General features: G+C 42.4%; 7 protein-coding genes and 1 non-coding gene across 16 annotated transcripts in view; 4 read left to right on the plus strand and 4 right to left on the minus strand.

The window, feature by feature from the left end:
- Window positions 1–14,545: 14,545 nt before the first annotated feature.
- On the minus strand, window positions 14,546–63,713 carry ect2 (epithelial cell transforming 2). Of its 2 annotated transcripts, XM_071528550.1 has the most exons (25): window positions 63,577–63,713; window positions 62,636–62,802; window positions 61,539–61,618; window positions 56,129–56,221; window positions 53,945–54,127; window positions 52,214–52,303; window positions 50,868–50,975; window positions 47,816–47,889; window positions 47,484–47,614; window positions 46,309–46,424; window positions 44,566–44,628; window positions 42,585–42,810; window positions 37,601–37,725; window positions 35,854–35,973; window positions 34,769–34,837; window positions 33,966–34,076; window positions 33,418–33,514; window positions 33,052–33,133; window positions 32,390–32,468; window positions 30,509–30,628; window positions 28,399–28,537; window positions 27,569–27,723; window positions 26,519–26,626; window positions 24,980–25,114; window positions 14,546–16,105 (listed from the first exon to the last, which is right to left on the minus strand). In XM_071528550.1, exons 2-25 carry the CDS (start codon window positions 62,766–62,768, stop codon window positions 16,016–16,018), a joined length of 2,727 nt encoding a protein of 908 aa, XP_071384651.1. In that variant the 5' UTR covers window positions 62,769–62,802; window positions 63,577–63,713; the 3' UTR covers window positions 14,546–16,015. The 2 variants fall into 2 exon arrangements, with proteins under 2 accessions (XP_071384651.1, XP_071384652.1); XM_071528551.1 differs by lacking the exon at window positions 56,129–56,221.
- Window positions 63,714–78,673: 14,960 nt separating this feature from the next.
- mcf2l2 (MCF.2 cell line derived transforming sequence-like 2) lies at window positions 78,674–203,611 on the minus strand. The gene is made up of 35 exons (XM_071528542.1): window positions 203,533–203,611; window positions 166,796–166,879; window positions 162,101–162,215; window positions 160,598–160,688; window positions 158,990–159,109; window positions 157,059–157,175; window positions 155,496–155,645; window positions 154,427–154,551; window positions 154,136–154,250; window positions 153,904–154,023; window positions 153,238–153,429; window positions 147,901–148,092; window positions 147,612–147,798; window positions 146,887–146,990; window positions 144,646–144,734; window positions 124,647–124,713; window positions 123,244–123,359; window positions 119,517–119,586; window positions 118,979–119,071; window positions 118,100–118,192; window positions 116,016–116,138; window positions 113,791–113,871; window positions 112,825–112,965; window positions 108,676–108,768; window positions 108,303–108,381; window positions 101,835–101,889; window positions 101,490–101,587; window positions 95,781–95,867; window positions 91,967–92,065; window positions 90,352–90,423; window positions 89,693–89,803; window positions 88,530–88,639; window positions 87,314–87,429; window positions 80,647–80,735; window positions 78,674–79,066 (listed from the first exon to the last, which is right to left on the minus strand). The coding sequence occupies exons 1-35, from the start codon at window positions 203,609–203,611 to the stop codon at window positions 78,969–78,971; spliced, it is 3,771 nt and encodes a 1,256-aa protein (XP_071384643.1). The 3' UTR covers window positions 78,674–78,968.
- Window positions 129,799–139,445, plus strand: LOC139651578 (lactosylceramide 1,3-N-acetyl-beta-D-glucosaminyltransferase A-like). 2 transcript variants are annotated; one of them, XM_071528543.1, is made up of 2 exons: window positions 129,799–130,155; window positions 137,342–139,445. In XM_071528543.1, the coding sequence occupies exon 2, from the start codon at window positions 137,963–137,965 to the stop codon at window positions 139,166–139,168; it is 1,206 nt and encodes a 401-aa protein (XP_071384644.1). In that variant the 5' UTR covers window positions 129,799–130,155; window positions 137,342–137,962; the 3' UTR covers window positions 139,169–139,445. The 2 variants fall into 2 exon arrangements, with proteins under 2 accessions (XP_071384644.1, XP_071384647.1); XM_071528546.1 differs by lacking the exon at window positions 129,799–130,155 and adding an exon at window positions 132,494–132,708.
- A 2,608-nt stretch (window positions 203,612–206,219) lies between the features above and the next one.
- On the plus strand, window positions 206,220–214,293 carry rfc4 (replication factor C (activator 1) 4). 4 transcript variants are annotated; one of them, XM_071528557.1, is made up of 11 exons: window positions 206,220–206,369; window positions 207,517–207,646; window positions 207,927–208,005; window positions 209,259–209,338; window positions 209,595–209,714; window positions 210,668–210,811; window positions 210,969–211,089; window positions 211,176–211,301; window positions 212,237–212,317; window positions 213,083–213,196; window positions 213,869–214,293. In XM_071528557.1, the coding sequence occupies exons 2-11, from the start codon at window positions 207,531–207,533 to the stop codon at window positions 213,962–213,964; spliced, it is 1,077 nt and encodes a 358-aa protein (XP_071384658.1). In that variant the 5' UTR covers window positions 206,220–206,369; window positions 207,517–207,530; the 3' UTR covers window positions 213,965–214,293. The 4 variants fall into 4 exon arrangements, with proteins under 4 accessions (XP_071384658.1, XP_071384657.1, XP_071384656.1 ...); XM_071528556.1 differs by having other exon boundaries at window positions 207,523–207,646; XM_071528555.1 differs by having other exon boundaries at window positions 206,220–206,360.
- A 689-nt stretch (window positions 214,294–214,982) lies between these two features.
- LOC139651575 (eukaryotic initiation factor 4A-II-like) lies at window positions 214,983–226,083 on the minus strand. 3 transcript variants are annotated; one of them, XM_071528539.1, is made up of 11 exons: window positions 225,998–226,083; window positions 225,145–225,202; window positions 223,912–224,044; window positions 223,467–223,627; window positions 222,464–222,632; window positions 221,460–221,569; window positions 219,062–219,205; window positions 217,371–217,508; window positions 216,407–216,496; window positions 216,121–216,200; window positions 214,983–215,750 (listed from the first exon to the last, which is right to left on the minus strand). In XM_071528539.1, exons 1-11 carry the CDS (start codon window positions 226,024–226,026, stop codon window positions 215,606–215,608), a joined length of 1,257 nt encoding a protein of 418 aa, XP_071384640.1. In that variant the 5' UTR covers window positions 226,027–226,083; the 3' UTR covers window positions 214,983–215,605. The 3 variants fall into 3 exon arrangements, with proteins under 3 accessions (XP_071384640.1, XP_071384641.1, XP_071384642.1); XM_071528540.1 differs by having other exon boundaries at window positions 225,145–225,196; window positions 225,998–226,026; XM_071528541.1 differs by lacking the exon at window positions 225,998–226,083 and adding an exon at window positions 225,819–225,899.
- LOC139651585 (small nucleolar RNA SNORA81) lies at window positions 217,905–218,091 on the minus strand. The gene has a single exon (XR_011695728.1). It is a non-coding gene; the product is annotated as a small nucleolar RNA SNORA81 (small nucleolar RNA).
- A 30,638-nt stretch (window positions 226,084–256,721) lies between the features above and the next one.
- cherp (calcium homeostasis endoplasmic reticulum protein) lies at window positions 256,722–269,136 on the plus strand. The gene is made up of 20 exons (XM_071528552.1): window positions 256,722–256,864; window positions 258,151–258,324; window positions 260,580–260,618; window positions 261,540–261,709; window positions 262,385–262,522; window positions 262,659–262,810; window positions 263,335–263,446; window positions 263,750–263,839; window positions 263,924–264,125; window positions 264,234–264,403; window positions 264,501–264,761; window positions 265,273–265,480; window positions 265,597–265,880; window positions 266,007–266,140; window positions 266,684–266,770; window positions 266,860–267,006; window positions 267,199–267,315; window positions 267,416–267,510; window positions 267,854–268,039; window positions 268,198–269,136. Exons 1-20 carry the CDS (start codon window positions 256,840–256,842, stop codon window positions 268,233–268,235), a joined length of 2,829 nt encoding a protein of 942 aa, XP_071384653.1. The 5' UTR covers window positions 256,722–256,839; the 3' UTR covers window positions 268,236–269,136.
- A 654-nt stretch (window positions 269,137–269,790) lies between these two features.
- Window positions 269,791–288,272, plus strand: part of LOC139651580 (AP-1 complex subunit mu-1) — a 26,241-nt gene continuing 7,759 nt past the window's right edge. The window contains exons 1-12 of one of the 2 annotated variants that reach the window (XM_071528548.1): window positions 269,791–269,978; window positions 271,287–271,443; window positions 271,557–271,624; window positions 272,318–272,448; window positions 272,541–272,698; window positions 273,139–273,149; window positions 273,484–273,610; window positions 274,091–274,233; window positions 274,706–274,777; window positions 274,995–275,153; window positions 275,633–275,758; window positions 283,645–283,720. In XM_071528548.1, coding sequence (XP_071384649.1) covers window positions 269,937–269,978; window positions 271,287–271,443; window positions 271,557–271,624; window positions 272,318–272,448; window positions 272,541–272,698; window positions 273,139–273,149; window positions 273,484–273,610; window positions 274,091–274,233; window positions 274,706–274,777; window positions 274,995–275,153; window positions 275,633–275,758; window positions 283,645–283,720 — 1,270 coding nt within the window. In that variant the 5' untranslated portion in view covers window positions 269,791–269,936. The remainder of the gene's footprint in view (window positions 269,979–271,286; window positions 271,444–271,556; window positions 271,625–272,317; window positions 272,449–272,540; window positions 272,699–273,138; window positions 273,150–273,483; window positions 273,611–274,090; window positions 274,234–274,705; window positions 274,778–274,994; window positions 275,154–275,632; window positions 275,759–283,644; window positions 283,721–288,272) is intronic. The other variant, XM_071528547.1, reaches the window with a different exon arrangement.

A 288,272-nucleotide genomic window follows, 5' to 3' on the forward strand; every position in this document is an offset into this window, starting at 1 on the left:
TTTGTGGCGCACGTAACCTCGAGCGAGAGCAAGGCCCGGCAAAGTGAGACTGTTAGCCTTTACGCACGGTGCTTTGCAATGTTTGTCCTTGATTGGCTTCCGTAGTGCAGTGAGCAAGTGGCCTATTCAGAGGGACATTTTATTACATTTTGACAAGTTGTTACGTTATCCAACAGTTATTACATTATCAGTTCGTACACAATAAATTGTTCATTACTCTTAAAGATATCTCAAATGCAATTGTAGATATCTAAAATACAGTTACAAATTGTCCAAATTACATTATGGGTATGTTGACTTTAAACTAGTAAGAATACATTTTTTTACTACAGTTATAATGGAATGTTCACTTATTATGATTTTTTTTTATATCTGAAAGGAAAATATTACAAGTAAGAATAATGACCAACTACTTACAATTAATACTGAGATATCAAACTGCTTCTGTAACTAGTCAGAATTCAGTTTAAGATATCTAGTATGGAATTATAACTAGTCAAAATGTCATTGTTCATATCTTGAATCACAGTTTTGACCTTATTCATAAGGTACCTTTTCACTAGTAAGAATTCAGTTGATATTCGAAATGGAATTGTTGATATCTGAAATTGGAATTTCTATTAGTTGAAATGACATTTCAACTAAAAATGTCAAAATAATAGAGATCTGTAACTTTCACTAGTAGCAGCTGGAATACTGATCAGTTATTGAATTAAAAACATCTGTAAATCAGTTTTGACTAGTTGAACTGTAAATTATGCTACATGTCAGAATGTCTTTATAACTAGTAAGAATTGTTTTACAGATCTTAAATTGGCATTCAACATAGTCATAAATAAATTTTTACTTGTTAAAAAATAATTTCAACTACTTAAAAGTAAATTGTGAAGATGTGTTACTAGAACACTTAAGTGATTAAATGTTAAAAGGGCTTGCCATACTTCCTTGCCATGCCCAATTAATATCCATGTTGCACCATCTCCAGCACAGCCTAATGATGCGTTGCTCACTGGCACTTCGCATGCTTTACCAAGTGTAAAGAGCAGCATGTGTGTTTCATTTGACACGTGACCTTTCTCAAATGACATTCCTCACAGTGGTAAAGGATGAAAGGTGCTTGTGCGACTTCTTTCCTGCGTGACTTACCGGAGAATCTCGATGCTGTGAATGTGCGAAGGGGTGAACGCAAACACAACCCGGTTTGAGGGACAGCCAACTTGCAACTCGGAAACTTTGCTCACTTTCCAACTTCTCAGTCAGTAGTAAATGAGCTCACTACTTTTGACACTGACATCGACATCTCTGCTTTCCAGGGAGCCGGATCCGTACACAAACTCAACACATTCAAAGCAGAATTTAGTAGGAGATTTGCTAACTCCGGTGCTCAGAATTTCAGTTTTGAAATTTTTCCAATTCATTTGCAATTGATGTGGAGAGCCTGCCAGAGTGCTGACAGATACAACTGAGTGAATTACAGTTCAGCAGCGCACTGATGGCCATGTTTGAATCCCTGGGAGCGAGGCTTTGCCCGTTTCATCCCAGATGTGAACCGGCTCCACCTTCAGGCCGTCCACCTGCTGAGCGTCTTCAGAGGAATCTATTTGTGTGAACTAATGTTCTCTGTGATGGAGATCAACACACCGTCCCATAGGTCCTGCCTGAAAAAAACAAACAGCTTTTCTCTATTTTGAAAAATAAAAGGCACCAGGTGTCTGATGGGAGCAAATAGACCAGAGAACAGTCTCTACAAGCCCGTCCCGGAATGCAATGCAGCCATCGGTGCGTCATGTTCAATGAAGGAATGAATTATTGAATTATTTTACTTCACAATACATAATTTTGCTTGACTAAATGCCACATGCATTCATTGCCGGGTCACTTAGGCCTAGGAAACGGGCTGTATATCACTTAGATACATGCATACATAACCAGAAGATAACCAATATTCATATAAAAGCCATTGCGTTGTCATGTTCAGGGTCATATGTTAAGCATGGCATGCGTGGATTGGACAAGGGGGACAAAAAAATGCAAATGTGTCCCCTTCACTTTTTTCTAATGCAAGTCCATTAGCCACTTAGCCTACCTCCCTAAAACATCCACATATACTCAGCTTCATGTGATAACGCTATTAAGAGCCAGCAAAAAGGCAGCAAGTCAAAAAAGTAAGATGGCTTGTGCATTTGGTTTGACAGTTAAGTTGTGTTTTAAAATAAATTAGCCTTGTAATCACTAAGCTAGCTAACCTACATAGTCATAGTCGTAGGAGATTGTATTGACAGTATAGAAAAAATAAGTAGGCTACCAACTAAACAATGTTTAGCATTTGAAAAGACTAAGACCAGGCAGCAGTAGGACATGACCATGATAATCCTGCACAGGTGAGTAAATTGCTGGGAATGGGCTGGCCAAAGGAAATAGCTAGCTAAACGTTTTGCATGATTTTAGCTAATGTTAGCTAGCCACCATTAGCTTGGCTTCATACAATTAGCTGGTTGACAATGCCGGTATTTATTACAATTTAGAGCTACTTTTTTTCAGTTTGTAGCTACTCTAAATTTTACCAATGCTTTGCACTTTCTCCTGTGCTGTTAATAGGCGGAGCAGGGAGCAGCAGGCCATTCTGCTCAGGTGAGGAACTTCCTGGGACGGCAAAAGGAAAGAGTCAAATATTCTACTCTCTATTTAGCTAGCTAGAGTTAGGCTTCATACAGTTAGCTGATTGACAGTCGTGGCATTTATTACAATTGTAGGGATACCCTTCTCAGTTTTTACTCTAAATGTGGAACAAAATCTTGCTTAATGGGTGGCGGTGGCCTAATGCATATTTTTTTGGACGTCTTGGAGGTCTGGCATGAAAAAAGTCCAGGTTTAAGGTACGGCATGCACATAAACACCATCATATGTATACAGTGTAGGAGATGCTAATGATTCAGTTAGATGTAGCAACCCAGGAGCAGTTTCAAGAAATCAGGTCCCAGTTTTTCCGTAACTACTTGCTGTTGTCCAAACTCATTTACACATCAAGGTTAAACTCTCATTTTCTCTCTGTCCCCCCTGTGGTGAGGCGTAAATCTTCAATAGGCCCCTCCAGGATTACATCATCAATAAGACATTATCCTTATATTTCATCACACACACTTCTGATGAGGGGTGCTCTCATTCCTTTTGATCAGACACAATCAGAAAAAACATCATTATTGATGGCCTAACTCTTCATGCTATAAATACCTATAGAAACAGAGGAGAAATCCTACAGTAAATGAAGGAGAGAGATGGAAACAGGGAGAATATTGCCCGTTCATACAGAAAAATAAAGGTACAAATGCCTTTTAATATCCCAAAGAACCATATATGTATCTTTGGGATATTAGAAGGTTGATCATTCTTTGTTATTGGATGGTGGGTGATGGTATAAATGTGGAAAATAAGAGACTATGACTATATAAGGCGATGGCATCACTCCAAAGAACCAGTCTCGGCACCTTTATTTTTCTGTGTGTTGAACAGGCTACATGTGACCGTGACTTTGTACGGGAGATATTTGGGATATTTTATAGGTGCTCTTTATGTTTATATTAATTGGTTAATTGTGAAAATGAAAAGTCAAATCAGTCAAAATGCCCACAAGTGTGTGACTTTTTGAATAGCTGCAGAACTGACTTCTGCGGGTTTCAACTAGGGTTCGACTGATATGGGTTTTTGAAGGCTGATGCCCTTATTTTTGGATCGTACAGTAGCTGCCGATATTATATGCAATATTTTGTGCAAGTATCTTGTGTTTTGCCTCAGAATTGTATTCTTGTGGGTGGAAAAACCTCTGAAGCAGCATTTGGATCATCATGGGACACTAAAACTCTCCACTGAAACTCAGGATAATAAAAATAATAATAAAATCTAATCACATTCATGCATACTTGTATGGAATTTGATCAAAATGTGTCGAATCAATTCAGGTTAAGGGCTTAGACAACCAGTGTAGTATTGATCAATTCTACAATAAACATGTAATCAGACAAAGCGCATCATATCAGATTTGTAACAAAAGGCCAGTATCGGCCCGATATATCAGTCTCACCCTAGTTTCAACCGAGAGTTTCAGAGCCACATTCGCATTCAGCGAAGAGGGAAGAGGGAAGAGAACCCAGTCGCTCAGAGAGAGAAAAAAAAAAAAAAACGAGGAAAAAAAATTGCGAAGGAAACACTGCGGGCTTGTGTGCTTTGCGGCGGGCAGACAAACAGCGAAATGAGGAGCGGACGCCCCATCAGTTAGAGCTCATCTGGAGCTGAAGCACTGAGCCAATGACAGGTCAATTCATCTGCTGCCTCTCCACTTTCATCATCGCCAGCGCCGCTTCCTGAGAGCGCTGACCTTTCCTCACTTCTCCGCCAGAGCTGAAAAGCATGACTGTGCGCGAACATGAGTGTGTGTGTGTGTGTGTGTGTGTGTGCACGCATATGTGTGTGTGCACGTGCTGAGCAAGTGAAAGGGAAAGAAAGTGTACGTTTGTAGTGATGGTGGTGTGTGTGTTGCGTGTGGGGAGGGGAGGGGGGGGGGGGGCATGTGCAAGTGCTAAGCAAGTGGAAAAGAGAGAAAAAAAAGAGTGTGTGTGTGGTGGGGGTGGGCATGTGCAAGTGCTAAGCAAGTGGAAAAGAAAGATTTTGTGTGTGTGTGTTTGTGTGTGTGTGTGTGCTGCACAGCAAAAGTGACAGAAAAACAGATTGGGTGTGTGTGTGTATTTACAGATTCAGGTAAAGCTGTGCAATACTTCGCCAGTGGAACATGTAAGCATGTGTGTGTATGTGTGTGTGTGTGTGTGTGTGTGTGTGTGTGTGTGTCAGCCCGTGCAGTGAATGCTAACGAATGACTCATCATGAAAGCAAAACCCAGAGAGCCTGTCACTCCTGGGTTGGCAGCACAAAGCACTTCACATGTATACACACACACACACACACATACGCTGCCTCTCTGTCAGTCACATGCGTCACCCCCCCCTTAACCCCCCCGTAACCTCGACTTGAATCTCGGCGCACTTGATCAGGCTGACGGTCCCGTCTTCAGATGCTGCAGTCTGCCTCTTGCGTCAGCCCGGCCGCTTCTAACAAGAGGAGCACCCGCGGGGGGAATTAAGTGCATTCTGGGATGGACGTCAAGGGTATAACCTTGGGAGTAAACTCACTTGAGTTTCGGAAAAAGCCGCGTTTGATCATTCGAATCGCTTTCGATTTTACACAGGGGCAAGACGTGGGATTTTAAAGTAACAATCTGGGATGTTTTCATAGAAGCTGCTCTCTATTGGCGTAACACAATAGTGATTCAGCCTATATCCGGTTCATGAAAGTTTTTACATTTGCTGTTCTAAACGCCCGCTGTCTGGTAGGACTTGGGGAAGGGATAGAATAGAATAGAATAGAATAGAATGACCTTTGATCCACACAGCTGAATGCATGCATGCAAGCAACACATCAACATGCTCAAAAAGAAGATGAACCACTTATTTTTTTTTTAGTATGAATTAGCTTTTGGATCAATGGTTCTCAATCCTGCTTTCGGTTTTCTATTTTACCTGGCAGTCCCAGGTCTCATTCAGCCCCCGATTACATCTAGGTGAAGGCAGTTATAATCTACTACCACGTGAAATAGAAAACCAGCAGGGTTCAGGCTCCTGAGGACCGGACCAGGGTTGAGAACCACCGCTTTTGGATGGTCTCGAATCGATCAGATCTTCGCCATGAAGGGTTAAAAAAAAAAAAAAATCCAATTTCCTATTCCTGTAAAAACGCCGCCTAAAAAATGAGTGAAAACATGTTTGCCAGCTGAGTTGTCGAGCAGAAGGGGATCACAGCTCGAGTCAGACTGAAGAGAATATATGAAGTGATGACTGGCCCATCTGTTACACTACTAGACACCTGTTATACTGTATATACCAGTAACCAGGGGTTGAAACGAATGCAGTGATAGTGAAGCTCGGCTGCGGTCAATAGACCTTTTTTGTGTTTGTAAACATGACGTATTTTGTGGGCGGAGCCGAACTGGTGGCAGAAAGTGACAGTTAGCGGTATCAGGTGTCAGTTTATAACATAGGAATATGGATCATCCGGACGCCTTCTCCAATTATTTTAATGGTTTGCCAGTAGAAGACAGGTTGTCTTACACTAATAAGCTAACCTTTAGCAATGGGGTGAGGTTTCCTGACCCGTAGCCTACTCACTGTCGGATCAATGGGTCAAGGATCCAACTAAATGGCCAAAGTTACAGTGGCCGGACATCTTCGTATACCTTGTGGAAAAACCCAGCGTCTATACGAAAGAAAACTCAAGACATACAAATCTCTTGACGCATACAAATTTGTACTTTGCGGTCATGTCCAGGACCTTGAATACCGAGATTTATCGAATGATTTCTGTGTGTTACGGACCGACGTTCTGCCTAGCCAGCGGCAAGGACATAAAATGCAGCTATACAAGACGTGGGCTATTATAAACACGTCAAACAACTATATACTGACGGCAGATCAGTCTCATATTTCCGATTCTGTGCCGTTTAAGACGACGTTAAAAACTCCGCTGTAGACTGTTAAAATATACATAATAATAGTCCATACATCCATACTGATCTCCGTTCCAGCGCGTCTCCGCCGTTGTCCTCTCCAGATTTTACTTTTCAAGCTTCAGTTTATCACATGCATGATATTGGTCAGCCTGCTTACTGAGAAACGAGCTAATTTTTTAGTAATTTTTTTCACCACAAGATGACACTATGACTCTTTAAATCTCCATTACATTGGGCTGGGCTTTTGATGTAAATACATGACATTAGGTGTGTTGTTATATAGATCTGTTGCACCAGTTTTTCCCTTATTCCGGGGATCTCGCCCGTTTCCCTCTACTTGTTTCCTCTGTTTTTCCGCCACCACACTGCAGTGACGTAACTGTGACGTCCGCTCCAAATTGGTCTATACTGTAAAGCCAATTTGGCAGGACACCAGCTTGTCTCAGATCAGTTGTTACGACTTTAAAAACGTACCAAGCAATCACACTGACTGGCGAAATTCCACTTACCGCTGTGGTCAGATGGATTAAAAAAAAAAATAGATTTTACCTCGCTAATAACTGCCACTGATGACTCAAATGTCATTATTCTTTAATGCAACACACTTTGTACGTCTATTTTGAAAGAAAAAAAAAAAAAAAATGCAACATCAATAAAACGCTATTATGATTCTAATGAACGTAACCCTGTTAAGCTGTTGCTCTCCTTTTCTTGAAACAGAAATCCTCGGTGAATTGCCGTCATTTTCCCGGAGAAGGACGCCCATTGAAAAAAAGGCACAGTGAGCGGCTTAAGGTCCTATAACCTGCGGTAAATACCCAGCCAGCATCCAGGCTTACACAGCATGCGGCTCATTCAGTCGGCGCGGCGAGCTTATGTAAATAGACATCTGGTTTCGGCGCGGCGTCACCTCGAGGGGAGAGCATCCCTTCATCCCGCATCCCTTCATCCCTCCTTCCAATTTATCCCCTCCGACAAGTATGTTATGTACAAAAAAACGAATGTCACATATACATGAAGCCGAGGCGGGGGAAAAAAAGGGGCGATTACGCGTCGTTTCTCGGAGCGCCGGGGCGCCGTTTCGACGGAGCTACATGAGATACATTAAAAAAAAAAAAAAGAAAAAAAGACAACACAAAAATTTGCATTCCTCTGGTAATTAATTTTGCCTTCTGTCTGCAGCGAAACTTGAAAAAAAGAGTGATGCGTTCATGAACCGAGGGGGGGGGAGCGTGTTGTGTTTTGCCATCTCCCCTGAGCACCCAGAGCTTATCATGAAGAACACGCGAGAAGTTTGTATGCGCACACACACACACACACACACACACACACACACACACACACACACAGTCACGGTATATATGAGAATGTAAAATGCGCCGAGAACTGGAGCGGGAACAGAATGCCCTAGCCCTATCATTACTATGGTAAAACATGTAAATAACCTTAGCCTCTCTCTGCCTTTGATGTCCTCGGTTGTAAGTAAACACTCGGCTTAGCGAGACGTCGATAGCGCTTCTCACCTGTTTAGGGGCCCATAAGTAGCGGGGAGCCCCAGGTGCCGCGCAGCCATTTTTCTTCATTTGAGACATTGATCCAAAGCCATGCGCTAACATCTCTCTCTCTCTCTCTCTCTCTCTCTCTTACTCTCTGTCTCCACTCTGCGTCTCAGTCTCCTGTCCTCCTGTCTCTCTCTCACTAGCCGGCACTTTGTCGTCTTTGTCAGCTCGTCTCTACACAGGCGGAGGGTTGATGAAGCGCTGATGAAACTGTAAAAGAGACGCGCGGTGACAGAGAGAAACAGGCAAACAAGAGCTAGAGCTGGAAAAAAAGAAGAAACGAGGCGCCAAGAGAAAGAATGACAGAGAGAGAGAGAGAGAGAGAAAAATAGGAGTGTGTCCTAATTAAGTTCTCATCCATGTTAATTCATCTGGGCCTCGTTAGAGGGACCCAGACAGACAATACCCCCCTCAGTCCTGGGAGAAACCTGGCAGCTGCTACCACAAGAAATCCATTAATTGATTTAGGAGCCGCAGCTTTGTTGTGAAAATGCTCCGGCGTTTGAGGAGAATTCACTTCGCAAATGCCACCCAACCCAACTGACAGGTGTGCTGAGGCGTTATTGTTGGCATCGGCGTGATGAAACACCAATTAAACCGAAAAAGAGGGATCAACAAAAGCTGGAAATCAAACCGAGTGGGCGGAGGGGCTGGCTGTACTGTAATGTGCCGGATTGAAATCAGCCTGCGGACCCACTCGGTTAACAAAAACACAAGGTTAGAGACTAGGACACCTCATGTATGCACTCATAATAGGCACTTCAAGTGGTAATCCATGAGTGTCTTTCTCTCCATCTTTGTTGCTCGGCGCTCAGTGCTGTGGTGTTTCTGCACTGCACTTCCCTGAGATCACCTGTCAATCAAACAGTGTGTCCAGTACTGTGACTTTGTCTATTTCCTTGGATTTCTCTGTTCTTTGTCTGTTCAGCCATGGTGGCTATCACTGCTCATGCTAACTACCCAGTTCTTCTTCTGTTTATTCCAAACAAACCGGAAACATAAAACGTGCGCCAGAGGATTTTTCCCAGCGAAGATCTACCAGACAACTGGGTGTTTAGAACAGCTTTCGTTTACTGGCTATAGGTTGAATCACTATAATGCTATATCAATCAGTGATGGAGAGTAGCAGGTTGCTTTTGGAAAACCAGTTCACAAACGCAAGGACTCTTATATTCCCTGCTGCTTTAGACCGCCTAAATGTTGGTAAAGGGAGGAGGAAGGCCATGATTAGCTCTCGATCATGATGCTAACAATTGGTGGTGTCATGGCGACGGTGGTTGAAGATGATGATGACGCACTTCAACTTTTTAGGCTGCTTCCACGTTCTCCCTAAATATCACATTGTGGCAACTGAGCTCTCACACAAAATTCAGACTTTCCCAGTCCCGTTTACCACTTTGTTCAGGGTTCATGTGAGCTCCAGTTGTAATTCTGATATTTCCCGGCAGCCCTTGAAGGCAGCGCGTCCTGCCGGTGGGAGGGTCCTACCTCCAGCAGTTATAAATGACCAGTGGTGACTGTTGTTGAAGGATGGGCTCATTGAATCAATTAAGGAAGTAATTGGTTGTGAAAGGGGAGAGGAGAAAAACTGATGGAAGGCAGATCAGTGTTGGTCACCAGAGCTTTGTTCTCAATAGAGTCTATTGATCTGCTGAAGGTCAACCATAGTCCACTGGGAGGCCCACCATCACACACACACACACACACACACACACACACACACACACACACACACACGGAGACATACCCTACTATCTGAGTTACACACATACACACTTACATGTGGGAGTATACGATATTCCTTTATTCAATGATTCATTCAATTCTAATAGTCATTCTGTATATTCTATTAGTGCAATCCTTAGTTATCTTTGTAAAGTTAAAAGGCTGATAAGGGTTCAGCAGAACTGCACTTGGGAGACAGTCAAGGTTGAAGACACCTGAAGCTCCTTAAGCTCTTTTCTTGTTAAAGTATAGAAGCCCTTCAGTATTTTGAAGAGTGTATAGGGATCTGTCTCTACTAACCTATCTTTGAGGCAGAGCTGAACCTATGATGTTTCTCTCCTTTTACCTGTAAAAGTTTGGTCATCCTGCCATTCAAATGAATATTGTGATATTTTCTATAGGATGCTAACATTCACATATTCATACAGGCATGTCTTCATTCGAAACTGCATGTAAGAAATTGATGGATTCTTGGAAATACAAGCCACTTGAAATCTAACCATTCATTTTCTTTACCCACTTATTCGTATTGAAGGTGGCAGGTTCAGGTGAGTAACTTTAGTTAAGGTCAGGGGTTAAGATGAGGCAATTAAAACTTTGGTGTAAGGATATTTCTGCTTATTTTCAACCTGGGCTTTATTAACCTAAATTTTACCATCTTGCCGATTCTGAATAACCAGATTTATTATCCTCCAGGTCTAGGGTTAAGGTTAGGCAGCTAAAACATGACCCAGTTGGTCACGGTTTAACCGAAAATCTTTTGTGAAAAATTACAATTTCAGTCACAGTAGAAACATTGAATCTGGAATTGAACCTGGGCCAGAACTCCGCACTCTTACATTCCACTGAGCTATTTCAATGTCAAACTACCTCCTGCTTCCAGCCGTAATCCTTTTGTGGTGGGAAAATTTACTTCTCGCACTTTTAATGCGCTGACTTTTCATTGCATTTTAGGACGCCGTGCTCATTTTACAAAATTCAGTGAGACCGGGCTGCATATTCATTAGCTGCGGGCAATTTTTTTTACAGTCCTCAATCTGACTGTCTTGCATGTCTTTGGACTGCGGGAATCAAACCTGCATCCTTCTTGCTGCGAAGAGACGGTTTGTTAAACACCTTTGACAAGTTTGACCACTCCGACAAACTCGAACCCCCGACAGCACCTTCGTGAAACGTCCTTGATCGCGAGAGGCCCTTTGGCGTCTTCATCACCGCTGTGCCTTGGAGTCAGCAGCAGACCCCCCCCTCCTCCTCCTCTCTCTCTCTCTCAGCCCGTCTCCCTTTTTTCGTTTCACCCCTAAACGGCCGGTCAGAGCCACTTTGAAGTGAAGGCAAAGGCAAATATGAAAAGAGCGAGTGTCCTCCGTGAAGAGGTGCCTTTTCATTGTGGCTATTCCCCCGTCTCCCCTCGCCTCGGGCCTGCATGGCACTCTACCGCCCGGCCGCTCGCTGGCTTGCCTGGCACGTTCGCGCTTTATCCAGGAGACAGAGACAGAGAGAGAGAGAGATTATCTTCTAGTGCTTTGAAGAGGTTGCATGTGAAGAGGACAAAAAAAAAAAACAGGCGCTCCTCTATTCCCAGCCAGCCGCCATGACACAAATACTAATGCGGCTAAAATTAAAAAGGCACACCATTCGAAACGCACCTTGACTCGGTCCGAGGAAGTGGCCCGTCGCCGGGATAGCTAATGTGATTATAGTTCAGCTGAGGGCAAGAGGACACTGGGCAGCGGGCCCGGCTGTGGCAGGAGGTGTGCGCTCGCTCACTGTACAGGGCATCAGGACCAACCTTAATTACAGTTGGACCTCATTTTTACTCAAGCCACGTTCCAGTCGTTTTATCGCTTAAAAACCCTCAATTCTGCCTCCTCCCTTTGATCTCCTTTCATGACTGAAGAGGCAACATCAGTGATGAACAAGGCAAAGGCGCAGAGGGCCGTGGGTAAGTTCTAGTCATGTGAAAAAGGTCAAGGTTTCAAGTCTGTGATGGAACAATGCGGATACATTTTGTAGGACCGTCTGCATTGTCTGCTTGTCTTTTGTATTTTTGGCATTTGTGCCCCCGTATGGGTTGATTGTACAAATGGAAAAGCATTAAGGGGCAATTCTCAAGAAACTCAACAAATTGGTAGATATATACAGATACATATTTTCAAAATTTTGACTTGTAATTGTAGCATTCCCCCTTTGGCCAATAAGTGAAATTTTGAAAATGCGGGAACCTCATGGTGATGCACGGTGAGATGCATCATTCCCCCAAAAAACTTTTGTCAAAATCTAATCAGTGGCGTCTGTGAAATCTAACAAACAAATGAACAGTGACTGAATCAAGAAAAGAGTAGTTTGACCTGATTCTTTGTACAGCATATGTGTGTATACATGAGTATTTTAGTGTGTTTCTTCTTTAGGCTCTGATGGACAGTTTGTGTCTGAAATAGTCCTGTCAAGTGTTGCCATTTCAGGGCTTTTGCATTCTATAACATAAGCTTCCTCACCAAGAACCAAGGGACTACGTTACATACCATGGAGAGGCAGGCTACGACTGGGAGGAACATTTAAAAAAAAAAAAAAAACACTCTGATTTTATCCCTGTAAATAGATTTCTCAGAAATAAGCCGAAACATTGTAGAGAGAGCGTCACTTCTTTAAAATTGTCTGCCGGTCTTTCATAAATAAACCACGAATACTTAGGGGTCCAAGCATGTAGTGCTGGATTCAGGGGTGGAGCTAGACTCTCACAACTGTAAAATAGCTAATATATCCTATCCTATCCTATCCATAAACACAAATTGTCACTTATTGAGCCAAGTAAGCCAATGTCTAAGAAAACATACAGTGAAGCTAGAGCCACTTTGTCAGACAAGCTTGTTCTGAAGAACACAAATAGAAAACAGGTTGCCAGTCTTCAAATGTTTCAGCACTGAGGACAGCGCGCAGTTCAGCACCACAGACACCAACACACATCGGCGGTGGTGCTGAACGCCGACAGGCCAGGTGCACTGTCTCAGTACCATGTCTTTCTGTGATGTAAATGATAGCATTTACACTTTATAAGTTATGAAATACATGCATGTCAATGAGCCGTATTCACTTCCATTGTTTATTTAGGCATCGTTTACAGCAGACGCTTCATTCAAGTTTCTAAGTTCTAAGTATGAGATAAGAGTTTTTTTTCTTCTTCTAAGTCATCTTCAGTCACATTGTGCTTGGACCCCTACAATCACCACTCGCTGGTATATTTCAAATATGAATTTGAACCCATGTGAATGCCCTCCAATGCTTTTACTGCTATATACTGTAAATAGACCCTTGTTGAAAAGCTTTGTCACAGCAATCATGGCTGAGTGGAAAAAAATTAGTGCACTCTTCTCTCAATCCAGGAAACCTAAAAAAAAAAAACATAAGGAACTCTTGACCATGTCATTTTTCAAAGCTTTTAAATAACTCCTTTGATGTGAATTTATTGTAATGGTAGCTGGTGCCATCGAATTTGGTAAAAGGGAGCAGGGTGGCCCAGTGCTTCTGACCCGGATCAAGCACCATGTTTGCAAATATCTGCCTTAGTGAAGTGTCCTTGAGCGAGACACTGAATCTTTACCAGCTCCAGAGACGCTGCTCTGTAAATTACCCTGACCTCCTTCAAGAAGGCAAACGAAAAGAGAATTTCCCCGCAGTGATCAATAAGGGATCACAATATTAAAAGAAGCCTCTGAAGTGGAGAATTTCCATGGCGCCTTGTGCTGTGTCCCTTGACTCATTGTTAAAGGAGCATACAGGTATTGTAAAGCTTTTTCATCTCATCAAGGTTCATCTCTAAGCGTACACAAAGCACCTAAAATACCTGCTGGTTACCAATTCAGCCCCATCGGTCAGTATTTCAGTGTTGGGTTTGCTTACTTCAAAGATCCAACTGGCTGGCAACAGTCAGTTCAAAAGTGAATTTAAAACTTTAGCCCTGATTTATGAAGAAAAGGGAAAGTAGGGAATGCGCGCTTTGTCTAGGGGGATCCGGAACTTCTAAACCAACTGCTAGATCAATCGGTGTGAGGGAGAAGTACAGACGCAGGCGAGTACTGAGGAGCGTTCGTCATAACTCTTCAAAATACTATGCAAATCCAAAACACGCCTTTCACAGAAGATCCGGAGCTCAAATCGGAGCTCCAAGAAAGTTTTGCGAATCAAACGTGACAAGGCCCACAGCGCCATCTCAATGGACGGGTTGGTGATTATTTCCAAGATCGGTTCAAATAAGGGCACACTGGTTCCAAGCAGGTGGGAATGAAAACTGCCCATGTTTTATGACATTTCCTTAAACAACTTTCAACCACATATAAAAGAATCTCTCTCTCTAAACTCTCTGGAGAGTGTTTTGATCTAGTTTGGAAGCATTGTAAAGTAGGAGACAGCTCAATTTCAATTCAAAATTTCTGCTGAACCACCTGATGGTACTAAAGTAGTAGTAGTGTAAAGCTCTAGTACTAAAAGTAAAACTAGAACTATCATAAATTTATTTCACAGAGAAAAGTGTGAGTGTGCAAAAAATAGTACAACACACAAGAAAATCATACATGAAGGGGACTTTTATTAAAATGAAATAAAAGAATTTATTTTCAACCACAAAAGTGACTTGGCATAATTAGTCACCACTTAGAAGAAGGAAAATGCTTTGTCTTTTTTTTTTTTTTGTTCATGTTGTGGTGATAACGGAAATATACACAGCTAAAAGAAAAAACCTTAAATCGCCATGTTTAAGTGCATTTAATACAGACATGAACCAGCAGGAGACAATTCAACCCAGAGGAAAACAGAATCAGAGGTGTGACAGAGACAAAAAAGTAAAGAAATACACATAAATAGCAAGAGAAAAGAGAGAAAACGGATATAAAATTTATTCAGCGGGAATAAATATGCAGTTCGATGCAGCATCCCTTCTTGAAACAAACAAAAAAACCAAACTACACAGACATAAAAAGATCATTTTAAAACTGAATGAGCAGACAGGGGAGAAGAGCTGAGGTTACACCTGTCTGCTTTGATTCTTCTCATCCTGATCCGTTCAAAAAATTAAAATAGAGGAAATATAGAGAAGCTTTATAAAAGCTGAAAGCTAAGAGAAGTTGATATTAACAAAGAAACAGGTTAATTATAATAATTATTAATAGTATTAGGTGAAATGAAGGCTATCCCACTACAATAAAACAATATAAAATGTCAGTGTATATAAAGGTCTCTCTCACCCAGTATACTGGAGTCAGTTAATTAAAAAAGCCATAACACAATCAAGGGCAAGAGAGGCCAAACTTGTAACTTTATGTAGTAAATACAAACACACACAAACAGCTGAGCGCCCTTCATTTGTTAAAGTGACGTACCTCGACATTTTAAATTATAGTCTGCTATTACACTTCACCAAGGCACTAGTTAAAATGTGGGGACAGTTTCTGTATTGGCATTTCAATTAAAAGAAAACAGCATCTCGGGACAGCAGGAAATCCTCATTCAAACCAAAAGAATAGAAACATGCTGTTTACTTGGCCTGCTGTTATGGGTAAAATTTCACTTGGATGAGCAATGCTAACCGTGGTTAACAAACCAGGCAACTGAATGACAAATGCATGAACACAAAATGTGACAAGTGCCTGGCAAAGAACAATAACAAACACCTCAAAATGCCAAGATGATCATTTAACAAATGCGTACAAAGAGCAGAGCATCCTTCATGTTTTAAGATAGACAAACCCTGCCAGAGCCAGCAGCAATTAAAACACCTACACTGTGCAGTACCGTTGCAGTTAGCTAGTAGTGATACAAACAGACATCTCTGCCTAGAGAAGAAGAACACTGTTTTCCTTGCAAGTTCTCAGCACCATGGATGCCGCATGACGGGGTTCCATTCAGTTGTTTGTTGTCGTTTTGAGATCTGATGCTGCTTGGCTGAAGTTTCAGAAGCTTCATGTTATTACTCTAAATGTGTCCAAATAACAGTTTGCCATTTCATCTGGATGTGGCCAGTCTGTGCAGAGCTCCGGTATGGACAAATGTCAGTTTGCCATACTATGCGGATATAGTTAGCTTCAATGTTATACACTTCACCTTGCGCTGTCAGATCCTGCGGTCTACTGCGAGTTAAGGCAAGCGTGGCACGTGAAAACCTGGTGCGGGCCCCCCCGTCGGCGGGTCAATACAGATGGGTGGTCGATCGACTGAACGTGTGGTACTTCCTCTCAAACATGGAGTGCAGGTTGACCATAGAGGGCGAATGGTGCGCCTGTGAAGAGAGAAGAGAAACGGAGGTAGAGGAGCGATGAAAGAGTAGGTGTGAAGGAGAGAGGAAGGTGAGGGGGAAAAAAACTAGTGATTAAATGTAATAATTGATCGTGTTCCAAAGTAGCGCTGACCCACACCAGAGTAGTTAGTGAAAGGACAAGGTGTTACCATGAGAAGCAAGCGGATAGTGTGTGTGTGTGTGTGTGTGTGTGTACGTGGGAATGCATGTGTATGAAATGTTCACTCAGCCATTCTGCGCAGTCCCGCGCCAACATCCCCAAGACCCTTTTCAAGGTGCACTTTTAAAAGCATGTGCAACAAGATGGATCGTCATGTGGGCTATCTAGCTCTCAGTCTGGAGCGTGTGGCGGCGTGTATGAAGGACAAAAGGTGGGTTTATGTGCCCCAGTCTCATTTTAATTACCTAGCGTACACAGACAAACACCCTTTCTAGTGCCTCGCCGCCTTCCAAGCCAAACCTTGGCACTGCAGTAATCAAGAGAGGCAACCTTTGCCAACACAATCACACTTCAGTAGCTTCCCACCTGGCCTTTACACACATGTACACACACACGCACACGCACAAGAGATGCTTTCTGAGAGTGTTTCAGCAGAGGCACTGTCTTTCTCCTGCTGCTCCCCCCCCCCCTCTCTCTCTCTCTCTCTCTCCATGTCTCTTGTTTTAGCAGATGAATGGGAGCTACTGAATAGAGGCCTTGATTACATGTTAGCAAGCGGTGCTGGAGGGCTACGGCAGGGAGGAGGGGCCGAGTGAGTGAGCAGATTAACAGGCTGCTTTCACTGGAGAGGGGAGGCGGGTTCAAGGGCAGCGCTGGTCAAAACGCAAAACATATCTGACCCTCATTACACACCTGCCATAACGTTGCTAATGAACATCCCTTTGTGTGAACATGCCTTCGTTCCGGATTCACAGAGTCAACGTGCACACACACACACACGGCCAGACTTTTCTCTGCTTCCAGTGATATATTGCCAGCGTCCTGTATGGGGTATTCTTGCTCTCGACAATAAAGCTCACGCTCCCACCCAGATGTGGGTTTTATTGGAGCGAATTAAGAGGGGCTGATCACAACGCTGTCACAGCAGCCTTTTACCGGCTCCGCGGCCTCTACATCAAACCTGAGAGACCCTCACCGGGATCAGCGCCCTGTGACAGACTGAAGCGAGGCAGCGGCGGGATAATGGCGGTTGAGAGGGAAAGTATGGCGCGAAAAAATATTCTCTAAGAGGGGAACAAACGCCTCTGAAAAAAGCATTTGAGTTTCTTTCCAAAAAATGTGCTCGATTCCAAATTGTCACTCAGCGTTTTCTTTTTAGAAAAATAATGTTCACAGCTGTTTTATTAATCCTACTTAGTATAATGTACAGTATATAATTAGGCCTATTTAGATTCTAATATTTCTCCAGGAACTGTTATTGTGTCTATTGATTGTCATCTTTTCACTTAACAGCTGTCAAAGAAATCGTTTGCGCTCCTTGACTTGTTGCAACTACATGACAAAATTAGTTCAAAATACATTCATTTGGGTGATTTGGTATAAAATGTACTTTTTTTTTTTTAAATCACAGTGCATTATCAGTGTACTTTTTCTTCTCTAATTTTACTATGAATATTAATGAATGACTGATGAACCCCAGCAACGATTTAGTACTGTCTCTACTTTCAATGATCAGTTATAAAGGGATAATAGTTTTATCTTTGAACTCGCAGGAACTGGAATCAAATGCCATCTATAAATGACACAGCTTTTCCATACTGTATTTGAGCATTCTGAAGCAAACTACTCCCTAAAGTCTCAGTCTGACAGTTAAAGCATTGCTCTGGTGTCGGTGAAAGCTAGCCTCACTTTGCAAATTGGCTTCTCTCCCTTACGAAATTGCTGTGGATGTTTACATGCCATTATCACATAATTGGCTAAAATGAGACAGCTGTACATTTTATTTGTGGATGAAAAGTAGTTCCTGACTGACTAAAGTTCTGTTTTTTTTAATGTTGCTAATGTCATGTATGGTTACTTCAAGGCATCTGTGAAAGAGTGTTTATCCACCTGCAAATTGTCTGTGAGGTACTAGGTACTACAAGCTAGCTTTTATCATTCCACATCTAATATATTAATTCTATCTATAAACAACAGCAATTTCATAAGGGAGAGATGCCAATCTGGAAAAATGAGGCCAACTTTCACCAATACTGGAGGAATCCTTTAATGAAAACAACAACAACTTGAATGAAAATGGACAAAGTAGGGCCAGAAAAGTTGGGAGTAGCTGTTATTCTGATCATAAATGTCAGTTTGGGAGCATATTGGCTGCTTGCAGGAATTTCTTATAAGTTAGCATTTAACATAAGTACTGTTTCCTGATAATGGCAGCTGGTCATTATGGAAGCAACGTGAATGTCACGTAGCTTGCTTTTTCAAATTATCAGCAAAAAATGCAGTTGAGGGTTTTTCTCCAAAAAAGTGGAATAGTAAGAATATTGGGCCACTCGTGCTGAAGTCTGAAACATTAAGACAGCTGGTCATGCTCGGGCTGACTGATCCCTGGGAGCATCAGATTATGGACGCCGATGAGCGGAAGACAGCCAAGTATGAGGAGTTTGTGGATGAATGCCACAGACAGGAGTGATATGCATGGTGTGTGGCCATCAAGGTGGGCTGCAGAGGGCTTGCAGGTCAGTTTCTCTGCCAAGCCTACAATCTCCTGGGCATGCCAGGTGGGCACAAGACGAGGGCCATCAGAGCCGTCGCAAAAACGGCCACAAGATGACTGCGGAGCAAGAGGAGTAATCTGAGGACTACACATGCTACTGGGACACCAACTGAGGGCTGATCAAACACATCAGAGTTGCCTGGGCGAGGGCGTCTGATGTTGAAAGAACCAAAAGATCCAGTGAACCCAAATTACATCAGATATGATATAGAAATGAGAAAATTGTGGTTGTCTTATTACTAGCCCTGGTTTGATAAAGTTAAAAGAAAATAGTTAACTTTTGTACTAGATACCTAATTAAAGATTCACAATGGATATACAGTGTCCTGGAATCAAACTTTTAATTTAGGCCATGTTAAAAGAAAGATACACACACAGACTAATCAACTGGTGGATGTTCATTGTTTGTTGTAGTTTTTAAGTCTGCCCACATAAAGCGACGATGCTCTCTAATGGCGCTTCTAAAAGCGCTTACAATGAATTTTGATGAATGTCCAATCTATCACTGAAACAGTAGCTTAAGCTTTTTCAGTGGATATAAATAAAGAGCAGTTAAGCTCCAAGATGTAGCCAGGCAGCACCGTGTGAGAATAGTTCCACAGTTTCTACCACTGTTGGGAATTGTTCAGCAGCTTTCTTTTAAAGCATACATTGTGCTCCTCAAGAGAGGTTAATGCAAATCCCGGTAAAGCCAGGGATTGCTCACTTCAATTACTCACTTTATTCTTTGTGGGGTGAATTCATGTCTATATGATGTGAATTGTGCAATCACAGTTTCATCCGACTGACTGGGAAATCCGCATAGTTCAACAACAGACTAACCCTTCCTCCACACATCTGAATGTTCAGACTCACATAGATATGATAGGGGGGTGTAAATTGGACAATTACCAAAAACAATACCTGATCTGTTTGATAGGAGGAAGGTGAACAAGAGATTGTGTTGAGCTCATGATGAAAATAGGATATAAAACTGGCCAAAAAGTAAAAGCTGATAATCTCTTCCTTACTTTTTGAAGCATGAATTCCCATTCAGACAGAGTAGAGCAGATGTCATACCACTGGGGACTGGTCAAATGGCTGAGGTGAAGCATGGAGCATAATGTACACAACAAATGCAGCCCTCAGAAGTGGTGAAGAAAGAAAGATGTAGGACAGACACCAGCAGTGAACCACCACCCCAAGTTTGTTAGTCTGTTATTTTTTGCGTGAACCGGCCAAAACACAAAGAGCACAGCATCCTTCATTTGCAAAAGGCATGCCTTGACATTTTGAATTTTACTCTCGATATTTTCTTCAACAGGCAATTTACATAAGTCCTTCAAGTACGGTCTAATGGCTTGTTAGCATTGCTTGCATTGAAACAAAGAGACACCCGCTTGCAGTAAGTAATACTCCTTGATTTGAATGAAGAATCCTAATATTAACAAGCCATTTTCCTGTTGATCAAACTGCCTGTGCAGAACAATATAATGAAATAAATGCCTGACAAAATTTTTTTTCTAAATGCTAAGGTATGCCTTGAAATATTCCCCTTGACCCAGAGGGAAACCAGGCTGTAATGTGGACAAAGCTCTTTCAAGTCCATATGAGACCGTTTCCAGGTCTATAGCAGCCCAGCTCCATTACACCCTTTTGAATAGGGCCCAGTATTAATAGCAACTACCGAGTTAATACCCAGCCACCACCACTTAATATCCCAGGTGATTGAGAGGAATAGAGCTGTCCCAAATCAACCCTTGAGATCTCTGCCCTTTACACTCATGCCAATCTCAACTGATTGGACTATCGACAATGAGGAAGCAAATCTAAATCTCCAAAACATACGTTGGGAGAACTATTACTCCCATATTGCTTAAATGTGTCCAATACACTCATATATCCACAAGTCATTGGGATCTAAGGCCCTAAGTGTATAGTGCAGGGCAGAGCCAAAAGATACAAATCTATTCATTCCTGGTTTTGTCTCAACTTAAAAGGTTCAGGTTCAGGTTCACAAGCCTGTTATTGGAGACTAGAGCTTTTTTTATATTTTAATAAGCCTTTGTTCCAAGGAAAAATCCTGAATTTGGATTGAGGAAAAAAGTAATAATCTGATCTATCAATGGCTCTGGGTTTGAGCTTCTAAGCAGTTGATTTGGGATTAGGGGTGCACCGATACAAATATCTGGTATCTGGATGATACCAGGCTAAAACAGGCTGTAGGTATCAAAGACTTTCTTCAATACCAAAATCCAATACCTAGATCCACATGTCAGAAATCAAAGCAAAGTATGTCAGAGCCCTCTAGCCCTCTAGTTATGGGAGATAAAAAATGGTATTGGTGCACCCCTAGTTGGGAATAGACCACAATAATGCAATGCTCACGTCAGACTGCTGGACTGGGCTTAGCTTGGCTGGCGGTTTAGAGCAGAGTCTCCCTGCGAGGACTGGTCAGGCCCGTCTTGCAAGGGTCCAAGGGGACTCGGGGGTCCCTGCACGACCCGGGAAGGGGTCTGCCTTTGGGGTTCACGCTCTGGCGAGCTGGGGCCCTGGCCTGGAACCCTATAGTGGCTGGGTGTCTGGACGTTTGGTGACCAGAAGTTGAGTTTAGGTGGAGGTGGGTGGAGCTGCGAGCGGCTGGAAGGGAGGCGGGGGCGGGATGGGTTGAAAAGGTGGATCGTTGGGCGGCGGGTAAGCTGGGAGTAGGCTGTGCCGGGTGGGCCAATAATGAAGCCTGGAGAATGGACTTAGGATCTAGGGTGCTATTGTGATAAATGGGACCGGGGCATTGATTGACACCAGGAGCGGGGTTTAGGCTGAGCTCAGGGGCGGCGTTAGGGCCGGGGCCGGGGCCGGGGCTAGGGACGGGGTTTGGGGCTGGGCTGCAGGGGGTGCGTATACAGACAGGGACCCTGGCTCTGACAGGAGGGTGGTCCAGGGAGTTAGAGCGCTGCACCACGGCACTGCTCTTGGTGGAATCGCTCAAACTGAAGGTGGATGCAGAGCGGGACATCTGGAGTACACAACACAGGGGGGGAGACACACAGAGGGAAGGGACATATACATGTCATGAAGCAAAACAAGAAGAGACGTAACTGGGGAAGCGTAGTCATGCTAGAGGGAAAAAGAGAGGGGAAAGGAAATCCTCAAAAGGTAAAACAAATGAAATACACTGAATCAGCTTAACCTGAAAGGAGAGAAATAAAGGGAGGGAGAGAATCAACATTGTCATATAAAAAGGGAGACAGTGGTAAAAATGCCTACTTGCAGGTCTAAAGGCACAGGAAGGGAGAGACATCTGTAGAAAGGAATCTAAAAATCACACATATCAGGGCCGACAAATACTGGAGTTTGAAATGCTGATGATAATGTTAATGATAATTGGTAAGCAAAATTACTCTCCGATTTGTAGTAGCATAGACAATGACCCAGCTTGGTTGCATTGCTCACACAGACTTAGAGAAAATGTGATAAGAATATGCTCTTACCGTTTCAATCAGCACTTTCAATAATAAATGGATGTGCCAAAGATGACATAAAGCCAATAAACAAATATTTGCACATTAAAGACAAGAAGAGGCAAGAGTAAACACTGACAAGAGCCGGACACAGGCATGATAGGGTTAAACCTAAACCTGGGATCCATTCAGCAGAGAAAAAACAGAAGAGAGACAAACAAAAAGGAGAGTGCAGCCCTCCACCAAACTGAGATGCATTTAAAACCCTGGTGCCTAATAGCAAAGTTCGCATCTGCTCCTCCACTAAAGTTCCTGAATTTCCTTCAAATATTTATTGCCGTGACTCACCTGTTCTATTCGGATAAAAGCAGCCAAAGCCAAACACAGAAAGGGATCCTCTTAAGTAAAACATACACTCTACCTCCACTCTTGACAAGGAAGTGCCTGAAGCCAATAAGCTACACATTAAAAGGGATACTCTGACTATTTTAAATTGTCTTTTTTTTCTCTCTGGGTATCCGTCACATTATCAAAAATAACTTTTAACATTCATCCTTCAGCTGTTTTATACTACGGCTGTTAACATTGCTCTGTCTGCCAAGTAATAAAGAGCATCTCTAAAATGGGATGTACTGGTCCACCACTTATCATCCTGCTGCCAAAAAAACAGTTTTCACTGTTGCATGCCATTCAAAACCAGGCAGATACTGGGCACACTGATTTATGAAAAGTGTCTGAAAGTTGCTAATTGGATGGGGAGCCTTTCATTTGTTTTTGCTCATCTCCAATATTTCCCTTCCGCTTCCACTTGACACCCACTTGCTCAAAGTAAATACAGCCTCATGACTGTAACGCATAACCTAAAACAACCCATTCAATAGCGTAAACAACCACTACTTTCTTTTACTTACTATATTCAGTATATAGTTAAGATAGTTTTTTTCTTCTAATGCATTATGCACACTTGGAGAGAACTTGACCCCTCATGCATCAAACCTTGACTTTTGTGAAACAACATGGCATCCAAAGGGAATAGCTTACATTTAACAGTAAACTAGAGGGACAATTAAAAAACATGCAAAATTTCCAGTCTTACTATTTAAAAAAAATGTCTAGGCTATAGCTCACTTAGTACCCTTGTTCAAGAACCAGTAAAGAAATGACTAAGATAATAACCAGCTCTACTAAAGAACAAAAAGTTTTAGTGTCCATTGACCATTAACACCAGGAGCCCTGTTCCCGCTTTTAACCAAGTTAGATCAAAACCACTGACACCATATGAAAACCATTCCTTCATGGATTGATGGAGGGATCAATGGCTGGGTGTCTAATGAAAGGAATAAAGGGATGGACTGAATAGACAGGAAATAAGGAACAGATGGACGAATGGATGGACAGAGAGAAAGCCAACAGCCACCCAGTGTTAATCTGCTCCTTATGCTGGTGATATTGCTTCCAAAGGGACGGACAGAAAGGTGCACGGTTCAGTAGACCAGTGCGGCACCGCTCTCTTTGTAATCCCCTGGCCGTGTTTAAACAGAGACAGAGGGCCAGACAAATCAGGACACCAGTACTCTCGGCTGATATTTGCCTACATTTCACACTGCAAGCGACTTGGTTGATGGGTAGCGCTAATTACATAAAGTGAATTGAAAATGAACCAAAAAACAGAAGTACTCTCAAGATAGATTGATCAAATTCACATCAGTCAGGAAACAAGGACACACAGAAGTCAGATTGGCTGTTGACCGCCCATAACCATGAAAAGTTCAGTCATAGCCAGACTTTTTGACCGTCAGATATTGGCCTATTTTCCTTGTCGATTATACCGATATATTGGTTTGACGATATATTGGGCAATATTAGCCTTTCAATACAAATCGGATGGATGGAGGTGACGATATTTTACTCAACCAGCTTCATGGGTGTCTGTGAAACCTGCCTCAACCTGCCTTAAGGAGCTGCTAACCAAGAGTTTCATTAGACTGGCTTTCAATGGAGAGTTTTAGTGTAACAGTGTATAAACCTATGGAAAAGTACTGTAAGTGCATGATATTACTGTGTAAGTACACGGTGAAAATCTCCCTAATAATGTACAACGGTGTAACACACCATTCAAATGGACACTGCTGTAAGTACATTGAGTATTAGGAATATTGTGTACTTACAATACTTTTCCATAGGTTAATATACAGGTTAACACACTGGAATAAGGCCATTGTAAAGTGTTATACATTGTTTTTTGGAATGGTCAAATTTAGATATAGAGAATATCGGCACAAGTTATCCAATATTGGCAGCTTCAATGTAAAAATATTAGTGTCAGCCTTCAAATATCCATATCAGTCAAACCCTAATTTCTGTATCAGCTTAGCTTGATGACTGAGTAGAAGTATTAGTTGTGATGTAATTTGACTGAAGAAACAAAGAAATTTGTCATTCAATTAAAACGAAATCCGCCATCAGAGCATCTTGTCACGTTTTTTCCTGTACGAGCAAGTGTGAATGAGTGATGTGAGAAAATTACATGCCATCGCAGAACGTTCCATCAGTCGAGCCCCGAGACAGGATAAATAGATACATAAAAGGAATGAGACAGACTTTAAGCCGGTATTGCTCGGTTGCCATATGCAGCTCATGTTGTCTTCAGAGCGGCCCGGCAGATGATTTATTGGGACAGGAAAATAAACAGGTAGACTTACGGCCAGCGTGGAGCTGCTGCCGATGCGGTTTTCACAACTCAGCCTCGGGCTTTTCTCGTCCGGAGTGCTGCTGGCCATGAACGCCCTCTGGATCACACGCTTAGGGGTCTTGGTGAAAGAAAACGCCCTCGTCACCTAGGAACACACACATACCCACGCAGGTTAAGCAGTAGTTCTTTAGTTCTTTCTTGATTTTGTCTTCAGCTTTGGTGCTACGTGGTCATTTTTGTGATGGGTTTACTCTGCACTACCCAGAGATCACCTGTCAATCAAACAGTGTGTCCAGTACTGTGACATTGTTTTCCTTGGATGTTTTTTAAGTTGATGAAGTTTGAGTTTCTGTAGGTGGCGCTCTTTTCTCTGTCGCATTACAGCAAATGTAAAAGCTTTCATGAACTGGCTATAGGCTGAATCACTATTGGGTTATATCCGTCGAAAATAGAGAAGCAAAAGGGACATTTAATTTTATGAAAATGTCTCAGATTATTACCTTAACAAAAGGGGTGATAATGGTTATTATAATGAAAAACGTGTGAACACATAAACACACCACTACCGAATGTCTGTATTCTATATGACCTAGGGATCACTGTTATGAGTGGGCTTGAAATTAACAATTTGCTAAATGCTAATATATTGGCTGCAACCTGGAAAGGCTGCCATTTTGCTTTGTCAGGTAACCAGTTACATTATTATAATTTTATGAACCATTTTATTGGTGTAACTATTTTGGAAACTCGGAGATTAAAATGGAGGGTGAAATTCTGATCCAAATGGTCACATTGTGGAGTACATTAAGAAGTTAGTTTCATCCACTGGTCTTAGTTACAGGCAGAGCAAACACCCAAACATATTTTTAGATTGATGCAAGCTCTGACAAAAATATGTCAAAATGCATCAGATTTTTAACAATAAACGTTTTAACAATAAGCACTGCACTGAAAAAGCAGACAGGGGCTGCAGTCCATTCATTATGTTGCTGTCTTCCTTTCATATGGGTTTTTTTTTTAAAAACATATTTGATTATTTTTGACAGCCACCCTTGTCCCACTAAAAGCTGTTTTTGTTATGCTGGTACATCACTTATCAAAACAGAATCTCTTACTTTTAGATAGTCAGAAAATGAATTAAGCTGCATGTCAATTTGCAGCTTCTTTTCCCTCGTTTTCAATGTAAAGAAGATGCAAATTTCTAGAAGTTAAAAATATTTCATCTTTTACGAGTTCTGCATTTCAAATGGGTTTTCGATTGTTGCCTTGCAGCACCAGAAGCCGCGACTGGTTCCTCCCAGCAGCATCTGTCTATCGGTAACAGCTAGAACAGCAGCATCTGGTGGATACAGTGGGCTTCATCTGTCATGTTAGCCATGTTGGCTTCTACATGTTTGACATCTTTGCTGTCAGCATTCTGTGTATGGGTGAAAACTGATAACTGTGTAACGCCGGCAAAAAGTGAGACTTGGCAGAAGGGCTAGAGACCCTGTAAACTCCTGGATGGTCCGTGTTTGACCGTGTGAGAAGCCGATTCCCCTGCCGTTACCTTCTTGGAGGTCTTCTTGATGGCCCTGGAGGCTTTGCTCAGGGTGCTGTCCATATCCTTGGTGCTGACCTGTAGCGAGTCGGGGTCTGTGCACTGAATCAGGTCCTCCTGGTCACGACAGACAAAACATCACAGCCTCAAACTCGCTGAACCAATCGTGATCTAAAGTATGGAATTCACATAATCTATGCAGATAGACACATTATGCTTCACTGTCAGAGTAAAAGAGCTGCGAGAGGGGGGCGTATAGCAGGATTCACACACACACACACGGTCTTTATTTCTCCCTCTCCTCCTCACTCTGCGGTCGGCTTTTAACAAGCAGGGCTCTAACTCGTTGGTATTCACAGTGCAGCGCTGACCCAGTGAAAACAGCATTAGGAATGCAGCTGTGAGCCGGCAGGCGGACCCGGAGGCCAACATCGCCCCCTGCTGCCCGCTCCGCTAAGTGCAGCCGCCGGCCTCACCTCTGGATCTTCCTTTGCAGTCAATGATCGCCCTGCTCTTTAATTATGGGGAGAAATACATATGTCTGTCTACGGCGCTCAATTACCGCTAAGCTTAACCAGCCCATTACAAGTACGGCTACCCATAATCCTCCCCCACCCCACCCTCCCCCACTCTATCCCTTCTCCCTCAAGTCTCCGCTCATTTACTGAGACAGGCGCTAGTTGAATTTAGAGGTATTTCCAGGCCTTAATGTGGAGATAGCCTCGCGGTTCCGTTCTCTCCCGGGGATTTTAAAACATTAAGCTATGTGGGAGAGAAATATTTTGGATTGAAGGCCACCTCGGGGCTCAGGAACCAGGATGCAGGCTGATCTAATGTTATTTTAAAATCAATGAGGATTACGAGGAGATCGAGATAGATCAATTTGTTTTTGGAGGTGGAGGGAAAGAGGAAGCAAAGTGCAACCTATTCTGTTCGCTGTACTGCTGTTGAGAAAGACTATGAGTTGTCACAGCTCCTTGTCTGCCAGTCTGTCCAGCTCTCTTCTTCCCTACCTTTGCGTGTGTGTGTGTGTGTGTGTGTGTGTTCGTGGCTTCTCACCGCATCAGCCTTGCAGATGGTGTTGGCGACGTGGCGGCAGAGCGTTCGTAGCCAGGCAGTTTTAACCGTTTCCTCTCCGGCCAGCTGGAAGCTGAACAACAGGTTCTCATGTTCCGTGGGAGGACGAACCACCAGGGCAAACGCATTCACACACTCTGCAGAGGGAGGGAACGAGGGAGGGAACGAGAAAAAGAGAGACAGCGAGAGAGTTAGAGTGAGAGACAAAAATAATAACGAAGAGGGGAAAAAAAGAAGAAGATGAAAAAAAAAAGGGGGGGGGGAGATCAAAAGAGAAAACAGGCCAGCCAAGACGAAGAGATGAAGAGAGAGAGACCGGATGGAGAACGATAAAAAGAGAGAGATGTTGGACAGAGAGAAAGGGAGGGGAAACAGATGGAAAGATAAGAGCAGACAGAAGTAGTGGAGGAAAAAACATGGAAGAAAAATAAACTTCGGTTCTTCATCCAAACTCCATAAACATCAATCATTACTGTTCCCTCTGCTACAGAGAGAGCGAGCATCTGTCTCTAAACACTATGTACTCATATGGAACTACAGGGGGGGGTGGGGACAAAATAAGGGAAACACCTAACAATATGACAATGTGAAGTATCTAATAAGGAATAGATCCACCATTGACATCCTGACTGTTTCAATTAAAAATTCTACTAATACGAAACTGATGGAATGGAGGAAAGTAGGTGTGAGTGTGTTTCCACATCTGAATCCATCAAATTGAGAGTGTTGCATATCTGAAATAGGTCTCTCTGGGTGTATGAGTGGATGTAAGAGAGAAAGTGTGAGTGTGTGTGTGTGTGTTGTTGTTTTACCCTCTGTGTCCTGCAGGTCCAGTACTCTTCGTATCTGGGACAGCGGCATGAGTGCGATGTGTTTGAGCTGGGCCGGCGGTCTCGTCTGCCCCAGCGGACTCTTAAACGTACTGATCACCTTGTGACGCTTCCTTGCGATCTGCGGTCACACACACACACACACACACACACAGACACAAAAACAGAGCTCATACAACACACCTAAGTGAGCGAGTGTGTGTCCGAGCAAACCGGAATTAAGCGTGGGTGCGTTTTGCGGTGGGCGGGGGAGTCGCTAACGGTTACTTGGCAACAAATCAATGGGGCCTTCATAGAGGTAAACGATCTAACTCATTAATGTCACATTAATTAGAAAGCCTAGTGTGTGCGTGTGTGTGTGTGTGTGTGTGTGAGAGAGAGAGGGGGAATAAGTAGGACGCTAACATCATGGTTCATTGTTATTTTGGCAGTGTGGGTGACAAGGGAGGGTGAGAGTGATGATATGAATGCAAGAGTTAATCAATGAATAATTAAGGAGGGGAGCAGTGAGGATCTCTGCTCCACCCACTCTAACATACACACACACACACACACCTCTGTCAATGGTAAACATTCTTTCGATATACACAGAAATACATGTGTTGCTCTCAGAAATGCGTGCGTGTTTTTTTGGCTGTACACCACACACACACACACACACACACAGCTCATTAGGAGTCGTCGCTGACACTCCTGAATCAGCGCAGCCAGCCACCCCATCTCTTTCTTGATTGCCTACCCTGTTCTTATGCTGCCCCATTGCTAATTAACACACACACACGCGCGCGCACACACACACAGCCTGTGTCAGCAACGATAGATTGCACACACATAAATTATTCACCTTTTCGCTCTCTCGCCGCTCTTCAACAGGGCCCCGCTCGCTCCTCGCCACTGAACTTGCACTTTTAAAAAACATCTAGAGTTTGCTGAGATTTCCATAATGAGCGAGGGACAGAGGGGGGAAAGACGCCGGGGTCGGAGAGGTATTTAGGGAGATGATTTCCGTAATTTCACCAGCTACACGGCCTCATACAGTTTTAATCGTTACAGATATAGAGGGCTTTCGGATGATGCAACAGCTGATTGCATTTCTAAACTGACAACTTAGCCGTCTCAGTAGCGTTCAATAAAGATGGTTAATTCATGTGTCGTTTTTGACGTTGCTATTCTAGCTCGCTGACTAGCTAACAACCGTATTTATGAATGAGCGTGAATGTCATTATGTACAGTATGCATTAGAGCAGAGTGCAGCTAAATACTCGCTCTCCTACCTGACATTATTTTAAAAAATGAACAGCGATAACGTTACGCAACAAGTGTTGCACCTTACATCACATAACCAGCTGTCCGGCGCGGTTCTGGTTCACACTACTCTACCGACTCAAACAAATCCGCACTCAAATTCGGGAGCCAATCCCTGAATCTTTGTGGTACTGAATGCAATTGTAGAATGCAGTTGTCACTCTCCCTCAAAGCAAACTTTGTGAACTTTACGGGATTAAGCACTCGAATGAGTAATGACAACCATATTTAGATGTAGTGTGTACACAGAGTGTTTTGGAGCAGAGACTAGGGCTAAAAAATAAGACTATTCACTTTTACGTTACCGAATGGATTCACACCCAGATATCACTTTTTATAGCATAGTTATTATAAATTTAGCCGTTATATGTGCACAGCTAATTATGCAACAGACCTCCATGATGGTGCAGCTGAGGTTTCTAGATTTGTGACGCAACTGCAAAGCCTCTATATAGCCAACTTTCCGGGTTGTGCTGGAGGGCTTTCATGGTTTTACATGGCTGGGTATTACTGAACTTAAGCACGGTAAGACCACTGACTGACATGTAACAGGACTGGGAAGCTGTAGCTCAAAAATACCAATGCCAACTTATCTAAAAATGCAGCTTTTGAATGTGTGGTAGGCCTTGTAATAATGTTAAGACTTAAGACTATTGCTTTTAGGGTAATGGTTGAAGTTAGACATGTAGGTGTGAGAGTTAAGGTTAGGGGTTAAGGACTGAATGAAGTAAATAGAAGATCCTCACAAGTATAATTGAACAAGTGTGTGTGTGTGTGTAGGTGTTACCTCAAGGCAGTCATTGAAGAGGAAGAGTGTGACATGCTCGCCGCGGTCACATGGTTGGTCTCCCAGGGCGATGGTCTCCACCCGGTAAACCAGACTACGATGGGAAGACAGCAAGTTCGCCTGCAGACCGAAGAGCAAGCAGGAGGAAGAGAGAGAAGAGGTGGAAAACGGGAGATGGCGACCGGCGGAAAGGAGTCAGGGGGTGAGAAGAACAGAATGAAAGAGAAATGGAGGTGATAAATACAGCAGCCGGACACAAAGAGAGAGCGGAAAGAAAGGACAGGCAGACACAGGAGAGAGTGGGCAAAGGGCAAAGGAGAAGAGAAAGACGAGGTTGGAGGGTTAGGGAAAGAAACGGGGAGCGAAGGAGGAAGAGAAGAGGGGGCAAGTTAGGTTCACGTTCCTTAAAAGCATCTAAAGCAGCAGCGCTTAGAAAAACAAAGCGTTGAATTGTCGCTTGCTGCACTCCCCACTAAACACACACAGAGTAAAAAAAAGCACAAATGCAGGGGAGGCAGAGATTGAAACAGAATACAGGAAAGAGGTGTTTCTACTTCTGTATTGTTCCGCACACAGTTGGGGTCAATTGACTTTCGATTCAATGAATTGCGGTAGTGGATTTTCTTCTCGCCCCGATTTGTGCCGTTTTCTCTATGTAGGAGAGAGGAGTCGCATCAAACTGCACGCTGACATGTGGCAGTTTAATGTTTCTGTGTTTTTCCACAAGCATACACACACCTCATAGGCCATGACCCACGACTGAATCATTAGGGACAATTTATTTTGGCATCAATCCCATCCACCAAGCAGTACTTTTCTCCAATTAAAACTGGAAGCAGCAGTGAGCATAATGTTTTTCAAGGCCTGGAGGATGAATAACTGGCAAACCAGTTTTTGAAAATTTTAACTTTATTACAAAAAGTGCTGCTTGGAGGTTGGGATTTATGCTGAAATGAGCGGTTCCAACGATTCAGATAATATCTCAAATCAAACTCTATTAAGTATGCATGGTTACATATGGGCAAATTTTGCCAAGCAATTTTGCCTTGACATTCTCTGCTGCTGAAAAGCAACATGAAGCTGGGCTCATTTTCTTATAAAATCAAAAACTGGAAAACTTTTGCCATCAAAAGGTTCTTGCATGCAAGCCATGTAGCAACGATTGAAAACAAAGTCTCCATTATTAGGGCGTGTTCACATCATTTTGCTGATGTTGTACAAAAAAAGCACTGCCTCAACTGCATTTTGTGCTGATAATGAAAAGGGGGTGTGCTTCCAAAAAGACTAGCTGCCATCATCAGTCAACAGTACTTATGTGGACTTGTACACTGAGCAAAAACAGCCAAGATGCTCCTTATTGACTTTTTATGATAAGACTTCTACCAACTTCTTTACCGCTACTTTCTCCTGCAGCGGTAAAAGCGATATGGTTGAAATCAATATCATGATAATCATAAGGATTTTTCTCGATATCAATATATATAACAATAAGGTTCATGTATGCAAAATCACGTTAAATAATCAAATTAATTTTCATCTCATTGAACGGAATGGTAATGTTAGGTGTGATGTCAAACAAAACAGAAATATTCAAATAATATTCCTACCATACCTCATTTTATGAGAGTTTTTAAGTAAAATTTGCTTGTCATCATCAATTCAGACAGCAGAAATATGTGTCACGACATCAAAATATCTTCATATCATCACAATATGATTCCACTGAAAGACGATAAACGATAATATTGAATTATCGCCCAGCCCTAGCGGCATATGGCCATATACTGGAACATCCCATGTTTTTGTAACCTCCAGTGTGACTGGTTGGACTGGTGTGCAGAACAATCAAAACAGAAACAAAATACTAATGCTCTAACTTACAGGACAGCCGTCGACTTCATAAACCACGTCAAAGATCTGCTTCTGGCCTTCGGTCTTCCTCTTGTCTTCATTGATGTGACTGCGATGGCAGTGGCGGGGGTAAGAGGGAGGTAAATGAGGAAAGAGATGCGTGGAGGGAAGAGAGATAGAGGGGGGTAGGGGTGGACAGAGAGAGAGAGACGGAGGGACAAAGAGATGGAGAAGGGAGGGGCAATGAAGTGACTCTTCCTCACATTATTACCCAATCATCTTTTTTTAAATCTTTCAAGCCAGATGATGACAAGAACATTAGACATCAAAACTATTTGATTTGAACACTACTGACTTGACACCCTGATCATTCACACAGAAACACACAGGAGAGGTAATTGAGTCATCCAGATTTTTGACACTAAGAGAGAATATAATTGCCAAAGTTAAGTTGAGTGCGTCATGTGTGTCAAGGCTTAAAAATTCTTTAATTCGTCTCCTTTTCTCCATCTACGTCTTCCCTCGATCAACACTGCTTGGGCTCTTATTGAAAGTCGCATCATAAATAATAGTCGATGCAAAGTGTGAGAGTGTACAAATTCACTCCAGTCAAAAGGTAATGGGTGGTAATTAGTTGAACAGTGCTGGTTGTGTGATCGGCCTAGAGAAAAGATGAGGCCACGCCGACTCACGTCATGACTTCTTTCAGAGACTCGATGGCTTTCTCCAGAGTTATCTTGTCTGGGTTGTCGTCTGACGTGTGCTTCTTAATGTCTGCAGCGAGGGAGGGAGGGAGGGGAGAGATTGATGGGCGGGAGGGATGAAGATCATGCAGAGAAAGGAGGGAAGGGGAGAACAGAGGTATGAAAAGAATAAAGAGATATCAACAGGAGATACGGGAGGAAGGAATTAGCGAGGCAGGTATGGGAGGAGGAAGATAAGGAAGAAAGGGAGATAGGGAGGGATGTAATTAGCACAAGAATGAAAGTTTTCTTAACTGTTCTATCAAAGGTATGCGTGTGTGTGTGTGTGTGTGTGTGTGTGTGTGTGTGTGTTACCATTGAGTAGAAGGGCCACACTTGGCAGTCTCTGTACAGGTCTGATGAGCAGCTCCACTAGTGTCTGTCTGCCGCACTCTGGCTTGGCCTGGTTGATCTATAGAGTGACAGTATGAGAGAAAAGTTTGTGTATGTGTGTGTCTGTATACCTAGTCAACACAATGAATCAGACGACAAAGGTTTGAAATGAGCTCTAACCACCAGCCAAATGCATGTACATTTTGCCTGTGAGTAAAGTCTGTCAGTTCTACCAGCCTCTTTGGCAGGAGGCCAGGCTGTGTTTGTTCACTCTCTTCTTTTCTGAAAACCACTACTGACACAAATGTAAAAACGTGCAATTAGTTTGTGCAATTCTGAATCAATAAGCCACAGTGGCTGGCTGACTTAAATCGATAGGTTTCATGCCCCAGTGACAACACTCGCACAAAAAGGACAAAGACAAAAAGGCTGCGTCCGTTATGCAAAATGTAACCGTGCTTGCAATGCATCAATCACGCCGATACAAACACACACACACACACACACACACACACACACACAGGTCCTACCTTGAGAAAAGCATGGAAGCGTGGCTTTTGTTTCTCACACCGAACAATGGTCTCTTTGCTCATTTCAAAGAAGTTGACGAAGGGTGGGTAGGCCTTCACCAGCTCTCTAGACTGGAGATAGAGGAAGAGAGGACAGGTTAGAAGAGTTTCACTGAGTAACGCAATGGAAAGCCTGGCTAAATCGACATTAAAATAGACCCAAACTGACACCCATCAAGCTGCATGTTACGCACCACCCTCAACTGTGAATACACTTTCTGAAAAATGTATGCGCTGATGGTACTGCAAGGCATCCTTGACTTTATGTTAACTTTAAACCCATTCCTATAGTAGAATAAAATAGTCTGGGTAGAGGTTACACCCAGCGGTACGCACTCAATCTACAAACCTCATTAAAGATACAAAGGTCACTAGTCCTTTGGAAATGACTTAAAGATGAACGAGACAACAAAACCACAGGGGCGCAGATATTTATGAAAGATGCATGAGTTTATAAGATATTTATGTTTCATTCTTAATAATACAGCAGTTGGTTTCATCCAAGCAATGTAATTGGCTGAGAGGCATTCAACCCGTGATGTTATTCGTCACAGCATCACAGGCACTTAATCCCAAAAGGTATTCATGAACCATTTACATACACTTTTAGTTTTGCATGTCCGGAGCTCACCCCACACTATTTTAGTGCTACACCAATGCCAGTACTCAAACTGCACACTCTCTCAATTCAGTATACGAATGCTAATCAAAAGCCAACAAAGCCTTAAAACTTCTCCGCTAGGTAGAGATTTGATTATACTCACATATTTGAGGATGATGTCTCCAACACTCTTGTCCTCTGACCAGTCTGTCAGAAGCTCCTCAAGGTCAGCCTGACACAGTTAACAAACCCACACACACAACAAATGACAGATCAGCACCAAACAGCATTAAGTCATCACAACATCAATTTTAACACCAAGGTTGGAGGTTCATGTAAGCCTTAATCAAGTATTTTCAAAAGTACGGAATAAAGTCAACAAAACTAAACAACATGGCCCAGACCTTGTAACCCAACAAAGATTACGATGTGGGAGTGAAACAGACACACATGCCTCATGCATCTTTCCCTGTTTGCACGTCATCTTATTGAGGTGGGTGTTTGCCTTTTAATTTTGTCATTTGCAAGCAAACTATATGATAGTCGAAACTATGAATTAGAGAACCACGTTAGGACAAAATGTAGGTATAAAAGATGTTCAGCGTAGAAACTGGCGTTCAAATAACATTATAAAGGCAGGCCCAGCCACAGAAACCAGAAAAAACGGTATTCTTATGATGAAGGGTAAGTCTACAATAAATAACTGTGCATGTGTGCGTTACTGTGCTTGAAAATCTCCCTTATTTTCAGAACTCATTCTATTTTACAAAGTCATTATATAATGTTGATTTTGATGGGACCAAAAATCTATAATAATGAGCAACAATTTAAATTTTTACCCCATCAAACTAAATTTTAATCATACTTCTGTATGAGCTACTAAATATTTCTTTGTGCTATGTTTTTTGTTTTGTTTTGTTTTGTTTTGTTTTAACAATGCTTCTAACCAAAACAGTACATTTTGCACCTGTGAATTGTAGTTTGCGTCCATTAGTAGCTAAACTTAAAATATGTTGGTGAATCTTTTGAGGCTCGGGGAGTGGGGAACAATTCTCTTTTTTTCTCATTCAGGGGTATTACACATTCTAATTAATATTCAACATCAACAGCAAAACTAACAATAAAATGATGTACATCCACGTCGGATAAGCAGTCAAGCATCCCAGGGGCCTGCACTGGTCACCGGCCCAGAACGCATTTCACTACTGTCCAGAATACATTGGTGAAAAGCAGCTGAGGACACGCTACCTTTATCCTGGTGTGAACCTCATAGATGTCTGGGATGCTGCCGAAAATGGTCTTCATTTCCTCTTGGGCCAGGATAGGCCCGCCCACCTGCCCCTCTTTTTCCAGCGGGTGCTTGAAAAGCTACAAATGAAAGACAATATAGAGATGAGAGAGGACACACACAAGCACATCATGCAGGTATGGCATCACACGGTTTCCAGAGAGGCACACAACACAGATGGTTGTGATGTTTTATGAACTGACCGAGTAAAGCCAAAGAGCTGTATACTAGATAGAAAACTCTGCTTTCAAGGCCTGGGCTTCGACAATAAAATGTTTTCACACATAATGGAAACGCTTGAAATACCACACTGGGATTTTCAGTGGAACTGAAAATATAACACATTTTAATGTCGCCAAATTACATTATTATTAATCGTGGAAACAAATTAAAAGACGATTGCAAGAGATATAGTATATTTCAACTTTTATCACAGTTCTTTTAGTCAGCCTAGATATCTGTTAGACTACTGTTGTTTCTTGTTGAAGATGAATGATATCCAATTAGTTTCCTACTGTCTACCGTCTATCTGAACACGGATTTAGGAGATTTACTGCCTCTGTAGATGGCGGCAATATAAAACAGGGAATTGGCTGCACTAACAAATGCATCTTGAGTGTGTATTGCTTGGTGGATGACTGAACGATGAAACGGGAACATGGATTTACTATGAATACCTTGAATGTATTTAATAAAGAGCTGTACTATGACACTGGCCTTGGCTGCATGTTGCCCGATTAGATGGCTGCAATATGAGATGGTAAAATGATGGACACTATGGGCCAAAGTGGCACCAATACAGGCCGAGTATGTCTTTTCTCCTCCTAAATGGCTGTATTGGCTGTGTTTCCTTTGGTAAATGCCAGGCTATTTGAGCTAGAGGGCAGTGTTAAGGTGAATGTTAATGGCAACATGTGGTGAGCTAACCTTTGGGTTCAAGGCGCTCATAATGAGGAGAGCGGCCCGCTGCACCAAGGTTGAGCAGCTGGCCTTTTATCGTCAGAAGATTTAGTTAAAGAACTGGCTTTGCACGAGTACAAGGGGCAATCGATGCCATGTGTGAAGTCAGAAGAAAACAAGACAGGGGAAAAAAAGACGGAGCAGAAGGGAAGGAGATAGCAAACACTGAGGAAAAGGGGATTTGAAGAGAGAGAGAGAGAGAGAGAGAGAGAGAGAGAGAGAGAGAGAGAGAGAGAGAGAGAGAGAGAGAGAGAGAGAGAGAGAGAGAGAGAGAGAGAGAGAGAGAGAGAGAGAGAGAGAGAGAGAGAGAGAGAGAGAGAGAGAGAGAGCAGCAACAACAACATGGAGAAAGCCTAGAAAGATGCAGAGTGAATGACGAGGATTTCAGAGAGGAGAAGAGAGAGAAGCGAAACGGGCAAAAAAAAAAGCAGAAAGAGTGAAGATTTTGGAGGGGAGGGGGAGAGAAAGAGACACGGTCAGGCAGGTCATTTTCTCCCTCACTGGTCAGCTGTCTGACTCACCGCTGGGACCGGCTGATAAGACAGGCAAGGAGAGAGTGTGAAAACACACACGCACACACACACACACACACACACACACACACGCACACCTTTAATGACTGTAGCTTAGCCTGGCACTCTGTTGTCAGGGGCGAACAACTGGCCAACCTGTGAGGGAGTGGTAGGATGGTTCATATCGCACACAAACGCGCGCACACACACACCACACACACACACACACGCCTACCTGTAGTATTGTGGTTAAAATGTCCACATAGTTGCTCTCAGTCTGATAGAACTCCTTGGAGACCTGCCACCTAGCTGACTGCTTGGACAGTGCCGGAGTCGAACTCTTGGACGGCTTCGAGCTCTCTGGAAGGATGAGACAGAGACAGGGAGACAGACGGTTAATACTACGTTGAAGCATTAATAGACATTAGCTGGGTTGCCATCCAAGTATTTTTATGAATTATGAAGTATCGACCTAGAAGGGCCGGAGGGAATTTCCTAAGAGATTTTACACTCTGTAATTCCAGTTTTGTTGTCTTAGGCGATACTGTATCTATGCTTACAATAGGCGTACAACACTTAACTTTCAATATTTATTTTTTTCATCAAGTATCTTATTGTGCCCACTGCAATTATGTGGCTCATAGTGCTTCAAATTATTCTTGGGGAAAAGTCTAAACTAAACCAAAACATTTCTTCCTTTGGAAAGAGTAGAGGCAGCATTAGCCTTTATCTAAATCCTTATAGACTTTTAGATGAAGACGAGCACATACACACATTATGCAGAAAGCTTCCAACACAAGGCACTGCTCAGAACCGGTTGGAGGCAGTTTGAGCTCCACTTTCAGCCGCTACACTTTCAAGCACTTCAGGGAATATATGTATGTGCTAGTTGCCTAGCTCTAAACAGTTCGTAATACTGTTGAATATCAAACAAGTGTTCAGCAAACTGAATATGTAGGCTATAGTTGAGTGTGTCCCTGCATCCTCCTCACACTGCCCTGAATAAATACATTTCTGTTCATCTTTTCATGAGACACAGTATTCACCATACTGTTAATATGCCTTGTAATCTCAGTCTCACTCTCTCGATAAAAATAATATAACATAAAAGAATATAACAGTAGTGGAGGGCCAAATGTAGGCCCTACTTTGGGGAACCCAGCTTTAGCCCTGGTTTACTTGGGGAAACCTAAGTGTCATACTGTGGAAGAAATTGAATATCTGACATGTGTCTTGCCTCATCTGTCAGCATCAAAGAAGCCGCATTAAAAGAGGCTTCATATATGGATATTGTTGGGGTGAAATTGCACCATACACAGTATGCAAAAGTGCAATTTTCTTATTGCCAACCTGAATGTCACTGCATTTACACCATCTAAAATCAGTTCCGTCTTGTTCATTGTAACAGAGTCACTGTATTTGCACCCAGCAATGACAAGTCAGGGATTCAATCCCTGACTGGCTGAATCTGACAATTCAGACAGCTTCTAAAAACTTTTCACAGGCAGCATTATTTGCATCATTTTTGGATGACAAGCTTGTTGACCGTAAACACATTGGTGAAGTCGCTCAGCTCTAGAGGAAATGAAAGGACTTCTAGTGACTTCATTGTGTTGCTCATCTGAACACACGGTAAGATCAAACAAGAACCTTTAAGGGTAAAGTTTAAACTAATGGGACTCATTCTGAAGCTCTAATATAAGGAATAGACTCCACTAAAAAAAAATTCAGAAACATATTTTGGAAAGGGAACTTTTGTCTTGACATCTTGTGTTCATATGGTCCCATAGGTTGGCTAACTGGAAGTTTAATAGGGAGAGAAAAAACAAATTTCAGGGTTTTGCCTCCATTATCAAATTTTGCGCGGGCCGCCTACGTGTAATTTTGGGCCACCTGAGGAAAAACATTTTTTTGGGAGATAATACACTGACCAAAGTGAAACACAACGGCTATACCATCAGCTTACTTAGCTCTTTGGACACGCAAGGATATGATCTTACATGCAGAGGGTTTCCTGAAAATAACTGGCTCCATTACTTTTATTGATTTTGTTCATTTGATTCATTTTTCATACGGAAGAAAAAGAATTGTAGTAGCAAACTTAAGACAGTCAAGCCACTCAGCCAATCACATAAGCACATGAAAGGGAGGCGGAAGCAAAGCGATCAAGGAGAAGGAATGTATTTTTGTTCATAGACAAGTTAGAACATGAGTGAGTTAACCCTTTGTGGAGTGGATGAACCTATCTGCTCATTACAAGGATATTGAGGAAAGTCACATGACATGTACATGTACCCCATCCCCAAGTAAATATTTTTCTTTTGGTATGTTCTAGTTATACAGCTTAGGAATTTGTTCATTTATTTTATGGTCTAATTTGACAGCTGAAGAATTTGTATTATTCCTTCATAATTTCCTACATAAGTCAAAAGAATAATGGGAAGAAATATTTTGCACGTTTGATTTATCATAGCATAATGACACCTGATTCAATCTAAACAATGGATTAATCATATTAAACTGAGCAAATCCTGATATAACATGAGGAATACTTAAAATTGTGACGGCAATGGCAATCATCTTTTATGGAATCAAAGTCCAAAAAAGTCCCAGCCACAAGGCACACAAACGCATGGCCCATGTGTCGGTTCTGGTCCTCTTAGCGATGGAAACATGAATATAATTGGGATTTAAAAAGCTACAGAATGCCTCAAGTAAGACAGTATTATGTTAGGTCTATGCCAAAAACTGGTGTCTATAAAAGCATCAAATTGGAATAGAAGGGGTTTGGCTGTTAAATTGGCTGCGATGACAAAGCCAGGCCGGCTGTGCTGAGGTGCCACCTAAGCCTATTTTTGAGCCAGGAAAAACCCTGCGGTGGATAACTGTAAAGAAAAGGGGGGGGTCCCTCTCCCTTTCTGTGGTTGACCTCAATTGGAAGAATGTAGTGTTAAAACATCTTCATGACCGAAACCTGTCCACACAAAAAATCTGCCAATCGAAAAATGACATGGTGTTTTTACAGAGCAATACAAACTCAATCCATGCGTTGGGGTCACTGGGCAAAACACAAGAGATTTAATTCATTTTTCACCAGTGGAGAGTTATTTCATCCTTCCAAAACCCATTTTAGCCTTGTATTGATGTGATATCTGAAAACACTATTAGTACATTCTTACTCCCTAGGCATACCTAGACCTGTAGGGGTTCCTGGCTCCTCCTCCTCATCTGGTTGCTCTGGGGTGCTTGTACACTGGTAAATCCACTCCCTTTCCTCCCTGTCTGTCCTACTGCTCTTCTCCCTGGCTTTCGCTGTTCTCCTCCTCCTCCTCCTGATGAGAGCATCTCCTCTTTCTCTCACTGAACCGTGTTCTACGCTGTCCTCTGGAATGTAGAGGAGTTTATCTTGTCACCGCACTCTCATCAAGGTGAGAGAATTAAATATGATTACAAGAAAGAATGCCCTCTGGGGTACTCTGGGGGTATGCCATGAAGTAACCACTAAACATATACTGTTTTCCAGGAAGTAAAAGAAACTGGATTTTAATATAAGAAACGTAGCATGGGAAACTTTTTGCCATTTATTTACTTAGCAAACAAGGTGAAATGCATTTATCATTTCAGTGTGACTTTAAGCAGTTTCTGAAAGTGGCAATGCAATTTCTTGTCAGTCCCCAAGACCACTGGCACTGAGGAACCATGACACTGTGCCCAATAGTGGCTCTGACAGAGCGGGCTGATTACAGCACACATCTCCTGCTAATGCAGCCATCAGGTTGTCAGTGGTAGCCTGGCCAAGGTCTCTAATAAGGTCCTCCGTCGAGCCATGCCAGCGCTGCCCACCCGCCATGCCCGCTGATGCACTGAAGGCACCGAATGCACCGCAACTCCCCGTGTTTGGCTCCCTATCCATTTTCACATTCTGCCATGTTTTCTCGTCTCATCGCTCTTTCCCGACTCATTCTCTCCTCGTATCCCCGACTGCTGTCGGCTCCCCGTTGACCGAAGCTGTCTTTCAATACATCTCTTGCTTCTCCGTCACCTGCCAGAGCCTTGGACGTCTCTGGTGTGTTGAAGACATCAAGCAGTCAGCCAGCAGACAGAGTGTTGGACCGAGGCTGTCTTTCTCCATCTCTTTACGCACCTCCCTTCTGCGTTTCTTTATCACCCTCTCCCCTGTCTATTCCATCCGATTTGCCAGAACCTTGCATGGAGACGTCAAGCAGTGAGCTCATTGACAGTGTGCCACTGAGGACCTCGTCTTCCTCCATCTCGCGCCTCTCCTCCCTCCCCCTGTCTCTTCCTTCTTACCTACCAGAGAAGAGAATTCTTCCGCAATCTCCCCCCCTTCACGTTTCTTTACATTTTTCTCCTTTACTTCGATGCCTTTATACCTCCACCTGATTCGTTCAACTAATACCGCCTTGAATCTTTCAGAAGAGATTTCAAGCAGCGAGCCCGTACACAGAGTCAACCAGGACAAAGATTGCCTCTATCCATTTCTCCCCATCCTTCTCTCCCTCTCTCGCTGTCCTTTCTTACCAGACAGGACCTGCATGTTTTCCACTGTGCTGGAGATGTCATGCAGAGCACAAAGTGATACCTTGGACCTAGACTCTCCCCATTTGTACACTCTCTCCCTGTCATTCTTGGTCTGTCAATCCCTTCCTTGTTACCCACCAAGGCCCTGAACATTTCTGATGCGTCACGCAGAGAGTTGACAGATTAGTTTGTCCATCTCTCCTCACCTCTTTCTGTTTCCCTATGAGTCTTTCAATATCAATTCAAAAGGTGCTATATTGGCCTGAAACACAAAAGTACTTCTTGCCAAAGCAAAACCAACAAATATAAACTGATTCAATTAGCAACCATGACATGTGACGTTAACATGTGACATTAACTTGCTCTCTTTCACGTTCTTTTGCCACCATTTGAATGGCTTTTGGTTGGGGGGGGGTATGTATCTAGTTTAAGTTAAGTTCTATCTTGTTTGGCACAGTAGTCTTCCTCAAAGAGAGTGTTAATGAATCACTGTGGCACTTTCAAGGTGGGACTCTTCATCATTCATGCCAGCAACCAGGATCTCATTAGATGCTATTCCGTAATTATTTATTAAAAAGGGAACCAATGTATTATATTGAGTATTCGACTACTTGTGTCCATTCCCAACAGACAGAGTTGCCCGAGTCTTTCTCCATCCCCCATCCCTTCCTTCTTACCTGCCAGGGCCTTGCATGTCTCAGGTGTGTTGGAGATGTCCAGCAGAGAGCCCATAGACAGGGAGTGCTCCGCCGACGGCCTTTTGCGTGGCGGAGGGAAGGGAGAGATCTCCGTCTCCTTAGTGAGCTGAGCCAGCGTGTCCCTCAGACGCCGGCGCTTACGGTTGCTGTTGGGCGTGGTGAGGGAGAGGAGGGACACCGCCTTCTTCATCGCCGGGCTGTCGTTCTGAGACACGGTGTGGCGGGCGGACAAAAAGATAATAGCAAGATGAATAGAGACATAAACAGAGAGAAGGAGACAAAAAGACACATTGTTGTGAATAACGATGTATCGAATTGAATGGAAACAGCAAAACCCAACTTCCTCAATATCACAAATAAACCATTAATGCTCGCTGGAAGGAGAAATTATTTTGACAATAAAGAGATTATGTGATATGTATTGATGGAAACGCATTTGTCGAATAAATAATGACGCAGGTTTGGCATGATCGATCCGTCGAATGTTTTAGTTTATTTGCAAAATGGTTCAGAAATGGCTTTGGACATTCTGAACTGAATTGTAACTGTTTATTTATGACAACGTTTCATGACTGATGAAGACCCAGTGTGGATCGAAACATTGTCATAAATAAAGTCATGTTATAAATGCCCTACTTCACATAATATGGATCTAAAATAGCCTTGCACCCACAGTCGATGTGCCACTACACAAGTCTACAAATTAGCTGGTGCATTACAATATTGCCAAGCACATTTCTTTGTTTGACAGCTTGACCAAAACTAAATTGATTCTCTAAAGACTTTCTATTCTTGTAGATTACATTCAGGAAGTCAAGTTATTGACATCAACTCATTTGATTGAAACACACCCAATTCATATTTTATTTAATGCAACATTTCAAAGGTTTGCATATTTGCTTGACAGTTGGATGGAAACACAGACAGAGAGAGTCTGGGTTTAAGAGTTAAAGTAAATACTTTGGTTGTCCTGGGTTCGAATCTGACCCAGGACCTTTGTTGCATGTCATCCCCTTCTCTCTCAGTCTTTCCTGTCTATCTCGACATTGAACTGTCAAATAAAGGCAAAAATGCCCCCCCAAAAAAAGTAAATACTCGGAACACGAAAGAAAATCATAGACCTTAACAAGGATTCTCACCTCCAGTTAAATCACAAAAATAAAACAGCTGAAAAATCAATGTTTTTGGCCATGCTACAGTGGGAGGCATCAAAATCCTGATATTAAAAAGCATATATGCCCAATTCTGTGTAATGATGTAGTCACAGATTGCGGTTTCTTCAAGGGGTCTAAGTCTCTTTAGAGTTTCGGTGTGTTTTATGCCCAGATGGTGTAATAGAAGTGTGAGCTGCCACCCAAACTCTTAAATTGCGCTATTTCACCTTTGAAATTGGAGAAGGGCACAAAGAACAGACAAAACTGAGGGAGAAATCGCCCTTCAGATGCAAAATTGTACAAAAGTACAGATTGCAAAAAGCTTCAGACACCATACTCCGTGACGTTAAGACCACACTCCAACTCTGGTGAGAGGGCACCCACTAGCTTACACACACACTCGCCCAGAAACACTTTTGATATTGCCTCAAATTAACTGGCCATTGAAAAACTCAATAGAAGAAAGAAATAAAAGTGTTTGCCGTCAAAAAATAAATGTGTGAAGAGAGTGAGGACAAGGTTCAATCAATTTCTTTTTAAACCACTGTTTCTATGTGATGCGAAACCTTCAGGTGAGAAAATAGTTTCACTTTCTAACTTTGGATATGCCATTGCACACAGACAGGTATTCTGCAAGACTTGAGTGTACAAAAGACATTGTGTGTGTGTTTTTGTGAAAGAACAAGAGAGGATAAGTTCTTCTTGGTGTTTCTGCACAAATGCCATTGCGTTTTATCACTGTATTGCATCCTGAGAGAGTGCGCGCATGTAAATGAGGCTTAAATGAATGCATCGCTCTTACTCACCTTCTCATAGAAGTACATGGACTCTCCAGCCCGCGCGTCCATCTGAATGCTTCCCCAGAACCACTGCAGCAGGAAGAGAGAAAAACGGTTTTGACTGATCGCTGGGTTAGGACAGAGCTGGCACCTTAAATTATAAAAACATGAATAATACTTGAGCACACTGGTTTTCTTGCTGCTTCATTTGTAACGTTAAAAGCCCTGATTGAGTAATTTTTTCATGATTTAATGATGCACTTATACTCTGAGAATCTGGAATTCAAATGCTACAGACAATATTTTTCAGTAAATTATATTGGTACCTTATTCACATACGGTTTCCATTTTAAGCTGTTCAAAAGTGTCAAAAGATATTGCAGAGTTGGAAAATATTGAATGCTTACAACGAGAATGAAGTTTGCTACGACTTTATGGCCATTTTCTTGAGAAATATACATTTTGTGGGGTCTGGTTCAATTTAAAAGAGCCCATGGCAAATAGAAATGAGACGGAAAACGGCTTTCTCTGTCACCTCATGAAATGTGCCTTCGTTAAACAAAAGTATGTAAAGATTATCGATTTAAAACCAGGATGGAAACATTAGAAACATTTGCATCGATAGTGAACCTGTGCAACCATGTGAATGCTGTCAGAGAACCAATGAAACTGGCAAAGTAAAGAAAAGACCGTATTGATTGTGGGGTTATGACTACAGCTAAACCACCGCTCTACCTTAGTTCAAATTACTCATCCACTGGCAGGGAAAATCTATTATTGATCCCTCTCTCTGACAGGGGAGACGGGGAGAGGGAGGGTAGAGGCTGTATGGATTGAGGTTTAACCTAAAAGGAATCCTGATCAGATGATCATTTGACATTCTGTTTAGGAGGAGGAAAAACCGAGAGGATTCATCATGTCTTCCCGGTCCCCCGTCTGTCTGCGTCTGCCTGTAACAAGACCAGCGAGTATACTAATCATTCTGAAATGTCAAGATGGTACTCGACCGGTAACATGGGAGTGTCAGAGTTGTTTGCCATCGGGAGCGAAGTCTGCTTCATCTGTACTGTGCAGGCCTGTTGATGCACTCCGAGATGTCAAGAGGTTTACAGAGCTCAAAGTAAAGATGCAAACATGTTTTTCCTCCTCAGCCGCGTCTCTTCTTCCCTTCATGTAATTTAACATGTTCTTGTCAATATCAATCCATCCAGGCTTTCAGATTCATCTCGTCTACCCAGAGAAAGATAACTTATACTTGCACTTGTTTAATATACCGAGGATATGATTAGGAGCACAAAGAAGCAGGAAAATTGCAAGTAATTCCCAATACATGGGAGCTATGTCATGTAAAATCAGGGTGTCTGCACGTTCAGAAAGCCAAATGTAAGACTTTCTATTTTTGTATTTTTTTTCTTAAATGGTAAGTGAAATTAAATTTAAGATCATTTTAAAAAGCAAAATAAAGAAACAAAGCCTATTTCCAATTGAATATAGCTAATGGAAGTATTGAAAATATAAATGGGCAGTATAAGAAAAAGTAAATTCTTGTAAAGCAGATAGTATGCATTCTCTACTACTAACCCTGTTCTGTATTCGTCTAAGAGAGGACATGTAGCACAAAGAAACTCATCATGGCATGGTGAAAAAAAACAGAAAAAAAAACATAAGAACACACTTAGGTGGGCCTCCTAAGACTAGGCAGGGACATGCTTTAGACGTTTTCTAAAAGGCAGCTCAAATGCTGCAGGATTAGTCGAGAGCTTTGCCTACCTCCTGTTTGACCACAAAGAGTTTCTTAGAGGGACAAAATGGCAGCTCCTTCACAGAGTTTTCCTCTACCACCATGTGGGTACACTTCTCATCGCCGACCTCAAGGTAACCGCCACCTGACACACACACCAACAGACAAACACAAAGATGTAGAAAAACATACGCAGAGGTTTTCGGTAAAGACGTTTCCCATAAATACATAAAGTGTTCCCCATGCTTCATTCTTGGAGAAAGGCTTCATATAGACACATAAACTGAAATGAAAAGTCCTTGTGCAATGCCTATAGAGTTTGTAAGTGGAAAAGATTATTAAAAATCAACACAAACATTACACTTTCTAAGAAAACCTTGGAAGCTGGCCTTTCTTCACTTCCCTTCTTCAATTTCTACACTGCACCACGGTTATGTGCCCTTTGTGGTGACAGTTTCTGTATTGGCACCTCCGTTAAACTGATAAGTCATTCTTATTAGCATTCCCCATTCAAACAATGAGTATCTAGCTCAGTAGGTCTGATGTTTTCATTACCCATTGGTTTCCATGAGAAATGTGAACACTGCTGGCTTTTTAGAGTAGCTGCAGGTCCGTAATACCCGCCTAACCCCCCATAATGTGCCTGGGGATGAAAAATGGCAGACTGAATCTCAAAATGTCAAGGTATCCTGTAACAACTTTGCAGGGCAAGTATGACCTATTCAACTGTTTTTTTTCCTAAAATGAGAGATACACATATAGTGCTTGTGATAAAAACAAATAGTGTCACATTTGTCTATGGAAGACTATTACATTGCTTTTGTATTTTATATTTACAGAGGATCAACAGCTGATCCCAGGAGGGAAGTAAGAGTTTCAGCGTTTCTCTTGTATTCATTCAGCAGTGGCGGCTTTTCACAGCAAGAACACTGACACCGCTGCCAGAGAAGATATGAAATTTCCATTTTAGTCATATCGCCCACATGCACAAACCAAAAAGCTCAAATATGTGGCTATCTTTCAGAGTTGGTACTTTCATCGCAATAAAGAATCCAAATATGAACAGCTTCAGTGCTACGACCCGCACTAGAAAGCAAACTGGGACCAAAATGAGACCGGGCTGGAGCCACGAACAAAATTGACAGCATCAACAACCGCTACTGAAATGTCCTGGGACAACCGCTGAGTCAGGAGCAGCGCTCACCGTGTTTGAGCGTCCTCTCCTCCATGTTGGCCTTCTCTTCATCTGAGAAACCCAGGAAACTGAGGATGCAGTCCTGGAACGGAGGCACTTTGAACTCTGTACGAAAATCTTCCTCTCCTGCATGGAACGATCTGGACAGTGGAGTTGGACAAAAACGAAGATTGTCAAAAATATGTTGTCAACATACCTACAACTGGGTTTCCATCCAAGTATTTTATGTGAATTTTGATACGTTGAAATAGAAAGGTTGAATGCAAATGGTGAATTTCAATAAAGTATCCTCAATGTCTCCCATAGGGTCTGACATGTAGGGAGATGGACTTTGTACTTACACATCATTCCTCCTCTCCCAGGCCTTATGGATCCATGATGGGGTGAGGATGGGTGTCCCCATGCACACTGCCAGCTGTGAGATGAAGGCAAAGACAGCCAGAGAGAGATATGAAGAGAGGGGAAGAAAAATAAAGAACAGAGGGGGACAAATAAAAAAACACAGATGGGTGAGAGTGCCAGCAAAGAGACAAGGCAAAGACAGAAAGAGACATACCAACAGAGATAAAGGTGTGTCACACAAGTTTAACTATGTACAATTTTATAACTTTCAAATCGTTCCACTGTCAATGCTCACAGTATAACAATCTCCCCAGTCTGTTTCATTACTCCTGGCCGCTATGTGACTCAGAATCACAACAAGACAGGTACAAACAGTTTCCACTTTAGGTGCAATACAAAAAAAAAAAAGTGCATAAAAAAAAAGAGGCACGTCAGTTGAAACAGCTCCGATTCATGTTATTTTTTAGCAAGCATCACACTCTCAAATGGAAAACAGCAACGACTGCCTGTCACGAAGACAACAACTTTTTGTTTTTCGTTTTTTTTTTCTTCTGCTGGAGCAAAATACTCCCTCCACAAGATTTGCAGGAGGAAAAGGGGAGGTGGTGAGGTGAGGAAAAGTGAAGGGAACAACTGAGAGCAGGGAGGGAAGAAAAAAACAAACAAATAGAAAACCATCGCCAGAGATGATAGAAGGAACTATTCAGTCATCTGTTCAGCCATGCAGAGAGTGAGAATCAACAGAATGACGAGGATCAATCTATTCATCCATCCATCCATCCATCCATCTCTATCTACCCCAACGGAAAAGACATGTATTGAACACGGTTTAAAAAGGATCCAACTGGGGAATTAAATGACCACTTTCTGACATCAGACCCAAGACACACTGGGATTCAAGCCAGGTTGGGAGGAACTTCGGATATTTTTACGCTCACTCTATTCATCAGACCGGAGAAGTTTACACTCATAGGAAGAGCGGTGTGCAAAACTAATCTAGAGCAGCGCTAAAAATCGATTCTTTTCTACATCACAGAGAACAGTTTCGAGGCGTGACGTGTTCCTGTGTTTCCCCTATAGTTGTTTCGCAGAAGTGATTGTTGTTGGGAAGGGGGGAGGGGGTTGTAATTTCCATTTTGGCACCACATCCATCTCTGTTTTCAGTTCTAGTGCACCGCTCTGCGCTAACACTATTCTGATTTTGATAGATTGCTGAGATCTTAGGCAACGGTGGCAATGTTCTTGCTGTGGCGCCCACCGCCACTGAGTGAACACAGCGGAAGAACTACGCAAGTAGTAAAACATAAACATATACTCAAATTCTTATTTTCTGTTCTTTCTACCATTGTCTTTAGTAAACCACAGTTACCAGTTTTAGGTGTCAGCTGCATTTAACAAAAGGGGGAGAGAGAGTGGTCAGGTTTGGCAAAGGAAGAATAAGACGAAAGTATAATGATCCCTGTGGTGAAACTGGGCCGGTGCAGGATACAGCAAAGATAAACTGGAAGAACAAGAACATGGCAAAAGATGTAACCAACAATTTCAGTGCGAGAACATGTTAAAATAATGTTAGCATTATTAGGGTGTGAAAATAACAGCAGCAGAACTTAACTGAGGCAGGGAAAGAATGAGTATTAGGGTTGGGTGATTACATAGTTATTTGGTTATTTCAATGTTGCTCAAACACAGCTGACATTTCCCACTGCGTTCCTGCGCTGGTTTCGTCCCATTTGAGGAGGGAATCCACAAAGAATGGATTGCACCCATTAACAGCACCATGGATTGTGCATCAATCACGAAAGTTAGGCTAACTTCGCTGAGTTACCGTCCGATTCTCTAAAGAAATAGTACTAATCAAGCAATCACGCAGACACACACACACAATCAACAAGACAGCAGTCAGAACCTGCCACTGTGCTTCTCAACCGGTAACGTCAAACAACCTCAGCCTCAGTCACATCAAATGAAGCTATTCTGCTTCAGAATATACTGTACGTTGTCTAGCATGTCTTTGATGTTGCTGATGCTTTTGCCTTGCCACTGCCGCCATTGTCATGGGGAAGTGTGAACATTACATCCCTCTGAAATACACCTATAGGTTCCATCACTGCCAGCTTTCAGGAGGTCTTAACTGCATTGGTGTTAACTGTGTGGAGCAACTGGCGTCTGTCTTTGTGAATCAGACGCATCACATGATCAGCCTTATTTGCCACTGAAAGGGCTGGTTTATGCTCTGAAATATATGTAGAGAACTTGAACAACCAAGGCGCAGTGGGTTGCTCTTTCCTGGGCAGCGCAATTAAGTGTGCATTCCCTGCGGATGGTTTGTGAATTGTTCATTTGTTTCTCTCTCATAAGCGAAAGTTTAATGGGGGCAACTGCGTCACAATCCTTTAGTGGATTCTCCCAAATGTCTATCATTTAAAATGTAAAAATGTCCCTTCCTTTGCCCATTTATAAGCTACAGTACAACTGAAGTTATCACACCTACTCCACACACACCGTGTGTGTCCCCCGACATGCACGAATAAATCTGAGATGGGCGATATACATGATGATGATTGACTTAATAGGACTATGCACACAGTAGTACCCAATCATAATGAGTAAAGAAATTAAACAATATTATAAAAAAACAAAAATATGATATAATATATATGCTATGTATAAATAGATACTATACACAACAGTAATGTAATGTACCTGTAAGTGTGAAATATATATGACATACCAAGTCAAAAGAAGGTATTTTTATATGCATTAATAATACTCACTGTATTGTTAAATATTTTTCCTGTTTCCAGGTGAACCTATTATTTACAATCTATTGCATGCTGAATTATTTTTTTAAGTTAAAAATGTACTGTATAAACATACTATATAAACATATGCAGTATGAAATAGGAATAAATGTATCAGAGTTCCATCATTCTTATATCGTCAGCCTGTGGTGGATGGTTTTGGTATGGTTGATTCCTAGAGGAGGGTGTGTGGGTGTAGTGAGGTGTGTATGTCGTTTGTGTGAGTAAACTCTGAGGTGCAAGTACCGACCTTGTATTTCTCTCCATGAGTAGAGTAGGCGATGAGATGCGTAACCTTGGTACTGAAATCTTTCCGGATGGTCCCGCCCATGTGATGCACCAGATTCACCAAGTTCTTCTGCAGGCACAAACAAACAGACCAAGGATAGGTTCAGCACTACAGGAAACTTTTGTTGAGGTCAAAGCCAAAATAATATGAAATCAAATGAGTACACTGTGTCAGTGGATCTCAATCCTGGTCCTCAGTTTCCAGTCTATTACAATTCTTCTATTCTTCCAGGTTATCAATTACATTCACTCTAAACTCCTAAGACTGAATCAGTCTCTGTTTAGATGGCTAGAATGACAGCCAGCTGGCCTCAGGATCCCAAGGACCATGTGCGCTGTGATGTGCTGGGTGGTAACAGTTCACAGTAAGGGCCGGTTCAAATCCATTATTTTCGATGTGGGCGCACTGCAGACGCACTGAAAAGCGAGAGCGAAAAAGAGGCGCCTTTTTTTTCCAGGTACCACCATGGCGTCTCGAGATAAAAATCTCTCAACTTTTAGTAATGCCGCAAGCACCCCGCTTGTCACATAGCCTGAAAGCCTGAAGTAAGCCTCGACTCGTTCACCATCCAAACGAAGGTTCAGGATCTACCAATGATATCCGTAATCTTGTATTTTTGCGGGCTTGGAGAGAGGGATGCATTCAGACATGGTGAGATGTTTTTCTGCTCCATATGATTACTTATTTCAATTTAAGTATGAATACTACTTCCAATTCCATACTAAAAGTTCACTTTATGGTCGAAGAACTCCCACTACTTTCATTTTATCGTGCAAAAGGATTACACAAACATTGGACATCAACACTATTTGGTTTCCCCGATCATTCACACAGAAACACAGAGTTTTGTGCAGAGTAGTGTTACATTAATGGCAAATGAAAATGCCATTTCAGTAGATATATAGATATAGTAGATATCAACTACTCTGCCTTAGTTATTTTGTATTTGTCTTTTTTAATTTATGTTTAGTTGTTTTGTTTGCGATAAATGTATGAGATGTGATGGTTCGTGTCTATATTGAAACTAAAATAAAATCTTACAAAAACAAATGAAATGCCATTTCATTGCCACTGGATTGATAGCCTTCCACATAAGAACATTATTAACATCATTAACGTTATTAATGGACACTCAAACAAACATCAACATAATGGATCTTTCTATGAAACAGAAAGCCAAGTATATCCCCAACATGTGTGTATGGTACCCAAAAAGTGCGGCGACGCTTTCCATGAAACCTTTGTGTGTGTTCAGGTGGAGCACAGCCTGCGTTAATTCAACCCATCTCCCGTTACAGTGAACTCACCACTTCCTCTTTGTTCCTGAAGCCGGTGAAACACAGCGACAGGTTGAGCATGGTGGTGGAGTAGAGGGGGCGGCACGAGAACGGCAGGGGCTGGAGAGAGACGGAAAACACATTGAGAATGCCACAAAAACAATGAATCCATTTTTCAAAACTAAAAAAAGAAAATCCCTAACAGTGTGTCCCCACTGCAAGCAACACGATTCATAATCACCTGAAGTCCATTCAAAACAAGTTTAGAAGATTACAATTCCAACATCACATTAAACCTGTTTTTGTTAGTATGCTGTCTACAGGTTTTCTATTTTTATGCATAGACTTTTGTAAGCGTAACAAACCACAGCCTGCACCGCGAGAAAAAAAACAAGGTTAACAAAAAACAATAAAAACAGCTATAGTGTATGGGCCAAAGGGTGTAAAACAAATAAAGCGGAGGTCAGATAAATGGCTGATATGGATGAAAAAGTGCAAAATGGCTTAACATCGTTTCCCCCGTTATCAAGAGCTATACATCTTTATAGCACTCTATGGTGCAGTCTAAAAGTGTGTGTGTGTGTGTGTGTGTGTGTGTGTGTGTGAGAGTTGTATTCGGCTGATAAATGTGCAGAGTGCTCTATGTCTTGTTGATAGCAGCCACAGACAGGGCATATTGCTCACGTAAGACATTAGCGTCCTATCCGAAGCCTCCGTCAGACAGACAGCACAGCAGGCGGAGAGGCAGGTCTTGTTCATCATCGTGTGTTTAGACAGTCATCATGTATTTTTTTTTTTTTTTTGCATCCTGCTTTCTGAAACCGCGGTTCATCTCGGGCCCGTCTCTGGAGAATCCTCCCCACATGACAGATATTTTCCTGAGCGTCAGACTGAGACTATAAATTCTTCATTTGGATCCCAGACTTAAAGGGTTTAAGGGAGCTTGCTTTGCATAGGGGGACACTTAGAAAACATTCCCACGTTACCCCTTCATTTAGAAGTGGTGCACTTCCCACTGGAACACTGACAGTATTGCTGACAAAGAAAGGAAACCATTTATGTAGTATTATTGGTGTCCACGATTCTAACAAAACAGTACTATCAGTTCATCTCTCATGAAATAAATATAAACCCAAATAGCTGCTATATATCTGCTATATACAGAGTTCAGCCTAGGACTTGTCGATTTAGCATTTTTCACTTTTTTTTGGAAATACTACCTGGGATTGAATTTAAGACCAATTCAGCAACCAAAAAAAGGATAGAAAATCTGTCAAAAACAACTTATTCCCAATTGCACATAGCTAATGAAATTTCTGAAACTATGAATGGGCAGTATGAAGAGAAAAGCAGATGACATGAAAACAAAAAATGTGTAATGGCATATTGTATTGACCTACACAATTCACAGCATTTGGCTTATTTCTTTTGCCTAACATTTTAACTCTGCCTTAACAGAGTTGTAAAGTTATCAATAATAGTTATCAATATCATTGAACATAAAAAAAAAATCTGTCATCACATTCGAGTCAAAATGAAACTTGATTCAAAACAAATCCTATCATTACATGGTGAAAACATGCAGATCTGTAATAACTGTACAGTCAGACATTTTAATACTTTTTAAGGCTTTAAAATTAGATCATTTAAGACTTGTTCAGACCCTCATCCGTGGATCCAGCCTGTGGCCCACTTTGGTCCCGGATCAATCGTTTAAGAACCACTGTTTTCGAAGGAATGTGTTGTGAATCCGTAACTAACCTCCTCCTTGGCGGCGCAGTGCAGCACCACAGGAGGCCCCACGATGCGGTTGTCCCTTTTGTAGAGGTAGCTGTAGTCGGGAGAATCGAAGTCTGTGAGGACGAACACCGTCTCGAAATCGGTGTTCTCTCCGTCTCCGAACTCCTGGACGTGGTCCGTCAATATGCAGGGGGTGTTGATGTCCTGAAGAACAACGATCACAATACGGAATAACGGAGGAGTAGGGATAAAGGACAAAAAGTAAAAAACGCACCCACACACAGACAGTAAATTAATCAACATACCAGGGAGTGTGGCTTGTTAGCATTGTTAGTCGGACTGTTGTTGGAATTTTTTCAATTAACAATACTTTCAATACAGGCTCTAAAACAATTGGATAATTATTTCGTTAAACATAAGCACATTTTGCTAGGTGATAAAGAAAATTATTTTCAATGCCTTGAAAATCAGTTTTGATACCAAAGACTCACATACCAATACGTACCAATATCATTTCTGATCCCAGGCCTAATTCCTTATTGAAATGTGCAGTGCTTCACAATTAGCAGTATTAGCACCATGACTGATTTTAATGAGAAATTATGCTCCTAACAAGCTGTTTTTGTGTATTTTAGAAACCTTTTTCCCCATATTTGACAGATGCCTGGTGAAGGACAGCAGACTAAACTTTACTGACAGAAAGTGCTCCTGCTGAAGGCCTCAGACAGACGGCAAATCTTTCAGTCCGTTCCATTCACATAAAAGGAATGTCCTGATTGAGGCTGGGCATGCAACACACATTTTTAACAGGTTTCTCATTTGCTTTCACTCACACAAGAATTTTACTTATGCTGGTCTTATACTGGGTTCAAAGGAGATTTTTATTGTTATACAATGTCATGGAATTTTCTATAAATTGTCTTTGAGTAATGGGCTATATAATAAAATGCACAACTATTACTGTATTACTAAATATTACAATTAATATTATCATCATAATCTCATTGATGAACTTGTCATTGTGCAAAAGTAAGATTTGTAGTCGTTTCCCTCTAAGTCCAGTAGTTATTTAGTGGATGTACAGTTTGAACAAGCATTGCAGCTTCAAACAAATCTCTGACGTGCGCTTAAAATTCAGCAGAGGTAAAACTGATGCAAATCTCTTTGCACAACAGCAAGATTACCAAAGTGTGCAGTATATGCCAGAGTCAGGGTACTATTTTAATACCGCTGCAGAGGCCTTTGCGCTTCATAGTGAAAAATAAGTCTGGAAAAACAGTGCAGTACACAATCACTCACTCTCATACATATACACAACATTCTCTCTCCCTTCACACACATCGACACACTCAAACCCACAGAGCAATAAAATTGCTCAATGCTGCATGAAACGATCAGTGCCGCCCTCTCAGATGAGAGAAAGCGTTACTCTGAATCAGAGCAGAGTTGTTTGAATCAATGACTTCAATAACGGAGAGCAGAAATTAAATCACAAACTAACTGCCGGGCTGCATACGGGCAGCGCTGGCTGTGCTGGTCGGGTGAAATTACGTGTGCTACCTGTAAACCTGCTCATAAAACAAATTACCTTGGGAAAATTAGTTCCAGTAGGTGACAGAGGACAAAGGCAAAAAGGAGTGGAGAGGCATCGGCGGTGCGACACACACACACACAGAGTTAGAAACACATACATTATTACAATGTTAGGATCCATATCGCTTTAGACACCTGCGTGTTAATGGGAGGTGGCACTCAAAAATCAAAGCTTCTTAGGCGCCTTCAGACCTCGCTATTGATCAAATTTCAAGGCCTGTCCGATGCAATCTACAGTGTGTAAATCAAGTTTCACGGGACTGCTTTCAACTGTAACTTCTATAATAAGGACTGGTAATTGGCACAATCAAAAGGCCCGCGGCTGAATGACTTCAATACCACAGCTCGGCCGATCTAAGAGGTTTGACCGCATGCCACCGGCATTGACGTTTGAGTGCGACTCTCCCTTAGAGAGCAATCTGCATATCAAGTGTTACATTATTTATAATCAAGTAATTCACCGACCAATCAATTCACCATCAGTGGATTGTCCATGCACAGCGATTAGATGTGTACAGAGCGCCCAGTGTGAAATAAGACTCATGCAACACTTCCCCAGGGTCCCGTCAAAGAATCAGTCAGTCATACACAAAAACAGACACTGTACTGTACCATATTGACTATAGATTTTATCATCAATTTCTCCTCGGCGCCTGGCTCGCCTCCTCTTATCTTTACCACCGGTACCTCCATTACTCTGATGGCCTGTAAAAACCAAGCAGCAGGGAAGTGGATGTCAAACGCTGGGACTGGGAGAGGAAGGAGGAGGACAAAGGGTTGAGAGACTAAAAGAGAGAAAAAGAAACACGGAGAAAGAGGGAGCCGGACACAAATTCGGACAAATCGACCCAAACTGGAGGACGGAGGAGAGGATGGACAGGTGGAAGGACGCAGGGAGAAGGGGGCGAGGAAGGCAGGGGGGGGCGGGGTCTGCGTCCTTGCAACGCCTGGAGGCAGAGACTTCAAACAAATACAAAGCGCCGGAGGGGGTGGGGAGGAGAAAGTTCTGGTAAAAATTAATATAAAAGTTCAAAGCCCTCGGGGAGGGGGGGGGAGAAGGAGACGAGGGACAGAAGAGAGAACAGAAAGAGAAGGGGGGGTGAAGAGATGGTGTGTATGTGTGTGTGTGTGTGTGTGTGTGGGGGGGGGGGGGGGTATTTTTTTGACTGAGCGACGGCGGCGGGCGGTCAGGCAGGCAATCGGGAGCGCTCTGATGGAGCTGTCGGCGGATGTCTTTGGATGTGGCTGCGCTGCAGATTGGCAGGGAGAAATAGATGATTTAAGCAGGAAGCCTTCAGAAGTGACGGGGCTCAGGAGACCCGGGGAGGAAGTCATCCTAGCAGCACTTAGTCTGTCGCCGCGCCTCCAAATCACCTTCACATGGCACTACTCAAAGACACAAAAATATGCCTTGTACACACGCGGGCGCACAATGGTATACGCGCAAATATACCCAACACATGAGCATGCATTCCTAGGATATTTCCAATATATTGATTATGTTTGGATAGCCTGCCCAGGTAAACTTTTGTTGTGTTGGCACAGTCCACAGACTGTTGAAAATAATGAACTTGAAAGTAACCAACTGGCCAGTTTGAAGAGCAGGAGGTGTGGTTTGTGGGCACTGCCCTGTTGTATTTTGGGAGCCAGAGTCTGGAAATAGAGTAAAGGGGTAGAGCAGGTGGAGCTGCAAGCAAAGCCAGCCTATATTGCCTTATATGGACGCTCAACATGTAGCCTGGAGCCATTGACATTGCCCCCGTACATGCACTGAAATTCCCGCAAATTCACTTGCCAAGTCTCTTACAACGATACTTAGCTTGCCAAGTGAAATGCAGACCTGCCAACCTGAGAGAAACTTTTGAGCGTGCGTGTGTAACGCCCAGCTTATGCATGTGTGCTGCAAAACTACCTAACACATATTTTCCATTTTGGATAAATGACCCATTTTCACTCTGACTTAGCTGAGACCAAAAAGGTTCAGATGACATTCGCATTCTGCAGCTTGGCAGATTTGGCTCTTCTAAGCAAGCTGGCTCCATCCTTTTTTCTGCAGGAGAGGTCTCTACTCTGTATTATTGGAGTCCGATATGATCGGCTACTTTTATTTCAACTGCAGAAATAACTCAACCTTGCTGCGCATTAGTTAAGAGTTCTAGCCTATCATTCCAACACTCCAAACAAACTAAACACATTGACTACAGCTAATGTTAGATATCTGTGACACAAAACAAGGACTTTAGCTGCTAGTTGAGCACCTAAGTTTAGCTAACAAGTGCATTCAACTATCAATATATCAGCATATACAAAGGATAATTTCTGTTATTTTCAACGAGGGCCTTATTTTCCTAGTTTTTGCCATCATAGCAATTGAATGTTCTGAAAATGTTGTCACTTCACTGTAGAACTTAAAATACCTCCAGTTCTCAGGGAGCACGGCTCTCCAATACACACCCAGCGGGACAAAACAATCTCAAATAACCAAATCCAAAAAGCGATTAAAACACGTCTTTTCAACACAATAACACTGACACAGCAATGTGGCCTGCCTACATTCAATTTTCTGTTTATCCATTGGCTGAAACTTGAGTATAGTGCGGTATAAGACATGTTACTTTAACTAACGTGTGCTAGTTGGCAAGCAGACAGCTGACATACTCTGATGCCGCATTCATGTCATATTGGATATTCTAGTAACAACTTTTACCAGCATATTTTCATGTCAGAATGCAAAGCTGATACACAAAATATATAGATTGGCAGGTCTGCAAAATGCAGCCAAAATATAGTCTACAGTATACACACCTGAATAACCATCAGTGTTTGAATAGACTGAGGACAGGAATTAACTTTTAACAGTCAGCACTAAGTAACCTGCCAAACTGTGGCGAACACTGAGGTCTGACAGACAGGCCATAGCCCCAATTCTGTTTCATCTCCTCAAGGAGAAGTTGAGCCCTCTAGCCCACTAAATTGAGCTAAAATAGAGTTGTGACACTTTGCTCTCTCGCAAATCTTTCCTTTCAAAGTCACAGAAGAGGAGTGGAACAAGACTGCGGGGGGGCAGACATCTGAAGACAAATACGCTCGGACTGGATGGCTGTCCACCTCCTGTGTGCCTCTTTGCGTCGGTCAGAATATGAGTTCGGAGGGTGGGTAAGACGGGCCGTGCCAATCTCATACCCAGCGGACGTCCGAATGAATTGTCACGGAGAGTCAGACCAAAGTCACAACTCTTCTAATGCTGGGGACAAACTAAAACACTTTTAAAATTCTAACCGATTTCAAAAATGCATCGCATCACATACACATATTTTCTTTGCTGCCAGCATTTTTACCACTGGCAGAGGGTTAGACAAGGACGGGATACCACATACTGTACTTACAGCACATGCAGACCAAGCAACCTAACCATACCGTATGTGTTCCTGGGTCAACTATCAGAGCAAATTCTCGATTTGTCAATAAATCAATGTTCAGGACCCTGCAGACGTTGGGTCGTAAATATCAAACATTGTTTGATATGGTGCCTCAGCTTAGTCAGATTGTCAGCATGGGAAAATCTGGTGTAAATCGGTCTAATAATCCTCTAGTGCAGTGGTTCTCAACGTGGGGTCCGGGGACCACCAAGGGTCCTTGAGGGGGTTCCAGGGGGTCCCCAGCAAATTGATGAATTGTTAAACTTTAGCATTATTTAATTTACAAAAAGTTAACACAATTAGAAATGTAGAAGAATGACTATTTTGATTATAGTTTCACTGTTATCTATACCTACTATACAGATAGTCATGGAATTCTGGACAAAATCATGTCTAACAATAAAAATATTCTCAGATTTGGGTCCGAGAGACAAAATCTCATCAAATGGGGGTCTGTGGCTCTAATGTGGACTAAATTAGGGGTCCTTGATATGAAAAAGGTTGAGAATCACTGCTCTAGTGTGTAGCTAGCTGATGGCCTTCCCAAAACTACACACATCTCCTCATTCATCACATCTCCTACAGACTCCTTGTCGGTGATGACAAGAAATCCGGATATGGGAGATTTTTCTTTCAAGGCTGAAATGACTCCTTTAACACACACAGAAAAACCCCACTCCATGAAAACCCCTCTAACCAATGCGCAGCTGTCGGGTGAGGCTGATAATCTCTGCTGGGGTGATAATATGAAAGTCATGGAGGAGAGAATGGCTGGGATGTAAACACACCAGCCACAGCCAGCAGCGGCAAACAAAATCACAAGCCACTCATTTCTATGCAGAAGCTACGATTTAATGCTCTAGTCTGGGAAGGCTCTGCAGGCTGCCAAATATTACACCCAGACCCCTGTATTAGCGTGCCTTATCTCCACAGACAGGCAGGTGTGTGTGTGTGTCATGCGGTAGGGGAACGTGTAAGTCTCCCTTAACTACACTCACTCATATACACACACACACCTCTAATATGTGACTCCAATATATAAAAAAAAACATTTTCCTTCTGTAGTATCTCATAGGCTATATTAGTACCTCCAAGTGGAGAAATTCTAGTGAAGTGGCTATTTACAGAGGTACACTCCTCTGCATGCAGCAGTGATAAAAACCAAAATATACCCTTATTATAAAAAACTGAAAAGGTTGAACCAACTATTACATGATCACTTTCCAGATCCATCACTAGAAAAAAATACCGCCTTTCCCCAATGAAAACCTATACAGCCTGAAGTGGGCCTTTGCCTACCCATGTTTCAATAAGAGTTAAATCATGATACTGGCTTTCAATTCCAGGCACAGAGGATGTTATGCCCATTTTCCAGCATGCCCTGTCTCCCTTCTAAAAATTCAAAAATTCCAGTTACCAGAGAAGCATTAATCATGTGTCATATTTCCCTTCCTCTAGACACCATTCACATTCCTTCAACTCCAAACCATATCAAAACCAAATTTCGGAGATGGCAATCCATGGATGAGACGTGTGCTTCCAAAGGCTTTGCTAGGCTTCACCCGATAAAGACAGTGTTTCAACTACATTCATCCAGCAACAGCGGCCTGCAGCTGCAAAGATTTTTTACTGCCGCTCCTGCGGGATTTCACAATTTGATGAAATGTAAATCACAAAAGCGGAGCGTGTAACCGAGGCTGCACGCCGTCTCTGGTGGAGAAAGTAGACACATCCATTAAGGGCGCGGTGCCGACGTGTCTGAACACCGCCTTTCCTTCGGGAAACACTGAAAGCACTTAAAATAATATTGTTTTGTGAATGAGAAGTAGTTCCTATCCAAATACATTTGAACATTTTTGAATCAACCCGCGCATTCCGAAAGCCCTCATTGGACGAACGGGGCGAGGGTGGGCGTGTCTATGACATTAGGCAAAAGTGTAAACATTGGAAGGAAGTAAGCAAAACACCATAGAAGCATTGTTGTCGGAAAAATTTTGGATACTGAAAACAAACAACTAACAAATATACCTGTCCAAACGCTAATGTCAGTTTCACCCAAACACTGTTTTTTTTGGGGGGTGTTTTTTTAAATATCGGAAGTCCTGCCTTAGACAGCACTTCTCACTGATTGCTAACATCCTGTGTTTACATCCTGCCTCATGTCAAGCCTCTCAGCTGGGGAAGAGTTTTTCTGCCTGAAAGTAGTTCCTATATAATGGACTAGACAACAGTGCAAAATAAGCAAGTAAGCAACTAAATTCTGTTTCAGAGGCTTTTCCACGTTGACAAGAATACAATTCTGGCGAAACAGTGAATACATGTCATTTTTGGGAGAGAAAAAAATGAAAAACCAACAAATTTACAAACACACCGGCATAAAGTATCCTCTATCGGCGGTTTCAACCCAAAAATATCGGTATCAGCCTTCGAAACCCTATATTTGTCAAACCCTAGTTTCAATGTCCTACTTTTCAAACCTAAAGGGATTGGGGTTTTTTTTCCAGAGCGGCGATGTTGACAACCCCAGATCACGGAGGACTGCCACGTTAATAGAAGGCAACGGACCACAGCGGACCTTCCAAGCTAATAGAGGAATGATGTACCTGCAGCGCTTTGACCAGCGCTCCATTTCTGCCTGCTTCTCCCACCACAACCACCCTCGTCTCCACTCTGGGCAGCATATCTGTGAGAGAGAGAGAGAGACGAGAATGAATTAAACACACAGAGAGAGAGAGAGCGAGAGAGAGAGAGAGAGAGACGGTAAAAGAAAGAGGACGAAGAGGGGAACGGAGGAGGCAGACAGACACAAAGAGAAATGGGAAAGCGACAGATCAAGAAGCAGGTCGTCTCGGGAGGTAATGTGAAAACGGGTCATACAAAAGAACAGATCGGGTTTTTCTCATTTTGACTGACAGCCTGGGGTTAGAGCCACCCAATAGACCTGTATCACTGATTGAGAGGGAGGAGAGAGAAAAGGTTGCGGAGAGATTGAGGAGAATGAAGGGATAGAAATGTACGGGCGAGGCATGAAACTCACTTTTCCGCAGCTGGCTACAGGGGCTTCTAAACACTTTCATTTCGCAGCTCCAAAGGGGATTTTTTTTTTTGGAGGAGGAGGAGGAAATACTGAAAACAAGCTCTCCAAAAGGTGGCCGAGGTGAATTTCAAAGCCAAGATACAAGAATACCATATGGGTACTTGAAGGGAACAGCTTATTCACTGGCGCTCCTACCTGCTTATTATTACGGCTGCTGGCATTATGAAGTTATCAGTTCTTATCATTTTTACAGTCTATTGAGAGCAAAGACGGACACATATTTCAGACTCAATATAGATTGCATCATGACAGGTCGGGTGGGAATATACAAGCCGAGGACAAGTCTGTACAGCACTGACATGTTTTTCCTGCTTAAGTGCATCTACAGGTGAAGGTGGCAAACAGAGGGAAAAGGGATATAAAAGGTGGGGAAGAAAGAGTGAGGGAGAGGAGGGGTGTGAGAGAGAAGGAGGAGGAGGTGAGGAGGTGGTGGCAGCGGTACAAAAACGAAAGAAAAGCAGGAGGAATAGAGGCAAAGTTTACAGTAATGTTTGCTGCACCTGCTGTATCTTGTACAAGAGGAGTAGATGATGTTTTGGATAGTTTGGGAAAGAGGGAGGAGGAAGACAAGAAAAAAAAAGATGGTGACTCTTGCAGGCTAACCTTCCCCGTCCTCGGATGCCAGGCCCAGGAACACATGGTCCTTGGTGGTTTCGGCCATCCGCGAGTCGTAGACGGACGAATCCACCAGCAGACTCCGAGCTGTCCCCAAAGTCAGTATGCTGCTGTCAGCCATGGCAGGAACCAAAGGAGGCACCAAACTGTCCAAACTATCAAAAGTTCGAGGGAACGAACAGAGAAAGACACGGGGAGAGAACACAGCCGCGCAGAGAGGAGAAAGAAAGTATAGCAACAGGGAAGAAGGGGAGAGGGGTGACAACTGTCAAACTACAGGCAAGAGAAAGAGCTTGGCACGGCTTAAAACAGAAATGCTGCCTAAGTCTGACAAATCAACTGGAAAGAGTGATGCATTGTGAACTATGCCAACTTTTGGCAAAACTAGGCAATGTGGATAAAGTTTATGCAGCAACTTTGAATCTGCGAGGTTGTTGTCTTAAATGTAAGCATATAAAAGACTTTACAAAATGATTCATCACTGCACAAATTGTGTTCCTGCAAGACAATCTCCATGTTGACAGAAAATGTGATTACATTTTGTCTAACGCTTTAGCCAAAACACAGTTGTAAATGCACCCAAGAATGATTGAAAACAGATTTCCGCACATAACTCACACTATTTACGTTAAGCAATTTGTGAAAATCATAAATTCAGGTTCTTTCTTGGGTGTTTCTGAAGTAAACTTGAGTTAGCTGTGAGCTAGAAACCTATCAATATTGCGCATGGACTATTTAGCAAGTAGTTAGGCAAACTTTGTTAATGATATATACAACTTTACCAGAGTTTGGTTGTCTTTACCGAACCACGGCACTTACCTTAACATTAAGTTAACTAACGTAATTTACGTAGCTATCTCGTTTAACTGCGTCGTGTGGTGCGTTTCCAGTTGCACAATACACCCAATTTTAGAGTAAAGCAAACTTACCGACTGTTTTGGTGGCTGCTAGATAATAGCAAAGTGACAAAGAAATTCTGCTGAGCTAAACTGGCTGGTCAACCAGTTCACTTAGCTGCCCAGCTAACTTAGCTAGCTAACGAGCTAATTAGCCAGCAACAACGACAGTAACGTTACGGGAGTTCAGTTTCGGTCCAAAACTCTGCAAAAAATCCCACAAGGCTCGTTCTAAGAGAGTAACATCTGTGCGTTAAAACTGACGCCTGATATCAATACATGCTGCGCTTCATACGGTATAATATTCCAAGTTGTCGAAATGTGTCTGCTTTAGTTTGTTGACAGCTGATTCATTGTAATCCAGAGAAGATGCCTGCTGTTGGAGCTCAATTCAAAAAGCAAGGCAAACAAGGAGCCCGCGCTCTGATTGGACGAGAGTCACAGAAAGCCCGTGGCTTCCGTATGGCGACCCCGCTGATTGGTCGGTTCATTCAAATCACAATGCGCACTGCGCGAGCTGCCAAAACATGCAGCCTTCACGTGCTGTCGGAAATATTTTAATCACCTCGTGAGAAAACATAAACGAACCCAGCAAAGTGGGTAATATTGGCAAAGTCGGAATATTCTTTTTTTATTCATTATTTCTACAAACATCATTCAAACAATGATTGTATCAACCTGTAAGAAAACAATAACTTTATACACAGTGGCGTGTATATTTAACTAAACATATAAGGTGTAACAAACATCAAGTTTTTTTTTTTACATTACATTTTCTTAGCCTTCTACGTAATATTGTATTAATATTCCAGAAAAGAAAAAACACCGATTTTCATTTGCCCATCTACATTTACGATCAGCAATTTCGGAAGTAAGACCTTACGAGGAGTACATGAAGGCAACAGTATTAGAGGCAAACTGAAACTAACACAGATTAGTTTACAGTGGCTGGGCAGTTCAGAAACTGACCCCAGATAGCCCAGCTACAGAATTAGGCCAGGTGAGCAAACATGGGAGCGTGCAATATCCAGTATTCATCACCCACGCTGAGATTTTCTCGAGATTTTGAACTTTTTATGAACACATGTAATGCAATTACTGCTTTGCAAATAACTGAACGTGGCTGGTGCATTTCCTCTGCAGGATTGGCTCGTCTCTTTCTTAGAATCGGCTATAGATGCTTACATATCCCATAACAAAACATGTGTGGCACTGATGACCTTAATGAAAAGTCATTGTAATATTCAAATGTATTCCTATATGTTCTTATAGTGTGCCTGTGCTGCTCAGTAGTGGGTTTATAGTGATCTTAGTAGGACTATCTCCTAATGGTCTCACTATAATATTCCTATAGGGACTCATAGTGTGTCTGTGATACTCAATACTGAGTTTATAGTGCCTATGTTGTATTATATGGTATTTTTTTTATATCTTGTGGTGTCTCTATAATATTTCTAAAACATTCCTAAAATTTAATAGGATTAATAATAATATAATCACTTTTTTTTTTAGTAACTTTTTCCGTGCCTCACATTGCTTTGCACCTAGCGAGCCAACGCGCCCCCTGTTGCGTTCATGCAGGGCGACTCGAACCCTCCTTTACGAACGGCTGTACCTGCAGAACCCCGACCCCATCGATAATAAAAAAAATGTGTGTGTGTGATGCCTCGGATTTCACCTCTCAAAAAGCAAAGCAGAGGTGAGGAACACATTTCCACGGGGCTTTTTGTGTAGCGAGAGCAAAGCGGCGTCTCTGAAAGGCCCCCGCAGCTCTCTGAAGCGCCTTTTGTTTTTCCCCCGCCATCGCTAAACAAAAGTCTGTTCCAGGGCAAGACATTGATGATGAATATCCTCTCAGGCAGACAGCAGCCTTTCTGCCTGAGGTGAGCGCGTCTGATCACACACACACACACACACACACACACACACAAAACACACCGCATGTTTGTATTGCTATACTCGTGAGGACCTTGCATTGACTAAACCTAATCCTAATCCTAAACCCCAAATCCTAATTTTACCGTCACCATTAAAATGAAAAATGAGCATTTCACCTTTCTAGCTAATTCATAAAGTCCTCCATATTTAACAGTTAATGCCCCAAAACTTGAATAAAATTCTTATTTTCTCATATTTTGATATCAAAAATTATATTGCTTTTACTTTCAGGAAAACGGCAGATTTTTAGTGGCTACTTCATTCATTGTGCACCAGTAGGCATACATAAAAATGATGTCAGAGAATTTGGAACCCCCACCCCCCACCAACACACACACACACACACACACACACACCATCATACAAAACCCAAAGTGTCAACATGGTATGGCAGTGAAAACAGTTTCCTTCTCTTAAGACACCATGGCTGTCTCGCTGAGGGATTTATTCATTTTGAAGAATCAGAATTGGTGACAGCCCAAGATTATGTGCAAAACATTTTTGAACTTTTGAACACTTTTGAACATTTTTTTAAACACTTCTGAACAGCCCCACCCATCCCAACATCCCGTTTCAACTGGAAATGCGTCACATTTCGGAAGCAAGGCACCAACGAAATGCTGTTTCTTTGTGACTTTAACCTAAACCTGGTCCTAACCCTAATCTTAATCCTAAACCCAAATCTGAACCCCAAACTAACCCCCGGAGGAAGCGAGGACCAGCAAAATGTCCTCACTTTGGAGGATTTTCCTCACCTGTCTGTCCTCTATACTTATGAGGACATTTGGTCCTCATAAGTATAGAAGGAGAGCACATACACACACATACACAATCAAGTTCACACACAGTGATGCAATCAGACAGACACAAAGTGAAAAACACACACACACACACACACACACACACACACACACACACACCTTGGCCCTCTGGGTAGCAACATCCAGTCTGGAGGACAGAGTGAAGACAGACAGACTGACTTCCAGCACTTCCTTTTTTTCTTCTGCTTCTTCTTCTACTTTGACTTTTCTGGAGCCCGTTAGTATGCTCATCGCATTCATGGGGCTGTCGGCCCGCTCCTCCTGTCGGCTCACTGACACACACACACACACACACACACACACAGACACACACACACACACACACACACACACGCTCTCTGTCTGTCTTTCTGCATTCAGCCCTCAGGAGGTTCGCTGTGTGGAACAAAGCTTTGTCAAGACCTCATCTTCTTTCTATCCAGCTTCGTCCTCTTCCTCACTTCCTCAAACTCACATCTCCAGCTCAGTTCTCTGCCCTCTGACTCCCAGTCACCCCTGTGCACACACACACATTGGTTATTCATTTCAGTTGTAGTAACTTTTGCGTGAATGTAAAAAGCTAATGATACACAGGCAAAAAAAATTTAGGGCAAATTTGGGGCAAAACTGGGCAATGAGTAGGAGTGACTGGGCAATGGGCAAACTGGGCAACGGGCAAGTATAACTGATAAATTTGACAGTTGGAGGAGATGTTATATGAAAAGAATCACAGCTGTTATTTCCTAGGTGTGTTTACTGTTTAGCAGCAGCTGGACCATTTCGAAAATATTTTGTGGCGAACACAGGTCACCTGACCAATTTTCTTGTCTGTGATTGGTTGATGTTTAATCTTGCCAGCAAAGCTTGCTCACCGATCTCTCGAACTCGGCTAGATTTCAAACTGCTACATCGTTTTCAGAGAGAAAATATTTGCCCCAAATTTTCCATAAAACATTGCATTGTGTATCATCACCTTAAAGCATTTCACTTCATCACAACACAATTAGTAGCCAACATTTAGTACTAACAAGCACATCACACAGATAGAAAAGTCTTTACCTACCTTTTTATTTGTGGAATAGAGTTTACCACCTTTTTAAGTTGATGTAAATGTTCACAATGTAAATTCATAGTACACAGCATAGTAAATAGTATCAAACAGTATACCATTTTTTTTTTTTAAATGCAGTGAATTTTAAAGATTGACTGTTCAAATGAACCTACAGAAAGTCGCTAACAGACATTATATTGCTATTATCTATAGAGACAATAAAAAAGGTTTAAATCAGAAATAAATGAAGTGAATAATTCTATCAATAAAGTTATTTTTGAGTGTGTAGCAGGCGGGGACAGACTCTCCAGCAACACACAGTCCTTAGTTTCATGTCACTGGAGAGAAAAGTAAAATCTGGAACACGCTTAAAATTCTGGGCGGTATTTGTCTTACTTCTACATATTTTGGACATTCAAATAAAAAAATAAATGTAATTCTGTCTCTGTGTCATGCACTTTCCAATGTTGACACAATCTGCAGATATGGTGCAATACCCTCCACAACGCTGCAATTGTGGATTCCGGCTCAGCGGAGTACACACTTATACAAATCCTCGGCTGTTAGATCATCGGTGAACCATATCTTAACATGTGGTTTTATTTTTGTAAGCCTGCCATGATGTCAGTTGTGTGTCCGTGTTTCTGTATCTGGCTGTCTGTGCTGTCACCAGACTGTAAAATGGGAAGAAGAGAGAACTTTATAACGCCAGCAGGCATAAAGAGGGACTGGAAACAGAACCAGACAGCTCTCTTTACCCCACAAACACCCGGAAGGCCGGGGTCACATTTTTTTGTGAGATCCAATTTTTCACACCGTATTTTACAGGTTTTTTTTTTTTTCTTTGACTTGATTTTCACAACACACATACGCACACATACGCACACACACACACACACGCAAACATCAGTTCAATCAGTGGGCTCTAACCTCAACCCTAGTCTAACCCAAATTCTAATAATATAATAACAATCCAAATTCTGATCCTAACCTAAAACTCATTCTCACAAGGGTAGAAGTACAAGAAAACACACACACACACACACACACACACACACACACACACACACACACACACAGACAATTCTCACAGCAAAATCTCATTCTGCTCCAACTCTCAAGCGTTCCGAATCTTTTTTTTTTTTCAGGCGGGCATTGGCATAAGACGCAAATTAAACTTAAAACAAAAATAATTTGGCTACCGTTTATGACCAATGAAGGAATGAACGAACAGAGGGAAACCGATCCATAGTCCCTTATGTTTTTTGTTAAATGACAAACAGTAACGCTGTCATCAAGAAAGGCCGTGAAGTGGCAGTACCTCATAATTCCTCGTATCATGTTGGACTTCCAAATAAAAATGTAATTACTCCAAAATCTTCCGGAAGAATGTGAATCGTGACGCCAAATCACGTTAATCCTCTCACCTCCGCATTTAAATGTAAAATCCAGTGAGAAAAAACCTCGACTAAACGCAGTGTCAGCGTTTCTGCACCTGGACCCTGCATGGAGCGAGGCACTGCTGAGATATTCTCCCTTATTCCATGTTCACATTCTCCTATCCAAAACAGCAATTTCCTCAGAAGCCTCTAAACTGTTTATTCACCCATGAAAGTCGGACCTTCAAAAGTTATTTCGTCTCCCAAGGGCGTCCTGTTTAGATACCGCTGGCTCTTAAGGCCCTTGGGGTTTTCTCGGGACTCGCAAATGATCCAGTCTCTTCTATTTATGCAAAACCTTTGCAGAAATGCGCCGTTTTACCATATGTCTGCATCAATGCGTGTTTGTCCTCACATATTGTGCAGTTTAGGTGAGATAGAGAGGGAAATAGACCATCAGCAGCACACATTTCTTGTATTTTAATTCCTCATTGCATCACCTCCTGCCTCAATCCTGCAATGTTCATTTCTCACCTTGATTACTTTGTCTTTTATATACTGTAAATGTAAGGTACGGTTTGCTTCCAGATGCGCGGAATTGCTTTGGCAAGACTCGTTTCCTTCCATTCATACCAATAAAGCTCATTTGGAATAGAAATGGACTGGATATTGAGACTGACTGCGATGCAATGCGGAATTTATTTCCGGAGCGAGAGTTCCAGTCGACGTCGGCGTGCCTGGACACACGGGAGCAGCATCAGCCTCAGCAGAGGGGGCGGCGGGCAGCCTCCTGACCTCGGAATATAAAAAGAGGACAATCAGTGGATGGGCCCCTGTTGTAGCCGTTAACGGCGCTGTGGAGGCGCTTGATGACTCACGCGCAAGGCAAGAAAAGTGAAAACGTCCTACCTGACGTGCTGATAGAGGATTCCTGGCTCCCACTTCTGTAGCTTGATAGCGTGACCTTTTGGTTTTACGCACCAAGCTAAAGTTCGATCGACTACAGCAGGTGATTTCACTGATTATGCTGCATTAATTGAACTCAGAACTTGGAGAAAAACGCCTTCCGACACGGTGTAGTGCAACAGAACGGTCGTTCAAGTCGGAGTTCCCGGTCAGAAACACTTTCTCAGCAGCATGCTGGCAGGCTTGCATCCTAAAGCCCCTTTAGAATTGGAGCGTTCTCTGATCTGGGGCCAGTTGCATAAAGATAGACCTGGTCTTAGACTTAAATGTGACTTTAAGTCAAACTTGCTATAGACACTATATTTACCTGTTCCTACTACTTCTTGGTTGTTGTAGATCTCTAATGGGCTGTTTCTGTCTCTAAAGACTCGCTCTCTTCTTCAGACTCTTCCCAAAAACCAAAGATTTGGCATCTTGTATGAAACAGCTTCAGTATTTAAACGTCCCACTCTGACAGTTAGGCCGACTGGTTGCCAAAACAACAAAATAATTAACTCAAGATTAGCCGGGGGGAAGGTGGCTAACATTCCTACCTCAAAATAAGTCAGTTGTAATATTTAAGTAAGAGACGGTCTTAATTAGACTATTCCAACCTGAGAATCTAAGACCAGTCTAAGGCTTAGACTAGTCTTAAACTAGCTTCATGCAACTGGCCCCTGATCTGAGATTCTAGGAGGGAAACCCCTCTCCCTCACCTGTCTGACTTACTGATAACGATGTCTGCTTCTTGCAGCAATGATAGCAGCCATTCTGACTGGACAAGCTCTTTGAGAAAAGTCTTTACAGCACCTTTTAAAGGATAAGTTAGGTGATTTTGGACCTATATATAATTTGTCTCTTACATACCTGTAGTATTTGGACCCACAGACAATATTGGCTCCAGAATCAGCTATTGGAAACAGTGATCTCTGTTGCCTCTTGCTGCTAACAATGAGTCCAAATGGGGTGCTACAAGTACTACAGGTATGTAAGAGACAAATTATATATACAGTAGGTCCAAAATCACCAAACTTATACTTTAAAGGGTAAGAAAGATTTGCATAAAATTTACATATGCATGACAATCACAGGCATAACGAGACTTGATGTTTTTTTACCAGCACTGTTAGGCAGCTTTCCATGGTATTCTGATTTGGTCATTTTGGTGATAGAGTGTGCACTCTTCCCTTCGGTGAATCTGGGCCCCAGGGTGACTTGAGGCCCCCGGAGGACTGTGAGGACAGCCTGCACCCTCACTTCCCTGGACGCCGGAGTCCTCATCCATCTTGGCCATCAGGCTCCCTATTGCCTTGTCAGCCAGTGTAATGATTTGAGGGCCTCTGTAGATTATGGCAATAAAAAATGAGTTTAAATGAAGTTCAGTTTATCACTAACTGTGCTGTATTATTCCCTGGCTGCTGGCCGACACCTCAGTGGCACTTTGCTCACAGTCTGTACCGACAGTCCAACCCCGACCGATGCATAATCAAATGAGATACTAAAATATCAATCAATGGGATTTTTGGTAAGTTCATTCTGTTGAGCTTTTATTTTCTTCATTTGTTTTTAACTGGTTCATTTTATGAGATTAGTTACTGTTGAAGTTCGACGCAAGCTCATATCACCCAGTGTTTGTTAGTTGAAATACTTTCGTAGTTTTTAACAGCTGATAGCATAACTAATAGCATAGTATTTATTGTATTTATTTGTCAGGGAAAATACAATACATTACAATACATTGTTACATATTAAAGCATGAAACAGATGTATTGCATGTAGGGTTTCTAGCCGAAGCTAATTTGCAGCCCTGGTCCCAGGTTAGGCTTTTAATTTGAAAAGATAACACTACATTATTAAAAGCATAGTAATTACATGTACAAATACAAATACAGTGTGGTAAAAAATACACTATTTTACAATTTCCAATAAACATCAGTGACGTGTGTTTGTTTGTTTGTATTTATGTGTGTGTGTGTGTGTGTGTGTGTGTGTCCATCCAATTAGAGAGGATCTTGGTCAGTGTTTGCACGTCTGTTTCTGTTGAAGCCATCGCTTTACACTTTAATTAAAAGCCTTGACATCTGTTTGTGTTTTGACTTCAGATGGTAAAGCATTCCGCGACTGTGTACCTTTTCCGCGACTGTGTACCGTTCACACATTTTGAAAATTCATTTTCTACAAGACAAATTTATAAAACTGTCAAAACTGAGTCTGATTATACTTTTTCAGAATTAGGCTGCGATGCCTTTCAGTACATTTCTGATCCATTATTTTCAGCGCCTGTTTGTATAACGATGTGATGAGGTCTGATTGTTGACTGGGAGGCCTGGCTCCCGCTTTGTTAACCGTATCTATTAAAACAATGAAGACAAAGCACAATGTGGCAGAATCTCCATACTAAACGGCTCCGACGGGAGAAACGCAACCACAAGCGGTGACTTACAGCTTCTCGGCTGTTGTGAAATCGTTTGAATATTTGTATCTGGCAGCCGCTGAGAGAGAGTTAGGCCAAGAGGCAGCCGGAGTGTCCGAGTGTTGACTGCAGTGACAGAAGCGGTGGCAGCAGTTACAGGTGAGGTGAGCGGCACGCAGGCCTCCAACTCAGTTTTGCATGCTGACATTCACCTCGGGTCCGGTCCGGTCTGACGCAGGTGATTCGGTCTGGAGCCGGTCTGGAGGAGGCATTGTGTATGCCTCTATGATCCTCCACTAAAAATAAAAACACAAGTCATCATTCCCGTTGCTCTCACCTCCATTTATCAGAAAAGGGTTGGCTGCGATGTGACCGGAGTTGTAAATAGTTTTTTTCCTCAGGAGTTACCAGTGTCGGGGGTGTTACTGGGGAAAAACAATAAATTACATATTACTTTACTTATTACTCCCAAGAAAAGAAATTAGTTACACTACTTGTTACATTACTTGGTAACACTTTACAATAAGGGTACACTAAGTTAAGGGTTAGTTAATGCTTAATAAGCATTAACTAACCCTTAATTAACAGTTAACTAATGTGTAATTTACTAATGGTGTTCATGTTAATTAAGGTATTAATTTATACATTATTTAATAGTTTATAAAGATGACTATTAAGTAATGTATAAATTAATACCTTAGTTAACATGAACACCATTAGTAAATGATTACCAGACACATTAGTTAACTGTTAATTAAGGGTTAGTTAATGCTTATTAAGCATTAACTAACCCTTAACTTAGTGACCCTTATTGTAAAGTGTTAACCATTACTTTTTTTTACAGTGCTAGGCTAATATATAGTAAAGCCCACATTACCAGCTTTTTACATGTGCGCTCTACTGGTAAGTCTGGTATTTCAAAGGCAGGATAACACAGGTATAACCTTTGGATGGATATTACACCAATAAAGAGGCTAAAGTATTGACCGATTTGTTAGATCACTGACTGTAATGCGATTACTGACATTAGAATTTAATGTGATTACTGTAACGCATTACCTCCAACACTGTACTTATTGTAGCTGAGACTTTGTTCCTTTTTCCATTTTTTTTGAATGGGTGTGAAATAAAAGCCCTTCTCATTCTGAGGATCTAGTGCTTTGGCTCCCTGCACCGCTGCAGAGTCTGTCTGCAGGAGTGAGATAACATCCCTAATTAACTTCTCACTCCACATCATAAATATAACGTTAAATGCTTGCTATGTAACTGTGATAAAAAGAAAAAAATCAATTGCCTCAATGGGTCAATTGATGACCTTGTCTCCCTCCATCCAATCCATGGATATTCAGGTATTCTATCAGAAATCACTGGGTGTCTTAAGTTAGTTGTATATATAGATAGATCTCTAAATTTTTAATACATATTTTAATGCAAACCGGAGTTCAGATATCCTCTGGATATGAAGTTTGAAAATGACGTGATTGGAGAGTATATCTACTGATTTTAGGCCTTTTTTCACAGTTTGGTTTTTAAATAAAAATCATAATTCTCTTCAAAACCTCATATGGAGTGATCAGTCTGACTGTTCCCAAGTGTTAACAAAAAATGCTGCCACTGCAGATACATAAAGTGTTAGTTTTTTCCTGTTCAAATGTTGATTCAAAAATTCCTGCTGCATTCTGGTCTTACTGTTTAGACTTGATATAATCAAAAGAAATGCATTTTAACTGCATTATGCACAATTTGCTTATTACTTTAATATGTTATTGTGGAACGGACATTTAATGTAGAGAGGGAGTGAAAGGCCGGTGGAAAAAATCACTTCCAACATGTTGATCCTCTTCAGGGAGGGGAAGGGGACAGAAAGCAACAGGGTTTATGGGAAATGTAGTCTTAATCTGGAGAAACACTAGCACTGACAATACCACTGGTGTGAGACAGAGGCGAACAATCATCTCAATTGTTTACAGTAATCATACCAAGATATCACAATTACTTTGACAGTGACATATTGATGTTTAAAACGCTACATGTAGACAGACAATCAGCACAAGAATATTTTTGCTTATATACTGAAATAGACTCGTCCTACACAGCGGTGGCAAGGGAGCCTGCTGCTTATGTAACTGGAAGGTCACAGGTTCAGGTCAAGTCATCCTTGAGCAAGGCACTGACCTCTGACCTCTGACCCCTGTGCTGGAACATATCCCAGCACATCTGCCTCAGAGCTTTCCTAGCTAGGAATATGTGTGATATGGATGGAAAATCTCCCTTTAGAAGTCCATGCTGACTGGTATGGCGCACACACACACACACACACACACACACACACTCTTCTTGGTTTACCCAGTCTTGGGAGTTGCAGCAGCTTCTTTCTTCTCTTCCTCTGCAGCCCACGGACTAAATATTCATCGCGTTACCCTCTCGACCTCTTTCTCTGCTCCAGGGCCAGATTGACTCAACAACAATCTGGCTGCTCAGTAAATACTGCTCTAATGTGCAGCTGTGTATGTGTGTGTGTGTGTGTGTGTGTGTGTGTGTGTATTAGGGCACACCGCTATATCAGTGTGTTGATATCAGCTTTTCACAGACATACTGGTATCTACATTTGTTGCACCAATACGAGCACAAAAACGACTGCTGGTGATTTTTCACGGCGTTCGATTTGCTATTCTGAACAAAAAAATACGGCATATATATGCGGCTTAGATTTCTGGTAGAGGATTCGGTACCGAAGAGGAATTATTTAGGGTCACAACAAAATATCAGCAGCAGCAGATGCAAAAAAAAAGAAAAAAAAAAAAAAAAAGCGTCCATAATTCACCTCTGTGTCAGTCTGAGGCCGGAGCGACAATCTGGAAGCGTTTAAAACTTTATAACACACATCTCCCTCTCTCTTTAAATTATGATTTCATCTAGGCGGGGGGGGGGGGGGGATATAAAAAAAGAAAAAAAAAGCGAGCGGCAGTCAGACAGAGAGAATACATTATGCTTTAAGTCGAACATTAATAGCTTGTTCCCTTCTCCCCCCCCCCCCCCCCCAACGGAGGCCTGGCTGGAATGGTAATGATGCCGAAGGCGATGGCCGCTCCGCCAGCACCTGAGCGCCCATCCATCACTGACAGAAAAAAGCGTCCGGGAGAAAAAAAAAAAAAAAAGACGGCGGGCCCGCTTTTCTCCCAGATGCGCGTTATTTCATCACATACTCGAATGTACAGAAAGAAAAGTCATTTACGCTTATCGCTTTGATGGCCGGGCCCGAGTTTTTTTTTTTTTCTTTCTTAGTCCTCCCTCTCCCCTCTACTTTCCAATAATTACATTTCATTTTAATACAGTCTTAAATCATTGTAAAAAAAACAAAACATGGATGGGATGTGTGTGTGTGTGTTCGCCGCCCCCCCCCCGCCGGCACCCGACTTTAATAACATCTCGTTTGAACAGCCTTCGTTTTCTTGACACGAGTCTTGTCTGAGGAGATAGAGAACACAGCCAGGTGCTGGGGAAAAGATCACATCTCTTCTATTCTCGGCGTGGTTGTTTTTCTCTCTCTCTCTCTCTCTCTCTCTCTCTCTCTCTCTCAGTCCCGGGGCCTCCGCTCGCCGAGTGCAGGCAATCCTCGGGGTTCGATCTCTTGTTCAGCGGATAGTGAGCTGACAGCGTTTGCTCGCTAAAGTCGTCATTAGAACCCGAGTGAAAACCACTAAATAGATAAATAAGGAGGATGCAGATGCTTCTAATTTCGTTTAGCAGTGTTTCCCGAACTTTTTGGCTTTTGGGAACCATAAGGGGCTTTAACTAAAAAAAAATAATAGTAGAGAATACTGGAGAATAGTCGATTTCTACCAGATAAGCAACATTCCAAGAACTGGCGTCGGTGCCCAGCCCTGATTTTTAGAAACCATGTTGCATAGTTCCTCTGCTAAATGTGGATCTTCCCCTCAAACTGTATTGTTTTAACATCAATAAATCATTACCACATTCATTTTTGAAACATCAGTAATATTACAGAGTAAAGGAGACCATCATAGAAAAGATTAGCAGCCTCTACTCTGTATTTTCCATTGTGAGTCACCAGGTCAGATTTGGCGGGAAATCTGCTGGATTGCTTTACGGCACAAAACAGGAAGAGGTTCTGTTCTTCTGGTAGCAGATGGTGGAAGGAGAGAAAGACCGATGGAAAAATCACTTCCAACATGTTTATTCTCTTCAGGAACCGTTTTTTTTTACTTTTCGGAAAGTAATACACAACTTTATTCCAAAACCACTAACAGCATAGTTTCAACCTCTTACCTGGTCAGAATACATCCTGACTGTTCCTCTCTGTGACAGGCAGCAGCAGGGATTATGGGAAATGTGGTCTTTCATTTTGAGACGCACACAATGCTACACCGAGCATCTTTAAGTATGCCGTATATCAAATCAGAAATATTGCATGCCTTTCTAAAACCTTGGAAACACTGTCGATAATACAAAAAAACCAGGATGACAAATTTCATAAATGCATATTATCAATTAAGCAAGGCAAAGTCTTAAATATGTACATTACAATGGCAGATTGTACTTTATACACACTTGATACATTCTATAATATGGGGGGGAAGTGACAATTAAAATTGCAGCAGGATGCAGTACGATAGAAATATTTTCTTTACAAAGATACAATATGATTTTCATTTCAGATAGGATACACAAAATATACAGTATGTTCAAGGCTTGTGTTTCATTGCAGTAATATCAAAGTATATGATCTTTAGTAGACTGCTGCCTTCTGATACAGATAATAGCATGGTAACCCTTAAAACTACAGCTCCCCCAATCACATAAATATGGTCTAAGTTGCTTGCAGACACTCATAACAATCATTTAGTTTTCTCAGAGTGTAACAAAGTCTAAAATTCTGACGTATAATATATATTCAGTCAAGTTCAGGTGAATATTAGCCGTTTTGGTAGCAAATTGGTCGATTTTTTTCACATTTTGTAACGCAAATTACAGTGTAATTGCAGCATAACGGGAGCTGTGATCTGAAACGGTTACAAATAGAAAACAGTTGGGCTACTTCTTTGTGAATAAGGCGCTGCTGCTTGGATTCCTCAGTCCAGAGAATTCAATCTGCCAGTAGAAGAGAGGCACATGCCAAAAAGTTGCGAGAAGGGGAATAGTATACAGCAATACAGCAATCATACAGAAGATGGATCTTTACATTGTAGTTACGCAAAGGAAATGACATAATATCAGATTAACGCTGATGTATATTTACATTTTGACAAAATCTCTTTGTCTGTGTGTATGAAGGAGCCTGATCTGACTGTTGAGAGTTTATTTAAGAACAAGCTTTTCTTCTGAGGAGTGAAACCCATTACAGCTGATGTTAGAAAACGGCCCGGGTGCTGCCTGCTAAAAAAAAAAAAAGCACTTTCCCTGAAAAAAAATCACATGCAGCACGTGATCCAAACTGCTCCCTGACTTGTTCCACGCCACTTTAGAACGAGGACTTAAGTGTGATCTGGTTTTCCAATTGCTAACGAATGCTTACGAGTTCTGCTTGGAACATCTCGGCGACTTGAAACTCTGGTGCGACGGCTTTCGGGGGTGGGGGGGTGGACTTCAACTTCCGAGAACTTTCAAGGTGAGAGAATACAATCAATCGGGTCTCTGATGGAGCGTGTGTGTGTGTGTGTGTGTGTGTGAACGCTGCTACAGAGATCAATCACCAGGACGCTGAAGCGCTATCACAAATAGCCCCGTGTGCATGAATGAATATTAACCGTGGAAACTGCAAAAAAAAGGAAACCGGGGAAGGTTTAGACGAGCATAATTCATGTTCGGGTCGCTGATAGCTGGGATAGGATGGTCCCGTGAAACCGGTGGATATGCAGTTAAAAAAAGGCACCGCAGAGTGTCTCCTCACTGATGTACACGGGAAAGGTTTCCAACATAAAACAGCCACCATTTGGGGGAAAAAAAAAACACACACACTCCCAAAACAATTACTAGCATGAAAGAAAATCTCCTCGCTCAATATTATCAAGCCTGTCAGCTATTTTAACACCTGTGAGGATATAATCAAGTGTCTAGACAGAGTAAATAATCACTCTTGAGCAATACTTTTTTTCTCTCCTACTGCACTAACAGCACAAAGTTCAAATCTGAGAAAGGGGGAACGTTACGCAAACCTTTCCAAGCGTTTGCTACAGATCCTTTGCAAGTGTGTGGGGGGGTTTTTGAGAACGGGTGTTATCTAAAGTAAATGCAATGCCATTACAAAGGCCAGCGGGTCGACTTTCTAGGTTCGTTTTGGAGACTGCAGCTACTTTGAAGCGTCTGCGGTTTGAACCTGAAAAGCCTCGGCAGCCGAAGCGGGGGGGGGAGGCAGGATCTGGCCCTGAAATGTCCCGGGTTTTTGCTTCAGTGCGGCTTAGCAGCAAAAGAGGGCACCTTGCCGAGGCCTGTTTCACAACCAGGACACGGAATTTGTCGCTTTTTTTGTCCTCGGGTTATCCGAGTCAGAAATGGGATTCGAGTTTTTTTTCGGGCCGTCCGACCCAGCCAGGATCCGCAGCTCTGTTTGCAGTTCGAAGACGAGAGCTGGTACTTAGTAGTTCCTTGCATCGAGAATCATATATGGCTTTCCCCGCTGTGGCGTGTCCAGGCATGTTACGGTTCCAGCTTTTTTTTCCCAGAAGGGTCCGTCGAAAAAGCTAAAAATGAGAGTCAGACGTGGAAAAACGTGGAGAACTACAGTAGAAAAACCCCGACGGTCGGCGACGTTCATCGTTCCGGCTTGGAAAAAAAACCGACAAGGTACAGTAGTCAGCCGTGTTCGCGGTCCCGCCCCGGAACAAGAATCGGCCGCGTTCGTAGTCCGGGGGGGAAAAAAAATGGCGATAGTTCACTGTTCATCTGCTGTCCTGGGACACGTCGCCCCAGGTGCTGGCCTCGTTGTCGTCCGAGTCCGACAGCGCCGCCGTGCACAGATCGCTGAAGATATCTGGGGGAAAAAAAAACAGAAAACACACGAGTCAAGCTACAAATTTTGATACGAGATAGCATCGTTATTATGGAATACAGCAAACAAGCGTGTGGGCAAGACCGTGTGGCATTCAAACACAGTGTTTAAGAAGGGGGATGCACAGCCCCGGCCGCAGTGCCAATAAAACATAACAGACCAAACAATGCAGCTTTAATAGGAGTGTAAAACAAGGGGGACGTAATGGTGAGACGTTCAATATCTGCAACAATATCAGCCGGTAAGAGTGCATAAAGAATTATAGGGGAAGGCAGACCGGGGGGGCAATCAAAACAGACAGGTAAAGAGGGCTGTGTGTAAATGGCTTCCACTTAGCCAAAATACTGCAGGTCAACTGCCAGTGCGTGGAGCTCTGCCCTCCTCAAGCGCCAAAAAACCCCTCAGAGACAGAGGACCACAGAGGAAAAAAAAAAAAAGGGAAAGTGGGGGGAGGAGGAGAGTATAAAGAGAGAGAGAGAGGTGGAGGGGATGGAGGGAGGGAGGGAGGGAGGGAGGGGGGGTTACTTGTCTTGAAGAGGGGGGTACAGAGCTCCAGAACAAAACAGGCGAGGCCACGACTTAAACACTTCAAGGGCCAGCCTGCAAGCCGCCGTGCGAGGGAGGAGATGGAGGAGAGATGGATCGAGGGCGGAGGGGAAACGTCGGAGCGAGGGTGACAGAGGGAGAGAGAGAGAGAGGGAGGGAGAGGGAGAGAGTACAAAGCCCGGGAATGGCTGTCTTCTGGGGAAAAAAAATATATTTCACGGTGACTGATACAAATCCTTTATAAAGTCTGAAACACGCCTCAGCAGTCAATATCCTTGTCAATAGTTTCTTTGGCCTCCCATGTCAGTTTTTAAGAAAAACTTGATTAACAAATCCATAAAGATTATAGTAAGCCTGATGCGACTTATTCAACAATAATTAAACCAAATAAATCAATGCAATTAAATTCAACTTATTCCAAGTTGGCTTGAAACTTGATAATTAAATATATACTAATTTTATTAAATTGCGTTTTACTAATTTGTGTGAATTATGAAATTGTGCGCACAAAATGATTAAAGTGAGGGTACAAATTATCCAGAATGAAGGAACAAGTTCCATGTTGTGCATGCAATATCATCTATCTCATGCTAAATCGTGGCCTCAAAATATTTCCTGCAGCCACTCCCAGCCTCCATGGGAAAGAGAGAGAGAGAGAGAGAGAGAGAGAGAGAGAGAGAGAGAGAGAGAGAGAGAGAGAGAGAGAGAGAGAGAGAGAAGTCAAGCAGAGGGTGTAGTACGGGGAGCGTGCTGCAATCAATGACATCATGCTCTGCGTATTCAAGCTGTTCCATCCCCTTCCATCCAACCCCCCGAAAACCCTGTCCAACGGTCCCGTCCAACGGTCCCGTCCAGCGGCCCGCCCCGGTTCCCCGCCCGCTCCCTCGGCTCCCGCCCCGGCCCACCCGACCGCCGCGTGACAGAGCGAGGGAGTAGAAAGGAGGGGAGGGGAGGGGAGGGGAGGAGTGAGTGGGTGAGTGTGTTTTGCAGCGAGGTGGTTAGTCAGGGATACCGGTGGTGTTACTTAAATGAGTGACCTCCTTCAGATGCTGTCTGCAGTATGCTGGGTGGGACCAGCCCTGTCTCCTCTGTTAAAAGGTTCTTGACTAGCCTAGAAACATGAAACACAATGGATTGGAGGCTCTTCCGATCGCTCAGAGGATAAAACACAAACTAAGTCAATCTGGCCCCTTGCATATGTCGAAAACACATTACGCTGTTGAACCTTAAAGCTGCACGATGCAATTTTCGAACGTTGGCGTCCCCAAAAGGTAGCGAGAGGTAACTGGACTTCACTACCCAGAAATCCTGTAACGGGACGCCATTGCCAACCGGATTGTGGTCGATTTATATCTTTTTAAAGATCATAAAACCTGCTTTTTCCAGTTTCGGTTCACTTCCCATACAGGACGATAGAATTTCATTTGGACACATTTGGAGAATCTACAGTATCTCAATTAGTGGGGATGAGACCCTTTGCTCTGTCGCAGCCCTGTTTCCTGATTTCGCCTGATCAGACGGATGCATTCCGATATAAGAATCTTGCATGATGCAGCTTTAAATCATTCCAATCTTATCATTTTAGCACATTCCTTTGTGAAAGACAGAGGTAAGAGATGAGGCGTCATTTCCACTGCAAATGAACACGTCACTTTGCAGCAAACGATGGTTACAAAGTAGACAACAGCGTGCTGAATACCTGGGATGAGTCCCTCCACATTCTGTCTACATCTCGCAGTGATGGATTCACTTCACTTTGCATACTGAAAGATCATAACTAGCGTGGAATGTGAAACATAACGGGCTGAAGGTCCTTAACTAGCCTTAAAGATAAAACAGAATATATAGACGCTTCTTCCTTAGCTTAGAACATGAAACGGAATGCATTGGAGGCTTTTAACAGGCCTTGACAGAATATAGGGAATGTTCTTATGAGGCATAAAACATTGAAGGAACACAATAGCGACAGGGGGGGGGGGGGCAACGCGACGTATGGTTTGGTGCGACTGTTCTCTGGAAACAGCCGCTGAAAATAGAACAGCCTGACAGCGAGGAAAGTAGAAAGAGGCGCCCATGTGACTGACTGGCGTCGGGGATCTGACGGCGGCGAATATAAAGCGAACCTCGTATTGCGCGAGTCTTCTCCCGGTTCAAACGGGGGGGGGGAAAAAAAACATCGCCAGCCCCGACGTATGGAGAGGGGAATGTATTTGTATTAAAGCGTCTTGGGGGGAGTCTTGAACGGTTCGCTCAAGTGGGATGCGGGGAGACGTTTTATTGAGTGGCATAATTGATTTTCGCAGGAGCTGTGTTTCAGGTCAGACGGAGAGAGAGAGAGGGAGAGAGAGAGAGAGAGGGAGAGAGAGAGAGAGAGAGGACATGTTTAACAACCCTGGAACGAAGCCAACTAATTGAAAGTCCCTTGTAAAGTATTAAAGTATTAAATATGCGGGCTTGTCGATGGAGAGTTTGACCACATTTCCTCACCTTCTAAAAAGTTTTTGGGGGTGTTTTTGCCTGTAGTAGACAGTCATAAGGGAGGGAAATGGGGGTTTCCTGAACCGGATTTGAACCCGGGGCAATGGGGTCACATGGTATAGGCTTCACCCAACTGAGCCACCTTCTGAAAACTTTGCGGAGATAAGAGGTTGTTGCCAGACTCTGGCATTAGGCATCATAGTGAAGTAAATCCCTCTATATTCTGCTCATATTCTGACTTAGTCTGCAGGCAGGACATGGTTGAACGTGCTCATATGTTCTCAGCCCTTGTACAAATATACTGTACATTGCCAACAGCAAAGCTCACTGGGGCGGGGACCGGGACAGTGTGTGTGTGTGTGTGTGTGTGCTGTGAAGCGAACACCTCCTAAATTTGGAGAGGTGGAGCACACTCTCGGGAGGAGTGTGTTAGCGAGCATATCGGCGCCGCTTGTGTTAGAAAATGTGTCTGTCAGCAGTATCGCACATACGTACACACACAGACACACACTTGTCCCGTAATTTAAATTTAAACACATTCACACACACACACACAGACGTGCACCCGTCATATCCACATGTGCACACCCATACACGCATACATACCCACGTGTACACACACACACACACACACACACAAGCACACACACCCGCACGCAGCTCATCAGAGTCTCATCCTCCTGTAAAGTTCTATACGGTTTCGCATTTAACTTTCATCCGACAAAAAAGGGAGGAATCTTATGAATTCTTCATTTTCCTCAAGTGAGGAGGAGAGACGGGCTGAGACGAGCTGAGATGAGTGTGAGTGAGACCTTTTAGTGCCAAAAACCCATAGATGCAGACGACAGAAGACGGGTTTTACGGGCTGAAATATGCATGAGCTGATGAAAAATGAGCACATTCAAAGCATTTTTAAGTTGAGCTTTTATCTAACAGGGTATTAGTCACCGCCGAACGCAGCGAGAGAGCTCGCACGAAAACCAAAACACTCTTTCAGCCGCGGATTCCAGAGGCTGTTTCTTTATAAGCGCAGTAACCCCTCTTTTAGCGGCGAAGGGGGGGGGGGGGGGGGGGGGGGCGGATGAATGGAGAGATGGAGGGACGGAGTGGCGAGTGGAACGCGGAGATTTATTATTCATCTGAAGGCATTGTGTTTTCGACCGCCTCCCATGATTAGGCCATAGAGCGTTTTGGTCACACGTTTTGTTTTTATATCTCCCAGTGTTTCATCAGGATAATGTCACAGTGAATGAAATTTTAATTCCGAACGAGGCGGACTGAGCCTTTAATCCTCGTAGAGAGAGAGAACAGGGCAGCAGAGGCGCAGTTATTCCTCTATTCTCATTTCCCCCCTCAGGCTCAATTGATTAATGTGGGCCAAACTCTAGATAGACTAGACATGGGAAGCCACTGTATGGGTAAGGATTGTAGATAGCAGTGGAGGAAGTGGGGGAAAAAAGCCTTTCCTCAGGCTACATACTTATTTTTTAAAAGGAGTACACCAAGTTTTGGTATGGGATGTCCCATTGGTCAACTTACTGATGATGTAATGAGAACACAGACACCAAAATCATCAATGTGTCCCCAGTAAATCATTAGCTCTGGTGCTCCATGCTAACGCTTTAGCATACACTATGTTGAGCGATAACAGGCTCCATGCTAACATTTTAGCATACACTATGTTGAGTGATAGTAGGCTCCATGCTAACCACTTTAGCATACACTATGTTGAGCGATAGTAGGCTCCATGCTAACACTTTAGCATACACTATGTTGAGCGATAGGCTCCATGCTAACATTTTAGCATACACTATGTTGAGTGATAGTAGGCTCCATGCTAACCACTTTAGCATACACTATGTTGAGCGATAGTAGGCTCCATGCTAACACTTTTGCATACACTATGTTGAGCGATAGTAGGCTCCATGCTAACACTTAAGCATATGTTGAGTGATAGTAAGCCACCAGTATTATCTCAAAAATGAGATCTTAGCGTAGCAGCTAAATCTAAATAGTAAGTAATGTTAAATATGTGGCATCTGGCAGTTTTGTGACTGGTAAAATATATTGAGCTATATTGAGTTTATGATATTTCATTTTTAAAATGTATGAATCTACAGGCCGTGTACATGTAAGTTGTGTGTTAGCTGACCAAGAGGACAATCTAGTCCACCAAAAACGTGGTGTATTCCATTTCCTCTCAAGTAAAAGTAGTAGTAAATGTTCTTATTTCCTGTATGTTAGTTAGGGTTCAACTGATAATGTTTTTTAAAGGCTATTATTATCATTATTATTATTATTATTATTATTATTATTATTGTTGTTGTTGTTGTTGTTGTTGTTGTTGTTATTATATTGTTATCATAACACATATTCATACATGTAGTACTTGTGGAATCTGATCAGTATGTCTCATTAGAATCGATTCAGGTTGAGGTCTTCCCATACACAACCAGTGTAGTATTGATCAATTCTACAATAAATATGTAATCAAACAAGCTGCATTCATTTCCATCATATGGAGAACACTGGTTGGACCATATTGTTCTAGCCCTAATTTCAGCCATTGATGCTTTCATCTCCTCAGGATATCTTAAAGGGTTGGTGGTCCATTTACACTGCCTCTAACGGCTTTCTATTCCTTTTGGCTGGCTCAAACTTTGATGCAAAGTAAATGCAGGGTGCCCTCCTGCTACTGAGCAATGTCTCAATTGTTAAAATTCCCTTCTTTATCTGTCTTCACCTCATCGACATACAGTACATGTCCCATTCATGACTGACGTGGACTTAACAGGTGAAGGGATCTTGGCTTTCACCCAGATTCTGATTGGTCTGTTTCACGGAAAAAACAGGTGCTCCTAATATTTTACCCACTCAGTCTGCTGTATAAACCCTTTGGAGAAAATCCATTGTCTGTTAACAAACTGCAAAAGAGTTGAAACAGCATGGGGTGCCATTGAAAAAGACCAACACACTTTGTCATCAGTGAGAAACCATAAAAAGCCATAATTAAGTCAGCATGGCAAGAATTAAGTGAGAAAAAATAGATCCACGCAGCACTTCTTCTCTTTGTTCCGTGTTGGGGCTCAATCACGCTCCAAATAGAAGTGCTTTGTCTGGGGGAACAGAATGACTGCAACTTCGTTTTGAGGAGTTCGATATGTCATTTTCAACGTTCGCGGCAGACAAACATTTGCGAAACTTGTTCACCTACCTCCCAGCGAAAAACACAGACACCCCTGCTGTTTTCAGTAATCGTCCTCCTCACACCTACCACTCATGTCTGTGTGAGCCTGTCCATTCAGCTGTGTGGAAGAAGGGTCATTCTGTACTTGAACGATGATTGTTTTCCAGGGATTGCACATAAATGTGACTCAGCTCACACATCTTCTACAACTTGCAAAGGTGAACCAACTTTGCTTGGAAGCATTAATCTATTGAAGTGCACTCAGTGCCAGTGGGTAGCTGTAACTATATCCCTTGGTTTACAAGGACTAGAAAGAAAGTGGAAACAGCCCAGAATACAAAAGTACTGTATGTAACTCATTCTCATTAGCTGCTTTTTCCGGCTTTAAAGTACATGATGATCTTGTTAATGCTGCAGTTGGTAAGATTTTAGGCAATGAAATAGCTCTAACACATGCTCAGGCAGTGAGTGGCGTTGATAAATGAAGTTCCACTGCGAAAAGCCTGTCATCCTATAACACTGCTTTGTCCAGTTGCAGCTAGTTTGACACCCAAAATGGGGCTTGAATGAAGCCTTGTAACTCTCTCCCGGAGGGACGGAGCTAATCACAATTGTGTAATTTGTCTGCAGAAAAGGAATCACCAGCTGGACAGCCAGCTGTATGTCCTGTTCTGTCAAAAGACTACTGTGGACTACTGCGGCGGCTGAGACAATATCTCTTTGTCAGGGTTCGCACTCATATTAGAGCTAGAGTTTGTACGTTTCAATGAAATCTTGCCCTCGTAGGAATATGTTGGCACTGACACTGTTGCTATCTGCTGTATCATTTTCTGGCCAAATGATGCATGAATATGAGTACAGAAAATTGTAATTTTTCAATGAGTTGATGGTGTGATGATTAATGTGTTCTAAACAGCCTAACAGCAGGTGGGAAGCAGCTTTCTAGTTAAACAGCGTGGCTAGTTAACTTCTTTTGGATCATCTGACCTTATTAGCATTATTCGGGGCCTCTTTAGTATCTTAAAATTATTTATACTGGATGTTTTTATGGATAGGTTATCATGGCGTGTAAATTAATGATAGTGCCAGTGATGAAATAGTAAGTTAAACAGAATATATACATGCATATTAGTAACTAAAAAACACAAACAATCACTCGCAAAGGATCTCACAAGATGTCACCATCACTGAATGAAATTAAAGGTGAAATTAAAGGGGTTGTTGATCAATACCAATGACTCAATGAATACTTGGACAGCTGCTGACATCATAAATGACTTAATGCTGCTTTAAATACTGCATGTACCTGCTGCCCACACCTGTTCTCTGCCTCCCTTCCCTCTACCCTCACCACTGACTCATTATTACTGACGCCACGATGTTGACGAGTGAGTTTTCCCGGTTATCTGCAGCCGACCACGGTACACAGACATCAACAAGCTGAGCTTTCAATTCCTAAACGCTGAGCATATAGACACACTAAAATCAGGTTAGGCTGACTCCTGGGACGAAGAACAAATCGAAAAAGTAAGCATAAATAAATAAAAATAACAATCAGTAAGAGGCGGACTGTGGTCCTTGTGTCGGGCAGGAGGAGAATGTCTTCAGTGGAGAACGCTTCGCCAAAAATATCAATTCCATAGGAGAACTCAAAAAGAAAACGGTAGCACATTCCACAAATGAGACTAAAAACAGAGGACGCAGCAATTATAGCTTATTGAGGGCGCACAGAGTGAATGAGACACTCAACACGCGTGCCCTAAATAAAGTATAAATGCGATGTCAGGCAGTTTATTTTTGTCTTATTTGTGGGATGTGTTTGCTCCTGTTGTACTGGCAGCAGACTGGTAAAGCTGTGGTATCCTCACCTTCCCTTGGGAACAAAAATGTGTTTGAACAGGCAGATGGGGACGCACTCCGTCGGCTCGGATCTCAAATGCAGCACTAAGGCGGTGGGAGTGGGCGGGGCCGGGCATACCGACTGACACGGCAAAAGTCCCAGCGGCGAGCCGATAGGAACTCACCAGTGTCCGTTCTCCGCCTCTTCCAGGAACTGGACCAGGTCGCCCGACTCCAGGGAGAGGTCCCTGGCTGCGCGGGACTCGTAGGTCAGCTGCACCCGGAAACGGCCGCTGTCACCCTGCGGAAAGAGGTGACAAGAGGTTAATGCTGCATTTACAGTACAGCCGAAAAAAATTCAGTTGGCATCGCGGGATGTCAGTCAACCGCAACCCCAAACCGCCTTCTGGTTGCCAAAGAGATTACGATGAACGAGAGGTTTGCCCAGTCCATGTACACTGATGCAATAAAAAACGGTCTGTCAAATAATATTGTGTGCAATGTTCCCTCTAAGCTAGTGGTGTCCAAAAAAAAATTTAACTTTTGTCACCTTTTGGCATCTGTGGGCAGAGTTTCCTATTGAAAACAATGAACCTCCAGTTTGCCATATACCGCATAGCGCAACAGTGTGAATGCAGCATAAGAATGTGCATGTACGTGAGCCGCTACATGCTGAAGAGTGTGTGTGTGTGTGTACGTGTGAGAGTGTGAGTGCCTGCCATTATGGTATGGTCCTCAGCTCTCTACTGTACATCACACAGATTATAATGGAGCTGGAAAGCCTGACATACCCAATAGACCTGCGCCGCTGTAATCCTCCCCCTCTTCCCTCGCTCTTCCCCTCGTTTCTTAAATGTCAAGTCGTCAGCGCGCGCCGCTAACGAGACGCGCGGCGATGGGAAATAATTAAGCGGCGGAGGGTTCCTCTTTCAGGGGGATTGGAGGGGTGGTGGTGGGGGGTGGATTTAGCAGAAAAGAGAGGAAAGTGAAGGATGAGTGGAGAGGAAACAGGGGATGTGCGGAGAGCTGTCAAGGGAGGGGAGAGTGATAGTGGAGTATGATGATTTATGGCCAGGCCTGACGGGACAGCAGCAGGACTGGACTGGGTCGGGCCGGGCAAAATTTTTCACTCGGGCTCAGGTTTGAAAATGCTGTTGCGAAGTACTGTACTACTTATGTTAATTTCAGGCTCAGAAAAGCTATAAGTTGGTGACGTGTCCAGTTTTTAATGCTCTGAGAAGAAGTGATGGGATGCTTTACTGGCAATCTGATCAGAAAATACTCTATTGAGGTCAAGTGAGCAACAGACTAACAGCGTCTGTGGCCATAAAATCACTTGTGTGAAAATGTGATGCATTTATACTACGACAAAAGGGAGCCGTAATCTTAAGCGTTACCTACATTTTTATTGCTGCCTTCCTCTTCTGAGGAGTTGGACAGTTCCTCTGCGCTGGAGGGGATCGTCTCAAAGTCCTCGGTGTCCATGGAAGGTAGACGCCGCTGGCTCCAGCCTTAACAAAACCACAGCACATAAGGTATTAAACACCAACATGCACTCATAAACTGGGATGGGATATAACTAGGCCACTAGGCAGTTGTTGGTACTTCATTTGACTTGAAACATCTTGAAAGCTTGATGAGTGTGTACACAAGATGAAATCACTTGCTGAGCTTGTCATTTTTTTGCAGCACAGGATAACTCAGACTGCATGAAGAGCAACCACTAAACAATATAGCTAACCGATCCTTCTGTATGTCAATGCATCATGGAGACATGATGATCCAGATTCCTCAGCACATAAACAGTCAATACTATATGGTAATTCCTAAACCAAAAGTAATAGTTCCCCCCCAAATGAAAATTCAGTCATGATCTACTCACTCCCATGTCAGCGGAAACTCCATTGAACATCCCCCCTATTCCCATCTCAGCCTTGTCCCAAACTTTTGAAGTTTTTACAGTTCCGAAAAAAGGATAAGATGTCCATCAAATTTCTCCAAACAGCTTGTGCAGCATTATCCAAGCCATGCAATTGCGCATGCTGTTTGGAGAAATTGATGGACATTTTATGCTTTTATTGGAGCTGTAAGAAGACGGCGCCGTTAACTTCAGTAGTTTGTGAGAAGGCTGAGGTGGTGGTCCGACGAACTTCAATGGAGTTTCGTAGATAATGTCTGAACTGTCATTTTGGGGTGAACTGGTTCTTAAAGATCACTCTGAGGATGGAATTCCATGTGCCACAAAAAGATGATTAAGTTACAGATGAATGTAGGAAATCAATAAATTTCTTCCAGACATACAACACACCATATGATTGGTCCATTTGAAGACAGGAACAGAGTAAACCATGAAACACTGAAACAATGAAACCGTGAGCCAAACAACAAAGCACCCAACACCAAATAATCAACCAAAATCAACTCAACCATCTTACCAACGTATATCACGACAAATAAAACTGAAACCAACCATATTTGACTATCTCAAAAAAACAGAAGACGACACAAAGTAGGAGACAAACGTGGCTATATAATACCGTGTCCTCTTCCTCTGTGGTGGTTACCTGGTTGGGAGGTGGATCTAGGGACGGCGGAGGTGCCGCCGGCAGCGGCAGCTGTCGCGCTAGTGATGCTTTGACGTTTCCTGACCGCAGCCATAGCGCCACGCAACGTATCTGGGTGGAAAGCCAAATGCTTTATACCATCTGCTCAAAGGTGAACTCGTCAAAGGACCGCCGTACAACATCATCAACCACAATCGAACACAAGCAATGGGGAACTGAATGAATAAAACGAAACGACCCACATAGAAAACGTTTCTAGGGACATTCGGACTTCCACAACAGAACGGTGCGACTGGTCTACTCATGCAGAAATCAACCAAGTAGTCAAAGGCCTATAAAAACCCAACGCATTTCACCACTGAACACGCCGAACCCAGAAGAAAGAACTTTATCTGATGCTCTTTTCATTTGATTCTCATGCAACATTTGTACGAAACATCACGTCACGTCACAGATAAGACCACAACACGACACGACAGAGCAGGCAAGACACAGACGGAAATTGTAAATGTACAAGCAGACAAACACACACATACAACACACAGCACATGCAACATCATCAAGATACATCATTTCACCAAAATAGGGACATCAAGCTGAAGGCCCAGCATGCACGGAGCCCGCACATTACATGACATGTCATCGGCAGCTGAATGTACCTTCATAACCGAAGGGAGTGGGATCGCTCTTTATCTCGTGTCTCTTGGTCTTTATGCTAGCAGAGAGGGGACCTGGCCAGGGGGAACGCATGGGAGGAGTTAGTGACTTGACCAGGAGCTAAAATATTAAAAGGAAGGCCTGCACACAGCATTACTAATCCCCCAACTTGACTTCAGACGGATCAAATGGTCTGAATAGTTTAGCTGGTTCATGGAACTGAGAGGGCTGAGATTGGAAAGCGCTCATGCACTTTAAGGTGCTTTTGGAGGAAAACATGGCGTATTCAGTGGCATATGTACTGTATGTCATAGGTGGAGTAGCGATGCTGTGTGCATTACTACATTGCAAATGTGCTGTATTATCTTTGGCCGGCATTGGTGAGCAAGGTAGATGAGCCTAAAAGCTTTTTGGAAAAATCAGAGGCCAAAAAGCCACAGGCACATTGCCGACTTCACTCAGCACTTTACAGCCGGTGTGACCCGCGCCGCTCTCGCCGGTCATAAGTTATTGAAATAGGCTTGATTGCGGGGAGGAAAGAGAAATAGGCGAAATAAAAAGGGAGAACAGAGTGAATGGAAAGAGTTCAAGGGATACTTCAATAGTTCTCTTCTCGTTTTTTTTTTTTTTAATTCTTCCCCTCTCTCTCTCCACCTGGTGAAAATGAACTTCTTCATCTGTATTCCTACGGTAAATTGCACTTGTATTGCCACTTTGAATGTCACCCCACGTTCCAAATGTCATCTTATCAAAATTCCTATTTCCTTACCGTCGCTTTTTTAAAAAGAATAGGTGTGTCTATTCATTTTCAGCTTTTTTTCCCCCCCCGTTACATTGTTTCGTTTCGCGGCGAAGCCTCGACTTTCTCTATGCATCTCATAAATTTCAAGAGAGTAATAAATTGGGAGGGCGTAATGAGAAAATGGCCTTTCTTGCCTTGCCTAGGTTGACTTTCTATCCCCCCCCCCATCCACCCCTCTGTCTGTTGATTCAATTCAATTTGAACATGGTTTATTGTCATGACTGTCCAAAATCAACGATATTGCCAAAAAGGTTTCCAATACTTTACAACCACTGGAGGGTAAACCCACTCAGTTTCCTCACCTTTGAATTGGCACAATAGAGTTCAGCCATCTCTCTAGCCAGGCCATAACTCTTTATGATATAAATTCATAGTATATATCACACTAGAGTAGTATCAAACTGATGTACTGTATGTTATATGAAGATAGGGTCATTATGGGGGAAAAAAAACACAAAATAATGAAAGAAAAATACAGGATGATTTTTGTTCATACTGATGTTTGCATCATGATGATCACCGATTGGAGGTCATAGTTTACCCTCCATTTTATTCACCATTACACCATTGAGTACATCCTAGAATAATCATATATCAAGCAATGCAGTGAAATAATTAGTGTGTGTGTGTGTGTGTGTTCGTCAGTTTGAATATGTCCGTGATTGTATATGGGAGTAGACGTGAACTGGATAGAACAAGACAGACCGAGAGAGACAGGCAGACAGAAAGAGACAGAGTAAAAGAACGATAAAAACAAACGAAAGAACAGACGAATGAAAGGAGGAGAAGGAGAGCTTGGGCAGCCAGTCAGGTACCTTTTGTGCGTCGCGTGGCGAAGGAGGAGGAGGTAGAGGAGGCGAGAGAGGAGGTGAGAGAGAAGCGACGAGGGACCTCTGCTTCCTTAGCAGCAGGCTCTACAGCCAGCGAGGGGTCGGGAAGGAGCGGGAGACAGAGAGAGAGGGAATAGGAGAGAGAGAGAGAGTAAAAGAAGGAGAGAGACGGAGAAAGAAGGAATGATAGAGAAAGAGTGAGGGAATAAGAGAGAGAGAGAGAGAGAAGGAATGAGAGAGAAGGCAAGTTAAAGAGACAGACAGGGTTAGAAAATCCAAGCCATAAAAGCCTAAGGCTAAAAATGTAAGCCATGGAAAAAAACACAACAAATGAAGAAGAAAAAAAGCATAAAATTGTAAATGGAAAATAGTGAAAGCGATTGTGAGTGGGCAAGTTGTTATGAGGCCTAGAAAGCTCTGTTGGCCTGGACACTTAGATCATATCACAGGAGGTTAAAAGCACAGACATATAGCGAGGAAAACGACTGATATCGACTTTTTCTCTCATTATTTCAATGCACAATATGAGGATGAATGCGCGCGCCAGGCCATGTGCTTGAACTATGCACTTACATTGCAAAAAATGTCAATCTTAACAAGTCATTTAGCCTCATGTTCACATTTAATCTTTCTTAAAAAAAAGTGAAAGATTATGCCAAAGGGGTGAGATAACCCCACTGCAGTTTCCAATGCAGTTTGGCTTTTCTCAAAACAAGTGTCAGCATCTTGAAACTACACAGAACATTCTTGAAACAAGTTGATTTGCATTGCAGGATTCTTTCACTTGTTATAACAAAAATGAGATTTTAAGACTCAATACTAGAATAAATGACTTGTTAAAGGGGATTTTTTTTCCCCGGTGTCGTTCAGTAACCTCAGATAAATTCCAGGCAAATTAGATCGAGACATTAGATTGAGACCACACTGGTAGCTGATGAAGTTCAGGTAAAATTAGGGGGAGGTTAAGCTAAACTGAGGATAAAACGTCTTAACTCTAAACCATCCTCACCGCTGAGTCAGCGAAAGCGAGAGTGCATGCAAGGTATCGGACCAAGCGGACGGAGTGCCACTTGATTCCGGTCCTTTTCTCAAGCGATGTGACGCGTTGTGTTTATTAACCGGAGGCACGCGGCGGTGAAGAGGAGGAAGGTGCGGAGAGGATGCTTGTTAGCGGCGAGTGTATTCAGCGGGTGCGCGGGACGCCCACGGCCAACTCGCCATTGATTTCCATCTCATACAGGAGACAGTGAGGAATGCCGCAGCTTTGTGAGACACATAGAGACTCGAGTGCGTTTATCTCTCATGGCAGTATATATCTGTGTATATACCGTACGAGTGTGTGAGCGTGTGTGTCGTACTTCTATCCTTATAAGGACCAAATGTCAACAGATGGGAAGGGAAAACCCTCCAAAGTGAGGACACTTGGCAGGTCCTCACTTCTACAAGGGGTGAGTTTAGATTCAGGTTTTGGGTTTAGGGTTAACGTGAGGTTTAGGATTAGGTTTAGGTTAATGGTGCTTTATGTGTAGCATTTTTAAACATCAAATATCACTGTCAAATTAATTGTGATGCCTCGGTATAATTACTGTAAACAAATGAGTCCATGGTGGAGATGACTGGTAGCCTCCATCTCACGCATGCGCTAGTTTTTCCTGTTTGTTTTAAAGAGCCAGAAGAAGGATAAGAGACACTTTGCATTCTGACCAAACGAGCTAACATGAAGTTGAAACTATGCAGTTAGAAAAGTGGAACTGGAATAAAATTATGTATTACTTGCAAAGTACAATCAGTAGTCCTCTTACTGTTTCGTGCCGTAAAGCACAGCAGATTTCTGTCAAAGACGGATAGAGGCTAGAGTAAGCAAAGCCAGTCATCTCCGCTCTCTCCTGTCTTTCTTTTTTCTGTCCCTCCCTCTCTATTTGTCTTCTCTCTGTCTCTCTCTCTCTCTCTCTCTCCTCATGTCCACCCAGATGACTAATCAATGTGAGGCCTCGGCCGTACGCTAACAAGACTGAACGCATCGACGTGGCAGGTTCAGCACCTGACTGTGTCTCTCTCAGCGGGAACCAGAGGGGGGGGAGAGAGAGAGAGATGAACGACCCTGTGCTTGAACTACGCATATGCTACACCGCAAAAAAAAAAAAAAAAAAAAGTCCACTTGTTTCCAATGCTGTTTCGCTTGCAGGAATCTTCTTGAAACAAGCGCGAACAAAAATAATTAATGAATAATTATTACCAAATGAGCTCAACGTTGAGTGTGTTTGGGTGGTTGTTAAATATTAATACAGCCACTGAATCATACCAAAACCAAAGCACACTGGTTTTACTGGTATTAATAGAGACCAGGCAGACACCTTCAATACATTTCTCTTTTGTTTTTTCATCATTTCTGTTTGAATAATATATGAATTTTATCTTTTTATCTGTCTTTTATCTGCCGTCTTTTATCTGCCTTCTATTGATGTAAAGCACCTTGAGCTGCATGTTGTGTATGAAAGGTTCTATGCAAATAAAGGTTATTATCATTATTATTATTACTCAATAACTACATTACATATAAACCAGATTAGTAGGGGAGGTGTCACTTCATAGCGTCACACCATGCAGAAGTAAGGCCTGTATTTTTTCCCGTGGTCATATTTTACCCCTTAAAAACACTGACTCTGAGTTGATTGTGCTGTTTTATTCCAAAGATAAACTTTTACTGCATGAGGTTTCCCTTTACTTTGCACATTAGTTTAATAGATTGCTGTGGTTTTCTCTTGGCGCCTGCTCTTGGCCGGCGAGCGCGGCTCAAAAAGTCTTCGTAGTGTCCATCGGAGTATTGGCGCATTGTTGTGTGCGTGTAAACATTTGCCGTTGTTGTCCGAGCTGGAGGAAAGCTCAGGCCTATCTGTCCCCCCCCCCCCCGTCATCTGTCTCATTAGGGCTCTCTGTGGCTGGAAGACGGGCCGGACTGCCGCAACATGGACAGTGGAACCTGGAATCAAGGCCCGTCCTCCTCCAAAAAAATGTTAATACGCTTCCAAATGTCAAGACGGCTTGAATATTAGAGGCTGACATTTAGCGCAGCGCTGTGCCGGAGAATTTAGCCTTGCCGCGGTGTCACCACTGCCGGGACTCTCTCTCTCTCATCCTCCCTGCCCCCCCCCCTTCCCTCTCATTCCTAAATCACCGTTTCCGCTTGTTGTAAGCGCGGGGGGGGAGGGAGGGAGAAAAGCAGACGACGCTGACACGAACAGATAAAGGGAGAGAAAGGGAGAGAAAGGGAGATGTGGCCTTTATTATGCCGAGGCACCGGCGGCGGCGGCGGCGGCGGCTGGGACGCGGCGAGATGGGCCCGACGACAACGAGAGGCTCTGACAGAGAAATTTATATAAGATTTGAGGAGGGGGCGGGGGGGGGGGGGGGGGAATAAAAGGACAAAGCAATGGCGGCGATCGCATCCCGGAGACTGGAGAGCTGAAGGTTGAACGAGCGGTGGACAGAGGCAAGGTAGACTCACGATGATGATGATGATGATGATGATGATGATTGTCACTCAAATAATATGATGATAAAAGGATGATGCCGATGTCTTCAGTAACAAGATGATGACTCCAACAAAGATATTGATGATGACGGAGATTGCTATTATGATAATGATAGTAATAATACTGATTATGATGATAAAAATGATGCTTCAATCCTAATGCCCATGACGATGGCTATGTGCAAAGACGCTGAAGACGATGATGATGGCGACACAACGAGGATGATGATGATACCGGTGATGATGGCGATGATGTCATGCCATTACCTGCGGGGAGAGACCTCCTATTGGACAGACCCTGCAAGGTGAAGCGTTTCCTAGCGTTAGCGGCCGATTGGCCGGCTGAGGCGTCAGCTGAGAGGGAGAGCGAGAGCGAGAGAGAGAGAGTTAGTGCAGCAGAGCAAGAAGAGAAAAGGGAAGCAGTAGGGTGTTAAAAAGCAGCTTAATAGGGCAGCAGGAGCCTAAAACAGGGGTTCTCCAAATGGGGACTGGGGACCCTCCAGGGGTCCGTGAGGAGGTTTCCAGTGGTCCCAAAATGAGGAATAGTTTAATTTGACTATAATAGGAAATTATCCCAATTATGTGTAAGAATGATTATTCTAACTGTATCATCATATTCAATCGTTTCATTCTCAACACTATTATGTTCTAATGTAGCACAGACAGTTCTACAATTCAATACTAAATCAACAACTGAAATCTGGTAATTTACAGGGTTTTTTTTTTTATCTTTTGTTATTTATATTTTATGCAGTCTTACATGCAAAAATAAAAATTTATTTTTTTACCATATGCACAATATTTTGCAAATAATTAATAAAAATAACACTTTTACAAGTTCCTCAATAAATTATCAGATATTTAGTTATTCATCAGCATGAAACAAGAAAATGAAATTTGACTTTATCCACTGAGAAAAAAGTGTTCTGATTCAATATAGTCATAATACGAAAAGTGTTTGTATTTGTGCCCATATTCTGCATATGCAATTTCATTCTGATAGGATGAAAGGACATTTTCATGGCAAAAAGGATTGTTATTACACCTGTGATGCCCCATGACATGAAAATCTGTGGACCCCTGTGCTAAAAGGTTAGAGAAGCAGGCTTGTGACCATAAGGCAGTTTGAAAATCCAGATGGGAGAAATGCCCTCGCTCAGCAACTGTTGCTGCGGTGCCCTTGAGCAAGGCAACCAACCCCCAATTGCGCAAGTGGAGCTGCTCAGTGGCTGCTAGCAGAGGAGCGTGGCTGTATCGACAGTAGAGGTGTACGAGTGGGAAGCGGGGCGATGGTGAAAAAGCGCATGCAATATAAATAAAGGTTAATAGAAGAGGCTGGAGCCTGTCAGTGTCGATGAGAAAAAGTCAGCAGCACAGAAAGAAAGAGAGATGCAAAATCAAATTATTCACCCATTTAAACTTTCCATCCATCCAGCCATCCGGCCATCCAGCCATGAAAATTTTATTTCAAAAATGAATCGCTGTACGATACTCCATCCTCCCGGCGTTCTGATGTGTGCATCAGAGAGAGATGTGCCTCTTCATGCTCCATCTATCCATCTATTCATCTATTCATCTATCTGTCTATTCATCTGGTCTATGTGTCTATCCTGGCCTGTGGTTGAAGAGCACAGTAACCTTGCTGTGGGAGAACATTCAGAGTCTGGCCACTCTGCTGGCCTGCTTAACTGATTGGGGGCAGAGCAAACAGATGGAGTTTTATCTGTCTCTGTCACACACACACACACACACACACAGACTCACAGATGCTGACATACTGTATATAGTACTATGTACATACACACGCAATGATACAGGCATATGCAGACATTCATTTGCACATACAGTATGCACACAGATATGCTAGCATACTGCCTCTGTTCACACACACCCACACATATAAATACACGTGCATGGGGTGCCTGGATGTACACATATTCACATACAGTTTGCACACACAGACTTTTGATTTTGATTTTTGAGGTATACGATATTCGTATATCGATATTGTTGTTGTATTACAAATCAGATATGGTTCAGTCGGTGCGGTCCACCTGATATGATGGAGGTTCCTCCCTGATCACAGCTAGTCAGTATGCTTTTATTATTTGTATATCTGATGTCTGACTACTCAACAGTGTGTAAAACCTGTGATGAAACCTGCCTCACCCTAAATAACTAACTAAACCTTAAGACCACTTTTGTGGGTTTGCTGCCATCTAATGGTTAAAAGAGTGCTATTGCATTGCCATCTGCTATTGGCTGATCTTTGGTCCCAGGTGATATCACCACCTGTTGTACTCTGTAGACGGTGACATCACCTGGCACCAAAGATCAGCCAATAGCAGCACTAGATGTTCAATGTTGCTTTAGATAACAAGCATTTTTGCTATCAAACTACTGTTGTTTGGAAATATCTGAACATCACATCGTCTATATTTGGCCCGTTATCCACAGGAATGAGACAAATCCACCTCCAAACAGGGTGTATTTTTAGGGGTACTTGAGGGTGTTTTTTTCCCCCTTTTATAATGTTGATCACGCGGCGTTATAAACCAAGTCGCAGCATCCGCGGCGATGCCGTAATGCGTCAGATTCGTGTGATTTTCCATTTGAGTGGGATGACGTACGTGTCTTTATGAGGAGTTTGTGTTTCAAGGACAGCTCTCAGTCTCTCTGCCCCGTGGCGGGATTAGCTCTCTAAACTGCTCATATTACTGCCATCATCATTATCACTCTGACACAGGGAGAAATAAGAGAAGGAGGGAGGGCAGGGGAGCAGAGGGAGATGGCAGATGATGAGGGAGGGGAAAATATTTGGATACCCTCATAACACAATGACTCATTCTTAATATTGGCCTCATCCTTGTTCTTGTGTTTATATAGATGGTGGCTATTTCTTTTCTTGTTATCATGGCCTCATTAGATCATTAGAATACATTTACACCTGGTGTTAAAATGCAATCTGTACCTGGATAATATCTGGATAAGGAAAAAAACGCATGCTAATCCGCGGTGGAAACGCACACAGCATGCATTGCAGTGGGAAGGAAATATCATTACTATTGCGAAATGCCATTACTACTGGTAGAGATGTCATCACCGCAGGTAGAGATGTCATTACTGTGGGTGAAAACACGGACGACCCAGGTAGAAACGTTATCACCGGGGGTAGAAACCCCATCACCGCGGGGTAGGAACGACATCACCGAGGGGTAGAGGCAACATCGCCGCGGCTTGAAGCGTTATCGCGACGGGTAGAAGCATCATCGCCGCGGGTAGAAATGTCATTACCGCGGGTAGAAACATCCCCGCCGCAGGTAAAAAAAAACAACATCATTACTGTCGGCCACACAGGTAGAAACGTTATCGCCGCGGGTCGGAGCTTCAGCCTAGGGTCTTGATACAGAACGGTCGAAGACGAAGGAAAAATAAGTCCGATGTCCTATGCAGTAACAGCTGCCATGTTGGTTTTTGGTTCCACCTCCCCACTTACTCACCCGCTTGGCCAAAAGTGAAATCCAATCACAAAATACAGACGCATATACGTAAATACCGGGTGTACATGCAAGCGCGTGATGGGATTGTTCATTATCCAAATAGCGACTTCCAGCGTTTTCGCGTTTTAATACCAGGTGTAAATGAGGTCTAACAATACTGCTTCTGCAACCTAACACCCTTGGTACAAACTGGCAACGTCTCACAGTCGGTAAACTGGCAACCTGACACCTCCCGAATCAGCTGACAAATATTGAGACATCAGGGAAACACGTGTGTGTGTGTGTGTGTGTGATCGGTGAGAAGCAGCTGACAAACGCTGAGATGTCAGAGAAACATGCGCGTTTCTGTCTGCTCAGCGTGTGTATGTGTGTGTGTGCGTGTGTGTCTGTGTGTGAAAGGTCAAGGTCATAGCACTATAATTTCGGAGCAATAACGAATCATCATAGGAACCAAACCAAAGCCAGAGAAGAAGAGATGGAGGGAGGCAGTACAGAGGCAGAGAGGTGTGGAGAAAGGAGAGAAGAGGACATAAGAGGAGAGGAGACATTAAGAAAAAGATGGAGAAAAGAAGAGCAGGACTTGAAGAGCAGTAGATGAGACAGAGAGGAGAGAAGGAAAATGGATGGTGGGAGGAATGGGAAAGAAAAGAGAGAGAGAGAGACAAAGGGTGTTAAAGAGACAGAGGGCGAGAGAGAGATAAAGAGAGAAAGAGAGAAAGAGGGATGGGAGGAGGAGGTGTGAATGGATGAGAGGAGACAGATATGGACTTGGACAGTTGGTTTTATAACCGCGGCCAGACACCTATTTGAGGGGTGAGACCAAAAACAACAGCCGCTGTCAACTGTCCCTAACCTTTACCTTCATACTAGCAGTGGGGAAGGGGGGAGGGAGGCTGTGTGTGTGTGTGTGTGTGTGTGTGTGTTATCGAAGCCAGTACTGAGTAAGATCAGGGGTGAGGTGGAGGGGAAAATGCAGAAAGAAAGCAGAGACTGTAAGTACGTATGAAAACCTATAGTAACTACTAATAAGGAGCTGGGAAGGCGGGGCGGAAGGAATGGAGGGAGGGAGGGACGAGGGAAGGAAGGAAGGAAGGAAGGAAAGGAGGGACGGAGGAAGGGAGGGAGGAAGGAGACAAGGTGGTGTTTTGCTCCCTAGAGAGGCTGAAGGAGTGACTGAGGTGGACGGCTCCTGTCGCTTTCACTCAGCCTTGGCTTGAGTAACACAAAGACACACACACACACACACACACACACACACACACACGGTCAACATAGCCCTAGCTGATAGACTGCTGATATTCTCACTCACTGGGAAGCAACACCGAGGGGTTTCTCACAAGCGTGAAATCGTACCTGTTATCCTATCCCCCACTGTGGCTGACAAGTGTGTGTGTGTGTGTGTGTGTGTGTGTGTGTGTGTGTGTGTGTGTGGAGACTGTCCTGTATCTCTTCATGCCTCTGGCTTGCCTATGAGTGCATGGGTTGATAAGTGGCTTTGTGATTGTGTGAGTTTGTGTTTGTGTGTGTGCATGTATGTGCAGACATACACACATCCTGATTTGAACATGTTCCTAGTTGTCCCCGCGCATGTGTGTGTGTGTGTGTGTGTGTGTGTGTGTAAGTGTGATGCCAGTCAGAGATCAGCTAGGACTTCTTCACCATGTGAGGTTCTCTCATAATATTATTATTATATTATAAAAATGTGCCTTTAGAAAGCTTCCTAATCAAACTAAAATGACTGAAATAATATCTGAATTTCATATAATGCAGAGGTTGTCTAGCATAATGCAAAGTCATCAGTGGCTGAAGTGGATGTTTATGTCCATAGAACTAGACTGAAATATTCAACAGCACCAATTTGAATCATTCTCCTCATTTCTAAGTCTGTCTTTGCTACCATTCACCTTGTGTGAGGATCAAGATTAGTGTTAGAAATCAAAGTTCTCAAAGTGGAATCCGGGGACACGCAGGGGTCTTTGTAGGGTTCAAAACTATTCAATACTAAATGAACAACAACAACAACAACTTCTCATATGGGTCCCTGAGACAAAATCGTATTACATGGGTGTCTGTGGCCCTAGTGAGCGTCTATTTAGGGGTCTGTGACATGAAAACATTTTAGAACTCTCGTCTAAAAAAAAGTGCTTCAGTGGGGTGACAGGGTCATGGAGTCAGGGGATTGCAACCCAAATTACATTTTGGGTTGTTATTTTGCCAAAGTCAAAACTTTAAGTACTTAATTTCCCATCTACAGTTTAACATTTGTAAGGGAGAGTGACTGTTCATAACCATTCGAGGCACTGAAACCCTTTGATAGGATTGCATTTTCCTTGATCTTGAGAGCTCGGAACTCAAAACTCATGAGCCAAAAAACAAACCAAAAAAAAAAAATTTCAGGAGCATGTCTACTTTTGCAGAATAAATAACTACATGAGATGAACAAGGGATTCCCCTTCAAAAGGTAGCGACCTCTCACCTCGCTTCTGCCTCATGTTGGGGCTGGGGTTGGTCCTCCTGAAGCCCGACTCCGGACTCGACGAATCGGACTGCCTCAGCGCCATCTTACGGATGTTCCTATTGGAGCAGACGGAGAGGGAAGTCGGCGGCGGCCAATGAAACGGCTCAAGTAAAATGTCATTTCCGACTAGCCTGATCCTCCATGTCTGATGTTCTTATATGGGATGTGTTTTGACTACACAGAACAGGGTTTCAGATGCTCTGCGGCGCCTGCTGAATGTTAAGTATTTGCTTTTTTTAGCTCAATGCTGGGAGGATTCATCAAGTCGGTTTGAAGCTTGTGAAATTTAGTTTAGTTCCTCACCTCATGGGGGCACCGTAGATGTTCTCAGAGATCTTTTGATGGAGCTGGCTGGCCTCTGTGGACACATGAGAGACATAACATGGATTGGAATTTTCTTTGTTTTTGCTTTCATTAAAATCAGGGATGGCTGATTGAGCACAGTTGCTGTTTTTTCCACTGATGCCCTGCTTTATAGCCGAGCTACGCTGGAGGTATCGGGCCTCACCCATCGAGTGAACGCTCCCTTTAAAGTCAGTGGACCTCGCTACACTGCTGTGCTGTTTTACGTCCGATGGCAGCACCACCCAGGGAGGAGATAGGGAGGAGAGAGCGATAGGGAGGATAGGGAGGAGATAGCGATTTATTTTGCAATCCAGCAGGTGGTCCTGTGTCCTTTGAGTCCTGACCTGTCCATTTTGGTGTCTGGTCCTGTTGTAATGTGTGCACTGTACCATTAGATGGGATATTGACAGGACACAAAGGACACAGGACAGGAGTCAGTAGCGACCTAATGGTACAAGACCCTCATTACACAGGACAGGACACTAAATTACTCAGAACAAGACACAAAAACATCTAACCCCTACTGTTGTCATGATCAGCGCTGAGAGGGAAAGTTGAGGTTTCAAGCTGCTGTATTTTCAGTGTCTGATCTCAACACCAAAGCGGCGTTATAGCATGGCAGGCCTTTCACCGAGGAGCTCCATTTACCCATGCCTCTCCATTCATTCTAACATTTGAGAGCTATTTCAATGCTTGAAATCTCACAAACCGCAGCCTCGACTCTGTAAGCCGCTTTTATTGGCTGGCTAGAAATCACTTTGCGGCTCTGTAAAGGGAGAAAAGAAGCATCAGTATACTGTAGTCGCTTGGGATACAGCCTTGGATATCAACCCATATCTAAACAACAGGGTTCATAAATGCAACGTAAACAAAATCTGGTCTGCCAGAGGATTCTGCTGTGTGAGAAGAAATCTCTGGAGAAGAATCTAGTAAAATAACTGTAGACAGTAAGGCACAGCAAACAAAACCCTGGGCCAAATGAATAGTTCACATAAGTGAAATACCAAGCTCTGTGAATGATCTGACTTGTCACTTCCTGTTCCAAGGAACCAATGAACCTGTCTCAGAAGTGCAGGCTCAGCATGGAGCCATTTCACATGCTCCAAATATTGTATTCAGCACAAGGATTATTTTTTTTTCATCATGGATCTACTTATGTTTTATTTATACAGACTAGTCACATTGAGATAGACATCTCTAGACTGAAAGGACCTTGACGGAGAGCGGCAGGGGGGATGTGAATCGACTGTTGGGGCACAACACTGTGTACAGTCACAAGCAAAGGACGGGATCACACAAAGGCCATTCATTTCAAATGAGAGAATTCCCACTGGCTTTCTGTAGACTATGAGACAAATTTGAACATCATGTACGTATATTGCCGTCAATTCACAAATCTGCTCTCTTCAGTTTTCCATATTCATACTTACTGCATATATTCAGATACTTTTCATAACGGTTCCACCATTTCATACAGCATATATTTCATACTGAATACATTTTGATATTTTGTAGATTGTTATATTTTAGAATGTCATGTTTATACATATATTTATATGTATAAACAATTTTTATATTTACTAATCCTTATTTAAGCAAACAATCAAAACTATAGTAACTGTAAGTAACAATTTTAAGTAAGTAAATCCATATGTGCAACCCATACTAATTCCCATACTTCCCATACCATATTTCTCATTCTACATAGATACATGTGGAAATTGTCGGCTACATTATTATATAACCACAATTGTTTATTTTCTAATATTTAAATTTTTATGTTTACATTCTATGTTTTCCTTAAAACTAGCAGCAGCCTTCCTCAGATGCTGGCAGTCATCTCCTCCTTCCATGAGAACATAAGGAGCCATACAGCACCACCTCAGAAGCATTCCCCATACATAGTGGGGTTAAGCAGGGGTGTGTGCTTGCCCCTCCACTCTTTGGCATCTTCAGCAGAAAGTGCGTTTCTTCACACTAGATTGGACCGCAAGCTCTTCAACCTCAGCCGCCTCAGAGCAAAGACCAAAGGTCCTCATCAGAGAAGTCCTGTTTGCAGACACAGCGCATACAGAGTACGGCCTGAAAACACTCATTAACCAGCTTGGTGATGCCTGTACCAACCTCGGACTAAAAATCAGCCTGAAGAAAACAAATGCCATGGGTCAGGGTGTCACTGATACCCCCTCCATTGGCAGCTACACCCTTGAAGCTGTAGGACTTCACCTATCTGGGTTCCAACATCTCTAGCAACCTGTCACTTGCCAGAGACCGACAAGCACATCGGTAAAGCTTCCGTGCATCAGGCCTGTGTCCTGAGCACCCTTCTCGATGATTATGAATCATGGACAACGTACACCAGCCAAGAACATCACCTTAACACGTTCCACCTCCACTGAGTAAGCGCATCCTTGGGATCCAATGGCAACATCGTATCCCTAATACAGCCATCCTGAATAAGGCCAACATTCCCAGCATCTACTCTCTGCTCAGAGGCATTTTAGATGTGCGGCGAACTCGTGTCAGGCGCCCGACCAACCGGACATCCAACTCTGCGTTATAAGGATGTCTGCAAGCGGGACATCAAACGCTGCGACATTGACCCTGTGGACTGGGAGCACCCCGCCGCCGACTGACTCGGCTGGCAGCGGGCTGTAAATGTCAGGAGGGGCAGAGGGAGAAAAGACGCGATGTGTGGCAGGAAAGCAAGAAAAAAAAAACGGCAAGAAATTAAGCATCCCCACGGAGGGGCCACCATGTACATATGCAACACCTGTGGAAAGCACTGCCATTCAAAAATGAACTTGCTGAGTCATTCCAGGCGCTGCAAACCCCACAGCTGAACTCTTAATGGCACAGATGAATTGTCTCACGAGACACACAGGCCTATATAAATGCATCCTTTTTACTTTTGCTGCTGCAATGGCCCAATTTCCTCAAAGGGATCAATAGTTTCATCTTAACAAATCTTATTATTGCGTCGCGATGAAGGTACTGCATGCGGTGGATTTTTTTCTACTTATGCGTTTGTAATGCATGCGTCAACTAAAACCGTCTAATGTTGTTTTAACTTGTTTTTTACTCACTCTGTGTGATGTATTCATAAAGACAACATTGTAATACTAATCAATAACCGCGTCTAATCATTTTCATCTCATTATGTTTGAGCCACAAGATCCTGGGGAAGAACTCGGCACATGGCAGAAACACAAATGCAAGTGTGATTCTGCCGTTGTAGTATCATTCCCATGGCTATCGCAGACAGAAATGCCTTGACATTTTGGATATTATTCTGTTGTTTGTCTTAACCAAGCGTGTGTCACAAGGTGGAGTAAAAAACTCCGCAAGCATTTGATGGACCGTGACATGCAGCAGGAGGTCAAGTCCAACCCCTTAGGTTTACATGATGTGCAGTTTCAACATCAATCCAAATGAGCACAAAATTTTGAAAATATGATTTATGGTCAGGTACTCTAAGTTGCAGCTTGGTGTCTATTGTTTTTAATGAGGAATGCTAATAAGCGGTTTTCAGCACCATTCTATTGATCTATCTGTGCATCTATGTATCTTTCAATCTACCTGTCTATCTGTCTATCACATCTCTTCCATTATTCTCTCTCTCTCTCATACAGTATATGGAGCTGAAATGACTTTCTGACGTTCTTCTTCATACTCGCTCCCTCCACCCTCCTTCCTCTCACCCTCCCTCCTTTCACCTTCATCCCTTTTAGCTTCCCTTCATTCCCTCTGTCCTGCCTCTTACACTCCATCTCCACCCTGAAAATCTCATTCTCCCTTTCTCCCTCTCCCTCTCTCTCCCTCTCTCTCTCTAGCCATCATTCGGCCGCCCTCTTCTTTCCCCATCACTTTCAATCTCCTCCTTCTCCTTTTCCCAGACCAATTTCATTCTCTCTGTTCTCTCTCTCTCTTCTCTCTACCCTCTCCCACCCGCATGGAGTCGGGGGTGTAAATCACACACACACACACACACACACACACACACACAAACACACTCACTGTGCTGGACCGTCAGAGCTACAGCCTCTGCTCTCCAGGCTTCATAGCAGGGCTGCTGTGTCATTAGTCAGTCTGCTCACACACAGGTACACACACACACACACACACATACACACACACACACACACAGGTTGTCAATCGGGCAGAATGTGTGGCTCACAGAGGGTGGTTTTCCTGTCAGTCAGTATCCACCGAGTGGAACAGTGGACGACGGATGCTTACTGGTAGGGAGAGGGGAGAGAGAGGTAGAAATACAGAGGGAGAGAAGGGGGGGGGGGGGGGAGTGGCAAAGGAGAAAGAGAGGGAGAGAAGGGAGGCGAGAAAGGGAAAGAGAAGTGAGAGATATTGGGAGAGACACTGAGAGAGAAAGAGACACAGAGAGTGTTCCTGTGTGTACAGTATGTGTGAGCGGATGTGTGTGCATGTGTACACGTGTGTGCATATGTGTGCATGCATGCATGTGTGTGTGTGTGTGTGTGTGTGTGTGTGTGTGTTTCCCCATCATCCATACACAGTATTCATATCAGCAGGTTGACTAGGGTTTAGCAGCCCAGGGTCAAGGAGGCGTCACACAAAGCTGCACACGCCCGAGCTAAACTCTATTTTTAGACAAAAACAAAAGCGTCTATGCTTCCCACAAGGTCCAGGATCTCCATGTGCTGCTGTGTCTGAGAGCCTGTAGGGTTTTCATCAGGTCCTTGTTGAACTGTCATGTCTGAAATACCTGTGGTAGTAACCTGATGCTCCTGCTGATGCTAGCTTTCACTGCAGCTGCACTGGAAGATTGCTTTTCCCATTTCCCATTTCTTGTGGAAGCGTTTAGCTAGCTTGTACACGATTCATTTCAACTTTCCCAGGTTGCTGATAAGGTAAGTTGTGTCGTTTTACATAATTAGATTGTTTGATTTAGGTTTTCCATTGTTTGTTGGACTTCTTTGTTGTAAGTGGACTTAATCCTTTGTTGAGGATGTAATGTTAGCACAGTGGGCCTTGCTAAGTGTATGGTTGAATCACTATTGTGTTACAGCAATTGGCGATATTGGAGTATTGGTGATTTTAAGTGATTTTTCATTGTTTTACTTTCAGGTCGCCTTACAAAACCTGTTTGCGAAGACACTCACAGCTATCAAGCGTGTAACTTTCTGGCTATAACTAAAAAAAAAAGGTTAAAACAGAATGCCATTACAACAGCAATTATTATTTTTTTCTCTGCCTTTCACAAACAATATTGAAAAAGCAATTTTCATGACTTGGCAGTTAATACAATAGATTGCCAAGCCTGTTTCCAGACTGATGGAGGCTGTCTCCAAGCGTTGATAAATACTGGCGGTGACGTGACAGTTTTCATAAGATAACATAGAAAGAAACTGGGTTGCTGCAGCAGCATATAGTGATAGGCTACAGTAGGGAAAAATAGAATATAAACATAATATAGAATAGAAATAGGAATGTAGCAAATTGAGGTTTTATAAACATATGCAACTGATAATTCCAAGGGGAAAAGTTGGGACTCTAGCGTTATTAAGATGTGCAAAATAACAGCAGCAGGACTGTGAACTCCTTATTGCAGAGCTTCACTGCACAAACTCAAAAGCTAGTCACCGATATGCTTCCGACCTGCACATAAGGCATAATAAATTAAACGTTTCCACCAGAGGCTGCATGAACAGACTTCAGAAACAGCATTTAGATGAATGTGATATTTCAAATCTCAAAGGAAGTATGAATGTAGGTTTCTATGCATATATGTATGTAAGTATGTCTGTACACTGCAAGAAATGTCCACCTTAACAAGTCTTTCGGTCTCATACTCTGCATTAAAAGTGTATTTTCCGGGACAATTCTGCCAGAGGGGTGAGATCATTCCACTTGTTTCCAGTGCAGCTTCGCTTGTTCCAGGATTTTTTTTTTCTAACTGTCAGTCTCTTGGAACGAGGCAGAATAAGACAGATCACTCCTTGAGTATCAAGAAGATGACACTTGATTCAGGAAAATGAAGTGAAACAGATCAATTTGCATGGGAAAATATGAAACTATCTCACCCCACTGGCAGATAGAAATAAGATTTTAAGACTCAATACTAGATTAAGATAAAAATTTTTGCTGTGAATGTATGTGAGTGTGTATACATGTGTGTAGGTATCTGACTAGTTACATATGCAAGTATGGATGCATGTAAATATCTATGTGTATATGTATATGAGGATGGATGGTCTGATGGATGAATGGAAGGATGGATTCATAGATATGTGCCAAGCATTCAGCTGTAAACTTAAGTTGGAAATAAAGTAAGTTCTTATGCAAGAGGTAAGAATACACAAGGGAAGAAGTACTCTCTGGTGCATAGGTGTGTGTGTGTGTGTGTGTGTGTGTGTGTGTGCTTGCATGTGCACGCATTTTTTTTTGTACCTCTGCATGCCTCTAGCTGGCCTGTTAGAACTTTGCGAATCTCTGACACCCACATATTTTTCACATCCATGGAGGAAGCCTGGGGATGAAGACACACACACACACACACACACACACACACAATAAGTCAACCAACCATATATAACAAAGGCTTCTTTACACTAATGCTATCTTTCTTAGTGTGAGAGAGTTTAATGGGTGAGCTCTGTGGTGCAACACTGCCCCCTAGAGGATTATAATAGAAATGATCACTGTGTTCATAAATATTGGATGCCTATAATCTCTCTATAAATATCTGTGGTAATTTACATCACCATCAATTCAATTCAATAATTAATTTTCCACTTTTATTTGCTAATATATATATATATACCTGGATGATGTAGACCTCCTCTCTGCCGTTGTACCACACCTCAAACTTCTTGATGTCGCCTTTGACGTTCTCTGTGATCCCCACAGCACTCATCTGGACACAAACAGACAAAGACAGTGAGGCAGAGATATTGTGACACGCAGTGAAACAGCTAAGCCAGAGGAGTCACTTTCGGTTAGGGCCTGAAAACATCCAATCAAATCCGTTTTTATGAGGAAAAGTGATAAATGACCCAAAATTACCCTAAAAAAAAGCGGGCATCTGGACCATTTTTCGCACTTTTTTGTCACGTCACAGAAGTAATCTTGAAGAGATGTAATATCCGCCGGTCCTTAATGTGAGCTTGAATGCGTTTAAACATGCAAAATGAGCATTCACCAAATTCTTCTAAATGTATGACCGCCACAGATCTCCATTGAGACGCTGTGACAAACCTTTTCATGTCTCCGAGGGACTTTCTATCGCATCCCGGCGACACTCGACAAGCCACAACTTCCTCCCTTTTCTCTGATTTCAACACACGATGCTTCATTTTATTAATCTGTTCTTGCTCTTCTCGGGGGTCATGAAGGTTGGAGCATGAATACATCATCAAATTTTATGAGGATAAATGACCCGGATGACCCTAAAACATGCCGCATCTGGATCATTTTTCACTTTCGGATGGAAACTGGATCATCTGTCACAGAAAGTAATCTTGGAGACAAATAGCATCGGCTAGCTCGTACTGCGAGTTTGAATGCTTTTTAAACATGTGAAATGAGCATTCGCCAAATATTCAGCAATAAGTTCTGCAGGCTTTCACAGTCTGGCAACAGTCGACAAGCCACAGCTTCCTCCTTTTTCTCTGATTTAAATGCAAGATGCATCGTTTTATTAATCTGTTCATGCTCTTCTGGGGATCATTGAGGATAATTCTCCACACATACGAGATGCTCAGCCTGCATCAAGGAAACTCTGCTACTGTTCATTACACAGAAGCAGACAGAGGTACTTCAGCAAGCATGAAATGTATGTATCTGCAGATAAAACACTGCTTTGATTGAATTTGTTTGATCTATTTGACTTCCTTTGTTCCTTTTTTCTTTACACTTCTTTAACATCTTCAGACAGGTTTGTGTTTAAGTATTTTACAATGACAGCTCTATGCCAGAGACTTCCTCTACAGTTTACATGGAGAAATGTCAGCAAGCCAACAGAAGAGGCTTTGTCTATGTGCCATGAGAAACAGCTAACACTGTTAGTGACTGAAGAGTTAGCATGGAGCCTACTATCACTCAACATAGTGTACGTTAAACTAAGTGTTAGCATGGAGCCTACTATCACTCAACATAGTGTACGTTAAACTAAAGTGTTAGCATGGAGCCTACTATCGCTTAACATAGTGTACGTTAAACTAAAGTGTTAGCATGGAGCCTACTATCACTTAACATAGTGTAGGCTAAACTAAAGTGTTAGCATGGAGCCTACTATCGCTTAACATAGTGTACGCTAAACTAAAGTGTTAGCATGGAGCCTACTATCGCTCAACATAGTGTACGCTAATGTGAGCATTTAAATGCTCACATTAGCTGCACTTAAAGCAAAATTTGGACTGGGTAACAACTCTTTCTTAACCTATGCACAGCTTAAAGCCACATTAGACAGAATATCAGTTCCGGCCAGTACCATCGGTGGCCACAGGGGAATAGATGCGAAGCTGGAGGTCATTGTCCGTGGGAGAGGAACAGTCTCAAACCTCTACAGGCTCATGTGCCTTTCCTCTCCCAACTGCAATACCCCGACCCAACTGCAATGGCAGCGAGATGTGGAGGGACTCAATTTCCATGAGCAAATGTGTCAGATATAGAGTAATACAGATGAAGATAATGTATAGGGCATATTTCACCCCTGCCAAACTCAAAAAGATGGACCAGAACCTATCAGACCAATGCTGGCACGGTTGTGGAGAAGAGGGATCTCTTATATATGTTATGGCACTGCACTGCCGTGGATTCCCTGTGGAGGGAGGTGGCACATATGCTGTCAGGGAACCTCAATGTAGATCTCCGGTTTTTGCCCAGTACATGCCTGCTGGGGGCCCGCATTGAGAACATTCAAAGCGATAAGCAACAGAGCGTGATTGCCCTTGCGTGCCTTGCGACAAAACGTTTGATCTTAATGAACTGGAAGGTGAGGAAACCCTCCTGCTTCTCTAGAGACAGGTGGCTGGAGGATTTCCTCCATCTTTTAAGCATGGAAAAGGCCACCTCCATCCTCAGGGACCTAGACCAGGATGTAAGCGAGCTCTGGGATACTATAAGATCCTTCCTGGACCTAGACTAGGATGCAAGCAAGCTCTGGGATACTATAAGATCCTTCCTAGACCTACAAGTACACAGATACTTCTTCCCTGTATAATCAGTGCTCAGTGCTCACAGTATGCCAGCCCATTCTATATGTTTCTACCAACCAAGCCATCTGTCCGTCTGTTTACCTATCTATCTATCTATCTATCTATCTAGAATTATCCGCACGGGTGCTGACATGGGACATGTGTGCAGCCCAATTGAATAAGAGCACTGTGCCCCCCTTCCCCCCTCCTCTAGGGCATTGTTGTTGTCATTGTTGTTGTTGTTGTCGGTGTTGTGGATCCTGTAGTTGTTGTCGCTGTTGTGGTTTGTTTCATGTGCTGTGTCTTTATTGTTTATGAAAATGCAAAGAAAAATAACATAGTGTACGCTAAAGTGTCAGCATTGAACCTACTATCACTCAACATAGTGCCTACCAGTCTACCAAAAACGTGGTGTCCTCCTTTAAGTTGGACCCCCTTTTGCACAATCCATGTCTCAGTTGTCTTAAGGCTAATCCACCTTTTACCCGTCTCCTCCCCTTCATCTACATCTCCTCTTCATATTGAAGTGGATTTAATAGGTGAAATCAGTGAGGGATCCCACTAGATTTCACCAGTCTATTTCATGGAGGGAGCTGCTGTTCTCACTGTTGTGCACAATCAATGATCAGTGATTTATTTTCTGTCCTCTTTGACATATACTATTTCCAGTGACTGTCTAGTCAGTGTCTCATACACCACAATTCCAGTCATGACACTGTCTGAGAGGGTTACTGCTTCTGTGAAGCAACTGTAAATTTGCGATGTCAAATCAAGTCCCATCAAAACACAATCTATTTTCCCCAGCATCCTCTCTGATGTCCAACGATGACAGTTACCCTTGGCATCTGTAGCCCCGACTCACTTCCTGTTTCCTGTCTGACTGAAGTGTGTGGGTGTGTGTGTGTGTGTGTGAGTTAAAGATAAGATGTAAAGGAACAGCAGGGCTCTCTAGGGCGATGACTGGGTCATGTTGATCCCTTTAGATTCAGGGGGTGATGTAGGGTGATGTAAAAGACACTTTTACAGAAGTGTCTTTTGTAATGTTTCTTTAAATGATTATCTTTGGTTTATTGGTTTATTACTGAATTTACATTTTATTCATCTTGCTGGCTCTTACCTAGAGCAATTTACAATTAATGCAGGGGGACTACAGGTTAAATATGAAACTTTTTAAGACCTTTTTAATTCCATTTTAAATCAAAGACCAACTGCATCTATAAAATAATCTTGAACACTAAAAAAAACGACCAGGGAGATTTCTCATTGGAAAAGTAGGGCACTGAAAAAGGCAACATTTTTAAGACTTCTGAAACCAAATGCAAGGCTGAAAGGCAACATTTAATCATATTTAAAACATGTGAAGCCCTTGAACTTAGATAACTCAATTTAAAACATCTTAAAGAAAAAATCCAGCATTTTTTAATCACATTATGAGATATTTGCCATTTTTCCCTCAGATATATCCTTTTTTCCCCCCTTCCTTCCTTAGTTGTTTTTCCATGTAAATATTTTGAAACAAATGCTGTCTCAATATGATCGATTTTACTTTTCTGTAAAGTTTTACTTTTTTATTTTTATTTGTCCTGTACTCATATGACAGCCTTTGCCAGATGGATACGTTTTCCACAACGTTCTTGATCAGACTGTGAATGTGTATGTGAATGTGATCTGACTGTGTAGCTTAAAAGAAAAAAAGACACCATTGGATAAGTAACTTCAAAAGGCTAATGCAGAAACACACACACACACACACACACACGCCATCTTTCTCTGACCTTGAGGGAGTGTTTGAAGCTGTAGGACGGCGTCTTCTCGTGTCCGTCCGTGGTCTCCTCTCGTTTCTTACAGAAGAGCAGCATCTTGTTGTACAGGAACAAGTGTCTCTGCATGGGCTTAAACCTCGCAAGGTCCTTCACCTGAAATCAGGTAATGAGCCAATCAGTCAGTCTGTCGGTTTGTCTGTCTGTCTATCTAGCGATCTATCAGTCAGGATGTCTGTCTGTCTATCCATCCATCCCACATTTCCTATAGTGTCATATTAAAGTTAACGTGTAGCATCTTTAAACATCAATATATCATTGTCAAATTAATTGTTATACCATGGTATAATTACTGAAAACAAATGAGATCCTGATCGAGATGAACTCCCATTACCCCCTCCCCCCATCAAATCAAATTGCTGACTCATATTCCATTAGTTTAGACTTTTGAATGATCCCTCATTGATGATCCCAACATCCTGTTTCAACAGCATATGCGTCAAATCAAGGAAGTAAAGATCCTATTTCATGGAGTCTTTAAGACCACATTTCCCATAAACCCCGTTGCTTCCGCTGCCCCTCCTCCTCCCTGGCATCTCTGGCTTTACTGAAGAGGATAAACATGCTGGAAGAGATTTTTCCATCGGCCTTTCACTCCTTCCACCCTCTGCCATTGCCAGAAACTCTGAAAGCTTTAGCTCTGTTTGCTCTGGAAGAACAGCGACCTCTTCCTGTTTTGTGCCAGAAAGCAATCCAGCTGATTTCCCGCCAAATCTGATGCGGTGGCACACAGTGTAAAATGCAGTGTAGAGGCTAGTAGAGGCCTCTCAGCAATGGTTTTGTTTACTTATAGCAATGACTCAAAATGAATGCGGTAATGATCTATTGACCTTAAAATGACATGCACAGCACCTTTAAGTTTATATTCCAGGCCTGTCATGGTGCAGCTAATATAATGTCTGGTGCAGTGTGGTGCAGTACCTTGCTGTGGCCTCTCTTGTGGTCGGTCCACACGTTGAAAGATCCCTGCATTAGCAGCTTGCCCAGCTCACTCAGGTTCCCCTGTGAATGCAGAGCCGTGTCGACACAGAGCCGGTCAGACTTATACACACTGCTTTCAGTAATTGCACTTTTCCGTGGCAGCCATGTTGGCTCCACAACCCTGCTTCATGGTCGCTGCTATTGTGAGTCGCTCAATAGATATACGCATGACGAAGGAGGGTTAAGTGGGGGGAAAAGGAAAATATGATCCAGTATATGTATATGGTATATTGTTTTTGTATGTATGAATCTGTAAACACTCATTTCTGCATCTTATCTTCATCTGTAAATTTTACAAGGTAATAAAGTAGCTAACAATACACATCTGCACACTCTGGACATATTTCTGTACATACTGCATGCTACCTTCAACTGTAAATCTGATCAAATTAATAGCTTACAGTGCATATTTACATGTCTGTCACATGCTTTTCTCTATATTTGTTCTTCCATCGGCACAATAGATAACTTGCACATCTGCTTCAACCTGCAAAGCAGTCAATGAAGACACTGTATATTTATTGGTTTCTGTGCTGTATTTTTGTCAGTATGTTTGGTTTTGTTATCTGTCTCATTATCTTCTCTGTTTGTCTTTCTCTTTTCTACTGTACGGTGTATCCTATTCTCGGCTGCTGCAACAACCCAATTTTTCCATAGAGATCATTGCATTTTCATTTAATCTAATCTTTAGAAAGACATGCCAGCGACGGTCACACCTCGTCAGTTTGGTCGGATTTGGTTACAGCTTTACTCCCCACTCATTTACATTTTCTGTTCCATTTTGTTGCTGCCTGGTGACACGCTGCAAAAATTTCCATCGTCACAGCGAGTGCCGTGAATGTGGTCAAATTATTTCCCTTGTTTCCAATACAAATCAAGTGATTCAAGAATTTTCTGAACTGGAATCGGCTTCCATCAAACACCAGAAGCGACCGAGACCTTCAGAAACCCCCAACTGGCTTCCTTCATCAGCAGGACATCCTGTCTGGTCTTCCTGAGCCTGTGATACCATCACTCACTGATCCCACTTCCACTCACAATAATGACACGCTTACGCTTTATACACTTGTAAAACTTATTTTGAGCTGTTTTAAATGAAATATTTTGAGATTTTTTACATACAATAATGTAGCTTGTTTCAAGTCATTTACCTGAAACAAGCATCCCGTTTGTTTCATGATTATTTCTTTCTCATATTGTTATGAAGCCAGTGAATTTATTCAAAGTTCATAATTCCACTAAGACTATCTTGAAATGAGCTGTTAACTGCAAGATAAACCCACTTGCTCGGCGTGTGATTTTTTTTTTGCAGTGTACCAGCAGATCTACATTACCATCACACCCAGTCTCTCTTCTAACAGATTGAATTTAGGATAATCGCACGCCCGAAGCTCTAATTTGGCTGTTGTTGCAGATTAAATGTATGATACACACACTTTGATCCCGAGACACACAGTTGAAAATCAGTTGGTATAAAGGCTCACCATTCTGCATATTTACATGTTGCAAGTAGCCATGGTTTTGTCTTTGAGGTTGTGAGCCAGAAAGGTATTTAGACTCAAAAACCCTCCAACCAAACAACACACACACACACTCAGTTATTCATTGTTAGGGAAAATTCAGATGTACAAATTGAAAGCACCATTATCACAGATCCTATCGACACTTCTATGAAGTCAGGGATGGGAGCACTGGACCTGTGTGTGTGTGTGTGTGTGTGTGTGTGTGTGTGTCAGTGTGTTACTAGTCAATGCGTGCAATAGAACAAGTGAACGTATCTCCTGCAGGTATGTTGTGTGAGTGAGTTTGTTTTGTGCTCTACGCAGCACTATCTGAAGTCGGTGTTCTGATAAAGATCCAGTAAATTCCTTGTGTCCGCTGACTCTTGAGCGACCCCGACATAAACCCACAGAGAGCTGGGTGAGGGGCTGAGAGGACAGAGCTGAGACAGCTGCTACCCAATAATAACAGATTATATGAAGATGAATTGGAGTAATGTCATTTTTAAAAATGGCATATAAATTGTAAGGGTCTACAACAGATATATGGCCTAGTGTGTGTCGATTTGGGGTCTGTGAGAAGAAAATGTTTGATTCTGGTTGTAGATGATGATGATGATGATGATGATGATGATGATGATGATGCTGCAGGACCGTCCCACTGACCTCAAAGCCAGTGATGGCTATCTGGTGCATGGAGTCGTTGACGGACTTGATGATGTCCAGCATGGTGGCCAGAGCCTCCTCCAGCTCAGCCGTCCCCTCACCCTTACTGCACTTCAGCATCTCCTGGAGAGAGAGAGAGAGAGAGAGAGAGAGAGAGAGAGAGAGAGAGAAGGGTCAAGCAGAGGGTATGCAGAGCGTCATCAGCTGCGTGAGAAGATACAGTTGAGGTCAAAAGTTTACATACACTTGTAAGGGACATGTATGTCATGGCAGTTGGGGAAATGAAGAGGTACATTTTCCAATCATTCTGTCACAGAAGAAGAACAGTTGCAGAATTCATTGAAATCCCCCAACTGCCATGACATACACATACCTTACAAGTGTATGTAAACTTTTTTTTTTTTAATCTTTTTTTTTAGGCATTTTTATGCTTTATTAGATAGAGACAGTGTGAGAGATAGTCAGGAAGGTATGGGAGAGAGAGAGGGGAGGACATGCAGCACGTATGTAAACTTTTGACCTCAACTGTATGTATAAGTATTGTCTGTTACAGATTTACCCTCCTTTCCTTTTCTATTTCTGTCAATATTATTCTATCTATTTATTTGCTATCAACTGAGTTGAATTGTAGAATTGAACTGAACTAGTAATGCTACTTGAATGGCTTTTGGTTATATTGTTGGTGCTGATATGATTGTTTGGTGACACTTTAGATTAGGGAACACATATTAACTATTAATAAGTTGCTTATTAACATGCATATTGGTTAATTATTAGTCAGTACTAACCACTTATTAGCACCTTGTTCTGCACTATTGTATTCTACAAGTACAGACCATTAACTATGGCTTTTCCCTCAACAGCCTCCTGATTAGGGTTCATGGCAAGTTGTTGCACATGAATTAGGCTCTCAGTATGCTTTGCTCAGTTTGGGGCTTATAAGGTGCTGGTATAACATGTTATTGAGGGAAATTATTAAACTATTGAGGGAAAACCCATAGTTAATAGTTAATATGTGTTCCCTAATCTAAAGTGTTACCGATTGTTTATATTTGTTAGATCATAGTTTATTCATTGTTAATTATTAGCCAATGTTGGAATCATACCTCATTTGAAATGCTGTATTTGCTTAGGTTTCCTCCCTGTCATGCCAATAAAGCATATTTGAATTTGACAGACAGCTGAAGATTACATTTGAATAAATTAATAATTAATTATGTTGATATGTCATTGCCATGGATTTGCCATGGGACTGTACAGAATCTACTTGTTAACCATATAAATATAAAAAAAACCTTCAAATTACACTAAGAACTTGTGTTGGTTCATGTTTTCCAATCCAGTGTTTTAAGGTTTGGTGGTAGGGCTTCAAATTAGATTATATATGCTTTATGGATTGGGTTTTTAATCTATGCATCCCAACATAAGGAGTGCAGCAGTACATTTTCATAAGCCTGGGTCCTGAGGTGAAAGTCTAAATCCTCCTTTTGGCTCCAGGCTCAGAAAGAGTTTTTAGGAACTCCTGGGGGGGATTACATGAAGCAGGCTGAACAAATTAGCCAGATAATTGCAAATAAAAAAAAATGCCTTGTTATTCTTATTTTTTTGAGATATTAGTAAATTAAACTTGGATAATAGTTTTTACAGACGTCTTGTTGCCGAACCAAACAATAACCACTCATTCTGAGCAAGACTTGAGAAGTTATGTGATAATATTGACACAGGGTTCCCACACTCATACTCGAGCACTTTTCAATGACTTTCAAGGCCTTGTTTGGTGAAGTTTGGGGACTCAACATTGGCATGTTTTGGGGTAAGACATGACATAGTCAATTTTAGGTATTATAGAGGCCTCATTTTTTACTTCTGATCTTGTCAAATCAGCTCTAGAGATGAATGACGATGAATTTGGGTGCTAGATTTTAATAAACAAAAAAGAAAATCAAGTACTTTCAAGGCCACTGTCAGTGATTTCCAAGGCTCGTGGGAAGCCTGCTTACAGTTATCTGTCTATGGTAATTGAGTAATGCTGGTGCAGAGTATAAGGTGTAGGGGTTTGAGTGTAGGTGGCTGCAGGTAGTTGCCTTGAGCATGAGTTGGTATTTGGTGATCCTCTGGACAGGCTTCAGCAGGTAGGCGTCCAGAGACAGCTTGTGGTCCAGCTTCTTCTGGCACTCCTGTTGTCACAAACACCAAACATGCTCCATCATGAAGACTGATGACACTTTGCTCAGTCTTAAAGCTGCACTAGCCAAGTTTTTATGTAAAACTACGCCCGTCTTATCAGTCTTATCGGCCGCAGCAGGGAAGAGCATCCCACACCCTTTAATTACAGCACTGTAGATTCACCCTGTTTGCCAAAATGTAAACCAACAGGGTATCAGTTAGGGAGAGAAAGGCAGTTTTATTCGATGGGAAGGGTGAAGGGATTGTTCAGAAATTTGTAATGGCTTCACTGGTTGGAATTTTTACCACTAAGTCACCACTAAAGATTGTCTGTTTTCCAGGAAGCAAAAGTGAGAGATTTTGATACAAAACGTACAAGAACATACATTTTTTGTCATTTTTGTGGCATAAATTGTCAAACAGGTGTATGGTATGATAGATAGATAGCTAAACATGGCTAAAAAGTGATTTTTCATTTTAGTGTGACTGTAAATTCTCTTGTCAGATATGGACACTGGTGGGAAATCTCTGAGAGGAAGACATTTAGTTTCTGGGTAGTGAAGTCCTCAAAATTCAAAAAGTTACCACCCACTGCCATATGGGGCCGCCAAAATGCAAAGTTGCCATGTGCAGCTTAAAGCTTTCTCGTTGATCTATGAATCACCAAGGAATACTATATTGAAATTATGTATGAAGGAAGATGCTTTCTTGCTCTCTCACAGACTGCATAGAGAATCAGATGACGGTTTACAGTGTGTGTGTGTGTGTGTGTGTGTGTGTGTGTGTGTGTGTGTTACCTGAAAGAAGAGGCTGTCTCCACACTGTCTCCAGAGGACTTCAGAGCGTGGTTTATTCTGACAGTACTTCTCATACACCTGCAGCTCCTCTTTCTGACAACACAAACAGAGGGATGATTACAGCCAGGGCTTGAAATGAGCTCCAGGCTCCAGCCAGTTTCTAGTCAATTTCAGCTGTGGCTGGGAACATTAAGTCTGTCAATTCTACTACACTTTGGCAGGTAGACAGTTTGTCTTCAGCCTTTCCTATAAGAACTACCAGCAATGTAACCTATTTGGACTTTTTGGTAATTCCATGATTTACAAGCTTACTATCAGGTAGAACCGCAGCCGTGTTAGTAATGTAACTGTCTTGGCTGACAAAGTTGCCATATTGCTGAGTCTAAAGCAGCAGTTTGTCTTTGCTGGCATTCTCTGCTACTGGTAAAAGGATTCCTATTCTTACCCATGTTGCAGTGCTACTGTAAATGTGACTACTATTACAATATGTATAGTATAATAGTATATACATACAGTATATACTCCCTCACTCACTCACCCTTTTTAGAAAGCAGGTCCCCACCATCTCTGGTTTTTCTGCACAGTTTTCCAGCTCCTTCAGAAATGTCCTGCAGGTAATTTACAAACAAACAAAACAAAATTAAAATAATTATGACAATATCTCAGAGAGATGAGAATTTGCTTTATTCACATGGCGGCCATATGTGATTCACATGGTATGTAAGGTGGGAAACTGTGAAGCTAATCTAAACAATGGCAGGCTCAACTGGTTTTGGACAAAAAAAAAATTAAATATACACCAAAATTTTCCTTGAGATGAGCAGAGCTGGAAGCCAAATTCATCCAATAAGGTCCAAGTGAAAGGTGAGAGCGACTACATTGACAGGAACAGCCATGATATTAAAGCTACGACCTGCTCACACCAGTGAACACTTGTCAATAACGTTAGCTAATCTTTGCCGAGAGTTACTTCATGTTGTTAACATTTAATACTTCCAAACCAACCGGGTGTAATTTTTATACTATCACTACACTCAATTCTGACTGGCTAATGAACACATTCTGAAGTCGTTACTTCTGAATTACAGACTGCTGTTTCACATCTCCTCATATCACTCCACAGTCTGCAGTCAAGAAGTCCGGTCCATTTAGGTGATTTCTAATCAAATTAACGAGCAACACCTTGTGCAAAAACTACTTTCTCCTTGGTTACTGCAGACAGCCTTGCTGGACTTTGGCAGAAACTTGTAAACTATTTAAGCAATAACAATATTTCATGTCAAATGATTAATGTATTTGGTAAGTAGCCGTGTAATACGCGGGATAATGTCCTATATTCACACAGAAGCCTTGAATTAGCCTGTCGGGGCTAATTTTGCAATAATGACTGGCTTGCTGTACATTATTCCTTACTAAACTGACAGCAGTCACAGTCTTGATTTTTAGTATTAGTAATATCCTAACATTATGCTTCATATCCTTAGTGGCACGTCTTTGGTAATCAAAGAAGTGCCACTAACTACTAAGTTGATGTTAGCTGTACGACGCTAGCCAGTGCTAGCATTAGGTGACTTTAGCCGGTTGAAACTATACTGTTAAAACTCAGGGTAGGCTACAACTTAAACAATTGGACCTAGTTTGGAGATAAATATACTGTTAACAACATTAAGTACCGCTAATGTTAGCTAACATCATGGATAAGTGAACATGTGTGAGCAGATCTTCAACTTCAGTCCAGTTGCTGTAGTCTTTCATTTGGACCTTCTTGGATAATTTGGCCTCCAACGCTGTTCATCTCTTAACAATATGAAAGGAGCATCTTGGTGTATATTTTCAATTTTCCGTCCAAAGACTGGGCGAGTATGCTGTTGTTTCTGTCTGCTTCACAATCTTCTGCAGAGTGTCACCCCAAGTATGATGTAACTCAAATATGGCCGCCGTGTGAATACAGAGAATACACCCCCTTGTTAAAATCACCAGTTTTCCCCACAACCCAACTTGGGTCTTGGCCCCTTAGTGCATACATTTTAATTTTCAGTGGAAACAAGAAAACAATACCAGCTAGGCGGTCTATTGACGGCTTCATTTCATTGTTTTCCTCCTGCTTTTACCAATTAGGCTACTCAGAGGTGAAAAGGAGTGGGAACGAGAAGGCGAGGGGAGAGAAACGAGAGGAGAAAAAGAGAAAGTGGAAAGAAAGATAGACATGAGGGAAGAGAAGAGGTAAGAGAGAGGAGGGAGGGGATGGAGATAATGGATGGGCGGGACAAGAGGAACAAATTCTTGTTGGTAATCTGCCTGTGTGAAATGCCTGTGATGTCTTAGTAATGTACTGCATGTGTCTATGTGTGAGTGTGTGTGTGTGTGTGTGTGTGTGTGTGTGTACACCCTTTGTCTAGAAGAGTAACCCAATGCTACTTAGGAGCCAATAGGATCACAAAGGGACGCTATAGCAAAACTAGGCTTTGCCCACATACTTTTGTTTGAACATGACACACACACACACACACACACACAGAGTAACCCTACACTAGCCATAGGAGCCCTGAGCTCTGCGTACAGGACAATGGCTGTCCATCACAGCCATTGTCTCCACCAATCACCACCGAGGGCAACATGGAAGGGAGATTAACGTCTATAAATTAAAGTAAAAGTAAACATGAAACATAGGGTTGTTTAGTGGGTGAGAGTGCAGTTTGTTTTTTTCACTCAGAACAATCTCCACCTATTCTCCTTATTAAACAAACAAAAGGAAAAGGTGGGTCTGACTGGTATATATGTATCTATATGCATATGTATCAAAGGGTTTCATACCAATAAATTCCCAAAGTAAACATGATAACATCCCCTAAAAAGCAGCTATTTTTTACCGGCAAAGCTTTTAAGATAGCCAGTAACATAATATTGCAGCGATAATTATGTGAAGATGTTGTTGATGTCTCATTTTGGAATAAAGTCTTCATTTATAAGAACAATTTAGAGGCGCAATCTGCTATAAAAATCAAAAGCGGGACCCATGTTTATGCATGCGGTCCCGCTCGTTATGCTACTTAGACATTTTACGATACATTTACCGATGCTTTTAGGCTTGGTCACAGGGTCATGAAACACTTAATCGGTATGAGAAAACATTGTGGGCTGTGTGCAGTGAAATGACATGAGCTCAATTAGAGGAAAGACAGATACACTGTCTCAACATGAGGTTAGTTTATTTGCTCTCCTGCCCACTCTTTCAATAACCTAATGTTTGATTGCAAAGAGGAGACTAGAGAACTACCCAAACCAGTCGGTGTGTGTGTGTGTGTGTGTGTGTAATTGCCTCCAGCAAATAGAAGATCTGGAATGCAGGCTATGTATGGACATGTGGGAGTGAATGGAAATAAAGAAGTGGAAGAGAGAGACAATACACATAAATATATAACCTAGAAAACAGATATGAACAGATATTGACAGGATTTTACTGCTGCTTTACCGCATTTTGCTATTTCATTACGGCGGTGTGGTACTTCTGGGGTTGTGAGCTCGCTTTCGAATTCTTGATCTATTAGAGTAGTCTTTGGGAAGACATTTTCTCTTAAACGATTGTATTTGTTGCATGAGGTGAGGAAGCGTAATTGTGTTTCCTCCTCATTTGGCGTGCAGAATGAAAATAGCCTGTCCTCCCTCGGAAGCGAGCGCGGTTTCATTCTCTGGAATCGAACTCATCCAGAGCAGAGGCATAGCAGCATTAGCCGGCCTTGGCCCCACATACAACTTTATCAATAACTTGCTTTCTTCACACGTAGCCACTTGCTTCTATATGTGGCAGTTTGTTTAACATGTGAAAAATGTACACACATGCTTTGATTTCACATGTATATTTTCACGTGAGTTTTTCGTAAGGATGAGGAGTCAAAAAACAAAAATTAAATATATACATAAATTGGAAGATAACTTTGGTTGGAATTTTTTTTATCAAGGTGGCTGGCTAAAATCACTCACATGGTCATTCTGGACAAATCAAACTGTCATCGTCGGATAGAAATGACAGTGAGATATAATCCATTTTTATCCATTAGAGAGATCTACCATCCTTTTATGCATCAAAAAATCCGAAAATCAAGTGGCTTTGCTCCCTGACACGTGACAAACAGGTCTGTCTCCTAATTTAGCACTGAGGAAATTCTCACTCTAGCCTATTTTCTCCTGGTGCTGGTACGACTGCCGTTTGTGCTCCCCTAACACAGCGCATGGCAGGCCACTGCAAGAAAATGCATTCCCCCTACCTGTTGTGAAATTCATATATCTCTGGCAGATTGCCAAACAGCACGTCTCTCTTGTTCTCCAGCGACGGGGGGATGAGGTGGCTCAGCTCTGAATTATCCAGCTCTGCAAAATAACCCTGGATAGAGGGGGGGGTAGAGGGTGGGGGGTGGAAAGAGAAAGAGATAGTTAAGAGAAAAAGAAGGCACATACCAGAATTAGTCATAAGTAAACTGGCTAGGCAGCAAAACAGCGTCACTAATCATTTCAATGCCTGGGGTGTGATTGGCATAGATTCTTCACCTCTCCACGCCTGCAGTTTCACTTTCTGTTATATAAACTCAATACAGAGATAGATACCTATAGGCGATGAGTTATACACTAATTATACACTCCCGGCACACTGCTCTGTTTCCTGTAATCAATATATGTTCAGAATCAATGTATTTGGCGATTGTGTGTTGAGTTGAACCTCTTTGCTGGCGCACAATCCAATAGGAAATCAATTGGACGTATTCAACCCAGGAGGCATATTTTGAGTTCACATGAAGTTCATGCGCTGATGAAGGTCCATTTATGGGGGGTATGAGATAAGGGTCGAATTCATAAGGAGACGAGATGTAGAGTCCCGTCAACTGAATGGAAATCAATGGGGTTAACGAAATTAGGGAGGCACCAGTAGTGATGCTGCTATTTCTATCAAGACTTTCCCGTACTAAGATACTCAACTCAAGTCAGAAATCAAAGCAGCGCCAGCCATTCACATAGAAAAACACACAGGATCTCTCTCATTAAGAAAATGTCAATTACATCTCTATTATTTTTGGTCTAATGACCCCAAACTAATGGCCTACATCTGATCGTTAATAAAAGTAATGGATTGGATCAGTACTCGGTATTGGACGGTACTTAAAGATCAGTACTGTACATCTCAGTTTGGTTCAAGTACTAAAACGGTTTGGACTTCATTCATTTAGTTTGTGAAGAACCTGATAGCAGTGAGAAAGTGGCATTGGTGCATCCCTAATTGGAATATAGATTTCTGGCTTTCCCTTTTGAAACCTTTCTACACCCTTTTCTAAACCCTTTTTTGCACAGGGAGAGAGACAGAAAGACATAGTGTGTCTGCTATGAGCGTATGTGTGTGTGTGTGTGTGTGTTCACATGTATGTGTAATCAATTCCAGCCCAATTCTTGCTTTCAGAAATGTTTTAAATCAAATATATTGCTGGTTAGCATTTACACCAATGTGAATTAAATGGATATGTTGCCCATTCAGAGATCAATTTGTTGGAGGGAGTGTTAACTGATCCAGCTAAAATGAAGCAAGGTGGTGGCTATTTTGAAGGGAAGAGAACCGCTATACGATCACGTAAAAATGGGCGATGATCTCATTTGCTGGGAAAAGCCGGCGGACATACTGTACCTCCATGATGCTTTGCAGCTCCTCGACGTACAGCCGCTCTGTTTCAATCAGCTCAGTCATGATGTGTCTAGAGAGAGACAGACAGAGAGAATCAGGTGCAGTCTAATGCATAGCAAATTATTATGAAGTCCTCTCAGCAGAATGTCCCCTATGGTCTGTTCAATTATTCATTTATTCGGTGTGCTTCTACTCTGTTTGAGGGGGCAACCATCCACTGGAAACTCTGTGCAGGCAGACAAACAGACTAATAAATCAGCAAACCGTTTTCAGACAACAAATACGTCGTGCGGTAAGATGCTCTTTGGATGCGCGAGAGAAGCTTTTAGTCTACGTTGTGGCTCTGCTATTGTTTGTCAAAGTTGTTCCGCTTGGAACCACAATTTGGCGAACAACAACAACATAAAACCCTAAATGAAGGATTTTCAATTTGGGTGGAGCATTAATGACACGGAGAGAGGATAGCGTTTTTTTCATGGAGAGGATAGCGGTTTGTGGATGTTTTAGGCGAGCTGCGAGATCAGACATCACTGTTGTGAGAGGGCGATGACTAATTATGAGGAAAACGATAATACACTACAATAATATTACCATTACTCTTCTCTTTAGTGGGAAAAGTGCCATCCAACATTGGTAACCAGCCTGTATTCTCTTTAGAACAGGGATCTTCCTTTGAAGAATGAAAACCATTTAGCCTTCCGCTTTATTCATTACTTCCCTACAGCCTACATCCTCTGCTTTCCCATTTGGCAGTTTAGATCTGATGGCTGCGAACAAGTTAGGGCCAAGCCAAGGCCTTGGGACAAACAGGGACACACACATCTCCCTGTGTAGCTAGGACACCCATACACACTCTTGCTGCTCGTCAGGTGCTTTGGATAGCATGGCATACATTACATACGCAGCCGAGCCGAAGACGAGGCCGGTGTAGTCGTAAAACATACGCAACCTGGTCAAAGCAAACATTTCCCGACATTAATGGTCCCTTTAATGTGGCCGTTTGTATGAGTCCGGAGTTTGTGTGCGCTGTATATGCCATCACAAGCCCACGGGGACGCGCTGAGGGCTTATTTGATGTACGCTACCGTTTTATAGGTCAATAAAGCTCAAACCAAACGCATCGGACCCTCCCATAGGGCGAGCCATCTGTCATGCCACACACAGGAGACGGGACAAAGATGACAGGAAGGGGTGTGGGAGAGGCGTGTATGTATGTGCTTGTGGGTGAAGCAGGATGTCACTGGAAAGGAGCGGGCATGCTCAGTCAACTTTCCCTGCATAGATAAAGATGTTGGAAAAAGGATCTACCTATATATGTGTGTGTGTATACCTGCATGTGATTGCCCCTGTACCTGTGTAACACGATTGATTTGTTCAATGTAGATTCACTCCTGTGTGGAACCGTCGCTTCCTTACTTGGGAAGAATATCTATCAACTAGCAGATCAGAAAACACAGTGCATAGTCACACTTGGTGGTGATGTGGCACTAGGGTGTGTTTGTGCGTGTGTGTGTGTAAGTTCTCGCATGTGTGTGAATTAGAAGTGTGTAGTCATGTTCCTGGCTGACCCGCATGTTCTGCTCCCAGGGGATAATGGCCGAGGAAGATTATTTTTCTTCACACCCTCGCCGATTCAGATCACTACTACCTGGCCTAGTTCCCAAAGGCTGGTGTACTGTGACCGCATTTAACCATGAATAGCCCTGGATGATGAACAAAACCCCACTAGCGTGCCAAAACAAGAGTCAGGAGGAGAAAGGGAGAGAGAAAGCCGGGGAGAGCGGGAGAAAGTGGGAGAGAGGAGAAGGCAAGCAAGGGTTGACGGCCATATTGGAGGTCCACAACTCTTTGGCAACGGTGGGTGTTAGCAGCTGATTGTGTTTCACTACAGAGTTAAATAGACATGGTTAATATCTGTGCTGGTTTTCGCTGTGAACTGATCATTTCACCACTAATGTTAGCTTGTTAGCTAGCTAGTATCTGGTCAGCTAACCATCACACATCTGATTTGTGCACTAGTTAACGTATCTAGTAAAAGCTGACATTGGTTGCTTTGCTAAATGGTAACACTTTACAATAAGGGTCACTAAGTTAAGGGTTAGTTAATGCTTAATAAGGGTTAGTTGATGCTTAATAAGGATTAGTTGATGCTTAATAAGGGTTGGTTAATGCTTAATAAGCATCAACTAACCCTTAATTAACAGTTAACTAATGTGTACTTTACTAATGGTGTTCATGTTAACTAAGATATTAATTTATACATTATTTAATAGTTTATAAAGATGACTATTAAATAATGTATAAATTAATACCTTAGTTAACATGAACACCATTAGTAAATGATTACCAGACACATTAGTTAACTGTTAATTAAGGGTTAGTTAATGCTCATTAAGCATTAACTAACCCTTAACTTAGTGACCCTTATTGTAAAAAAGGTTTGTTCAGGTTACCTGAGCTGACTCTAACTCAGAGTGTTTTGGAGTAGAGACTAGCACTGAAGGCAAGACAGTTTACTGTGTCACAGTAACCTACATTTGGAAACAAATCCTCCTAATCAGGCTATTCACTTTTACTCATATCTTTACTGAATGGACCTAAACCCACACCACAACAATCTTTTCAGTATTTCTCTCTTTCTAGTTTGGTTGTTATATAATGTATTTATACATTATATTTCCACGTCCAAAATGAAGGCAGGCGCGGTTGACTCGTGACACATCTGCAAAGCCTCTGAAGCAGCCAGACTGTAACTAAACCACATCACTCTAACTTTGTTTTAACCAAGAATGTGTTTATACAAGGACATAGTGGGATAGTTTTGTCTCTGACTGTGTACGTATATAACACACAGCCATAATGAGGTTTACTGCACATGGTGTGTACATCAGCTGATGCAACTCAGATGACATGCATTCCAGGCTCTCCTAAACATTACTAAATGTTAACTAAATGTTACTTGACAACCAAAATAGTTCCAGTAAATAAATGGGCAAATTGACCCCTTAAAATTTCAGACTCTAAGGGCTCCTGAATGATAAGTACATACTTTATATACACTTCTTATTTGAAGAAGCCTGTGCTGGCCTGTATTAGAGGGGGGGCAGGGGGGACACCCTGAGGTCCTTGAGGGCGTTCCAGGGGCTTCCCAGCAAAATGAGGAATAATTTAATTTCACTATAATTGAATTTACTAGAAATGATCACAACTACAGAATGTATAAGAATGACTATACTAATCCTTGGTTTCACTCCCACAGCTATTACCATACATCACAGACAGTTCTACAACTTCAAACTAAATCATATGGTCCGGCCCCTAGCTATACTGCTGACCTTTTAACCCCCTATGAACCTGACTGACAGATCCTCAGATCCTCAGATCTCTATTGACTGTTTTGGTGCAGACTTATGACCAAAGCTGACCGGACGTTCGCCTAGGCCATTCGCCTTAGGCTCTTTTAAATCTCTTCTTAAGACTCAACTGGATACTCAACAAACTGGATATTTGCTGGAATTCTTCTTTCTTTCTTTCTTCTTTTTCTCCGCTAAAAGTGTCTGCAGCTCAAAAACCATAAGTCCTACAGCAGGCATCTTTGGCAGGTGGGCTCCTATGGCCCCCCACTACTCAGGCAACACGAACTACATCAGTTGGCCGCATGGTGGCGCTATAACAAGTAACTTATAACATCCAATAACTTCCGAACTGTTTCATAGAGAGAAAATTCTTGTGTCCACAGATTCTTTGGAAGATACTGAGTCCAACCCAAATATCACTTTCAGTGTCTGCCTTATTGGATTTTTTTTTTATCACTTCTTTGGCTAGGCTGTATATCTCATTAACACAGAACTTGGTGTGGACCATCTTGGGACCATCCTCTATTATAAAAGTTGCATGAAAGTAATTGATAATTGATCTAATCAAACACAAGTTTTAAACGCATGTTGAGCAGTGTTGCTTGAGCACACCCACAAAAGCACTTTGAGTTCTACCACTAGTGGGAGCTACAAATGCAAAAAGTTTCTATCGCATAATTGACCGCATTGTTTTTTCTGAAATTTTGTTAACATGCTCTAGGATGATGTCCAAGTCGACCAATGAAATTTGGTCATGATTAATGAAAGTGGGCATGGCTTATTACATAATAACCAAATGTCCATAGATATTATAATCAAAACTTCAAAAATGTGTTAAAACTCAGCCTTATGCGCTACAGAGTTGAAATTTTCAGGATGCCTCGGCAGAAGTGAGATAAATCTTTTGGTTCCTGATTTGACATCACTGATTGGGGCTGGCCAGAAGCGCAACATGCTTTAAAGTTTCAACTCAACAGTGCAGCAGCAACTTCCTACCCCATGTGATTTAGTATTGATTTATTTGTTAATGGAGAGCACTATGAAGCTGTAGGTGATTAAGTGGTTAGCGCACATTTATCCCTGTATTTATTTTCTCCTCAGCAAAACCATGACATCAGTTTGTCTCAGGGGATAAAGCATCAGCCTCTTATGTGGAAGACTGTGGGTTCAAATCCAGGCTTGTCACAAACATTAGTCATATTTTCCAATAGAAAGTTTATCGATGATGAATAACCTGAAGAATCTGTCATTCTGTTCTTTAGTTTCTTGTATGTAAAGCACTTGTGTACGTAAAGCACTGTAAACTCTGCTTTTAGATAAGTGCTATACATATAAAGTTTATTATGGTCATCATTATTATTATTCTAACATCAACTAAAATCTTCCCATGTGGACAAAATATGAACAAATGAGGGTCTGCAGTGTAATGTCTGTCTATGTGGGGGTCTGTGGTGAGAAAATATTTGAGAGGAAAAAGTCTCCCCCCACCCCACCCCCCGCCTCCTCATGTATTAATTAACTGGCTGGCATAGTAACACAGTACTACTGTAAAAGATGAAGCACAGAAAGAGGGAGGAATGGAGGGAGGGGAAGGTAAAGAGGAAGAGCCTCCCCCTCGGGCCTGAGTGGTTCCTCCTCTCTTCCCACTCCCACTTACCCACAGAGACACACACACACACACACACACACACACTATCCCTCACACACGCTCTCTCTCTCTCTCTCTCTCTCTCTCCCTCCCTCCCTCTCTCTCTCTCTCTCTCTCTCTCTCTCTCTCTCTCTCACACACACACAGACAGTCGGGGCAATGAGAGCAGCCGTTTGAAGCCACGCTCTCTCCAGCTAGGGGCTGCTGAGGAAAACTACTGGGTTTGACAAGGGTGGGGAAAAAGTGAGTGAAAAAGAAGAAAAGAAGAGGGGGAAAAAAAAAAACAGACAGAAAGTAGCAGAAAGAAGGGAGAGAGACGATGAAAGGGGGGGAAAGAGAGGGGCAGTCGGAAAGAGTGAGGCAGAAGTAGCGGCCGGGGCAGATAGAGAGAGGTAGGCAGATGCGGACGGAGAGAGAGACTCTTTACAGTTCAGCGGAGAAGAGGAGAAGGGCTTAACTGCACTTTTTCCTCCGCACACGTGGATTGGACTCACAAACAGCCTGGCAAGTAAGTCACACAGTGTGCATGTGTTTGTGTGTGCGTGTGAGGTGAGGGGTGTTGAGCTAACTGAAGTCTATATAATACCTTACAGTGTTCAAGGCTAAAGGTGTCAGCTTGCAGTAGCAGACTGGCAGGGAGAGAGGGGGAGGTGGGGGGAGAGAGAGAGAGAGAGGGGGAGAGAGAGAGCGGGGAAAAACACGGGGAAAGTGTCAAGATGATGAACTCGGACAGGTAAACACTCCCCCGAACACAAACCGCTTCTTCAGCGCGCCCCTGTTGAGATACTGTCGAGCCAGACCCGGAGTTCACAGGTCCTGTACAGCCGGCATGTGGGGCTGAATCACCCTAACCATAGAGCCAGCAGGCTGGGATAGATAGAGAGGGGGGGGGGGAGAGAGAGAGACAACACCCTGCCATGGAAGCCAAATGGGGCAGCAAACAACCTTGTAGATGCCTGGATTGTAGGCACCTCTGCTAATTTACCAGCCAAATAGTCTTGGAAAAGTACTTCAGAACTTCAAAAATGGCTAGTCTCCTGCCACAGTGGTTAGTGGTACAGTAGAATAGATAAACGTACCGCCCACAGGCAAAATTTCCAAGCATGGGGCTTGGCCGGTGTTCATTTCACACCTCAAACTAGGCTTAGACCGATATACGGTGCCGATATCAGCCTTTTATTAAGCATCAGATCTGGTCCGGTCAGTCTGGTCCACCTCTGACATGATGGATATGATGCAGTTTGATTGATTTTTATTGCGCAGTTGGTTATTACTACATTGGTTGTCTATGAGGAGCCCTTGTGTTTTTGTGTCACATGATGGTCTAAGTGCTGTTTCAGACAAGAATAGAAATTCTGGGGAGACCAGTCTTTTTTTGAATTTTTTTATTTTATGGTATGGCGATATTGAATATTTGCACAAAATCTCGGCTGCCTCAATCCAAAAAAATATCGGTATTGGCCTTCCAAAACACGTGGGTCTAACTCCACCCCAAACACTGTTGCACTGCATGAGAGGCTACAGCATGAACAATAGCGTGAGGTGTCAGACAGTTTCCCGGTTGTTATCTAACCCTTGTTTTACATCCAGTGCCTAAGAATCTAATTTCAGATCCGATCCGGAGATAGCTAAACAGATACAGGGAAGCTAACTAGACCAGCCCCTCTCCAACGGTGACTCTGTCCTGATGTCACACTTCCATTTTTGCTGAATTTGACCATGAAGTCAGCTAGTTCCTACTTCCACAAATGGTTTTTGTACAAGATGTGACTCCATGCTGTAGGTTGGAGTCAACTATTGGCACAGACTGAACACAAGCACAGATGGATGAGATGTTTGTGTGAGTTCTGATTGTCAACAACAACACTTAACACTCCCCTTGACTGACTGACTGACTGACCAGCAAGCCGGACGCCCTACTATTTGGCCAATAGAGCTTATGGATTTCACACAGCATGGTAGTTATGAAAGAATAGTTTCATTTCACTAGTATTTAAGGTTGCAATCACACCTACAGTTTGTTTTCTTTGGTGTGAACCGTAGCGGAGAAGTTTACATTGTTGCATTTTTGTATTTGGTTCATTTAAGTTCTCACTGCCCAATTACAAGTGAACCAGGGCGTGTAAACAAAAGTCACATGGACCCACAAGTAGCTCTTTTATTGGACAGACTTTTGGTGACCCATTTGGTCCAAACAAACCTGATTCCAGTTCTTGTAACTTTAGCTAAGCATGATGGACCTGTCTGCACTCTTCTTCTCTGGTGTTCATACCAGTTAAAAAAAACATGAAGAAATAGAATCAATCTAGACTGTGGTTTAGATCTTTCTTCATTCTGTCCCACAAACCTGAGGAACTGCTTGCTATCAGATGTTCACATCCTTCTCCTTATACCCATAAACCCTTGCGCTTTGGGGTCATTTGCTGCAGTTGGTTAGGATTATGTTCTCGCTCCTAACAACCCGCACTGCATTTCTCTTGTTAGAGGACTGAGACCAGCATTTTCAGGCGTCTCAGTGCCTTTATTTGGTGCCGCCAGAGTTTGAATGGCATTGTTCTCACCTGGCCACTAGAATATATAAGATCATAGGTTTCATTGCAATACAGTTATGCTTTTCTCTTTTTTTCTACAAAGAAGAGCATCTCAGATAGGGCTCCTGGGGTAAAATCCGATCAAACTGGGAATCAACCACCTCTCTGTAGTTAAACCTGAATGGACTATTATAGGATGACGTCACCATCCCCTACCCTGTACACTGTGGTCACCTGACTCGAAACACTTCTTCTTTACTCCGCTGTACAGTAGACAACTGTTTATTCACTGCACAGCGCGGCCTGTTTGCAGAAAGCATGCTCGCATTAAATGTTAACGTGGGATTAAATTTAAATTAAATTGAGTTAAATCAAATGGCAAAATGCTGAGACTTGATATTAAATATCACGGGACACTGTGATATGGTAAAAGTTTTGCCTCTGTGTTCCTAATAAAAGTTCTTAGATAAAAGCCATTGGACTAATTCATCATAAATCAACAAATGGAATCACATGGATCAGAGGCAGAGGTAAGGTAGAAAATACGAGTATGTCCAGTAGCCACATTGTCAAATGGATTTCAAACTGATTGAATGTTCTTCTATATGTACAGACGTATATGTATGGTTTTATTTTTCCACAGACAGATCACATCATTGTGACATATTGTAAGCAACTGCCTGTGGCTTTGTATGACAGTACTGTAGCTAATGTTCAACAGCTTTGGAGCTCATTGGTACATATACGTACATTAGCATTTGGCTTGTGTCTGATAACTTCCCACAATTTTCACTATGAATTAATACTGCAGCATCCCTTTAAAGTGGTAATCGATGAGTTCCTTTTATTTCTATTTTTAGTCTCCATCTTTGGTGCTCAGCGCTCATTGCTGTGGTGTTTCTGCACTGCTCTTCCCAGAGATCAGCTGTCAATCAAACAGTGTGTCCAGTACTGTGACTTTGTCTTTTTCTTTGGATTTTCTGTTGATGCAGTTTGAGTTTCTGTAGGTGGCGCTCTTTTCTTTGTCTGTTCAGCCATGGTGGCTATCACTGCTCATGCTAACTACCCAGTTCTTCTTCTGTTTATTCCAAACAAACACACCAGACATCTGCTGTTTAGAACAGCAAATGTAAAAGCTTTCATGAGCTGCCTATAGGTTTATTCAGTTACAGAAACTGGCCACAGAGAGAGTAGCAAAGCAGACATTTATTTCTATGAAAATGTTCCGGTTTAATATTTTAAGGAGCCTCGTGCTAACACAAGTCTATCCGGTGGTTATGACAAACAGTAAGCGAGCTCTTCTGCCAGCTACAGGGACAGCCGGCCAGACAGAGCTTCTCCTCATGGCGTGTGTAGTCACAGGACCGCTGGATGTCGAGGCTTGGCCACATGTTGTCAGAGCGGCCTATTGTTGGTTGACCCCAGTGTTCAGTCAAAATATGCTGCTGTGGAAATATGTGTTCAGCCCATTGTGTGACAAAGTTGCACAGACATCAGCAGCTTCCATGGTCAGGGGCTCTGCCAGGCTAAAGCCCCTCTATTATGGTGCTTTTCGCTGGGTCGGCGCTTACATTCACTCTGCATTAAATAGAGTTGAGCGCAGGGGGTTAGCCAGCATGGTGGACTGGGTGCTTTAGAGATGCAGCACACCGGTGTTTACAGTATACAATCTAATGATTTTTTGGCAGTTGTTTTGGATCCATGCCTGTCCCTGTTTTGGTCCAGTGATATAGTGGTAATTTAAAGTCAAATATGACCCCCAGACCATGATCATGATAAGGAAAATCACCACTAATATGAACAAAACTCAATTATATCTTCAGAAACATTCATTTATACTTCACATACCTCACATAACTCGCATCGGTTTGATACTACTGCCTGTGATGTATGCTATGAACTTGCCCTCATACAGAGTTATGTCGGCCTAAAAAGGTGAGTGTAATGCTAAAAATGGTCTTATGCAAATATTATTATAAGTTATTAGGATTCTTCCTGGAGTGGCCCATTTCTACTGGAAATATCTGAAATTCTGAAGATTCCTAGATTTATGGTTAATTTAATTATTTAAAGTTCAAAGCATTCCAGTGTACAGTACTGTATGTACTGTATATGCATTGGCCTTTTTGCTTTATTGGAAAGTCTACAGTGGAGAAAGACAGTTGGTTCTGACAATAGCAAGTGTTTCATTATTAATCAAGTTTCCTAGTTTCCATAACTTTTTGGCTTGGTATTGTTACACTGCTTGGTATCATGATACTGGCAGAGTATTGTCGTATTGATACTAATAGGTACTGTATCATGATGCTTGGTCTGGTATAATGCTGAAGAGTAAAACTGTGACATTTTGACAACCCAAGTCTGAAGCAGTGAGAAAAAAACACATCCACATTTGTGGTCAAACCTTCCTCTGTGTGTAGCGTTCCACTTCCAGGCAGCAGAGACCTAGAAGTGGAAGTTTCATTGACTAGTTCCTATAGGTTGTTCTTTGGTTCTTGTATTTTAAGCAGTATTCCGCAACATCCATGTTTTTTTGTGTATTTTTGGTGCTCAGCGGTCGTTGCTGTGGTGTTTCTGCACTGCACTTCCCACAGATCACCTGTCAATCAAACAGCATGTCCAGTACTGTGACCATTTACATCCTGATTTCTATTTTGTAGTTTGGCCGCATAACCTGGTTTGCACTTTACTGGAGTACAATAGACATTGAGACCAAGACATATAATGAAAATGTACAGTTCATGCACTGTAGGGAAGTGGCTAGAAACTAGCCAGAGATAATCATAATAAATTATAAAACAAGGGGAAATAATTCAGCTGACAAAGACTGCTCTATTCCTCTCTTGAGAACATGAAAAACATAATGCCGCATGTATGTGCGTGTGTGTGTGTGTGTGTGTGTGTGTGTGTGTGTGTGTGTGTGTGTGTGTGTGTGTGTGTGTGTGCTCTGTGAATGTGCTGAGACTTTAGATAGTGCTATCAGCTGTGGGCAGGTTGATGCATGCAGGTTCTAGTACTATAGATAGAGCGAACAGCCCCCTCCCCCTGAGGTGCCTCTTCTAGCCTGACTGCTCTGAAAATCATCATCAGAAAGGTTGACTTCACATACACACCTAAAGGAGCCGAGAAACATTTGGAGACTTTCTGGACTCTTGCAAAAAAGAGCTATTGTGATCTTATAATATATTTTAGAAGGATGCTATACAAATACCCCTTAGTCCCTATAGGAATAACATTGGAATGTTATTGTGATACCACATATATTAAATATTAAAAAGACATAAAAATATAAAGTAAAATAAAGTCACTGTAAATTCACTATTGATGATATAGGAATTAAAAATGATCATGATACAATTACTGTAAACCCATACTTGAGCAGGCTACCATACACACACACTAAAAGTCCATATTAAATACATCAGATAACATAAACCTGTATATTAATATCATAGTGATACTAGGGACATTTCCTGTAGACATAGTGAGGAGATTAAAAAAACCAAAAACAAACCCACAAAGCACAGTCAAGTCACTAAAAAAACACACAAATAATAAAAGGCCCTGTATTAATATTATAGGGGCATTATAGTGATTATTATAGTGATATATATCTCAATAGGAATGTTGCTGGGACATTTTAGTGCAACATTAGGAGATAATGATACCATAAAGCATGATAAGGTCTTAACTTTGAACTCATTACTGTGTCATAGGCTACACAGATACACTGGCACACCTTTCAAGTGACGACCTACCACCACAGACCCACTATGAGACCCTAGAAATATGATATAGACCTGCGCGCAACCGACACGTGGTGACGACGCACCATCCTCAGCAAATCCGACGGACGCGCAAATTAAGAAAACGGCAACGCGCAGCCGGTTGCCTGCCAGCCATCGCGTCAAGGCATAGACCTTAACGCTTCAGAGTTAGTTTAGTCTCCCAGCAGCCTTGCCCTGCCCGCCCTCGGTGAGTAACTTGCCATGGAAGCTAGACTAATTGAATCCCGGTTGTTTCCCCTTTCCTGCTAGTATTTTCTGACTATTTTGCGCAGTTGATCCCACAGGCTGTGGTAGAAGATATGTGTCGGCTACCCCGCGTGTATTTGTTGACTGATTACTGATTAACGCTTCTCTGGTGCCCTGTTTTTCAACTGTGTGAGTGCTTTGCATGTGGAATTACCTGTCGTGTGTGTGTGTGTGTGTGTGTGTGTGTGTGTGTGTTTCCCTTACAACTCAACACTGAAAGCGCACAGTGTCATAACATCAGCGGAGGGAGCGGATGAACTCACGTAAACTCATTTTACCCATAGTTTTATTGAGGGAATTAGTTTACCCACCTTTTTATCCTGACACAACATTTTTTTTAACATGAATTTATAGTAATTTGTATCAAACTGATGTATACAAAATTGGGTTTTTAAAAGCATAAATTATTGCTTTTCTGAAAGTTGAGTTCATAGGTGTGGTAGTTTGTTTGCCTCATGATGATCACCAACTTGAGGTCATAGTTTACCCACCTTTCACTTCCCACTATATCACTGATCCTTACCCTGGGGCTAAAGGCCCCTCCTCTGAGAAGATTTTTATTGTTTGTTGTGTTAGATATGAAGTGCAGAATTACATAATGGTTAATACTGTAGGTGGGGAGATAACAGCAGGGAGAGGGAGACCTGTGCTGAAAACAGACACTCCTAGACCTCCTCTCATTGTTGCTACCCTATTGTGAGTGATATAATACTGGACTTAAACCATCGGGACAGCTGGAGCCTCCTCAAGGACCCCGCTTTGGGAGCCGCTGTCCTAGACTCCGGTAGCATAGCTGTGCCATCAACAAAAGTGATGTTCTTCTAAATGTGACATTAAAACGAGACGCCACTCCATTTAAAAAACAATATATTCCTCAAGGTCTTGGACAGTCCAATTAACATTAAGTCAATATGGGCAGCTGTCTCTCCCAAAGCCAGAAACCAGACAACTTGGACTTGAACCTGTGAAAATCTTCTTGCTTGATAGAGAATGAAATGGGAAAGATAATAAAGATGACTGTGGGAGCGCCCAGGGGGGGATTTTTGGATGGAGTGTATTCCGCTTTAAAAGTGTGAAACGACTGTCTACTGTATATCCCTCTCATCGTTGTCGTTTCTCTCTTTTACAGATGCGATCCTGTGACATGCCAGCAGCACAGTAACCAGAGAGGAGGAGGAGAGGGGAGACGCACTTCGGGAGTTCTCGGGAGAGGAGGAAGAGGAGCACGAGGATGGTGTTTCTGAGCTGAGGGAAGGACGGCGTGCTTTCCCCCCTGAGCCGTTTCCAGCCCGCTCACTATGAGGGAGCGCAGTCGATGCTTGGAAAAGTGGAGGAAGATCGGTAACGGAGCCCCCAGTCTGCTGAAGAGCCTGACAAAGGCCTACTGGACTTGACGGCACCAGAGAGAGAACACAGTTGGTGCGACAGGAGGAGGAGGAGGAGGAGGAGGAAGGAGGGAGGGAGGTGAGAAAGAGGACAGAAGACAGAGTGAAGGAGGTGATAAGCAAGGAGATTAGATAGATGAAAGGAGTGCTAGAGGCAGAAGGTAAGAAGTCAAACCAGACGAGGAGAAGGCAAGATTGAGATTGAAAGGGAGGGATGAAATAACATCAGAGAAGACACAGGGAAGAGAGAGAGAGATAAAAAAAAACAGGGAAGGAAAGGAAGAATACAGCTCCAGGAGAGAGGCAGATCCAGCTGAGAGGTGCTGGTAGAATTCGCAGATCTTCAGAACTCGGCAGCAGTAGCGATGTTCGTGAATTTCCGTCGTATCCGGAAGTGTCAGTGCGTGCAGCTGCTGACCACGGGCCTGGTGCTTTGTGTGGTGATGGTGTGCTGGGAGCAACTGGACCACCACGTCGTCAGCCACATGAGGTCCTACACCTACCGGTACTTGGTCAACAGCTACAACTTCCTCAACACCTCCTTCGCCATCAACCGACGCCATCCCCACGGAAACGATGGTTCTGACAGCGCGGTCGGCGGGACGGTGAGCTACCCTTACCTCCTCAACCACCCGGATAAATGTATTGGTGGCGGCGGAGGCGGAGATGGGAAAAGAAGGGACGACGTCCTCCTGCTTCTGTTCGTGAAGTCGTCGCCGGAGAACTTCGAGCGGCGGCAGGCGATCAGGGACACGTGGGGCAACGAGAGCTACGTGTGGTCGGAGCTGGGCGAGAGCGTGAGGGTGGTGTTCGCCCTGGGCGTGCACCCGGACGCCTGGCAGAGAGCCAGGGTGCAGAGGGCGCTGCTCCAGGAGGACCAGACCTACGGAGACCTGATCCAGCAAGACTTCGTGGACACCTTCCACAACCTGACCACCAAACTGATCCTGCAGTTCCAGTGGGCCCACCTGCACTGCCCTCACGCCCGCTTCCTCATGTCTGCGGACGACGACATCTTCGTCCACATGCCCAACTTGGTGAGGTACCTGCGGGGTCTCCAGCGCGCCCAGGCAGGGGCGAAAGACCTGTGGGTGGGGCACGTGCACAAGGGAGCCCCTCCGATTCGCCGCAAAGACAGCAAATACCACGTTCCGTACGAGCTGTACCCCTGGCCTTCCTACCCGGACTACACCGCCGGCGCTGGGTACGTGGTTTCGGGGGACGTGGCGGCGAAGATCTACCGGGCTACGCTGGTGCTGAACGCCTCCATGTACATAGACGATGTGTTCATGGGGATTTGCGCCAGCGCCGTGGGGGTCTCCCCTCAGGAGCACGTGTACTTTTCAGGGGAGGGCAAGGCGCCCTACCACCCCTGCATCTACGATCACATGATCACGTCGCACGGACACGCCACGGACGTACGCTCGCTGTGGCGGGCGGCGACCGACCCGGCAGTCGATGGCCTCTCCTCTGGATTTATGGGTAGTCTGTACTGCACGGCGGTGAGAGTGATGCTGCTGTGTCGGCCGTATTACCAGAACACCTATTCCTGTATGGCAGCTTTCGCATAAACGGACTGCTGAGGATGTGGGGAGCTGCTGCTGAATGCAAAATGTATCGGCCGCGCTACGCTGCACACACACGCAAACAAATGGAACGCACTTCACACACATACACACACACTGATGAAAAACACCCACAAGCACTGCAGCAATCTTTTTTTCTTTCATGCTATATTTCAGTGTTTGCTGATGTTGTGTGTTTGCCCTGTTGGAATAAAGACCAAAGCCATTCTGTCAAGCAGACAAATGCACCTGCCTGTTCTTCCCTATCTGTGGGATCTGTTTTCACTCTGTATTGTAGTCACAGAGGGAAGAGATCCGTCAAACCTGTCCCAGTTATATTTACATAAGTGCCTCTGTCTACAATATATGGCAACTGCGTGTACATACAAGCACAACCACAGCGCTTGAAGTTACTGCCAGCCGCCAGACAACTGCTGATGAGTTTTCACTCTGGCCAGATTGTCTAAAATAAATACTCAATTGGCTGGTGAAAAAAAAAAAAATTAATTACCTGCATCTGTTTAGCTGATTACTGAGTCTATTTCCACATATTAGTTTACTTCTGGTGTAGTGTGACTGCTGTGTAAAGGCTGTTATGCAGGTTTGCTATATTATACCACTGGCATGTGCCACAAACTACAAAGTTGTCAGGTCAGATTCCTCAGTGAAAATTACTTGACTGTTGCACAGTTGCAGATAAAGCAGCCACAGTGTAACAGTAGAAGTCTGGCAGATTTGCACTCTTCTTTATATCTAGGGTGTTCCCAGGCATTTTCAGGGACTTGGATGGTTACTGATTAGGTTATGCCTTGAGATGGGGGAGTGAAGACTTGAAAAATGTATGTTAAACATGTTGGGGCAGATGTGGCTAGAGAACACATTCCAAGTCATGTAGAGACAATGTGTGAGGAATAGATGCCAAATATTTATCTTGAAATAATCTGTATTCATGACGGTTTACATTTCCAGCTTCCTGAGAGTTTAGACACCAAAACCTCAGTCACTGATCTTTGTATAGCTTTAGCTCTGCGGCGACTGACTCAGTCACCAGGCTGAGGAATGGCAGCAGACACTTCCTGTTGAGACATTAGCCAGTCTGAGGAAAGCCACATCCGGCCTGACTGCACGGGTTAAATGATGCCAGATGAAGGTTTCCCTCCAAAGATAGGCGTACAGAAAGCAAGGCCACTTACTCTGAGGGCTTACATTCACCTCAGACCTGGAACTGAAAAATGGAAGTGGTCCTCATGTACTAACGTGCTTGTACCTTTCTGTTGGATATTTTCATTTTAGGGGGGTTTGATACTTTTGCTCCACTACATTTTAGGCTTTTTTACTCCACTAAATGAAGGTGCAGTGACTTGTCATTTTGAAGAAGTCTGCAAAACATAAACATAAATCATCAAGGGTATTGCTTCTTTTACATTTGAACTTCTTGAGTTTGGGCTTGATTTTACCTTCAACACACTAAAGTAATTATGAAGAAACTCGAGTTCCAAAATTTAGCCAAATTGAGTGTTTGTCTTCTCCAGACAGATCTAGGTCAGGGTGGCCGCTCTTGCATTAGCAACAGATTTTCCTGGGCATTTAGAATTATAGTCTTATTTCTCCTCAGCAGGCATTTCCTGTATTGTAATTGAAAAACTGTATGTTAGCACTGTTAGCGTATAGCAAATCCAAATGACAGACTGCATCATCAAAATTGCTCCATTCATTGGTCTTTTATGAACACAAACACTGTGTTGTCTAATACAGTGGTTCTCAACATGGGGTCCGTGGACCACCAGGGGTCCTTGACAGTGTTCCAGGGGGTCCCCAGCAAATTGATGTATTGTTAAACTTCACCTTTATTTCATATACAAGAAGTTAACGCAGTTAGAGAATGTAGAAGAATGACTGTTTTGATTATAGTTTCATGTTATCTCTCTACCTACAATACAAATAGTCATGGAATTCTGGACAAAATCATATCTGACAATAAAAATATTCTCCGATTTGGATTTTAGAGACAAAATATCATCAAATGGGGGTCTGCGGCTCTAATGTGGACTAAATTAGGGGTCCTTGATATGAAAAAGATTGAGAATCACTGGTCTAATATATTGGGTTGCAACTTCATGTATGAGAAGAATTTCCTGATGCAAAACCAGTTGAGGGAGTCTCTGCCATCCTCCCTTCCAGACTTCAGTGTCCAACATCACAGCCCCCCCCCCCCTTCCTCTTCAAAATGGTTGGTTAACCAGACTGGAATGTATAATAACACGACTGCGCATTATCATCTTCGGGGAGAATTTGGCCTGGGAACGCTGTCAGAGATTTATTGCTACCAGTTTTCTCACCTCTGTCTCCCCTCTACTCTCCTTCCCCCCCCTCCTCTATTCCCCACACTCTCTGTCTTTGTCCTCTCCCTGCCTCTTTCTCTCTTTTTCTTCCACTCTCTCTCTCTACCCCCTCTCGTCGTCTCTCTGCCCCTTAACTCTTGTCTCCGCTCCCCGTCAAAATCCCCTTGATGTGTCTACCTCGCTGCCTCTCTGCTGCATCCACTTATGCTGTGGTTGGATAAAGAATGCTGAGCCAGACTGAATCACCAATAGCAGGCAGGGCTGGCTGGCATCATGACCTTATAAGGAGCTTATATACCGCCGGTGGGTCCTATTTGTTGGTCCTCAGATGGAAAGTATTTACTATTGGCCGTGCGCGATGAACTGAAATCTAACTAGGAGTAAAGTGATGTATTCAGCAGGTTATGTACTTGTATACTTCATAGACCCCATAGATAGGCATTTGAATGAATATATACTAAGTTTAGATATAACTGTTGTGGTTTCTAAGCTGGCCTTTCTATTCTTCATTCTCACGCTGTTGTCGCTATGCAGCTTCGCGGTGTCAGCTTAATGTGTCAGTCAGAGGAAATAGCATAGTGTGAAATTCTGCTCATGTTTATCTATAGCTTCCTCAGAAAACTGGCTGTTCACGTTCGTTCATGCAGACAGGCTAATGTTGCGGTTTATGCTGTTGCAACTGCATGGCCTCCACTGACAGGGTGTGCTGTGACAAATACTGTCAAAACTGTGAACGTTTTTCTCACATTTCACAAGTTGATACATTTCTCCTACAGATATAACTCGTCGGTGTAGGGTCAGTTCCTTTCATATTCAGATCTCATCTATTTATTATGTCTTTTGCCTTGAAATAAAGCACGTTTCAAAGACTTTTCCTCCGAGGTAACCCTGAAATTTTCTGAAAGTGTGATTGTCATGTGACGGGTCCTTTTGACTGCTTCTATTTCCAGACTACTGTAAATGGATGTACAGTTGTTCCATCGTCCCTCACATCACATATACTCATTACACTGTAATTATATGAAAGATCTCTGAGTTTGCCAACAAAGAGATGGAATTGCTTAACGTTCCACATGGCGTTTGCCTTGGAAAAAAAAAGTTCTTTCATGTTAATGTACCGCGGCTCTGAAGTTCACTCAGTGACATCGCAGCGCCATGTCACATTGCTCATTCTAACCACCCGTCCTGTACGTAACTGTTTATATTTTCAAACGAATCCAAGCAACCGCTCATAAGCTGACTCTCACGGAGTCGGCAAACACGGCTGAATGCAAACGCCATTAACTCCCTCCAGCCCGTTTTATTTTGCTTTCTCTGCTTCAGCTTTCTGTCTCTGGGCTTCAAGCCAATACCTTAAGATGCTCTGAATTTTATCAGTGGTTTTCAAGTTGCTCTGCATTTTTTTTCAGTTATCCTAAGACATTTCTGCCAGCAGGAGTGATAGGAAAGATGGAAGAGAGGGCTAACTGTGCTCTAGCCCACTGATTTACCAGGATACCCTTTATTTAGACTTGGGATTCCCTCTAAAAGCATAGAAATTCCTTAAAATCAAGGTACTTCATTCTGTTTCTGTAACTAAAGCCCAGTTCTGAAGTCAAGATCATTCATTCATTCATTTTCTCTACCTGTTTAATCCTGTTCAGGGTCACTGGGGGCTGGAGCCAGTTCTGAAATCAAGTTGAGTTGTGAACGGAAGTTTTCCAACTCGACTTCTGTCTCTAAAGCCATCCAGTCTCCATTCTCTGAGACTCTAGGTGCTTTATGGTGTTTCTGTAGTTAAAGCCCAGTGCTGAAGTCAAGCTGAGATGTTAAAGGAAGCTTCTTACAAGCCTTAAGCCTCGGGGCCTTCGATTCTCTGAGTCAGAACTACTGTTTTATGGCTGTCTGACCAGCGAAGTGTGTTCAAGAAGTGTGGCCCTAAAACCACGATCCACCATTTGTAACCTTACACACACTTAAGAGCTTGGAAATAGAGGGGCAGGATGCTTCCAGCCTGTAGGGGCAGCTCATGTTAGTGTCAGTGTGTGATAGTGGAGAATGGATATTATACATGACTGTCCTGTAATCATTCAGTAATGGCTGGGTAACACAGCAAGAAAACAGTCACCACTGTTCGAGAAAAATGTGAATTAGTTCAGCCTAATGTCCCCCGAAACACAAACAGTGTTTAGAATCAGCACGTTCAAGATGATAAAGTATCTAAATTAGGGACGGTTTTAGTGCTGCCACCTGCACTGGAATCTAAACCAGGACCAAAAGAGAGATGCAGCCTAAACCTCTAGTAAATTATCCCCAACCACCCCCAATGCAAATAGGCAACTTCATCCTTTATATCAAAAGAAACCAAAGGGGCGAGAGAGGAAAAAGATCTAATGCTGGGATCCAGCTTTCTCTGGACTCTCTGCTGATTAGGAGACAGTTTGGGATTTTGTCCTTAAGTTTTGATTCGTCACTTTGTCTGTGGAGAAGATTTCCCGCCAGTGACCATGACAACGCCATTTGGGCAAACAGGGTGAATCTGCAGAGTCTCAAGTAGTGAGGATGAGACACTCTTTTCTGTTGCAGCCCCACTTTCTGTTTTAGGTTGATAAGACAGATGTAATTTTTACATAAAAAAAAAAAAATCTCGCCTCGTGCAGCTTTAAGGACATTTATAGATGCTGCTGTCAGCCTGGGACAGTCATATGCTTGCACTCAACAGATGAAGGGAAAGCATTTAGAAACATTCTAATAGTAAAGTCGTGATTTGCTCTGACCTGGCTGGCTCCGCACAGTGTGTAGAGTGAAATTAGAAGTGGATACATTCCACACTGGAGTCCTACACCACTGTTTGCACCTAGCCGCCGGGGCGCTAACAGTTACAGCACCTGTATCTGAAATGTGTTCATCGCATACCCAATCCAAGCAGTAAGTGTCATCCAACCTAACCACATTGTATACTGCTGCATGCAGTGAGGGGAAAAATACCAACTATGCCTTTCAACCCGTACTCAAATGCTGACGGATATCTAATATGATGCTGCTGATGCTTTCTGTGACTCTGGGCTTAACTTTACTATCACCCATGTTGACTTAATTCACTTAAATGCTCCACTGTTTTGTCAAGTGACATAATAAAATAGCTTTCTGTTCTGTCCTTACCTGCGTCTGTTGGACAGACTCTCTTCTGTCTCATTGGACACGACGACGTGGGTGGAGCCTCCTTGGCTTGCCTCATGCATCACCTCAATCTGGACAAACACACACACACACACACGTTTGGTTAGTGACAGTTATAGGGACAGCGGTACATTATGCCTTAAGTAGAGAATACCACACATTGACTGGATTTCTGCTATCCTCAGGAGACAGTTTGGGATTTTGATCTTAAATTTCGATTTCTCACTGTAGTCAGAGGAGATTTCCCGCCAGTGACCATACCAACACCAAAATCTAATAATAATGATAATAATTTGAGCAAATAGGGTGGATTTACAGCTTCTCACTTACAAGAGATTTGGGATTTAGGCTGATAAGACGGGTGGATTTTTACATAAAAATCTTCCCTAGTGCAGCTTTAAAGTTTGATTAAGTATAATCTCATCACAGGGGTTGGTTTTTATAACCTCTATTTACCGAGGGGTGACTGAAAAAAATGCATACCTGCTCTTTTTTGTACTGTTACTAGGGCTGAACGATTTTGAAAAAATATCTAATTGCGATTATTTTTACTGATATTGCAATTGCGATATGATTTGCGATATTAGAGGGAATGATAATTTTTACATCATTATTCTCATTTTCATTGAAAAACGTATTAAACTGATTATGGTGTGATTTTTGCGGGGATCTGTACCAAACAAAGATGTTTTCTTAAGTCTGTAGAATATGATGTGTAGGCCAGGACATGTCTGCAGCACGACAATATTTCATTTAAAATGGTATTTTGACACACATTTCGCCTTTAACAAATATTGCGCCTCCTGCGATTTGAAAATTGCAGTAGGCCATATTGCAATTTCGATAAAATTTCAATTAATTGTCCAGCCCTAACTGTTACTTACAAGAAACTGCCCAGTACAACCACAGTCTTCTACAGTTGGCTACTGAGCAGCTCCACTGGTACAGTTGGAGGCTCTTACAATTCAGTGTGCGTTCATTTAAGTATGTTTGAAGGAGCTTGCTGCTTCTGAACACAAGCAAAAAGAAACTACTTGTGATTTTTGGCAGCGCGATCCTCAAGTTCACATGGGGGGAGACAGAGAGGGAGAGGACAATGAAACGTGACACCCAACAAGTAGGACTTCCTGTAACCACCAAGACCTGCTCTGTCTGTCCTCATCAATTATGGAAGACGGTTTTATGGTCTAACACACCAACACTATCACAACGGAGACAGACCCTGTTTGTCAGCAACACAAAACATCCCCAGGGCATGCATCCGAATTACGTACGCTATAAACCAATTAATGAGATCAGAGCCAAATCAGAGCATGGCACCAAACAGCGGCAGGGTGGCATACTGATTAGCGAGACCCTCCTTCAACCGGAGGGCTTCAGTGCAAAGCCACCGTCCGCCCTGCTGAAGTGTCCTGGAGCAAGACACCAAATCCCTACCAGCTGCAGGGCTGCTGGTCTGCAACTGAACCCTGACCTCTGACCAGAAAGAACAGGATTTTCTTCTTCAGGGGATCAATAGAGTATCACAGTATAATAACAATTCTTAGTGTGCTCGTGCTTAGCCAAATTGACTAAAACCCTGAAACATCACCCATACTGATGAGGAATTTTTTGGAAGTTTCTGTCACCTTCACTTAACAGAAAAGCTGCTTGTTAGCATTGTGAGGATTCCTTGTTGAAACCAATGGGTAGCACCCTGTAGTAAGAGGCAGCCGGTGATTTGAATGAGGATACTGATAGCAATAGCCAGCCATTTTTTTTTATTTAACTGAAGTGCAAATACAGAAGCTTTTTTCTCCACACTGTAACAAATGTCAGGTAATACAAGAAATAACAGAATTAAAGCTTGGTAGCTTTGCAATTTTTGGACACTGGCGTTCCCAAATGGCAATGAGAGGCAACTGTTTGAATTTTAAGGATTTAAAATTAAGGAAGGTCAGTAAACTGCAGGCAATGTGCTCATGTTTACCAACCCGGACGGTCTGTGATAATTTATACCAAAGGATACCAAAGAGACGAGAGAGGAAAAAGATGTAACATTTGAAAAAAATTGAAAAAAAATTGTCTTAATTTCTCTCGACCTTGTGCTCACTCGCTGGTCTTTAGTATTCTTTTTCTGGTTTTCAGAAAAATACGATTTAAAGTTAGACTACACTAGACTAAATAACTTAAGCTGGATATTGTTTAGCAGTATAGCTGTGAGGTGGGAGGAAAACAGGATACCTTGATGCCTCCCTTGGCCTTGCGTATGTTCTTCTTCTTGTTGGGATCAGCTTCGGCCGGCTGCTTGCCGCTGTTGGAGTTGTCTGAAGCTCTGCGAGCGAGAGCTGAAATGGAGGGAGAGGAAGAGAGCAAGTGTAAAGGTAAAATTAAACACACAAATGCAAACACACACTTATGCTGCATTCAAATTGCGGCCTAAAAAAAGTTGGCATCACCTGAGGTCAACCACAACCGCAACCTGCCTTCTTGTTGCCATATTCTAATAAACAAGATGCTCGATCATTGATATGTTAAAAAATTATCTGTTAAATAGCACTGTGTGATTTCATATGATTTGATTTCATTAAATATGATTTCCTCTGTAAATGAAAAAGAAGCCAAGCAGAATAGGATTAGCCCAGCCAAGCCTAAATTTGGCATTACATCTATTCCACTTGGCTCCAAAATGGACTAGCAATTTCTTGCTTATTCAATATACTATTCAATATATTATTTTATCTTCGTTGGAAGAGCAGACAAGAAGATCTGATGGACAAACGTATGTAGCGACATCAATTTTAGTTTAATATTCAATGTCCGGTTTGTCTTCACTTCCATGGCAGAAGGTAGAACTTGGGAAAATTCAACTTTTGTCCACACTTTTGTTGTGTCTGCTGGCCTGGTAGACGGCACCTTCTGCCTGTTTACCGTCATTCTCCTGTTGAAAATAACAGACTCTGACTCACGTTGCTGGGCTCCGGCGGTCCTGGAGGGGTTCTTCAGTGAGGGCCGCTTGGGCGAGGACTCGGGGCGCGGCGCGACCGGCTGGACGGGCCTGGTCTGTTTAGCCGACAGCTTCTTCAGACTGACGTGGCGCTTCTCGAACATCTCCTGGACGTCCTCCAGCCGCTTCAGCGCCTTCAGGACGTTGGCCTGCAGGCAGAGGACAGCTCAGTGGCAATCTTTCTTTCTCTTTCTGTTCTCCATCTTCTAGTCTTTGAGATGTTCTGGACCTTGTGTACGTGTGCGCCATACCTTGACATCCTCTGACAGGACAACCTCATACTGGTTGTGGATGTTCCTGAGTTCGGTCAGCTGATTCTCCTCGGCCGTCTCCAGGAAGCGCTCGATGTCGGACAGCGCCGACTCCGCCCCTTCCTGCGATTGGCACTTGTCCACGGCCTGGGAGGCTAGCAGGTAGACGCCAGACTCACACCACTGGTTCACCTGCACAGAGCAGAGACACAAACATATCTTAAAAGCTACTCTGGGCAAGAGTTTTAGGTAAAAATGTGTCTTATCACCACCAGTCACTAAATCTCGGTGTAGAGTTTCAGCAGAGAAGAGCATCCCATCCTTCCTAATTGAGATGAATGAGTGATGAATCAAAACTTAAGAGTGAAATACAAAAGTGTCCAGAGAAAGCTGGACTCACCAACTATGGCTGAACCTCTTGACCTCCCCACATACTCAGAAGAAGACATTTAGTTTACTGACTGTGTAGTAACTGCACCCACACCGTCATTGTCATCACACATCTGAAAGGGCCTTGCATCCTGTGTGTGAGCCTTTTCCCTGATAACGGATCAGGAAAGTAGATGGAAAGTGGTTGGATCGTAAAGGAGGCCACTGACCTCTTGGTAAATCACTCCATTTTCACCCTAAGAGCTGGTATCAAGGACCAGACCTGGTAAATATACATAAAACACCAACGCTCAGCCCTGTCTTTGGTAATCCCCAAAGAGACAGAGAGTCTGAGATGACACCCATTGGAATGTTGCCAAAATCAAGAGAAATCTTTGATACAGACTCATGAAACCTTGGGTATCACATTGTGGTGGACTCTAATGTATATGACTAATTTTATGTGTAACTGTGATGTTTTATATAATAGTTATTTACGTTATTCAATTTCTTTATCTTCACATGGGGCTTCGATAGCCATGTTTGGTATTAAAGTGTTCAGGAATTTGTGCTGAGTTTAATAATGTTAATGTTACAACGGTCAATTATACTGGATAGATCTGGGAACCAAAATTAGGGTTTCATGCATATGTAATGAGCCGTAAAACTAGACATGCCAGCCCACGCACACACCCCTCAACTGATCACAACAAAACCAAACACACACATTTCCAATGCGGATTTCATGCACTTTACGTGGTCGCGACACGTGTGCTAACGGAGTCTGACAACAACTTTGTTCCAAAGTTTGTCTCCAAAGACGGACTCAACTGCATCATCATCATCAAGCCAAGTAGAAAGCCTGTTTCAGTGAAGAGAGCCTTGCTGCCTGCCTATCTGCCTGACAAATACACACACACACCAGCACATGTGTCCTGCCTGCTACAACCTCACTATCAGCTATCCTGCTGAGTTTAACTCTGAAGAATCATCTGAACCTCCAGAGTGGGTCGGCGTTAGCCTTGAGAGACCCACAACCCTGTCCACCCTGTGTGCTCCAGCGTGCGTGCTTCACCCTGTTGCGGCCTGCTGAGATCAACTGAACAGACGTCGGATCTTCATCCTCCGGCTCCTCGTCGAGCCGAGACTCCTCACAGCCTCCCGGCCTCAGCGTGCTTCATCTCCCTCCGGACCTCCGCTGGTGTCGTATGTACTGATCATTGTCCGCTGGGCATCATATCATACATCACACATAGCTATTCCATTACATTCACACTTCACACACATATCACACACTTTATTACGGCTCCCTATAGTTATAGTAGCCTAACCATTCAGTTATTCAAAGATTCATTTGAGTCAGTTTTCCAGGTAGTTATACTGTCGCCCCTTTATTCCTATCTTGCTGACTCATGTCTTCCACTGCTCATCTTCCATGATTGTGTCTGCTGAAATGTTGGTTTAATTATCAGTATTGCATATTTACATGATCATCTATTCCTATTGCTATTGATTCATCACAATTCATAGGTATACCTCTTGTATATACTGTACTATATTCACTTGTATTTACCTGATTATTGAGTGTGCTTTAGTTTAGTAATAAACATATTATCTTGCATAAAGTCACCTCCTGTGTTCATTGTGTGGGTTTAAATTCAAACATGCCCAGAGTTCACTCCTTCAGATGAGACCTGTTGATGCTGTCTGTTATCTGGTGCCCCGTTCTTAATTCTCATTGAAGCTAACGCTATATTATATTGATATCAGACACCATTAATACCTACCACCACTACAGCTGTCACCTTACAGGATTTTTGGATAATGCAGTCCTCCAAATTCAAACAGTTACTTCTCGCTGCTATTTGGAGCTGCCAATTTGCCCAGTGTAACTTTCAATTTCAGGCCAATTATGAGCTGTTATAAAGAAATGAACACTGAAAGAATGAGGGAAATTTTTTTTATTTGGCATGGATTATTTATATTATTTTGTTGAAGTGTAACCAAATCCATAAATCTGACAAGGAAATAGTCTGAAAGACTGAAAATGAATGATTTCTCCTCTCTACTCACTCTACTAGCGTTAAAAAACTTCTATCTATCCTTAGCTTATTCTATTTCCTTTTAAATCCTATGAAAATAACAAAATCAACAATGCGTTTGCTCTACTCCCGTTACTTTCTGACTTCCCACGTACCGTTTTTAGCCTTCAACCCGGAAGTCATTGGCTCCAATTGTAAGCTAAAAACCTTGAAACACAGCTCACAAAGACATAGTTTACATTTAAAAAATCGCTAACTGTTACCACGAAAAGTCAGGCTGTTGTAGTTATTACCAAATCAAATTCAAATGGGAACAAATTCTTCATTACTATTTTCGGTGCTATAGAACTACAGAACTGATGAAATATGCTGCCCAGAGCAGCAGCATGGCTCTTTGACATGTTTTTAATTGTTTTTTTAATACAATAGAGTACTATGGCTGCTGGGACATGGCTGCATTGGGCACCGGCTACATGGACGAGACTTGTTGGCAAAACAAAATCATTGCTGATTTTGTTATTTTCATAGGATTTGTTGACAGTACGCAATGCATTAAAAAACACCAGCCTTATCCTTTAAGAGTAAGGAGGCTGTAATGTATTGCATTATAAGAACAATATAAGCATTATAAGAAAATTGTTTTCCTATGTGTGTGTCCACTCCTCCCCATGAGGTTCAGGTTTGCAGCAGAGGAGCCATTGTAGTGATGCAAAGTTGTGTGTATTTTAATAGATAAGAATCTCTTATAAACTTATATCTAATAAACTTGTTTTGCATTGTAAACCAGAAAAAAATTGTTTGCCACATGGTTGAAAACATTCAGATTTTTTCGGTGCGGTTGCAGGAGGGAGTCTTTAACCAAATAGTTGCGTTACCAGCCACATACCCTACAAATAGATTGTCTGTGTCTTTGGTGACAGACTAGTGAGTCATTGAAATCGTTTGAACCTGCGCTCAAACGGAGTGGATTATTTACATTATTTTGTTGAAGTGTAACAAAATCCATAAATCTGACAAGGAAATAGTCTGAAAGACTGAAAATGAATTATTTCTCCTCTCTACTCACTCTACTAGCGTTAAAAAAAACTTCTATCTATCCTTAGCTTATTCTATTTCCTTTCCTTGCACTTTGCTCTTACATGTTTGTTCTATTATTACAGGAATATTGTAAGGGCATTAAGGCTCCAACCTTCGACCTCCTGAATATTGGCTGTAATGTTGGTAGTCTAGGAATTGAAGATTATTCTACTGTTGAATTCAAGAGCATCAGCTAAATGCTTGAAATGTAAAAGTAAATATTCAGTGGAAGTCAGGTGAATATCAGACCTCTTGGTTGCTGTGTCATATTTTGATTCATTTTATTTGTGTTTAATTCCATTGTTATTTAAAGGATAAGGCTGGTGTTTTTTAATGCATTGCTTACTGTCAACAAATCCTATGAAAATAACAAAATCAACAATGCGTTTGCTCTACTCCCGTTACTTTCTGACTTCCCACATACCATTTTTAGCCGTCAATGTGGAAGTCACTGGCTCCAATTGTAAGCTAAAAACTTTGAAATGCAGCTCACAAAGACATAGTTTACATTTAAAAAATCGTTAACTGTTACCACGAAAAGTCAGGCTGTTGCAGTTATTACCAAATCAAATTCAAACGGGAACAAATTCTTCATTACGCTGGGGACTATTTTCGGTGCTATAGAACTACAGAACTGATGAAATATGCTGCCAGAGCAACGGCATGGCTCTTTGACGTGTTTTTAATCGTTTTTTTAATACAATGGAGTTCTATGGCTGATGGCTTCACTGGGATACATGGACGAGACTCGTTGGCAAAACAAAATCATTGCTGATTTTGTTATTTTCATAAGATTTGTTGACGGTACGCAATGCATTAAAAAACACCAGCCTTATCCTTTAAGAGCAAGGAGGCTGTAATGTATTGCATTATAAGAACAATATAAGCATTATAAGAAAATTGTTATCCTATGTGTGTGTCCACTCCTCCCCATGAGGTTCAGGTTTGCAGCAGAGGAGCCATTGTAGTGATGAGATAAGATAAGAAGATAAGAATCTCTTCATAAACTTTGCATTGTAAACCAGAAAAAATTTGTTTGCCACATGGTTGAAAACATTCTAATTTTTTCGGTGCGGTTGCAGGAGGGAGTCTTTAACCAAATAGTTGCGTTACCAGCCACATACCCTACAAATAGATTGTCTGTGTCTTTGGTGACAGACTAGTGAGTCATTGAAATTGTTTGAACTTGCGATCACAAGCAACAGAAGAGGCAGATTCACAAGGAAGATGTTTGTCACACCACTGCAAACATGACAAAGGGCGACTGTTGGACCAATGCAAACCAGAAATTTGACTAAACCAGAAGAGAGTTACTAGCCCCACATTCATGAAGTGCATGAATTCTGACCTGAGATCAGTTTGCTTCTTATATGGATTCCTCACCACACACTTATTGGCATGTTTTTTTTAGGTAACTAAAAAATTGAATCATTACCATTTTTATGGTTCCTTTTGAAACCAATGGATACCTCCATACTTTACAAACTTTGCAAAGCAGTAAAAAACAACAACAGAGAAAATCAACAGCAAATGTAATGAAAGCGAGGTAAGAAATATGAAAGCGAGGCAAGAACATAAAAGGGAGGTCAAAAACAAATAATAAAAGGTCAGTACATAAAAGCAAGTCTGTAAAAATAAGAGGTGATTTAAAAGATGATACAGATTTTGCAGCCTAAGCTCCTCAGGCAGGTCATTCCAAAGTCTAGAAGCGAGAGGCAAATACCCCAAATCACCTCTTGTTTTTTCATCAAAATCAGCTCTTGTGTTTCTTCGTAAAAGTGCAGCAAAAACCTGACTGTGACTTCCATTCAATAGACCTGAAATGAAACTGTCGCGTCGTTCTCCTCACCTTATCTATGCCCCGGTGTATCTGCAGAGATTTGGACAGCACGTCCGTCTTCTTCTTGGCCTCGTTGCTGAAGTCGTCGCAGACCCGTCGGAGCTCCACGCATTTGGGGCGGATGGAGTCCACAGCGTAGTGGTTACTCTGGATCAGCTGGTCGCCGTGCAGCGCGTGGAGCTGGGCCTTCTCGAGGGTCGCCTGGGGGAACAGCAGGTCGCGATGACTTCAGCAATAAAGCGACAACAGCAGCGATGTAGAAGTGTGACCTAATGTAATATTTAATATGTTCAAAGTGGTGCTTCTATTTTCAAATGGTAGAGAGCCAATTTGAAACAAACACTTCAAATACGTACAAACCCTGTACCATGTATGCACCATGCGAGAACTTTCAATCAGAGAAGAGCATGTTTTATTTATTTAAAATTAAATGTGAAATAATTGCTGAATACAAAATTCTTAAAATCTTTCTTACTTTTTTTTCCTAATATTATCGGATTAAGATTCACTGATTCGTTTGAATACAATAGAGTGTTCAAATATTGTATTTGAGGTTCAAAAATGGCTAATGTAATACTGGTCTATCATGTGTTCTGTCTGTGGAACAACAAAAACTGCTTAATATGCGTGTGTGTGTGTGTGTGTGTGTGTGTGTGTGTGTGTGTGTATATTGACCTGAGCCTTCTCCTCCAAGGCCTTGAGTTCCTTAAGCAGATGTTCCACTCTGGCCACACAATCCCCGATATCTGATAGGCCGGTTAGACTGTCCGTCAAACTGTCTAGAGACACCTTGACCTGGACGATCGAGGAAGGAAAAGACACAGAGAGAGAGAGTGTTTTTTAAAGTAGGTTTTAACTACGTTTTTGAAGTTGACAGACAGACAGACAGACAGACAGACAGACAGACCTCTCTGAAGTCCTGTTCAAAGTGGCGTAACTGCAGGCACTGCTCCAGCTTCAGATGGTGTTTAGACCAGAACTGCTCGAAGGCATTCTCTGTCTCATCCAGCTGGGCCAGCAGCCTGCAACACACACACACACACACACACACACACATACACAAACAAAAGCTGAGAATTAGTGAACCACCAAATTTTGAGACATAAAGAGTAACTGGTAACATCACTAGCCAGTAGGCCTACCTGGAAAGGCTGGGTGTAAAATACATAATATAGATAAGGCTTGCAGTGACCATCACCTTTCCACGGTGGTCTGGTTCTCCATCTCGTCTGGGTTCAGTTTGTGGCTCTCTGACTTGGCTGCCTGCTCCTTGATACAACCGAGCAGGGTGGTCCCCTGCTTCAAAGCTAGCTTCAGTTCATCCTAGGTTCAGATAAAGGGAAACACACATAACAGGACATAATGTTAATAACACTGGTAAATGTGTGGTCCATTTGTGTGTACCGGTATGTGTTTGTGTGAGCCTTTTAAAGGAATAGTTTTTTGGAGACTGGCCTATAGTGTATAAAAACCTCCTTGGTTAGCATGGCGCCTACTATCACTCAACATGGTGTATGCTAAAGTGTTAGCATGGAGCCTACTATCACTCAACATAGTGTGCGCTAAAGTGTTAGCATGGACCCTACTATCACTCAAACAGTGGTGGAAGAAGTATTCAGAACTTTGACTTAAGTAAAAGTAGCAATACCACAGTGTAAAAATACTTTGTTACAAGTAAAAGTCCTGCATTCAAAATCTTACTTAAGTCAAAGTACAAAAGTATTAGCATCAAAATATACTTAAAGTAGCAAAAGTAAAAGTACTCATTATTCAGAATGGCCCATTTCAGAATCATATATATCATGTTATTGGACTATAATTATTGATGCATTAATGTGTTCATCACTTTAATGTTGCAGCTGGTAAAGGTGGAGCTCATTTTAATTACTTTATATACTGCTGGGTAGCTTAACCTACAAAAATATATCATAATTTATTTGTTGATTTATAATATGTATTAATAATCTAAATCTGCAAAGTAACTAGTAACTAAAGCTGTCAAATAAATGAAGTGGAGTAAAAAGTACAATATTTCCCTCTGAAATGTAGTGGAGTAGAAGTATAAAGTAGCATGAAATGGAAATACTCAAGTAAAGTACAAGTACCTCTAAATTGTACTTAAGTACAGTACTTGAGTAAATGCACTTAGTTACACTCCACCACTGCACTCAACATAGTGTATGCTGAAGTGTTAGCATGTGTGCATACATTGAAGCACCGTCCGTGTTAGTGTGTGTTGTTGTGGGCTATAGAACCCAGTAAGCTACCTTGAGTTTGTTGTGTTTGTCGGTGTGTGCGATGAGCAGGTCTTTGGTGCATTGGACGTCGTTGGGCAGCTCCGTCTCTGCCAGGTCTGTCCCAAACTTCTGTAACATCTGGGCTGTGGTTTTCACTGTCACGGCAAAGTTCTCTATGGCCTATGGAAGAACACACACACAGCCTGTAACATAACTGTTCCTAAAGGAAATTGAAATCTGTGATTTCTCTACAGTTGTGTTGTCTTTTTACCTATCTTATCCTCAACATCTTCATATAAATAAATGTCTTGGTTGCTACTCTATCACTTGATATCACACAGCTGCCAGCATCTGTAAGGACTCCACACGCCCATGCCATCGTCTGTTTGAACTCCTTCCATCTGGCAGACGTTATAAGGCCTTTTTTGCCCGCACCTCCAGACTGAGAAATCGTTTCTTCCCCAGAGCCATATCTGCTCTGAATCAGTCCACCACGTATTCCCCATAAACTGTCTGACTGCCCCCATATTGTCTGCCACAGCCGACTTCACATGCACACACATACTGCACTGTGCCACCAAATAAGCTATACAGTTACACAGGGGTCCACTCTGCTTCATTCTGTGTTACTGTCTGGTAATAACCTCAGTTTTCAGGGATTAACACATTCATCCACTTTGTGTTTTATGAAGACTCTATATCTACATTCCCATACTGTACTGGTTTTGTTGCTGCACATCTGAGCTGTAGTTCTATTTACTACTGCTGGACACTGTTTATACTGTTCGTTACTTTATTGCTACTTTATTGCTACTTTTTTTTCCTCATTTATTGTTCTATTTTTACCTATTTATTGTTCTTTTATTGCATCGAGTACGGAAGCCGCAAACTTATTCTCGTTGTACTTGTACAATGACAATAAAGATATTCTATTCTATTCTATTCTATTCTATTCTATTCTATTCTATTCTATTCTATTCTATTCTATTCTATTCTAGTGATTCAAGGTATATCCAGTTCATGCAAGCTTTTCCATTTGCTGTTGTAAACACTCGGTCACTGGTAGCTCTTTCCTGGTAATCCTCTGCTGCACAGAAAGTGATGCATTTTACGTTTCCAGTTTCTTTGGCATCAAACAGAAGAAGAAGAACTGGGTAGTTAGTATGAGCAGTGATAGCCACCATGGCTGAACAGACAAAGAAAAGAGAAACTCAAACTGCATCAGAAAATCCATGACGTCACAGGACTGGACACACTGTTTGATTGACAGGTGACAGCTACCTCTCCAAAAACGAAGAAAAAGAGATCTGTTTAGATCCAGTAAATTCTGGTTTTTCAGATCTTGGTGAACAGATAAAAAGACAGCCTTGACATCAGGGGAAAATAAAGGCTATGCAAATCCACTTTACAAGTTTTTCTTTCGAACTCCGAGAAACTGCACAGACCGAGACTCATCCACTTGTTTGACTATTCAAATGTAATTCAAATACCCATTGCTAATTTTTGTCTTCCTCCTGTGAGTGACCGCTCACACACTCAACAACAACACACATTTCAATACACATGCACGCACAGGTCTGTATGTGTACTCACAGTCCGGTGGTGTATCCACTGACTGTGACAGTACTCCAGGTTTCCTCCTAACTCGCAGGTCAGCTGGCCTTTATCCACGTAGCCGTGCAGGTCCGATAGAGAGTTCAGCATCACGATCTGCAAACACATCATTGTACTGATATCGGTTCTGTGCCTTAAAATATACCCTAAGCCCCAGCAAATTATCCCAGGTACTGTCAACGCTGTTTTCACCATCTTTTTTTACATTATTCTCTATGGAGTTGTCAAAATGTGTCATTTCACAGTCAGAGGAATGGAATACACTTGTTTCCCATGTTTCTGGGTATGGGAGATAGTAGTGAACGTTCACTGATACTGACTGAACAGTCCCAGGGTATATGAACCTCAGATTTAAAAGCTAAAATTGTGTGGTATTCCCGGGTGAGCGTGGAAGAAAACTAGCCTAGCCTCCAGAGAAACATCTTATTAACATCTCTCTTTCAGGTTTGCGGTCAATTCACTTTGAATTCGATCAATTCGCTATCTCGATTGAAAATGTAATTCACAAAAATATTCCCAGAGCTTTATTTCATAACCATTCAGTTTTGCAATGCTGAAGCAATACTTCCGGAAATGATGGGATGGAAATTCGACTGAACCCCATTCTATTTAAAACAAGGTCTGGCCTGGACAAAGACTCTATGGGTGCAACAGGATGGAAACTAATGTTGAAAAGTGTGTGTGTGTGCATTTCTTCAATGCACAGCCTTGTGTGATTCAATAGGGTTGCAGAAAATGGAGAAGTGATAGCGCTCGGGGGTCAGTTAAGACCACTTCCTTGCTAATTTCACAAGCTCAAACTGAGGTGTGAAGAGCCCAGGAGGAGGTGCAAAGACAAAAACACCACACAGTGACCATGCATGCAGTATAAATGCTGAAACCCAGGAGGGTGTAGGGATAATTCACACATCCACACTGAAACATGCAGTGGTTAGCAGCTCCGTTAATCAACATTTGACGGATGATGACGTGCAGGAGGTGGTGCAAGATAAACATCAATACACTTTGCACACTACGATATTGTGGCACAGTGAAAATTCAGATAAAAATTGTAGTCTTTGCCCAGGCGATACCTCGTTTAAAGAGGACTGGGTTCAATTCAATTTCAGTTCAGTCAATTCAGGAGGTAGAATTGCTTCCAAATTACAAAACTGATGGCAGCCAAGTCTAATCCTGTAGGTTTATACTGCACCTGCAGGTTCAGCTTTAACCCAAACAAGCCCAAAAGTTTCAGAATATGATAAAACGGCATAGTAGAAATTCATATAAAAACAGCATTGGAAGCTGTTTTGAACTGATGCCAGAAAGATATTTAGGTTCTGATTTCACACAACGATGCAGGTTGCAGGTTACAGGCTTACACAAGTTTTCAAGGTTGATGTAGGCCGTATCATCTAGTCAATGTCTAAATGTTTGCTGGGAAGGGTTGCCAGTTTGATCCCTATAGTCCCAACAGTGCCAGATACTGCCATAGTCCTATGAGCAAGGGCGCCTAACCTTATTGTACATGTATGCCAACCTGCTCCGAGGATGCATATTGAAAAAGTGGTTAAAATGAGCTAAATATTGTGATACAGCGCCATGGGCAGTTGTCATTATGGGATTTGTCCATTCACCGACATTCACAAACCTAATCTCTCTCTGTCACACACAGCACGGTGATGTTTAACCATGCTTAGAGGACTCATATGGTGTAGTGCTGATACTGAAACAGGCTTAAGGAGGACATGTTGCACGGTACAGTGGGAGTGCATGCACACAGAAGACGAGAGTGCACTCTTTTGCATGCGTAATCGCTGCTTCCAGATGAAAACCTTATATCTTCGAGTGAGTTAGGAGGTTTTTATCTCATAGCAGCTGTGTAGAAGGAGAAGACGTGGTTAATGTGGTTGGTACTGAAGCATGCTTACCGGTACCTTCATTTTAAAGTCGTCTCGGTGCAGCTTGATGCCGATGTCCGCTATCGCCCTCTGGAAGAACCTGGACGGTCTCAGCACCAGCACCAGCTGGAGGTTCCCCGGAAATGCCCCCTAAATAACACACCAACATGTGGATGTCTGATTACATCTCTCTCTCCTTGTTCTGTGTACATAGTGTAAATGATCAGAATCAGAATCAGAATCAGAATCAGAAATACTTTATTGATCCCCGAGGGGAAATTGGGAAATGATGTGTGAATGTGTGTGTGCTTATGTATATGTATTGGGTATATAAAAAACATAAAAGCAAAACAATATGACAGCAGCTTATACTGAACATGTACTGCTTCTGGTTATACTATCCATTTACCATTCACATGTCTGTAGGCTAGTTAACGCTCTGAGAGTCAGCTGAAGCTCATGCAAAATATATGAAAAACCGACAAATACATGAACCATAAGGCTTGTCATTCGCCGTGAAAAAATGCATGAATTGAGCCTGTGACATTATTTCTCTCATTACTTCTCTTTTAAAACTGTCAGTGTGGTAACTACATCTCATGATGATGACGTGTCTACTAATAATAAAAGAACCTGGCCTGAGATGTTCCGAAACAGCAGAAGCTACAGTGGTAACTGTATTAGCACTGCCCCCCCATCCTGCATCCATCCTGAATTACTACTACAGTGCAGCAGAGAGCATCGGCAGTGCAGCAAGAAAGCAAAGAGTGGGACTTCTACCATGGCTACAACTATACATATCACAATCTGTCAGAACACAATTCAAGAGTACATTGGAGCACATGAGGCGTGTACATATTGCCATTTGTTTTAGCTTATTTGGAGTATCCAGCTGTTTGGGTTTATCACATCAGGACCATTCACATGTCCAATAAGATGTCAGCCACAGGGAAAAGTATACCAAAATATCTAAACCTTTAAGCACTCACTGTATTGCCCTCTATGCCAAACACCAGTAGTGTTGCACCTGGACAGCACCAAGCCACAAAGTCTTTGAATACACGATTTGACCCAGGTCTGCAATCAATGGGCCATTTAGTTCCCATGGACTGCCCTCTAGGGGACACAAGTGTGCATTACAACACAGTGCATTGGCACTCCAAGGACAGCAGTCAAGGCAAAGTTAAAATAGACCCAGAGATTATTCTAAAGGAACTGTTCAAATGTTGAAAAATATGATCTATGTTATGTCCTCAACTGACAGTAATGTAAGGCAGCCTGAAAAGCATTCAAGATCAGCAGGCTCGTGGTCTGAAACCAGGGTAAATTTACCCTGGATAAGCCTGCGCTATTGGCTGCCAAATGAGCAGCCATCTCTGAGGCCTCATTCAACACTGCTATTTAAATCCTAGTGCAGATAGAAGATGCATCATGTGGTCTCTAATCACATTTTTCCAAATGATCTCCATAGGTTGTTTATCTGGTTACCAAGTTAACAGCTAATCAGGTTCCAAATCTGTCTCTGGTGTTTTTGCTCTCATGTTGAAATGAGGCTTGGTTTCCAGTTTCCAGATGTAAACAAGGATGCGTCTTTTATTTCCATGGTGATTTTAATGCAAGGTGCCTCACAGTACTTACAGCTATCCTGGTGAGGGAAGCCTTGACGGAGCTCCATTTGTCCTTCCGTCGGTCGATGATGATGATGAAGCCGATGCTGGCAGCATCCAGGCTGGAGACAGAATGGACATACAGAATTACATTGACATTACAGTGACATGTGATCCCCTAATATTGGAGGTTCACTGTTCCTGAACTTCTATATGAGGTGTGCATGTTGAAAAGTAAAAACACTTTAGCAAATGCAAAGGCACCATTACACTTACCATGATGAGGTAGTTTCCAGCAAACCCATCACAGTTTAATAGGGGTAGGTGAGGTGGTGTGATGTTAACTGAGTTTAGCCCCAGAGCCAAGACACAGAGAGGCTAATTAAGTTTAGAGCAAAATTTAAAGGAATAGCTTTTGGTAGATTGTCCAGTTGGTCAACTTGAGAACATGACACCAAAATCATCCTTGTGTCCCTTGTAGATTGGCTCCAGTGCTCATATAATAAAAACTACAACAACAACTTTTTATTACTAAAAGGTCAATCTTCTTACTTTGGATAATGCTAGTGGCCCGCTATCACTCAACATAGTGTCTCCTAAAGTGTTAGCATGGAGCCTATCACTCAGTAGTGTCTGCTAAAGTGTTAGCATGGAGTCTACTATCACTCAACTCTGCTAAAGTATTAGCATGAAGCCTACTATCACTCAACATAGTGTACACTAAAGAGTTAGCATGGAGTCTGCTATCACTCAACATAGTGTACGCTAAAGAGTTAGCATGGAGTCTACTATCACTCAACTCTGCTAAAGTGTTAGCATGGAGCCTACTATCACTCAACCTAGTGTACGCTAAAGAGTTAGCATGGAGTCTACTATCACTCAACTCTGTTAGCATGGAGTTTACTATCACTCAACATGGTGTGTTAAAGTGTTAGCATGGAGCCCACTATCACTCAACTCTGCTAGCATGGAGCTTACTATCACTCAGCATAGTGTACGCTAAAGTGTTAGCATGGAGCGTAGTGTCACTCAACTCCGCTAAAGTGTTAGCATGGAGCACCAGAGCCAATGAGCTACTGGGAACATATGGATGATTTTGGTGTCTCTGTTCTCATCACTTAACAGGTAAGTTGACCAACAGGACAATCTACCACAAACTTAGTGTACAACATTCCATAAAACGTTGCCTTATAGAGCTCTGTGTCCTGTTTCTGGGGCTGAACTCCATTAACATCACACCACCTCAGCTCCTCCTATTAAGCTGTAATGGGTTTGCTAGAAACTACCTCATCATGGTAAATGTAATGGAAGCCACCACATGATGAAACACCTAGCTGTGGGCTAGCTGTTATACATTACATTACGACCTGTTTAATGTGATCCTGTAATGTTTCGATCAGCAAGAAGGGAGAGGTTAAATAGAGGTCTCTCAAGGTTTTAACGCACAGTGAGTAGAGATGTCTTCTTTTGGCTAATGGGTGATAGGGTTATTGTCTAATTATGAGTGTGTGTGTGAGTGTGTGTGTGTGTGTACCTGGGGATGCTGGTCAGGTAGGTGACCACATTGAGGAAGTCTTCGTCAGGCAGGTCGCTGAAGGCAGAGTACTCTGGGAAGGTGATGATGGGGGCGCCATCTTTCCCTCGCCCTCCTGCAACACAAAAAGGACATCCTTAACTTCTAGATTCAGCCTAAATTCTCAGCATTCCTTCAGCTGACATCAATATATTTTCAATCCCAACCATTGATGAATTGAATTGATGATTGAAGGAGGCCCACTTCACCGCCAGAGAGGCTCAAAACTCAGTTCTGCTCTCTGCTGTCAGACACAAACCAGTTTCATAATTGATGGAATTTCTGGAATATCATGGAATTTTGGGGGAGTGTATTCCAGGTAGGAAAAGTCAGGAAATATCAATACAAACAGGTCACTTTACAGGAATATACCAGAATGTGTTTTCCAATTTGTTTCACACATTCATGGCATTAGATATATACTATATATAGTTTTCAGCCCAACTATAGTGGAAACCAGACTTTTCACTCCTTTAGAAAAACATTAAACCACCAGGAGGGAAGAACATTTTTAGGTCATGGAGGCACTCTGACTTAGTTATGGAAAGTCATGTAAAAGCCATTGATAAAGTGGGACATGTGCCCATAGACAGCTGCATTTACACACAGCAGACACTAGATGGCAGCCTTGCACTGATGTTTCTCTCTTTCCCTGCCTTTCTTCAGTTATTCACATATTGACCCAGCTAGACTTCACCATTGATTGTACAGTGAATAAAGGCAAAGATTTCACTTTCTGCAGCGTTGTTTTCTCTCTGCCTCTACAGTATTTCTGCCTGCTCTCTGTCTCTCTATCTCTCTCTGTCTTTCTGTCACCTTCCCTCTGTCCGCATTCGTCTCTCTTTCTTTTTCTCTCCCTTTAGCCTCAGTCCTTTCTCTGTTTAACTAATCAAGAAGCTCCCATGGCTGCGCATTCATTTACACTGTTATAAAACAGACACATAGTTCCCACTTAGAGTGTCATGGCTTACTGGAATTTCATATTCCATCTGCTCTGGTATACTTTACCATCTTTTTTTCCGGTACAAAATAAAAGCCTTTTTTTCCAACTGATGTACAAGGTTACACGCCCACTGACACTCGCATGCACGCACGCGCCATGATGCCGAAAACAGCATGTCATTTCATTTCCTGCGCTACCCCACCTCCTGTCTCCCGGTGCAGCACTGATCATTCTTTCAACCAGACACATCCAATCAAATGGCTGAAGACTGGAAAATCTATGCCTGACCCTGCGGGGCGACTGGAGCGTGTCGTATGGTCCCACATATGTCATACTGGCCTTGGTAAGCCCCAGTAGGGGATTGGTGCATGCAGTATGTCATATCGACCTATACATGTCCCAACAAGGTGACTGGAACATATGTCATAAGCTCTATAAGACCATAGAGGGTTGGGCTATGAGACTGATGCTGTTGTTGTTGATGCTGATGTCAATCCGAGGTGTTAATAGTAAAAACAAATCTAGCCAAAAGAGAAAAAATGCTTTCACTTGGTAAGCATGAAGAGAATAAAGGTGTTTGGCTCAATTCTCCACAAAAATCGAAGATAGAATCTCAAACTGCATCAACAGAAAATCCAAGGAAAAAGACAAAGTCACAGTACTGGACACTGTTCGATGGACAGCTTAATCCGAGAATTTCCCAGATTTCCACTTTAGGGCATCACAGTTCGGACGTCACAAAGATCTTATATGAAGGAAGAGACCGAAATATCGAGCCAAGAGAGCATCCCACACCAACCCACATCCCACCGAGAAGGAAAAATTGGCACACAGGCGCACACATACTAACAGTTGCGGCAAGGGCCATAAACCAGGCCTGTGTTTGCCCCACAGTTAAACTTATGTAACTCCAGAGGCCAGTCATGCTGAGACAGGGCTTTTTTAGAAGTGGTTGTTATTTTGGCTGTTGTGAGAGGTCTGAGAGAAGGAATGACAGGCATCCCCGGAGAACCACGCGAGCTCTGCCCTGCCACCCGGCCCACAGCACATCTGGAGGCACTGAGTGGGGCCCAGTACCAGTTATGCTACCATGATGGAGACTTCCAGATGGGAGAGGCAGCAGCTTTGACATTTCTGGGAGGTCATGGTGGACAGAGATTTTACAGACATTTCAGAAGTTCCAAAGCCACGTTTGAACTCTTGTAGACTGAACCATCAGCATTGTCGGGCCGATCATATCAAACCAACCATCATTATTTATCCGATATATTTCCATCACTATTCATTGCATTGTTTCTTCATCCACAGAACAAGATTCCATTTTAACCGAGCATAAAAAAGCTGTTTTGTGATATTTTGGAGATCAAATTTTGTCATTTCCATTCAGTTTTTCTTATTCGATACACTATAATTCGCAAAATGGATGGAAACTCAGCTAGTGATATTCTGACGATTCAATCAAGTAAATTCAAGCTTCATGCATTTGTGACACTCTATTGATCGCTGAAAGAGAACTAGTCTTCTCCCATGCCCCCCTCCACAGAGAGGTCAGAGGTCAGGCTCAGCTACAGAGCAGCACCTGGAGCTGGAAGGGATTCAGGTGTCTTGTTCAAGGACAGTCTTCCTAGTCACTATGCCACCCTGCTGCCCAGTTAACATATTTAAAAAGAATACACTGTATACAGATACTTCTTTGGTTAATTTTTGTCTTTCCTGCACTTCCACTGTTTATTGGATGAATTCAGAGCATGATGTTATATTAATGGAAAGGCATTCCTCCACATCTGTACAACTGCAAAAGAAATAATAATAATAATACATAAATTTTTACAAAGTGCTTTACATAAAAATAAGAAGAAGAACTAGGCAACACACTTTATTTTCCCACAGTATTTAAGTGGCAACATCTGATCAATTTTGGCAACCACAAAACTGTTGATTGCCGTTTTTCCTGCTTTGATTTCAGTCTGATGTCAAGGGAATACACTGACTTTTTGGCAAATAACTCCTCTTAGATCAGCTTACCATTCTGCAACGACTGTCGAAACCTAAATTAATACCGGACAAACAGGAGTGAATCTGCTGCCAATCTTTTCTTTGCACAAGCAGAAGCGGAGCTGCCAACAGCCTAGTTGCCAAAAGGTTGTGTATTCTCTTAAAAGAACTTCTCTCAAAAACACTTTTCTTTTGTGCTCATTAAAAGGTTAGCCATGTGTGCAAAATTCTACCAAAATCCAGTTGCACGATGATGAAAAGAGGCTCCATAAAGACATGGAGTGCTGACAGATAGAGTGCGGTCTGCCAGACAACACAAGGATGTGATAAAACTGCCGTTTCCATGACAGTAACAGGAAGGAGTTACTAGACCAGTGTTACTGTGTGTGTGTGTGTGTGTGTGTGTGTGTGTGTGTGTGTGTGTGTGTGTGTGTGTGTGTCAACTCCAGGAAGGCCCGAGGCTGAATACCTCCAGTGAACCACAGTGTTATCTGGGATTGAACTGCTCATAAACTCTGATACATTTCCTTTTTCCATTCTGTCCTAACAATCACAACACCAATCTAACAGACAGCTGAATAGCTTTCGGTGCAGTTCTATGCAATAGCACATTACCCATCAATGTGCGATTTCCCCCTATGGGAAATAAGGATTTGTGAGTGAACCAAACAGCTGCGTTATTCACACAGTCCTTCCCTCTATGACTCATATGAATGACCAGAACAGCAGCTTAGGAAGTGCCTGTGAATGTGCTGAAGTTGGGCTGAAGTTGCTACTATTTCAGCATGCATCAGCAGAATTAAAACAGAAAGTTTCCATACCAGTATACCAGCAAGGTATACTGAGGACTGGAACAGGGAGAACTGACAGTGTTAGAGGTGGGTGGTATCCCTATATACAGATAGAGGGGGAGGATGGGGCGTGTTGCCACTTCTGGACTAGAGTGAAGTGGAGTTCATATGGACGAGGGAAGAGTGAGGTGTGCTGGGATATAAAACATAGACCAGGAGAGAGTGGAGTGTATTGTAACATACAGTATAGACTAGGGGAGATACACTCTGTTGCAATATACAGTATAGAGCAGGGGAGAGTGGGTGTGTTGTACCATACAGTAGAGACTAGGGCAAATGCAATCTCATACCAGAGACTAGGGGAGAGTAGGGTTTGTTGTAACATACAGTATAAACTAAGGGAGAGAGGGGAGTGTTACAACATACAGTAGAGTTTTACTTTTCTTTTTACCCCCATCATTGTGAAACTAACCCTTTGAAGTAGACCATTTTTCTAAGTGCCCCATTTCAATACGGGATCCTGACCCTAGACTGGGAAATTCTGGTGTTGACCAGGGCAGCGGTTCTCAACGTGGGGTCCGGGGACCACCAGGGGTCCTTGAGGGGGTTCCAGGGGGTCCCCAGCAAACTGATAAATTGTTAAACTTCAGCATTATTTCATTTACAAGAAGTTAACACAATTAGAGAATGTAGAAGAATGACTATTTTGGTCATAGTTTCACTGTTATCTCTCTACCTACAATACAGATAGTCAAGGAATTCTGGACAAAATCATATCTAATAATAACAATATTCTCAGATTTGGATCCGAGAGACAAAATCTCATCAAATGGGGGTCTGTGGCTCTAATGTGGACTAAATTAGGGGTCCATGATATGAGGTTCAGAATCACTGGACTAGGGGACAGTGGGGTGTCTTGTTACGTACCTGAGAGCATGGCAAACTGGCGATGAAGCTGCTCTATGATGTCTACAGCCAGCAGGGGCCTGATCTCCTGCTGCATGATCTCATCTGTAAAGGGAGACAGAATGGTTAGATGTACACAATCACACAGGAAAACATCCAGTACTTCCAGGCAGTCAGTGCGGGCAAACACAGATGCACACAACAGGGGATATCATCTCCTGCTGCAATCTAATCTGAGGAGAAACGTAAGAGAAAGTGTGCTTTGACAGACCAATCCATTCAGACAGACAGACAAACAGATACAGCAGGGGCATAGATAGATGCAAAGGAAGATAAAATAGACAAATAGAGAGGTAATAAGGTTAGACGGAGAGAGAGAGAGAAATTGAGAGATTGGTAGGCAGGGAGACAGAAAAGCCAGTTGTCAAAGCTGCAGCTAGACCGGTTAGTCAGAGGATCATATCAATGAATATCATAGTCAACGGATCATATCCGTATCAGATATCAGATCATATCAGAGTTTCAAGGAAAACTGTTGTGTAGGCCTGACAAAGACTAGTTATGGTTGAAATAAATTAATAAATTGAATAAACCACCAAAGAAGCAACAATCCAGTATGCATCACAGGTATATTTTTGTATTTCACTGACTTTTTGTAGTTTTCAAATTGCTGAGTTTTAGTGTCACATGGTTTAAGTGCTGATTTACACGCCTTTCTACCTCATCTAGAAAATATTCTTTGGGGAAACATTGGGTCATATAGCCTACTGGCGTCATCGGCTGCAGCTTATTCTATAAATGTCGATTCCTGACAGGGTTTCATATGTAATGTATATGTTGGAAACTAAGACGAGGCTTGAGCCTGAACCGTACTTGCATTCTCAGACACTGCTTGTGACGTGTGTGTGTGTGTGTGTGTTCATTAATAACTACCCTGCACTGGTGTAATGATTATATAGTCCCCCTGCACCCTGAAGCTGTAACTGTAGTCCACAGTGAACAAACGTCTCTCTGTCATTGAGAAGAAAGACGTGCATTAACACTGACTACGCTTTATTACCCAGGAACATGCTGCTTAGGGTGGTGGTGGGGTGGAGGTGGGGTTGAAATAAGGAAGGGATGAGAGAGAGAGGGAGAGAGAGAGAGAGAGAGAGAGAGGGAGAGAGAGCACATGGCTGATAGACACCCAGAACAGAGGAACATTGATATTGCCTCCATTAAAGGACAGGCAAGCTAAGTCTGCTGACTTGCCATGGATATTACTGACACAGCATTTATTATAGTGTATATCACCTCAGAAATGTTATTTGATGGGGCGGAACAGCTCCTGAACCAATACCAAGACTCTGCATTGAAACCAATACTAATGAAATTCTGAAGTGACCGTTAGACCATGTGACACTAAAACTCTGCATCAAAACTAATACTAATGAAATTGGGACGGCATCTCTGATGTGACACTAACATTTCCCACTGAAACAATACTAATGAATTTCTCTGAAACAGTATTTGAACCATTGGACACTAAAACTCTCCACTGAAACAATACTAATGAAATCCTCAAAAACAGCATTTCCACCATGCAATGCTAAAATTCCCCAATGAAACCGATACAAATGAAATTCTCTGAAACAGCATTTATACTGTGTGACACTAAAACGTTCCACTGAAACCAGTACTAAAATTCTTTTAGGTGGGATAGCAGCTCCTTTGTCTTGTATGAAGGCCAAAATAATGTCACATCGAGCATCCTTGGAAAATGACATCATTAAGACACAATGTACAAAGCTGTAATACTAACAGGACACTCCACTGAACAACACACGCCCATACATGCATACACGCACACAATCATGCAGACATGCCTGCACGTACATTAACAGAGGTTCTCACACACACACACACACACGCATACACACCTCTCCATGTACAACGGAAGGAGGATCTGCGTCAAGAGCATGTTAACACGCTGACTTCTGATCCTATCTCTATCCTGCTAGAAGCTGTGATATGCAGGGGGTAAGAAGAGGGGGAACACACCTCAGGAGAGGTAGAAAAGCAAACCTCCCCCTCCCTCCGTATCTCCCCTCCACCACCTGTCTAAAGCTGAGGTCTGTCCCCCTAATGTAACAAATATGTCACCTTCTTCATCAAGTGGAGCAAGCAGCACAACGCTTGGGTCCAATCAGAGTCATTTTGAAAATGTTGGAACACAGTGGTGAGATGCATCATTCCGCTAGGTTTCATAAAATCCAATCAGCCTGAGATAGTTTGAATGACAGATAGAGGAACAAACAAATGAACGACCGATGTAGCGCTCCCCTTGGGCCAGCTGGTGTCATTTTGATCATGTTGGAACACAGTGGTGAGATGCATCATTCTCCCAAGTCTCATCAAAATCCAATCAGTCTGAGATAGATGTGACACATGGACGAAGACACAAATGAATGGACGAAAACCAATCCGTCATCTCCCTCCACAACGAAATCAACAGAAATATGATGTCTTACCTGAGGACCAACTATGAGCCCCCATTGGTGCATTACAAGTTTGAAAAATCACTTTGCATGGACAAAACAATGAGGAAAAAAGTACAAAGTATACAAGACAGTGTGCCAAAAGGGGGAGGAGCAGAGGATCTAGGAGTTGTTCTCTGGCTGTCCAGGAACATATCAAACAGCGGAGTTATGCAACCGGAGCTTGGCCCTTAAGTAGGGAGGATGTTCTGCATTGTTGGGACTTCAAAGTAGAAAGGAGTGGTGCAGGCAGAGGTGATATATGGTCAGTTCAAGGGTCAGAAGCACTCTGTTTTTAGAAACTGACAGGGGTCTGGGAGAGTCTGGGGGCCAGGAAGCACTATTATAAGCAGATGTCAAGCTACACTGCATAGGTAGATACTTGCCAATATAAACACATTGATGGGGCCGGCATGATTTGGGAGATTAAGTTTCAAAATTTATGTTAGCGTTTAGGAAATAAAGTGTCAAGGCGGCTGTAAATGTTTCGGACCACTGAATTAGCTACAAGCTACATGTTGGGCTGCTCCCATTCATTCTAACCACAATTCTGGTCCAGCATTCTGGTCCACATGAATGCAAAGAATAGCGGGATACATGGCAAATTGGTTTCTGCTCCTTGCTGGAGTCCCTGTAGGGCCTCTTGAAAGGTCAGGACATTCCTCAGTGGAACAAAGGGAGTTCTTTCTTAGCAGATAGTTTTCAAAGATGAGTGATGTCTTCACAACAATAACATATATAAGTGGTTACATCAGCTCTTAGAAGGGAATTAGATGTAAGTTAGGTAATGTCTTAGACAGGAAAAAGGATTGATATCAAGCAACATAATCCCAAAATGAAATCCTTCTACAGTAGCATATTTCTTTGGATTCATAATTCAACCCTCCCAGGTCCTACTACATGCAGAGATTAACATCCAAACTTTTTAGTTCGGTGGAGGAACACCATACATTGCCAAATATAAAAGGCAAAAGAATCACTGACACATCTCTGATACTGCAGATGGATGTAAGACAGTTCTGGGAAACAGACTAAAAGCTGTTCGTTCGGCCGCTCTGAGCTCAAGGAATCTGTGGATTACTTCTAGATTCACCGACTGAGCTGCAACACTCACATGGTTGATTCTTTGCCAAGTTGTGTCGGGTGACACAACTCCACGTTGCCATGGCAACATGCAGATGGTGCCCCCCCTCCCCAACCCTAACACACACATGCACACGCACACACACACACACACACAGTATATGCACCTTGGTTGTCACCTTCGTCCATCTGCTCTAAATTTAAGGATTAAGCAGCAGGCACTCACACACTGTCACTGCTGCTGCTCAGTACTCCACAAACAGATTGAAACTGTTTGTGAATCCATTTGGGTGTTCACATTTGGGGACTAACCTAATGAAAAACATAGCATGATTTACCACAAAGACTATACACAAGTAACATCTGAGCTTAAAAGCCACGATACACTGGCAACATTTCAAATAATTTTTGTTCCTTATATCCCACCATGTTTTTATGTCTCTTTTGTCCCCTTTATCACTTTTCCACCCTTGGCAATGTTGCAAATCTCATTTGCTTCAAGAAGTGACACATGTGCAGTATTAGTTGATCTTAAAATCTTATAACAGTATAAAATGAATATGAACTGAATTACCAGCTAACATTATTACATATGACAGTCAGAAAAGCAGTAAAACATATCCATTTTCATACAGGGAAACACATCAAAGGTGTGAGAATACAATACTCCCAACTGCACTTCGAGACATTATGGTTATTGGAAAACTAAATAAATCATGGAAATATAATAATCTTAGTGTGGCCCTAACTGATACAGTACCAACTATAAATTTAGCCTGGTAAGGAACATAAATCAATGACCTGTCTTGGTCATGGTGCACCACTAAAATTAATAAAAATCATACCACTTTAACTTGGAGAAAATAGGATTGGGATAAATTAAACAGTCAAATCAAATCCCTCCTTGCTGCAGTAGACATCACTGTGTAGTCTAGCTTTCTGTGCAAATATTTCTGTCTGCTGTGAGGAGAAGTATTTTAACAGTGTGCCATATGGCTCCAGTAACTCACACATGAATTAATACAACATGATTGAGAGAGTGTCCTCTTGGCCACTAGCCGTTAACACCAGCTCCAGTGCTCCATGCTAACACTGCATCCACTGTATTGAGTGATAGTAGGACACTAGTATTATCTAAAGTAAGGAGTCTGATGGATTCATAAATTTAAAAAATGTAATATCATTAACTCAATATAGGTGATGTAGCCATGTCCATTGTTTGAACTATTTCAGGTGAGCAACCAAATATTCATCCACCGCGCAGTGATTTTTAGCTTTACACAGTCTCCCATCGCCCACCACCTTCACTTCTTATGGAAACAGGGAAAGTAGTCCCTGCTAGTTCAATACAGTATGTTCCTTTGTTGTCATATTTCATGTAAATTTTACACAAAACCGCCTGACTTAGCAGCACATCATTTAAAATGACCAACCATTTACCTTTAGAGATGCTACAAGTCTCATTTTCTCATTTTGATATAAAGCTAGTGTCCTACTATCACTCAACATAGTGTACGCTAAAGTGTTAGCATGGAGCCCACTATCACTCAACATAGTGTACGCTAAAGTGTTAGCATGGAGCCCACTATCACTCAACATAGTGTACGCTAAAGTGTTAGCATGGAGCACCAGAGCCAATGATCTACTGGGGACACATGGATGATTTTGGTGTCTATGTTTTCATCACTTAACAGGGAAGTTGACCAATGGCATAATCTACCAAAAACTACCAAAAACTGTATTCCTTTAGATGATAACATAATGATAAAAGCAGAGTATACCAGAGGATAGCCATTTCTATACCAGATAACCAACACAGGAACCCCTCAGCCATATTCCAAGCATTGGTCTCTAGCTTTGAGTTTGAGAAACACTACTTTAGATAATATAACCATTGTCTGAAACACTCTAGGAAGTATGACCTCTATGTTTCACCTCCTTTAATATTTAGGCTTATTAGGCATTCACAGAGAGAAAAATACACATCACAGAAAGCTACACTGTAAAGCATGTACACAGCCCTAGCGAGGCAGCTCCCCTCTATCAAGCTCATAAATATTTCAGGCTAATGGTGTCAAGACTAAACTGGAAATACTTGGTAGAGTAAATCACGGCACCCATAGACTGTAATGGAAAAGACTGGTGAAATGGAAACAAGACGACAGCAGGCAGACAGAAGTGTGGCTGACAAACGAATGTGTATATGTGTGTGTGTGTGTGTGTGTTTGTGTGTACTTGTGTGTGTGTGTGGGTGTGTGGATGTGTGTGTGTGTGTGTCCGACCGTCTGTCTGCTGTGTAAACACGCCACTGGAGAACAAGGCAGAGTGTGTTGTATACATACGTATATATGTATCTATATGTCTATAGAGAGAGAGGTAGAGAGAGCTTTGGCAACATGTAAACTTTTTTTGAATTGATTCTGAGAGAGAGAGAGAGAGAGAGAGAGAGAGAGAGAGAGAGAGAGAGAGAGAGATTGCTTCGGCAATATTGTTTCTGATAGTCAGTCATGGCAATATGTGTGTGTCAAAGTGTGTGTGTGTGTGAACATATTACCTATGACATTTGTGACTTTCTTCATCCTAACTCCTCTCCGGCACGAACACATACACAAGCAAAAGTGTAAATCACTCCCCCCCCTCCCAAAAAAAAAAAGCGTTAATCCAAATAAATGACAGTAGTCTCATAGTAATCCAAACCAATGAAGAAAACCCGACGTCCAGCAGCAGCCGGTCAACAACTGCTCCTTCGTCATCATCCTCATCCTCATCATCATCAACTCTCGCTCTGTTCCAGACCAGACGTCCAAACACACAAAACTCACCGCCTGTCTTTCTCTCTCTCTCTCTCTCTCTCTCTCTCACTTTTCTCCGCTTTTTCTCCCTCACTGTCGCATACACACATAGACTCACACACACACACACACACACACACACACACACAGCTGAGGCAGAGCTTTGGTGTTTTGGTGTGCGTGTGTGAGTGTGTTTTAGTCGTCGTGTGTGTGTGTGTCTGTGGTCAGTTTTTCCAGCTCCAGCTGTAGTGAAACAGCACTCTGAGCAGCGAGCAGCCTATCAGGAGACAGAGAGGGAGGAGAGAGAGGCTCAGTGTGTGTGTGTGTGTGTGAGAGAGAGAGAGATAGAGAGAGAGAGAGAGAGGGAGGTACAGTGTATGTTTGTTTGTTTGTATGCATGCAATCGTGTGTGTCATTTTTGCTAGCTTGTAGGATTTTCATTAGGTCCTTGTTGAGCTGTCATGTCTGAAATACCTGTGGTGTTGGTGCTCCTGTTGATACTAGCTTTCACTGCAGCTGATTTTTCCATTTCCCATTTCTCCACAATTCAAATAGCTTATGGAAGTGTTTAGCTGGCTAGCAGAAGATTCATTTCAAGTTCCCCTGGTTTCCCGATTCGATTTTGAATCAAGTATCGCAGAGTTTGTTGGACTGCTTTGTTTGTACGTCAATAAGAAGAAGGATAAGAGCTACCAACAGAGCCACAAACAGCCAGTATGGATTCAGACCAGGTAAGCCACCGTGAAGCTGAAACTACGCAGTCAGAAAAGTGGAACTGGAATAAAGTTGTGTATTACATGCAAAGTAAAACCGGTTCCAGTTTTTGTGCCGTAAAGCAATCCAGTAGATTTCCTGTTGAATCCAATGGTGTCATTTGTTTACCGTACTTCTACTAATGCCTCAAAATTAATGGGTAACACTTTACAATAAGGGTACATTAATTAAGGGTTAGTTAATGCTTATTAAACATTAACTAACCCTTAATTAATGTACCCTTATTGTAAACTTAATTAACAGTTAACTAATGTGTCTAGTAATCATTTACTAATGGTTAACTAAGGTATTAATTTATACATTATTTAATAGTCATCTTTATAAACTATTAAATAATGTATAAATTAATACCTTAGTTAACATGAACACCATTAGTAAATTATTACCAGACACATTAGTTAACTGTTAATTAAGGGTTAGTTCATGCTTATTAAGCATTAACTAACCCTTAATTAATGTACCCTTATTGCTACCAATTAATGTAGCAATGATTTATTCATGTTAAAATGTTACACAGTCTAACCTGATTTGATTTGACATTCTGTTCTCCTGTCCTTCTCTCCTCCCTCCTCTTTTTTCTCCCTCCTTCTCTCGTCCCTCTCCCACCCGGCCAACCCCCTCTGACTCTTCATTTCACTGACTTTATTGGCATGACTGTTTATCAGAAACAATATTGCCAAAGTACTATATTAAAAGTCTATTTCCATAAATACAGCAGTTTATACAAGCTATATTGACAGTTGTAGTCATGAAAACCAATCAAAACCCAGCAAAGACATATGGGAAATTATAACCGACTGTAACCGACTGTGTGTGTGTGTGTGTGTGTGTGTGTGTGTGTGTGTGTGTGCTTGCCTACAAAAACATACTAATAAATTGGAGGTACATGTGCCTTCCACCTCACTACTCTGTTCTCTCCACACTGTTCTCATAGCGGATGAATGAACAGTACACAGACAGGATTATCTGTAAACACACACACACACACAGGAACACACAAACACACACACACACACACACAAACACAGACCTACATAGACATACACATACGGAAATACATCTAGACACTTTACCGAAACTCCCTGTTTTTGGAAATCCATGTACAATGGGAAAGAATAATGTACATTCTCACACAGACACACACAGACACACACACACACACACACACACACACCTGGGAATACAGTAGTGTTTATGCTCTTGTAGGAAGTAGTTCCCAAAACACTGCAGACAGCTCTGCGGGCATTGTATGGAAAACAATCATTGTGTGTGCGTGAGAGAGAGAGAGAGAGAGAGAGAGAGAGAGAGAATGTGCATATTTCTTTCCCATTGTGCATGAACTTCCAAAAACAGGGAGTTTCGGTAAAGGAAGTATAAAAACGTGAGTTGTGTTCATACAAAAAGACAAAGCTCTCTGATCCAGCACTGTGCTCACTGTGTGTGTCTTTTGTGTGTGTGTGTGTGTGTGTGTGTGTGTGTGTGTGTGTATGTGTGTGTGTCTGATGTTGACATTGGTGTGGTGATGGGGAGCTGGTTGCAGATAGATTTATAATAGCTCAATGGGATAATGAGGGGTTGTGTTTAATCACTTGGCAGGTCAACAGCAGTCTGTGCACACACACACACACACACACACCACACACACATGCATACACAATGATGCATCTCACCACTGCATTCAAAATGACACTGATTGGCCCAAGAGGGAACTACAATTACAGCTCAAAACAAGGTGACATATTTGCTACTGATTGGCCAAGACAGGGACATAATCATTCGTCATTCATGGTCCAATTCATGATTAAAGACACTGAATGTAATATCAGCTATCAGCAGCTTCAATATATATGTAAAAAAAAAAATGGTTTCAGCCTTCAAATCAGTGCATCCCTAGTGTCTATATACATCAATAAACACATTATTTCCTATTTTACCATAAGAAATGAGCTCGGGCAAACAATAGAAATCAGTAAATGTAATAAGGTGCAAGCAAGCCTCACTATCCCAGGTTATATCCAGTTATTGTAAACGGGATATGATATTTACCTGTACCAACTCAATGACAGAATACTTGAGTTTGCAGGATATGAACAGGATATTGGTGTGTGTGTGTGTATGTGTGTGTGTGTGTGTGTGTGTGTGGTATTGACCCTGGTGTCTCGGCTCTGTCTACCTTGCTGTATCCCCTTGGCAGCAGACCTCTAGACCTCCCACACAGTTACAATCAGCTCTGTGTTAAAACGCTTACATAACAGGGGCGAATACACTGAGGAGCGAGACACTGGGACTCTATCCTACAGCTGGCCCAGCGGTACACCTGATAAGCCCGTGTTATATTCATATTGTTAAAAAATGAGCTGACTGTCACACACACGACACGGTGGTGCGTCTGCATTACAGCACTCTTCATTCAAACCAATGGATCCCACTACTTAGTTTGTGCCCATTTCAATAAGGACACAAATACAAACGCTTCTTGTAATAACTTTTAGATATTTATTTATTAACATATTAAACTTAGCGAATATTTAATAAAAGTAAAAATTTGCATATCAGTTACAACACTTTTTTCTCAGTTGATAAAGTTTATTTTCCGGTTTCATTTTGATGAATAACTAAATTGTTGGTAATTTTGTTGAATGAAATCTTCATGAAATACTATGTACATGGCAAAAATCACTGATTCTTCTCTACTTTTTCATGTAAAATACCCCATAAAATAGAAATGACAATTAATCACCGGCTACATTTGTTATGAAACATCAGGTCAAGTTTGGTGGCCACAAATGTAGAAACTTTTTCACGTCATATGCAAAATGTCTTGCAAACAGTCAACAAAAATAACTACAATCATTATTAATAAACTAAACAAATGACTTTGACATTATTTTGTTTTGATCTAATGGGCCAAAAGAGGTGAGGTCTCAAATTTGTGTCAGGGTGGTGAACCCCTCATCTCAGGTTCAGGGTCCTATCAAGTGTTCAGGTCAAATGGCTGAGCAAAACAGAAAGGAAAGGATGAGGCAGAAAAAGTAGAGTCAAGAAACTGCAGTTCTCTCTCTGTCTTTTCCCTTTTCTCGCCTCTCCTTCTCGCCTCTTGTCACTCGACCTGAGGAGCCGGCGGCGCGTTGACGCCGGAGGTGAGGAGTTCACGTCTCTAACGCAATCTGTCGTCCACGAATAGAAACTCACAGAGGCTGAATTGCTCGTGAATTGACCGCAGCAGTAGCGGGACACCAGTGAGGACAAAGCGGAGCCTAAACACAAGGCATCCGAGGTCAGAGCCTGGACAAGAGCGATCGGCACATGTGACCGATTGCGGTTCGTGATAAAAATAAAACGTTTTCAGCGCCGAGAAGGAAATCCGCCTTCACCCCCTCTTCATCTCGCTTCCCCGACAACATGAGAATATACTGGGTGTCAAAACTAACATTCTCACCAGCCAATCAAAGGGAACACCAGAATAGAATAGACTTGTCAAACAGCTTGGCTGCCAGACGGAAGGGCAGAGAAATCAAAATGTTCCCGCATTTGGATTGCAGTGAGCTCTTAATTGAAGCCTTGGCAGTCAAATAAAATATTATATAGTCTTCTAAAATAGTAATTATTACAGTAATAATACCCGAGAGGGCCTTTTTTACTGTGGTTATGGGTGTGATGGTGATGTGTCTTGGCATTGGGCGAACCACAGTATTGTCAGCATTACTGAAGTACCCATAATCACAATAAAGGCTTATATAATAAGAATAATTAGCGAGTGGGGAAAGACACAGGGGAAACCCTAGTTGCTACAACAGTCGCGCCCAATAGCAACCAATTCCAAACTTTTTCATAAATAGATGACTTTCTCATTTGTTGATAAGATAGTTTAGCTCAAAATACTTGGAGAAAATTAAAAAAGTGTCAGGAACAGAGTGAAAGACAAAGGCCTCCCTTCCTATCAGTAGGCCTACAGTATAGTTCTGTTAGTGTGGTGGAAGTGTATCTTCTGTCACTCAACATGTGACTGTTACACAGCAAGCCTGCAAGGCCTGAACATCTCATGACCTGCCCCAGCAGGGATATCAGCACCCCAGACCTCACTGACTGCACACACACACACACACACATGCAGGCAAACACACACAACCACACACACTCGCACACACACACACACTCACGAATGCATGTGTGTACTCAACACAAACCAATCAAAAATCCAATAATAGTATGTGGTGAAAGATGATATGATGATGATATAAAAAGAGAACAATGTTCCAGAAAATGACAAATAATACCTGGTTCATATCATGTGCACAATACACTTCCATGCAGTGTGTTTTAAAAGTGCTATACAGTGTTTTATCATTTTTAAATAATCCACTCTGCAGCCAGAGGCACAATCAAATCACAGAGATACTAAGTATGTAAAAATATCATCAGAGCTGCCCTTTAACCTCAGCCAGCCTTGTGATTTGAATTTCATCTCCAGTAGTTCATCATCACTCCCACGCAGAACAAAGGATGAGTTTAACGGTGCCTCAGCGAGAGAGAGGGGATGAGAGAGGGAGCTGTGTAGTGAGTTAAAGCCGCATGCTTTGACTCCATGAAAGAGAGAGGGAGGGTTGTGTATTTTTTTGTGAGAAGTAGGCCAAGCATTTTCTGCACTCCACTCCTCCCTTGGGGAGTGATAACCAAGAACATGTGGGCGGCAGCCGGCAGAAACAGCCATTGCACTCAGGTGACATCTGCAAACACTAGGTTTGGGAAAAATTCCCCTGGTGCACAGAAAGTGATCTGCGTTTTTGGTTTGTTTGGAATAAACAGAAGAAGAAGAACTGGGTAGTTAGCATGAGCAGTGATAGCCACCATGGCTGAACAGACAAAGAAAAGAGAAACTCAAACTGCATCAATAGAAAACCGAAAGAAAAAGACAAAGTCACAGGACTGGACACACTGTTTGATTGATAGGGGAAAATTCCCAACTGCCGTCAGCTTGGCCTTTCTAGTGTTAACTTATTATAACTCACTACAGGTCTCCCATATGTAAAAGTTGCAAATGTAAACAAACCTTTTACAAAATACACAGAAAGATGTTAAGTTCAAAAACTGATCAATTTCAACTTAAATCCTATAAATCACTATATAAACAAAGCCAGTGGTGTGGTGTCTTTAAAGCTGCAAATGCACAGAGAAAGATGCATGTCTACTCAATTTTGTCACCAGACTGGGACCTACAGACCAAAATCTGGTGTAACACACTGTACTATCCCACTATGGACCCACACACACACGCACACACACACACACATTGTAAACAGCTTGTGTTATTTTTGGGTGGTCGTTCCTCACCGTCCAGAGGAAGGGGGTTTCCTATTGGTTCTCAGGAAGAAGGCGTCAGTGCGGGAAGACAATCAGAGGATGTGTAACGACAGGAACATTTATCTACTGATAACAGGGCTCACACACACACACACACACACACACACACGCTAAATACTATTCCAGTGAATATCATTATCTCTTCATGACACATACTGTGGTTACAGGCATGGGCTTGACAACTATGTCGTGACACAAAACACAAGGGATGACACACTACATATCATCATTATCCTTCCATGGCATGGGCATGTGTTTTTGTATGTGTGCTGGTGTGTGTGTGTGTCCCCTCTTTGTTGTTGCAACCATAAATCTAAGCATGCATGGGCTTGACAACTATGGCCATAGGGGCTGACAAAGCTATGTACAGTGTTAGCATGGAGCCTATCACTCAACATAGTGTAGGCTAAAGTGTTAGCATAAAGCCTACTATCACTTAACATAGTGTAGGCTAAAGTGTTAGCATAAAGTCTACTATCACTCAACATAGTGTATGCTAAAGTGTTAGCATAAAGCCTACTATCACTCAACATAGTGTACGCTAAAGTGTTAGCATAAAGCCTACTATCACTCAACATAGTAGATGCTAAAGTGTTAGCATGGAACACAAATGAGCTACTGGGGACACATTAGTGTCTATATTTTCACTTAAGTTGACCAATCTACTAGCAATTTGATGTATTTCTTACACCTAGAAAGGCTCCTATAGAATGTGCTTACAGCCAATGTGACTTAGTTACAGACTTACTTCCTCCATGTACAGTAACACAACACTATTTACTTGATGTCCTTTTGTTACCGTTTCTTACCTTTATGATTCAAGCCTCGCTTTGATATTTTCCATGCTTTTATTTGCTTTGGCTTTTGATTTAACATTTTTAATACCATGTTAAGTGCTTTGTAACTGTCTGGAAAAGTGCTACATAAATAATAATTATATTATGCCTGTTATTAGCTATGTTTCAAACATCTTTACAGCTGTTTTGATGCTTTGACATGAGTATGTGTCATGTCTACTTATTCTCTTCGGGTTCTTGAGAAATGACTTTGTGTAATGGGGCTTTTGATCTGACTGTCATCCATTACCTGGCAGTGATTACCTGACAAAAGCAATTTCCAACCTCTTTCCTGAGCGGAAAATATCCGAGAAGTGTTTGATTGTTAATGGGAGAGCAGGGAGTGCTTCTCTATTGCCTCCCACATGAGTCCAATTGGTTCCAACCACAACAGGCTTTTCTCTTATATGGCCTGTCATGATTCAGTTGGCGTCCGCTTTCCTCGAAACCCTTTCCTTAACTTCTTTCAACAACAAAGCGCTTCTATTTACGTTGGAATCTGGGGCAGGTTTTCCACTCAGGTGGGAAATAAAAACACATGGTGAGAGATGCTATTTTGAGCCTGTTTTTTCTTTTTTTCCATTTCATCATTCTGCCTCTCTTGTTCTGGTAATGCCTGATGCATTGGGGATTTCACCTCCACCTGAATAACAGCTGGAACCATTCATCTCCCTAAGAGTTGCTCTATAAAACCGCTTCACCTGAACGTCACAAAGTCGCATTCCCTTTGGTTCATATTTGGTTCACAGAACATGTTTATGTCTGATTTTTTCAATTATCTGTATTTGTATTTAAAGTGGTAGTCCTAGAAACAGCAACAACAGCAGAAAAACGGATATTTATTTCTATGAAAGTGTTACGGATTATTACTTACAAGAGAATGCAACCACCAAAGAGCCAACATTCTCTAACTCTTAGCACTGTTTCTGGACAACACTCATCTATACTTGTTCGGCCTTTCTAAAGCGCCTTTGTTGAACATCAGAATGGCCCACAGCTGGTGCTGAATCAGGCCTCAAAACCACCCAGACTCCTCTGGGGCTTTGACCTCTGACCCATGTAGTCCCCAGCAGACCTGACGGGCTACTGTTTTCGTCTGGTCGGGTCTCCGTTGGGTCTCGTTCTACATCTGTGTCTGTAAACTACGGGTCACAAACAGAGCGGACACATTCCTGTTCCTAGTGGGTCCTCACATAATGAAAGTTGCGGTATGTTTTTAGTAGATTGGGCCCTGGGTAGGAATAAATATCCTAAATTTGGATCCAGGGTTGAAAAGGTTCAAGGTTGAAAAAAGCACTAAAACCCTAAACACAATACTAAAACACAGCTAATACTGTATCATGGTATAGTTCTTATTCAGTATAAGGTGTTAACATGCATGTCCTTTCATATTCTGATTTTGAAAGTCCCTGGATACATTAATGAACAATAACCCATACATTACCAGCAGAACTTGTACAGGTGACAGAAAACAAGAGTAAATTGTTATAAGGATGGTTATATGCTTTCTTATCATATCTTAGTGTCTCATAGTCAGGATATGAGACTGTCCAAGTTATTGTAAATGGGTGTTTACAGGTGCTAACTAGGCACATAGTTCCTGTATCTTGTTTTTCTTTTTCATCCTAATGTTCAATAGGTTAAGGAGACTGGGCATTGGTGGAAAAGTTTTTGCATTCCTTTCTAAGGGATAATCATACATTATTTAAGTATGTCGGTCAACTGCACACACAGGCACATAACGGCACTCAAACGTGCACACACACACACACACACACAAACACAATACAGTAAACAATACGAGTATTGTAGGTTCGTGGGGCCTTGTAGTTTAAAGAATTTCATGAATACGGTCAGTGTACCACAGTTCTTAGGAGGTAGAATATTTCCTGGCATCACTGCACATGTGTGGCAGAGAGAGAGAGCGAGAGAGAGAGAGAGAGAGAGAGAGAGACAGAGAGAGAGACTTTGCTCTAAATCATAGACACTACAAAACATGCTGGTTTTGTTTGTTTCTTACCCACAAAGCCTGCCCCCCAAAAGTGCTTGCAGTCACATCCCATGTATGCTGAGAAGTATTGTGTTTACTGTGTCTGTTTGCTTGTGTGTGTCTTTGTTTATGTTTTTTCCATGTGACTGTCCAATAAGAAATCTTCACAATTACTCATGAAACACTAAGGATACCAAACCAAAATGCTCAGCGAGGCTGCGGGACAAAAACAGATCTGACCTTGACCTTCGTGTAAAAGTCTTGGATGTTGGTCAGCATGCAGGATGTTGCAATCCTCTGTCTGCCCTGCTGTTATTGTTGTCAGTGGTCATGGGGGTTTATGGCCCAGAGAGAAAAAACACAAACACTGTGTGGACTATGTTTACCCGTCATGATTAAAGCACTACCAACCCATTAAACTGTGTTACATACGCACTGCAAAAAATATCCCTCTTAACAAGTCATTGAATCTAGTGAATCTTAAAATCGTATTTTTCATATAACGTGAAAAACAAATCTGCCAATGGAGTAAATTGTTTACAGATGATATCGCACTTGGCAGTGAAGGGGATCAAAGATAACATCAGTGTGAATAAACTGGGTTATGAGGAACTAAAGTGGATGAAATAATACTGTTGGTCATAATTGTTAAACTCTACATTGCTTCTCATTTAAGAAAATTCACAGACAGCGATCTATATGACGATTTCAAACAAAACAGTGCAAACCATGGTAGAAGTCCTTCATCCTGCATCTACTGTATTCTTCATTACCCTTACAACAAGAACTACAGTAACCATATAATACATTTTAGAAGGATAGAATTCAAATATCACAGCAAAACTTTCAAGTAGCCTATCATACAGCAACTGTAGCACAAACACTTCCACCACAGAAAATCCTAATAAACTAATAGTAGGCTATGGGAGATAAAAACACCATAATCACAATAAAGTCACTACTGAGTACCACAGACACACTGGCGCACTGTGGTACTCAAGACCATCTAGGAATATTATGGTTGATGACTGTATACAGTTGGAGACTTTATAACTCTAGTAGAGCCTTATCAAGAAGAACTACACACAGCAAAAGACATAACTTGCCCAGTGGCGGCCATATTGGAGGTCCTCAGCTCTTGGCAGCACGGCTCAGAACTGCATTTATAAACGTTACGGTGGTCCTCAGCAATCGTAACAATATAGAATAGACATTAATTTCTCTGTTTTTAGCTGGAGATTCAATAGCTTCAATTTTGTAAGCTAATGTCTGCTTGTTGCTTAGCTAGCTAACCATAGTATGTGGTCAGTTTACTATCACTGCCTGCCAACACATTGGCTTTGGACACTGCTAATTTTACTTGGCTAGTAGCGTCGTGCTAGTAGCTGCATGTTAACATAAAAAAAAGTTGCTTTGCTAAATTAGCCTGCTGGCTATATTTAGCTAGCTAACAAAGCCAAAACCCAGCTGTTTGTTCAGGTTAACTGAGCTGACTCTTGTCAAGCTACAACTTGTAGTGCTTTGGAGGAGAGATAGGGCTAAAGAAAAGATAGTTTACTATGCCATTTGAGCCAGGTTGTTTTATAGTCGAGCTCCATGATGGCACCAGCTGCGATTGCTAGTAGATTTGTGACACAACTACCAAGCCTCTGTGGAGGCATGTACACTAAAAACCAAAAAAAACTACCAAACAATGGAAGAAATAAAGGCAGGTAAGAGCAGAGGGATGGAGGGATGGAGGGATGGACGTACTTCTCTGTGTGGCTGACCCGGTCTCCTGACACACCCCCAGGAAGTGGTGGTAGGACTCCATTTCGGCGACAGAGATCCGTACGGTGGAGTCGGCTCGCCCGTATTTACGGCCGCGGGACTGGAGGGTCTGGTATCGAATCCTGCCTGGAGCGTCCATCCCCACTCACACCTTACTCTAGCCTTACCTAGGATGAGTCTGCTTCTGTCTATCTCACTATCTATCTGTTCACCAGCTCTCCTGCTGTCCTCCGCAACAGCTGCCGTTACAGAGCGAGCAGCAGTGGCTGGCCGAGGCAAGGTCACAGCAACAGAGAGAGTAAGAGAGGTCGACAGGATAAGGGAAACAGAGAGGGAGAGGTACCATGGGAAAGATGGGAAAAGAGATAGATAGATGTGTCTCCCTCTCTCCGTCCAGCCATCTCTCTCCTGGACTATCTTCTTTTACTGCTCCTCTCTATGGAATAATCCATGTTTTTCCTCAACGCTTCTGCCGTCTCTTGCGCAAGCATATTTTTGGACACGCATACAAACGCAATGCACACACACACACACACTCAAACACTGTTTCTGTCCCCTCCGGCCATGCTACTGCAGTTGTTCCCGCATGTGTCCCTATAGAGCCGGCAAGGTGCCTCTAACCTCTCTGCTTCTGTGTCTCTCTCTCCCTCCCTCCCTCCGTCATAATCTCGTAGAAACCAAAGCCTATTAGAGTAGCATCTGCTTAACCCCCCACACACACACACACACCCACACACACACACACCAACCTGCTGTGAACAAGTGACTTTGACACTCAGGTGGTTACTTTTACCTCTGTCAACTGTATCAGATTGCCACAGTGTTATCTTAAACGCCAGTCCAACTAGACTATGGCCAAATCTGGACACACATTCAGTTTCAGTCTTTAAAGAGTAACTGAACTCAAAGCCAAATCTGTGTAAAGCTTGATAGCTAATGGTAAAAAGCATGCTACTAAAATTGCCATCTGCTATTGGCTAGTCTTTGGTGCCAGGTGGTCACCTTCTATAGAATACAACAGGTGGTGACATCACCTGGCGCCAAAGATCAGCCAATAGCAGATGGTCATTTGAGTCACATGTTTTTTTTTTTCCATTATATGTCAGGCTTTACACAGATTTGGGTTTGGGGCAAATTTTCCTGACTGAATTTCCTTGGAATTTCCTATCAAAAGCCCTATTCGAACAGGACGAGTACTATGTGGGAACTTTATGTAATTAATGATTTACCTCCTTTCGCACAGGATAATGAAATTTGCTGAAATCACCGGTGCCCTGGATACAAATGCGTAAGGCCATGGTCTTAACCCTTCTATGAATCAGTCCCCATGCTGAGGTTCAACAACTTGACTTGAAGTTTTCAGCAAAAATGCATTTAAAACCTTCCTCTATAAAGTCCACCACCAGCTCCATTTTTCATGGCAGGAGGAAGGTTGAAATTGTGCAAAAAGAAAAAAAAAATGCCCGGCAAAAGCAAATTACAAGAGTTTGATTGGCACAGGATAATCAGCGGACCTCTGTCTTCACCAAAATTCGGTGGGTAATTTGTGCTGAAATATTACAAATTACAAACATGGCAGAGTCACACGGGATTAAAATCACCGACAATCTCAATTATTGCAAATCACTGGCCGTCCCCAGGTAATATCCTTCACACGTGAACAGGCATTTTTGACATTATTAGAGAGTACAAAGTGTAGAGAGAAAGGAAAAACTGGCAGAGAGAGGTCCTGGGCCAGATTCAAACCCAGGACATTGTGTTTACATGGTACACACCTTAGACCACTGAACCACTAGAATACATTATAAGCACAATCTCTGTAATTCCAGAGGACCAATTGTATGTGATAAAGGATCTCTGTTATTACCCCCAAATGTCTGCTGGTAGCTCAGATGGAAAACGGCCATGATCGACACTTCCACTTATTTTTGCCTCCATAACGCATGATTACATTATGGAGAAGTCAATTGGAACTGGATTGCTATGATCAAATGACCTCTGAGCTTGCCAAAAAAACTAGAAGGCAATTTGCTCTGGATTTTTACAGATGGTGTTGGTAATGATTAGATTTACAGTACCTCATGAAGTAAAACTAATCCAGCTCAAATTTAAAAGCCACAGTACTTTTGTAGAGACAAATTGCTCTATTACCCTCCACTCTATATACTCATACTATATAAACTATCATTACAGTGAATGGATGGTCCAAGCTGATCAACCTTGATATTTCTGAACTGTAGTGAGTCCGTTTTCTTTGCCTGCCACTTGTCACGTCACAGGAGTAAAGTCTTTGGTATTTGCTCTTCAGCATGAAACTTGAAGGTTTACAAGGCATTAGTTGGGTCACATTGTACAGCCTCTTAACTGAGCCGTAAGAGCACACATAGCTTCATATACAGAGGCAAAACTGCCTCGCTTTTTGAAAACAAATCTATGTATCATGTACCATACAGAGAACCTATTTTTTAAAAGGAGAGCAGGTAATGTACAGAATAGGGAAACACAGGAGACAAGGTTCACTCTGCTGCATTCATGTCATATGGGAGGAACTGTGGGAACAAGTTGACGGCTTAAAGCACAGACCTGGAAGTGTTCCTGCGTTAGAGCTTGTTTAAAGCTGTCAAATGCCATGACTGAAGTTTCCTAGACTTTGGTTGCAGCTGATCAGTTGCTTCACACTTGACACACACACACATACACACCGAAAACCAAACAATGTCAACCGCAAATGGAAAAATCCAGCATGTAGTCCTGCCATGGCATTTTAAGAGATCACCAAATGAATCATTCATTTTGTTTGTTTTATTTGAAATGAACATATCATACCCAACACTTGACTACAGATATTTCCTTGTTGATGTCAGAATTCAGTAAGTTGGAGAAGTAGAAAGGTCCTACCTGACAGCTGAACAGCTATTTTCAACTACTGACGTTTCTCTAAAAGTTAAAGAGATGATGCTGGCATTTTAAACGGCATATGACGTTCAGGCCAAATTAAAAACAGAATTTGGGTATTCTGAATATTACCGAGTTATTCCTTAGAAGGCATTACCTTTTAAGATTCAAGATTCAAGATTAACTTTATTGTCCCACAAAGTGGAAAATTTGGCTTGGGCTTTCACCCATGCTGCAGCCGTAAAAGACAAAACATTCCACGTACAAAAAACATACAGCAAGGTTCCTAAAAGCACCTATAGACGAATAGAAGAAACAAACTAATCAATAAAAGCAAAGATCTGCACAAATCTCCAGTGTCCATCTTGGCCTCGTCCTTTTCTTATCTGCCGCTATTTAAAAGTTTTATTGACACAGGCATAAATTAATTTTTAAATCTATTTAGTCTGCAGCAAGGGACTCTGAACCTCCTCCCAGAGGGCAGTAGCTGATACTCAGCGTGTAGAACATGGGATGGGTCAGTAACTCTCCTATTGGCTTGCCTTAGAGTAGCCTGTTCGTAAGTAAACTGCAAGGATGGATGCTGTCTTACCCCTATAATCTTCCATGCAGTCTGCATCATCAACATAAATTTTTGATCTAATCTTTTTACCTTACCTTACCTTTTACCTCCAAAAAGCACAAAATCAGCTCAAAAGCCTCTGTGTTCGGCTTAATCAACTTAAACATCGAATTGAGGTGGAACTGAATTTAGCTGCCAAGATCAATTCTTGTGGCACCTAGAAGCGTACTAAGATAAACTGAGTTACAGTTTTGATTTCTTTAAGTATTTTTGTGCACAGCGGCAATAAGTAAATTCAAGAATTGCAGAATTGAATTAAGCAATCTAAATATATAGTACACAGCGCTGAACTTTTTTTATTGGGGTTTTTGGTACAAAACATACATCATCTCTAAAGATTTCCTCCAAAACATAAGAAAGTATATAAGAAAGACTCAACTTTTTACTGTTGGAATTCTCCTTGATATTCCCCTTGTTATTGGTGTATGAAACACATTTGTGCAAAGGAACATTTTATAAATAACATGAAAAGTAGAGTGTACCAGATCCACTTCTACCATGTGTTACTGTATCTATTGACCTGTCAACACTACATACATCTATCAGTGACAAAAAAACAACATACTACATATACAACATACTGAAACCTACACATCATTCCATTCCACTGGATTCATTCTGCTGGTTTGACACCCGGTTCTGCTATCAAGCATCAGGACTGGAACCTATAGACTAGTATTGAACTGTCTACACTGTACATGGGGAGATAATAGCAGTGAGTAAAACCTAGGATAAGAACACTCATCCTTATACATTCTCTAACAAGGATAATATCCAGTCAACTAAATTATGAAATGAATTATGAATCCTTTCTTTGCCGGGACTGGAACTCCCTCAAGGACTTCTGGGACTAGACAAAGCCTTAAGACTTGAAACTAGTTAAGGAATTACTCCAGGTTGACTTCATTCCAATGTAGGATTGTAGGTCAACTTTACTTACAACTAGCGCGGTTCCTCACACCCCAGAACCCCCTAGTTGCCAAATGGTTAGGGGTTCGAATACTAATTACCAAGACTGCCTAAGTGCTGCTGAGCAAGAGCGCCCACACACACATCATACACACCATTATCAAGCCTTACATGTACAAAAAAAACAAAAAACCAGTCACTTACACATTACTGATCCCATGCTGCTGGTTTTTCCTCGGTCCCGAACAATCCACACAACACAGGAGGCCGATCCACCGGCTAAAAAGAGGTCCACTTCGATATAGACAGCGACATAACACACACACACACACTCACACACACACACACTCCGCTGAAACTACTGTCCACTCCTCAGGATTGCCTGGACTCTCTCAGCGCTGCCGGACAACCCCTTCTCTTTGTGTCAGAGTGTGTGTGAGAGAGAGAGAGGGAGAGAGAGAGAGAGAGAGAGAGAGAGAGAGAGAGAGAGAGGGGGAATGTGTGTGTGTGTGTGTGTGTGTGTGTGTGTGTGTGTGTGTGTGTGTGTATGCATGTGTTTTTTCGAGTCTGAGCCTCTCCAGCAGCCTTGTGACCGGTTGAGCTGCTCAGTTCTTAACCGCAGTTTACACAAATATCCTCCCAACAATACCCCCATCAGGCAGCGGGGGGACTTCCCTTTCCCTCCGCGTCCTTCCCACCTTTCCTCTCCCCCCTCCTTCTCCCCCCTCCCTCCAGAGAGAGAGAGAGAGAGAGAGAGAGAGAGAGAAGGAGGCAGGAGAAGAGGTCACAAGGTCAGATTTGAACCCACAATTTGGCAAGTGCTCCACTTTCTTTTTCTCCCCCATTCTTCCTCCTATCCTCCCCCCTCCCTTCTCTTTTCCTTCTCCCTTCACCCTCTTCCTCCCTCACCAGCCCCTCTCCACCTCTTGGATCACTCTTTCCTTATCCTTTCTCCAGTTTCGCGCACTCTCTCTCCCTTTTCTTTTCTCCTCTCCGTTCCTTCCCCCTTTGATCGTCTCTGTCCTCTCTCGCCCTCCTTTTCCACTCGTTCCTTTTCGATGTGCGACATTGTAGGACTCGGTGTTTACGCTCGTAGTGCTACAGCACACGATCTCGATATGATTCCTTTCCAATAGGGATGGGACGATGTATCGAAATTCAATACAAAAGTGTGACGATACGTATCTTGAGGCAGGCAAAATCAAAATGGTGATATCAGCTCCATGTTATTCTGTTGACCATCACAATTTCACAAGCTCTCCATCCAAATTATATTATTGTCACTTTGTCATGGCATTTTTTAATTGTTGTTTACATTCTAGCAAGCCAATGCCATCGCTAGAAAGATCTGTGGAGAGATCACTGGAAATATTCAGTGTGTTTTCCATCTTATCTGTAAGTACTCAGCTCAGCTCCAGCTGTGCCTTTTTTCTTGCACTCCTCCTTGCTCCTAAGTGTGGACCAATAGCCTCAGCTTCATTCCTAGAGGTTGTGAGGTTGTTGTGAGTTTCCGCCCCTCCCCGTCTCCACGTGAAACCCACCACCAAAGCCGCCACCGATGTCACCATCTAAGCTCCACTGCAAGCCAGGGAAAACCCTGCTTTCCTTTCCTTCTAACCCCCCCCCCCCCCCCCCCCCCCCTCCCTTCTCCCTCCACCTCTTCCTCCTCTCCCGGAGCCTGATGGTCTTGAAGCAAACATGCGTCAGAGGCCCCGTCGCTGAAAATAGAGCTTTTTCCTCCAATAAATCACCGTTCAACAGGTCTTTGTTGTTGATGTGCTGTTTGTCTGTGTGTGTGTGTGTGTGTGTGTGTGTGTGTGTGTGTGTGGGTGTGGATGAATGCAGCCTTGCATGATGCTGATTCAAGACGGGATCCCTCATTTGTTAGCCAAAACACTGAATGCATTCTGTTGTTAACGAGGGAAAGAAGCTGGGGAATAATTCATGTGCTCAACAGTCATTGTGGTTCTCTCTATCCTTGTAAAAAATAAAGCCTCCACATTGTCGTTATACAGTATAACTGGGAGGACAGGTACAGCCAGAATTACATTGGCTTCCACTGGCTTTGGAAAAATACAACTATACATATAAACGTGCATTTATGACGTTTTTTCATGACTCTGCAATAAAGGTAGCAGCAGCTTGTCGATATGATCCTCATCGTTTCCCTCCAGGAAATGAGACACACACACACACACACACACACACACACACACACACACACACACAGGTATTTAGACGCTCTCCCTCTTATCTCCCCACAGGTTACTATCTCTGGCTAATCTTCTTACAGCAGTCTATTTAGAGGCAGTTGTAAGGCTGTACTGCTGCCATCCCATCCACTGCTGCCTGACTGTCTATACGGAGACCATCCAGTTTTCAGCAAGCAGCTCACATATGGAATATCAATAACCGACAATACAATATTTAGGGAGTCAAATTCTAAAAGAGTGCAGTGTAGTTGTAGTCGCTCAATCAATACAAGTCTAGACACGGCTTTTTGTTTGGTCAATCAATGTGTATTTTTTCTCTTTTCGTGACCCCGGACCATTGATTTTCTCATATTACATCTCGTAACAGGAGCCCGCCCCGACAGCAAGATGACAGGACAGATATAGTTGACGGACTGTCCCGATATAGCAACAGCGTGGTCTGTGTGCCAAAAACAGACAAAGAGAGGAAGTGAAAGACACAAGAGAGGATCTGAGATTCGGTCTGGGACGGTTGCAGCGAGACAAGACAGAACCGGAGACACTGCAGTCCTCGGGCTTACTGTAAAAATGAACCTCTCGTCTCGCTTCTTCCCCATCCATTAGCATCCTGACCATCTATTTCTGACAAGGATGTTTTCTATCTGAGCTGCCTGACACGTGCTTCCTGGTGAGATCAGCGTCCAAAAGTTGATTTTCATTGCCGGAGTTGTGGACTGGAGACGCATTGCATCTATTTGTTATTGTTAAAGTAATAGTCCGAGATATTTTTCATATAAATAAATGCCGTTTTTGCTACACTCTATCACCGATTGAGTTCATGGAAGCTTTTACACCTGGTGTCTGGTAGGTCTTTCCTGGGAAAAATCCTCTGGCATAATTAGAATAAATAGAAAAAGAAGAAGTAGAAGAAAAGAGTGCCACCTACAGAAACTCAAACTTCATCAACAGAAAATCCAAGGAAAAAGACAAAGTCACAGTACTCGACACACTGTTTGATTGACAGGTGGAGGATGTACTGTATGTTAATGCCAGGTGTAAACGGCATCAGAGAGGCATAATGCCACCAGGCCACCTTAGCCCCTGCAGGTGTGAAAGGACGGAATGGATATAAGAGACGCAGGGAGAACTCCACATTCCCTTTCATCTGAATCATGCTTTGAGGCGATGCTTTTGAAATCCATGAGGGAGGGAGGCAAAACACACCAAAGGGTGGAGGGAGAGGAGAACGAGGTGGAGATCCTTCTACATTTCATACGCATAGCTGTTACATAATACAAGAAAAACCTCATACTTGACGACAGTGTGATGTCAAGCCAAGTGAATATGACATCAAAAAAAACCCAAGTCTCTTTAACCACTAGGCCACCCTGCCACCCGGTAAACACAAACAAAGCTGACAGCAAAGCTCACAAATTCAATGAAAGTCCAAGTTTCTGTCACAGTCGTCTTGTCTGTTTGTATACTGAGACATCAGCTGCAGGGAGGAGGCTTCCATGACATCATGGATCACATCACTGTGGGCCTTTTGGCTACCTCACTGGGAATGACCTTCGCTGGTTGGAACCACACTAACACACCGCAGATATGAAATCAGGAACCGGGCCAAACGCTCATTTAAAGTCACAGTCCTGTTAGGATCCAGGACTTTTTTTTTTACTTTATACCCTCCGTTGCATTGTTTTCTTCCAACGTGGCAGATTCCACTTGTTTCCAGTGCAGTTTCACTTGTTTCAGGAAGTGTTGATATCTTGGAACAAGGCAGAATAAGGCAGATCAGTCCACTGGTATCCAGAAAATGACACTTGACACGAGAAAATTAAATGAAACAAGTCGGTTTGCAGAGGAAACAAGTGAAATCAGCTCACCCTGATTAGCAGATTTTAAGATCCAAATGGAGATTGCATGACTTGTTTTCATGGCTATTTATTTTGCAGTGTGGCACCAGCGCATTAGAGAATATTGACTAGCGAAATACTTAAGCTGAGGATGTTTGTCATCAGTAGAAGACGTTCCATATACGATGCCTTCAGCACAGCTTGAATAATGGATGAGCAGCATGTTCCCACAGCGAATAGGACCAGCTGTTGTTTTCTGCTTTATGTTCAGTCCCAGTTTAGCCCTGCTGTCACTTGGACAAGCTGCACCTTTCCTTAAAGATATGCATAACCAGAAAACATTTAGACTTTGAATAGATACTGATAGATAGATACTGGACATTGAAAACTTGTGTAAATATAGCAGCAAAATGAAAGTAGAGTCGTCCATAGCTGCTGCCTGCATCATTTGGTGAAATCAGGAACTAAATATCTTTCTGATATCAGTTCAAGTCAGTTCCCAAAGCTGTTTTAATGTACATTTTTACTCTGCAATGATATCATATTGTGAAAATATTGTGCTGGTTGTTTGGGTCGATGTTGAACTGTCAGCTAAATACTTGCTGGGTACTGACTGTGTTTACATGCGCACTAATATCCCATTAATAATAGTTTTTAGAGTTGGCATAACCCAGCTCTAGCTCTTATCCTCATTATGAGAAACCTGAATATGACAGGTGGGATATATAGAAATTATTAACTGAGACACTGAGGTGTTACATACCTTTTTGTACCTGTTTTTTGTGGCTTGTGAAAGCTCAGTTTCCATGGGGAGTGTTGATTAATGTATGCAGAGATATTAATGAGCAGCATAGGATGATACCTACAATAACTTATGCTGAATGAGACATTAACTGGGACATAAGCCATAAGACAGAGTGCAGTGTATCATGTAAAAAGGCAAAACTATTCCTGGATCGTCACTCTAATACAGACGCTCATGTTTGTGAATCAGTGGAAAGTAACTAAGAGATTTTTAAGCAAGATTTGTTTTATTACTTCCACATTTTTGAGTTCAATATTCCCTTCCCTTCCCTTGAGTACTCTTTTACTGAGCTCCTCTGTTCCTATGACTTCAGTAATCAGCTCAGCCACAGTACGATTTCCCTGAAATAACTGTGCTTCTTCAATACATTTAATCAAATACTTCCCCTTTCCACCTCTGCAGCCTTTTGACACTGCAGTGTGGAGTAGAAGGAGAGCGGTGTGAGTTTCTGAACACGGTCCAGAAATCTTCTAAAGCGTTTCGCAGTCCTCAAACTGCAGCACTGAGAAAGTAATGAGATTCAGGGTTTTGGAGTCGAATCTGCAGTGCTATTGATCTTGTGGTCGACCCAGTCCTGTGTACAAGGGAACTGACAGAATCCTCTATTCTTCTCTAACACAATGCCAGATGTGGACCCCGTGCACCCACTGCAATACTGACAGAGGTACACACCCACATGCATGTAAAATACAGACACATGTTGCCCACAGGTTCACACGCAAAGACAAACACACACACATGCAGTAAACCACAGGGTCAGTGGGTTCAAGCAAACAGCAGAGGAAAACAATGATAGTTCATGTTTCCTCATGGTGTCTTTTGTCCTGAGAATACCCAGTTTCCCTCCAAAATGAAGCATCCACTTGAACAAATTATTTAATAGAAAGTGAAACCTACAAAATGAGCACTGGCATGAAAGTGAAAATTGCTATTGTGGAAGTAATTAGCTATTTTAAATCCATACATCTGAATTCTATTTTGCCCGAAACTCCTCACTGCACTAATTATATCAAATAACCCACCAACAGAAAAGCAGTATCCCTCTGGGAGGCTTTAGGCTAAGCTATGTTTCAAATTTGCATTATTTCAATAAGCTGTACTTCACGCTGCGATGAATTCAAAGTCGGAAGTTGGAAATTCCCGGCTAGCAAGTCATAATTACAAACCTCTGTGCGTTCCAGTGGTCTAACCCAGAAAAACTAGGGGAGAAACATGGACGCCGGCAAAATTAGCTTTCCCCAATGTAAAATACTGTTCACCATGCAGCAGCTACTGTTATGTCAGTGATATTTGGCAACGCTAGCTAGCTAGTTAGCATAGAGCTATGTGCTACGTGCTAATGTGCTGTGGCAGACTGTGAAAACCATAAGTGAAAGCAGTAAGATGTTTCCATGGTACAGTAACCAGTTTAATATGGGAGTAAGCCAGGCGTCTTAACCAGGTTTCTCAGAATCAAAGTATGAGCTACCTCAGGTTATATTCAAAGCCAGTTTTAATATTTACAAATGTCGACCCAAGTTTACTGAGTACGTTCAGAAGGGAATTCTCTGCATGTAAACATAGCCACTGTTAGCCAGAGTTAGGGTTAAGGCCGGTCATTCCCATTCAAATCAACGTTCCTGGATGGTCGAAGCGGCAGCCATTTTTTATGTGTACTGTTGGGCTAACTTCCATATCAACTGACTTACGGCAAGTCACTGCGGTGAGAGGTTTGGTGTCTCCAAGGTCTCCTTGCTGCTATGGATTGCTAACATGCTAATGTCGACTAGAAGAGCTAGAGAGAGAAGTACAGTCTTTGATAAAAACATCTGCACAGTTCTCAAGCAAGTGTAACACACTTTATGGCCTTAATGCCCAGCGTTGTCACTGTAGAAGCTAACCCTTAAAATGCCGTTTTATGCTGTACTAGCCAAATTAACCATGGCAGTGGAAGGATTGTTCTATCCATTGAAGTTCTGTAGGTTAAGGTTTTGCATGGCATGATATAACTCCAGTCTGCTTCCATCAACTAGTTGTGAAGTCTCGTCAGTCTGCCACTTTTCAGTGCTGCTGAGGCGGCCACCAGCTCACTTGACCCTGCCTCACTTGATCCGCTCAGGATTGGCCCCGCTTCCATAATCTTTATAGTGAGAAAATTAGGCCAGTCTCCTGAAATGAAATTTCTCCTGTGGCCCAGTGGGTCAAGCTTATTGTTCTATTGTATTGTTGTTGTGAGCGGTGAGCTGGTCAGTTCTGCAGGCTGGTCAGCTGGCCCGAGTCCAGCAGAGGGCTGAGAGAAAGAAAGACAAACGCTTTCCGAAGGATATGGAGACCCGCTCCCCTCCAATCCCCCCCCCCACCCCCCTCCCAACGTAACGGAGACAGGAAGAGGAAGGGGAGAGAATACAGCTCTGACGTCTTAGCAACAAAGCTTGGGGGGGCTCAGGGCAAGAAAACAGGCTCCGAGCAGCCATAAGAGTGTTGCACTTGGGATTTAATGGAGAGCGGTGCGGACATGGACCTGTTAACTCCATATGAGCCAGATCACAGCCTGAGGTTCTCAGGCAAGTTCCTGTTGTTCCAAAGTCTAGACTGAAAACAACAGGCTCCTATTGGCTGTTCTAAAATCTAGATTAAGCACAAGAGGTCTATATAGGCTGCTCCAAATCTAGATTAAACACAAAAGGTTCCTATTGGCTGTTCCAAAATCTAGATTAAAAACAATAGGTTCCTACTGGCTGTTCCAAAGTGTAGATTAAAAACAAGAGGTTCCTATTGGCTGTTCCAAAGTCTAGATTAAACACAAGAGATGCACGTAATTGAATCACATTCTCTCAGTAAACATGACCTTACATCACAACAAACATCTATAGGAATTCTTTATTTAAAATCCTAAACCTTAATATGTTATCTCCCACCTGTGACCAGTCCAACATTACATAATTAGCTCTGAAAGCATCTAGTATCTCCATGATGATGCACCAAGTGATTCAAGGTAGAAGATAGACACCACACTCTATGAAAGTATTGTTAATTACAGAGTGTCTGCAAGGTCCACCAAGTTAAGTTTCAGACTTGTTAAGACCTTTTTAATGCCAGAAACCAAGAAACCACATGAAAAGAGTCATAAAAGTTCATAAAAGTTTGTCATGTTTTCAGCATACAGTGTGTGCACTGTACTGAACACCCGACATTGTCTGGTTGCACCTCTGCTCCCGTTGTACAGGAGCACGGTATTTCTTCGACATGATGCAACCGGCGAACCAGGAAGCGAGCAGGAAGGAAGCCATCTGTCCCAGCTGTCTGCGAGCGGGATGAGCTGGAGAGACGGCGACCTCCGACCTTCCCATTGTTCACCTCGCAGCGTGCGGGGACACAGATTCTTCACCTCTCTTTGTTCGGGGGCAAAGCGTCTTCACCTCGGCGTGAACGAGGCTGAACGTTCGTGCTACTTTTAGTTCTTCGGTGTCTTTTAGCTCTTTTGCGTCACCGTGTTTCCATCCATGCACAGTGGAAAAAAAACCTTAGCTATGGTCCATGGTCTTGGATCAGTTTAATCCTTGCTTTATTGTGAGTTTCAAGGCTTTCTTTGCATCTTAAATGTGGTTTTTTTTTCTGATCACCTTTCTTGACATATGGCCTCTGAATGAATTTCAAGTGTGTTTTCACCACATTGGGACTCAACAATAGCCTCCAGGAAGGTTATTTTTGCACATAAATGTTGCTATCTGATCTCAGAGAGTCCTCAAACTCCACTTCAAACCAACCCTACCGGCAGTTCACCACTCAGAGGAGCACCTTGACATTTTGAACTTTGGTTTTTCTTCACCAGGCACTCAATCGCATTGTGAGAAAAGAAAGATTTGCTTTGGCTCTGCAGTTACCTGAAAAATGATGTATGACAGCATCGCTATAGCATTCCTGCAGGAAAAATAGAGCGGGGCTTACACCTGGCAGTACCCATTACCCAAGCGGCTCAGCTGAAGGATTTAGGTAGAAACTTATTTCATGACAAAGCATCCGCCTAAGTCTTTCCGAAAGCCAGGGAAAGCCCTGGAGCGTCGTTGCTCTCCGCCGGTGTCCTTCTGTTCTGTTGTGATTGAATGTAATTGAATGACACTGCATGGAAACGCACAGTGACTCGTCATCTGGCCCGGGCCTGCAGACAACAGACCGCCGAGCCCGCTGACAGACAGGGGAAACAGCACATGTTGACGTCTGGTTTGACGCGACTCGTGGGTACGAGCGGTCCCCGTTGTATTGGCAGGGACTGTGCCAGATGAGGAAAAGGATGTTTTATTCGCCTGTATCTCTCGCTGGCAGATGGAAACCTCCTGTCTCAGCTTGGAAGGAATTCGGGATTCGGGGGAAGTAGCCCCTGGTTCCAGATCCATGTCCAGGTATTTTTGAACAACTTTTTAAGTGTAGATTTTACATTTTAAGCATTTAGAATACGCTTAGATTCCTACAAGCAAAGGTCAAGGCCTTAGCGCGCTTCAAATATTACTTTCACCGACAATCTTTCTCACATAAGTGCTAGGAAAAGGACAGAGTACGAGCGAAAGTGAGAGATAGAAGGGATTTTTTTAATGGGTTTAAATTGGTTGCATTAGTCCTCGGCTCATAAAACTTGCTCATCCCATAGAGGAGCATGTAGAACTTCACCTCAAGCGGATATGAGGTTAAACACAGCAATGTATTAGTTACAACAAGCCAGCTGCTCATTCAACCTCCATATAAGCTTCTGTGGACCGTGATACACCGTCTGATCCTGCCAACAATGTGTCACTGCTGCTCACTCCAACAACAACTGTTACAACACCATGACAAGCTAATGAATGAACTGAAGCCATATCATCCATAACACACACACACACACACATAAACACACCATTCAATGAGCTGTGTCATGGTATAGATTCCATTTCTGATATTCTGTCGGCACCGGCTTCTCCACATCTGTTGAAAATATGCTTAGTACTCGATGCCTTTGAAAGCAACATATTGTAGCCATTACCCAGACATGTTAATGCTTTTTCCAGCCCTTTTATTCTCCTCTCTCTCTCTCTCTCTCTCTCTCTCTCTTTCTCTCTCTCCCTCAGCTTTTGAGTGTGTTGTAGTCGTTCCATGTAAAGCGAGGTACCTGCAGTTCATTATTCGGTGAGCAAAGCGCTGAAATATCTCATTGAAGTATGTGAAGACAAAATGCCTGACCGATTCTGAAAATGTCAAGTTCTGACCGGATCACACACACTGCAGCTCCATCCACACCCAGTCAGTTGTAGGTCTCATGCTTAATCCTCTTAGTTCCATTACAAACAGATGACTGAAGCACTCATTCATTCATTCATTCATTCATTCATTCATTCATTCATTCATTCAGCCATCCAGCCTCTGTTTGCACAGCCAAATAGTGCTTTGTGATTTTTTTATTGCATGGGCATATTTCTTACTTTTTCATATTTCTTCTTTGTAACAGTTGTTCTTGGATTGAGCAGCAGTGACACATTGTCACTTTCTTTCTTTCTTTCTTTCTTTCTTTCTTAGATATATAGGATGTCATACAGGTAAGTACATGGGGGGTACTGCTAGTAATAATTTCATACAATCATCTATCTGCATGCAGTAATGATACTGATAGTTTGTCAGTAGTAGTTTCACAGTAGTTCAATCCTACAGTACATGTGCCATTATCCATATTTTACACATGTAGTGTCTGAGGAGAGAGGGATTTCCCTGTGGACTCAAAGGGACATTGTCCTCCTTTGTGCTCCCTCGGTTGCCCGGGGCGACAAAACACGGCAACACTGAGCATCGTCCATCCCTACAGCCTGACCTTTTCAACTGGAAACTCTGAAGGTCACTGCATGAGCTCCCTGTAACACTCCCTCCTTTGATGAACCACTGGTTTAGGAGCAGCTCACAGACCGAGGAGGACTGGAGGACTGGGGGGGGGGCGTGTTTGGTTCGAGGGAGCTTTAAACGGAACAAGAATATGATTGTCCTTCTCAGCAGCGAGCTCTTATCTGCCGGCCTCAGCACTAATCATCCTGACAGCGCGGTTCAATAGGACGGGGGGAAGCCATTTTGGATCACGCGTCCATAAAAGTGGCAACATGAATTATGCATGAGAGATACCCAGGCGTTACGGTAAATTACACATCCCGGTGCTTCCGTGGTGTATGATGTCACCGGCCGCCAATAGGGGATCTGGCTGTGAGTCACGGTGTTACGAGGTTTAGCGGCAATGACAAAGAGGAGGTGTGTGTGTGTGTGTGTGTGTGGGAGGGTGTGAGGTCACTAATATACAAGCCAGGTTTCTATGTTTGCACCCTTAGAAAAAGAACTCTAGTAATCATATAATAACAAGAAAGAGCATTATATAAATATCACAGCAAAACTGTAAGTTCCTATAGGAATATTACTATAGGAGATTAAAAAAAAATGCCATAGACCACATATAAAGTACTACTAGAGAACTCACTGTAGAGTAGCACAGACTCACTACAAGTCACTGTAAGAATATTATAGGAATAGTATAGTGATGCCATATATTAAATACAATATAGTAACTATAAATTCACTATTGAAAACCACAGACACATCATAAGTCTCTATAGGAATATTATAGGAATATCATAGTGATACCATAGGAGATTAAAAAAAAATACCATCAAGCACAATAAGGTTACTATAAACTGACTACTGAGTACCATAGACACACTGTGAGTCCATTTGGGGATATTATAGTGATATTACATCAGATCCTCTATATTGCGAGATGTATATCTGACCACTGACTAAAGACTTCTGTTATTAAATGGCCCCCATTTTCTTAGCATGCTTACATCCTTATGAAATTTCATAAGCAAACTCCTTAGTTGCTCAGCACTAACACAGAGGTAATATACCAAAACAGCTCTCCAGAGCCTGGGCTAGTCTGCTGACACCCGCCTTCTCTTTCCCTTCCACTCAAGCCTGCTGATTTGCAGCAAAAAAAAATGATAAAAGCCATGCTGCAAAGATCTACCTTTACACTCTCCTCTACATTCATGTCAGTAGAAAGAGTAGAGGTGTGATATTCCTGGCTGTATGAGTCATCTGGGTGTTGAAAGGTGAGAAAGTGAAGCTGTTTCTGAAGAACAGAGCCGCTAATTGTTTGGCAGCAGTCTCCTACGCACTGATAAAAAAAGAAGATATATAAATGCAAATATATAGATTAGAAAATAGTACGTAATACTGAAATACTGCTATATCCAAAAGCACATCCTATATAGCCATTAGAAAAGCCACTAAAATAGTATGTATCCTATTCTAACAGTACTGACCTGACTATAAAACAAGCTCTTGCTGTTCTGTTGACAGCCGCCTATTACTCCTACACACTGCTTCACAGCTTCTCAGCCAAAAAAAAAGGCAGATACAAACGACAGGCTGTTGAGATCCGACACATTTAAACAAATAGAAGTGCAAAGGGGAACCGCTTTCATGAGGTGCTTCGACCTGAGACCTCACGGAAGAGTAGAGAGGAGAATTACGAGGCTTCCATCAATCGAATCAACTGTCTTCTCTTATTTTATCCCACGGTTAAGGACGCAAGAAATGTAAAAAATCGGCTGATGATTGGCTGGAGAGATGATGAGTCTCCAGTGATTTAAGACCCGGCGAGGAGAAGTGAGGTCAAATTAGATCAATTAGGTCCCATCGTCTCAGCCCGCCTGCTGCTCTGGCTACATGACACTGATGAAGGGCTAACAAGACTGTCTGCAATAGGCTGGACAAAGCAATTACACACATCATAGGAAATGTGAGCTGTCGTTGCTTTAGAATCATAGAGAGGGGGAGGAGAAGTGTTAAGATACTTTGTAGTTTGTTCTGATAATAATGTGCATGGTAGTAGTATGGAAGAGGATTAGGGCCGCATGTGAAAAATGTATTTGGGTTCTGACTTTAAAGTAAGAATTCAGAATTTTTTCTCAGAATTCAAATACATTTTTCACATGTGGCCCTGATCCTCTTCCATATAGTAGAAAGCAGAAGTGTGGCGTCGATAAGTTCACTCATTCAAAACCCCCTTCTGAACCGATTTGCACAGCAAAATAACAACCACTGCGAGAGAAAATAGATCCAAGTGAGCACCCTGCTGGTGTAACATCAGCATTATTGCTGCTCCCTAAGGTGGGGGAGAGAGCGAGAGAGGGAGAAACAGAGGCATAGAGAGAGAGAGAGAGGGAGAGAGAGACTGTGGTTCTGCAGGTACGAATGAAGATGAGATGAAACGCCGCAAGAAGTGATGGATAGAATATAAGCACACAACTAGAGTATGAAAATAAGAAGAGAGTAGGAAAATAAAATAATAAAAGAACAAAAGCGGGAAAATAGGATATTAACAACTGTGGGGTTATGTTAACATATCCTGCAGATGATTTCAACACGTTAAGTAGACTGCAGAAGTGGGAAGTATGGGAAAGAAATGGATTACTAACATTTATGTATTTATTAATTGATGTTAGTCTCAATTCTTCATTTAAATATGATACTTTCTGCTATTATGCACATTATAAATAGAACAAACTGCTACAATTTTGTATGATGTTTGAAATTGCTTTGTATAATGTCATATTTTTAGTTTTTTTTATGTTTTAGAATCTGTGTTGCTGACTGAATTGTATTGTATTTTTTCCAGTTAGTGTCATTTTCTCAGGTTTCTCTTCATAGACTACCTGATTAAATAAAGGACAAATGAAAAAAAAAAAAAGAATAAGAGAGAAAGGGTGGGGCACGCATAGACTGTGAGCAGGAAACACACACACACACACGCACACACACACACACACACACACACACACAGACAAAGAAAGAACATCCAGGTGAATCGACACCTCTGTGCAGGCGGCGAGGCTGCAAACACGAGCGGCAGCTTCTCGTGTGAGCCTGGATCCCCGATAAATCAATTTAGGGCCACGTGATTGGCAGAGGCGGCCCTCAGTTTCCACGGCAACGCTCTGCACGAGCCCACCCGCCTCCGCCCCCCTCCTCCCCCCCGCGTGATGCAGGAAGTGCAGCAGCGATGGAGGACGCTCCGCCACAGTCTCCAGCGTGGCACATTAACCTACTTCCCCCACCAGCCTGGAAACGACCCGGACGCAGAACACCACCGAGGAAGAAAAGGACGGGAGGAGGAGGAGGAGGAGGAGAAGGAGGAGAAGGGGGGGGGTGAATGGAGAGAAGGGAATGGGATGAGAGAGGTGGAGAAGGGAATAGGTGGGAATTGCTGCACAGAAGAGGAGGAGGAGGAGAGAGACGGGGAATGGAAGAGGAAGGGGAGAGTGGAGAAGAAGAGGAAAGGGAAGGAGAGGAGAAAGAGAGGGTGTAGAAATAAAGGGAGGGGAAAGGGAGGATATATGGGGAGGGAGGGAAGGAGAGGGAGAAAGGAGGGATGGTGGGGATGCAGAGAGGATGAAGGGGACGGGGGAAAGGAAAAAAGGAATAGAGGGAGGATAAGGAATGAAATATAGGAAATAGAGGAAATAGAGGATCGGAGGAGAGGAAAGGATAAAGGAAAAGAGAAGGAAGAGGAGAAGCATTGAAGCAAGAAAGAGAGGGATAGAGGGACAGAGAAAGAGCAGACTTTCTCTTTTCTTTTCTGGTGCCCAGCATGGCTGATAGTGACACTACTATTGCATTCTATGAAATATGAATCATGTAAATCAGAGCAGAAAATTGGTATTCTCCCTCCTTCACCAGCATGGCTTTGCACTCTGATGAGAAATGAAGAGCTTTCTATCAAATCCACAAACCAGATCTCAATCAAAACCGGACCATGCAGCAAACCGGAGCATGGTATGGTGGATTGAACACCATGAGATGACACCAATGACCTTGTCCAGCCTCTTTATCAGTGAGCATTCTGGTCCAAAGTGAAACCGATACCTATGAAACACAGCAATTCTCCCCCCCGACAGTAATCCACCCCAGTCTTATCCCGCTGATACACTTTCTACTCGTTTCTCTCTCTCTCTCTCTCTCCTCATGTGCAGCGCGGCTCTCTGTATCCCTCTTCAGGCAAGTGGTGCTGAGGAGAGGATGGAGACCCCCCCCCCCACACACCCCTCTACCCTCCACCTCTCTTTTCATCTGCCTCTTTTTCATCCCTTATTCCTCTTTCCCAGTCCATGTGGGAAGACGGGAAAGACCGATTGGTAACTTAGAGAGAAATATTCAGAGAGAAGAAGGAAGCGATCTCCTGTGCGTTTTCCCCGGAGGGAAAAAAAAAAAAAAAACGCTCTCTTTTGATTAGTCCAGTGCAATTTGCCAGGTGGGGAAATGTGAGAAGAGGAAGAAGAGGGAGAGGAGGAAGAGGAAGTAGCTGACTTACCGACATGAGTGATGACACACTCCACCCGCTGCAGCAGCTCCTGGACCGACATCTCGTCTTCTCTCAGCCAACACAGCATCTCAGGGCGCGGGGTAGCATCCGCCGCTCGCTCTCTCTCTCTCTCTCTCTCTCTCTCTCTCCCTCCCTCCCTCCCTCGCTCGCTCTCTCCCTCCCGTGCCACGCCTCCTCCTCCTCCTCCTCTCGGCACCCGCTCCCCTCCCCTCCTTCGCACCTTATAGTCCGCTTTCCTCTCCTCCCCTGCTTTCTTCACTTCACTTCTTTTCTCCGATCGCCTCGCCTATCGTGTGTCTTTCTCTCTTTCCTTGATGATTTTTTTTCTCCTCTCCTCTCTTCTCTTATCTCAAGCCTCTCCTGGCTCAAATCCAAACAAACACAAAGCCTGAAGCCGGTGGGTGATGCTGCCACTCCCAGTGGGTCAGTCAGCAAAACAGTCAGTCCGTGAACAAAATACAATACAATACAACCAGTCAGTGATATAATAGCCAGCCAGTGAGTAATTAAATATCCAGTCAGCCAGTCAGTGAATAAATTAGTCAGTCACTCAGCCAGTCAACCGGTAAGTCAATGAATAAAATAGCCAGTCAGTCAGTGAACAAAATAAGAAAATAGCCAATCAGTCACTCAGTAAATAAATTAATATATTAGTCAGCCAGTCAATAAGTAAAAAAAATAGCCAATCAGTCAGCCAGTGAACAAATTAATGAATTAGTTATTCAGCCAGTGAAAAAAATAATAAATGAGTTAATGAACAAAATAACCGGTCAGTCGATCAATTAGTCAGCCAGTCAGTCAGTGAACAATACAGCCAGTCAGTCAGTCAGCAATGCAACCAATCAGTCAGCCAGTGAACAAAATAGTAAATTATTTAATGAACAACATAACCGGTCTGTCAATCAATTAGTCGGCCAGTCAGTCAGTGAATAAAACAGCCAGTCAGTCAGTCAGTAAACAAAATAGCCAGGATGTCAGTCAGTCAAATAGTAAGCCAGTCAGTCAGTTAGTCAGCCAATCAGTCAGTGAACAATACAGCCAGTCAGTCAGTCAGTTAGTGAACAAAACAGCAGCCAGTCAGCCAAGTAGTCAGTCCTCTTCATGATGCTGTGAGAAATAAGCAATCACATCCAAGGCAGCAAGAACCCCCAACTCCATACACAATAAACCCATCCTCCAGCCAGGGAAAAATACACTCCAAACGCAATATATATATCTGAGATCAGCCAAACCCAGAGAAAAAAACAAGGATGCCTCCTCTCCTCTGCAAGTAGTAAAAATGTAAAATAAAATAAAAATATCGATGCTGTTTGTGTGAGTGAGTCCAAACCACCCAGAGAGAGAGAGAGAGACTCCTGAGGCTGAGGGAGGACACCGCCGCTGCTGCCGCTTTGACGGCCGATGCTCTGTTTGCTTTGATAAAGAAGCTGAGTCACAAGCCAGGAAAACGAATCAGAGGGCTGCTCTACCTGCCTGGGAGGGAGAGAGAGAGAGAGAGAGAGGAGGGGGGTTAATAGGTCCTGGATAGAAAACCTGGTGCCTGGAGCCAAGTTGTCCATGGATTGGATTGGAGCTAGTGGCACATTATTTGATCTATTCTATACAATCCTAAATATTTACTTAATATTTGACTGTCTTGTTCTCTGATTTGTATGTCTGTAATCATATTCAAGGCGGGACAACTGACACATAAAACTGTGAGTGACTTCAAAATGTATAGGAGGCACTGAGATAAATGGTAAGAATTTGTCTGCTCAAATGCCCTGCTGGTGTTAGAAATGAACATTATCCACACAGTAGGCTATTTTGAGTCAGTTGCAAGGCAATATTCTTGAAGAGGATCTCTCACCATCATCACTGTCATTGTCACTAGACTGTGCTCAAACAAAACAAATCAATACCCCCCCCCCACCCATTATTCCCCATATTCATTGTTTGGCATGCCTCAGCGCTGCCAGAGGCCACTCCAGCGATTCTGCTCCACATTTTGATGAAAGCAAACATGCGTGGCGGGGGCATTATCATCTTTCCGTGCACCCATTCCCCCACCCCCCCCACCCCCGGGACCGCGGAGATTGCCTGGGAGACGACCATTAGCCATGAGACATCTGCGCTCGGCCTCACCCTGCCAGTCACTTATCTTCACTCTGCCAGCCAATTACAGGCCCACTGAAAGCTTTCAGACAGCAGAAACACGCAGCATCAATGGCACGGCAGCTGGTAAACAAAGCCCAGCATGATCAGAGAGGCAATGTGTGCTGCATATGTTGATTCATTCATTAAATCACCATTGTGGTCGTGTATGGGTCATTGTGCAATATGTTTGATTTAGTGAGTGAGTTATAATGAATTTGCTTTTTTTTAAAATTCTAAATTCACTGGACAATGTTGGACAAAAATTAAGACGAGTTTTTAATTTATGTATTATCTTACAACCTATCTAGCTTGTAACAAAATGCTATTTCAAAGCGTTTACTAAGTAGTCTGACTGAGAAGAAAGGAGAGGATGGGAGAGAAGGATGGGAGTAGAGAATACAGGAGAGGAGAGGAGAGAAAGGATGGGAGGGAAGATGAGAGACGAGCGGAGGGGGAAGGGCCAGCTTCAGCATCCGCCGCCTGTGATTGGACGACACAGAATGTCGTAGAGCGGAAGTGAAGTTCTCCGCCATGGCGGGAAATAATTCTGCTGTTACACATGTCAACAGTGCACTGCCGCACGGGCGTCAGAAGTAATATTACAGCCTTTTCGCACTTAGTAACTAAGATTAGGGGAATATCTGGATCAAAGTTTATCTTAACAACAGTTGTTCTATAAGGTAAGAGAGGTGCGTATTTGTTAAATCACCTACTACGTTAGCTGTTAACAGGCTAGCATGTCTATGGTGCTGTGGCTAACTTGCTGTTTAGCTAACTGTTGTATTTAATTTAGCTAGAATTCACTCCAGTGCAACTATGCTTGTTTATTACAACAATTGTCACTTGTAATGCTATATAGCAGAGACACCGCATGCCATTCCATCAGCTAACGTTACCTTGTTCATAGCCCCAGTAACATTCCTGTTTCTCATATGGAGAGATATGTACGCCAAACTCCTTTCAAAATTCTGGCAATTTGATATTGACTTTCTTATTACCGTACGTACACACCTCGCATAACATTACTCCCGAGCCTTCCCTAATCTTTAGAAGGCGCCCTTGAATTCGGCATACGGTATGCATACAGTACACACAATACGGCATACCAAACAGTATTTAATACAATACAATTTGAACTTAACTGTTGGATCAGCTAACGTGACCTCTCTGGTTACGTTACCCCACAATGCACCTCCACCAAAACACACTGTGGAGGGCGGTAGCTAACAGTTTGACCCGATTATAAAAACTCGATATTTTATTGTAATCAAGTGCTCCTTGGTGGATCACGTGAATGCCGAATTTACCAGAAGACTCTACTGATTACAAAAAGGTCGTAATTTATGTTCTTAAAGGTATGTATGTTTGCCGATAAGCAAGACCACATTAAATTCCTAGATTGTTAAATGGAGTTTGGTTCCACCTTCTTTTTATATGAGAGAACGTCACGAGCCTCGAATTTGACTCCATATTTACATCGGAAATAACTGTATGCATTTAAAGCACATGAATATGTTGGTGTTCACATCTACTGTAACGTACTGATGTTTAGTGTTTAATATAGTTAAAGATCCAACGTTTCTTTCCCTTGGTAGACAGAATACTTAGCTGCTCATGTCAGCTGGTCAGTGAAAACTATGAAACATTAACTGTCTGCCCTACTTTTACATTATCTTCTGTATATCCTCCAAATGGCTAGTTGTCACTTTTGGTTAACTGTCAGACATTTTTACAGTCATTTTGATGGATATTGTTGGGACATCCTGATCTAATGCGTGGGTCTGTCTGCTTGTCTGTGTGTTTGTGTATCGGTGGGTGTTTTTGTTGCTTTCCCAGAGGCAGGAGGAGTCATGCAGGCCTTTTTGAAAGGAGCGTCTGTCCAAGCTACCAGACCTCAGAAAGACAAGGCAGCAGCAGGGCCCAGCGCAGAGAAGAAAGCCAAGCCTATCCCTTGGGTAGAGAAATAGTAAGTCTGAACAGCAGAGGTGTATTTCTAGTTCTGTGTCCTGAACCAGGATCATCTCTGACTTACTGTAACTGACTTTAAATTCTGTAAATAAGAGAAATGATGGATCAAAACCCTCCTTGCCAGGGTGTATACATATGCATAATTAGCCAAAACTATAGTTAAATAAAAAAAATAATTTCAAAGGCAGTTGCTGTGTCTAGTGTGCCTATTTTTATCACATTGGCATTACTCAGCCTACATGCTGCCTACTGACAGGCCTTGTTTCTGTAATCCCCAGCAGGCCAAAGTGTGTGGATGAAGTTGCCTTTCAGGAAGAGGTGGTAGCAGTGCTGAAGAAGTCTCTGGAAGGAGCAGATGTAAGTGCCGTCCTCCCATAGAAATGCTCTTTCGCATGGCATCAGTATTTTTTACAGCCAGTGTGGATCCATGGATGGATCAAACCATTTCCATTTTCAAAAAAAATGTATGTTCTGATTTGCCTCCATGGACTCTTTTGCTGCCATAAGAACGGTAGCCAGACTAGTAACGTTATCCATGCTCAGAGTGGCCTACAGCAGTGGTTCTCAACGTGTGGTCCGGGGACCACCAGGGGTCCTTGAGGGGGTTCCAGGGGGTCCCCAGCAAACTGATGAATTGTTAAACTTAAGCATTATTTCATTTACAAGAAGTTAGAGAATGTAGAAGAATGACTGTTTTCATCATAGTTTCACTCTTATCTCTCTACCTACAATGCAGATAGTCATGGAATTCTGGACTAAATCATATCTGACAATACAAATATTCTCAGATTTGGGTCCAGAGACAAAATCTCATTAAATGGGGGTCCATGGCTCTAACGTGGACTACATTAGGGGTCTTACACAGGTCAATATAGGTGTATTCTGTTGTTCTACCACATGAGCGTGCCAATGCATTCATGTTCAGCCACTTCTCTGCTCAGTCCAGTGCTCTTGTCTGACAGCAGAACAATGGCGGAAGAAAAAATAAATAGTTAAGAGAACGGAAAAAGTCCTCAAGCTTGAGACTATTTTAATGAAACTTGTTGAACAAAACATGTGACGTGCACTCTGCAAAAGTGCGTTGTCTTTGCACAGCTCAACCACTTACATGAAAGGCCATTTAAAGCTCAAACACACTGCCGTCCAGTCCAGAGAATGCCAATATACTGACACTATTTCATTGTAATGGTTAGAAAAGAACATCTCAAACACAATGGCACATTGGTGCAGCAAGATTACTAAATACAGTTAAATTCAATCAAATTATTTTTTACATTTTGAAAAGCTTTATACTTTTGGTTTATTGTTCTATCATAATTAATTGTCAAGATTGTGCATTGGTCAAAAAAGTGACATTTTGATTTGATGAAATGTTGAGTATTTGATGTAAGATTTTGATAGATTAGCCCTACCTTGTTCGATCCATTAATTTTATGTCTTCCACATGGAAAATAAAGGCTGGCTCTTAGTTTCAAGTTTGAGTATCAAGAGAAATTTGCTGTTGCCAACATGTTATTTTAGCCAGGTGTCATCCCAGTATCAGCAACAGTACATCCTGTCCTCCCACTACTGGACCTATGGGAAACACCATGTGTGTGTTTTACTTGCAGCTTCCCAACTTGCTCTTCTATGGCCCTCCTGGAACAGGAAAGACTTCTACCATCTTAGCCGCTGCCAGAGAACTTTTCGGGTGAGCAGTGGCAGTACTTTGGCTTATGTTGTTAACGATATCGTGGTTAAGAAGTAGCGGTTTTATCCCATTTCATAACCGCAAACCTCTGTCTGCCTTATCTTTTTCTTTTCTGTCTCTTTTTTTCATCATGTCCGTATTTTCTGTCTCAGCATGGACCTGTACACCCACAGCTGTGCAGCTTAGGTATTTTTGTTCTTTATTTTAATGTCCTTGCTGTGTTTCATAATTCCCCCTCTCTCTCTCTCTCCTGCAGTCCGGAGCTGTACAGACAGAGGGTGCTGGAGCTGAACGCCTCCGACGAGCGAGGCATCCAGGTGGTCAGGGAGAAGGTCAAGAACTTCGCCCAGCTCACCGTGGCCGGGACTCGCACAGAGTGAGTCAACACACTTAACACACCACACACACGTTTAAATAGTTAAAGGGATGAGAATTTAGCCAGATTATAGCCACGTCAGATATGTCAATTGAAAATTTAGATTTATTTTGAGTCATGAAATTGTCGTGCTGTGTCCAGGTATCTTTATCCAGGTATGTGAGTGTAACTGATGAATAATAATTTATTTGTAAAGCACTTCAAAACACAGTTACAATAACTAGAAAGGAAACAAATCAAACAATATTCAAGACAATTGATTCATATGGTAACAGTTAAATTAGATTACTGTATCGTTTTGCCATAACTATGTCAGCCAGTGATTTACCAGCTAGTTGCTTTCTTCTCTTTAATGCAATCAAGTGTCCTCCTCTATATTTCCTCTGGGGAAATTATTTTTCTCATTATGTCCTTATTGTAGCCAGTAGAAAATCATGTCCACCCTTCCTTTTAATATCAAAAACCACTTGTACAAACCCATCACCCATTATATTGAATATTATAAATAAAGAGGGGGGGAGAGATGAAGTAGATGGATGATATTAAATTAATCCCTGAGGTGGAAAAGTAAAACGAGCGATATAACAGTTAGCAGAAAAGGCTTGGGATGCTGTTGCCACGGCTACGGCCTATTTTCACGGGACGTTTCTCCTCCGTGTCGTACAGCGAGGCTGCTGGGCCGCACAGAAATCCACTTCTGGTCTGAACAAGCCCTTAACGGTAATTACAAGTAGGACCTGTGGGGATTTTTTTGCGGGTTCCGATATCTCCCACTTGGCAGAAGCGTGAATTGCGGAAGTACGTCAACACCGCTGACCTGCCATAAAGTGTCAACACAGGCCGTGAACACAGCAGGGACTCCAGCGATTTCAGCAGTCCAAGGTAATAAGAATCTAAATGATGCAGTGTTTTATTGATGTAGTTGTTTTGTTGTTGTTGTTGTTGTTGTGCAGCGGGAAGCTGTGCCCTCCCTTCAAGATCATCATCCTGGACGAGGCGGACTCCATGACGGGCCCGGCCCAGGCCGCTCTCAGACGCACCATGGAGAAGGAGTCCCGCACCACCCGCTTCTGCCTCATCTGTAACTACGTCAGCAGGTAGGCTGGCTGATCTCACCCACAACACACACACACACACAGCACAAGAAGGTCTTAAAAAGGCTTTTTGAAACCTGCAAGTAGCCTGAAGGATGCAAAAAGCAACTCCTCCACCACACTAATAATAACTGATGCTGAATGCCTCTGTGTTTCGTAGGATCATCGAGCCGCTGACCTCCAGATGTTCCAAGTTTCGCTTCAAACCTCTAGCCAATAAGATCCAAGAGGAGCGCCTGCTGGAGATCTGCGAGAAGGAGAACCTCAAATACTCCAAAGAGGTAAAGCCAGGACCACAAGGGGGGGGCGGTTTACCCAGGACGCATGGGAGCAAATGTGACTGATTAGCGTCTTTATGTTGATGTAGGGCATAGCGGCGTTGGTGAAGGTGTCTGAGGGCGACCTGCGGAAAGCCATCACCTTCCTCCAGAGCGCCGCCCGCCTCAACGTCGACAAGGAGATCACACACAGCGCCGTCATCGAGATAGCTGGGGTGAGACCTACACATCCATCTAAGTAGATAAACGGCTATATGTAAAGCTTTAAAAAGTCTTAAATACAGTATACATATTAGTGGTTTGATTTTTCACCACGTAATAACTGAACTGTATCTTATATTAAATTGTGATGATAATATGCATATGTTTGGATGGCAGGCACTATACATATATATGTGTGTGTGTGTCTGTATATATATATATATCCCTACATGGTGTGATGTTCCTCAATATCAAATCCTAACTCAAATCTAGTGACTGACTGTTAGTCCTTCCACAAAAGGTGATCACAGGCTGCACTGTATAAAACCAAGTAGAATAGAATCAGTAATTCAGCAGATTAATCAGACACACCGCTAAACAAATCCAAGAGTGGTTTCATGAGCATCAGGGTGAAGTCACACTCCTTCCATGGCCTCCAACCAGCAGATCTAAGCATCATTAAACCTAAAAGTAGATTTCTACCTCCTTTATCCCTCAAACAACAAGTCTTTCCTTCTTGAAGAAAGCTCCAGTATCCTCTGCACACAGTTCAGGATGCAGGATGACAGCAGGACCAGGAGGACTGAAGCTGTTCTGAAGGCAAAGGCTGGACCTGCTCCTTATTAGATACTTCACATTCATATATTGATAGGCTTTTCCCTGATTTTGACAGAATCTGAGCTGTCATCATCACAGCCTCTCAGCTGATGGATGTGTTGGATTGAAGCCTGGCTGGACATGTCAGATTAGGGTTGGGGTTATATTCCATTCCAAGTGACTGACACAGCTGTTCATATATGAGACTGGAGGAACTGGTAATCTGCAGCCCTCTGATTGTAACATTATCTGTCCCAGGTTATGTCATGTCCCGACAAAGGGCCCGCATACTTGAAACCTTGCTCCGCTAAATTCCTGTCATGTTTCCTTGCTGCTGCTCTGTCTCTCATAGGTCGTCCCTCCCAAGATGATTGACAACCTGCTTCAAATCTGCTTCAAAGGAACGTTTGAGAAGCTAGAGGTTGCTGTGAAGGTAGGTGCTCCGACAAAGTCATCTAACCACAGGTTCTGTCAGGCATGTTAAGGCAAGGCACCACAGCTGAATAGGGAAAAATCAGAATGACATTTTGTGTTTTAATGACTTTTATGTTGTTACTAGCAAATTGTAATAAAATATTTTAAATTACAATTGTGAATATTTAAAATATTTCATGAAAATAATTTGCATTGAATTTGCTTATCAGAACACTTTCCGATGGATAAAGATGGACTGCATTTTCCTTTTTCATTCTCTCATTCTGATAAATAACCAGGTAGCTGGTAATTTACAGGGGAATTTGAAAAATGTTTTTTTTTTTTAGTAATTATTTATGAAATACTATGTATATGGTGAAAAATCTCTCTGTAAATTACCAGCTATTTTTGTTAAGAAACAACATGCAAATTTGGTAGCCATATCTATAAGCTGGAAGTGTTTTGCATATTGAGAATTTTGAGAGAACTACATTTTTCTCTCGCTAATTTTGCACTTGGTGTACTTGATGCAGCTAGTATGAAAAATGTATAAAATGTATAGTTGTTTTTGATGACTGTTTTGTATATTGTATGAAAAAAGCAAAATATTATAATTGATCAAAATTGACCACTCCAACCAACTTCACCCGTGGTGCCCTGCCTTAAAATGTAATACCACTCAATGTAAGAATTCACTGATGTTGACATGAGCAATGAAATCTCCAAGGCTCTGGGCCCTACCTCACTACCTGTACCCCTTCTCGGTGTTCTTCCCCTCTGTCAGAACATGGTGGATGAAGGCTACGCAGCCACCCAGATCCTGAGCCAGCTCCATGAGACCGTCATAGAGCAGGACCTGAACGACAAGCAGAAGTCGGCCATCGCAGAGAAGATGGCGGTAAGTTAGCCGATGCAGCGCTCTCGAATGAAATAACAGTAGTTGTCATAAAGAAACTATTTTCCAATTTCCAAACTGATATTTTACATGTTGTATATATCCATTAGTTGGTTGTCTGAAATCTGAGCTTTTTTAATTTCTCTGCTGTGAAACTGGTTCATTCTTAGCCTGAGGTAATGAGTGTCCTCATGTCTGTCTGATAGAAAGTTGTGACTCAGTCAGTGACTCAGCTTCTTTATCCTCCTTTGTTTCTAGCACAACCCTCCTTCCTCTCTCTGTAACTCCCTCCTCCCCTCTTGTAATTATCAGCAGCTCTTCCATCTCTCTGTAGCCCCGTTGTACTCCTCACTCTCATTTTCTGTCAGTGCAGTTGGGTATCATCGGGACAATTAAAAATGTCTTCCAAAGTCCTCTGTTTTTAGAAGGATGCAGCAAGGAAAGTATTAGGGTGACAAACATGATGACGGATCATTAAGTCCCCCTCACAGCCAATCAGTAACAAATATGTCACGTTGTTATGACCTGTAGGAGACTGATCCATAGTCCTCCATTCAAATTTGATCATGGGGGACAAAAATGAACTCTGGAATGTCATGTAAATCAAGTAATGTAATTTAGGTATACTGATGCTTTGTAAATACATATGACTGTTTGTTTCCCTCCCTCTGTCAGGTGGTTGATAAGTGCCTAGTGGACGGTGCAGACGAGTACCTGCAGATGTTGAGTCTGTGTTCTGTCATCATGCAGCAGGCCTCCCAGAACAACTAATGCTCTCCTCCAAAGCCAGCATCTCCTTTCCAGGCAAGTACCGGGATCCGCCTCCGAGAAGACCAGGGTCCTCATGTAGACTCATACATGTACGCGGATTCTCTCTCCGACATGGTCGTATGGTGGTTTCTCAAATGAACTGAACTCATTCAGTGTTGCATACCTTAGTCCTGCCTCACTGAAACCAGTGGATACCAGAGGCTAGCAGCACCTGATACTGCTATCAAAGAGTTTTTCCCCTCATTCAGATGGCTCTGTTTCCTTTTCATGTAACCATTTAGCGACAGATCTTTGTACACTTTTTGTATTTTTGGACTGTAATAAAGTCGTTTGTATCTCATCAGTGTTTGTCTCCTCTATCAGTGTCATTCTTTTGCTTCTCCCATGATATTTTCATTAAAATGTCCGATATCTGGTGCACATTTTAGTCAGTAGGGAAGTCACAGCTTATTGTATTTTTCACCTTTCCCATCATGAATCCCTCATTTTAACCAGTTTGTTCTTAACTTCCTCCTACCCGTCTAGCCACATTTCAGATGTGTATCAACATCCCCTCTCTACAGAAGCCCGGGGCCATTTCACCCTTAACTTTCTGCCAGCTGACTTGTTCTTGGCTGTCAGACCTCCCTGTGTTAGAGTACTGATCAATATGCCATGCTGGTACTCCCTCTACCAAGCACCTACTCCTTTCTTGGAGGATTTGAAGACGATTTAAATAACCTGCAAGTCAATGGGGGGCCAAAATTTGGGGCTAAAATTTGTAACAACCCTTGTTCAGACTAAAACATTACACTGGAATTTCTTTTTTCAGTCAGAGTACTTACATGGCTTAAATGTTCTTCCTTCTTGGTTTTTTTTAATTAAGTTCTAAAAGGGTAAACAGTTTGGTTTCCACTACAGCTGGGTTTGCGGTGGAGATAGATTCCTGTAAAATTCCATGATAGAAGCCGTGTTTTCAGCATGCAGTCACAGTATACCCACTAATTGGCCTCCTGAGACAGGAAAGTAAACACGTAATCACATTCCTTTTATTTTTAAACCCGTCCAATACAATTCAAAGTCAGCTGAGAGCTATACTACTGTGGAGACGCTATTCAGAGGAAAATACTTGGTCCCCTTTTAAATGCAAAAGATTAAATAGGTGAAATACATTGCACAAAAAAAATGGAAGTGTATCTAAGAAAGTGCTGAATACTGGGAGGCCATTTTACATCTGACCCCTTCATCCTAGAGTAGCCTTATGTACGTCAGCTTCACGTAGTTGGCCGACTTCATGCAGCACTTATACCTCTTAGTCCATAAGTAGGTTATCAAACGGTAGAGAATATCTAATATATACGCCTGTATCGGCCTAGGAAAACAATACCTAAGAAAGAAGCACCCGTGAGAGCCCATCACCCTTATAAGAGTCCTGTCTCCCTGTGAGAAACCTGGGGAGTGAGAACCACAAATATAATGCTGCAACCTTCGCTCAGACAGTATCTGAAATCCTGATCCTCTTCCAGCATTTCAGACAAAGCGATTCGATAACTCGCTTCCGATTAAAAATAAGCGCAATGCTCGTGTTTTATTCTGCAAAACCGCGCGCACCGCATTCAAAAGGAATCAAACTAAAAACACGCCGGCCGTCGAGTCGCGATCCTAAATCAGATCCGCCACGTTCATCGGCATCTCCTGAACGGATGTGTTGTAAAAGGTCTCGATGTCGCGGAGGACTCGCTTGTCCTCCTCGGTGACAAAGTTGATGGCCACTCCCTTTCTGCCGAAACGTCCGCCACGTCCAATTCTGTCAGGGAGGAGGGGAAGAAAGAAGAATGTCGCTAGCAAGAGTTAGGAGGAAATGAAGAAGAGTGTAGTTTACTGCATCAATAAGTTTGTTCTCATCCTAAAATAATTCTGTCAATGTTTTCTGTCAGTGTATAAAATGGATAACTCCAAGTGGGAAAAGACAAATAACACTATTTGTTCATATGCTATTCTAATGGTCTGACAGCCCAGGCAATACTGTACAAGTGGGAAATGAAAAATAGAACTGATTGCTGTGTTAACTTGGGAACTTATGAGTCATTACTCGCCTTCTCCTTTTTTAAATTCAACTACAACCAAAGTTAATAAATTGAGTGGTATTTCCTCTTAGTTGTAAACTGTCTTCCTACCTGTGGATGTAATTCTCCCGGTTGGTGGGAAGGTCATAGTTAATGACCAAAGACACTTGCTGCACATCAATGCCACGAGCCTGCGGACAGACAGACACAACATTAGAAATCAAAATACTACACAAAATGCCCTAATGGCTATGTGCTTCAGAGGCACAGTGAGCCTCAGTGGATGTGAGAATACCTGTGTTTATGTAACTTCATTTAACACAATGGTGTTGGTTTCAACTGACACATGTACTAAGTCCCATGTCCCTAGTGTGTGTGTGTGTCTGTGTGTGCATACCAGCAGATCAGTAGTGATGAGCACTCTGCTGGATCCGGATCTGAACTCTCTCATGATCACATCTCTCTCCTTCTGGTCCATGTCTCCATGCTGTGACAGCAGCAGAAGCAGCGATTACTGGATTAGTTTTCATTTGTGGTCCTATCTGATTCATCAGGTAGAGCATGGCACCAACACCGACAAGGTTAGAGGTTCACTTCCCCCTGAGGCCATCCATACTGTGATCACATGCACTCATGGAGATTTCTAATAAAAGTGTTAACTTGATAGCATGTGTTATACAGCATATAGCAGAAGGTCAACATTACAAGACCACGGAGAGTCAAGCTGACAAGGGACATTTGTATGCAAGTTGAACACAGCTAAATGCAGCTCCATTCACATGTTTAGAAATTGCCAACTAGAGGGAAAATCTAGACAGATATCTGAAAGTCAACAGATATGTTGTCAATTAACTATAATATTCTTTTTTTAAAGGACATTTTCCCACATTTATCTTGGGAGTACTAGCTGCTGCAAACATACCTTATCCCTGTAATATAAATGCATTTCCCCTTTGGTAGAAAATCAATTTTCCAGTTATATCAGGGTGTCTGCAAGTTTCATAAAGTTTTGACATTTGTTACAGTAAAATTTAACACATTTTGCAAATGAAATAAATATGAGAATGAGAACTGTAGACCTATGAGACTATATCTGCATGACAGGGCTGATTTTTATTCAAAGAAAAACCAAGAAACCCCAACATTTTTAAAACCTCTAAAACTGAAGTTTAAAGTTAGAATGCTATATTTTGCTGTATTCAAGGCCTTTTATAGCCTTGAGATTAGAGAATATTTTTCAACAGTTAACAGCTAATGAAGTCAAACCAAGTAATCATATTGGAGAAATGATAATGTACTTGAGTGTAATACTGCATCAAAATAGTTATCAGATATTATCAGTAAAAGCAGTAATCTCTCACCAAGGCGGAGACAGTGAAGTCCCTGGCATGCATCTTCTCCGTCAGCCAGTCAACCTTCCTTCGCGTGTTGAGGAAGATGACGGCCTGGGTGATGGTCAGCGTCTCATACAGATCACACAGAGTGTCCAGCTTCCACTCCTTTTAGAAGGAAAGAGAGAGAGAAGCAGATACAGTCCATGTGTTTGCATTACTAAATCAGAGTGCTTCCATGACCTAAATAATTTATTCCCTCCTGGTTTGCTAATGTTGTTGATGAATGAATGTGTGAAACAAGTTGGAAAATACATTCTGCTATATTCCTGTAAAGTGACTTATTTGGAAAATTCCCTGATATTCCCTGACTTCCCCTGATAATTCATCAAATTCCCTGACTTTCCCTGTCTGGAATACACCTCTCTAATCCCATAATATTCCAATGGGAACTTTGTAATTGCCTAGTTGATGGTCATGAAGTGAAAGTAACATCAACCACTCCAGACAGAGACGGAATAAAGCAGTGGTGGATCTAGACGATGATAACTGGTGCCTATCAGAGGATGTGGCGCTGCGTCTTGAGACCAGAGACATGGGACATTGAGAAAGAGGTCCGTCTCGGTCTCGTTTGCGACACAGAGCGCTTTGACTCTCCTTCCTGGGTGTACTCATGCTGGCATCATCACACCGGCCAGACCGACCAGGGTCTAGACAGTGGGATTTTAGCAGAGTGCTTTAGCAGGAAGGACACTTCTAGCTTGTTGTTGCTGATTACCAACCAATATTCACACATTCTTCTCTCAATTGTGTGATGTTTGACCACCAATGTGTCACCTTTTATTTGTGTATACTTTTCTCTCCTTTGTGCTTGTGTCTCTGCATCTGCTTTTGCTGGACTTGTTGGCCTGTGGATTTCGGTATCATTCTATGCTGTGTCAATTTTATGTATCACCGACGCGCATTTCTATGTTTGTGTTATACTGAAAAACCTTCATGACTGTCAATTTGTGTTTCTATGTTGTACTAAAAACCCTTCAAGCTGCACTAGGCGTGATTCTAGGTAGAAATACACCCATCTTATCAGCCTAAAATCACAAATTGGGGCTGCAACAGAGAAGAGAGTCCCATCCCCATTAAATGAGATGCTTTAGACTGTAGGTAGCAGTGACCAGTAGCAGTGAGCAGCACTCCATCCAGAGAAAGCTGGAATCACCAATGTTAGATCTTTTCCTCTCGTCTCTTTGGTTTCCTTGGTATAAAGCCTGGCTGGGTTGGTAAACATGAGTGCTGATGGGTATTGCTCACAAGTTAAAAAGTTTCAAACGGTTGCCTCTCGCTACCATTTGGAGCCACCAATGTATGAAGTTATATTTGTTATATTGATTTTTGATGTTGGAATAGGTGGATTATTCAGTTTCCCAGAGTGCATCCCTCTATATATGGAATTGTATAGCATAGCCCCTCTACACCCTGATGAAAGCCTTGTGCTGAAACACTGGTCAATTGACATCAAACAGTTGAGAGAAGAGTGTGTGACTATCTTTGTTCCATTGATATGCCATTCTTTTCATTACTGTATTGCAACACCTCCATCTCATCTTTGTCTGAGTTAACAGTAGCACTGCATGATTCCCTCCAGGCATTGGTTTTCTCTTAACAACCCATCCTCCACTCCCTCTTGTACCATCTGTCATCCCTCCATCCTTCCTCCCTCTCACCTCTCGTTCAACGCTGATGTAGAACTGCTTGATTCCCTCCAAGGTAAGTTCCTCCTTCTTGACCAGGATCTGAATCGGCCTCCTCATGAACTTCACGGTCACCTCCAGCACCTCGGCAGGCATGGTGGCCGACAGCAGCACCACCTAGGGGACAGACGGTCTTTACTAGGATTGACAAATGACTAGTGGGTGTTTAAACAACAATGCTCTACATTCATGCGCCTCAGAAAAGAAATCAGGAGTAAGATCTGTGAAATTAAATGGAAAAGTCACTTCCTACTTTGAATCTGAAGTTGCATCTCTGTTCAATTTTACTCAGTTTAGGAATTTATATAAAATTTGTGTGCAAGGTGAAAGAATGCACAAATGAAAAAAATAAAGAAGGAGTCCAGCCAATGCCAAACATGTCTCATGGTCTAGCAAAGAAACAGAGAAATAATACAAAAAAATTCTGACAAAATTCCCCGCCAGTTTGAGCCTTACCCCGGGGAAAAACATACAAGTGGACCATAGAAATATCATTCAGATGAGTGGTACTGTCTTTTTTTAAAAGTGTTTTTGCATGTTTTAGTCCATTTACTACACGACACACATAGGCTACTTTACATTACTACCAACCATTTTCCAAAGTATACCATACATTTAGATTTTGGAATATTTACTCATTTTTACTCAGTTTATTCAACGTTCAGGTGATAAATCTACCTTAAAATTTTATGGTCCCTTAAGGAAGATAGCAACAAAAGAGTAACCCTACTTCTTCTTAGCAAAACCCACAAGCCTGGGTGAGTCCCACAGGTGTGCTCTCATACCGCAACCTTTAGTTATTAATCCATGAACAATAAACACAACCACAGATGGCAGAAGACAGTGAAGTGTGCCAACTCCTCTCTGCTGGCGTCAAAAATAAAACAGCACCAAACCAGGTCCTGACACATTTTGTGCTAATTAAAATACCCTCACATTTCCTCAACTATGACACAGCGTCTATGGGTCGGTGCTGTTGTTATAATGTCAAATTTTTTACTGAATAGCTGATTCGAATGTGCCAGGTTTTATTTTGGCTATTGTCACGATTACTTTTTTTGGTTACTGCTCTTTCAAAATGTAAATTAATCGACCTGTAGACAATTTGCCAGAACATTTTTAAAACGTTTCAGATAAGTGCCATTTCTCTTCATGCCTTTCTCAAAGTTCATATTCCATGTCTATTCCAGATTTTCCCTGTCAGAAAGCATGTGAATTGAGACACAGTACCACCTGTTCACCACGCTCAAATAGTGGACAGTGTTGCATCATGTCACAAGTAGCATTTCTATCAGGGATATAGCATGGTTCGGTACAATTTCAGTACAGCAGGGGTGTAACTGCCTGCGGGTTGTGTTAATTCTTGAGAATTTCCCACTCATTTACTCACTGACAAATTCAAAATAATTTGTCATGCATAAGTTGCTGCATGAAATGGCTTACTGCCTTAAAACAGCCAAAACTCATTTTTGTCTTCAGAAACCAACAAGTAATTAGTATCAAAGGAAGACCGCTTTTGTATGGAAATACTGTAATATAAATCATATCCTTATGGACAAGTCAAGCCTTCTCACACTGTGCTTTGAACAGAACCAACAGCTGGCAACCATGCAAGGAACACAGCAGCCTACTTCTCGTTAACGTCACTAGCCCATGCAAGCAGAATAAACATCTTCAGTTGTAAAAACAACAAAACTGCTACTTATTGCTACTTAATGGCATTTCTGAAGTAGCCAAGTAGTGAAGAAGGCGAGCACTCCGAGGCTACTAGCTACCACCATGCTGGCTGTGTCGATTCAGCTGCTAACATATCATGACCAAGTAGCACACAGCTTGAAGAATTATAATTTTCAGTGGTGTATGTCAGTGAATTCAAACAGTGAAAGCAGTGAAACAACAATAGTGAAACGTTGAAACATAATAGCATACAGCTCACAAGCAGTTTAGTTATTAATCTGGAGTTATTCAAATCAACTGTCATCCTGCTCGCATGCGCAAAACCAAACGGAGGGTGGTGTGCCAAGTGGATGGTTTTTGAAATACGCCAGTCCACCCCATAGCTGCTATATATCCCGCCCTTCTCCCAAGAAGCGTGCTGAAATCAGCCAAAGAACAGAAGCGCAGCAATGTGGTTGCATGCATTGTGAATACAAGTAAATCTCTCCTGCAGAATGTGGAGAAGGTAAAAAGGCAGGGAGGTAGCTGGACCATCTTTTCAGATGGAAATGCACTGTATGAAATCCCCAACTTTTATCATGCAACTAACCAAACGCCTGTTCTACTGTCCAATAAAACTAAAAGATACACAGGTTGAAAAAACAGAGAGAGAGAAAAAAGCACACACAACAACTTGAGTGAAAATCAAACTCACTTGGATGTTGGATGTCAATTTTAGAAAAATTTCATAGATCTGATCCTTGAATCCTCGACTCAACATCTCATCGGCTTCATCCAAGACAAACATCTTGATCCGCTTAGGAGCTGAGCAACAGAATGAGAGGAAACCAGCCATTGGTCACCAGCTTCACTCAGATTTCCTCACTGACACCTCAATTACAAACAGTCAACACACACATCAACCTTGATGCAATAGTACTTTAATAATGCATATAAAAAGCCAATGTTTAGACAAATAATGTTTTGCCAAGATGCAAATATTAGTGTTATTGCATCCAGGCTATGAGTGTGTGGCAACTTCTAAGTTTAAGTTCTACTGCATGTTGGCCAGCAGTTCACCAATCCAGGAGTGATTTTTCACCCATCCTCTCAAACTGTGCCAGAACAGGGAAAGATAGCAGGTTTTTCATTTGCAGGCTTGCTTTTCCAAGATGTAGCTGATCAAATTGTTAATGCATAATGTGTTGACACCTAATGATTTTACACTGCCTAAGATATTTGAATATAGTCAGGAGATCATTCACTCTAGGGAGCCATAAGAGACTGCGTCCCCTGAAGAGATTTTCTTATTTGTGTGGTGGGTTTTCAGAGAAAAACAAATTTTCAGTACCATCACAGTTTTCCATTTTATTTGTTTTGTCTTCCATTTTCTCATGTTTTTGTTGACTGGAAAAGGTACTCTTAATTCCCAGCCTTAACAGGATGCAATAGATGCCTGATTGGGAACACTTTAAAAAGAAAAAATCGTCAATGGTCAAAATCTTAAAATTTCTTTTCCTCACATTACAAGTGATATTGTCTATGTATGCAGCAGACTCATGTACCACATGTCAATTTCCGTGACCTTCAATGACGGAGGCAAGTGTATAACTTTTGACAGAACAGCCAACCAACCAGTACAAGAGGGTGCACCTGCAATACATTTTTAACTGACTTGTGCTAGTGTGTGTGATGCAGTTTCAGTGGTTCCCTACTCACAGATATATCCCCTGTTGAGCATATCGTAGACCCTTCCAGGAGTGCCGACAATGATGTGCGGCGCCTCGGCGTGGAGTTTCTGCATCTCGTTGCGGACGTTGGTCCCTCCGATGCAGGCGTGGCAGGTGGCTCCCATGTAGTCGCCCAGGGCTAGGACCACCTTCTGGATCTACGAGAGGCAGAGACAGGACAACACAGAAAGGTAGGAAGCAACGGCGGAAAAAGCACATGAAAGAGTATATCTTCAACACAGAAGTATCCCAAACACTGAAAATCCTAGTAAAATGAATCCCTCACATCAGGAAAAAATGTAAGGGAAGAGGTGGCATGTCATCAAGGCTTTTGTGTAGGTGTGTGTTGCACAAACTGGCTTGCAGGCTGGCTAAATGACAAACTCGTCTCAACCCATTGCGTTTCCATCAGTGTTGTGTCAATTTGTCTCTCTAGCTGATCCACAGAGAGCTTCTATTTTGAAAGGGGGCAGAGGGGGAAAGAGTCTACTAGATTCATTGATATGCGGAAGTAAAGCTTTGTATTTTTTTTTTTTACTGTGCACAAAAAAGAAATGCTGACCTGGAACAAACGACAATACAGCCACAAACTAGCCAGACATTATTATAGTAGGTTATAATTACCTGCTTTTTAAAGTATGTTTGTCACTTTTTTTAATGAAAGCATCATAGCCGATGTGGATTGCTATATATTTTATGATTTTATTACGCAAGTCACTACACCAGAAAACCAATGTCAACTTTGTTTCTCATTATTTCAATGCACTGTCAGGATGAACACATGCGTCAACCACCGAAAATTGAATCTCTGTGACTCTTGAGCTTGGACACCTGCATCGGACGCAACGTGAACTCAAAGCAGCAGTGGGGCAGCTTCCATTGATTTCAAAGGAAGCATTCCCTCCATTGTGGATGGCACTGACGGAAGCCTGATAGTGGTATATAGTGGCTGTAGCGGTATTTAGGGACTAGTGAATGACTTTGTGGCCTACCTGCTGTGCGAGCTCTCGGGTAGGAGCGAGGACCAGGGCCTGAGTGCAGGATTCCTTCTCTTTATCCTTGGAATCACTGATCTCCAACTGCTGCAGGATGGAGATGGCAAACGTTGCCGTCTTCCCTGTTCCTGACTGGGCCTGGGCGATGACATCGTGGCCTGGGGGTGGGTTAGGAGAGAGGAAAAGATAGGTGTGATAATGATGAAAATGACGGATGTGAACAGCTGCTCAAACTGCAGTACTCTGTCAGCTTTCTCAGCTTAGCATTTAGCCTAAGTCCCATAAGTTGCAACAGTTAAAACACTGCTCTGAATTTAGTTATTGAGGTTTAATGCCCTGTTATTCTTGGTCTATTACTTGTGAAATATGCTTGAATTCCTCTCCTTTCCATCCCAGTACAAGCTCATTTTTGCATGCCTACAGTAACACATGTTACTCTAACCTTTAATGCATGGAATGATAGCCCTTTGCTGGATGGCGGATGGCTTCTCAAAACCGTAGGCATAGATTCCTCTGAGAAGAGTCTCTCTCAGGTCCATGTCATCAAAGTTTTCTGTGATCTCGGTCCAGTTGCTCTGAACAGCACAAAAATACACAAAGAGCTTCAATCCTGTGTTTAAGTGACAGATCAAAAGTCTGTGATGGTACTATTGGGTGGAATTTATATGTGTGCGCACTGGTGCACTGTGAAGTAACCACTGCAAATACACTCTTTTCCAGGAAGTAAAAGTAATGGGATTTTGATATAAAACCACATGAAGAAACTTTAGTGCTTTTTGTGGACATTTATTATTAAATAGCTGTATGTTATGAGAATTAGCTAACAAGGTGAACAAAAACAAAAAGAGGCATTTTTCATTTTATTTTGACTTTAAAGGAAGACTGAAAAGGGTAAGAAAAAATAAGGGATCATAACCTGGTCAGACAATTTCATGAAAAGACCATGAGTTTCTAATATTTGAACACTCTGTGTAGGCCAACATGTCATAAAATGAATGCCACTTGTATCTGTTATTATGTATCCTCGACTAAGGAACACCAAGTTCTAAAAACCTGATTTGTGAAGACCCAAGCCTGCCTTAGGATCCACTCCCATCCCCGCCCTTTACAGCCACCACTCCATGTGCCTCTATGTTCCTTGTATATCTGGTTTCTTGTACATACCAAGCAACTATCCAAATTAGAGGGACTTATTTTTCCTGTAATAAGAAAAACACAGAATGACAGACTACCAGGGATCACTGTTGAGACGTTCACCTAAATGACAGAGCTAAATTAGATTGAATCTATCAATGGCTCAAGTCAATAGTTTCCACTATACTTTGTGCATATATTATAGGCCTAACAGTCAATACTACAAGCACGTTTGACTAGTCAGCCTACAGGCACTGGGGCCTCCTAATGGCAGGGTTACCAGTAACAGGTTAGTACAGGTTTGCACCTCAGGGCTCCACTCCCCTAACTTACACCAGCCATTTTTTATGTAAACTGTGTGTGTGTGTGTGTGTGTGTGTGTGTGTGTCCCGTTTGGGCTACTTGCATAACTGGTTTCATTCCAAAGAGATGATGAAAGAAAACTGTTCTTTTTAACATGCTTTCAGATACACAATACATCATTTAAGTAGTACTTGCAAGGAGGTTAGCTGTGTGTGTCTGTGTGTGTGTGTTGACTCGCCTCAATGACACCATCAGGCTCCATCCCATCAGGGCCTCCATGGTCTGTTTCTCTAGAGCTGACAGGGCAAGAAAAGACAAGTAGAACAAGGCTTGGGGAAATTAACCAACTATTTCTTCAGCAGACTACATTAACTCGTGGATAACAAAAAAATCACCAATTACAATTTCTTAGCAGCCCAGAGCAGTTTTTTCAACTGATTTGAGCACAGGGTGGCTAACGTTAGCTACCTCTCAAAATATCAAGTAGAACTGTCAGCCAGCCACAGTCAATATGAGCTCTAGTCACATTTGGCTGGTGACTAGAGCTAATGCGTTTGTCATTTAGTAAATTAATGAGAATTGGTTAACAACCTCTTGCCTCTTGTATCAACAACAGGCAAGACGTTTTAGTGGCCATTTAACGCTAGCTAGGTGAGATCTGTCAAAATGATTCCGTCAACACAACTGCTGCTGACTAGACAGCTAACTTATCGGTGCTCTGACCCTTTTGACAGATTACTGTCTAAAGGGCCAGAATGTAAACCATACATCACTTATAACAGCCAGGTGAACTGTCAACAGAAAATATTTGTTTTTCTCTGAGAACATGGCCAAATCTCGTGAGTCAGGTATCCACAGACTCACAGACTTGAGTAACGTTACACTTATATAGATAACAGCAGTGTTACTCACCAACCGAAAATCACACACCCATAGCATAGCAAAGCAAGTCAGGACTCTAACTAGCTCCGTTAAACGTCAGGCAACTTGACAGCTATACATAATATAGGCCGATAAGAGTCCAGAGCTCGCTTTAACTAAACAACACTACGGCAATGCTATTTGACTGCGAAATGGGGTGTGTTTTTTACCTGTTGTAGTCCGCAGAACCGCCTGACATGATCCGACCGAAGCTTCCGAGCTCGATTGAAAAGGAACTGCATACTTCGCGCAGGCGTCTCAGCACAGGCGGCCGGAACTACTGCTTCCGTTGAGTGAAGGCGGGACAATCGGGGGAAAAATAACACCCACTTCAATAGAACATCTGTTATTATGATAAAACTTGTCACTTTAAATGCAGTCAGTTTTATTAATGAGGCACCAGAGCATCCGCATGCGATACTGAGTACTATATACAGTAGCGGAGGGATATTGCAGTAAATTAGCGAGGAATAAAGCTGTGAAGGGGTTTCCTAAAACTCAAACCAGGGGCAGCCTGAGGATGTGGGGAGGGAGATGTTGAGTCTGATAGATACCCTACTCCACTACTGTATAAGTGCTGTTACTTTGCCACCTAAGTAGAAGTACAATTACTGGTGTAATAATTGATGTAGAGTAAACGTTACTGAGTTACTTAAAAAACAACAACAACATATTGTTACATGTCCCATGCAATGCAAAAGGCATGAGAGGACAGAAAGTTCAGTGATATTGCACATGAAAATGCCCATCCCTATTATTCATTAAAGGAAAACTCCACCCTTTCCTTGACCTATACTTGTCCAATAACCTAATGGGCATATAAAATCCAACACATTGTCTGTGTTGGATTGTGTGCGTGTGTGTGTGTGTGTGTGTGTCAGTGATAGAGATGGACAATGAAACCTGGCAACAATCATGCACTGCTATGGCTCATTATCTGCCCACAACAAACAAAGTGATCTCTTCAGTAAAGACAAAGAGAAAACAGACACAGAGAACAGTAGCAACATCCTCTTCATATCCTCTGTGACAGGAAGCAACAGGGTTTATGGGAAATGTAGTCTTAATTTTGAGAAACACTAGCACTAACAATACCACTGGTGTTAGATAGAGGCTACTAATCATCTTCACCATGGTCTCTCATTTGTTTACATAATTATACCAAGGTATCACAATTAATTTGACAATGATACATTTATGTTTACATTGATGTCACTGCACCAATGCCAGGAAGACAAATGACTGTACATTCATTCTTGAAAATGTTTTATTATTTTTTGTAGTAGTAGTATTTGTAAAATCAACATTGATCCACAAATGTTGAATATGTAATGTCCTCCATCCTTCAAAGAAATTACAGGGATCAGAGTTTACATAAACCTAAATCATATTTTTAAATTAACAGCCTCATCAAAGCATTTATCAGAGACACAGGTAGAGGGACAGAGTTGAGTGGTGGTGATGATGGTGATCATGATGCTGTGTGCTAGGTGCTAATGTGTGTGAGTGTCTTCAATAGGAAAGAGGAGAGGAATCTTTGGCTAAACAGTAGAGAGGAATGGATCAGCATCTGGATAGAAGGAAAAAACACATATGTAAACAAACCAGGACCACTCAAAAGATAATTTCAGCACCTAATTGACTAAAATCCCTCTCAAATCAGGTTACTGTGTACATCCAGCTACTGAAGCCCATCAGAAACAATTACAGCACAGAATAAGTTATCATCCACACAAAGACTCCTAACGTCTGGCTTCAAAGAGTCATTTTACATTGAAATGTGCATTTTTATAACTGACAGCTTTGATATCTGCCAAATCCTACATTTCAGTGATTTATGAGTTTTTGAGTGTGTAAGAGAGGAAGAAGGAGGGAGAGTGGAACAAAGTCACATTACCTATAGCCTACCTTACAGTGTTATATAGTATATAATAACAGTTTGAATGACATTTGCTAAATGTTTGCTAAATATTTATACATTTATAATGAGCTCTGTCCACTAAATCTGTTTGGGAATATGCTTTTATGCATGCACTTGTCTTTCTCCTCTCCTATTCTTCCGACCCACAGTCAACACAGGATTTCTCTGAAGTGGTTCTTTGGCATGCTTTGTCTGAAAAGTGTTGCTGACGAGTAGCTGTCAATATTCATGTTTGGATATTGCATGCGTTTCATTAGAAGTCCTTTATGCAATGGCAGAGGATGCAGTGATGAAGTTAAAACCTATAGTAACCTACAGACTAGATGAGATGGAGATCGAGGATAAGTGAATATAGCAGAAAGCAACTGTACCACTAAATTCACATCAGACTTAAGTAATAGTAGGTATGACCATTTTACAGAAAAACAAAGGCTGTTACGGTTTGTTTTCTTGGACCCAAATGCAGACACAGACAAAAGGTGGATGGAAAAGGAAAAAGGTTTATTGGAAGGTGGGTGGTTGGTTTGGGGGAATGAGACGAAGTGATGGGTTGAGGCAGAAGGCAGTGAGGTGGAGTGGTGTAGGTGATCCGGACCGAGCTGGCTGGCGGACAGACGAGCAGGAAGGCAAGCAGATGAGCTGACAGGCTGACTGGAGTGGCGTGGGCAGGCGGAGAGGCACACAGAGAAATCCATGAGTTAGGCGGAACAATCTGGCGATGAGCGGATGGCAAGCCGAGGTTGATATACTGGTGGTAATGAGTGATGAGGTTCAGGTGTGCAGGTGAAGCAGGAGCCCAGGAGCTGGGGGAGAGAGGGAGCCATGCCCATGCCACACACACACTAACAGACAGACTAACCCTTACACAGAGAGACAGACCGGGGGAGGCGGAGACACAAGGGAGGCAGGGAACACAGAGAAACACAAGGAAGACTAGAGTCACAGCAGGAGCCGTGACAAAGGCTTAACCAAAGCATTGAAACTTGACATTAATGACATGGACTTGACTTGGTAATCTACATTTAGACTTAGGACTTGACCTGAGACTTGTGCCTTAAGACTTGAGACTGACTTGGGACTCGAGCAAAGTTGACTTGGTCGAACCTCTGGTTATTAGGCAATCTGCATCGCAGAAGAAACTACAATGAAAAATGCATGACATGCTTCATAAACGTGTATTGATAAAGAGACACAAGGGTTAGGTAAAGGTAAACTGTGAAGTGTTTAATCTGTGTAGCCTATGTAGTCCAAAAATGCCAAATCTTTTTTTAAATAGGGTAACTTTCAACTAAATGATTAAAACAATTCTTATCATGGAAAAACATTGTACAGATTGTATAGTTGCATTTTGTTGCTTAATTAGTTGTGTTTTTGTGCCAAAATAATATATTTTTTAGTTAATATTTGAGTTTTGTGGATTTGTAGAAATTGCACTTTTATTCTGAAAAAGATCAGACTGGAAGTTTTATTATTATTTTGGCTGACAGAACATTAGTGGACGCATCTCATCTAGGTTTTGACAAGAAACTCAAGAATAAAACATATTTTCTTAACAGTGAAGTTGAAAACAGATGGACAGACAGCTTCTACAGGAACATACAGCTAATGGCAAGTCTATCTTACATTGTAAAAACGTTATGGCTTATGATCAAATTTCCGGGGGATGGGAAAAATGGATGGGAAATGCTGGAACCCTCCGTTTCTATTGGCCTCTATCTAAACTGTGGAGATCATAAATGAAACGACGCAGACAAGTGAAGCACTAGAAGCCAGTGACAAGCGAACAGAGGAGAGATAGAAGCAAGTTAGCAAACACATTCATTCCATCCTAGCATGGATACTATGGATGCTATGGAAATCCCCATAATTAGACCAGAGGCCCTCTGCCCTCTGGTCACCCAGTGGTTGGATAAACTGACTCCAGAGCAGTGGCACATGATGGCAGCTGGCACCGTCGTCTGTGCCATGAGGATTGTGCTGGCCGACGTGTGGGTGGACACTGTTCAGTCGGTCTCCACATCTATCCTGGATGCTGTAATGCACTTAGCTTACAGTTACATCAGGAAGTATGGTGTCATTTCCTCACTGTCTGAGAGGGGGTCCAGGGGCTCTTCTCCGCCAGGGCAGACTGTAGCTTCACAGACAGTCACAGATTTCTTGAGCGTGTCTGAGGAACGCATCAATGCCGGCCTCTGAGATTCACTCAATGACTGTTTCGCTGACGCTGTAGAGGTCCAGGTGCAGAGATCTCTGTGCTCAGTGGGACTTACCCAGTTGGTTGGGAAAGAGGTGGCACAGAAGGTGAATTCTGTCCTGTCTGTGGCCATCCAGATCCCTGTTTTGGAGACTGCGTGATATGGTAGTTCTTGTTGCTGCCATATTGAAGAAATGCGCGGGTAGAGATGCTGCACAGGACAGCAGTGTTGGCAGGCCAACACTGAAGACAATGCCAATGTTGAGGACAAAGCAGAGTCAGTACTATCATTGGCTCAAAGCAAGGATTCATGTCAGGCATCCATTTCTCCTCTGGAACAGCTTTGTCACCACAGCCACCAAAGCTGTGAGTGACATCCTTGTCAAGTGGGCCAGTAAGAGTACTATTCTGACTCTTGGCTCAGCTACTGGTCTACTAGTAGAGCTGGCATTGCAAAATCAGCTGTGCTGCCATCCAGCACCACTCTGTGTGCTGATGCTGCAGCATCTGACATTGTTCGAACCATTGTCAAAGACCTGCAGACTACTTCCAGATCTGATGACACAAAGCAGGGCAAGCAGGGAATATAATTTTCCCATTTACTACCTGTTTATGGTCAGTGCACTGAAGGCCTTTTTTTCCCCTTGCAGTCCTCATATTCTTGCTCTTACTGGTCGCCCAAGACGTAAAAGCATATTTTTCAACTTTGCCTAACATACATCTCTCACATGGTGGAGGAATTTAAGAGCTTAGACAAGAGAGACAACTTAAGTGTCATATGCCACACATAAGCCATAGAAATGTCATTGTGATTGTTAACTTGACATCACAAGATGGTTTTGTAGAGGACAGTGCCAGTGAGTCACACACACCAGTGTCGGCCATGTCTTCTCGATCCATGGTATCACCCCTTCTGAGCTCTCAAAGTTCATGGAATTCATGGGAGTTGTTGCCACATGCTGTACTGTCTTGCCATTTAAGTAATGACAACATGCAGGCTATGATTGACAATGCTGACAGTCTGGTGGCAGAGATATTCCAGCCAGATGTTGAACAGGTGGGAGCACAAACCTTCTGCAGAAGGTTGGAGAATGTCATCTCCTGTGATGACCTCATCAGATTTTCACAGGAGCTCACCGAGAGCATCTACTTTGCCTTCATAAATGAACAGACCGACCAAATTCCCCAAAAGCTAGCGGGTCAGGTGTTTCTCGCAGCAGACTCGCAGACCCTCTGACTCACCACAGAGCCAACACAGCAAACCGCCGTAGTGACACTGATTAGTATAAGTCTGCCTCAGCTGATTCAGTTGTGGCACAACCAATTCTGAGTCAACAGAGAGTGGCTTTCAGAACAGACAATTGGTCACTTGGCTGCTTGTGAGGCTGCTAAAGCATATTGCTAGCAGAACCCAGACATCACTTTGCCAGAAGGACTTTGATTTAATAATCAAACGTCAATGTAATGAATTTGTGCAAGGAAATGCTGGGTCTCAAGATAGTAATGATATAGAATTATGATGAAGTTACTTAAGAAAAGTATACCCCATTTTCATTTTATATACAACAACTTTCATGTCAGACCATATGACAATTTTAGGCACTAATACAACAAATTGGTGAATAACTCAATAATTTTCATGCCTAATATTTGAAGTTTAAAAAAAAAACTTTTTTTCAGGCTTATATGTCAACCACCCATATACACATTATACACATATATTGTTTATTCTTCATTAGTGTACTGTCCTTGCGTGTCCTACCTGCTTTAACGCTGCAATTTCCCCATGGGGATCAATATAGTCCTATCCTATCTGACACCCAGGTTGGATGTTTATCACGTAGGCATTTCTCAGCCCAGAAGTCTATAAATAGGGGCTGTCTAAGCTGTGGAGCTCATAAATCAAACAACGCAGACAAGCAAAGCACTAGAAGAGAGTGACAAGCAAACAGAGGAGTGAAGTGATAGCAAGGTAGCAAACGTATTCATACCATCCTAGGATGGATGCTGAGGATGCTATACATCCGCATCCTAGCATGGACACTGTGGATGCTGAGGATTCCAAGATTTTGATGATAGATCTTGTGGAAAATCAGCAGGATAAAGGCAAGGACCAAGCAGGATCCCAGAGGTGCAATATTATGGCTCTCTGCCCTCTGGTCACCCAGAGCCTGGATAAACTGACTCCAGAGCAGTTGCACATGATGGCAGCTGGCACCGTCGACTGTGCCATGAGGACTTTGCTGGCCGACGTGCGTGGACATCGTTCACTTGGTCTCCATGTCTATCCTGGCTGCTGTAATGCCTTTGGCTTACAGTTACATCAGGAAGTATGTGTCATTTCCCCGCTGTCTAAGAGGAGGTCTAGGAGCTCCTGTCCAGCAGGGCAGACTGTAGCTTCACAGACAGTCGCAGATTTCTTGAGTGTGCTTGAGGAAGGCATCAATGCCAGCCTCAGAGATTCGCTTCATGAATGTTTTGCTGATGCTCTAGAGGTCCAGGTGCAGAGATCTGTGAGCTCAGTGGAACTTACCCAGTTGGTTGGGAAAGAGGTGGCACAGAAGATTAATTCTGCCCTGTCTGTGGCCATCCAGACCCTCTTGCACCAGTGCTGGGCATGATATGGTAGTTCATGTTGGCACCATATTGAAGAGATGCGTTGATAGAATAAAGAGACGCTGCACATGACAGCGGTGCTGGCAGACCAATACTGAAGACAATGTGAATGTCGAGGACAAAGCAGAGTCAGTAATATTATTGGCTCAAAACAAGGATTCATGCCAGGCATCCATTTGTCCTCTGGATCAAGAGGCCATGGAGAAATTGGCATCAGACAGCTTTGTCACCACAGCCACCAAAGCTGTGAGTGACATCCTTGTCAAGCAGGCCAGCTGGAGTATTCTGACTCCTGGCTTGGCTACTAGTACTACTAGTATTATTAGTACTAATAGTACTACAGGGTTCTACAGTAAGTAGTACTGGTGCTCCTGCTTTGATAACATTAGGAGCACACAGCAAAATCTAGGAGCGCAATTTTTTATTTCTTTTTCACATGACAGAGAGGTGTCCCAGACTGCATCAGATAAGTTAAAATGTTTTATTCGCTAAACAAAACTATTTTCCCTTGGTTGTTAATAGTGTTATTCAATTCATATCTGTCCTTGTGCCAGCAGTTCATATAATTTAGCCTATATGCCTGCCCATCTAATCAACACAAAGTATGTCCATGTCCCAGCAGTTCTTGTAACTTGGCCTGCGTGCCTGTTTGCTGGACAGCCATTGGTGGACTGTTTTTGTTGGATCAAATTGCTCAATGCCAGGGCCCTCTACAGAGATTCGCATCAGGTCCTCTGTGGTGGAGATGTGCAATCTGCTGCAGCTAGAATTCTTGATTCGGTTTTGCGCTGAGAAGCCTCTCTCACATCGTGCAGCCGAGATCAGGTTTAACATGATTGTTCTGTGAAAAAGAGAATACCAGACATAATCATCGGTTAGTGAAACTGTACTGTTATTCAATCAAATTCAAATCAAAAGTTTCTTTGTTTACCAACCTTGTAGTCATGACAATAAGGCTCCTTTGTGAGCAGTGTCTGCCACATGGCACTGTAGCTCTTATCTCTCACGTTGTTGGAGATGAACACCTTCGGCCTCTGCCACTCTCCAGGTACTTTGTCTATGTTACATCCAGATCTTTGGGCCAAAAATAATTAGAATTGATTAATATGTGTGAGCGTGTGTGTGATAGGGATGTCACATTGCTACTTTCCACCAGTAGTGCTTGCCTTCTTACCGCCATTCATACCGGTATTACTGGCTTTAGTCAGCTGATTCCTCTTGAGAGGACTGAGAAGAATCTGCCGCAAATCAAAGAAGGCCAGAAAATGCAGCAGTGATGCTCCAACCTGTGGCCATGAGAACTCTGTCTCTGGCAGTGAAGCGGTCGGCACAGAGAATGGCTCGTCTCCCCTGCCTCCAAAGAAGAGTAAACATTGCGTCATCAGGTTCTTCTCATCTGTGGCCAGAGCTTTCACCAAGCCATTCACTTGCTGCATCAATGGTGCGGCAAGATGGCCTCTAGAGGGCGCGTCGTGGGTCTGCACATATCCGCAAGATGGTTAAATTTGCGGTCAGAAACGCAGCACAATATTAGCTTGAGAATATTAAAAAACAAAAGATTGCAACACAAAACAAAAAATTAAATTTAAAGTATATTATTTCAATATAGGTTTGTTGCTGCACAACACTTTGTATCGCGTCAACATCATCTCATAAAATTTTGTGAAATGAGCACAAACTCTGAAAGGCAGACTATGTGTTGAATGAATTATGCAAAGATTCCTCCACCACAAATTGGATTATGTTACAATAGCATGAATTGGACATTTTCACCGCTACCAGTTAAGTTTAGGCAAGCAAAACAACTTTGGTTAAGGTTACAACCACAACACCTGTACTTTCCACTGCATTAATTCAATGTCATACTGCTTACTGTTTCTAGTCGTGGATTTGGCAGTCCCATTTCTGTAGCCACCAGAGGAGCAAGCAGGTAAATGAAGCTCTTACCAAAGCTGGTGGGAAGCACCGCGAATACATCCTGACCTCTTAAAAAGGCTTTTAAACACACGGATTGTTCCTGTTTTAATTCATCGATGCCATTAAGTTTTTTAAGGACTGGCAAAATCGCTCTGAAACTCTAGCTTGCTATCATCCAATTCCTTTTCCGGTGCTGCTGCCATGTTGGTTGTTGTTGTTGTTGCTATGGTTGCTGCGCTCTGTAATGGCGTCATATTAGTTCCACCTACATCGACCAGCCAATCAGGTATCTCGGACAGTATCTGTCTGAAATAACTGCCAGTGGATAGGCTTGCGTCCAGACCCTTATGAATCGCCATGCAAATTCGAAGAGTGCTGAAAACTGCGATTCATAGGGGCTGGATACCAGGCTACCAAACTCCCATACCACAGGTAATAACGTTACCTACTGTTAAGGTTTGCAGGACAGCAGAAGATGTGGATGTCTGCAAATTGACAGCGAAGAGTGTGGCTCTGTTTGAGATCCAATATGGCATTATCAGTGTATGGGACTCAATGTGGTATCTAGCCCATAGGCGAGAGGCCATCTCTTAGTCAGAGACGCCCTCTAGAGGCCTTCTCACGAAGCGACATCTCACTAAGCGTTACCTGACTGACTGCAGTTTGCCTCATGATGCCCTTGGCTGTGCCGTGGGAAAAACGGAATTAGATGGCAGGAAGATCTGCTGTCCCCTGTGTTAGTTTAGTCTGTTGATGGGACTATTGGTTCAGGCAATTCATCAATCTCCAAATATTACATCATTAAAGGTAAAGCCCTCTTGGCAGATATTTCTCAAGTATAAAGCAGACTCATCCAAGTATTGTTGATATACAATAATTGAAGGAAAAATTTGGACAAAATCTTCTCCCGTTAACAGTTGGAGTGTCCTGGTGGTTCAGTTGGCCAAGGGGCATACTGTGTAACTGCAGAGTCCTGAGTTAGAAACTGGCCATGGACGTTTGTTGCATGTCATCCATCTCTGTCTCTCCAGTAAACTTCATGCAATCCCAAAAATAGTTTTGATGAATATCATCTCATTCCCAAATTGCACCCTGCATCACTCAGACCAAAAAAGGACAGTGTGGGTTTTTTTTTTTTAAATCTACATTACAAGATGTGGGAATGCCCCACAGTCAAGCATTTTGGGAACAGAACTGTAAATTAACTTCTAAATTACGAGCTTTGCCATCGCTGCGCTCTCCACAGCTAATGCTATTAAATGATAACTCCTCGGAGAGCCTCGACGTGACTCGGGGAAAACTTTTGGCCGGCGGGAAACAAGATGTCGGCTATTAGATGGAAACCTCCGCGCACTTTCTCTCCGTGCACCAGTGGAGTGTGTCATTAATAGACACAATATCCATGGAGCGGCCCGCTGCGAGGATGAATAAGGCCGGGCCGGGATGCGCTCGGGGCCTGGAAGGCAGCACTCGAAGCGGCAAGGAGTCCACTTACATGAAAATTAACTTCCCGCACTATCTTCAGAGCCACAGAGAAGAAAAAAAAAAAAGGGAGGGGGGGGGGGGGGGGATGAGGGAAGTGGTTGCTGGGGGGGGTGGAGGAGGGGGGAGGGATCTGGATCTAAGGAGAGGGAAAGGGTGGAAGGCGGAGGGGCTGGGAGTGGGAACTGAATGAAGGGGAAGTTTGGGAATGAAATGAGAGTGGATCTTTGATTTGTTTTTTTTTAGTTTATAAGAGTTGCAGGGAATAAAATGGACAACAAGTCTACAGTCTGCTCCTCTGCGACGAAGCTCCCGAGCAAGATGGACGATGAATTTGATAAATTGGCATATGATCGTGATATGCTTGAAGAACTCGAATGGAGCAGCTGATAATAAAGGAGGACAAAATTAGACAGGGAAATTGAGGATGAAACTAAGACAGAGGATTTAGAGGATGAAGTGTCAAAAGTTTTGGACTATAAAGACCAAATAACACAGAGGAAAAGAAAACTAGGAACTAAGAAGAAGGGTATAATATTGGCCTTTAAAGGGGCCCTATTATGGGAAATCCTCTATATACAGTCATGTGATCAAAGATGTTTAATATAGGCATTGTTCAAATTTTAAACTTTTGTTTTGGTGTTTAAAGTTAAAAAATCCATCCTTTTCTAACTCCTAACTCAAACAAATCAAACTGAACTTGGTCCTGATTGGCTCTCCCCACTACACAATTCCTAAACAATGCTTTCATTCAGCAGTTTATTTGTTTGATTTCATGTTAATTTATCTGCACAGAGGAATTCAGTTTTATTTATTACTTGCTTCATCAGCGGCAGTGTTAATTAATTTACCTGCTAGAACTTATTTAACGGGGCAGGAAGACTGGAGTTTTTGCAGTGCAAAGCTTTTTTATCTGTGCTAGCAGCAGTTCTGTCTCTCTCTGTGAAAAGGTTAAAAGGTCATTCTGCACAACAGGAATGGGCTCAGCTTCGTGTTGGGGTCCAAGTTCAGTTCAGTTCAGTTCAGTTCAGTTCAGTTCAACTCAGCAGAGTGAGAAGCAGATGTAGGATAACTTATAATCAGTGATGTATTGGTAAATAAAAAGCCTGGTAAACTATTGACCCCCAGTTGGTGATCATCATAAGGAAAACTGTCACCAACATTAACAAAAATCAATTACACTTTCAGTAAAGTATTAATATATGTTTTTTATGTTTATGTTTTTTTTTCCTATCCTCATATAACTTACATCGGTTTGATACTACTTATTTATACTACTAATTTATGTTCTTTATTTATTCTGATATTTACTACGAATTTTAGGTAATAAAGATTTATGTCAGTCTAAAAAAGTGGTTAAACTAGCTATATTGCACTCACAAACACACAGACACACGCTCCTCATGTATTCTCTCTCTCTCTCTCTCTCTCTCTCTCTCTCTCTCTCAAACACTCCTACTCCCACTCCTATTCCTTACTTTTGACTTATTCTTTCTCATCACCATGCACACACACACACACACACACACACGCACACGCACACACGCCTACTCATTACTCACTTTTTCTCACACAAACATCCACAAAGACACAAACATGCAAACAGAAAGAGGGCCAGCCTCTGCCTTGCTGATTTCTCTCTCTCTCTCTCTCTCTCTCTCTCTCTCTCTCTCTCTATCTCTCCCTCTCTCTCTCTCCCGCATCATAAATATTCAAGTCCAGGCTCTGCTTATTGCTGTGCATAATTCAAGACTTTATTAAAACAAGCTAGCCTAGTTCTTTCACTGTGTTGCTACTGTGCTGCTAAAAGTGTTCCTTGATAATGCTACACCCCTGGCGCTGTAGGGCATCCTGGCACACACACACACACACACACACACACACACACACACGCACACACACACACACACACACACACACGCACAAACGCGCACACACGTTTTCTTGCTATACTTGTGAGAACCTTCCATTGACTACATTCATTCCCTAACCCTTAGCTAACCTTAACCTTAACTTTAACCAGGGATGAAGTGGCAAATAAAAAGGTCAAATTTAAATAGAAGTCTATGAGCAAAAATCAATTCTATTTTCAGAAAAGCATTCATTTACACTGTTATCCCCTCAAAAGACCCTATCCTCATATAATTTACATCAGCTTGATGTCACTTTATACAGATTTATGTCAGCCTAAAAATGTAGTATACTAACCTTAACCCTTAACTTAATCCTAATTCTGATCATAACCCTAAACCCACGGCCTAATCCTAAACCCTTGAAGAAGTGAGGACCGGGCCAAAATGTCCTCACTTTGCAAAAATGTCCTCACTTCTAGCTCAAACTGTTTCTACACACGGATAGAAGTACAGGAACACACACACAACCATAAAAATCCAAGCAACTGCCTTCCTACAGACAGACCTGTGATCTGCTCACCAGTGTGTGTGCCTGCTGTGTATCGGCCTCCTGCAGGTAGGGGGCGGTGGTGAGCTGAGCCTGGCAGCGCTGCAGTGTGGCGCTGTGCTCTCTGTGGAAGCCCAGTTTGGCCAGCAGGCTGCCGTACTGGAGTCGTTCAACCAGGCCTGAACCCACACACACACCTGACTGAACACAGTACAACACACACACACACACACACACAGGTTAGAGTTTCTGCATGCACAGGAATGATGAGAGCGTGCGTTGACATACGAGTGTACACACATGCAAACAGACACAGGATACATGTCTGACGAGACACACACAACACACAGTCATACACTCACACACAGATTGTTAGAAAAAAATAGTATTTTGAAACAAATTTAGCAGAAGAGCCGCTGACTGAGATTACTCTGAGCAGCATGCATGGGAATAAATTACAATATAATAGATTTGTGTATATTTCTCGCTATTCAGATGGTCTGAATAACTCTCTGCTGCAAGGTGCTGCTCTGTCTTTGCGCCGCGACATTTATGAATTTGTTTTTCACTGCGTGAGAAAATGGACTTGTGGCGTGAGAACGTGTGATAAATGTCAATTGCGTGAGTCTCACAGTCAGTGCGTGAGAGTTGGCAGCCCTGTGAACTCGCTTGACATTATTATGTATGAAACTGCCAATCAGATTTATTTACTCATTAATCGAAGGTTCCGGCCCACTTTAACCCCTGGTTGTTGGGTGATTTCAGAGTGAGTCACATCGAGCTGGCTCGCTTTTAAAGGCACCGATAATTACTACAAACACACTCCATGCCCGTGACAACAGCCGGCAGCACCTAGCCAGTATGTTGGCAAAGCGGCTAGCTGACAGAACCTCATCAGGTCTGATTAATGAATTGGCAAGATGGATGAATAGAGAGACTTATCAGCCTCATCAAGTTTCACTGTGGAACAAAAAACTTGATGGGTACTTTAACAGAAAAGCTTCAATCAGTTCGTTATGAGGCTCCATCCACAAATTCAGTAAGTGCAACAAGGGCCGATTTTTCCTTTGACTTGGAAATCATACATTTCAAATTGATTCACATTTGCGCACTTTCTTCGTCTACAGTTTTTACGTTATATAGACATATCACACATCAAACGTTCTACGTCGGGCGAGCGCTTGTATTTTTCTAAGAGATATGTCACAAGCTTTTGGAGATATTCACGATTAAATGGGGATTTTTGATCAGAACTGGCAACATGACAACTGGGAACCAAACAGGTCCTGCTAGGGTCAGCTCCAGTGAACTTCTGCTTTGTTCGCCATTGTTGATTATCTCTAGCAACGCTCTCATTTCTCACCCACAGTTTGTTCAATTTTTTAACGCGGTGCCGATAGGACAAACCTACTATCATCAAGGTTAGGGGCTAGTGCCACAAGCAGCAAGCTAATCTACCATTAGCGTTAGCTATGGTTAGCTCCTCTGGCTCACTTTACGGACACATCTCCTTAAATGAGACAACCTCATCTGTAACACGGCAAAACTCGAACAGTGCTTTGTTTATCGGGGACTTTTGTCACCATGAACATTTCACTTCTAACGCCAAATTAATGAAAAGGAGATTTCACATTAGCCTATGTCTTTATGTCTGGTAACTCTAGTCTTGTAAACTGTCAGCTGGGGTTGTGGCAAAAAATAACTAGAAAACCTGAATGCAGAGACTACAATAGATGCTACCTTTCTGGAGGTTATGATGTCTATTTTCCTTGAGACTGTGTTGGAGACATTTAGAATCAACTACATAATTATTGAGGCTGTAGTTTGTGGTAATGTAGTATTGGATTGTAGTATATTGTAAGATGTATTATTCATGATGCAATATCCTAAAAATATATTTGAGATAATTGGTTGCATTAAACATTTCTTTTCTCTCCAGTTATTGTCTTCAGACTTTTTTACAGGAATGACTCATTGCAGCTCAGACGGTTAAATTTTGCACAGTGTGATGTCACTGACAGGATTTTCAAAATCTGCTTCTGTGTTACTCCACAACCTAGCCTGACCTCCCCACCTATCAAGAGACCATCCAGGAGACCCGTCTTGACCTAACGGAGGATGATGAGGATGAGGATGAGGATGAGGAGGACCCTGGGTCAGCTGAGCCGACCCCCTGAGCCAACTTTCAGTATGTTTACCAACACATTTTTACTGCAAACACAAAACGTTGTAAATATAAAAATAAATATACAAATGTCATAACAAAGTATAAACTATAGTATAAAATCATTTATAAATCAAAATTGCACATGTTGCTGCTTGCCAGTGTCAGGCCACACTAGTATGCGATGTACATTCTTTTGTAATGGAACAACTGATGACTTCTGTGTTTCTGTTACTCCACAGATTACGTCGATGAGTTGATGGACCTCATCTTTGATCACGTGTTCCAGGACCCTGCACCTTATGCGAGCCAGGTTTTGAAGATCCCCTCCCAGAAGACCCGTGCGCCCAGTCTGACAGGCCAGCCAAGGAGGACGTCATTGCGGCTTTGTGTCTCGGTTCAATCAAGAGGCAGTCTGAACCCAATGTAGCCGGGTACAGTACAGCACCACACACACTGGTATCACTACTCTGACCCTGCGACCTAGAAAGCAGCTAGCTTTTAGATACCTGTAACCACTGAGCAATGGTACACATACTGTCAATACATTTCATTTGAATACTTAATCTCTTCTTCCTTTGTGTTGGTTAACTGGCATGAGGTCAGGTTGTAGTTGGGTGTGTTCCATGAATACATAACAGATAGCTAAAAACATCAAATTATAAATCATTTTTGTGATTGACACTGCACTACTTTACTACACTGCAGTAACTGCTACAGTGGAACACTCCTCTGTGTACACACACACAAAATCTAGATTTTGTAACATAACAGCACCCCATTATGGTCCTGTACAAACATTGTTATGTTTTGAAATGTGCCTTTTTTATGCCTTTTCTATAATAAAATAATTTTATTCTGTATGAACAGTCAGTGTTGTGGTTACTTATTGGTTTCACATTCATTTACATGGCTGTGTAAAGGAAAAAATATATATAATCCCACACACACTGCACTCAAAGAAATGATACTTGGATGTTGTTTGCATTACATAGTTGTTTTATGGTGAAACTACTTAATAATTGAATTTTTGACCATCAAAACAAGAAGGTTTCATTGCATTCATACAATAGTGTACGAATTCAGTAATATATAATGCTGCTGATTTGAAACAACGTAATCAAGTCATTTAAAACCTACGGCAGGCGTTGGACTGAATAAAGAGTGTCCCAGCGCGTTTTCCGTACTTCTCTGCACATGCACAATACGACTACAACCGGAAACAGTAACCGCGCGCATAATCGGGGCGAACTGGACCATGTGCTGAGTCTGACAACAAACTCTGGTTGAACGTTTTCATTCTGGTCTACAGCAATCCAACGATTCTTTTGGTAAGTACGTGAACTATTTAAACAATTTAATTTATTGGTGCATTATCAACAACAGGCCATGCGTATTTTTGACTTTTATGCGTTTGGTCGTATACTTTGATGTTAGATTTGAAAAGCCTGTTGTCGCTAGCTTAACTCTCACACTATTAAATGATGTTACCCTGCTCGTGTTTGTCTTGTAACGTTAATTGTGTGTTCAGACAGAATGCAAAGTGAATTTTCGCCTTGCGTTACTCGCGCGAATTTGACCGCTTATTCCATTTATTCGCAGCCAAAATACATTACTCTACATTAGCTGTAAGGTAGCTAACAACGGGAGGTGTCTGTGTGTTTGTGTTCAGTTCAGCCTCTCACTGAACTCAGAACTCATCAAGAACTCTGGTTCTTTCTGTTATTTCCCTCCAGTCTCTTCGTTTCCCTCTCCTCTCTGTACGTTTATGAAGTACATTCATAGAAGCTACACTCAATTTTTTCTATCAATTTTTATTCAATTCGCGCGGACGCTTATTGGTGCCTAATTGGGTCTTGGCATTGACTTTGTCTGTAATCACGGTGCGCGAAAATTTCGCCTCACATTCTGTCTGAACACACCATAGAATTAACATCTGACAGAGAGGCAGCAAAATATGAAACGTTACCCCAAGGTGTTTGAATAGTACTGTAGTTAACACTTTTTTTTTTCTTATTTTGTTATACACTCACCGAACACTTTATTAGGAACACCTGTGCAATATGCAACCCAATACAACAGCTCTGCTGTGTTGCTAATATTTTGTCCACCCCATTAACATACATGAGGGGGTCGAAATATCTGTTTATCATGGTTAATGTCACCGTCGTCAGCCCTTAATATCTTGTTACGCTGTCAATATGGCACGGTTATCGGTGGCCCAATGTGCTATGTTTATTGTCATTGATTACATCTCCTGTTTATGTAGGATGTCCTCTCCACCGTCTCTTATCAGGCTTGCTAACACTAGTAACGTGTGAGAGGCACAAACTGAGGCTACAGTTAGCAGTATTTTTGATGTTTATACTCGGCGGCAGCTGATATGAAATATACCTCGGTGTCTTGCCTAATATGTCACGATTAGAGAATTCGGCTGAACTGAATTTTCTAATCCAAGCAGACAGAAAAAAATAAGATAATTTTGAGCAAAAAATGCAGTTTTACACACAATGTGTATTGTTGGAAAAATCACCTTAACATCATATGCCAACATAAGCCTATGTAACTATGAGTACAGTGAAAAATAAACGATTTAGTGTGCAGTTACCCTGTAATATAAAGATGTTTGAGCAGTGGGCCACCTAAAAGTTACATAAGGTCTAAGCCATTGAGCAGCAGGATGTAAAAAACGAAATTGAATTATTTATTTGCAAGTTTATTTTGTAAATGCATTAAGTTAACAGAAATGTAATGATTTTATAATGGCATTTTAAATAACTATAATTAAATGGTGTAAGTTCCATACTCTGATCTCATATTCCAGGAACAATATTTTGATATTATGTTCATTGTGTGATAAAGGCTCTAACTATGAATTCCAGATTCGCGAATTGTGTCAGGGAGTGGCTTATTGAACGGATGCTAAGCCAGCGGCTCAGTAGTGGTAAGCATATCTCACTTCTTTAAAAAAAAAAAAAGTTTACTGTGGTTGTTGTAGATATAAGGACAAAGAGGATCAGTTGCTTCAGAAATGTACAAATGCATAATAGATGCAATTGAGAACTAAGTATGAATTTGATGGATGGGTGTTCATGTTGTAGAATCAATGCTGATCACTTTTTTTCACTTCTTCCTCATAGGCTATGAATGTGGAAATGCAAACGGTGTGCTGAAACAGTATCTACAAGGTACCAATTACTGAAGCATTATAAGCTAAAGCACGACCATTTTTGTCAGAGGCTTTCAATTCCATGCACATACTATGATTGTCCATGCTCATTCAAATCATGGAATGCTCTTAAGACCCATTTAAGTAGGTGTCATGTTGATGTCTTTTGTTGTGACATTTGTTTCCAGTTTTGAGCATTTGCTGATGTTAAGTCACAGCAAACTGAACATCTTCAGATTTTGGACTGCTTTCTAAACAAAAGAAGATGTCTAAAGACAGAATATTGATCAATTGTCATCTCTCAACCAAAACTGTCAAATGTTTTCTGTTTGTATTTTGTTAGTGTTTGATGCTGCCTGTTTTCATATCACTGCAAACAGAGCATTTTGGACTGCTGGCTTGACAAAAAAGATATCAGAAGACAATAGTGTTTCTCATTTATTAGCATTTGCTGATATTTCTGTTATGTCACTGCAAACTGAGCACTTTTGCATTTTGGACTGCTGGCTAGACAAAAATATCTGAAGACAGAATATTAATACATTCTGATCATTTAAATAATCTCAGCCCTAACTGCTAAAAAATTTGCAGTTTCTAATTTGTTATTTGCTGCTGCCTGTTTTCATATCACTAAACTGAGCATTTTGTTTTGCATTTTGGACTGCTTTCTAGACAAAGGATCTGAAGAAAGAGGTTTTTCAGTTGTGAGCATTGGCTGATGCTAAAAGTGGCAATTTGATCACATTGGGCTCTATTAATTACTGACTTTCAGGCAATGCTCTAGAGTATTAATAAGGGCAATTATTTGTTTATTTTGTTTGTGTATTTTTTTTAATGTATTTCTGTATAATTTTATTTACTTTAAGTATTACGTGACATTAAGGGCCAAATGGTACAAAATGGTTGCCAGTGTTGGGCATGTTTGTTAAATAAAGTTAGTTGAAGTAAAGTTACTTAAGTTGTATTTATTTCACTCACATTGATGAAGTATATAGTTTTCAGTCATGTTAAATACAACCAACAAAATCCTACAGCGTTAATACAACTCAGCTGTGTTATGTAAATTTAACATAACTGTGTTAGTAAATCAAACCTAAATGTCTTGAGTAAATTCAAAATGTGTGTGTTAAGTTAATTCCACATAACTGAATGATGTAGCATTTAATTAGTACAGTTTGGTGAGATTTGCTTGACAGTATTTAGTAATGATCAATTCTCTATTCTTTTTCTCATTTATTCAACTTAGTTATGAGGGACCGGTTGACATAACTAAATTAAGTAAATGTAACATTTCATTTCTTTGAGTGTGTCTACACTTGCATGGTGCTTTATTAGATTTCAATGACTGAAACGTTACGTTACGTTATGTTTATGGAAAAAAATGTACTAGTCAGTGATTGACTTTTCCTTATATTAATTTCAAATCCACAAGGGGCGGATAAAGGGCTCACTTTATGGATATTATTCAATATAGTGAACATTCATCAAGTATAATGGCAAGAAAAAGTATTCATGCCCTGCCCCACCCCACCCACTTTGTGCATTTCTTCTCAATTCTATTAGAATGAAAAGTTATTTCTACTTAATTTATCTAACAGTACATGATTTACTATATTATTATTGGGCTAAATGTGATCTAGGTGTGAGAATACTGTCTTAGCCTACTGCTTGGAACCAATTTTCATTGCGGAATCAAAACGGAATTCTTAGATTATTGCATCATAAACTGTTGTGGAACTAATGCATCAATAAAAGGGTGTGCAAATGTGGATTTTTCTCAGTTTACTGTTGCAACCGATTAAGGTAAGTCATGAAATTCACATTTTCAGTCAGGTATGATATTAATTTGACTTGAACAATTTTCTATACAAGTATATTCAACTCCAACCTGCAACTTGAAGAAAGGAAGAGTTATTGACTCAGTTTATAGTAGCCGCTTGCTGATAGTCGGAGGTCAGAGAGAGAATATAGCTACTACTACTATATAGCTACTAAGTTGTATGTAGCCTACTAGGCTGTTTAGACAAGTGCTTCCTAAACTTAAAACTACACTCCAGACTCCCAAAACACTAATTCAATTATTTCAGTCATTGAAAATGCTTAAAAAATGCAATATAAATGTTTGTTCCTATGCAATTAGGGCTGGTAGATAGGTAGGGATAGATAGATAGATAGATAGATGGATAGATCGATAGATAGATAGATAGATAGATAGATAGATAGATAGATAGATAGATAGATAGATAGTCTAATTAAAGAGATTGAAAGCAACCTATTTTCTCTCTTTTTTCCGTATTTTCCTCCAGTTTTCTATGCAAAAACACTTAATAAACGACGTGAAGGAGAATTCAGCTTCGGGTCACCTCCTGGCCCCTCCTCCCCTCCCGGACTCCAGCGGCGGCTGCCGGTCCAGCAACTATGAAGAACTGAACGTGCTGGGAGTGGGGGGCTTCGGGAGAGTGGCCCGATGTTTGAAAAAGGACACCGGCGAGACTGTGGCTGTGAAGACCATTGAATGTGCAGATGGACAGATCACCGCCCTAAAAGAGGTGGGCCACTTTATTGATTTTAATGTTTACACTTGCAAAAGATTTTGTTGCATTTGCTTAGCTGGTCAGATTTTGCCTTAGCCATTCATTTGCTGTGTAACACTTGCACTATCTTTTGATAACATAAGCATGTTAAACTTCTCGTCACGTTTTCCCAGGTGGCAATGCTGGAGAGGCTTAGAGGTTTGGACCCAGACAAGTGTAACATCGTGAGATTTCACGAGTTCTTTCACACGAGCTGTGCCACTAGTCTGGTGTTTGAGATCATGGACATCAGTCTGTATGATTACCTGACAATACACAGACAATTTCTCCCTCTGCCTCTGACTGACATTAGAGTCATCGTCCAACAGGTACAGATACTATCAGATAGAAAGCCAAATTCAAATGTTCAGTTGTAGCACATGCTGTATATTTTATGACCAACTTTGTACTTGCAGCTGGCCGTAGCATTCGACGCACTGAAGCGTATCGGAATGATCCACGCAGATCTGAAACCAGACAACATAATGCTGGTGGATCGTCTGACAAAGCCGTTCAAGGTCAAGCTCATTGACTTCGGCTGTTCCATTCAGAAGAGTGAAGCAAAGACTGGCTCTCATCATCAGACCAGTCACTGGAGGTGAGGTCTATAGAAACATGGATCACTCCTCTACTGGAGTGTGCTTATAGTTTCTCAGTTCTACTGTAAATAAGTAGCAGAGTGTGTGTTTCCTCTCCATACTTGTTAGGACAAATGATGAATTCAGGGCTCCATAATTCTCAGCTGCTGTGACAACCTTGTAGTGATGCTGTGCATTCTTGTTTGTGAGGGATTTCTGCCATCTCCCATGTTGTATTCCTTTTCCTCAGAACATGACAATGTTTCTCATGTTGTGCGTTGCTGTTCTTCCACACTCAGGTCTCCAGAAATCATTTTGGGCCTGCCGATTTCTGAGGCAATCGATATATGGTCGCTGGGCTGTGTGATGTTCGACCTGTATCTCGCCAATCCACTCTTCTGCGGGATGGGTGATTATGGCATGGTCAGTACCTTACTATAGCTGGACACTATTCCTAATACATCTAGTACTGCTGCATCCACATATACTCTTCCTGAAAGGCCCTGCTCAGTTCACTATGTAAAGGATGACTGATTACAGTAGTTATCATAAGAGCAGCAGGTGATGATCACAACAGACTTGATAGTCTAGAAAGATGATGCTATGTTTTGTTTCCAGATGCAACTGTTCGTTGAGATGCTGGGTCAGCCTGCAGACCATCTCCTGGACGCTGGGCTGTACACAAAGAAGTTTTTCCACAAAACTCCTTTCTATGTTCTGCGTCAACGCTGGAGGCTCCTGGTACCACAACACCCCTTCTTGGGCTATCATTTTCTCTTGAACATTTTTTCCTCGGTTTAAGATTATTTGTTTGAAGTATAAAACAGTAAATACACTAAAGCGATTAAGAGGTATCTCAAATAGACTGTATGTTCTTTCAGACTCCAGAGGAGTATGGCAGACCAATCGAAGACATCAGGTGCCACAAACTCCACTCTCTGGATGAAATGAAGGAGGTAGGTGGTCAAGCAGGTGGAAGCTGCTGAAAAGTGAAGACATAGCATTGGTTGAATTCATGATGTTCACTGACTCCCTTTTCATCAGTCAGGATGATGATTTGTCTGATTTTTGGTTGGATTTTTCTTATTGTTTCCACATTTAGGGGTGCCCGGATGAGCACACGGAGAACACAGATGATGATAGAAGGGAGTTTGTGAATTTGATGAAGGAGATGCTTCAGATTGACGCAGGGAAGAGGATTACCCCGACTCAAATCCTCGCCCATCCCTTCATCACGATGGGCAACCTCAACGACTCCAGCCACAGCTCTCAGTAAGTGTGTGTTTCCATGTGTGTGGCGTGCGTGCAAGTCCTTACATTTCTGCTTTGCGTATAGATGATCAGACAACAGCAGGCACTGTCTGTGATGATACTTTGTTCAGTGGCAGGGTTCAGATTCAAACCTTTTGATGTTGCTGAATCTATTGCAGAATTTAGCTGAACAGCAAATTTGAGGGAGCGGTATATGTTAACTGCATGTGTCTTCATTCACCAGCACGGAACCATGTGGAACTTCCACTACGCCACAGCCGTGTGTGATCTTGGTTCAGCCTGCGTCCTCCATCAACAGCATGCAGGAGGATGGGGCTGTTCTGAACGAGACCTCCAGCTGTCCGGAGATGGTGAACACCATGGCTCTCAAGTTAGAGTCTATCACTGATGCTGACATGGCCGCTGTCATGTCTCTCAGTGAACCCGCCACGGCTGCTGCCGTGCCTCTCAGGTTGGAGTCGCTCACTGAAGCGATTCCCTCACTGAACGCCACAGAGGTAGGAATCACCGCTTGCTGAGCGTGATTCATATATTAGCATTATTGTACTGTAGAGAAATGGACTCAACCAATAATGAATGGGATTATTGTTAATAATAACAACTTCCTCTCAGGTCGGAGTTCCAGCTATTCCAGCTGTGGACTCTGCCGCTGTGGACACCGCATCGGTTCCCCTGAGCAGTGAAGCCGCTGCTCTGAACCAGATGAACCAGATGGACCACCTGGACAACAAAGAGTCCATGCACTCCACATCTGGTAGGAGACATTCACCTCAACTTGTGTCTGAATTGTCCAGTCCTTCCACACTGAAGTTAATTGAATTAAGTTGTTAGGCATTAGTTGAGGCATTGACTGTGCTCTTTTGATTTTCAGAGGTCAGCGAGCCCAAGGAGAAGAAGAAGAAGAAGAAGAAGAAGGGAATCCGCCGCTTCTTCTCGAGTATGATGAAGGCACTTCGCCGATGCTTCTCGTCCAAGGACAAAGATGTGGAGTGAGGTGCACTATGAAGGTTTTTTAGCTACACACCTGAGAACTTGCATGATGGATTTTACACTCAGAAAACACTCATAAGTCACAGAAAAGATCAGTATTTGAAATACAGCTGCAAGCTTCAGCAATGTCAGGGTTCAAGCCCGTAACTGCTAATGTTGGGAGAATAAATGTTACATCACCTGAGCTGAAGACTAATAAGGGAACTTACCCCTGGTGTCACACAGACAGCAGAAAACAAGCCTAATATTATATATAGCCTAATATTAAGCACATTCCACATTTCCAATGAATGACGGCGGTCTTCATTAAACATGTGTGATTCATAACTGGACAAATCAATCTTTTCTGTGACTTCAGATTAAGAACACAGGTGGCTGCATATTTTCTGAGTGTAAAATCCATCATGCAAGTTCTCAGGAGTTTTGCTAAAAACCTTCATAGTTCTTTTTGCGGGCAACATGGAGGCTCAGTGGTTAGCACTGTGGCCGCACAGCAGGGACAGTTCCTCTCTGTGTGGAGTTTGCATGTTCTCCCCATGTTTGCGTGGGTTTCCTCCGGGTACTCCGGTTTCCTCCCACAGTCCAAAGATATGCAGGTCAGGTTGATTGGAAACTCTAAATTGCCCATAGGTCTAAAAGCTAAAATAGCCTCCAGGACCCCGCCTCTTGTCACATGTTAAAGGCTGGGACACACTACACATTTTTGAAGCCCGATTTGGCAACAATTTGAGATCAGGCAGAGTCAGTGGTCGTCCAGGGTAGTCGTCGTTTAGTCGCACCTGTAACCGTTATGTGTGTGTCAAATCTCTCCTTTATGATCCCAATCCGCAACGTCGCAATTAGATCAAACATGTTTGATTTTATCGGGGCTCGTCTTGGCGTGATCACGTGGTTTGTGCTCGTCAAAGACTCGCATCTTAACGGCAATTTTCAACAGCCAATTAAAATGGAGATCGCGACAGACGAAGCAAGAGGGAAAAAATACGTAAGTGTAAACACAAGATCCCACGTGCACGAGCTGAGCCGGGATAGTAAAAGAAACCTGAACGTGTTTTCAGTCTTTTTTTCCATGCAAATTGCAGCACAAACCATAACTGCTGCGAGCCATATGGGCTGCATGTTTGTTTGCTAGTTGTTTGCAGAACAAAACTAAGAGTCTAACAGTCCAGCGACGTTGAATTCTCCGATTGAGAGTCTGCAGTGTAACTCACTGCGGCACACTTTCACCCACGTGACCATAAAGTGGTGAACAGAGCGACCGACTGATAGTGTGATCCATACAGCCCCTGCTGTCACTGGGCTAAAAATACATTCTCGCCAGTGCAGGTGTACCACTTCCTTTGTATACGGCCTATGGTCTTTTGATTTACATCACAAGAGACTGGACACCTGCAAATTTCAGTTGTTAAATGTGCGCAGCTCAATGGAAACATCTTTTAATGCGTCCCTAGCTTAAGGTGACCAATGGGCCAAAGTCCTAAAAAGTCAGTATAGACCGTTAACCCTGAGACGGAATAAATGTTAAAGAAAATGAATGAATGAAAGAGCTCTCCCCTTCAAAAATAAACCCATTCATTCAAAAAACAAAGTCAGAGTTGTCCTGTTGTCAGTACTACATGTTTTAACTTCTAGACTGCTAGGTTTACTTACAGAGTGCAACATGCACACACATACATACACACACACACACACACACACACACACACACACACACACACACACACACACACACCTCATAGTTTTAGGTGACTTACCAATTGAGTGCTTCAGCCTACAGCTACGCAGCAGGGCAACACTTAGAAGCATAAATCGATGATCAGAAGCCAAATTATCACCAATCTATGCATTTCATTTCAGTTCAAATCAAACAGATCATTAATATTTTTAGACCTGCAGCAGTAAGTAGTTATAGGATATCAAAGAACAATAGAGCAAGTGGGGTCTGTGTATACATATGCAATGGACAGTTTCAACACTCAAACAGGTAAGTAGAAATGTGTGAATAAAAATGTGCAAAAAGTATGGACGCTCACACACGCTCATGATCAGAACTTATTTTGTACATTCCAGTGCCTGAAATGGGCCGGTATTCACCGGTACTGAGTACCAGCACTTCTGATTTTTGTCCACATGAGTACCCTTACTTCTTAATCCGTACCGCTACCTCCTGGTACGCCTTAGTTGAATGAAGAGAGTATCTCTGTATGAAAAAAGTGCTCCATAGACTTGACAGGGCTTCATTTAAGCAGACAGCATCCTACAGACTGAAGGCAGCGCTCCGCTCACACACGGTGAGTCAAACTGCAGCCGAAAACAAAGCTGCATAGATCAAGTGAAGAGGTGTCACTCTGTCCCTAAATTAAATAGCCTCTTGTAATTACGTGTTCTGCACTATTAAAACCATTCTACTGACGTTTTGCCCCGCAAAGGCAGATTGTAAAGACTATAATGGCTTACATTCTGATTGGCTGATTGACTTTGTGGGCAAAACGACAATGGAATGATATTAATTGTATAGAAAAAATAAATACATTTATATTGTGAGCAGAGTGATGCCTCTTCACTTGATCTGATGGAGCAGAGCAGTCAGTGGAGCACAGGGCCGTTAAAGTGTCAATCATGAAGAAATTCATGGTAATCAAACGCCAATATGTCCAATCAACACTACTGGTCAGGTGCCAATAGAGAGAGAAAAGAAGGTAGAGGATGTGCAAGCACAAATGAAAGGTATGTTATTGCGCCGAGGAGGAATAAATGTACGTAAAAAGTTACATAATGCTAGTTTTCTTTTATCATGACTGTCAACAACAACAGGTCAATATTGCTTTGTTGCCACTACCTCCAAAAAGCACAGACAGCTCTGTCCGTCAGTTATATAAAGACAATATTGGCCTCTGTCTATTTGCATCAGTCTTCTGTATGCTTGTAAGTATGTAATCTTTCTCTGATGTAATCTTTCTCTGATATTATTACAGCACTAACCCAGCACATTTTTCTGTGTTGTTTTTTTTTAAATGGCAAGGTAGGTTAGGACTAGTTGTTTTGCAGCTAAACTGACTGCAGTCTTGTTTCATTTTCAGTTGATTTTATTGTAGCATATATGCAATATTATATTTGTATGTAATGAAATGCATACAAAAATACATTTGAAGTGGGATATATTACCAAGATATGCGTATTAATATAAATACGACACAAGACACATGCGATGCTCATGTCATGCAGCTGCTGAATTAGGGTACTGACACCTTTTTTGGTCCAATTCAGGCAATGTTTATACTGAAGACATAACAGTGCAAGCAGTACTGTATCAATGTAAAGCAGATGTGGTGCATGATAGTTGGTACAGACAGTGCAGACTGTCTCAGTTTCTCCAAGTTCATTTTATAGTAATGAATTAGTTATGAAACTACTTACCGCTTACAACAAAAATGTGGTTATTTTCATATTTGTCTACTGCGGCAGTGAAAATAGACTAGAGGCAAGTAGAGCTCTGACCTACTGGCCCGACTAGCCAAGTGGAAAATGCATATACACACACACACACACACACACACACACAGACTACAGCTTAGATACATGTATGACCAGACATGCACACATACACTCATTCCCATAGCATAAACTCACCTCACAGCACACACACTCACACATATGAATGAATGAATGAATGAATATTTTATTTTTGTGTCTGGTCATTTACATGACCCATCCCTCATGGAATTATTCAGACACATTAACTAACAACAAACCAAACATTCCGGCATGTTAACCCTCCATCATCTAACAGCACAATACATAGATATCATCCAAACATAAATACAAACATAAACAAAAACATAAACATCATCCAAACATAAACATAAACCTCCCACAAATAATGCTCCAGGAGATATCCCACAATGGAAAAACAGCAAATATACAAACATACAAACACAGCCCCCTAAGTACAAGACACAATACACAAATCCAAACAGGACAAAATCTGCATCTGCATCCATTAGTGCCAAACACTGTATATTTGATCCAGTTCATAAACCAATAGTTTGCAATCCATATAGAATAGAGTATGAGGAATTTATCTACCATATGTGACTTTTCTCCTCCTATCCCATGCTTTAGAGAGATATTCAGAGAATGCAAAAACATTATCAAAAAGGTATTCAATTAAAGCTCCATTCTCAATACCTGTCAAATCTAAATCAGGAACATGAACTTTTTCAAACAATATTTGTCATAAATCATGATATAAAGGACAGTATAGGATGAAATGAATTTCGTTCCCCACTTCATTCAACTCACAATATTCACAGATTCTTTCATCTTCAATCACACCTCTGTATCTTCCAGTTTCAATATGTAGTGGTAATATACTGTACCACATCTTATCTGTGCACAGAGTGATCTCTGACTTTTAGGCAAATTATACTTAACATATTTTTCACATTTGTGGTCTTTCTTAAATAAACAGTAAGTTCTCAATTTTGGCTTTTGCCAAATTTCTTCTGCCCATGATTGTGTGCATTTATCCCGGAAACTCCTCCACCTCCACATGTGCTCTTTGGAAGGCACATAGAAAACACGCTTCCACACAAAGACACAGACATGTACGACCACATGATACGTACATGCATAGATAAATAAAAAGGAAACATCAGGCACACTGGTACTGGATATCAGTCCTATACCGGGGCTAAAAGAAATGATCTGTATCTTGGTTACACCACAGGACTTGAATGAATGGAACGGTCTTTCCCGTTCAAACCAATGTTCCCGACCGGTTGGAGCGGCGGCCATTTTTATGCTGTAATACAGTATCTGTCAGCTGGTGGGATGAAGAAGAGGGAAATATGAGTCTGAGAAATGCATGGCATCTCAGCCGTCACCCTGGAGATAAAGATATCAATGCTAATGATGTATATGCTTACATGCTTAATTATTTCAGCCAAAAAATGAATGTGCTGTAGCCACATTCAGTTCACAAACGGACGAAAACCCACTGGAATAACTGCTTGAGCTGCAGTTGAATGTGAAGCAGTGTGAGTGGGGATCCTACACATGATCACAGTAAAGAACGATCTCTCCACTATCACTGCCACACTCACACACCCTGTTCCTGTTCTCTTTTTATCTGCTCTAATCTTTTTTTTTCCCATGGCCCAGCCGAGGGCAACACAAGGCAAATTCAGGTCAGTCAGTCAGTCAGTCAGTCAGTCAACGCTTAGTGAGATGATGCGCTTTGTCAGATGGCCTCTAGAGGGCGTTTCTGACTGTGAGATGCAGTGTTTCCCATACAGAGGCACAAAATCAAAAGTTGGTCAGTGTATAGAAATGAATCTAAATAGATTTTTAAAGCGCCTGATGTGCATCATGTCAAGTCTGTAATGTGGAGATGTACAGACAGCAGACCAGCAGCACTGAACTCAATCCAGAGTCTCCTGCTGTGAAAATAAAAGTGAAACTTAACATTCCACAGTCAGTAACGGGGATTTGCAGACAGTAACTCGTCTTCGATGCCCTACAGACTTTAACGGTAGGTGACGTCATCTTGTGGTATTTAAGTGACATTAGTGGAATTAGGTCATTTAACCGTGTCACAGTGCTTCAGTGCAGAGAATTGAACACACTGCTGTGGGTCTGTACAGGATCTGTGCTTGTGTTTTTTATCTGGTACTTCATGTAGCACTGGTGAGTGCTGACAAGTCTGATTCTTTTCACTAGCGTGATACTTTCAGGCTCCAATCCATTCACAACCAGTTCATTTGATTCCCAGGCAGACCAATGCAAGACCATTCATGTATATTATATACCGTATATAATATAATGTGTTCCCAGCCTATAACCAGTTTGACATTTACATTCAGTTCCATTTGTCAATCACCTATCAATTCACCTCTTTCACTGTAAAGTTTACTTAAAATGAATGATGAATATGTGAATCTACCCATCGCTACAGTGTAGGTTAAAACAAACTCTACAATGTATTTCCAGCTATGATTTGACCCCAGTCAGATATATACATGTACTGTATATAAAGAAGCATGTTATTGTCTCTTCGTCTTTACACCAGCCACCTTGGTACAGCAGGACTCTTATGGTAAAGATGTTGATACAGTTTATTATACAGTTTGTTATTGATAATTATCTGGTTACTACTGTATGCCCAACTGTAAAACTCTGATGCTAGTTTGTCTTTTGGGAAAAAGATTGCTCTCAATTACATGCACTGAAAGAAAAGACCAAAAAAAAAAAAAGCAGTCCAATATGGCCTTCTACATTATTAAAATGATGAATAACCCACATGCTTCATTTGTAGGACTAGCAATTAGCGATGGGATGATATATTGAAATTCAGTATATCGCAATACAGAAACGTGAGATAAAAATATCGTCCCATTCTTAGACTCTTGATCATTGCATGTGTACACTTGCTTGATTGTGTGTGTGTGTGTAGTCTTCTACTCACATTAATCCGGGTGGCCTGCATCAGGTCCAGGACGGGCAGGATCTTGGTCCTGTAGCTGTCACATGACACCCGAGTTTCCGCCTCTTCGTCCCGTCGCCGCCCGGGATTGGACGGCGTTCCTCTTACTCCCGCATCTTTGTCAAAAACACAAACAAGGTTTTAAGCTGTTTTGATTTCTATCTATCTATCTATCTATCTATCTATCTATCTATCTATCTATTTATCTATCCATCTATCTATCTATCTGTCTATCTATCTATCTATCTATCATAAAATGTTAATGACCTGACCTGACTTTGAAATTAACATAATAACAGAATAAGCTCTTCCATCTGTATTTTTAATGACCTAATCTTTCACTTAATTAAAATTCCACTGGAGAAACAGTAGCCTCTAATTGAGTCAAATATGTCAGTGTTCTTTTTATGCCTATTTGGAGATCATTGAGATTCCACCAGCGACGCAGATGAGGTTTGCCAAGACCATAATGAACTCAGACAGTCTTGCCATCGCTAACCCTTGTATGCCACAGGCCATGTAAGTGACTGATGATTTATAATACTATAGTCGACTCAGTAGAATCCCCAAGCCTTATGAATCGCCATGCAAATTCGAAGAGTGCTGAAAACTGCGATGCATAGGGGCTGGATACCAGGCTAATTAAGTCTAGCATAGTACTATAAAAGTTTGATTACTTTGCTCTGGAGGTGAGTCATAAAACTGTGCTATTTTGTATATATATATATATATATATATGTGTGTGTGTGTGTGTGGGTGTGTATACACATACATTGTACACATATACAAAGTTTATTATTAATTAGTGCACTGTCTTTGCTTGTTCTTCCTGCTTTAATGCTGCAATAGGGGATCAATAAAGTCCTATCCTTAAATCATGTATTTTATAGATGTTTTTTGCATATTTAAGCATCTATTGTGTCGGATTTTTTTTTATGTTCAATCTGTTTTTGGAGATTCACGTAAACTGGTAAACGGTTTGTTGTATTTGAATGTTGCATGTTGAGGGGATAAAAAAAAGACGTTGAGCTGTTATCCTCCGCCCAACCACAGGTGGCGCTGCAGATAAACGGCTACTTTTTTTCGTGGCGCTCTAACCCTTACGCTTGTATAGCACTTCCGGTGTACATTGATTTGGGAATGCAAGTATTTTTTAGGACAATTTTATAATATTCGAATAAGTGAAATACATATACTTCACTTCTGGAGTGTCTGTTAAGGTTCAGCGTGTTCGCTGTAACTGAACACAAACATGGATATCCCTAAACCTCCTGAAGGTGAGCACTGCGCAGTGTTACTTGATTTTCATTGAACGTTAGCTTGCTGCCATGCTACTTGGAGCTGCTGGCTACCGCTGCTTTTAGCATTTCAGCTAGCTAGCTAGCTGTTTAAACTGCGTACTTTTAAAAAGACTTTGAGTACAGCCACGCACCTAGGTAATATGATAATTGATAAATCACTGAATGCGTTATGTTGCGGTTTGTGCTTGTGAACAGTCATTTCGTTGTTCATTTAAGAATTTTAGCTCTCAGCCCTCATTCATTTCCCCTTGGGTTTGCTGCTATTCTGCTTTCCCTTCATTTGCTGTTTTTGGTGTTATCAAATCCCTGATAAGTCACATATGAAATCAATGAAATGGGATTTGTTGAAAGGAGGTTTGTTGAAATGAGCCACAGCTAATTATGTTAAATGTTCAAAACCACTGCTTCTTCAGTTGTTGTTCTGGTTGTGCTGTTGACAAAACAACTTCCACCTTGGCATCAACAAACAAATCCTCTATCTTATCAGTCTTTCCTTCATATAGTGATTAGTGACTAAACAGGGCTAGTTAAACTCTTCCTACCTGCCTCAGGCTACTCCTAAGTTGTTTTAATGTCTCTAAGAAAATAAAAGTATGTTGTCCCAACAAAAATGATTAGAAATCAGTAGCATGAAAACCAGTGCTTTTAGGAAGGCAGAGGGGATAATGTTGCCAGAGTAATATGTTTTGCATAGGGATTGAATTAAGATTCCTTAAGAGCATAACAACAGTTTATATGATCAAATACAATGTACTTGTAAAAGATACAGCATATTTAATGTAGGTGGTCAGAATAAAAACACTTAAGTGGACCATCTAGTGCTTCCTCTACATACATTTTTCATTCATATCCGTTGTGTTAAAAGCATGAGCACTGCCAGAGAAAGTGTCAAATTTAGTAAGAGATCATCATATTTTAGCCACGTTTCCCCAAAACATAAACAAATAATAAGATCATGTGTAAAATTAACTCTTTTATTCCACAACAAAGTACATTATAATATGTTATATCATATTCTAACAGTTTTGTGATATAGCACTACAGTCAAACCTGAACCCAAACAGCGACAGATGTTCAGCCAAAACCAGAATTATCCCCAACCACTGACTTCTACATAAAAATATAGGTGAAACACAGCCACTCAACTGTTTACGAGGCAAAGAAGACCCTGGAAATTTGTTGCTGTCCTTTGTTCTTCATCTGTTTCCTGTCACTGATGGACTGATCACCACCTGCTTTTATTTTTTTTTTTCCTGGTGCAGATCAAGAGCTGAGGAATGTGATTGACAAGCTGGCCCAATTTGTGGCTCGAAATGGGCCGGAGTTTGAAAAGATGACGATGGAGAAACAGAAGGACAACCCCAAGTTCTCCTTCCTCTTCGGAGGGGAATACTTCGGCTACTACAAGTGCAAGCTTGCTATCGAGCAACAGCAGCGTATGTAGTTAAAGAGACAGTCCACCCCAAAACTGAATTTGTGTAAAGATATCTGTGTGATCTGGGAGCGTTCATTAATGATCATTAGTTCTGTCCCTCAACTAGAAAGCTGAGAGTCATGGCTTGAATCAACAGACAAAATCTGTAGCTGCCTCGTGCACAATGATTTTTAGTGACTTTGTGTACTGAAAGTTAGTCCCTTCAGCTTTCCACTTCCAAAAAATATTATTCCACGGGTCCAAGAGCTTTCAACAGTATTCAGCGGGATTTAAAAATAGTGAAATATAGCCTGCATTTTCATGAAATGGAGAAAGAACATTTTCTGCTATCATTTTAAATTTGACATTTATTTGATGGGTCAGTATGCTGTCTTTACATATAACCAACTAGTTGCCTGCTGAATGAAATCATAATAATAAACAACTACAATTGGAATGTACCTAATAAGAAGTAACCGTCCTATAAGCTGCCATAAAAATGTAGTTCATTTCAACAAATGACCTGCATGTGAGTAAATCAAAGATTTACACAACAAATTCAGGTAATTGAAACCAAAATGAATCCACATCACAAAGTCCATACAGTTGCAAATATGGAAATGTAGTATTTCTTCAACCAATAGATTAGATTGCTGAAGTCATGCCCCATATAACCAATTAATCAGAGGGCAATATTTTCGCCAATCACAACACCTTGAGCACCTTCATCAAGAGAGTCTGGGCTCTGTTTTGGAAGACACTCCTGTTGACAAATCTAGACTGAATTGTCCAAGATCACAGGAATAACATGAACATGAATGTTTTAGAGTGGATTTTCCCTTTTGTTGGTAGGCCTTCAGAGCCTCCTCTAGTAGTGTCTCTACCAAGCCTATGTTTAGTCACACTCTTCTAGTTCATCCTGCAGAGGCTAGCTTAATGTCTACTAACACACTTCAACTTTGGTCTGCAGCGGAGCAGCAGTACAACCACAAACTACCATTCATCCAACAGGCTATGTTTTCACAGCAGGCACAACCGGAGCTTACCAGACCTGAAAGGAAATGTATATCACTTGGGACCGAAGGCGCCACTTGTTTCTTTGAAACAATAGCCCAACTCTGTAATCAGTGGTGTTGGAAACAAGATCCAAAACCACATAAACACTGAACAACATGACTCAGTGATATAAACACTGGCTAGTCCTTTCTGGCCTTATAGTGGAAACTAGGCTATTGGTAGCCTAGGCCTAAAAATTTGGCCTAGCTTATAATTTAACTGTTGATATGTATTCATCCAAGCCTCTTCTGGACCAAGTGAAATGTTCTGTGTGCTTATATACCTGTCATAATTGATACAAGGAGGCCAGACCTGAATGCTTTCTGGCTTGCTAGCTAGGACCTATGCCAGTAGCTAATGTAATGCCACTGAAAATGAGTATCTCCACACCTAAGATGTCTTTGTTGCAGGCGCAAAAGCAGAAAATATCAATAGATTTAAAAACAAAAAAAAAGAAGTCCGTGCAACGACTGCATTGCAAATCACCACTGTATTTATGACAATAAACACACGTTCACCCAGTGAGGAACACGTTCAATAAGTCACCAGAAGTCCATTCATTTCCTATAGAGCTGAGCCACCGGGGAAACTCAGCCCATGTGTGGACGGTCGACGAGCTTGTCGGCTGAGAAAAGTTGGCCACGGATGAACCTTCGCGGTCATCGGCTGTCAACAGCCAATCAGATTTCCATACTTCCTTATCTCCCTACCGATATGATTTAGTTTCATGAACAATAGCTCTGCCTGGCAAGTTGATTCAAGCCATTCAAACTTTTATTTCAAAGACTACAGGAATAAATGTCTTGGAGAAGAGTTGCATCCATCGTTGAGGTTGATGGTAAACACGGAAGTCATTTTACTGATTTTTTTTTTACTGTTTGTTTTCTATTAATTGTACTTAATTAACACTAGTTAATTTAACAAAACAATGTAACATTATGAAAGGCAATACCAAAACCTTGTAGCTGCACAAGACCACTACATAGATGGAATCAGAGCCTCTTGCCCTACCCACAATCTGTCAGGATACAGCAACTATCAGCCAAATTGCTGACAGTTTGAACGCACAGTAAGGTTTTAGTCAGTGGACCATTATTGGCACACTCCGATGATGGTCAAATTACCAAAACTAAATACAGTGTTCTGCAGTGTTGCATTGAGTTCTTCTCTCACTCATGTAATGCCACTTAAATGCATTAAAGTTTGCTTTTCTCCACATAGATCCCTCTGCCCACGATGGGGAGGAGTATAAGGCTGAAGGTATTTATTTGGAACCAGCTTTGTCAGATGAATTTGACATAACAGTTGGAAAGTCACATTTTGTTTTTGCACATTCTGCTGCCGGACATTATCACACCTATGCTTGAAAGCTTTGGTTTGTTTTCAGTTGCATTTTTCATGTCAGTATGTTTTTTCTTTTTGAGTTTTGACTGTTTTTGAGCAAGATTGAAGATATCTCAGGGATATCTAATCGATGGTGCTGATTAAAGATGTGCTGAACGGCTCCTCCAGCCTGGTCACTTGTCTTTGAGCAAGGCCTTGTTTGATGTATCAGACTCTAAATTGTTTCTGCTTGGGATTCAGTGCGGCTGTTAAGGGCTGCATGATTTTCACAAAAATCAGGGATGTTGGGGTCATTATATAAATCCATGTGCACATAGGTTTCTACATAATTTCCCTCTCCGCTCTTTGAAAAAAATGTAGGGGTGGAGTGCAGGGGGTTGATGAGGATATGATTTTCTGTGTTTAAGTATAATGAAAGATTTGGAGATTTGGAAAATTTCAATGTTGCAATTTGGATATTTTAGTTTTTGCCCTACTGTAGTTGTCTGGTCTAATGTGCTCTGTTTTTGGAAACCTCGTTGCTTCATTATTTTCTGGTTTTGTGTTGCAGCTGCATGTACAATGATTTCCCTTTGTTCACTATTCTGCTTTGCTCCTGGAAAATGTCATCTGCTTGCTGTATATAAGCCTATTCACATCTTATTTGACTTTGATTGGAAACAGCTTGTTTGGCACTGAAAAACGACATCAATTCTGCCTTAACATGATACACCCAATACATCTTTCTCTACATCAGCTCAGCACTCGCACAACATCAAGCCTTTGAATACCAGCCCTGAAACCTAGGCTTTGCCACGCCTCCATCAGGCGCTCACCCTCGCCGCTGTTGTTTTGCAGACATGTACAACCCGGGAGCCAAAGACGTGGTCGATGTCCCTCCTCCGGTGATGCCCATCATCGCTCCGCCTCCCATCCCTCCACCGGCCACGCCCTCTGTGGAAGAGCTCATCCAGCAGAGCCAGTGGAATCTGCAGCAGCAGGAGCAGCATCTGCTCACACTCAGACAGGTACAGAGCCGGCTAGACAGTATTTTTGGTTTGAAGCTGCCCATATTCAATATCACAAATTACAAGTATTCACTGTTTCCCCCCCCCCGAATTGTATTCTTGTCAGGGTGGAAAAACCGCTGAAACAGCATTTAGACCATTTTTGGACAGTAAAACTCCATTGAAACCCCAGGACAATAATAATAAACATATTCATGCATTGTTGGACAACACTGACATTTTAAATTGGCTTGATATATCGGTCTAACTGTAGTGCAGAGGACATCTTCCCCTTAGGGATTAATTTTTTCCCAAAGATTCACACTCCCAGGAGTGTAACCTACAGGAATTCCCTTTAAAAATAAAACAGTATTTCAGTCAGTGTACCTTTTATATACTGTGGATAGGAATAGCTGCACAGGGCAGTTTGGGGAATCATGTAGAATAAATTCCTTGAGTTGCAAATGAGCATGAAAATGTAGATATTAATGAGATACTGACACTTTTGATAGCCATTCTATTTATTGTTTGCCAGACTGTGAAGCCCACAGTGACAAGCATCGCACACTAGGCTGGCTTGGCTACTGTTGTCAGAATTAATAACTCATTCTTGTTAGGAGGTGTCCAAAGTGTTGAGCTGAGTGAATGATTGATATGACTTGACTGATCCATTTTTCTCGGCCCTTCTCCACGTAGGAGCAAGTGACAGCAGCCATAGCTCTGGCGATGGAGCAGCAGACCCAGAAACTGCTGCTGGAAACTCAGTTGGACGTCTCGGAGTTTGACAACCTGCTGCAGCCCATCATAGACACCTGCACTAAAGACGCCATCTCTGTAAGCCCACAGTATCACAGATTGATTTTTGAGTGTTGCCACTGGTTATGTGCATAGATTCCTAAAAGGGTGCGACTCTAAAATGATCTCCCCCACCATAACTCTCTCTCCCTGTGCGTGGGTCTCTCGTTCTTAGGCTGGTAAGAACTGGATGTTCACTAACGCCAAGTCTCCACCGCACTGTGAGCTGATGACGTCACATCTCCGCAACCGCATCACCGCTGACACAGCGCACTTCGAGCTCCGCCTACATCTCATCTATCTGACCAATGACGTCCTCCATCACTGGTAGACATGCATAAATACACACACACACACCTAATATCTGAGTCAGTTCAGTCCTAATCTCAGAAAAGCAGAATAATTAAGCAATAATATACACAAGGGAGTGCTATGTTGTGGTTTTTGTCATTCATGTGCGTTGGAGTGTTCTTGTATGTTACTGCTTTTATACGACATTTAGAACATTTTTAAAATGGTATCAAACATTGAACAAACAAGGGTGTATTTTGGCCCTCTGCCAACAGAAATGTCGTTCCCATTGCTAAGCAATAAACATGGTTGTCGGTTGCTTGCTTGCTTCATACCATTGAATGAAGTGAACAAATTAAATGTAAACAAGGCGGAGTGATACTGTACAATGGGTTATAAGTGCTCATGGTACGCCTCTTGTCTAATAACAATGTGTGGTCAGAAACAAATTACCTTACCTTATCTTTTATTTACAGTGGGAAGGTTGAGGGAGAACACTGTTTCAGCAGCTCATTATATTCCTGTTGTAACGCGTGCTGTGTTGTATTGTGTCCTCGCAGCCAGCGGAAGCAGCAGCGGGACTTGCTGGCAGCACTGCAGAAGGTGGTGGTTCCCATCTACTGCACCAGCTTCCTGGCTGTAGAGGAAGACAAGCAGCAGAAGATCACCAGGGTAAACAGGCAGAAATTATGGAAACAGCATGGGACACTAAAACTCTCCACTGAAACTCATAATAAAACATATATATGTATACTTACCAGATGTGATTTTTACCAAAAGGCCCATATTGGCCCTGTATATCGGCAAACCCATGCCTCAGTCTAACCCTAATAAACACACAAAACAAATGGAAAACAATGGAATAGCACTGTTAAGTCCATGTTCTGTAGAATCATGTTTTTTTTCTGGTTATTATTGTTGTCCCTGAATCCGAAGTTCTTTTTTCCCTCTTTCCCATCCTCCCTCCCTCTCCAGCTGTTGCAGCTTTGGGAGAAGAACGGCTACTTTGACGAGGTGACCATTCAGCAGCTCCAGAACCCAGCACTGGGCCTGGGCCAGTATCAGGTGAGAGGACCAAGGCTCATTGAGGGTCATTCCCTGTTAACACTGCTCCACTGTCATTTTACTAATCTTTTGCCTCTCTGCCAGGCGTCTCTGATAACGGAGTATGCGGCGGTGGTGCAGCCGGTCCAGCTGGCCTTCCAGCAGCAGATCCAGTCCTTGAAGACCCAGCATGAGGAGTTTGTGACCAGCCTGAAGCAGCAGCACCAACAGCAGCCTCCTGCCGCCGTGGGACAGCTGGCTACCCCTGCTGAGGCTGACAAGGCCTCACCCATGCCCTCACAACCTGGTGAGAACACACACACACAAATTTCACAAAATATTTTGTGTGTGCATGCATGTGTGTTTGTGTGCATTTGTGCTGTAACGTATTGGTGTTTGTGTGTGTTGTGAGCAGCAGATGTGAAGGCCTCCATGTCAGTGTCAGGCCCTCCTCCAGGGGAGTTTGACGGAGCCTCGTCCAGACAGCAGGACCCCAGCAACCCCAGCGGGCCCCCAGACATCCCCTCCTCCAAGCCCACCTGGTACGACCCCCAGCACATGGGCCCCTGGAACCCCAACCAGCCGGTAAGAAGCTGTTCCAGAAAAGCTGTGCCGGAAAGGAAAGTGTGTGGACTTGGACAAGAAGCCGCTCTCATGTCTTCTGTTACCTTTCTTCCCCCAGCCTCCCTTTGACCCGAACCAGCCCCCGCCCCCTTGCCCTCCCTGGAACAGCCACGAGGGCATGTGGAACGAGCAGAGGGACCCGGGGAGCTGGAGCGGAGGCCCGCCCCGGGAAGGAGGCCCCTGGAGCGGGCCGGGCGGCTCCGACCCCGGCCCCCCGTCCTGGAACTCCCAGTACGACCAGCAGCCGCCGTGGGGGAACCAGCCCGACCAGCCCCCGCCCTGGGGCCAGAGGGAGCCCCCGTTCCCCCCGCGCATGCAGGTACGTGGTGGACGTTTGGTTTGGTGTGCCTTCTTTCTTTTTGCTACAATGTAATGTAACATCATGAGAATGTACTAGATATTTGACTTGGTGAGTTATTAAAGTTCCACTCGTGAAATTAGGTTTGGTGCCTTCTGTTTTGCCTCTGTTACCCCATTACTGTTTTTATTTACATTTTGATTATAGACTGAGGAAAATTTCTCAGTCCCACATTGATTTACTGAGCTTTCAATACAACTTACCTTAGGTGACATTTATCCTGTTATCTTTCCCCTTATATCCTCTTTGTCTATCCTCACCTTCGTTTATTTTAATACCTGTATTTATTGTATTGCTATCTACATCCTACTCTCTACTTATTGCTATTTCTACATCCTAGTCTTGGTTTGTTGATTTTATGACTTGACCTGCTCATGCAAGGATGCTATTTCCCCTCGCAGATCATTAAAGTTCCATCTCTCTCTCATTTACATGTCGACTGTATGTTTCTACCTCAAACCCCTTTCTGCAGAGGCCTCCCCACTTCAGAGGGCCCTTCCCTCCCCACCAGCAGCCGCCTCCCTTCAACCAGCCCCCTCCGCCGCCCCACAATTTCGGCCGCTTCCCGCCACGCTTCATGCAGGAAGACTTCCCCCCCCGACACCACTTCGACAGGCCGCCGTACCCCCCGCACCGCTTCGACTACGCCCAGGGAGAGTACCCCGGAGGTGCGGACAGAGGTGGAGACTCATAATTAGTATCCGCACTTTAGTAGAGCCGTTTTGAGCAATGCTTTTCATTTCTGCGGTTACGTTTCCTTGTGTATTCCAACCATTTAACCATCTCTGTGTTCCAGACATGGGTCCTCCTCCCCACCACCATCCCAACCAGAGGCTCCCTCCCCCGGGCATGGGGGCGGAGCATCCTCCCTGGGGTGGTGGTGGTGGTGGCGGTGGTGGTGGTGGCGGTGGCGGCGGCGGCGGCGGCCAGCACCCGGAATTCGGACCGCCACCCCACGGCTTCAATGGCCAGTCACCCCACATGCGTCACAGGCAGCCCCCGGCCCACGACGACCCCAGTCTGGTGCCCAACGTACCCTACTTTGACCTGCCGGCCGGCCTCATGGCTCCGCTGGTTAAAGTAAGTCACAAAGATATCAAATGGACGCAGAATTTTACTGATTCAAGACTTCCAAAGTAGCTTGTAGGATAGAGAAGACTGATTCTCGGCTGTTGATGTCCTCTCTTGTCTTTGTGCGTTGTCCAGCTTGAGGACCATGACTACAAGCCTCTGGATCCTAAAGACATCCGGCTGCCCCCTCCCATGCCCCCCAGCGATCGGCTACTAGCAGCTGTGGAGGCTTTCTACAGCCCCCCGTCCCACGACAGGCCCCGAAACAGGTACACACTCATACACCAAGGCTGCAAGATCAACTAGATTCAAACTGAAGGTGTGATTTGGACACGTGCAATATCTAAATTGCTGAAGACTGCAGTTGATATGATAGTTGTTCAGGGTATCCGCCGGTCCTTAAAAACTCTGAAATGATCTAAATAATAAGGCCTTAATTTATTAACATGTTTTTTCTATCGTACAATTGGACATCATGTGTTAATTTGGCCTTGAATTAAATTCAAAGTAACTGACTTTAGTTTGACTTTTTGAAACCTGCAGATACCCTGTTCTCTATTTTATTGTAGCCACATTAAAAATGTCTTAAGTCTTAAATTTAATCAATGAAACTTGCAGACACCCAGTTATTGAATATGTCAGCTGCCAGTGAAGGAGCACTGGTCTTCAAACAGGGTTTCAGTAGTTGCCTAGCACCAGCAATAGCCACAAGCAGTGCTTCAAACAGGCATCTGTGTGGTGCTGCTAGCTATAGAGAGAGGTGGCCGCTGGACACAAGGCTTACAGCTGGCTGTGGTTTGTTCCTCTACCAGTGAAGGCTGGGAACAGAATGGCCTGTACGAGTTCTTCAGAGCCAAGATGAGAGCCAGGAGGAAAAAGGGACAGGAGAAACGCAACAGGTGAGCGTCCTCTCGCTCCGTATCTCTTTCTGGCACATTCACCGTTCACATCTGCTTTTCATCTAACCCTTTGCTCTCCCACCTCCCAGTGTGCGCGGAGGCAGTCGGTCCCGGAGTCGGTCTCGCAGCAGAGGGAGGTCGTCGTCTCGCTCCAGCTCTCACTCCTCCAAGTCCTCCAGGTCGCGCTCCCGCTCTTCCCACTCCCGCAGCCGCTCCCGCTCCTACTCACGATCCAGGTCAGTAAACACACACAATGATATGCACAAATCTACTTGCGATTCAGCTTTGTCTAAAAAAAAATATGCCAGCTGCAGTACCTTTCCAGTGCCACCGCCTTCCATTGACTTTCATGTAAAAAAAAGGCAATGGCAGTGTGGAAAAGGCTGAACAGCGACTATGCCTCAACCCCTCTCTCTCTCTCTCTTTAGGTCCAGGAGTAGATCCGGGTCGTCTCGGAGTCGCTCTCGCTCCAGATCCCGTTCCCGTTCTCGCTCGCCCGCCAAGAGACGCCGCGGCGCCCCCAAATCCCGCAGCACCTCTCCACCGTAAGTCCTCTTGACTGTTCCCCTTCTCTGCTTTCATCACGGATCTGTTATATACGCTGTGATGCAGTGTCCATCATTACTCCTCCTGGTCTCTCCCCAGCTCCACGTCAGGTCTGGGTGCCGCCCCCGCCAAAACTATTCCCGACACCAGGCTAGGGGAGGAGAACAAGGGCCATCAGCTGCTCATGAAGATGGGTATGCCTGTGTTTCCATTTGTTTTCTTGCAAAATGTAATATTCCATATCATGGGAATTTCACTTTTTCAGGCTTAGATTTTAAGAGGGGGGATTTTTCACTTTCTAAGCTATTTTGTCCTTATCTGGCATCTATGAAAACCTCACCTCTGATTACTATAGCAAAATGGTAATGACTACACATTTTCAGTTTTTCACTGTTACTGTACTAAAATATGCAAGCAAACTCTCCATCACCTTCCTTTTTAATATTTTCTTTAGGATATCATGTTTGTTTATCTTTTTTGTAACCAATTTCCTGCTTTCCTTCCGTTCTTCGTTTTTGTGTCGTCCTGTGTGCGTAGGCTGGAGTGGTTCGGGGGGTCTGGGGGCCAAGGAGCAGGGCATCCAGGACCCCATCAAGGGGGGAGACGTCAGGGACAAGTGGGACCAGTATAAAGGAGTGGGGGTGTCACTGGACGACCCTTACGAGAACTACCGCAGGAACAAGAGCTACAACTTTGTTGCCCGCATGAAGGCGCGCGAGGAAGGTGCGACATGAACAGTCTTACACTAACTTCTCTGTTGTGACTTTCCATCTTTACTTTCCATCTCTTGACATTGTTGAACACTGTTTAGATTACAGTCTATCAGATGGAATAATAATTGCACAACAAAATGTAACAATAATAATTCTCTTTTGCTTCAGTCAATCGGGAACCTCAGGAGGCCCCTCCCGCCGAGTGATGTCATCAAAATGCGTCAAACAACCACCTCCCTACCCTCAGCCAGGATCCCTCTGTCGCCGTCTGTTTTTTAGACCCGGAACACCAGCGTTGTTGTCAGCAGTCCCAAGTCCTTTCTCATTCCTCAGAAATCAATGTGATCGGTCATACCTAGCACCGCCAAACTAGTGAAGCAGTACAAACTCTTTTCGCTCTCTGCAGGATCAACAAAGTGTCCAAACCCGGGTGGCTTCATCATGGTTTTTTTGTGTTTTTTCCATAGACTTTGTTTGGCGTGTAGAAATAGTGGAACAGCATAGTCAAACGAAAAAAAGATGGTCCGCACTTAAAACGTAGCATCTAGGATTCTCTTACTTACAACTTATTTTTATTTATCAATCTCAGTGTGCAGGCTCATTAAGTAAGGCTGACATGGACTTTGCCTAAACGTTTGTGTGTAGAATTGAAATAGAAAAAAAGTGAAATGCTGTAAGCCTCAATACAATGCTTTTGATGTGGACCATCTTTTTTTCATTTGTGCACACACTGGCCATAACTGAATGAGGAAGTATTTGATTTTAAATTCAGTTGTACACACCTCTTTTTCATCCGTTGCTTCTCCCTCACGTTGTTCCATTAAGACAAAAAAACAGTCATCACAGAACAGGGAACGGTGGCTCTTCTTTTGAATGTTGTTGTTTTTTCACTGCTGATAATAATTGTGATACTTTTTTCATGTCATTTCTTCTCATGCAGCAATATGCAAGTCGTTGATTTAGTTGTAGTAGTTGCTTTTTGTATATAAAAAAAAAATAAACCCCACAGAACAAAAACAGTCACAAATATGAAATAAAATCTCTCATTTCATATTAGTTTCTCCTTCACAAAAAACAGTGTAGAGAAATAAATGAATTTCAGCATAACGCTCACTGTCAAATGTGTGTTCTTTGATTACTTTTAAATTGATAATGAAAAAATTTATTCAGCTGACATTTTTCCCATCTTCAATCGTCAAATCCAGTTAGTGATCACCTACATTGATATTTGATGTCATAATAATGAAAATGCCATAATATGCGCCATTTTTAACTATAAAGGCTGCTTATATTACACTGCAGAATACATACAGAACACAGACTAAATTGGACAGTGTACAGTTCACCTATATTGGACAAGATGTATGTCAAAACTACTGTATTTTCACAACACATTAACATTTATTATACATTATTATTCATTGGACACTGTACAGTTTACCTTACAATCAAAGGTAAACTACAGTGTTCAATTTATTCTACAAATATCACAGTATTACAGTATGACTTTGAGGGCCTGCCATGACTTTTCTTAAACCTGTTTAGCCTATGTAGTCCAAAAACACTGTGCAGATTATATAGTTGCATGTTGTTGCTTAATTTTTGTGTTTTTTGTGCCAAATATCTTTTTTTGTCAATTTGAGTGTTGTGGATTTGTAGAAATTTCGCTTTTATTCTGAAAAACCTTACCGGAACTCGTAGTGGCGAAACACAAGCGGCTGCGGTCCTACTTCCTGTTCTTGACGTATGCACCACCAATAACATAGCCGGTTCGATGTTAGCCAGCAGCACCTAGCAGTCCTAGGTGTATGCTGACCGTAACGTTGTACCTTTTATTTTTAACAACCATATTATAACAGAGCCATTTAACTTCTATTGCTGAAACCAAAAAGCATTTTGGGGTCAAAATGTCTGCCAGCGCGGTGTATGTGCTGGACCTGAAAGGCAAGGTAAGGCAAAGCTAGCTTCAGGCTGTGATTTAACCGGGTGATACATTCTAATTTACTGTGTGTAATGGAGTTTTGTTGTCGTTTATTACAAATACATGAGCGTTAAAGTGAATGAGTGAAGGAAAATGAATGGTTGAATAAATGAATAAGTGAGACTTCGTGTTGAAAACGACATGAAAACAGCTGCCAACAGCTGGACTACACAGTCACATCAGTGTTTCTCCTGCTAGTCATCAGTCCTGTCAGGTTTTAGCTGAGGCTTTTCGTGTCACAGGAGGAGCTACATGCTGTCCTAGGGGCCTTTGGGGGGAAACTGGTGAATATTATTGCAATAATTGGAGAATACGTGCACATTGTTGTTACACAGATGATGATAATGATGGTGGTGTAATAAGTGATAGGCAAGGATGTTTTCATGTCAGGTCCCCTCGAAATGAACACACATTAGGCTATGGATCCCCATTGGATCCGGTCTTATCTGGGATGGGATTTGGTACAGAATTTAACTACATTCTGTCCTGTCCTCAAATGGGTTAATAGTGAAGAGAATCCTTACACTTAAAGCTATTTCAAATAGCATTATCACTCATTTTGCTGGGGGATCCCCTGCAACTCCGTCAAGGGCCAACATTACAGGCATAGATTGATTTTTTTAAGTGGTTGATGAAGATGATGATGTACTTAAAGCCTCCTGAATCGAGCAGTTACATTATTGTGTTTATTACCTTATTACAGCATCACAGGCATCTTTTGGATCTCTGTGAGAAGTCCTCACTTAACATAACATTGCTTTTTTATGTCAGTTGCACCACTTGATTTAGATGTAGAATAATTAGATATATTACATGTATTTATTTTGTATCTTAATGAATCATAAGTCAGTGGTGGAAGAGACTTTGAGCAGCCCACTGTAGCTTACATGTGTGTAGCTCAAATGATATATAATAAGGGAGACAGCGGCTTTATTTCCAAATGGGTTGTTACTGTTCAAAGAATATCACTGCTCTAACATGAAAACCATCTAACTCCAACTTTGGAGTATTCCGTTTTATCACTTGTAGTGAAAGTGTATTTGGCCATGTAAGTGCTGAGAAAGCTGCATAATCCTAAGACCCATGAACAAGGTTTTCATGGGAGTTTTTCCTTGTCTTTCGTGCTAAGATCGTGGGGTAACGAATAGGGAACGTCAGGTGAAGAACAGAATAGAGAGAGTTAGAGACGGAGAAATAGTGGCAGAGGTCGGCTAGAAAGAAACAAACGAAGGGAGAAACAGACAGATCCGGAGAAAACTCTCTTTGTGTGTTGCAGGTGCTGATCTGCCGTAACTACCGGGGAGACGTGGACATGTCGGAGATCGAGCACTTCATGCCCATCCTGATGGACAAGGAGGAGGAGGGCAACCTGTCTCCCATCCTGGCCCACGGCGGAGTCCGCTTCATGTGGATCAAACACAACAACCTCTACCGTATCCTTTACAGCTCCCATAGTGTTCAGTTTCCAAATATTGTATTACATATAGGCATTTATCTTTCACCGTTCACCTCAGGTAGTTATTGGCCTTAACCTGTGTGTCGCCAGTTGTAGCAACATCTAAGAAGAATGCCTGTGTGTCCCTGGTGTTCTCCTTCCTCTATAAAATCATCCAGGTGAGCTCATTTCTCCATGCTGTTGTGACAACATTCACAGGATGGAATAAGACCAATGTATTCGCTTCATCCGCACATTTTCCGTCACATTTGATGTTTTTGTGGCATTTGAAAAGTTTGCTAAAAATTTTCTTGGAAGGTTGAATGGAAAAACAGCTAATGTAGTGGGTATACAGTGACACCACCTCCAATATGTCAACAGTAATAACCCTGATATATACTATTCATCTCAGTGACAGACACACGTATACACGTGATACATACACTGACGTAGGGCCTTTTATTAACAATCAAATATGGTCCAGTCAGTGTCGTCCACCTCTGATATGATGGATATGATGCAGTTTACATGCTTACTGTAGACTTTATCAATACTACACTGGTTGTCTATGGGAAGCCCTTAACCTGAACTGGAGCTGAATTTGGATGGATTCCACACAAGTATACATGAATATGTTTTATTATTATCCCTGGTTTAAACAAAGATCTTCAATATAAGCAAAAAATATCTATTGGCTATTGGCAGCTTTAAATCTAGAAATACTGTTATCGCATTGTCCTTCAAAAGTCCAAATCAGTCGAACCCTGATAAACAACAACAGGGTTTGTCTCTACTGAAGATCTACTGTGATCTACTGGCTCAGACATGCAGTATTATTAGTTGGCTCAGACTCTCTCTCCTGATCTCCCCAGGTCTTTTCCGAGTACTTCAAGGAACTGGAGGAGGAGAGCATCAGAGACAACTTTGTCATCATCTACGAGCTGATGGACGAGCTGATGGACTTCGGTTACCCTCAGACCACCGACAGCAAGATCCTGCAGGAGTAAGACGCTCGGAGCTGTTAACTAACCTCCTTTTTTCTGTAGTTATTATATCTATAGTTAAGCTCCTTTTCCCCATGGTTTTCTCTGTCAGATATATCACTCAGGAGGGCCACAAGCTGGACACCGGCGCCCCCCGCCCTCCTGCCACCGTTACCAACGCTGTCTCCTGGCGCTCCGAGGGCATTAAATACAGGAAGAATGAAGTCTTCCTCGATGTCATTGAGTCAGTCAACCTGCTGGTGAGAATATGTCTACATGTTTTTATTTTTACAAGGACAAATAGACCACAATGACATTACAAGCAATTGCCCATTTTCATGTGTTAGCTACTACTGCAGATTTCAGTGCCTGGAGCAGGTTAGTACTAGGGCTGAACGATTTTGAAAAAATATCTAATTGCGATTATTTTGACTGATATTGCAATTGCGATATGATTTGCAATATTAGAGGGAATGATCATTTTTACATCATTATTCATTCACTCATTTTCATTGAAAAATGTATTAAAATGATTATGGTGTGATTTTTGCGGGGATCTGTACCAAACAAAGATGTTTTCTTAAGTCTGTAGAATATGATGTATAGGCCAGGACATCTCTTTAGCACGACAATATTTCATTTAAAATGGTATTTTGACACACATTTTGCCTTTAACAAATATTGCGCCTCCTGCGCTTTGAAAATTGCAGTAGGCCATATTGCGATTTCTATCAAAGTTCGATTAATTGTTCAGCCCTAGTTAATACACATTAACATGGGGGTATGGTCCTCTTTCTTATGGACAATTTGGTAGTAGAAAGGTCCAGAAATTGCACAAGCAGCCCTTCCACCCCTAGATGGCCTCCCTGACCAGCCTGCCAACCCAGACATGGTCATTTACTTAGGATACAATATTGTATTCTTGTGTCCTTGTTGTCATTTTGCTGGTGAGAATCAAAATCTGCCTAATATCAAATCTCTCTAAAGCCTATTATCAAACACTTCATGATTATAGTCCTATACCCCCCTCACCCAACCCCCCCTCCCTGCCACAGGTGAGTGCGAATGGCAACGTACTGCGTAGCGAGATCGTTGGTTCCATCAAGATGCGGGTCTTCCTGTCCGGCATGCCGGAGCTCAGGTTGGGCCTCAACGACAAGGTCCTGTTTGAGAACACTGGACGTGAGTAAACATCCAGTAATGGTTCAGAGACTAAAAACAAATTAGTTTCTGCTTATCAGAAACTGTCTTTTTTTTAGGCCTTGTCTTCATTGTACATTTTACTGCACTTTGCTTTGCCTTGTTCTACATGATGTAAAATGATATACAACCTAGTTCTTCTTAGTAGATTTGTAATGTGAAAACAAACTCATGGCTCTATCAAGGAGTCTATTTTACTATACATAATGACAGATAACTTCAGTGTTTTGTTTTTGAGTGTGAACTGATGGAGAGTATTCCTTCCATTTGGCGAAACTTTGGCGAATGACGCATCTCACCACTGTGATTTTCCATCATTTGCAAAATTACACTGATCGGCCCAAGGAGGGTGCTACTTTTACTCACTCGCTGTGCCCTTGTCTCTTTTTCTGCCCTTTACCTTCCCCTCTCCCTGTCCCCTTTTTCTTTCTCCACCCCCCCCCCACCCCACCGTTTCTCCAGGAGGGAAGAGTAAGTCGGTGGAACTGGAAGACGTCAAGTTCCACCAGTGTGTCCGGCTGTCGCGCTTCGAGAACGACCGCACCATCTCCTTCATCCCCCCCGACGGGGAGTTTGAGCTGATGTCCTACCGTCTCAACACACACGTATGTTAACACAAGTGTAGCGCTGTGGGAGATTTTCCCTCGATGCTTAAAGTCCAATCTCAGGAGCCATGAGTAAGGCACCAGAAATCAAAAGCTTTGTTTTCTTCCTTTCTCCACGTTTAAAGGGATGGTCCATCTCGAGAAAAATGGATTATATCTCAATCTCTTTTTTCTAATGACCTTAAACTGACGATCTTAATCTTTATTGTTCAGTAAAAGTATTGGATCAGATTGGCACTCCATGTTGGCTAATACTTAAAGTTAAGCTCTCAGAATGAGCAGTGTGAAAAATAGGTATCAGTGCATCCTGAACATGAACACACATCGCTTTATGATTCTTTTGGATTGATACACGTGGCTATAATGGTTTGGCATGGTTTTGAATAGAGCCATCTTTACTAGTGATAATGATGGTGATTGTTGTCTGCAGGTTCTGACCAGATGTACCAATAGTTGTGTTTACTGTCCCCAGGTGAAGCCTCTGATCTGGATCGAGTCGGTCATAGAGAAACACTCACACAGCAGAATCGAATACATGATCAAGGTAAACTACCAGGCTTTGTTTTTACTAAGGTCTTAAGACAGTTTTATTTCAAACAACAAATAGACTCGCTTTCATACACTGTCTCCATCTCTTTCTCTCTGATCCTTCTTTTTCTCTCTCACTTTTTGTCTGTTGGTCTCATCACTCACTCTCTCTCTCGGTCTCTCTCTCTCTTCCCTATCTCACTCTCACTGGCCTTTCCCTCCCCATCCAACAGGCCAAGAGTCAGTTCAAGAGGAGGTCTACGGCGAACAACGTAGAGATCCACATCCCGGTGCCCACCGACGCCGACTCGCCAAAGTTTAAGACCACCGTGGGCAGCGTCAAGTGGATCCCAGAGAACAGCGAGATCGTCTGGTCCATCAAGTCCTTCCCGGTACGTCAAAGACACAAGATCAGCATGTGGAACACAGCATTTTAGTCAATACCAGCAGCAAACCAGTGTACATTTTAAAATGAATTACAAAAATACTTTTTATTCATTGGACACATGGTTTATAATTATCCAGTCCCAGATATACATTGATGACTAGGACCCAGAGCATCTTGACAACATTCCCAAAAATATCATGCACCCCCCAGATCATAAAATGTCAAAACTGTCCAGTTGTAATCTACAGTAATCTAGTGGGGTTTTTTTTTTATTCTACTGTTAAAGAGCTGCAGCAGTAGATGACCACCTTTGTTTTTGTTGAGCTGTAGTGTTTATTTCTGTTTACTAAAATCATATGGCATTTTAGTCAGTGATAGGTGACTTAATTTAATCGGTTTGACATATTTGTCATATCTAGCTGAATTCAAAGGACATTAATACCACAGTAACCACAAGTATACCATGGTGAATTCCTCTGCCAGGGTGGTAAGGAATACCTAATGAGAGCCCACTTCGGCCTGCCCAGTGTGGAGGCAGAGGACAAGGAAGGCAAACCTCCCATCAGCGTCAAGTTTGAGATCCCCTACTTCACCACTTCTGGCATCCAGGTAATGAATAATCCCAGTTTTGATTGTGGCAGTGTCTTTTGGGTTTGGTAGCTCCTAGTAAGGGCGGACAGACTACCAGATTGAATTCATCTTAATCACACAACTCTCGAAGGCTGCAATAAAATAAATTACATCCTACGTTTTCTCACCCCTGTTGAAAAAGTTTAAATTCAGGAAAGGTCTCGCAGTTCCTCTGTAGTCCTGCAGGTGTCACTCTAGTGTTGGTGTAAATGTGTCTGTAGTGACTAAAACTGCCACCAGGTGGTGCTATTGCAACAGAAATGGATACACATTAGCCGAGCTCAGGCAGGGGTTTCCATGCATGTTAACCTCGCAGACGGGCCACCTAGGTGTTTTTATCTGACCTCCTCAGCTTAGACCATAAAGGTGTTGTCCCAGAGTCTTCAGACCCCTGATCCCTGTGCTATCTACAAGGCCATCTACACAACATAAGTAATGATTGAGTGTCAAAACTTGTCTTTCATGCAAGATCTCATACAAGCCAACAGTGTTATTAATGCCAATTAAAGTCTATTAACTAATGATTGAATTCAGAAAACTTGTGTCAGCAGATCACACGTTTTGCATGCTAATCCCTTTACACTAAAGTAACCAGCAACTGCATGTGTTTGATAAATGAATCCGAGCAAAAAGTAAGCTGTTTGGTATTCCATTTTTAGTTAAGTAAAAGTATAAAGTTCCGTTATAGCAAAGTACTTCAGCACAGTATTTGAGTAGAAACACTTAGTTCCTCCGCTCCACAGGATCAGCCCATAGACGGTAATGAAAAGGAAGGTCAAGGCAGTGGGCTAGTAAGTGATGAGCAGAGCATTGATAAATGCAGGGCCTTATCTGATCATAGATAGGTAGATAGTTGTGGTTTGTCAGACAAAGTGATGGCCAATCAGGTTTGAACAGCACTGTTCCAAAGCGTTGAAAGTCACTAGTGGGTTTGACATAGAGAAGTGATTTGATGACTCACTGAAAGAGCAACAAGCTTAAGTAACAAATACAAGACTACTGGAACTCATTTAAGTGTCCTTTGCAACAAAAAGACAATATTAGAACTGATTTAGATTTTCATGTTTTAATTTAACCTTACATACAACCCGTGGGTTCATGAAACCTTTCAAAAAGAAATCAAAGTGCAGTCATCATCAACCTGTTTTTCTTAGTTCCTGAATCTTTTGGAGATATAAGCTTTTCACCCGTCAGTGGAGATATTTTGCATGACATTTTAGTGGGGGTATTTTGATGTAGGTGGTTAGAAAAACAACTCTTTGGGGGATCACCTACAAATTGTTAGGTAGAAAGCATGAAAGCTGCCATGCTCTGGGACCAAACATATTTTAGCTTCTTCAGGGCATAAGAGGAATGGGTTGTAACGTTTGAGGTGAGGGAGCCCTTAAACCTTGGGAAAGAGTTGCATTGAGAGTTTGGAACGAGGTACAGCTCCGTAATGTGGTGGTAATAATATTTTACAACCCCAGCAGCTAGCACCTGTGTGTCCGCTGGGTAGCTCTTTACTGAGTGGATCCATACTGTAAGATTCTGACTGGATTTAGCCCAAATAACTAACTTCATTTCAGTGTATCATGGCCTGTCAGGGATTATGGATTAATACAGCTACTTGTCCTTACCCACAGTGAGAGCAATGTGTCCAGTCAAATCTAATGGTAAATAGTCATGTTAACAATCAACTCTTTGTCTGAGTGTTAGGCAGTTTTACACATATCAATTTAAAAAGTGTGAAGTTACTGTTTAGTAATTGTAATTTAATTTGTATTCTTACTAGTTTGGAGGAAATTGTAGAATTTGAAGTTTCACTTCTGTTTTCCTGGACGGGAACAAATCTCCCTGGGCACGCTGCCTAGGTAAATCCTGTGTATGAGAAACACTGCAGTTGGTGGAAGGAGTGAAATGCCAAAAAATCACTTTATCTTTTTCAGGTAGGGGGAGGAGGGAGTGGAAGCAATTGCGTTTATGGGAAATGTGTCTTAATTTTGAGAAACACCACTAACAATGCCACTGGCGTGAGATAGAGGCTACTGATCATCTTGACCATAGTCTTAGTTGTTTATAGCAGTTATACCATATATGTTGATGTTTAAAAATGCCATATGTACTACTTTTTAAATAGATGGTATAGAATGGAGAGAGACAAGAGCAGATGACGTGGCCAGATTCAAACCTTCCTGAACTGCTCATTTTCATTTTCATATTTGTTCAACATTTGTTAATGTTAAACGCATCTACAGTTTGAAATACACAATTGAGAGATTGTCTGGGACTTCCTTCCTCACTAATACAAAGCAAAATGAACAATTCATGGTGCTGGTTCTTGGCAATGCAACTGAGGGGCTGAGTGAGCTCTAGAAATCCTCTAGTCTGCAGCAGGCCCAAGCCGACATCCACTTGCAGACCTGCGGGGCCGAGGGTTAAGCATGGCCGAGACTCTTTCTCCTTGGCTGGGAATTGGCGGTCCCAGTTCCATTTAAGAGAGGGGGAAAGGATTGTACCAGAGGCAGCTCGGGTATGACTTCACCACTGAGAAACATACATATCAGTTTCCACGAGCAGCTGTGTCGGTTGGAGACGCTGAACTTGACACACAAACACAGAAGTTCATTTAAGCTGTGCGGTTGGAGAGCTCGTCCGCTGCCCCGCTCGTACAGGACTGCCACGATTTAGTCTCTAGGTTTTGTTTGGGGGAACGGATAACAAGACACCCATTGTCTTGCTCTCGGTTTTTTTGGACGAGAGTAAAAATAAACTCCAGAGAGTCAATTGTTGAGTGCGGAACCGCGAAACCTTGCCAGCCCAGCCGTGGGACGCATTGTGAAACCGGAGTCGGAGAAGCGGCCTTCAATTAGCCCGGGCATTTTTCATCATCGCGACGCGGGCTCCTCAACCCAGATCCACTTCTAACCCGGCCGCGCTCACCTCACGGGCCCCCGACCGCGAGTAATGGCACCTTGTAAAGGCAGAGAGACAAGAGGAGGAGCGGGTGGCGGGGGGAAGCCGCAGCCGGCCCAGAATAGCTGCGCAGGCCCGGATCAATGGAGACATCATTAGAGAGATGCTACCATTAGCTTGCTGCGAGGCCTGCTATTACTAGGAGATCGCTTGTGATGAGGAGCTATTATGTGGCCTGAGGCAAGACCCCCAAGGTCCCTGCTAGTACCACACACTCTCTCACTCACACACACACTCACACACACACACCACCACTTCATCACTGGTGGTGTTCTTGGACTGCTTGAAGTGCACCGGGACCCCCGTGGTTGAATCAGCAGAAGCAGACCACAGACACACACACACACACATACAGATGCCGCAGAGATCTGGTAGCAACTCCGTGAGTGAGGGGGGCATTTAGGCAGGCTGTACTTATTAAAGGGAGCACGCCATTTAACTATGTGGGGAGAGGGGTGTTTAAGTGTGTGTGTGTGTGTGTGTGTGTGTGTGTGTGTGACGTTGAGGCTCTGATTGTTGCTGGTGGTGTTGTGAACAAGTGTGTGTATGTGTGTCCCTCTGTCTCTCCACAGTATTCACACAATTCATTGCCTGTGTGCCACTGTATCCCTACTGGGATTGTCAGTATTTGCCCTCACACTATGACTCCCCCACCACTCCATTCTGACACGCGCACACACACACATATAGACACACACACCACACACACCACACGCAGCACGGCACAGTCAGTATATTTCTGTCCTCTGAAAAAAGAGGAACCACATAGTCAGTTTCTTAATTATACAGGGGAGTATATCAGAGCGTATCAAAAGGGCTGTTTCCCACGTGCACGCGCGCACACACACTCACACACACACTCACACAGCCACAAGCAGGGACAGATGTGCATTAAGCCCCCCAGATATAACCCTCAGTGATAGAAAAGGGAAGTTTACCACAGGAGCGGTTTGAGCGGTGCGTGCGTATAATAAAGTGTGTGTGTGTGTGTGTGATTACACTTGTGCATGTGTGTGTGCTTTTATTGCCTGCTGATAGTATGTTAGAAGCCACATCAGGACTCATCTATCCATCCTTCCCCTGCTCTTTACCCACTATCCCCTAGGTGGTAATTGTTCCCATTTCCCCACCAGCTCCCCTCTTCCCTTTCACCATTAGACAGCGTGTCATAGCTCAGACAGCAGGGTCTTTGAAAAGTCTTAAATGATTTAAATTTAAGACCTTCAAAAGTATTATAAAATCTTAAATGCAATTATTAGAGGTCTTCTTTTTTTCACCATGCAATGACAGGTTTCTTTGAAAGTTTTAGTGTCCCATGATGGTCTAAATATGGCTTCAGTGGCAAAGACTACAGTTCTGCGGGGAAACACTAAATCCCTATAATGTTTTTTGAAAATGGTGCAATTTAAATAGAACATATCAGCAGAAAATATCGGATATCGGCAGCTTCAATCCAAAAACATCTGTGTCTGTATCTGCCTTCAAAAACCCATATCGTTCGCAACTGTAGGGTTTAGTCATTAGAACAATTGAAACAAGTGTGCAGTTGTTCCACGGCTGACAGATTAGTAGCCGGTAAATTAGTAGTGTGTTTCTGTTTTAGCATCATAGCAAATCTCTTCCTCTTGTAGGGAACATTAAAGACCCGTTGACAGGGAGGGCTCCGCTCACTTCTGTCTTCACAAGTCTCCAGCTTTCACATAGTCCATAATCCTCTCATCGCCGTGTGTGAGGGCACATCAGCCTTTCTCTTTCTGTCTGACTCTTTTATGCGTGTGTGTTTACCTCGCTGTGCACTGTCTGTGCCTATTTGTGTCTGTTTTATCTGTTTGTGTGCATGTGTGGATAAGTCTCCCTCATTGTGCATTGTCTCCTATTTATGTGTTTATTTATGTGCATATCTCTGTTGCTCATTTGTCTGTGTAGGCCTACTTTATCTTATTGTCCATATTGATGTGTGTGTGTTTCTTTTATTGTACTTTTAATTATTATCTGATGGACTGAACTCTCTGTACCTCTCGTGGCGTCCAACACAAGTATAGCCTGGATTATGTATTTAGATATATGGACGATGCATCAGTGCGTCTCTGACTGGGTCTATATTTCAGAGCCGCTGACAGATTTACATACTGTGTTTGCAGCCTCCTCTATGGCCCTCACACTAGCACAACCCGTCTCCGCCGCCAATATCTGTCTCTGTCTCGCTAGCCTTATGTTGTCTTTTTATATCGCAGAGCCATATATCCCGCATTGCTTTAATTGTGACAGCAAAGGGGGGATGGCAGATGTGTGTTTAGGCATCTGACTACAGCCTTTGTTGCTCTGGAGGATGGTTGACATGGGGCCACATCAGGTTCAGACACACCACATCCAAGCTCAGACACTCCGTATGGAGGAAATTACCAGGAAAATTACCATTCAGGTTGAGAGCTGCTACAAGTTCTCATTTTCTCACTTTTGAGAAAATGAATCACCTACCATCACTCAGTGTACATTAAAGTGTTAGCATGGAGCCTACTATCATTCAACATAGTGTAAGTTAAAGTGTTAGCATGGAGCCTACTGTCATTCAACATAGTGTAAGTTAAAGTGTTAGCATGGAGCCTACTGTCATTCAACATAGTGTAAGTTAAAGTGTTAGCATGGAGCCTACTTGCACTCAACATAGTGTAAGTTAAAGTGTTAGCAAAGTGTTAGGCCCAAAATCTCGGTGCATTCCTATAAGCCAACACATGACCATTCAAGTCAGTATTCACACACTTGACACACTCAAACGTATTTCAAGAGACGTCCAATGGCACAGAAACACACACACAGTCTTGTCTGTTTAGTCCTCTCACTTTACATGATACGATACTCTTTATTGTCCCAAAGGAAGTTCAGTTTTTAGCACATGAAGCAGCAGCAACATTTTCACAACAACAACAACAACTTCACCAGTCCACCATATTCAGACTTGTCTTTGTGTTTTTTTCCCATTTTGAAGCATTTAGTTGATAATCTCTAACTGATGTGAACTGAGACAAGAGAGAAGTTGTTGTACAAGTCTTTATCTTGCCTTTCGTCTGTGGCTTTCTTCATTATATTCAGTGTCTAGATGGATGTTTCCCCTGGTGTTAAAGAGCCTCATTTCCCAGAGCTGAAAATCATTTGCCTCCATATGGAATGGATAAAAATATCAAGTATATTTATGTGATGCGAGTTGCGCTGTGGGAGTACCGAGGCCATTTATACACAATGTCACATCTCTCCACCGCCGTTAACTTCCTGACCGACTCGGTTCCAGCGTTTTATCTTTGGCAAAGATTTAGGATGCAATTCCTCTTTCGTTCCCCCCCCTCTCTCTTCCTCCATCTCTTTCTCCTCTATGAATATGTACTCTATCTATGTTGTCTTTATTGCCTTTGGTGTAACTGATGATGTTTTCACGGTGTGTAAATTTGATCTTTCGTGAAGATTGAGGATGCAAGCCCTCCTTCGTCTCTGTGTATCTTTTTCCTTTGTCTTCTTGTTCTTCCCGTATCTGTTTCTTGCTCTCCTTCTGTGTACTTGTGTCTATGTGGAATCTGCAGTCTCTTTCTCTTTCTCTCTCTCTCCCTCTATTTCTCAGGCCACCTCGTTCATGTTCTCTATTGTCTTTGATGACGTTTTCATAGCATTTCGATTTGGCACAGCAGCCTAGAGACATACTGAGGTTTGAAACGCCCCCATCGAACTTGGGGCTATTTACTTTGTGCTTGCACTGACAGTTTTAGCTTGCGGTTTGGTGCAATTTGGTAAAAAATTCAGTTATGGGTCATTATGCAATCGGCAGTTTATGTGCCTTCTGAGGACTGAGCGTATTGAGTGATCATTTAGGATAATTTTGCAAGAGGACGCTTGATGAAATTTCCCACCGTACCGAGAAGTACCAGTTCCTTCTGTAGGTTTATTAATATTTGTGAGTTTCTTCACCACTTCTTCAGAAATCTTCACACAAGCCTGACTGCCCTCTCCCTCTGTGGGAAAATACACTCCCTCTGCCGTCTCTGCTGGCATCTGCTCGTTGCGTAACATGACGTACCCATTTAAATTTGAACATAGTCCCAGAAACTTGACACAAACAAATCACAAACATGGTTAACTCAATGTGATTCAAAGTGGTAATCCCCAAGATCATTGGTTTTCGGATTTAGGAAACATATTGGTGATAAGCGCTCATTGCTGTGGTGTTTCTGCACTGCTCTTCCCACAGATCAGCTGTCAATCAAACAGTGTGTCCAGTACTGTGACGTCTTTCTCCTTGGATTTTCTGTTGACGCAGTTTGAGTTTCTCTTTTCTTTGTCTGTTCAGCCATGGTGGCTATCACTGCTCATGCTAACTACCCAGTTGAATAGTTGAATAACTATTGTGTTATATGAATCAGTGACATGGAGTAGCAAAACAGACATTTATTTATGTTGCATGTTATTACTTTAATGGGTCTATGATTACTTCAGTGGGTCTCTTACCTTAAGTTGGGCAGGAGAGAATCCACCTTCTATTGTTTCCAAGCCTTTTTCTCTTACCAGCTGGCTAACAGGTAGCGTGTTTCTTGCATAACACATACTGTATTTGATTACATTTTTGAGGCACCTGGAAATTCACTACATTTCAAATCCTGCTTTTAATCCACAACATCTGTCCAACTGGTGCAGTTACTGGTGTAGCTTTTGTACAAAAACATGTAATCACTTCATAAAAAAAGATGTGTTTTTGAGCCATCTTTAAGCTATTAGCACTTCTAAAAATGGACCAGTGACAACTTTAGAGGCTAATGCGTTGATTCCCAGAGCCTTGCAGCTAAATATTCTAAACAAAAGAAATCCAATGCAGTTTGAGGTGTGCTATGTTGGCCTTGACCCTCGCCTGTCTTTCTGCCTCCTTACAGGTACGCTACCTGAAGATCATCGAGAAGAGTGGCTACCAGGCTCTGCCCTGGGTGAGGTACATCACTCAGAACGGAGGTAAGCACGTGCACACACACACACACTCACACACGTGTTCAGCGTGTTCATAATCGCTAAACATTCTGGTTCAGTATTACTAGCCAGTCTTTTCAGTATCATTGTTTGAAATTGTTTTGAATCCAAACATCTCTGGCGGTGATAATGTCGGTGATTGGCGACTCTCTAGGGCTTCCTGAGCAGGTTATCACTGGAGGCCCGCCCCTTCTCAACCCTGATTGGAAGGAAGGAAGCAGACAGGCAATAGCGTTGTTCTTGGCTCAGCCACTGGCCTGCTGTCAAGCACACACACATACATAAACTTAAACACATTCACAAACCTATGCATAAGCTGTGTATATTCATACAGCGCACATGTACATACATAAACATGCACACACGTACTGTATAAAGAACTCACTCACAATCTCATCATTGTAGTCTGCTGGTCTGTGAGCTGTGCTGCGGGCCGAGTCATTTCTCCCTCTATCAGGCAGAGGAAGACATTACTCTGTGCTCGTAGACAGGCTCTTGACCGAGGGTGACTTTGTTTGGCTTTGCTGTGAAAACGGAGAGGATGGCGCCCCGGCCTGGCCTATTGTGTCTGCATTACAGGTCAGACTGTAAGACAAAGGTCAGGGGTCAGCGTTGTTGATAGTCAGGCTTGACGTAGGGTAGTGAGGAGACCAGGGGATCAAATCAACTAGACTGTGAAATATTTCAAATACAGTAGTGCTTTTCACCCTATCCTCTTGATGCGGACGAACAGGATGACATCGCATTGCTACAAATTGACACACATGTTTAACTTGTCGGAACGCCCAAATCAAAGAAGGCAATCGTAAGGTCAGTTGTTGTCAACAAGTTGCATTTAAAATCAACCATAAACAAGCTGCTGCATATAGTGCTTGCTTTTCTTAAGTAGAGTCAATTGTTTTAGTGTGATAATTTAGTTTTTTATTACATTGGACTGCCAAGGTAATAGAATCAGTGGATTCTGTGCTACTGTATGTTTTGACACACGTCTACAATTCATGATGCCATATGTGAGATTTTGAAACCTGCAAAAAATTCACGAGTAGGATAATGAAGTGAATGTTTTTTCTCAGTCAGCAGCTCGTATTTACTGTAAATCCAATATGACGTGAATGTGGACCTTTTTTAACTTTGGGCTAACATAGATCTTAGCCCTTAGCTCATTCTAAAAACGGACTTTAGCCAGGGCCAGCCAGCTCAACCATGGGTTTCAGCTCGTTTTAGATGTGATTCCCTGGTGCGATTGGACCAGCTGGAATAGTCTTAAACCAGCAAACCTGTCCCATCTGGTGCTCAGAGTCTGCCAAATGTGTTAGGATTTCAAATGGTATTTGAGCCAGATCTCAGTGGGTTAAAGAGCCAGCCTAGCCTCTCAAATCTCCGCTACAAAATGAAGCGAACTTGGAACCGAATCAACGGTAAAATCCAGCTAGACCTCATGTCGTTGACCCCATGTAATTCACTTTAACAAACACCATAAAAACAGACTGAAATGATGTTTCTAATGATATCTATCGAGCAGAGAGCCATCATTAGGCATGGCAGTCTAAATCCACGTTTTAAATCCCAGAAGAAGAAGCCAGCTCCATTTGTTGTGTGTGTTTAACTATATAGTTGGGCCAATAAGTTCTCCACATGCTGAAGCAGTTAAAGAATGATGCTGCAACTCTGACATTGATACAATCTTTTGCAAGACTGCAGGAAAGGAAAAAACATTAGAGAAAAATATAACACAGGAGGGGGGAAAAGGTCCAGATCTCCACCGGGATAGACAAGTGAGAGGGAGAGTGAGAGATGTTGTGAGGCGGCAATAGAGAGAGAACGAGAGAGAGATGGAGAAAGACACAGGAACAGAGAAGGAGAGTGAGATGGAGAAAGACACAGGAACAGAGTGAAGAAAGACGGTTTTTCCGTGACTTTCAGAGAGGCAGGACATAAAATTAACGTTTTCCTCAATCAGCAAATAGTAGCGATTAGAATCAGATGTTCACCAAACGGTTTAATTTCTTAGCTGCCGAAGTAGGTTTGCAGAATCGACTGGTTAAGACACTGACAAAGCAGCGTAGTAGTAGAAGAAGTACTAGAACTGACATACTTACTGTATCCAACCACAGCCTCACAAGCATTTGACCAATGGCATACTGGGTGGTACTAGTTCTTCTTCTATTTATTCCAAACAAACCGGAAACATAAAACACATCACTTCCTGTGCACCAAAGGGATTTTTCCCAGGAAAGAGCTACCAAATGAAAATGTAAAAGCTTTCAAGAACCGGATATAGGTTGAATCACTATTGGGTTATATCAGTCAGGGTTATAGAGTAGAAAAACGCACATTTATTTACACGAATATGTCATGGATTATTACTTTAAAACTGATGCAAATGCCTTACGCAAAGGAAACAGCCCAAAATAACCTATTATATTTCCCCTTTTCACATTGATGGTCAGAAAAATGTCAAAAGTGAACACAGAGAAGACAGAGAGAGAGAAACAGCTTGCCGGGGAAGCGCTGTAAGTCCTCGGCTTTCCCCTGCCAGCAATTCAGACCAATCTCCAGCTCGCAGTTCAGCGGATGACGGAGGCAGGAGAAGCCCGGCGGGAGCCCACGTGCACGGGCCCCGCTCCTAAATGTTTATGTTACCTCTCATCTCGGGGCCGCTGCCAGAGCGCTCGGCCAAGGAATGATTTAGGAATGCTCACGCATACGAGAAGGGGAATTCTGCCTCGGCCGACGGGGGACTCGCGGGACGAATGGGATACATCGCCTGGATTTTTAATGGTCTCTCGCTCTGGCTCTCTCTCTTTGTCTCTCTCCAGCTTAGCGTTCTTGATAAGATCTAGTAAAATAAGCACCGAGCGAGTCTGCTAAATGACTTATGTCTCTTAATATTATGTGGGCCATAGATTTCATGCTGGGGAGGTCAGGCCTTTAACAGTGGGTGGATCTCTGGACACATCGCGGCTCAGCAGATGGCCCGAGCTACAGCGCACATTGTAAATATAAAAGATCCTATAAAGGCTTGTAGGTTGCCATTATTGCTAGAGGAAGGTGCCAACATGTGTTCTGTTTTTTTTTTACTCGCTATATTGACGTAAAGTGTTTGCTTTTGTGTTCACAACCGTTTTCCGCAGAAGTAGTGAAGCCAGCTCTTACAACTAGGGAAATCTCTTTGTCTGTTACTTTTTTACATGACTTTTTCCTGCTTTATCAGTTGGTATAGTGTCCGAAAGGATTGGAGAGAGAGAGCGGATGTGAGAAGGATTAAAATATCGCAATGTTGCAAGTACACAGCATACATAACGGGGCGGGAAAGTATGAAAAACTGGGGAAAGTGATTTTGACAGTTTCCATGTCTTAAAAAGCATGCAGAAAGTACAAAAGAAGGATAAAAATCATGATGGGGTCGCCATTGGTCATGAAATTTCTGGACTATCATGGAATTTAGAGAGGTATATTCCAAACAGGGAAAGTCAGGGAGTTTGATACACTCTCTGGGAAGTCGGGGAATATCAGGAAATTTTACAAATGGGTCACTTTATAGGAATACAGCAGAATGTGTTTTACAACTTGTTCCACACATTCATTGCATTAGATGGTGGGTTTCAGCCCAAATGGAGTGGAAACCAGACTGTTCACCCCTTTAGAAAAATAACATTAACAAACCAGCAAGGACCACAATCTTGAGGTTGTGGAAGCCCTTTGACTTAGTTATGAAAAGTCCTAGAATTTGACATAAGTTACAGTTATTTTGTCACTTATAGGAATACACATGTCCGGTGTATGGCGGGAATATTGTACAGTAATAATCTTCAGGTTTTCCTTGGCTCTCAACATGAGGCTTTGAAGCACATACTGTACATATGCATGGAAAAGACGGCATCAAAGCACTTTTAAAAGCCTTATACATAGAAAACCAAAATACATTAGACAGTTCAGATGTTCCCTTAGTTTGTAAGAGTAATACGAATCTCACTTCACGCTGGTCGAGTATTACTAATGGATGTCCACCCTTCTGTAATCACTGCTGACCAGTGATTTTAATCCCATACATATCGGCCATTTTTGGGATTCGTAAATTATAAGTTACACCACAGCTGACTTACTGTTTTGTGGTGAGAGACAGAGGACTCGGAAAATACTGGTCAAGTTGTTTCGGGCACAAAACTGGCATCAAAGGACGCTTTGAAGAAAACTGTGGAGCTTGATGAGAAATTATTGTAGGTTGCACTGTAGTTGAACATTTACCCAGTTCATTATTTTTACCATGCTAGAATGTCATAGGGATTTGATTTGCTTTTGAGAAGTTCCTTTAATTGTCCGTCGAACTGGTCAAATCTGTGAGTGTCCTGTGCTAATAGGGCTTACCGTTTTAATAGGCAGGGAAAAGTCTGCATTCAACAATTAATTCATTACGTTTAGTTTAAGTTTTAGCTTTAGTTTCTCAATGATATGGAGTTTGACAGGTTATGTAAGCCTCTAGGAGATCACATCACTCCTACTGTAATTACTAACCGGGGCTGAAGAGGTTTGGAAA

Source organism: Centroberyx affinis, unplaced genomic scaffold (assembly GCF_046629955.1).
Source record: "Centroberyx affinis isolate AG114_WGS23_722 - 3 ecotype Tasmania unplaced genomic scaffold, CSIRO-AGI_Caff_v1 ptg001688l_1, whole genome shotgun sequence".
Classification (NCBI taxonomy): domain Eukaryota; kingdom Metazoa; phylum Chordata; class Actinopteri; order Beryciformes; family Berycidae; genus Centroberyx; species Centroberyx affinis.

Bases quoted from the DNA above. Each gene is read 5' to 3' on its own strand.
- ect2 (XM_071528550.1), bottom strand. From the start codon at position 62,768: ATGGCTGACAGCAGCATACTGACTTTGGGGACAGCTCGGAGTCTGCTG. The intron at 44,629-46,308 runs GTAGGCAAAGCT...TTCCTGCTGCAG, and splicing joins TCTTTGTGGTCAAACAGGAG to TGGTTCTGGGGAAGCATTCA. The intron at 28,538-30,508 runs GTAACACCTACA...GTGTGACCGCAG, and splicing joins TCTTCAATGACTGCCTTGAG to ATCGCAAGGAAGCGTCACAA.
- LOC139651578 (XM_071528543.1), top strand. From the start codon at position 137,963: ATGTTCGTGAATTTCCGTCGTATCCGGAAGTGTCAGTGCGTGCAGCTG.
- mcf2l2 (XM_071528542.1), bottom strand. From the start codon at position 203,611: ATGCTGTGTTGGCTGAGAGAAGACGAGATGTCGGTCCAGGAGCTGCTG. The intron at 118,193-118,978 runs GTAACACACACA...TTGTGACAACAG, and splicing joins GAGACAGCCTCTTCTTTCAG to GAGTGCCAGAAGAAGCTGGA. The intron at 116,139-118,099 runs GCAACTACCTGC...CTCTCTCTCCAG, and splicing joins AATACCAACTCATGCTCAAG to GAGATGCTGAAGTGCAGTAA.
- rfc4 (XM_071528557.1), top strand. From the start codon at position 207,531: ATGCAGGCCTTTTTGAAAGGAGCGTCTGTCCAAGCTACCAGACCTCAG. The intron at 209,339-209,594 runs GTGAGCAGTGGC...TCTCTCCTGCAG, and splicing joins GCTGCCAGAGAACTTTTCGG to TCCGGAGCTGTACAGACAGA. The intron at 211,302-212,236 runs GTGAGACCTACA...TGTCTCTCATAG, and splicing joins CCGTCATCGAGATAGCTGGG to GTCGTCCCTCCCAAGATGAT.
- LOC139651575 (XM_071528539.1), bottom strand. From the start codon at position 226,026: ATGTCAGGCGGTTCTGCGGACTACAACAG. The intron at 223,628-223,911 runs GTTAGAGTAACA...ACCCACCCCCAG, and splicing joins TATCATTCCATGCATTAAAG to GCCACGATGTCATCGCCCAG. The intron at 216,497-217,370 runs GTGAGAGATTAC...CTGCTGTCACAG, and splicing joins ACTTCACTGTCTCCGCCTTG to CATGGAGACATGGACCAGAA.
- cherp (XM_071528552.1), top strand. From the start codon at position 256,840: ATGGATATCCCTAAACCTCCTGAAG. The intron at 265,481-265,596 runs GTGGAGACTCAT...TCTGTGTTCCAG, and splicing joins CCCCGGAGGTGCGGACAGAG to ACATGGGTCCTCCTCCCCAC. The intron at 266,771-266,859 runs GTGAGCGTCCTC...CCCACCTCCCAG, and splicing joins GGACAGGAGAAACGCAACAG to TGTGCGCGGAGGCAGTCGGT.